This window comes from Drosophila obscura, unplaced genomic scaffold (assembly GCF_018151105.1).
Source record: "Drosophila obscura isolate BZ-5 IFL unplaced genomic scaffold, ASM1815110v1 contig_179, whole genome shotgun sequence".
Classification (NCBI taxonomy): Eukaryota; Metazoa; Arthropoda; class Insecta; order Diptera; family Drosophilidae; genus Drosophila; species Drosophila obscura.
In genome coordinates, this window is record NW_024542766.1 from 4513583 (window position 1) to 4793788 (window position 280206).

At 42.1% G+C, this 280206-nt stretch overlaps 35 protein-coding genes and 1 long non-coding RNA gene across 47 annotated transcripts; 22 read left to right on the forward strand and 14 right to left on the reverse strand.

Annotated features, from left to right (window-relative positions):
* The first annotated feature begins 15881 nt into the window (after positions 1–15881).
* On the forward strand, positions 15882–17897 carry LOC111064708 (cdc25-like protein phosphatase twine). The gene has a single exon (XM_022352461.2). It carries the CDS (start codon positions 16305–16307, stop codon positions 17634–17636), a length of 1332 nt encoding a protein of 443 aa, XP_022208153.2. The 5' UTR covers positions 15882–16304; the 3' UTR covers positions 17637–17897.
* Positions 17898–19353: 1456 nt separating this feature from the next.
* Positions 19354–20869, reverse strand: LOC111064727. The gene is made up of 2 exons (XM_022352490.2): positions 20736–20869; positions 19354–20655 (listed from the first exon to the last, which is right to left on the reverse strand). Exons 1-2 carry the CDS (start codon positions 20802–20804, stop codon positions 19609–19611), a joined length of 1116 nt encoding a protein of 371 aa, XP_022208182.1. The 5' UTR covers positions 20805–20869; the 3' UTR covers positions 19354–19608.
* Positions 20870–29469: 8600 nt separating this feature from the next.
* Positions 29470–31239, forward strand: LOC111082891. Its single transcript, XM_022379128.2, has 2 exons — positions 29470–29630; positions 31168–31239. The coding sequence occupies exon 1, from the start codon at positions 29497–29499 to the stop codon at positions 29626–29628; it is 132 nt and encodes a 43-aa protein (XP_022234820.1). The 5' UTR covers positions 29470–29496; the 3' UTR covers positions 29629–29630; positions 31168–31239.
* Positions 29779–31239, forward strand: LOC111082892. Of its 2 annotated transcripts, none has more exons than XR_005967568.1 (2): positions 29779–29996; positions 31168–31239. XR_005967568.1 is itself a non-coding variant. In XM_022379129.2 (2 exons), exon 1 carries the CDS (start codon positions 29812–29814, stop codon positions 29935–29937), a length of 126 nt encoding a protein of 41 aa, XP_022234821.1. In that variant the 5' UTR covers positions 29780–29811; the 3' UTR covers positions 29938–29959; positions 31168–31239. The 2 variants fall into 2 exon arrangements, 1 of the variants encoding a protein (XP_022234821.1); XM_022379129.2 differs by having other exon boundaries at positions 29780–29959.
* A 1055-nt stretch (positions 31240–32294) lies between these two features.
* On the forward strand, positions 32295–35766 carry LOC111082890 (protein tyrosine phosphatase type IVA 1). The gene is made up of 4 exons (XM_022379127.2): positions 32295–32689; positions 32913–33079; positions 35143–35274; positions 35495–35766. The coding sequence occupies exons 1-4, from the start codon at positions 32570–32572 to the stop codon at positions 35604–35606; spliced, it is 531 nt and encodes a 176-aa protein (XP_022234819.1). The 5' UTR covers positions 32295–32569; the 3' UTR covers positions 35607–35766.
* A 2812-nt stretch (positions 35767–38578) lies between these two features.
* On the reverse strand, positions 38579–41001 carry LOC111082843 (GATA zinc finger domain-containing protein 14-like). Its single transcript, XM_022379059.2, has 4 exons — positions 40858–41001; positions 40008–40600; positions 39800–39925; positions 38579–39337 (listed from the first exon to the last, which is right to left on the reverse strand). The coding sequence occupies exons 1-4, from the start codon at positions 40921–40923 to the stop codon at positions 38695–38697; spliced, it is 1428 nt and encodes a 475-aa protein (XP_022234751.2). The 5' UTR covers positions 40924–41001; the 3' UTR covers positions 38579–38694.
* A 488-nt stretch (positions 41002–41489) lies between these two features.
* On the reverse strand, positions 41490–61391 carry LOC111082839 (trafficking kinesin-binding protein milt). 5 transcript variants are annotated; one of them, XM_022379052.2, is made up of 6 exons: positions 61119–61391; positions 58007–58360; positions 57725–57934; positions 45918–46196; positions 44250–45846; positions 41490–44169 (listed from the first exon to the last, which is right to left on the reverse strand). In XM_022379052.2, exons 2-6 carry the CDS (start codon positions 58185–58187, stop codon positions 43059–43061), a joined length of 3378 nt encoding a protein of 1125 aa, XP_022234744.2. In that variant the 5' UTR covers positions 58188–58360; positions 61119–61391; the 3' UTR covers positions 41490–43058. The 5 variants fall into 5 exon arrangements, with proteins under 5 accessions (XP_022234744.2, XP_022234745.2, XP_022234741.2 ...); XM_022379053.2 differs by lacking the exon at positions 61119–61391 and adding an exon at positions 58450–58517; XM_022379049.2 differs by lacking the exons at positions 57725–57934; positions 58007–58360; positions 61119–61391 and adding an exon at positions 51385–52390.
* Positions 61392–61560: 169 nt separating this feature from the next.
* LOC111082840 (RNA-binding protein 39) lies at positions 61561–67520 on the reverse strand. 2 transcript variants are annotated; one of them, XM_022379056.2, is made up of 6 exons: positions 67416–67520; positions 67226–67351; positions 64035–64216; positions 63500–63967; positions 62869–63427; positions 61561–62797 (listed from the first exon to the last, which is right to left on the reverse strand). In XM_022379056.2, the coding sequence occupies exons 2-6, from the start codon at positions 67277–67279 to the stop codon at positions 62156–62158; spliced, it is 1905 nt and encodes a 634-aa protein (XP_022234748.2). In that variant the 5' UTR covers positions 67280–67351; positions 67416–67520; the 3' UTR covers positions 61561–62155. The 2 variants fall into 2 exon arrangements, with proteins under 2 accessions (XP_022234748.2, XP_022234749.2); XM_022379057.2 differs by having other exon boundaries at positions 67420–67480.
* Positions 67521–68090: 570 nt separating this feature from the next.
* On the forward strand, positions 68091–69419 carry LOC111082845 (kynurenine formamidase). The gene is made up of 2 exons (XM_022379062.2): positions 68091–68409; positions 68468–69419. The coding sequence occupies exons 1-2, from the start codon at positions 68283–68285 to the stop codon at positions 69247–69249; spliced, it is 909 nt and encodes a 302-aa protein (XP_022234754.2). The 5' UTR covers positions 68091–68282; the 3' UTR covers positions 69250–69419.
* Positions 69420–69491: 72 nt separating this feature from the next.
* On the reverse strand, positions 69492–72640 carry LOC111082838 (daxx-like protein). The gene is made up of 3 exons (XM_022379048.2): positions 70582–72640; positions 70303–70483; positions 69492–70228 (listed from the first exon to the last, which is right to left on the reverse strand). Exons 1-3 carry the CDS (start codon positions 72617–72619, stop codon positions 69574–69576), a joined length of 2874 nt encoding a protein of 957 aa, XP_022234740.2. The 5' UTR covers positions 72620–72640; the 3' UTR covers positions 69492–69573.
* A 3-nt stretch (positions 72641–72643) lies between these two features.
* On the reverse strand, positions 72644–74600 carry LOC121403955 (daxx-like protein; the record flags this gene model as incomplete). Its single annotated transcript, XM_041592407.1, has 2 exons — positions 74292–74600; positions 72644–73699 (listed from the first exon to the last, which is right to left on the reverse strand). Coding segments are annotated over exons 1-2 (1107 nt in total), but the record flags the coding sequence as incomplete, so codon positions are not given.
* Positions 74601–75911: 1311 nt separating this feature from the next.
* Positions 75912–77495, forward strand: LOC111082844 (fibrinogen-like protein 1). Its single transcript, XM_041592408.1, has 3 exons — positions 75912–76352; positions 76432–77048; positions 77123–77495. Exons 1-3 carry the CDS (start codon positions 75912–75914, stop codon positions 77262–77264), a joined length of 1200 nt encoding a protein of 399 aa, XP_041448342.1. The 3' UTR covers positions 77265–77495.
* A 1108-nt stretch (positions 77496–78603) lies between these two features.
* On the forward strand, positions 78604–81947 carry LOC111082842 (protein transport protein Sec61 subunit alpha). Its single transcript, XM_022379058.2, has 4 exons — positions 78604–78762; positions 79000–79067; positions 80030–81121; positions 81196–81947. The coding sequence occupies exons 1-4, from the start codon at positions 78756–78758 to the stop codon at positions 81457–81459; spliced, it is 1431 nt and encodes a 476-aa protein (XP_022234750.1). The 5' UTR covers positions 78604–78755; the 3' UTR covers positions 81460–81947.
* A 379-nt stretch (positions 81948–82326) lies between these two features.
* LOC111082864 (transmembrane protein 115) lies at positions 82327–84198 on the forward strand. Its single transcript, XM_022379094.2, has 3 exons — positions 82327–83127; positions 83190–83546; positions 83627–84198. Exons 1-3 carry the CDS (start codon positions 82604–82606, stop codon positions 84129–84131), a joined length of 1386 nt encoding a protein of 461 aa, XP_022234786.2. The 5' UTR covers positions 82327–82603; the 3' UTR covers positions 84132–84198.
* Positions 84199–85540: 1342 nt separating this feature from the next.
* On the forward strand, positions 85541–91244 carry LOC111082896 (UDP-N-acetylhexosamine pyrophosphorylase). 3 transcript variants are annotated; one of them, XM_022379137.2, is made up of 3 exons: positions 85541–85672; positions 87124–87519; positions 89809–91244. In XM_022379137.2, exons 1-3 carry the CDS (start codon positions 85609–85611, stop codon positions 90921–90923), a joined length of 1575 nt encoding a protein of 524 aa, XP_022234829.1. In that variant the 5' UTR covers positions 85541–85608; the 3' UTR covers positions 90924–91244. The 3 variants fall into 3 exon arrangements, with proteins under 3 accessions (XP_022234829.1, XP_022234831.1, XP_022234830.1); XM_022379138.2 differs by lacking the exon at positions 85541–85672 and adding an exon at positions 86803–87035; XM_022379139.2 differs by lacking the exon at positions 87124–87519.
* Positions 91245–91735: 491 nt separating this feature from the next.
* Positions 91736–93150, forward strand: LOC111082897 (MTRF1L release factor glutamine methyltransferase). The gene is made up of 3 exons (XM_022379140.2): positions 91736–92081; positions 92166–92686; positions 92761–93150. The coding sequence occupies exons 1-3, from the start codon at positions 91812–91814 to the stop codon at positions 92999–93001; spliced, it is 1032 nt and encodes a 343-aa protein (XP_022234832.2). The 5' UTR covers positions 91736–91811; the 3' UTR covers positions 93002–93150.
* A 401-nt stretch (positions 93151–93551) lies between these two features.
* On the forward strand, positions 93552–96085 carry LOC121403956. Its single transcript, XM_041592409.1, has 3 exons — positions 93552–93562; positions 93891–94170; positions 95766–96085. The coding sequence occupies exons 1-3, from the start codon at positions 93552–93554 to the stop codon at positions 95844–95846; spliced, it is 372 nt and encodes a 123-aa protein (XP_041448343.1). The 3' UTR covers positions 95847–96085.
* Positions 96086–96115: 30 nt separating this feature from the next.
* On the forward strand, positions 96116–96571 carry LOC121403957 (AT-rich binding protein-like). Its single transcript, XM_041592410.1, has 2 exons — positions 96116–96479; positions 96568–96571. Exons 1-2 carry the CDS (start codon positions 96214–96216, stop codon positions 96569–96571), a joined length of 270 nt encoding a protein of 89 aa, XP_041448344.1. The 5' UTR covers positions 96116–96213.
* On the forward strand, positions 96533–101636 carry LOC111082947 (RING finger and CHY zinc finger domain-containing protein 1). Its single transcript, XM_022379204.2, has 5 exons — positions 96533–96948; positions 100150–100311; positions 100385–100543; positions 100878–101156; positions 101280–101636. The coding sequence occupies exons 1-5, from the start codon at positions 96574–96576 to the stop codon at positions 101397–101399; spliced, it is 1095 nt and encodes a 364-aa protein (XP_022234896.2). The 5' UTR covers positions 96533–96573; the 3' UTR covers positions 101400–101636.
* Positions 101637–102266: 630 nt separating this feature from the next.
* LOC111082946 (lysophospholipid acyltransferase 7) lies at positions 102267–104817 on the reverse strand. Of its 2 annotated transcripts, XM_022379201.2 has the most exons (7): positions 104515–104817; positions 104310–104430; positions 104030–104222; positions 103714–103865; positions 103262–103638; positions 103141–103149; positions 102267–103058 (listed from the first exon to the last, which is right to left on the reverse strand). In XM_022379201.2, exons 1-7 carry the CDS (start codon positions 104724–104726, stop codon positions 102656–102658), a joined length of 1467 nt encoding a protein of 488 aa, XP_022234893.2. In that variant the 5' UTR covers positions 104727–104817; the 3' UTR covers positions 102267–102655. The 2 variants fall into 2 exon arrangements, with proteins under 2 accessions (XP_022234893.2, XP_022234894.2); XM_022379202.2 differs by lacking the exon at positions 103141–103149.
* A 1012-nt stretch (positions 104818–105829) lies between these two features.
* On the reverse strand, positions 105830–107011 carry LOC111064696 (BTB/POZ domain-containing protein 9-like). The gene has a single exon (XM_022352450.2). The coding sequence runs from the start codon at positions 107009–107011 to the stop codon at positions 105830–105832; it is 1182 nt and encodes a 393-aa protein (XP_022208142.2).
* Positions 107012–108730: 1719 nt separating this feature from the next.
* On the forward strand, positions 108731–110383 carry LOC111082948 (phospholipase A1). Its single transcript, XM_022379205.2, has 2 exons — positions 108731–108852; positions 108924–110383. Exons 1-2 carry the CDS (start codon positions 108807–108809, stop codon positions 110060–110062), a joined length of 1185 nt encoding a protein of 394 aa, XP_022234897.2. The 5' UTR covers positions 108731–108806; the 3' UTR covers positions 110063–110383.
* A 666-nt stretch (positions 110384–111049) lies between these two features.
* Positions 111050–111877, reverse strand: LOC111082955. The gene is made up of 3 exons (XM_022379211.2): positions 111642–111877; positions 111404–111570; positions 111050–111335 (listed from the first exon to the last, which is right to left on the reverse strand). Exons 1-3 carry the CDS (start codon positions 111717–111719, stop codon positions 111209–111211), a joined length of 372 nt encoding a protein of 123 aa, XP_022234903.1. The 5' UTR covers positions 111720–111877; the 3' UTR covers positions 111050–111208.
* A 147-nt stretch (positions 111878–112024) lies between these two features.
* On the forward strand, positions 112025–112478 carry LOC111082956 (dynein light chain roadblock-type 2). Its single transcript, XM_022379213.2, has one exon. The coding sequence runs from the start codon at positions 112118–112120 to the stop codon at positions 112409–112411; it is 294 nt and encodes a 97-aa protein (XP_022234905.1). The 5' UTR covers positions 112025–112117; the 3' UTR covers positions 112412–112478.
* A 743-nt stretch (positions 112479–113221) lies between these two features.
* Positions 113222–113964, forward strand: LOC111082954. Its single transcript, XM_022379210.2, has 3 exons — positions 113222–113401; positions 113469–113647; positions 113715–113964. Exons 1-3 carry the CDS (start codon positions 113309–113311, stop codon positions 113848–113850), a joined length of 408 nt encoding a protein of 135 aa, XP_022234902.1. The 5' UTR covers positions 113222–113308; the 3' UTR covers positions 113851–113964.
* A 348-nt stretch (positions 113965–114312) lies between these two features.
* On the forward strand, positions 114313–115252 carry LOC111082953. The gene is made up of 3 exons (XM_022379209.2): positions 114313–114914; positions 114985–115049; positions 115123–115252. Exons 1-3 carry the CDS (start codon positions 114451–114453, stop codon positions 115170–115172), a joined length of 579 nt encoding a protein of 192 aa, XP_022234901.1. The 5' UTR covers positions 114313–114450; the 3' UTR covers positions 115173–115252.
* Positions 115253–120819: 5567 nt separating this feature from the next.
* Positions 120820–122196, reverse strand: LOC111082950 (BTB/POZ domain-containing protein 9-like). The gene is made up of 2 exons (XM_022379207.2): positions 122128–122196; positions 120820–122065 (listed from the first exon to the last, which is right to left on the reverse strand). Exon 2 carries the CDS (start codon positions 122045–122047, stop codon positions 120896–120898), a length of 1152 nt encoding a protein of 383 aa, XP_022234899.1. The 5' UTR covers positions 122048–122065; positions 122128–122196; the 3' UTR covers positions 120820–120895.
* Positions 122197–138700: 16504 nt separating this feature from the next.
* Positions 138701–139780, reverse strand: LOC121403977. The gene is made up of 3 exons (XR_005967623.1): positions 139579–139780; positions 139434–139516; positions 138701–139372 (listed from the first exon to the last, which is right to left on the reverse strand). It is a non-coding gene; the product is annotated as an uncharacterized LOC121403977 (long non-coding RNA).
* Positions 139781–140184: 404 nt separating this feature from the next.
* LOC111082945 (RNA polymerase-associated protein Rtf1-like) lies at positions 140185–142369 on the reverse strand. Its single transcript, XM_022379198.2, has 2 exons — positions 140635–142369; positions 140185–140569 (listed from the first exon to the last, which is right to left on the reverse strand). Exon 1 carries the CDS (start codon positions 142237–142239, stop codon positions 140650–140652), a length of 1590 nt encoding a protein of 529 aa, XP_022234890.2. The 5' UTR covers positions 142240–142369; the 3' UTR covers positions 140185–140569; positions 140635–140649.
* Positions 142370–157747: 15378 nt separating this feature from the next.
* On the forward strand, positions 157748–158890 carry LOC111064697 (BTB/POZ domain-containing protein 9-like). Its single transcript, XM_041592411.1, has one exon. It carries the CDS (start codon positions 157748–157750, stop codon positions 158888–158890), a length of 1143 nt encoding a protein of 380 aa, XP_041448345.1.
* Positions 158891–159303: 413 nt separating this feature from the next.
* On the forward strand, positions 159304–159796 carry LOC111082957. 2 transcript variants are annotated; one of them, XM_022379215.2, is made up of 2 exons: positions 159304–159431; positions 159495–159796. In XM_022379215.2, the coding sequence occupies exon 2, from the start codon at positions 159509–159511 to the stop codon at positions 159644–159646; it is 138 nt and encodes a 45-aa protein (XP_022234907.2). In that variant the 5' UTR covers positions 159304–159431; positions 159495–159508; the 3' UTR covers positions 159647–159796. The 2 variants fall into 2 exon arrangements, with proteins under 2 accessions (XP_022234907.2, XP_022234906.2); XM_022379214.2 differs by having other exon boundaries at positions 159320–159431; positions 159491–159796.
* Positions 159797–164001: 4205 nt separating this feature from the next.
* On the forward strand, positions 164002–166679 carry LOC111082943. 2 transcript variants are annotated; one of them, XM_022379197.2, is made up of 4 exons: positions 164002–164087; positions 164166–164248; positions 164312–165211; positions 165266–166679. In XM_022379197.2, exons 1-4 carry the CDS (start codon positions 164050–164052, stop codon positions 166480–166482), a joined length of 2238 nt encoding a protein of 745 aa, XP_022234889.2. In that variant the 5' UTR covers positions 164002–164049; the 3' UTR covers positions 166483–166679. The 2 variants fall into 2 exon arrangements, with proteins under 2 accessions (XP_022234889.2, XP_022234888.2); XM_022379196.2 differs by having other exon boundaries at positions 164003–164087; positions 164306–165211.
* A 1438-nt stretch (positions 166680–168117) lies between these two features.
* Positions 168118–169152, forward strand: LOC111082951 (proteasome subunit alpha type-7-1-like). The gene is made up of 2 exons (XM_022379208.2): positions 168118–168309; positions 168373–169152. The coding sequence occupies exons 1-2, from the start codon at positions 168208–168210 to the stop codon at positions 169018–169020; spliced, it is 750 nt and encodes a 249-aa protein (XP_022234900.1). The 5' UTR covers positions 168118–168207; the 3' UTR covers positions 169021–169152.
* A 575-nt stretch (positions 169153–169727) lies between these two features.
* On the reverse strand, positions 169728–171444 carry LOC111082949. The gene is made up of 3 exons (XM_022379206.2): positions 170486–171444; positions 170261–170422; positions 169728–170200 (listed from the first exon to the last, which is right to left on the reverse strand). Exons 1-3 carry the CDS (start codon positions 171431–171433, stop codon positions 170096–170098), a joined length of 1215 nt encoding a protein of 404 aa, XP_022234898.2. The 5' UTR covers positions 171434–171444; the 3' UTR covers positions 169728–170095.
* Positions 171445–188341: 16897 nt separating this feature from the next.
* On the reverse strand, positions 188342–195485 carry LOC111082913 (protein tiptop). The gene is made up of 3 exons (XM_022379157.2): positions 194819–195485; positions 190947–193537; positions 188342–190661 (listed from the first exon to the last, which is right to left on the reverse strand). The coding sequence occupies exons 1-3, from the start codon at positions 194872–194874 to the stop codon at positions 190087–190089; spliced, it is 3222 nt and encodes a 1073-aa protein (XP_022234849.2). The 5' UTR covers positions 194875–195485; the 3' UTR covers positions 188342–190086.
* A 26760-nt stretch (positions 195486–222245) lies between these two features.
* LOC111082938 (prolyl endopeptidase) lies at positions 222246–224641 on the forward strand. The gene has a single exon (XM_022379190.2). The coding sequence runs from the start codon at positions 222337–222339 to the stop codon at positions 224536–224538; it is 2202 nt and encodes a 733-aa protein (XP_022234882.1). The 5' UTR covers positions 222246–222336; the 3' UTR covers positions 224539–224641.
* The last annotated feature ends 55565 nt before the right edge of the window (positions 224642–280206 follow it).

The window sequence follows — 280206 nt, forward strand, 5'->3', positions numbered from 1 at the left end:
GTCTTTTTGAAATTATTTGTCTTTAGATTTTTTTTTGCTTTTGAATTTACCAATGAGCACATAGCACAAAAATTGAGGTGCAACCATGAATCATGGCGTGGGGTATGGTGGGATGAGAGTCCATTAAATTAAACATATTATGGTTGACTATTTTAATATTTAATCGAAAGTCTTTTTTTTTAAAGACAGCATAGTTTTAGTTAAAATATTAAAATATAATAAATGGGTATTTCCCCTCTTCGAAAACATTAGTATTAGATGTTAATAATTATTCGCTACTTTCTTCAATCGATTTCCTTTTCTTTATTACATTATTTTATTGAGTTTAATTATTTATTTTTTACGTTTTCCTTTGTTTTGCAATATATTAAACATCTTAAACTGTGTTTGCCTTATTTAATTAATATTTTTTAAATTTAATTGAGCTTAATTGGTGCAGCTTTCACTCTCCAGTTACATCCTCCATAATCTTTTTTTTTTACATTTCAAACGAATTTATATTATACTGCAAATTAACAAAATTTATTGCTCAGCCTTGGTCTTACGTTATTTATGAACGCAATCAATGAATAACCAAATCAACTGTCAATGCGAAAAAAAAGACAGAGTTATATAAAATGACATAAAATTATTGGACAATTTTCATTAATCGGTGGCAATAATGTAATTACGATACACGCAAAACCACGCAAACAAAACCAAAAAGATAAATAAATAATTATAAACAAACAGCACAAGCAGAACCAAAAAAAAAAACTACCCCAAGCTTTTGGAGCGACTATTTGATATCCTTTTAAATGGTTCGTTTCTATATAAAACATTTATTTTTATATGATTTTTAAAGCTAAGTAAAGTTAATTCGAACAGTGCTTTGGTTTAAAATATATAGCTTTAATTTGCCATAATTATTGCATCTAATTATCCGAATAAATATAAAAATTTCGAATGTAATTTAATATTTAAACACAAAAATTAAATTAAAATGTACAAATAAAATTAGAATATGGGGAAAACTGCTCAAAATCCTTATACCCTTCGTAAGTGTATTAAAACCAAACAACAACAAAAAACTGATAATTAATTGTGACACAATTTGTATGGCATTGCGTGTTGACAGATTTATGTTTATTTTCGAAACAATATTTGTACGTGGATATTTTGTTGTTTTCGCATAACGAATGCTTGATAAACACACAGACAGATATATACACAATACATATATAAATATAAATAAATATATATTCTGCTTAATGCTCAAATTACGTCATATTGGAGCATGCCAGATCGGTTTTGAAGCCATAAATTATTGTCAAGATATTTGTATAATGTACGCCCTGCCCCAATGGGACATCAAATGCGATTAATAAAGTGTGAAAAGGGCAAAACAAAAACCTATGAATAAGGTTCCAATTAAAAATATTTTTATTGAATATTGAATACAAAAAGAGAACTCACATTCACAATCCATAAATTCTTTGAAAACAATAGCAAATTACTGACAAGTGCCGAGCCCCTCTCCAAACAATTTGCATTTCGAAAACGACAACAACAACAACCACAAATGAGAAGAATATTAAATAAATCTAACATTTTAATAATTTAATGCGCATTTATTTTGTACAGTACTGATCATTAATATATGTCAAACATGTGCATAAATCAGTTTGACAGGCAAAAAGCTGCCGTTGGAGAGACGGCGTGAGGGCGATGGAGATCAGCAAATCGTTTGGGGTGCAGCGAGGGGTTAGAGTTAGAGAGTAGCCTTAAAGCAGATGGAACCTATGATACCTTGGAGTTCAATGTTGAATATTTGGTAGTAGTAATACACAAAATATAACTTATCATATCATAGACAATTTCTAAGAGTATTCCATCTGCAGCCATTTGCAAATATCACTGTAATCTCCTATCAAATAATGTCTGCGAATTTATTACAAATCAAGCTGCTGCCTCTTAAGCCCACTTTATCTTGGGTAATAAAATCTTGAACATATACGTTATTCTCATACATATGTCCCTCAACCTTACAAAAAAAAAAAACAAAGTCTATAAGCAGTAACCGTCTGTCATTCAGACTCTCCGACTGTCTCGGCACTCGAGACTGTCTGTCAAATGTTGCGATTGATTGATTTATGCATGCATTTAACTTGAATTTGTGTACTTTTTTTTCCACTCAACAGATAACCCATACAAGTATATGTATTTACGATTGTACATATGTATATAAAAATTAAACCATGTGGAAATGTATCTTGTGTTCGATAGGAATGTCCGCAAAAATAATTTAGAGAGGAAATGTGACAAAATAAAGAAAAATTTGCATTGAACTTCCGCCTCAACTGTTTCCGTTACCAAAAAAAAAATAAAACAAAATACAACACAAAAATGTTTTGGGAGACTTTGAATTTTGTGAATGGAAATTGTGTGGCTTAAAAGAATGAATAATGGTTACTCTACTTGTGGAAATGCTATAACTGAAATATATAGCTACCGAAAAAACATAACTCTCTTTTTTTGGGAATTTTATATCTGAAAACTTTAGATATATAGCCCTAAAAAAAGTGCTAATAATATTTTTCCAATATGTTAAATTCCCTTTCTTCTACCAATAGAATTACTGTCATAGGCTGTACCAATTTATAGAAGCTCTTTTTTTATATAGAGTATACTTGATAATTTATAGCAAAAATCTAGAAAATGATATTCGACTTTGGCTTTGGGCTTAGCACTTCATCATAATCAACTGTCGCGAAAAAGCTGCAAGCCTACCAATCTGGCGACCTACCTCTAACTCTGCAACACCAACCCACATTACTGCTGCTGTCCCCGCGTGTCTCTAACTGTTATTTCCATCGAGAGGCACAGCTCTGGCTGTGCCACGCTGCGAGCATCAGAGTCCCATGAGCACTGGACAAAAAAAAATATAGATAAAACCATGTAGTATCGTTTGGAGTCGACATTATAATACCCGGTAAACAATTTGTATAGATAGAAAATTGATCTGGCTCTGGCATTAATAGTGCTCGCAAGCCAGGTGTTCAAACAGCCAAATTCCGTTTACCTGCTGGCTCGTACATTTACACGAAATTGAATATACCCGTGTACATTTTTGGGTAGCGGCTACAAAAATGGAGAACTGTGTGCATAAATCAAAATTGTTGACGCTATGATTATGGCAGCTATAGGTTTCGGGGTTTGTTTTTTGTTTTTTTGTTTTGAGTCCTCTGTGGGAGAGCAGTAGGAGCCGCCGCAGCAGCCGTCGAGTAAGAAAATCGTGCTCAAAGGTGTTACAGCTCTGACAGTTATTCTATAAATTATGACAACTGACAGCTACATTTATAAGCCACAACTCTTGCATTTGTGCATAAATAAAAACGTTGACACAACAGGCCACAGCAGCAGCAACAGCAACAACAACAACAACAACAATAATAAGAACAAATGTCTGCTGATTGAGGTCCCAGCTAATTAATTTGACCGCATTAAAAATTTATGCAAAGCAATTAACTTAAATATGGCGATGGTCAAGTGAAGATAGAGGCCAGGCAGGGCCAGGCCAGAAGAAGAGGAAGTTCTCAAACAGCAATCTTGTTGTAAGAAAATGAATTAATTTGCCACACGGCGAGAGCTTAAGTTTAAATTGTGTGCGCTTTATCTTATCGAAGGCATCAAACTAATTAGCATATGGCCAGTCATACTATAGTAGGGTTTAAACTACTCGAATCGAACTGAAAGTCAAAGTGGGAGGAAGTGCCCTCGAGAGTTGGCAAATAAAAGTCACATCGATACATGGATAAATTAGTTTAAATTATACGTAGATATAAACAGTAGATGAAAGTTTATTTTATTTTAATTATTTGCTTTATTTCTGGTCTCAATTCTATACCTTAGAAGTCGTTCAAAAAAATCATCAAAAATACCTCTCAAAAAGAGTTTTCTTTAAACCAAATACGCAAATAAAAACAAGCTATAAAATAGCCAAGCAAAGGCATTACATTTACGTGCCAACGTATTTTTCCACTAAAGCGATGACAATCTATTATTTAGCACAAAACAAAGCAATTTATAAAAGCTTTAATTGTCATTGGCTCGGCTCTAACGCCTGACATCATAAATCGAGTAAACTATTGTCGTGCCATAAATAATACGATTGAATCTATTGTACTACTTCCCCGTTGATTTGCATAGCAATGGCAGTCGGTCGGTCGACTCTTTTGATTGAATCGAAACCAATAAAATATAGATTGAAAAGCGCATTACAAAGGCCAATTCACAAATCCGCACCGAAACTATGAGGACAAGAGTCTCTCCACATAATATAACATGGTTTATAAAATTATATAACCATTGTGTGGCCGCTGACATATCGTGAGCTACGTCGTCACTTTGCATTTGGCAAGCAATTAGCATAAATTATACATATATTATATACGCTTTTGTGATCATTTTCCATGGGTATTAATGACTTCTGACAGCCCGAACTTCGATATTATCATCGATAGCCTGAAGTCCTCAGAAAAAAAATAAAAATAAATGTCACATAAATTCCATGCTTAAAGTGACAATTTTTCGGCTTCGATTCTTCGCTATTTCATTTGGCAACATAGTCTGTCTCTGCCGCTGTTGCATAAAAAAACCTTATAAATTATTTATAACATTTTCATATTAATACATTTCAATTTGTCCGAATAACATTTCACACAAAAATGCCGCCACAGCCGTTGCCGCTGCCGCGGACGAACTGTGATCCGTTCAGTCCATACAATAAATAACAACAAAGCTGCGTATACTAAACGAAATGGAAATAAAAAAATAATCAGCAAACTACTTTATAAAAACAAAATAACATATAAAAATATTTTAGTGAATTTTACGATGCGTGCGCTTTCCATTGACATTAAATATTGTGTTAATTTAATATTCAAATTTTGTTTAATCAAATGACAAAAGCATCAATAAGCTAAACGCATCAGCATAATCTACTGTCTATTGTCCAGATATCATGACAGTTTTGATGCTCTTCCGAAAGTGTAACTAATGAGGGATCTACGGGGATTTTAAATTAATTTTAATTTAAGATTGTTAGAGCTTTTAGATTTAAAAAAAACATCAGAATGAATTGCAAGCTTTAAGCTAAGGCCTATATTTTTCGAGAATATTTGATCGAGTTTTAGCAGAGAAAAAAAACCAGTTGAAGCGCAACTGTTTTAAATATTTACATTTTTATTATTATTTTATTATAAACTATTATTTTATTATTAAATATTATTTTATTATTAACTATTATTTTATTATCAACTATTATTTTATTATTAACTTTTATTTTATTATTAATTATTATTTTATTTTTCATTAAATTCCACTTAAATTCCTCCTCTAAATTATGAAATTATTTAATTGTTGACTTAATTGTTTTGAATCTCCAAATGATTTTCCTTGGGCAACATTTCTGTTATCCCGCATTCAACTGAAACCGTACAGATCACCGATTACTATGGCCATATACCCTAAACGAAAAATCCCCCCAACACAAGTTTATTATTTTAATATTATTTTAATACAAAACTCATCGCCCACTTTGAGTTTATTTGAGGCTGACGAAATAACAAAAACAATTAACTTTTGTTGTTGTTGGCCTTTCCGAACAAATCATTAAAATACAACATTTTAAGAGTGTAATAAAATTATATAATAAACTTCATTAGTGGCTCGCCATTGAAGTATATATGGTGGTTATTAAACTTTTGAATTTTTTTTGTTCGTTGGCGAACTACTATTAGCGCGAATCAACGATCAAAGATGGCAAGAAAACACCCAAAATATATAAATAAATAAAGAGCAAAAAAAACGATATAAAATTGTTGAATTTAGTCATCATTTCGGGTAAAGATATCATAGCGATTTAATTTTTAGATTTTCAACAGATGAGCAAACGAATTTATGTGCATTAGTTTTTATTCAAAATATTTTGAAAGATTTTATTATGTATTTAGTTAATATAAGGCCAGAAAATTTTTGCCATTTAACGTAAATTGTTCTGGTTCTCCCACGCCATAAATTAGTTGATCATCTTCTATTGATTCCAGGGCCAACTCCAAAGAGTTTTACCACCCAAAAGTTAGATTTCCGACGTTTCCCTAAACAATTAATATACCTCAAAAAAGACCGCAAAATCACTGACAGAGAGAGGGATAAAAATAAGACAGCAAGAAAATGTTATAAACGAATGTCATGCAAATTGATATTGCAAATAAACTAATCGCCATTACAGAGACTCACCAGCCAGAGGCATTTTTGGCCAAAGATTAAATGGCACAAAACGCACCAAGACACACACACAGACACACCTAAGCCAGATCCAACTCAAAGTTCGGACTGGAACTCGGAACAGCTATCTATATCAGTGTTCCTTTGCCTCTGCGGCACTGCACCCCTGTACCCCTGTACCCCTGCTGCCAATTGGAAATCGTTGACAACGTTGTCGCTGTCGTTGCCATGGTGGGGCATGTCCTAGACGCATTTTATTAACATTTTGCAAATGCCAAAAGTGGACAAAACGGACTGACATGGAGATGACAGAGTGTCTGGGTCTGGTTGTTGTTCCACAGCTAATTGGACTATGGGCAAAGGCAATATGCAGCTGGAATTTAGTACGAACGAGTACGAGTACGAATAGCACAGACAAAGCCAACTCTCTGTCAATTGAGAGGTTTGTCTTTTGTCTTTTTGTGGAGCTGTACAAATTGTTAAGGTACTTGCTAAATTTTATGAAAATTGTTTAAGGCAGAAAACTTAGCTGGAAAGGGCGTACGAATTTTCTGTAATTTAGTTTAAGATTAAATGATTTACATTTAAGAGAAGAGTCATAGCTCCTTTTCGAAGTAACTTTCAGATTAACAGCTTCAACTTTCGAGTAGTTCCAAGAAATCTCCTTCATAGATCGTTATGAGCGGGAAGTAACTGCTCAGATCAGAGCCACTTATTCAAGAGGCTTACAATCCAACTATTGGTCGGTAAAAATCTTCCTTTTTTAATCTTAATCATATAATATAATATAAATAAATATACTATAATATAATATAATATAATATAATATAATATAATATAATATAATATAATATAATATAATATAATATAATATAATATAATATAATATAATATAATATAAATTAATATAATATAATATGAATCTAATCTATAATATAATCACTGAATAATATATCTGTCACATGAAATATGGAACTTTTTGGGTTCCAACCAGACTTAGGAAATTATAATTTATTTGCTTACTCGATAGCTTTAAAAATTGTAGTCAAATTTAAGCACTAAGCTTGTTATAGAAACAAGCGTTTTGTTAGAGTATCAAAAGCTTCAGTCTCCAAAATTTAATTGGAAATCATTTTGTTTGGATTCTCCTTTGATGTGGGATTTAGTCTTGTCTTCCTGTGGTTTCTTTTTATTTTTTTTGGGATTTATTGTGAGGTTCCTTTGGTGCTTTTTTTTACCCATTTTTTTGAGAGTTCCTCTTAATTATTTTAAGCTTCCGTGCTGGGCTTACCGCAGCACATCCTTGAACCATGAGAGGCCTTTTAATTTGTATATTTTTAAGCAGCAAATAATTAATCTTTCCTGCCTGAACCGTGTACGAATTCCAACGCATAGCTCTCAAATCCCTCAACTTTATCCAGCTCCCAGCCAGCAGTATTAACACCATTACCATGGCAGAGCCACCTGGCCCACTCTCTCTGCCTGCTGCTATCATATTTCGTGTTCCGTTCCGTTCGGTTCATTGCAATCGATGCATCGATGGGTTCTCTATCATCAGCCTTCTGGGTATGCCACATCCAACACCGTTCCGAGTACTCCTCACTCCGTACTCGTACTCGTATGTGGTGTTTGCCACTTTATTTTCCTTTCGGTTTTTGTTTTCTGCCCTGTTGTTGGTGTTTGTTGTTGTTGTAATATTTCGATGACGATGGCCAATGGATATGATGATGGCAGGAAGGAGGTGGTGCATCATGACCACCTCTCATCTGTGGGGGGTTACTTTCCTCAGCTCACCTTACCCCATGCCATGGCCCCATGCCACATGCCCCCATGCCACATGCCCCCCATGCCATGCCGGTGTTTTCTACTACTCTTGGGCTCATACTCGCATTGTTGGGGGGGGGTTTGTAACGTTTTTATGATGCCTGGCGGCATGTTAAAATTGAAAAACGCATTTGCGTGATAAATTGCAATATTTAACACACACACACATACATACACACACAACACAGACATTGGGGCACAGGCAGAGAAGGCAGAGGCAGCAGCTGTAGCTGTAGCTGTAGCATGTGGTGTCCAGTTGTAATTGCAACAACTGCTGCCCAGGTCGGTCTCAGACTACACGGCTCTCTCGACTCAACTCCCGATTGCTGTAGCGGGGGGCATTGGGAGCTGAAGAGCTGGAGAGCTGGGGGAGCTGAAGAGCTGGGGGAGCTGGAGGAGCTGCGGAGCTGGAGAGCTGGGGGAGCTGCGGAGCTGGGGTGCTGGTGGGCATCGGGCATGAGTTATGGCCACCCGTCATTCTGTAGCTCGTTGTTGAATGTGGCGAAATACGAGCGTATAATGCAAACGCCATTGCATGGCAACGCTCACACACAAGAAAGCAGTTAACATGTTTCTCCTTTGGCTTTTTCTTGTTTTAAGCCGCCAGAGTCCGTCCGTCCGACGCGTCGGGGCCATCCAGCGCGCCCAGGCAGCCTGACGATATGAGTTACATGCCGTGCTTAATGGCATAATTTAAAGCTGCAAATTTTGTCATAAATTTTAAAATTGATTACCACGAGAAGGCAGTTTGGTAGTTTCCATGTTGCAGTCGTTTTCTGCTTGCTGCTGTTGCTGTTGTTGTTGCTGTTTTTGCTCGTTAGTTGAACATTGCATGCCGCCTGATGGCTACATTGGCGGCAGTGGCAGCGCGGCAGCGTGGCAGGCTCCAGTGTTAAAATTGTGCCTCAAGTGTTGGTATATCAAAATTGCACACATTTTTTTTTTCTTCTTTTATTTTGGTTGTTTTTGCTTTTCTTTTCTTACCAGTAATTTTTTACTTTCAACCTAATCATTTACCATAATATATGTAAGAGGATAGGGGTAGGGCAGAGGGGCGGCAGAGGGACGCCACTGAATATGTTTAAAAACATTGTATGCAATTTATTCATGAAAACATCTTTATAAGCCCTCAACATGATATTTGATTAATGCGCCTTTACTTTTAATACAAAGTCGCAAAGCGTGTTAAAAGCGAATCAAAAATGTGGCAGACTAATTAGACGGGGCAATCGGATGCAGGCGATGAAATTGAAAAGATACATTTTAATCAACTCGAAAGTTTCGTTAGCAATTTATGGGGTTGAAAGAATGATTCCCATGGGGCGGGGGGGCGAGTGGACAGAAACAATTACGTAGTAATTTCTTGAATAAAGCTTACAATTTTAATGCATAAATTGTTTCAGCTTTGTCTGTATATGCTTCAAAATTATACACAATACAGGTGTTCAATGAGTCAAGCAACATATGCTCCGATTACCCGATCGCAACATTTTCGTACAATAAAATAAATAAATATATTAGAAAACAAATATAAATAAATAATCTATTAATAAATAAATACGAACATACATATAAAATCTATTAATAATAAAAATAAATAAATAAATATATTTAAATGTATTCAGGGAATTGTCAAATTTAAACCTCTTTTTTTTAATAAAAGCCTGCCACATTATGGACCAAAAGTGGCTCTCAATAATTTTAACATTATTATTATTTTGATTATTTAACTTGGAGTTTTATATTTAAGCGAAAAAATTAAACTCAAAGTTTAATCATTATTTTTGAGTTTATTTTGTTTTCGCTCAAACATAATTATTATGGTAATCATTAATAATAATTTATAAAAATAATTATTATCAATAATGATTATCGCAAGAACTAAAAAAAAATTATTATTGTGTGATTTTTAAATTATAGCTTATAATGTTGTGTTTAAAACAAAAATCAAAATCCCTATAAAATAATAAATCAAACACTAAATAATTGTATAATTCAAACTAAAACTAAAACATGACATAGAAGATCGTTAGGACGAATTCAGCCCAAATGTGCATTATTTATACAAAATAATAATTAATATTATAAATAAGAATAGCATAGAATAGCAGTAAGGAGTATTAAGTAAGGGCTAGCAATACAACATAGTTATATAGTCAGGAAAATGTGTAAAATGCCACTTAATAACTGCTCAGAAACCCTTAAGTTTTTCCTGAAATGCAAACACTATAATTATTTCACATTAAATACAATAGAAAAATAACCTAGTATGTAAAATGAATGGAAATTATATATTACTTAAAAGCAAAGTACGAACCGAACGAAACCATTTTCCAGGGCTCTGTCAAAGTGAATTTCATTTGAGAAATATAATTTGCATTGTTCGATAAAAGAGAACTTCATTTAACGATGTTGTGACGGAGACGGAGACGAAGGCACTTTTGCCTCGAAAACTAACTGAATAATTTGTATAATTATTTAATTTCTTGGGGCATGGGGCAGCAAGTAAACAGTAATTACATAACTACTCGTGCAAGTTTACCCTCGGACACGATTTCGCTTTTTTCGCTTTTTTATTTTTTGCATTAAAAACAAAAATTGAAAACAAGTACTGAAAGGGAGGTACACTACGCGAAATACAAGTATTGGTATGAGAGCATGAAAGAGTTAAGTGAAGTGAGAGAGTGAAAAAGTGGGGATGGCGGTGGATGGTGTGGATGTGGCTGGAAACCATTGATTATATTACATGCTATGGGCGGGCACACATCTCTCTTGTGAGTGATATAAATGGCTTTATAAAATTTTGTAACCATAATTTACAAAAAAAAAAAAACAGAGCGAACGGAATGAGCGGAACTACTTACACACACACACACGAGATGGAGATGGAGTTGGAGTTGAAGGAAGAGTAAATTGTTTTATCAGTGGATTATAATTCCACCTTCCACAGTCATGCTCTCTCTCCCTGCCCATCGGCCAAGTGTGGGCCCATTAAGCGATACATTATAATTAAGGGGAACAAGCAGCGTCGAGCAGCTGCTGCCGGCTTGATAACGCGCCTGTAAGACAGCAACTAAGTATAAGTGCGCATACGGCATACCCAGTCCGAGTCCCGTTCGAGTCCCCGTTCGAGTCCCATGATAACATCATCAATGGGGGCCCCACATATCTCTCCTATGCAATTACCTAAATTATATGCATAGCTGCCACAGTGCTGATGTTGCTGCTGCTGCTGCTGTTGCTGCAGTTCGTTTAAAATGAAATTAGTATTATGCACTTTTCCCCCCCCTCTCTCTCTCTCTCTCTCTCTGTCTCAAGCTACACCTTAAAGTCTATAATCAGTTTTTGTGTGTGTGTGTGTGTGTGTGTGTGCGGACCAACCATCAACTTCTCTCTTCGCGCAATTTGTCATGTTTGCAGCAGCAACCGGTGGCCATCTCCAAACACCATCGCATGATATCGCTTTGGCGGCTCTGCTAATCATTTTTTGATATGGCCAATAATTATAGACATATTCCAACCATTCGCTGCCCATCCATCCATCCATGCATCCATCCATGCATCCATCCATGCATCCATCTGCCCCGTTAAAGGTTCCAAAGATAAGATTTTAATGGTTTTCCATTTCCATTTGGCTCTTATGACTATAATTGATTGACTGTTGTGGTGCTGTGGTGCTGCGGCAGTTCCAAACAGGAAAATGAGGCGGTCTCAAAGCCAGGGACTGGGCCTGGGCCTGGGCCTGGGCCTTGTGCCCTTGCCCGAAGGTGTGAGAGTGGATAAATGGGACATAAACACGAGAGAGATAAGGTGGGAAACCCCTGACAGGGAGCAAAGGTGTTTCCAGTGTTGATGGGGCTTGAGGTAAATGCTAAAAAAAAAACAATTGGTGCCTAATTATATTACATAGGAGTATGCTTAATATATTAATTTATGGTAGAAAATATAATGTAGTTCTAGATGGGCTTAGGTTAATAAATAGTTAGCTGACTTTTTTTTTTTAAATGACAGCTGCACACTTGATGCTCCAGAGATGATTAAAATGGAAAACTTTTTTCTGTTTAATTCTACTAATATTAGAGAAGAAAAAATAAAAGGTTTTATGGTTGCAAACTTCGCATAAGAGAAAGAGGAACCTAGAGTTCATACAATGAAACCTCTTTGTTAGGCTGATTCTTAAGCTTTAATCTGTTTTGTTCAGCAAAGCAAATATCCACCTTGAAATGCGGTAAAGAAACATAAATTTATTGATCGTATTACACAATTTATAGAGCTGTTCATTCAAAGGGAAGCAACATGTCAGTAGAGCGACGGATTTCGACTGTTCTTTTGTGTAAAATGATTCGCATTAAGACCATATTAAGTATCAAATGTATTAAAATTCAACAAGAGCTTAAATATCAAACCTATTTAAATAAAACATGAACAGAGTTTGAATATCAAATATTATAATGAAATAAATTATAATATAATAATAATATTAAAATTGAATAATATGATATATAATTATAAATGATTATAATAATAATTATTATTATGATAAAAATTTTACCCAGCAAAAAGATCAGATCATACCCTTTTCATCTGCTGGAAAAAAAAACCAATTTAAATTTATGTAATTACTCCTGTTGGGACACATTTTTGGGGGCACTTTCTAAAGACCAGTATGGGGCATAGCAGTAGATCATAAAGGGGGTATAATCAACTGCAGGCTGCCATAACTGCATAGCACTTAACACACTGCACAGACATACCCGGGAACTGCACTCCTATGGCCATCGTTCACAGCCTACGTTCCACGTTCCGTTCCATCATTAAGTCGAACAGACAATTTGTCAAATGAAACAAGAAAATTTGCATAAAAAACTAACAAACAACTAACATTAGACACACAACAGCAACAGCAACAACAGCAACGGCAACAACAACAGCAACAACAACAGGCACACAACAAAATTTGCATGTCTGACCGACTGAATGTTGGCCAACGATTCAACGAGGCAGCACACAAACAGGCAAGGCAAGGCAAGACAAGCTGCTACCAGGCAGCAGTGGCAGCAGCAGCAGCAGCAAATAACAATTTTCCACACACACACACACACGAAACTGGCCGCGAGAAGGTGCACCACGAGACGGGGTCTGGTCTCTGTCTCTCACCCTGTGGACACGTTGGCCCATGCGAAGTCTCGTAGGCAAGCTCTGTGGCTCCTAGCTGCGGCTCTAGCTGTGGCTCTAGCTGTGGCTCCTAGCTGCGGCTGTGGTAACACAGAAGCAGTGGACGAAGTGCAATTACCAAAAGCGCGCCACAGAACCAAACCCAGGCAGGCCACCAGATATCAAAGGAGATCGGGCCAAAGAGCCAAAGCAGCAGCAATGCTGCCTTGTTGTTGTTTCGTTTGTTGTACATTTTGTTGGCTTTTATTGTTGCTGTTGTTGCTGTTGCTGTGGCCAAACAACATGTGCGTTTGTGTCCGCAACGATTAAGTAAAAACAATTTACACGCCTGCCTGCCAAGTAGGCCCCCAGACCGCAGAAGGACGTCCACGAAAAAGAGGCACTAAACGCAATGTTAGAGATGAGAGTAGCCAACAAAATGCAACTAAATCCAAGGTGGAATAAGCAACACCAAGTGTGCCCCATATGCCCCATAGCTGCAACGTGCCCGAGTCGCGTGAGCTGCTTAAATGGAGAGCTCCTCTCTAAGGCAAGTGCAAGTCCGGTCCTTGGCGTTAATATGCGTCGCTCTGGCTTAGCTTGTTGGCCAAGTTACTACGTTTCACCTGGCTGTTGTTGTCTGTCTGCATGTTAGTGCTTCCTTTTTGGCATCGGCAACATGTCAATTATATCGTATCAAATTAATAATTGTACACGTCGCGCCGCATTGCACGTCTTCGCCCCATTCACCAAATGAAGTTGGGTTTTTTTTGAAAGGAGAGAGAGAGCTATGGGCATAGCTGCCTGGCATCCTCCGCCTGTGCTCGGATCTCTTGCCTGCTTAGTGGTTTGCCTGTTTCGGAGCGGTGCCTCTTGTGGAGCGGTGTGTTGCGCCTTGTGCCTTGGTTGGCCTGCTGCCGCTGCTTGCCACTAATCGTGGCAGACAGGCATGCTGAACGGCCCCGCAAATGTAATATATTTTAAGTTACCTGTCAATTTTGGATGCTGTTAAGCGTTGCTAACACGCCATGTTTGCCCCGAGTGTATTCGAATATCAAACTGAAATGTGTGCTGCTGCTGTACGTACGTATACTTATGTGCCCCAATGTGTTGGTTAATAAGTGCATGGAAGGAGTGTGAAATTAAAACTAAAATCTTGCGCTGCAGCATGTTTGTTGATTTCGTTTTAAATGCCAATTTTATGGCTCACTTAATGGTGTGTAAAACTGAAACTAACCTGAATAACATTTTGTTTGGAATGCGGCCACAATTGCCGTGAAATTCTCCGGCTGGGGCTGAGTATTGTCTCTTAAATGTTTTAATGTCTTCTTTTTGCCATTGATCTTCTTAAATCCGTGCACCGATCAGCTGTGACTGCTATTGTGATCAGGTTGGCAGCCCCATCGCGTCATAGCATAAGGGCGAAAACATAACATATGGGCGAAATCATAACATAAGGGCGAAATCATAACATTACATATCTAACAGGGCAAAAAATAGTCGGCAAAAAGGAAGAAGACGGAAAAACAGTCGGCAAAAAGGAAGAAGAAGAAGAAAAAAGTCGGCAAAAAGGAAGAAGAAGAAGAAAAAAGTCAGCCAACCGGAAGAAGAAGAAAATTCGGCAAAAAGGATAAAGGAGAATTGAATTTTGCATTGGTGTGGTGTGTGTTGTGTTGTGTGGTGTGTGGTGAACTTACCGATTTTTGAATTTTGTGTGTTGGATTTCCCCTTTTTGAATTTCGTTATCTTTTGCTGGGGTGTGCTGTGGTGAATTTCTGTGATTTGAAAATTTGAACTTTAATTTAGTTGTTTCGCGCAAGCACAGCCAAATAATGCAATTAATCAGGCGATTTTAGTGGCATTATTGAATCACAGCAATCCAGATGGACGCACAAAACTGGTTAAAGCCTTTTAGAGCTGCTGCTGCTGCTGGTGCGATGTGTCTGCGTCATTTAGTTGTCTGTGGCCAGGGGAAAACAAAAAAAAAAAACATTAAGACAAAATCAAAAGCGAAACGGTAATTATCTTCTGACAGCACTTAAGTTGAATTTGGTAATGACAGTCGGGCTAAAGATCGGGGCAACACACCGATAAAAGCGGCGCTTTAACTTAACTGACAGTTGAGGCTAAAGAGTGGCCGATTAAATTGACAGTCAGTCTGTCAGGCGAGGCGAGTGTGTGTTAAAATGCGTGTCCAACCAGAGACCAGAGACCAGAGTGTGTGTCTCTCTCTTATTCCGAGCCGAGCCGAGCCGAGCCGAGCAAATACTCGCACTCGTTGTGCGATCAATAACACACAGATCTTGGTGTTTCTGGAGCATGTCAGCCGGAGCCGGCCAACATGACGCAGATAAATGCCTTGAAATGTTATTTATGGTGGTATGGTGATTCATTTCTTCACTTAAAGTTGGCGGGAAACCCGTTGAATCATCTATTTAGCTGTCTATTCGGCTATAAAGAGTGGTCTTGCTGCTGACTAGCCATACAATTGGCTTAAAAAATTCAGAAAAATCGAAAATATTGATTAAAATGTATATATAAAATAATATAATATTGAATATAATATAAAAAGAATGCAATTGAAATTCAATTGTTACTGCCACAGGCCCAAACAAACATTTTTGAGGCATAGCCTTAGAATAAACATTCACTTTTCACATTTTAAAATCTTTTTCAAAAAGTTCCTCGACAAACTGCAAAAAATTTCCAATTCAAATTCAAATTTAAATAGCGCGAATCCTCCACACGAACTATCGGCCAGTGCACATCTCTAGAGTCTCGACTGGCTGCAATGTTGTTACCTGCTACTAAGATGTCGATTTTAGAAAGGGATGGGGGAACCTGGTGAAAGGCGCCAAAAGAGTTTGCCGCGAAAAGCGAAAGGGCGAAAGACAGAACAGAACAGAACAGAACGGAAAGAACAGAACAGAAGGAAGGCAGAAGAAGCGCACTCGCAGCACAGCACGCTTTTTTAGCCCGCATTCAAATTGAGTATTTGCCATCAAGTGAAAGTTTATTTCCAGCTGATCGCTCGATCGCCCCCGAATCCTACAGCTGCTATGGCCTGCAAGCGGCTGATGCTCGACGATGGCGAACCCGATGAGAGTTTTAGCTTCGATGTGGAGAATCAGGAGAATATAGCGCACAACAATGTGGCGAAGCGGCACAAGGGCCAGCTGGAGACGCCGCTGCATCGTATGCTCAAGCGGCACATGCCCGCCAATGCCGCCACCGCATTGTCGCCCATCACCGAGCTGTCGTACAATATGCGCGGCGCCCGTCTGAATGAGGGCGGCGGCGGCGGCGGCGGCGGGTGCACGCCCAAGTCCACCAACAGTCTGCGCACCTTCAATAGCATCAACAGCATCGCCTCCAGCTACGATTCGGGCAACTCGCTGGACGACGAGTACCTGCACATGTTCGAACTGGACCAGAGGGATGCCGTTGGCAAGCATGCCGTGGGCTTGCCCGACGATCTGGAGCTGCTGATCACTGGCCAGCTGAAGACGGACCACATCGCGCAGATCGGCGCAGAGCCACCAAAGCAGCACCGTTCGGCACGTCGCTGCCTGAGCATGCTGCCCGTGGACCCGGCGGAAGAGGACTCCAATGGTAGCAGCGTGTCCGTGGCAAGCCATAAGTCGCCCAACGGCACTGGCACCGGCAACGCCACACGCATGCTGCAGCGCAGATCAATGTCGATGAACGATGCCGACATACTCACGGCATTGGGCGATGAGCCCGAACTGATTGGCGATCTGAGCAAACCGTGTGCCCTGCCCTGCCTGATCACTGGCACCCGTCATCAGGACCTGAAGACCATTTCGTGTGACACACTGGCGCGCCTGATCAGTGGGGATTTTGGCGAGCAGCTGGGTAACGACTGCTACCAGATCATCGACTGTCGCTATCCGTACGAGTACGAGGGCGGGCACATACGCGGTGCCCAGAATCTGTACACGCGGGCGCTCATCAAGGAGGCCTTTCCGGCCGTCGCAACCAAGCAGCTGCAGCTGCCGGGCCAGCGTCACATCTACATCTTTCACTGTGAGTTCTCATCGGAGCGCGGACCGAAGCTGTTGCGCTTTCTGCGCAGCAACGATCGCAGCCAGCACACGCACAACTATCCGGCCCTGGACTATCCGGAGCTGTATCTGCTGCACAACGGCTACAAGGAGTTCCACCATCTCCACGCGAATCTCTGTGAGCCCAGCGACTATGTGCCCATGCTGGCGCCCGCCCACAACGAGGAGTTTCGCCACTTTCGCGCCAAGACCAAGTCATGGCAGTGCGGCGATGGTGACGGCGCGGACAGTGGCATTGGCGGTGGCGGCAGCACTGGATCTCGCACACTGCGCAAATCACGTTCCCGCTTGCTATACTCCGAGTGAAAGGAGTCGCCATCCCCATTACACCCCGCCATAACAGTAATTATTCTAAAACAAAATTAATCGCTAGGATTGAAAGGACGCAAATTTGTAGTTTCGTTTCGTTTCGTTGATTTTTGTTCAAATGTTGAGTTTTTCCCTTTGATATTTAATGTTTATTCGTATTTCGATTTCTAGTTTAGAGTTTATAAAAACACACACACACACACACCCACACACACAAAGAAAAATAGCATAAAGCAAAGGAAAAGCCAAAAAAAAAATAGGAAAAAAAAGAAATGTTCTCTAGTCAGTGAAAGTGAAAATTTCGAATTGAATTTAGTTGATTTGTTTGTGTTCGGCATTTAAAAGTTTAGTTTTTTCTTAGTTCATGTATTTCGTGTTTAATTTTAGTTGTAATCCATTGAATTTGTAAAGCAAATGTTCACCCAAACCAAAACAAAAACCAAAACCCAAATACAAGTTTAAGCCTTAAAGGGAATGAAGCCTAAAAACTATTCAACGTTCTATTTGATATCACACAATTTTTCAATTTGCGATTAAAACCCATTAAGCTTTTGGTTCTGAAAATGTATAACAATTCCAGAAATATCTACCAATATTTCTATGAATTAATTGCAACCGAAATTTTAAGTTTAAGGGACTTAAAATTATTGAAATGATTGCTCAAAATAAAAGCATAAAAATCCGAGATTATCAGAATGAAAGTGTCTATAAAATAGAACAGGAAAAGAATATTATCTTAAAAAATTAATTTAAAAAGTATTACACATATTGAACATTGAAATAATAGAGTTTAAAGAACTAATATATAATTAAGAATGCACGCATTGATTTTTGTACAACTCAACGATATATAGAAGAAAATTATTTAGTTTATGTGTTAATTTAAAAAAAGGATAAACAAGCTCCAAACTAATATTCTTAAAAATAAATACACAAATCATGTAAAATATGTGATATTTTTTTGATAATAATAATAAGATATGTATGAACCAGGAAACCTCTAAAATAAAATATAATTTGAACAATATATATAACCAATTATACAGTTTTTGGAGATCTAAGATAAGCGAAAATTTTGAAAAACAGTTTTTTTGTAATTTAAAAATCTTTTCTTAAACTCTAAATATTTCAATAAATAAAAATACAATTTGTAAACATAGTACATAAAATAACAATGCATGGATTATATGGAGTATATCTTTGAAAATTGTTCCAACTTAAGTGAATAATTTTAAGAAGTCTCAAAGCCATAGAATATATAAAAGAAAATGTAAAAATGACATGCGGGCAGTATATATAAATCACGTTCAACGACTTGCGATTACAGATGTACCTATAGTACATTCATATAGTAGGGAAATCCAATGATTCCATAGTCCCAAATCAAGTCTCCTACTGATAGCAACAGCTGTGATTTCAGTTCACGTCTAGGGTAACATGATAACCTTGTCCACCTTCTTAGAACCTGAGAACCCTGGAAATCAAAAAGTGGATCGGAGGGCAGCACTCGCCTTTCAAACGAAGACATACTACTCAATTTCCTTGTATATAGATATAGATATTTCTAATCTCCTATTTGACAACCCAAGTGACTCCACACGTTCACTCATGCTCCCAAGGTACATCGCATTGTATTCTTTTTCGTTTAAAAATATAAAACGTCTTTTAATATTACCTTTTTTTTTGAATAGATGGAAATACACAAAAATTATAATTTCAATGTAAAATATTTTTGAATTGAATGCCAAAGACACTTTTTATATTCGAGGAATTTCAGAAACACCTGTAGCATTTCTATGCAACGCATCTCAAATGTTCAAATGTATTTAATTTAATTTACAAACCAAGAGAATTGTTTGCCAAACTTATTTGTATGCCACAGACTTAACGAGAACGTAAGAGAAAATGTACGAAAAGCTGCAGGCAATGGAGTGGTGGTGGGGGCTTCAGTGGCGGAACTGCTGTCCGCCTAGGCATCGGCTGGTGGATTGAAGGGCGCCTTGCAGCCAGCCTTGTTGTAGAACTCCAGGGGCACATCATCGTCGTTCTCGAAGAAATCCGAGTCGCGTGACCAGCAGGGACCCAGCTCCAGCTTAACGATCTTCTCACGCCAAAAGTCGAGCAGCTCTTTGGCCAGCACCTCATCGCGCAGCTTGACAATCCATTCGTTGTAGTCCCAGGGGCCATAGAAGCCGGAATCGGTTTTGTACTCCTGCAGCAGATCGGCCGCGCTGTCCTGGTCCTCTTGGGAGGGCTTGCCCTCGAACAGTATCTGCCAGATGATGTCCTGGGCCGCCTTGGCGATCTTCTTGACGCTGGCCTGCTGAATTTCATCGGGTACAATGACATCGGTCAGCACAAAGCGCGACATGAGGTCGCGGTATTCGCTAAGAGGCTGATTCCGAGTTATTACGGCGTCGAACACACCCGTGAAGGCGGCCTCATCGTCGGCACTGCGCTCTGCAGATCTCTCCTCACCCTCAGGCGCCTCCCTGGATGACTCCGGATCGGAGGCATCCGATGCACGGATCTCATTGTTGGCTGCTCGCACCTTGAGGCTGGCCGCAAACGGCGCTGTGCATCCACCATGGGCGTAAAACTCCAGCGGCGGCGTATCACTGTCACTGTCAAACAGATCACAGTCGCGCGACCAGCACGGCCCGAGCTGCTTCTTAACTATTGTGTTGCGCCAAAAGTCCAGCAGCTCTTTGGCCAGCACCTCATCCCGCAGCTTGCCAATCCATTTGTTGTACTCCCACGGATCGTAGAATGTGGCATCGCCTTTGTATTCCTCCAACAGCTCTGATGCCTTCTGCTGTGACTCAGTGGTGACGCCGCCGTCGCCGTCCGTGCCGGCAAATAGCAGCTGCCAGATGACGTCACGCGCCGCTGCAGCTATACCTTCGAAATTATTCTTGATGATCTCATCGTCCACAATTTCATCAACTTGCACCTTTGTCTCTATCAGCTTCTGATAGTCCTTCAGTGGCTCTGCCAAGCCAATGTTAAAATTTGTCTAAAAAAAATGCCGAAAAATAGCAAAGCTCTGTGATAAGCAAATCTTTGTTTTGAAAATAAGTGTATTTTACTGCGTACCTTGGTGCTGATTTTCTCTGCACCTGCTGCCATGTCGGTGCTTGTATCCTCGGCTTTGCGTTTTGACATTCCCTCTGAACTGTTGTTTGTACAATTAATATAATTTTCTTCCTTTTTGGCGAAATTTTTTGCGTCTTGAACTTTGTCAACCATCGAAGGCACTATCGATAGTATCGATGTTTTTCTGCTAGCCGCTACTATCGATGATTTTGCGACTATCATGATAGTACCGAGCTACAGTCGGTGCGCTTTTGATATGTTTGGATTGGCTGCTCTAAAATACGAAGAAAAATTTGTAAACAAACTGACTGGTGACATCTAATTTTTACAATGGACAAGTTCCTAAAAGGTTTCAATGGTTGTTTAATAATTATTTCAGCCCGATACTATCACGATAGTATCGATTGTTTTTTCAAAACATTCGACGTTGATATTCCTCGATATTGATATTCCGTTTAATATTACCAGCTAGCTGGGACTCTCAGCCCTAAACAAATAATTTTATCCAATTCCTCAATGAATTTTGTTTAGGATTGGCTAGTTTTTAGAAGTCCTTTTTATTGGATTATTTACATATTAAGGTTCAAACAAAAACGGCCAAAGCATAAAACTTAAATGTTGACTAAATGTGACGTCAGTGCAAACTTATTACTTGATTCTTCCATAAATGCTTTATCAGTTTTGGAAGTCCCCATAACGATAGAAGGGCGCTATCGATTGTAACATATCGAAAAAAAAAAACATAATCGAGTCGAGCTATTTTATTTTATAACCTTATTTTGTAAAAAAAACCCAGAAAGAGAAATCTTGAAACTAGCCAATCTTGCGGAAAATTAATTCATCAGTCGGATAAAATTATATGTTTAGGGCTGAGAGTCTTAGCTTGCTCGTAATATTCAGCCGAATATCAAAATTCATGAATATGATTTCTGATCATGGACAGAGACCGATTAGCCAATTGTCGACCACTCACGAAAATGATGAAACTTGAAGAATTTTAGCTCAGTTCGGGTGCTAGATATCGTTTTTCTTATGTAAATAGAAGGAATGGATTGGATCTACAATAAGAATACAATTTATAAGAATCGAATTTCATGCTGTTTAACTCAAGTGGGGGGCTAGGTGGGCTAAGTTCGTTTCCTCCTCGGTATATTTACGGTATTTTCGAAACAAAAAAAGGTTTATTTCGGTATATTTCTGAGGGTCGTGCGGCATGTTTTATTGATAAATACGCGGTCACACTGGTTAGCAGGTCGCTTAAAATCATTGAAATTAATAAAATCAATTAATTGTGTAATACCAAGTGGCTAATACCATAAATCTGATCGGTTGTTGTTTTAGCCTTCAGTGATTTAACACCAAGAACCTCTGTTCCCTTTGATATTCGCCTCGCGCTGTGTCTGCCCAGTCTGGTGTGTGAGAGTGTGTGTGTGTGTGTACGTCTGTGCCACCAAAGAAATTTGAGGTTAAGCCCATTTTGACCACGGCAGCAGCTGAATATTGTGTTAATGTCGCCCACAAGCAATCAATTGCCAATTACATTTAACATAAAACACTTGTAAACTGAAATACGTAGTTTCAAAGTACAATAAAAGCTGATAAGCTCAATTGCTTTCGTGGAATTCGTGTGTCTGTGAGAATAGTCTCTGCTAGTGTGTGTACGCGCGTGTATTGTGCTGTGTGAGTGTACGTGAATTCAATTTTCTCGTGCGCCCAAAAAAGCAACGAAAAAGCTCCAAAAGTTATACTCAAATGTGTATGGCAATTGTGGTAAGTGTGTGGGTGTAAAATAAAAACCATAAATATATATTTTTATAATTTTAAAAGAGAACGTACAAAGCGACCCCAAGGCATACACGCATGCATACGCTCAGGGCAGCAGTGTATATGTATGTATGTCGCTGCTTGTGCGAATTTGCACGTGTGTGGACTTTTGTTAATTTCTTGTTATTTATGGCCAAAAATACTGCATTTATAGCTTTATTTATGAGAATTAATGTGTGGGAATTAATGTTTGAATGGAAATTACATTTTATGGGGGCTTTGTGCAGTAATAATGTCAAAATGTTGTGATTTTTGTGCTCTTGCTCTCTTACAGTCATGTGATTGTGTGGTTCACCGTTGTGTTTGTGTGCGTGCTGTGCAAAATCAAAACTCCTTTAGATTTTCTTTTAAAAATTGTGGAAAAAGTTGCGTTGCGTTATTAATGAAAGTACTTTTACTTTCATTGACCCCGGGAGCGCAGGAATTTGTTCATTTTGCCGTAAATGTAGGGCAGCAGTAAGAGTTGACCCAGTTTTGGCAAAAGTAGCAAAAGTATGAGGAAGTAGGACGGACGGACGGACAGCCTGCCCCAGATCTACTTTTGCATGGAGACACTCCTTTGATTTTGATTTAGTTTCTTGTTTTTGGCAACTTTCATTGCCTGCCTACGTCATTCGGGGCACGTTCTATAAGATCTATCTAATCTTTGGCAAGACTTTTTCAAACAGATTTATCATATCGCAAAGAGAAGAGAAAACCAACAAAGTCAGTATCAGGAGATAGATACGCTTTCAGCAAGCAACCCAAATCAGTGCTACATTTTATTCCAGTCGAAAGAGTTTAATTATTTTTATCATCAGTTATTCAACAGAGATTGGTGGGTAGGAGTACTCGTATTTTATTTAGCAAGTGCCTTTTCGCTTTTATCTCACATTTTTGTCGCATTCTGTCATTGTATTTATCGCAATAATGCTCGGTTGCTAATCGATTTGACGCGATTCCGTCGTATAAATCATATCAGTCGACTGGGCGGTACCCTCCTTTTTCCCCATTCAATTGCGTCAATTGGAATCCCCTTCTCATTGAAAAGGGAGCAGGGCGTGGAGCCAGAATTTCAATGGAAAAACAGAGTTAAAACCGCTCAAAAACAATTCACACAACACAAAATGTCTGTCTCTTTATTCTGTTTTATTTTGTTCTCTTTTTGGCTTCCGTTCTGGTTTGAATCACTCTGTTCTTTCTGGTTCTGTCCTTGAAAAAGTTCAATGATATTTTCTACACATACAAATAAAATCGGTGTGTATTTTAGTTGTTGATTTTCTCTTATTATTTATTCTTGATAAAGAAAAAAAGAACACACAAAATATAAAAATCATATCAAACATAAGAGAAATGTTGAACGAGCGAGATTTATCGAATATAATGTGCCTCTCCCCCACCCTCCCGTAAACAGCCAAAAATTGGGAACTAGAATAGTTTTAGTGGTTCCGAAAGCCGAAGTGTTGCATACCCTTTCATATGAATCGGCTGCCTGGTGGATATATGGTATATTTCTTCTGTAACTTTCTGTACCGAAAATAAGAAGATAAACCTCCTTAGTTAACAGAGTTAATATCTATATTAATTAGTAGTAGTTACGTTAGTGTTGAGTGAATACCAACGATACGCTTATCTCACACACATTTAAATATGAGCTCCCTGCTGTGAGTCACAAACTTCCCATCAACATTGATATACTTCTACTCCTATCCAAGGGTATGCAAAGATAGATAGAGATAAGGCATTGTACATAAGTGTGTGTGTGTGTGTGTGTGAGTACCCGCATGTACACAGAAGATTCCCCCTCCATGTTCTTTCTTCGCACTCTTTCTTTTGGGTTGGCTTTCGATTGCCGTTTTTTCTGGGTTCGTCTGCTTTATGCCAGTTTTTGAATGTGCCATATTCGCTTATGCACATACGCATAATTCGTAAATGTAGATGAATACATACTCATATACCAGTCCAGATAGATCAATTGAATCAATGGAATGTCGAATCAATTATGAGGCATCTTTTATGATCATTTAAATGGTGATCCATTTGCTTGCTCTCTTTTTTTTCGATTTATGAATTTATAATTTATAAATTTTTGCATATGATAAACATTTGTTTGAGATTTTGTTCATGTGCCACAAAATGTGCATTTCTTGGCATCAATGTAATCAGCATTTTAAATCTTGGTTTTCCCCTTGTTCTTATAGTCTCTGAGATTGCATCGTTTGTGCGGATGAATTAGATATTCTACACGAATACATAGTGAAACCCCCCTTTCAATGTAGCAGTACCTGTTATATTCGTAAACGCCTCGCTAATTAGACCTGTTAGATGCCACAGAATCTTCTAGTAGTAATCGTTTTCAAGACGCATTTTCCCCCTTCTGCATTTTACTGTGTTTACTGTTGTCACGTTTCGGTGGCTTATGTGCAGAAAATTTCACCATTTCCACATGTCATTCCTATAAATAGACGGGAAAGCCAAACGACAAAGCGACAAAACATGCAATACAAATCGCAAACGTCAGTGGGGGTGGGGGAGGAGAATGAATAGAAAATGGATGGGAGAAATGGGAAAATGTCTCCACCGACCACGCCCCATGCCCCATTACACACCACCCCCGCGCAACATCCAAACCAACTAACAACAGTTTCTGGTTTCTATATATAGTACAATAAATATTGTGTGTGAGTCGTTGTTGTTTTTTTTTTTTTTGTTATTGTCCCCGCAATAGTTTTGGCTTGCCCTTGTGCTTATGGCAAAAAGCACAATAAAAGGCACGTGGAAGAAGGCAACACGAATCACTAGGAGGAGGAGGAGAGGGAAGGAAAAATTAAGACAGAAATCTAGTATTTCGATTGTAGTCGATTATAGCATTCCCTGTACTTAGTTTAAGTTAAACAGTGAATCCATAGCATTGAGTTGGCCAAAGAAAACCGTATTTAATGAGTAAATGTATGCTGATTCAAGTAATTATTATTCTTGTTTTTATTATGCTACCAAATCAAACTTAAACGTTTTTTAAGTTTGTAGTTGCCACAGCTTCATCCAAGTGCAGTATAACGGGGTCATTCGAACTCTTTTTGGAAACAGGGATATTTATCGTGTCTTTTTTTTCTCCCTGCCACATCTATCCACAAACGAAATGTAACCTCTAGAAACCCTTCTGAGTACCAGGTATAGTTCAAACAATTTTCAACAATGTGATTTTTCGACAAGAGTTAACCTTGAGAGGCATGCAATTTGTGCGGCAGAGGCAGAGGCAACAAAGTGACAGAGGACATGCATTCCGATAATTGCAATAACAAGTTGATTATTTATCATCAGAACAAACATCGGAACGGGTGGCAGCTGTCTCTCAGCCCTCAATTGCAATCCGTATCGCTATGGGGAAAGGTCTCCCCCAACGCCGCAATGGAACCGAACATAACTGAACCTTGGAAGTACGTCAAAGCGATAAAGCCTCTGGATGGAATGACGCATAAGGAGCCGGCAGCAGCAGCAGCAACACGCGTCATACAAAAATTACGAACAGACCACTTGGCAACTGAAAGATTGTTGGGTTTCCTCTGCGTTTTCCACTCGGAAACTTTCCAGATCCTCCCAGCTCCTGCCCCTTCCCCCAATTGATGCAAGAGCTTCCTTTAGAAATTCAAATTTCCATTATGGCGAAATAGCTTTCCCCCGAAGAGAGGAGCAGCTGCTCCACCCTCCCTGTTTCTCCTACTTTTGCAATTTGTCGCAGAAAATCAATAATTCCCAACAGAGGCTCGGTTGTGGCTCGGTTCGGTTTTTCTTTTGCGTTCTGTTTGTTTTCCTTTGCTCCGCTCTAAATAAGTCTACGCCCTGAATTTCTGTCTGTGTTCTTAACGTGTCGTCTGTTGTTTGATTAACTTGGCTGAAACATAGAGAAGCCTTGACTATGCCGATAGCCAGCCTAATGGATACACTTTTGTGCTGCTCTTAAAGCTGGAGGTAAAATTAAACTTTAAGGCTAATGTTGTGTGGTGATATAATTAGAAAAGGTACTAAAATAGAAGACTAAAGACAGGAAAGCCTTGACCATAAATAGATCTTATTTTAAATTTTCTTTAAATATATTAAAGGCGAAGATTAATGTCGAGGGTGAAAGCCTTGACTAACTTCCACAAGCCTCTCTGCGTTAGACATCGTACAACTTTTTAGTGAACATCTGTTGGCCTGTTTGCCTTGTTGCTTGCCTCTGAGTTCATTTTCCCCATTGAATTGCAAACTATTGCAAAAGTTACTCGCAATATCAATACATTTCCCAAGCATTTTCATATCTCTCTGTTTATGTAATGTCTGTGCTGTGTCTGGCTCTTGCTGTATGGTCTGGGTGTCTGGGTGCGTCTGGCTATCCCGCGTTAATCGACACCTCTCTTCTCTAGAGTCTAGACACTTTGGTTCTGGTTCTCGTTCTGGGACATCGAATTACTCGCGTCACGTACTTTCCCATTTGTTTATGAACAAACCTCGTCAATAAACATGAAATATATGTCCGGCTGCAATTCCCGTTAGGCAGGAGAGGTATATTGTGTTGAGTCTGGGAAAAACGAAAGCGAAAGCTGGCGGTGAAAAAAAAAAAAGGTAGACAGAATTTGCAGTACTTTGAACCCCAGACGGGAGACAGAGAGTCACATACCCCGAAATTCAATTCCCCTTTTTTTATTGTAGCCCTCTTTACTTTTTTTTTGTGAAGACATTTTTGGGGTTCCTGCTTGGGAAGTTCTTTGTCTCTCGAAATGCCATTGACTGTTGCTTGCTTGTCCGCACAGTGCAATAAACTTTTATCCCCTGGCCACAAAGATGGCTGCAAAACTTTTAATAAATGTCAAATATATAGGAAAGGAACAAGGGGCTCCTCTTGTCTAAATAGTTTCTTGAGTTCTGTAATAAAATGTGCAATAAAAAAATTCCAATGTTGTAGCGCAAGCCTTCTGCTTTTGCCTTTAAATATTGATTGCAATGTTTATACGGTGGATTCCCTGAATTCATGTATTCGAATTCACGAAATGGTAGAATCGGAGCTGCCAGATGTGCACGACGTTTATTTATCTTAAGCTGCCAAACTTTGGTATTGGTTCAAAGGAACCTCTAATTTTTAATTTGTATCTTCTTTAGCTCTCAGTATGCTTTGTTTTAGCAATGAAATACAGTTCAAATCTGTTTTGAAACGACTGATCAGCTGATTTGGGCGTTGCCATCGGATTTTTGGACGGTGTGAAGTTGGTTGCGTTTGACCATGAGGACAAATGAGGACGAATACATTATAAAATTTCGTAAGTCGGATGCATTCATGGCACACTTATTAAGACAGTTTCCATTGAAGTTCATTTACAAAATATGCAGCAGAGTAATAGATAGTGACAGGTGATTAGATAGGATGATTACATGGTCATCGGTAAACCCCTATTTAAAGTTTCAGCAAATGAAAAGTTTCACAACGTTGGAATGATTTGTACATACACATTACTGTATACATATGTACCTACATATGCCTGTGTGTGGGAGTGTGCACTCAAGTGTAACAAATTTATATAGCAATAGAAACGTAATATGTGGTTCCACGATTAGGTATCACTGACGTCATCGCAATTGCCTAGATCTCGATCTGAGGGCTTAACAGGTTTTAATACTACCTAATGAATTAAGACCATTTGCATATTAAGTTACATGGTTTACACGTACAAGCCACAGCCCGCAGCCTTAGCCTTGATTAAACCTCATTATGACTTTGTTTACGACCCTTAAATAAACGCCTGACCTTCAGACTCAAAGTTATATTGATAAACTAGAACTTTCTTTTGCGGTAATTATCATTTTAATTATATAATTTTTGGTAGTTTTATAAGGGTTCAAGCTACACGCTGTCCTGCAAGGCAATCATTCTTGATGGAAGTTTTATCAGGTTCAGAGTGTCCTCTCCATGAAACAGCATGCCACTCTTCCACTGAAACGCTTCAAAACCCCTGCGGTGTCTGCTATTAAGTGGTGGTGCGATGAACCATCAGGATACCGTAAAAAGTACCTTTAGATATTCATTGACTCCAGACTGACATCAAGAGGTTGTGTGCTGCGGTGGTGGCTATAATATAAACAACCTTGACCTTGGGCATTCTGTTAAAGTTTCAGCTGGATGTAACTCCCATCACCAAAGAGGGCTGGGGGGGGCTGTCCCACATACAGGGACATAGGCTGTTCGCTCCCTTTAATCATAATAAAAAGGGTTCTTCATTAAACTTACTTTCTTCAAGGGCATTTGCATTGTGCACGCCCCAAAAACGTTTACCATAATTCCCACGTGCCTGCCTGTCCGCTTCACATTTTTCACATTTTTGTTTCTCTTTTATACGATTATATTTATCCATTTACAGCCATCGAAAGCGATAATGAAACAATTAAATTCGTTGATGAAACGAATTGGTCATAAATGAAAGTGCTTACAACGGTGGATAAAGGGGCCTTAAGGGGGGGTGATATATGTCATAAGACCATTTTGTATTTGTATATCACGTTGTGTGTATGGCCTGTAGATATGTATTTATTCGACAGACGCCTTTAAAGCGCTTTAAATATTCACCAGACTGTAAAATCTGTATATTCGCATTGGGGTTCCAACGGCTAGGTGAAGGGAGGAGCGGCGGAGAAGTAGGCGCCTGTAGAGTGAGAGCAAGCGGAAGAGAGAAGAAGTAGGTGCTTGTAGAGAGAGAGAGAGAGAGCTTGCTCTCTCCGCTTGAATTGAGTGTAGAAATATGCGTCATTGAACAACTGGCGGGCGTCACGATTCACTCTCTCTCCCTTGGTATATTTTGAGTGCTCTCTCTCTCTCTCTCTCGGAAAGTAAGTCTCCAATCTGTCGTGTGGGTGTGTGGCAGACCGGACCCGAACCCGAACCCTCTGTCGACGCGTGGAAGCTCCCTCTCACAGCATTCGATAGGAAAACATGAAACAGTGCTCATCGTGGAGCCTTAGAAGTCTGCTCCTGCTGCTCAGTGTTGCAATCGATCAACGTCTTAGAATTGACACCTGTCGATATCTAATCCAGATCCTCTCACGCCGCATTACAGGCGATTAAAGGTAACGATACCAAGCAGCTGCTAATCTACAACAGGTGCTCTGTGTCTTGTTTAAGAAGTGCTTAAAGTAAGTCTCCATTAACAGAGACATAGACAGAGAGAGAGAGAGAGCGAGCGAGCGTGTGTGACTATAGAAGTACAGGCGGCGGCAGCGATGGGCGCCCTCCACTCAGTTGATAGCAATGAAACAGTGCATATCGCGCAGCTCTAACTGTAATCTGCTCAGTGTTGTAATCGATCAACGACTCAGAATTGACACCTGTCGATATCTAATCGAGATACTATCTCGCCGCATCTCTGGCGACTAAACAGCAGAGTCACAAATCTGCGGTAAAACTCAACTAATTTCTCAAGTGTCGTCATAAACGTACATATATATAAATATAAATAAATATATAAATATATATAATATAATCAATCGAATATATATATCATTATATAGAAATATACGTCGTTAGTGTGTTGTGTGTTCCGTTTGTGTGATTTTTTCATTTTCGCCAAGACGCAAAAACACAAAAAATACTCTCGGTTCGTCGTACATTGCATAAGTCCACGAAAGTAAGAAGGAATCAAGCAAGAGAGGATGCCAAAATAAATGGCACCATCAACAAAAATCTTCCAAATGAATCTGTTTCTGTTGTTTATCGTGTCATGAGGTGTGTGCGCACAGAGATACAATTATATCTTACCTTATAGCTAAAGAATAGTCGTATACCAAAAAAACAAGTGAAAGTTGTACTTTTTTTTTTGCAATTGAATCAACAGTCAGAGGTTGCTGCTGCCGCTTAGCTGGCCAAAAAAAATATGTGCTAATTAGTTCCACGCGTCTAGAAAACCGATTCGATAAGTAATCTATAATGGATTCTACTCGTATGTATTTTCCCTGGTAACAATTGTTGGGGCTGGGGCCAAAAAAAAATTCAATGGAATTGTTTGTCTAATACCAAAATAAACAAAACGGCTAGCAGCCAGACATGCCACCTATAAAAAATCCAATATTTGCTTAAAGAATTATCAAATTTTGATATGTATAGGTATATCCACACACACACGCATTGTTCTGTCTTTATTTTTGTGGACCATTTAATACATATGTTTTTCAAGAACAGAAACACATTTAAATATTGTAAATCTTTTGTGGAACGTAGAAATTTTCGTTGACTTTGACTTTTTTTCTTGGTTCGCTTTTAGGGAATATATTTTTTCAAAAATATTTTCTTTTACGACAGCCAACGACCTACTTATGAAATGGACTTAAATATGAAGAAAATATTCACCGGGAATATTATATTCCTTGAATTTTGGTTCGGTTTCTTTTTGAGGTATATTTTCTGTTGAAAACACGTAAAACCAGGGGAAAGTATGAAGAAAGGGAAACGAACTATTTATAAAACGTTTATTCTAGATGTTGTTTTGGATTTTGAGACAACATGCACTGATATCTAAGATATCTACTACTTAAGTTCTCTTTTCTAAACTTTTAATCTTCTGCAAAAACAAATTTAATATGAATTTTCCATCTTCTTTTATATTTGCAGTTGGTTAGACCTGTTCCCACATCTATGGAGTTTCATCTAGACAGTGCAGAATACTGCCAGGCACAGCACAAATAAAAAGTAAGTATTACCCAATGCAGAATATGATCCAGAAATTTCCGCTTTTCATTGAAAATTAATTGGCTTAATGACCAATAGCGCTCTGGTCTCTGGTAGTGCGTGTGCTGTGGGTGGGTCGGTGGGTGTTTCTTTTCAGTGGAGAGCCTAAGGTCATCTGGAATTAAGTGCCGGTGACCTTTATGGACAATTTATTGCTCTTGACTCTCCGCTGTCGTCTGTCGCCCGAAAGAACTGCAAAGAATGGATAATGGAAAAAGAATGGCAGCTCGCGCGTGTTCCACAGATATTTTGCAAGAGTCTAGAGTCGTCTCTCCTCAATTATTCCATTGCGTGTAATTGAACTAAATTGCTTTTTCGTTTTCAATTAATGGAAATAATACGAGTATTCGTATCACCAATAAGGGTGTAGCTTTGGGCGATTTAAACCAGTATTTTCCGCGGCCATGCAGTATTTTCTTGCTTACTAAAGCTAAATATTTCATTCTTTAATTTTTAGGTAATCAAACCTCAAGCAAGGCGGTGATAGCCTGAGTGAACACCGGTCACCGGTCTGTCTCATCTGAAGTGTCGACGCGTCGATAAGTTGTGTGTGGATCATATCAGCGGATCAGCAGATCGGCTGGATATAGGATATATATAGAGACAGCAGCAGCTGGCCAGCACGTCGTCTGTCTGGTCTCTTCCCCGTGATCGTCTCTGTTCGTCAATCTATGAAGCAGAGAGAGAGGAAGCAGAAAAACACTACACCCCCGCCCCCCTACATTTGTTTAGCATCGCATCAGTCTTCATATCATCCGCTGAAAGAGACAAATTTTTATTGTAACATCGAAAACTGAAAAAAGGAAACAAAAAAGTTGTTAGATCCGAAAGATACACTAAAAAAAAAAAACAGGGATTTATTTCACGGAAACAAATTTCATACCATTTTCTTTGTGATAGAAGAAAATAGAAGAAGAAAAAATTCAAAATTTGTACTTAAATTAATTTTAAAAAAAGATAACCATAATTTTTACTTGAAACATTTTACTCTAATTTTGTGTCTTTTTTGGTGTAAAACGATACAACAAAAAAAAAAACGAGAGCTAATTATATATATATATTTTTATTGTTTACACACAATCTCAAAAGAAGAAAACACACACTTAAAAATCTAAAAGAAACATCAATTGTAGCATCTAATACGCTGAATTTTTAAAACTAGAAATCAAGAAAACTTCCCCTCTAAAACACAAGAACTCAAATTGTAAAAGAAAAGAAACCCCCAAACTTTCAATTTCGAAGTGGAAAAGGTTAGGACTGCTCTTTTTTCTGTAATTTATTGTGTATGAGCATCACTATGCGTCAAAAAGATCTACGCCCAGCCCCAGCTCTAATAGAGTACAAGGGCATGAAGTTCCTAATCACCGATCGACCATCAGACATAACAATTAATCATTATATTATGGTGAGTGTATTTCAAACGAGATGTCTGCATGAAGGTACTCAAAATAGAATTCCAACTCGGAAGACAATAGAATGTTTGCTGAGAATTTTTTAATGAGCACTCAAAAGAAACTCATTACATTCGTATTTCCTTTATGTAACAAATTTTTGAATGCCTTCATGCTCAGACCTCTACTCTAAACATATAGGGCTATGGAATACCCGACTAATGTCTTGATTTATAGGAGCTTAAGAAGAACAATGTGAACATTGTGGTGCGTGTTTGTGAGCCCAGCTATAATACAGTGGAGCTGGAGGCACAGGGCATCAATGTCAAGGATTTGGCCTTTGAGGATGGCACTTTTCCGCCGCAACAAGTCGTTGACGAGTGGTTTGAGGTCTTGAAGGATAAGTAAGTAAACGTTATCCCAAAGATATATATCTTGTTAGTCATTTAGTTTAAATATTTTTAATTTCAAATTTATCATTTAAGCATAAGACATTTTTAAATATGTATAGTTTATATTTTTGTAATGGAGTTATGGAACTATGATTCTGACACACAATGGGCTGTAGAAGAAATGTAGATGTGGACCATTTAGTATAGATATACACTGTACACCTTAGTCCAAACCATATTCATCAAAAGCAAAGCCCCAAACTAATAATCCATATTAGAAATGAATCTAGCAAAGTGATAATATATAGTGTATAGTTCTTTAATAGCTGTGTATCTGTGGATATGCCACAACAACATCCATTTTTAGAGTGTATAAATGTCGTAAAATGATTCCTTTTCAGTATTTATTCTTACAAGAATCATTTATATGTAAATTAAAGTCATTCAAAAGTCTTCAAGACATTTTATAGTAGATCATAGATCACTCTTGATCAATTTCTGAACACATGTATATTCCATACGAAATCAATATATTATAGACCCATTATGGACGAACTAAAATTTGCCAGAAAATTAAGACCATTTATAGGTTTTGCATAGACTATAAATCAATTAGATCAATTTCTATTTGTATGTCAAATTGTTGATCAGACATGGAATTCTCACAAATGATGTAACATAGGTATATTTGATTTATAAAGGCAGCTTTACCGGCCTTAAATGCCATGAACCTTCTGTTGATTGGCCTTAACCAAACCGACCTTTGTCACACACTGAGAGAAGTTCTACCACTGATCGCCTTGGAGCTGTAGCACCTCCTCGTACTCCTAATGCTCGCAAACTCACTCTTGCAGGGGCCCCACAATCTTCTTCAGGTCATAGTTAGAGTAAAGTCCCTTGACAGTGGCCAAATTTTGGTCAGTATTTATATAAAGAAATCACAGATCTAGTTCCGCATAGCTCCATTGCTAATCACAGCTTAAATGCATAATTCTAGTGTATTATTTATATCATAGATCATTCGTTCGGAGTGTACGCGATAGAAATTACCTCAAGCGATCTTTATCAATTTATTCAGTATTATTTGTTGCTTTGAAAATCAAAAGAGAAAACTAAATTCCACTTTAAATAAAATTAAAATCAAAATGAAAAATCTTTACGCTGCGCTAGCCATACTACCATATATCCAAAAAGAGCTGTCATAAAATCGAATAATAGACGAAAAATAATCAAAGAAATATATACGATAAACACCCGCTTGTAGACCACCTCCCAATGCTCTACGCCTTAGCTCTCCGCCGATTTATGATTTATATTAGAACTCTTTCTATTATTTGCCTGTACAGATGTTTATTTTTGGAACCACTTGTAATTTTATCCCAACAAAACTATCTGCACATTCCTCTCATATTTTCTTGACCTTTAAGTTGTATCTTTCCATTTGTCACTTGATCTCTTTTGAACCTCTTTAAACTATCGAATCTATTACCAAATGAGAACTTACCCTTACTACCTTCCTTATGTGTGCTATATTTTATTGATACGATTACCGCTGCGCTGCCGCCTGTGCCCCAAAAATAGTTTTAGAAAGTCCACCACCACAAACGCCACACTATCCTACTACAAACATAAGCGTTTCTCGCTCAGACACATACCAAAAACAGTTCCACCAGAAACAACAGCAACCGCTACAGCCACTACTTCAGCAATCAGGCATTCGGCAACCAGAGCAAGCCTCTCGTCCTGCGCCGCGGCAGCAGCATCTGGTCGGAATATTACAGATACCGATACCATTCCCCTAACAACAGCCTATGACAATCTCAATCTCAATGATATTACTGGCAATGAGGCAGCATCATCGGCAATTTATAATAATACTGCATTTGTTGATAATGAAACTTGTCGGTAAGCCGTAGACCTTAGACATAGAGACACAAACTCAAAACCAAGTTTAGCTAAGCGAACAATCAGTTTTTCCAATATCTATATATATTTATGTAATGTATGTATAGGAATCTGCAGGAACTCTTTATGAATATCTCCATAATAATTATTCGTTTTGTTTCTTTCTTTAGATATCAACAAACTCCAGAGGCCTGTGTGGCCGTTCATTGTGTGGCTGGTCTGGGACGAGCTCCTGTTCTGGTGGCCCTGGCCCTGATCGAATTAGGCTTGAAATATGAGGCCGCTGTGGAAATGATTAGAGAGTGAGTACCAATATTCCATACAAAAAGGATTATAGAACATATAGATCCAAGGAAGAGAATGAGAGCGTTGCTGAGGAAGCTTCGGGCACCATGAGCGCGTGCAGGCTTTTTTGGGTTATACGGAAGATGCAGCCTTCTCTATGTGTTCTATAATCTTTAACATCATACCATTACGTTATAAAGAATAAACCGAACTAATGGATTAATTGCATCTTTGCAGTAAACGACGTGGAGCCATCAATGCCAAGCAGCTATCATATTTGGAGAAATACAAGCCCAAGGCGCGGCTAAAGCACAAAAATGGCCATAAGAATTCATGTTCTGTGCAATAGATTTCCAAACACCATATGTATATTCCCACCAGATAAAAAGTGTTCATTTTTTCAAAAAAAAAAAAAACCAAGAAGAAAACAAAGAAATAAGAAAAGGAAAGTAAAGAAAATGTGGAATTAAAACAAAAGAGAGAATTCATCCGCAAACACCACAAAAATCCTATAGACGAACAAATTGAATCACAGCCCCCCACTCCCGCTCCCAGTAATTTATACATATAAAAAATCTAAAATTTCATAATGTATTGGCATCCAATTTTAATTTTTTGTGTTTATTAATTAATGTAATTTATTGTTATTTTATGATTTCCCAATCCCACAAAACCAATGCTAAAAGAAATTTTGATTCACGATACTACATATATTCAAAGACATTGTAATTATATAGATGATGTGTAGGGCCCCAAATACCCCATAAAATGGTTGTAGAAATGGCCCCCCACAAAAACGTAGTTTACATTTACATATTATTCTGGAACAAGATAAGCTACTACTCTGGAATAAACAGCAATACGAGTAAAACAGAACACACGGAATGTAAAACGGTAGAGGTATCCATCCCTTAGACACAGATTAAACAGATACAACAACAAAAGTGTAGAGTGAACAAAAGTATAGATACTATATATACTATATATATATATATAAACCAATTAAACGGATGGGCAGATACAGAATTAAGACACCACGAAAAATGTACTTAAACCGCGGTATTTAGTTGGGAAATTTAGAACTCCCCCCAGAGAAAAAGTCAAATGTCTACTTTCGATATGGTTTTTGTATGCTTACACTCTTTTCTTTTAGCTGCTTTCAATGAATGGAATTAAATGTCTAAATACTTGATTTTCTACTTGCATTATACAATTACATATATATATATATGTATGTATGATATATGCCAATCCCCTCTTTTATATATAGTACATATGCTAAGCGCCCCCATTGCTACTGAGAGCATCAAGGAATATACATATATATATAGTATATATTTGTAAATTAGAACTACAAATTTTTACATTAATGACTTACATGCATTCAGTAAAAAAAAACTACTTCAAACCATTTGCAGCAAAAATAACAACTCAAACAAGAACAAAACACCAAACAAAAAAAACACAAAGTTAAAAATTGAGAAAATGAACATGAAAAAAAAAAACTAAACTAATAATTATACCTTATTATTAAAAAATTAACAAATTATAGTGTGTGAGATGTAACGAAGATGAAAATAAATTAAAAAAAAAAAACGGAGGAAAAAAAAACAACAAAAGCCGAAAGTAAAAACAAATATAAAGCTTACAGATTAATTTATCCAAAATATTGAATTGTAATTTTTTAAAATGTTAGTCATTACAAGGAAATAAAAACGATATATATTAAAATTAAAACGAACTCAAGTTAGTATTTGATGCTTGGGGGGGTGTTGGGTGCGGTGTGGCCTGTGGCCCCCTTGCAAACGAAAAATGGCGAAGGAATAAAGGATTTATAACGATTCCAGGGCAATATTCTTAGGCGTCGCACGCCCTGATCGGACTAGAAACAGCGGAGGTATAGCGATTTAAAGGCAATATCCTTATTGTCCTTAAAGCGAAACGATGGGGAACATCCTGCCGATTACGAGGATACTTATCACATCCAGATCGGATGAAAAATGACAGAGAAACGTAAGTATTTAATACTGAGGGAAATATCCTTGATCCTTGGTCCTTTATAAGGACTCCACAAAATCGAGGATTTTCTTCCGATCACGAGGACACGTAACACGTCCTGATCGGTCGAGAAATAACGGAGTTAAAGCGATTTAAATAACGCTAAAATTACTTACACAAAAACAGCATATTTGAATTTCGCGCCCTTAGTTTCGTATCGGCTAGATTCTGACATGATGTAAAAAAGAAAAACCAGCTACCTTCTGCTGACTTCTGTTCGCCTGGTACTCGGTCTGAAAATATTCTGGTTTTCGGCCATTTGAGCCTAACAATTTAAAAAAGTTAGTTCCAGAATTGGCCGTCGTTGTCGTGGGGGCGCCAGGGTGCAAAAACGTCGTTTGCACAGTAGCGCCCCCAATGGTGAATGGCGATTTGTTGAACTACCATACGTTAGTTCCAGCATTGGCCGTCGTTGCTGCTGGGGGCGCCACTGTGCAACGGAAAAATATTTTGCACAGTGGCGCCCCCAGTGTCAATGACGGCCAATGCTGGAACTAAAGTACGGTAGTTCCAGAATCTGCCGTTCACAAATGGGGGCGCTACTGTGCAAACGACGTTTTTGCACACTGGCGCCCCCACTACAACGACGCCCAATTCTGGAACTAACTTTTTTAAATTGTTAGGCTCAAATGGCCCAAAACCAGAAAATTTTCAGACCGAGTACCAGGCGAACAGAAGTCAGCAGAAGGTAGCTGGTTTTTCTTTTTTACATAATGTCAGAAGCTGGCCGATACGAAACTAAGGGCGCGAAATTCAAATATGCTGTTTTTGTGTAATTAGTTTTAGCAATATTAAAATCCCTTTAACTCCGTCATTTCTCGTCCGATCAGGACGTGGTACGTGTCCTCGTGATCGGAAGAAAATCCCGGATTTAATGGGGTCCTTATCAAGGATCAAAAATATTTTCTCTAGTCATATTTATGTATCTTGTTTTCTCAGCTATTCATGAGATCCTGTGATCGGAAAAATAGACTTGATCCTTGGATAAGGACTGCGACATCCCCTGTCATATATTTTTCGTTTTTTCGACTATTTGTTGGCCGATCTGGGCGTGCGATGGTTTCCTGTAATCGGAAAAATGTCCCTGATAGAGTCCTTATCATAAATATTTTCCCCAATATTTATTTTCCTGCTATTTGTAGACCGATCTGAATGGGATTGACTTTGCCAACATCGTGAGGACCAAGATTTTTGTATTAGCATACGAAGCTCGTCATCTTGATAGTTAGAAATAATATAGAATAAAACACATACAAATTCCAGTCTGTTCTACACAAAGTACATTTATTTCACCATATACAAGAAAATACACAATGAGCAGGAAATATGATATAAGGATTATTATGTTTAAATAAATTGAAATGGCCTCCATGAGGATATCATCGCAGTGGATATTCGATCTTGTTGTTTCTTCTTTGTGCTCGGTAGATGGTAATTTTGTGGAAAGGTAGTGGCGGCAGAGTATCTTGACGATCGGTTTGTGGAAAAGGTATTGGCGCTTGTTTGGGGCCTGTGCGGTAGGTACTCAAATAGTTACTCTTCTTTTCGTCTCTGAGGAAATTTCCGTTGACATGATTGTTGGTATTGTTGAGAATATTTTGTTGGGTTTCCCTGAGGATGTTGTTGATGTGAATAACCTTGTTCTGAAGATCGTTGCTTTCGGCCTTGCTGTGTGTTATATTTTGGTGGAGGGGGCTTGTGTTTATATTAGTTTTTGTTTGGGTTCTGGTATTGATAAGTTTCTGGTCCGAACTCTCCTTATCTTGGGTGTTGTTGAAGGTCCCATTGTACGCATTATTAAGGATAATTTTGTCGGTATTATTGTGAGACTTGTGAATGCTGTTTGTGTTTGTGTCGGTTTGTGAGCGGGTTCTATTTTTCAATTGCTTCTGGTCCAACTTTTCCTGGTTCTGGGTATTGCGCAAGGTTCCGTTGTGGGTATTACGAGAGATATTGTTGCGGGTATTATTGCGAATCTTGTTGGGTATATTGATGTTGTCCTTGGTTTCAGCTTTGGATGTTCTGCAAAATATTTCAGTGTTAGATATTTTGTTTTAAACAAAAATCGATTTTACTATGACTAGATTATTCTTTGGTATCGCTTAAAAAGGAGTTGGCTAAAGGTACTAAATGGACTCTACTTCGTTTATGTGAAATCTCATTCATCTCGAATCATTTGTGGTAGTCTATAAGAAATAGTTGAAATTATCATAAGCAGATATCTAATATAAATCACCCACAGATAGAACATTTTTAAAGATCCATTAAGCATATGCGACTTAAACTGATTGGAATAATTTACATTTATTTGGCAGGATATCGCAGAACAGAGACTAATTAATTAATAAATTATCCGATAAAACCCCTGCCATGGTATTTTCGAACTTTTGGTCTGGGTTTTGAAGGTTTCGTAGGGCTGCTATTATGTCGGTTATTTATATAAAAATTTTAGTTGAAGTTTAAAGCTTATACATATTTACTCACCTTCTGAGTACCTTCTTTTTGGTATCTCGTTTTATTGCTTTTGCTGCTTTAGTTGGTTTCATAGTTGTGGTTTCGTTCAAGGATCTCTCATTTACTTCATTCAAGAGTCTGGTTATATTGTCCATTCTGTTGAAGAGAAAATAGGTATATATTGAAAGTACATGTTACAGAAACTGTAGGTACATTTGTATATGTATGATTGCTTTACCTTTCATTTTGTTCATTTTTAAAGGCATCAAATTCGCGATGGAAGGACCTTGCCAATTCCTGAACAGCAGCCAAAACGGTTAAGGTATTGGTTTTGATGTTAACATTTGTTGATTTATCTTCCGTAGATTTTATAGCTAAAGGGGTTGTTTCAGGGATGGTCGGAGAACCCTTTGCAGTAGGTGACGAAGAATTAGCTGAGAATTTAGTCGTGCTACTACTCTCTGTGGATGAATGAGTCGTAGCATTGCTCTGTAACGATTCCTTAGTCGAACCATCTCCTGTTCTTGCAGAGCTCTTTGGTACATTTACACTCAACAACCTTTCCAAACGGGCCTGTTGTGGATCATGTGATAGCATTTTACGAAACGGTTGTTCCACATCCACATTACTATTGTCACTAGTTCCTCTTCCAATCCGGTCGTTGTTCTCCATGGATTCATATTGATTTTCCATTGAATACTCGCGTATAATGGTTCGATAATGTATTGGTTTCGCACGATTGTGATTATGAATTTTTTGATCAATTTTAAAGCGATGTTGTTGCAGTTCTCGTACCAACCTCATGGATTCGTAAGAGTTCTTGGTGCGATGCTAAGAGAAATAGAAAAGAGAAAAAGGGTCATTGCTTTTCACATGATTTTCGTTTTGTTTATATTATTTAAATATTTTCTGCTTTCAGTTTCGGATTTGCAGAATTTTTGAGGTCACACTTTGACGCGAAACATTCAAAATTATCCGGTTAACAATTGGTTGTGGTTGGTTAATTTATTCAAACTGTGATGTCCACACGGTTGTCATCAGAAAGTATACAATTCTATAACAATTAGACATATCTTTGCTTCACTTACACGTATATCACTTTGAACATACACTAAATTGATTAATAACAAAGTCAGAATGTTTAAATAAATCATTTTTTGATAGAATTATGCTAGCTTTTCTGAGATTCGAACCGAGTTGCTGCTTGCTTACCGAAAGACTGCGAAACATATCAGTGTTCGTTTCAAATGAGATTCATTCTCTTCCGATTTGCTGCATAGAAAAATTAGTTATTTTAAAAGAAGTGTGAAATTTTAGAGCTGATGCAACTAATAGAATTAGGGATGGTACGGTGTGCATTCTGTTGTGCATATTGCTTTGGATTCAGTTTACGAATAATTCATAGTATGTACTTTCGAAGCTACAGTCTCTGGCGCGCGAAGTTATAGTTAGGATAATCAAATATGATTATAGAATCTCTATAAACTCAATCCTGCGAAGTGTTCCATTAGAAAATTAATTATATTTACCCAAAATAACCTCGAAATCTGAATCTACAGATCATCCATAATGTGGTCCGCTGTCAGGCTTTTCCTTTTCGTCTTACCTGAAATAGATGCATAAAATAAATTAGTTTTATTTACATAGATACATATGTATATATAAATTATAATATTAGGAATACAATAAGTATGCGAAATAAAGGAAATCTTTCATTTGATTCTGTGTTTAACGATGTTTCTCTTTATTTTTGCATATATAAATAAATATATTGGTAATTACAACTAATAACTTTGACATTTCTGTTCTGCATTCGGTTTTTTGTTTTAATAGTATTTCGGTTTTTTTTAAAGTTTTTTTTTTGTATTGCGAGCACACACTTTTGCTCGAAACTCCTTTACGTATTACAAATGAAATTAAATCCTCTGAATTAACGCGTACAATTTTCACAAATGTATAATAATTGTTGATTTAAATCGATATTTTCTTATTCCATGATATTTTTGTTGCTCAAATTAAGGATCATTTCAGGATCAACATTTCAGTTGTTGAGAATTATTTGACAATAGGTACAGTCCGCATCTGTCAGCTAACAACGGGTTCGGTTCGGCTGTCTGTGTGTGTGTGTGTGTCTCGATAACATGTGTGTTCGTTCGGGCTATGACAGTGCGCTCTAGGATAACCGACAGTTAGTGAGTGCGCCTTGCTGCTAATCCATTAATTTTCTGCCTTAACAAATCTATTAAGCAACGTTGAGTATTTCACACTCTGTTTTTGTAAGCTATGCATTATTATTTGTATACATTCCGCATAGCCAAACGAGTGCCAGGGACCCATAGGTGACAGGACTAGAAAAATAATATTTTTTCATTACAGTTGTTTGTGTATTTGTTTGCGTATGGCAGTGCGCAAAGCACCGAAAATAATTATATATATAGAGTACATGCATATATGCACGATTCAAAGCGATAGTTTTTTGTGATATAAGGTTTTTTTCTACATCTCGTTGTGTGGTGGGGAAGCAAAAACGTAAACTACATATGCGTGTAAAAAAATATATGTACCTCTTTGCTTGACACCACATTTCCAAGTTACAGATTGATTTCATCTCTTTCTCTCTTTTGCATGCTTTCTTTCTTTTCTTATATACAAGTTTTGCACCAGCTTTGACTCTAACGACACGAAATACGTCTATATCCGAATCGAACAATAAAACTAAATGTACGATATAATAATTCTTTCGTTTCGGTTAAGTGGTAAACACAGGGTGAAATAAATACAAAATTGGCAAAATTTCAAGTAAAAATAAAAATATATATGCATGTATAATGTATAGCTGCTTTGGAACTCGATTGATTTAGACGAAAAAAAGAACTGGCCATCGTTTGGTTTGTTTGTAAATTGAAGCAAAACAACATAATCGTAATAATATGCGAAGTACTTGATTAATAACTACTAAATTTAAACATTCCTTTTTCTATATGTATGTACAAATCACAGCTACAAACACTAAATCCTCCTTCTTCTTCTACTACTTGTTCCAGTGTTTTATTAGGTGGCGATGACAGGCATTGGGAGGGGGGGGCTGCTGCTGCTGCTACTGCCTTTGCGGCAAACGAAATTAAATTTACATTTCGTTTCCGCCTTGTGCTTAAACAAAAAATAAAAAACACTAATTTTAAACTCGCGCGTAAGGCTTGGCTTTCGTTTCGTAAAAGTAAACACTACAGTCCAGAGCAAGCTTAAAACTAAAGGTATGGATAATCATCTGATGATAATCGGATTCCTTCTACAGCCAACCGCCCTTGCGGCCAAACAGCAAGGAACTAACTGAACCGACAAACGCCTGTGTGATGGTCTGTGGTGCTGCCTCCTCCTCCTCCTCTGCCCTAGCCGCCGCCGCCGCTTCCCTTCTGGCCGCTGCCCTTGATGCGGACGCCTTGCTGGCGCCGCTGTCTGCTACTCTGCCCAAATCGGGACGTACTCTGCCTCCACCGCCACCAGCAATGGTGCCGAGATCGGGCCTCTGATTGGCCATTCCATTCTTCAGCTGTCTGCGCGACTTCTGGCGCTGCATTTGCTTCAGTCGCGTCTCGCTGGCTGTAGAGCTGGACGGTGCTCCCGTCGAGGAACTCGCTCCGTCCGTTTGTTGCGCAGCCGCAGCTGCAGCCGCCGCCGCCTTCGTTGTTGTCGATGTTGTCTTGGGCCTAATCTTCATCATAAGCCCCTGATCATCACTGTCATCGCTGTTGTAGGCGCTGGTGCTGCTGCTCGTCGTCGTCGCAGCCATCGCCGCTGCTGCTGCCGCTGAGGATGACGATGAAGGAGTGGGTGACTTTAGTCCACGATGGAGGACACCCTTAATCTGTGCCCGATCAAAGTGTATATCGTCCACGATGCTATTGCTGCTGGTGTGCAGACTCTGGAGACTTCCACTGCTCATCGGCGAGCTGCTGCGATTCGCAATGCCCGCTCCGAGGCCACGCTGTGCGCTGATTATGTTCTCCAGTCCAATGCTCTCCACCTTCTCGATCAGATTCAGTGATCTGAGAGCGCGCCTCTCCAGATGCGACAGCATGATCTTCTGCTGCTGCTGCTTGCTGAGGCTGCTCCTCTGCTGATGCTGCTGATCCCCCACAATCTTGCGGCGTATCAGATCCGCTCCCGACGAGAGCAAGCCGAAGAGTGGCTCCGGGGACTGGCAGCGCGGTGGCGAACCCTCTGGACTGTTGCAGGGCGTCACTGTGGGCGAGAAGTTGGGACCGGCAGGCGTATTCAGAGCACTGGGTGTCACTGCCTTGATGCCCCGCTCGTTGAGCATTCCGGCCAGACCGAGGTTCACCGAGAATGTGGAGCAGGAGTTCTTGCGCGAGAGTCCAGCACGCGGTGTGGCGGGACAACTAACGAGGAGAAACAAACAAGCATTAGAAGGGGAATCAATCGAGGCATCCTCAGAGACTGCAGACTGAACTCCGCTTACCTTGGCTGTCTTGATGTCGATGTGGAGGCCATGCGCGAGGACATCTGCGATTGCGACAAGAACGACAGATCGTTGACGAAACCATCATCCGGATGCATAACCACGCTCGTTGTGTACGTGAACGTGGAGCCGGCCGCTTCAAACTGCTTGCCCGGCAGCTCCTCGCTCACATCCTCCTCGACGTCGGATAGCGTGTAGATTTGCATGCCCAGATCGTCCAGGCCTCGTCCGCCACGAATGGTCACACCAGGACGCTCGTCCAGCAGGCCACTGAGCGTGGGCGTGGCCAGGCGCGACCAATGATGCAGGGTTTGGGAGCCCTCCATCGGTTTGATGATCTGCAGCTTCTCTGGAAGACGCCACTGATGCGTCATCGAGGCGGACATGTGATGTGAGGAGGCGCTCATGCCCGACGATCCCGTCGACATTATGCTATCGGGAGTGCGTACGCCCAGCGGCAAGTTCGAATGCGAGGCACCCGCCCCACCATGCGTCGTGGGCTCATCGTAGTTGTAGGTGCCGACTGGGGCGTAGGAGAGCATTGCGCGGCGAGCCAGAACCTCACCAGGCGTCAGACGCTTGAGGGCCGCCTCCAGTTCCTTAGCGCCGGGGGCTCCTGGCACACCAGAGGGCTGGGCTGGATAACCGTCATCGGACTGGGAGTTGAGACTCTCGTTGGAGAGAGTTTTAACGCCCAACGACTGATTGCTACCGCCGCGATAGTACGAGCCCGCTGGATACGCCATGGAGGCCATGCGCGGACCGGAGGAGCTGCTCATGGACATGGCGCCCAGGGTGGTCATCGACACATTGCCGCTGTCCATGTAGTTGCCGCTCTTGCCGGCACACCGGACCGTTTCGAAGACGCGCTTGTAGGGCGGTACCACGCCCGCACCAGCATAAATACTGCCACCGACACCGGACGAGCCCATGCCGCCAGGCATCTGCATCATCATGCGGCTTATGCGATCCGCCGCCCGCTGGCTATCCCCGGAGATGCCCGAGTCCAGACTGTTCTCCGAGTACAGCGACGATTCCATCAGTTCGCAGTGAAGGGAGTCCGGATGTAGCAGGCCACCGACCGCTCCACTCGTTCCCAGTCCACCCAGGAACGAGCTCCTCGCCTGCGGCTGGGATCGCTTGCGCTGCTGCTTTAGCTGATCCTGGGCTGAGTGCAGCAGGGCCAGCACCTCCTCGTAGCGCTGCTTGAACTCCACCAGTTCCAGGGCGAGGGCATTCTGGTTCTCCTTCGTAACGTGCAGCAGCGACAGATGCTCATCGTTGTCCTGCGTCAGCTGATGCAGCCGCATCTCGGCCTCGGCCAGACGGGCTGTCAGACTGACAATCTGTTCATGCTGCAGCCGATTCTCCTCGCGCTGCCTCTCGCACTCCAGACTGATGTTGTCGTACTGCGAGTTGGCGTCGTTCAGCTGCGCTCCGATATCGGCCATCAGCTGACGTTCGTGCTCCTCCACCTCGTCGGTTTTGTAAGCCAACTGTGTGGCCTCGCACTTGAGGGATTTGTTCTCGTCAAGCAGCGTGTTTACCTTTCGCTGGAGGAGGTCCAGCGTGATGGACTTGGAAAAGGTGGGGGTTTCTATGGGAGGGGGAAGATAAACATTAGTATTACTATACTAATTCCAAGATATTCTCTGGGGTAAATCCTACCCGTATCTGTGCCATCATCCGCATCGTTGGTCAGCACCGATATCAGTTCGTTTTTCTTGTGCAGCTCGTGCAGCAGTTGGGCCCGATCATCGTTGGATGACTTGAGATCGACCTCCAGATCGGTGACCCGCGCCTCCAGTGCATTATTCTGTGTGAGCAGCTCCTTACCAATCTGCACAGTCAGCTCGAGATCCTTCTCCTTCTCTTCCAGCAGACGCGTCACGGCTTCAATGTCATCGTATGCCCGAGTCATCTGGCTAACACGGTTGCCGCATAGAACTGGAATATCCAAAATATATATTGATCTTTGAGTTCCTTGAATTATAATCCAATTAAAATCATTCGTTAAAGGGGGGACAAATCTATCTTAAAATTCAAATAGAATGTGTCGTGTGTTGTGTGTTGGTGAGTGCCTGCTATGTCGTTTGTACAGTGTTAGAAAGTGAGAAGATGCTCTCTCTATCATCTCCTGTCTGTCAATCAATCCAGACTACACACACACACACACACGCATAAATGTTGTTGCTATGCCCCCATGAGCGCTCTGTTATTATTCTCTGGAAGAACAGTTTAACCACCTTCCATTAGCAATTGCTCGTTTTGTTGCTCCAATGTGTCCCCACCTCCTCCTGCTGCCGCTGCCGATGCACCACCACTCCCCACAGACAGCTCCAATTCATCTTCGTACTCAAGTTCATCGTCCATGATGCAAAAGTCGTCGTGTAATTGCGACCAGTCGTTTGTGGTTGCCTCGTTTTGGCATGCCTCAAAGGCAAAGTCTTCCAAGCAGGTTATTGCTGTTGCAGCATCAGCATCCCCAGCAGCATTGGCGCCGCCACAGCTCTCCTCTCTTCTCACACCCTCCTGTCTGGTGATGCCACTGCTGCTGCTGCTGCTGGCTAAAAATCGATGCTGTTGATGAAGACTGCTGCTGCCGGCAGCAGCAGGCGCCCTGCTTCTCTCTTGCTCATCTGCCATCTCCACCACCATCTCCCTTTCAGCGTTGCCTTCTGCATTGTTTACGTGCGTCATTTTCTTTGGTTTTTTTTTTTTTGTTCTATTGCGATTGTTCTTTTCTTAGTCACAGAAAAATTGCTGCATTCTTTGCTTAATTTAAGTCTCTTAATCGATTGGGATCTGTTTTCTGCTTGATTCCCTTTCAAGTTGTACGAGTATTATGTAATTTTAAAGCATTTTTAGAAATTCTGCCAAGGCACTTTGGTCGTTTGTTTGGTGGTGTGGCTGGCGCAAGGCAGGGGTTGATTGTTCCCTTTGGCAGTCCTCGTATTTTTCCAGCAACTTTGTGTTTTCTCTCTTTGTGAGTCACATGATTTTCGTTATTTGATCGCGTTTAAATTTGCCATGATGCTCATAAATGTAAAACATTTAAATTAATTGCTAAATTAATGCGAATTGCGGAGTCACAGGAGAAAATGAATAACTGTTATGTCGATGGCGGCGCGCTCTCCAGTTGCGTTGCTGCTGTTACGCGCTCTTTGGCTGTTACTCTCTTTCTGTGAGCCACCCACTCTTTTCATTTTTGGGAGTGTGCGCACTAACGCTCTGAGCTCGTTAATTTATTATTTAAAGATTTATACAGAAACCCCGCTTGACTGCTCAATGTTATCTTTTGTTGCTTGTATTTTTAGCCATGAGCGCAGCTTGGAACCACCTCCCGTTCGCTTCTCTCTGAGAGGGACTCGGACTTCTTGCTTGGGCAGCGCACACACACAAAATGACAGATGCGACGCCAGCAGCGACTGAGCAGAACGACAGCGCAGCCAAGGCAGCTGAACAAAAACAACAATACAGGAGCAGGCAGCAGAGCCAGTCGCTGCCCGCAGCCGCGCAGCATTTGCGGTAAAAGGCGTTTTTCCAGAGTGAAAGGGAAAATGGCAATGGCAGGGAAAACATTTGGGAAAACATTTTTGGCCAATTCTATGGGAAATTTACGAAACTTAAAAACTCGACTCTGGGACTCACATGTGCCACAAAAATTAACACTGCTTCTCCCTCACTCTCTTTATCGCCCCGTCCCCGTTTCACTTCACTTCACAACAAAATATAATTTCCGCCGCAAGGCTGATCGCGGCCTTTCCAGGTCCAAAGGTGAGAGACATTAACAAAAAACGCGAATAACTTCGAATCTAGGCAGCAAGAAGAAGACGGAAAGAAGCAACAAAAAAACTGCGCTCCAAACTCGTGACGGAGCACACACACACCTATACACCAGAGTCACACACACAGATACACTCGCAAGGGGCCACGGGTGGCTATTTTTTTTTTTTTCTTCAGCTTCTTTTGCGTGTTGCTGTTGTTTGTCTTTAGCTTGCAATTTATCAATTTTGTTTTTGCTCAAATCATCTTTAATCACACATTCACCTACACAATGGGGTTTCCTATGGCTTTTGCATTGACAATTCTCCACAAATTGTTTTAATTTTTGCGTTTAACCTTTCGCAATTCGCACAAATTGTGTAATTTACAGATGCACGAGCGAGTCTGAAAAAATCCGATGAGCGTCCGAGCGCGATGTTGATTTCGTTTGGTTCCGACTGCTTGGATTCGGTTCCAAGTTCAATTGAGTCAGTTTATGTTCACATGAACTGGCGCTGAGAGTGAATGAATTTTTTGTTTGTATTGGAATCCGTCTACCATCCCCACAAATGTGGGATTGAGAGCGCGAGAGAGAGAAAGAGAACGGCACTCGGACAATGCTCTCTGGGCGGCAGTATTGCCAGCATAGATAAAGTAAGAAGAGTGCTAACCGATGGGGTTCGACTAGGCGATACTACGTAAATAGAATTGTCTATTATTATTATAACCAGACAATTAAGCTTTTTGAGACACACTCTTTAAATCGTTACATTTGAAGTCCCCAACAGAGCATACCTCTGTTGAAACATGAAACTTTCAAGGCAAATGAAGCGAATAAACGAGCAATACCGTCGCCGATTGTTTGTTTATCTTGGCCATATATCATATTTCCCATTCGGCAGGTAGAGATGAACGAACGACAAGCATAGTCGTAAAACTTCAACCGAAAACCGGAACCATTTTCCACATAAACCTAATCCCATTCATGAACAGGGCGCGAAAAACTACGTGGGTAATTTTCCGCGTAGCAAACCCAGACAAATTTCCACGAAAGTTGGACCAAAATCAGGTAAGAAGATCTCTCGAGTTTAGCGTGGGATAGATGGTTGATGGATTAGTGAGGAGGATGCACTACCCAAATTACAGTTCTTCCGGACTGCATTTAAAAATTATTGAAGCTCTAGTTTCAAGAGATTTTGTGGAACGAAAAGTGTACTCCACAGGCACGTGATCGCTGGGGACCATAAAAACAACTCAAATTCTAGAAAACTCAATTAGTTTACGTCTGCGGTTAACAGGTATTTTTTATATACCCCATATACATATATGAAAGTATACATTAGTAGGTACATAAATAATTTTTTGATGGCACATTGTGTGGACCTGTCGTTGATGATGATTGTTGCATTCTCTTCTATTGAGACCCAAATAAAATGTTTATTATGATGAAAGAATGTTTTTTTTTGAGACCACCAACGGATCTTGGCGAACCATTAACGAAAGTAGAGAGCAGATAACTCTAAAGATTGAGATGTCTATTAGATTAAATTATTTATAACGTATGAAACTTATCCTAAAAGGCATAGGATTGAAGTAATTTTCTTTCAGAACGACACTTAATAATTTTAACTATATTTTAGGTCAACAGTTTTGTAAATCATCACCATAAATTCATATGGAGTTGGCACAAGCTTTTCATATGCTGACATTAACAACGGATTTGGCATTGGCACATGCGTATATTACCATATTTAATTACGACAATTTATCCTTATCTACCACCCATATCAAATTTATTGAATATACCCTAGACACTACCGATCCAATCTCGAGTGTTATCTATGAGTACTATAGTATAATTGTTAGATAGTCATACAGAAACTAAAAGAAGAAAAAAACGATCCTCTCAGGGAAACCCAAGTGCTTTAGAAAGCTTTCAAGCTTTCATTATATTTGGAAAGTAATTAAGTTTAATTACTTTGCAAGTCATAAAACGACTCATTTAATGACTCTTCTGTTTTTTTTTTGGCAGCTTTACGCTAATAGAACTTCATTAATGTGATTTCCGTAAGAGGGTCAGGTGTTTTGCACATAAATTGCCTAAAATTTTCTTCTGAATCAATGACAAAAGATAATGTACCTGGCAAGCACGTGATAAGAGCGGAAAAAAGCTGCTCTTCTCATCAGAAAACTAAAATGATTATAAAATTGTGCTGATAAGTCGGTTAGCGACCATAAGATGAGATCATGTGGCCTCATGTCGCTCAACGAATTTTAATAGTTTTTTTCTAATGAACTTGCTAAAAGCCTAGAAGACGATTATAGGAGAGAGAAATTGTCTAACAAATTGTACAAACATCAACATTATAGACGATAGAGAGGGCTCTAATAACATACCCTCACGATCAATAACAGAAAATGGAAAACAAATACGAGGTCTTAAATTGAAAAAGCCATAAAATGGAGAACGAAAATAAATAAAAGGCCGAAAATACTATAACGCCCGGCGGCCTATGGTGCAAAAAAAAAATGGTTGTCGTGTTTGTCCACACGTCGACCACAACAGAAACAAGTCAAACAAATGGAAAAATTAAAACAACAAAGTCTATTAATTGGGAATACAATAATCTTTTGATAAGATACGCTTCGGGGTAACAAAATACTTGGCTAAAAGGCGAGGGATATGCAGGCTTCGCACTTGCTGCACTTCAGCGATAAGTTAAGGCAACCAGTGAGGCATCCAGAGTGAATAGAGAGTTTCTATCAGAATTGTGACGCATTCCGCAGATAGGCTCTACTTGTTTAACTCAAAATGTGACCCTGAACTTCGAAAAAAGTGAGACCATAATACCAAAATAAATAGGTCTTAAAATATAAATGATAAAGACTACAAATTATAGAAATTGGTTTAGTTTTTAGAGCCTTTACAGTCGAATGTCTGTTCAGATAATCCATCTATACTCTCAAGATTTTAGTAAAGGGTGTTCGTGTCCCTGCACTATAATCTAAACTATTCCTAAGAACTATTGCCGTACGATCTGTAATGTTATCCAAAGATACTGCCCAAATGTACCCTAGTGCCACAGGGTTATTAGATCACATCAAGTATAGAAGATACACAACTGAATCAGTTATCAGATCGTTACCATTTTCTAGTTGCGTTTGATTATCTCATTGTCAATTATCCACTAGAGTTCATTATCATTTCAAGAGTACTTTTATACGAATAGATTTAAGTGCAAATAAATGCAACAATTATCAGGCATTATCCAATCGAAAAAGGCCATGTATTCTATTTTTCAACGCACAGCAAAGACTAATCATTGAACGATTAATGGTTATTCCTATTCCCAGCAATATTTAATCTTACCTTTATTTGTCAGCAGGCTGCGTACAACTTTGAGACAGTTTTTGCCATCGACATTCTTGGAGGCATAGTACATGAGCTCCCAGGAGCTGGCCGCCTGCAGCAGCTCTGCCGGCAGCTCAAACAGAGGCGCCTCCACGGGACCCGTGATGGGACTCTGGGCAGGTGTCCCTGGAACACTGCTCTTGCGCTCTCCCTTCGAGGCAAAGTCATGGAGCAGGGCCAGCAAAGGTGCAGACACGGACATCGCTGAATCTGTGGTCTTTGGCGCAGACTTCATTTGCTTCACAATGCAGCGCATGCGATCGACTGCCTCCAATTCGAGTTCCAGCCGCGTGGGCGGCGGCTCAATACCGTTGACAATCGCCGACATGGAAGAGCAGGAGCTTGAAAGGCTTTCAAAGTCGGAGCTGCCACTTATTTCCTGTAGCTTGTCCACCGTACGCTGGCAATTCGTCTGCAGATGTTTGCCCAGCAGTTTGTAGGTGTTTTCAAAGTGTTTGCTGGCATTGGACGGTTGCAGGGTGATGGTGGCATTGAGGGACTCTTCGGATGTATTGGACTGCAGGGAACTGCTCGCCTTGATGGCTGTCAAAGATGGATCTATGAAATCATCTTCAGTCCTCAAAGTGCTATTCAATTGAGTTCCATTCTCAAAACTCTGGCTATAGTCGTCCGCATCCTGTTCCGTAATGATGGGCAGATTGTCGACTCTCTTGAGCAGACATTGGCCGCCATGTGACTGGTGGTGTTGTGGTGATTCTTGTAGATTGCTTTTACTTCGATATACAGTATTGAGCAGTGGCATTTTGATGAACTTGCATATCGTTTTTTTTTTAACGAAAACTATAACTTTTATACGAACGTTGACACACAATTAACGTTTAACTGGGAATTTATTTGTTTTTTGTTGCTTTTATCTGTGCTTTTACAGTTTGGCTAATAGGGAAAATTATGTGGTTTTTTTTTTTAGTATTGAGTAATTTATCAATAGTCGTTGACGATTACGATTGTCAATGTTACAGCTTGCTTTAGTGTTGAACAAGTTTTCAATGTCACAGGGTTGTCAATACCCGCTCTGCTTTAGTGTTGCACAAGTTTGCGATGTTTAACGGGACACATTTGCACTGCTACTAAAATATTGCGCATTTTAAAAATTTCCTGTCCGTCTTTCAGACTGCCAGACCCCTAAGATAAGCACTGAAATCTTTATCTTTACGACCGGAATTGCAATTATCAAATCATGTATATAGACTATTTCTTTTTTTTCTTGTATTATTAGGCAAGCGTCAGCTTCCACAATCTACCGAAAGTTGTTTTTCCTCCAAAAATACAATGGCAAATTGCAAATATGTTTATGCACATAACTCTCATTCATTAACATACAATGGGGAGACCGACAAAAAATCACAAATATTTCAAAACTCTGTCCTAACACCACGACCACGACACCCAGCCACAAGAGTGGACGACAGACTGTGGGTATATCATGTTGGAAATTTAGTGGCTAGCACTAGAGAAGAAAAGCTGGAACATAAAACTCGTTTCCATAAATTAGTTGGACTAGCCGCCGGAATGAGTTGCATTGTGAAGGTAGCCCAAGCGAGGCATCCCTCCTGCATGGCCAAGATCACGTAGGTCGTCGTCTTCGGGATGAAGTCGTAAATCAACCAAAGAGAATACCTCTAGACAGAGTCGTGGGCTGGGCCCAGGAATGCTGCTGCCTGTTACATGGGGAAACAGTGCATCTTAAGAAGCTCTGAGGCAATGGGCAATGCTCAGCCGACTGGTCCATAAATGCCTCTCTGCTCTCAATAGCCATTCGATCATAATTTATATGCCTAGCAGCAAAGTGAAAGAAAATTGCAGCCCACAGCTGAGATCTGCGCTAGAAACAGAGACGCTAAGTCTGCTAACGGTTGTGCCAAATGAACGGCAAACATGAGATGACCAACATAAAAGAGCTGCTACCAACTCAACCTAAACAACAGAATCAGAAATCAACAGAAACAAAAAAAAAAACACAGAAAAACTAAGAGAAGGAGATGATTCAACTTATTCGAGTGAACGTCTTTCGGATTTGCGTTGATTCAAAGTTGGAAGGGAAAATATGAAGCTACAAAAAGCGTAATCGTCCCTGCAGTTTGAAAGTGGCTAAACCTCATTTTGAGAGCCAGTCTCCCGCCGATTCCAAAGGTTCATCGACATTCACAGAGCGTAGCTTCCATTTGTATGCATTTTATGAGTCACGCACCTTTAAGGCAGAGCCACAGGTTGTCAAAACTTATGCATAAATCACTTTATCGCATAGATAAGTAATAAAGCATATGACAAAATGAGCAACGACGAGAATTCACACAAATTGATTGGTTGATTGACAAAACAAAAATATGAAATGAAATGAAATGGAAAAAAAAATTAACAAACGAGCCGGACCAACGGCGGCTTGGGGTAATTATGTAAAGACAGCTGAATAAATAGCTGAGGGAAAAGCAAAATAAAACGGAATAAACACACACAAAAAAGGCCAATCAATTCGTACACGCGAAAATGAAACGAAAACGGCATCAGTAACAAACTCTTTTTGGTAGTGTTATTTTTCTATATACATATAAATATATATTTTTCGTAGATTTTTGCAATGTATTTGGTTCACATCAACTTTCACAAAAATATGTTGTTCGTAATTAATTAATGGCAAAAGTTGGGTGCATTTAAGCAGCATTTTTATGGTATGGTCACCATGGGAGAAGAGTAGTGTAGTCATGTTTTGTTGAATAGCAAGCAGAGGAGTATTTATAAACCCTGACCAGCACTTTCATAAAGCTGCCAAACAAGAGATGAATATGTGAGACAAAACACGCTCTCCAACACTGATAACGAAGTTCAATGTCCACACAAGTTGAATGGGAATGGGATTTAAAGGGACAGCAGAAGAATAGATTGAATGGATGGGCTACTAGAAGATAAGCTGACTTCCCTTAGCAGCTGTATTGATACAAGAAACGTTGACCAGCACTATTATTCCAACACAAGATGATGCTAACCAACACCATCAAGGAAGTTCAATGTCCGCTCGCAATTAATATTGAATGGCAGGCTACAGCCCATGTAATTGTTGTATCATATGGCAATTACAAACAAAAAACGCTTTGCACTACATTTGGCTGCAATAATTATCGGGCCGACAATGTGAATGTCCTCCCCAATAGGCCAGTGACACACAAGACACAGGAAAAAAAGAGGCAGAGGTACAGAAATAGCAAAAGCCAACAGCAAAAACAAATACAAATATGTGACAGCTTGGACGAGACGAGAGCGCCTTCAGGTGCAGTGTTGCGAAATGACGCAATGAAAGTATGTCACCCCGAAAGCAAAAAAAAAAAACCAACAAAAATGTAAACCATTTGTGTCTGCGCGTCCATTTCGATAGGGTTTTGCATTGCAAGAAGTATGTTATATGGCGGGTCATAAGCGGCTTTGGGGTTTAACAAACGTACCTGACACAAATTTGTGCCATTTAGTTTTGGGAGGAGCTTAGCACCAATAAAAATACAATTGCGCGAGATACTATTACCTGGGCAGTGGCCATTTAATGTGCCCAATAGCTTACACACAAAACAAACATTTACGGTGAGCATTAGTGGTCTTCCCTTAACAGTTAGTTGTTGACTAGAATTAGAACAACTTAATGGACTGCGAGCTAACTTCGTTTTGCGAGCTTTTCAAAAAGGCAGAAAAAGAAAATTAGTTTCTCTAAGAATACCATCAAAACAGACTTCAAAATAATTATACCAACCAAATCAAATGAAAACCAATTGCAAGAGGGCCCTTGATGACTGGCCAGTGACACCCCTCATACACACACACACACACACACACACCACACATGCCACACGCGCGCACAAACACCTAGCACCCAGCAGCGCGTATGTGACTTTTGCGGTTAATATTCTGCGGAACACTTGATGAGTGGCGAGAGTATGACTATAATCAACGTAACGCTTTTTTTCAACACGCCAGATAAACCGTTGATTGATGCGGAAGAGCCACTGGATGATAATGGTGATCAATCAGGCCAAACAAGTGCTGGGAACCGGCTAAAGAGCAATTTCAAAGAACTGGACTAGCGGCATTCGTGCAGTGGTAGTGTAACTGTAACTGTAGATGGTAAAATTACTCAACAAACACACACACATGAGTAAACAGCTGTTTGGGTGTGGGGAGGAGAGGAGGAATGCCATAGACAGACAGGAAATTCCGATTGAGAGCGAACCGAAACGAATGGCGCTCCTTATCAGCAGTAGCGGCGTCAGAAGCAGGGGAGAAGGCGAAGAGGCCAAAAGACGAATAGAGCTGCTTATGGAAAAGCGATTATGTAAAGAGCGTCGCGGCGTGCATTGAACAAATTGAAGAAGACGTCGTCATAAGCAAACAAGAACAAATTAAGCTGACAGACGGGGGACAAGGCAAGCCCTGCCCTGAATAGCCCTGCCCATGGCCTTACACACACACACAACACCGGACAAACTTGATGTAAGAGTCAGCTGCCACCCACAAGCCCATTCATTAAACACGCTCCCTTTTCAATGTTTACAACAGCAACAATTTTCTTCTACATAATTCACCAGCGAAAATGAAATAAAAGAAATAAGTAAAACACACTCACACACACACGCACACATGAACAAAAGTTTCTTGTAGTTGTAGTTGTCCTAAAAATAAATTTCAATTTGTATGACGGCACGAATATCTTCCACTTGGAGAAATTCCAAGTGTTTCGTTTTGGTTTTTGGCACACACATGTATTGTATGTATGAATAATCCAACCAAATGTGTATAAATAATTTTGCGTTAATGATTTTCGCTTTTGCCTTTGGCACACATTTCACTGCTGTATTTTTGGCAATTATTTTACGCGCGCACGCACAATTTCACTGCCAACAAACACACACATTTCTGCATTCGCCACTTGCACTTGCTTCTTGTCTGGGTATTTATGTTATTTCTGTAATTTATTAAAGCAGGCCGCCGCTTACATTTTCGTTTTGGCACACAATCAAAATTTTGAGACGCGCAACGCGGCGCCGCCGTTCCGTTCACTAACAATTTTTAAATTTAACACACATGCACGCGGAACATTCAACCCGGCGACCAAAACTAAAATGTCCGGCGTTGGAGCCCAGACCAGCTGTTTGGAGCTGTCAAATTGGAGCACCAATTGGTTCAAAAAACTCAAATGAACCTGAAACCAGTTCTTTATTGAGTTTGTTCTTGAGTGCTTTGTTGCGTTACGAGTGTAACCATATAAATCACACTCAAAAGAGAGCGCAATACTCAATTTCTCGTTTAATGAGCACATGTCAGCGCACATTTGTGTGAATGGCAAGAAGCAGCTGTTGCTTAACAGTTTAGCAACACTGTCTACGGCAACAAGTGTTGGAAGGGGGCAAAATGAGCGCCAAATTTGAATAGAGTTAAATTGGAATTGGTTTAAAAATTGGTTTAAATAAATGTATACATGGAAACTTATATATATGCCTGTACTATGTATGCCTGTCTATGGAATTTTGCAAGTCTTATAGCTGTAAAACAGAGTCTTTCCTTTGTTATAAATATACGTAAAAATAAATCAATCAATGCTCTCATTCCCCTGCAATCAATCAAACCATTAAATCATCTTCAATTTGTTTCTGCTCAAAATATGAATAAACATCTTTCAAAACACTTTCAAACGATCTCCTAAAATAGATTCGCATAAATGTCACAAAATTTATGAACATTTGCGACAACACAAAATGGCACTGGCATGTGCAACAACAATAAATACTATTTGGAATATAGTATATTTCGCAATTTATTTTTAATCCACTTTCTTGCGTAGATAAAAGAAAATTGCGTTCTGCCTCAAAGAAACGTTTGGGTAAACAATATGAAAAATGCTTAAAAAAGCATAAAAAAAAGTATGGAAAACAAAGGAAAGGAAGAATGATGACAGCTATAGGCAAAATTTCGCCTGTTGCTGACACGAGAAGCATGACCAAATAGTAATATATACATGGAAAATACATTTAGTATAGTGTAGATTGTATAACACAAACCGAATATGATTTAAAGGCTGTGGCAACTACTGGAGGCTTCCGCTGACAAATTCAAATTAATTGAGCAATTGAATGGGGCGCAAAGGGGGTCGGGTAGGGTCTCACAAAAGGCCATTTAAAACAAAAAGATATTTGGCTGCTTTTGGATATTGCTCCACAAAAGCTTATCAAGTACATTAAATGTATAGAACTTATATACATCTATTTAAGGTAATGTAAAATGTAATGTAAAAAGCACTCACGAAAATAGTTGAGGCACTCTCTGGTCTGTTCCTTGGTCAAGCCCAGACCCTCGACTGGTATGGGCAGCGCTGGGGCAGGCACAAACCAATCCTCGTTCGCATAGCCCGAGAAACTTGTTAGGAAATCATTGCGAATTTTGTATTTAGGTATCTGCTCCTCCAGCAATGAAAATATCTCCACCTCCGGCAGATTCTCACTGCTGCACAGCTCTGCAAATAAAAACACACCAATTAAGAGATTAGCATGGCTATGCGAATTGCTGGGTTACACATCTTCCTTACCGGTTAAGCAACTGGCATCGCAGGTCTGTGGTTTTGGTGGTGCGACTGCTGCTGCCACTGTCGCTGCCTGTTGCATGAGACGCTTCGTCTGTAGCCTGGGCAGGTGCTTGCTGAGCGTCGCCTGGGCGGAGGGACTGAGCGGCATTTGGCCGCCATTGGCCCCCAATTTTGCAGATAGCATTAAATGTTGAATTATCCCTAATTATAGTATTGTCTTGGTTTATGCTCCTGAATGGGGGGATGGTGATTTTAAATCTTCTTTTTGGAGTCTGTGTATTCCTCGTGTGTGCTGCTGGCTGCTTCTCGTCTCGTCTTCAGCCAGCTGCTTTACTTTCTAGTTAGTTAGTCGATCAACTAAAAGAGAAAGAGAAATAGAGAGAGAGAGAGAAGTTGTGTTAATTGTCTGGAAATCACATGAAACTAATAAGCCAGCTGCCAGGCACCTTTTGGCTGTCTGTTTGCCTTTCATGATTTCATTCCGAATGAACGAACGGAGGAGCCGCAACCGTAACCGCCGGGCATGGCTTATCTTTTAGCTGATAAACAGAAAAAAGTGAATGATTATTAATACTATAAATAATAGCGAAACGTCAAAGGATTTTCGCCCGAATGTTTATCAACTACTAAATTGTCAGCAGTCGCCAAGTCTCCCCCACTCATGCACTCACTCCACTCGGAAAACTGTACTTGGCACACACGTGTGTGTAATATGAGATCATTTGTATGAAATACTCAATGGAAGCGGTTATTAAATATGCATTTAAGTATTTGTTTAGATATTCATTAACTGCAATTTCCCTTCAGTCACAATTTTATGGTTAAAGATCTCTGCCTAAGATTCTATCGTGCACATGTTTATTCTCTTTAATTTATCACAATTTTAATTAATTTTAGTAGAGACTTCTTTTAGGATTTATTCTCACACCTGGTCACAGTTGTTATGTTAACGCTGTCGTGCAGAGACTGTCTTGCAAGCCCCAACTGATTTCTGAGCGCCACACAAATGATTGACAAAGCGGAGTCTGCAAGTCATATTGGAGTTTCGAGGTCGATAAAAAGCACAAAAGAGCCGAAATATATTGGGTACTCGAAAGAGCACAGCACACAGAATCCAACTCCAAAGAGATGCCCCAAAAAGAGTGAACTGGAAATAATAGATACGACTACGTGCCAATAGCCCCGTCCGCTGCACTCCATAAGCGTCGTGTGTTGGTAGTGATAATAATTCGGAAGGGAGGCGAACGAAAATGGCAGGCAAAAGGTGTAATTAAACAATAAACAAAAGCACACAACACATACACACACACACACACACAAACTAAAAGAGCAAACGAGAGCATAGAGTGCAAATTGAAGTTAAATTGCAATTCTCTCTCACACAATCTGCGGTGGAACCATGACGCACAAAGCGAATGACCATTGTATCGCTGAACTTTGTGAAGCATGTGACGTTGGGACCCCAGGGAAGGAGACCAGACAAACGGAGGAGGGACAGGAGCTACCCCAAAGAGGCTTTTTGGGTGTTCCCTCTAGTCAGAATTGGCGATAAAGCTACACCAAATGATAACGCTAGAAGTCAAGCAATTGTCTCGCATACCTGGCATTCGTGGGATTCAGGGGTATTTTGTTTTTATGTAAAGGTATGCAACGGTCAGAGGGAAAGGTTTCCAACCCCCCAGAGAGCACATTTTACACTCGTAATCTTTATCAGCAATTGAAAACCGGTTTAGCGGTGTCCTGGCCTTGAACCAGGAGGTAACCCTCGCTACCTACCCTAACCCGGAAAAATAAAGATATTTCCCTCTGTCTATTCTTGTTAACACCTGGATCTTGGGAACTATAAGAGCTAGAAGAAACTAATTTTAGAAAGTATCCTATGAAGCTACTTTCTAAAGATCTGTCAAAAATCATAAGGTTTGGCTAAGTTTTACAGCCAGAATAGCGAAATATCTGATCTAAAATATTGTAGTTCTGTAAAGTTCATTGCTAGTTCTAATAGGGGGCCTATAGGAGGTTCTTAAAATCGTATAGAAACTGATGAGCAGGGTATCCTATAGTCGTAATACTAGAATTTTGCTGCGCTGCAGTTCGTCGAACGTCCGCCTGCATTGCGTAACACGAGGCGCAAAAAAAAAAAAGAAAATAGAAAAATGTTGAGAGAAATTTACATATAAGGACAGGGCGACAGAGAAGGGGAGCAAGGGGGGATAGCCAGAAATAACAACAAAACAGAATCGTGAATGGGAGACCGGCGGCGGTAAAACGGTAATAGTTTGGCAGCGGGCTGCAAATGTCGATGACGCTGCTGCTGCCAACTTGCCAAACATACTCGCACTCTCTCTCTCTCTCACACACACTCACTCACGCATGGGAAGGGAAGGCATTTTTCATGCCTTTTTCCAAGCGAGTCACAAAAACGTACCGCTAGAATGCGTAAAGACGCGCAATTGTCAGCCAAGAACAGAACACAAAAAATAAAAAGGGGAAACTAAAGTGGATGGCATAATGCTCTAAAATTAATTTCGAAGCAACGACAACCCTCAAATGCTTGCCAAAAGAACGAAACGACAAATTTGTTAAAGTTGCTCTTTTTCCCACAAATTTGTTTTGGGCTATTTTCACGCTGTACTCATTTAACATACGCACACAAACACACACTTGGACATTAGTACCGTTCACTTATATAAGCCGCCAGTGGGGCAGGGTCATTAGACGATGGGCATCGTTTCAGTTTTTATGTGATTTATTTTTTAAGGGCATTCCTCTGCCTGCAACAACGATTGCTTAACCCCCAATGAATCAGCTGGGGCATCACTAGAGGGGATGCTGCGTGGGGGAGGTCAAAAATTATCACACTCACGCACACACAACACACACACACACACACAATGTTGCGTGGGCGCAGCTGTGCGTGTATTGTGATTTTGAACTCCCGTTATAAAACACTGCGGTCATCATTACATTACACTTTGTTTTCACTTCTCTCACAAATTTCATAATAGCCTTTCCGTACAACGAAATTAACCCCTACACCTTAGGCCATCAAATTATTGAATTTTCAATTTTGTCCATACTATGTTTTGGCATTGTTGTTGTTAGTTCTGATACCTACATTTGTTGTAGCTGTGTGATTGTGTTTGCCATTTTTTTTCACCGTCGTGCTGCTTTCACACACACACACGCGCACAGTCCAGAAACTGAAATCGTCACATGGAATTTAGTTCGTTTACTCCGCACGGCACAACGCGCTCGTCAATGGTTGAAAATTGTTTGCAAGTAATTGAACTATTAGAATAATTTGCGTTTGTATGTGTGTAGGGGAGCAACGAATTAAACTAATTTATTTAACTAATTTTGCAGCACGCATGGATTTCAGTGTGACCCGCGGTATTTTTCGATCAAATATACCGTCAGACCCTCAGAAATATACCTTTTCATTTTTAAATATACCGTAAATATACCAAGCCTCTGGTGAATCGTTATCGTTTGGCTTGAAATTCAATACTTTTGTTTTTGCTTTCCGCTTTTATTTTATTTTGGATTTTATATGGTTTGTATTCTAAAATTCTTGTACATTTATTTTATCGCCTAATAATCGACTATTTGTATATATTGCTGCTTTGAATATTTAGTCTCGATTTTGATGACGCTACATGTTCTGAAATTGGCGGTGATTCAAAGAGTAATATTTGGTAATATTAAAGTACAATTTTATTTTATTTTTTTTTTTTGCTTTATCCAAGTCTAAGATTCTACCCATGCAGCATCTTTCAACGGGACTCAAATATTGGTTTCTCAATTATGGTTTTTTTTTTTTCTAAAGAAATCTATAATTCAAATTGAAAACGTTTTAAAGATATTCGCACATAAAAATGTTGTTCTTGTTTTGTTGAATTAAAAACCCCAATGGTATAGCGCATTTTGGCGTGGTTAGGAATGCCTAATTTATACGTTTTTAAATATATTTATAAGTGTATTTAATCGTATTTTAATATGTGCCCCCTAGTTTTCAGCTTGCGTCGAAAAGTCTTTGAAAATAATTGAAAATATTCTGATCAAAAATGATTTTTGTAACGAATAATAACAATATTACTGCGAGTTGCATCCACATCGATGAAAAAAACACTCTGCATCTTCTTTCTATTCCCATCAATCGTCGTCGGTGCTCTTGCGCGTCAGAGCCACCAACTCGGAGGTGCCCACTGAATCCGGAAACATTGAGTGATAGTTGACAACGGGCACATATGCCGCCGTAATGACACGTCCGGCAAACCACCGGCCATGCAGCGCATTCACCGCCAGCACCGCCGTCGTTGTACTCGGACACTTTACGTATACGGTGCCCGTCGGCGAGGCGGTGTCCACATGGATGTGCAGCACTCCGCCATGCTTGGCGCACTCCTCCAGCACATCGTCGCGTATCTCCACGTCCCAGGTGGGATTCGTCTCTGTGCGCGCATCAAACATATTCGACAGTATGAAGCACTGTGTGGCTATCGATGGTGTCGCCTGCTGCTGCTGCACCGGTGCCGGTTGCGGTGCTGTGGCCAACAGGGCATTGGCTGCTGCCTGTGGCACGGCAAGGCCAGCTCCCTCCGCCAGCTTGAACATCAACTGCAGTCGCCCTGTGGCGCCGAGATCAATGCCAGTGCGATCCATCTCATCCGTGTCCAGCGAGGTGGTGTTCATATCCAGACGCTCCGTGACATTTCCCACCTTCATGGGTCGTCCAGCGAGCTCGAAGCCGTTCAATTGTTCCAAAGCCTTTTTGGCATCTTCAGCATTGTGGTACTGCAAAAATAATCAAAAAAAAAAGAGGTTATTATATATAATCTTTAGAGATACAAATATTCCAAACATACCGTAATAAATCCGTATCCCTTAGAGCGATTGGTCTCCGTGTCCATAATCAATTGAATGGCATCGATCTTGCCAAACGGTTCGAATATCCCCCTTAACATTTCCTCGGTGATATCAAAGTGTAGTGAGCCCACGTACAGGCGCATGGGACCCACGTGGCTCTTCGGCTGGAACGCAGGCGTTGCATTCTGTAGACGATTCTTCTCGGCCTGCGTGTGCTGTACCATAATGGGTACGCCGAGCAGCCGCTGGCCGGACAGACCCAGAGCCAGGGCCACCGATTCGGGATCCTCAAACTCGATGTAGGCAATCCCCTTGAAGCGTTTCGTCTTGTTGCACGTAATCAGACGCACATCGCGCACCTTGCCCACGCTGGAGAAGAACTCCTCCAGGTCACGGGCCCGAACACGTTGCGATAGCTGAATGCAGAACACAGTTCGAGCATCCCGCTCCTCGGGACTCAGCTCGGTGGGTGGCGTACGATCGCCACCACCACCGCCACCGCCGCCATTTGGTTGCGATCGACGACGAGGCGAATAGCTGCCCCGACGACGATTATTGCTGTGGGGGCCAAGGGATTCCATAGATTAGATGGGAATACTCCGCATAAGCATATTTATATTATAAACTTACGTTTTATCTCTTGGTCGCGAAGGACTACGCTTGCGTTCACGCACCGGAACCGGACTCAATCGCTTGCGCGGCTGTTCACGCGAGCGACTTCGTCGACGCCTGTCCCTGGATCGATCGCGTTGTATGGGCTTGCTGCCGTCACGACGATCCCGAGAGCGGCGATCCCTCTCACCACGATCACCATAGCGTACGCGACGATCATCGCCAGCACCGCCTGGTCCTCCTGCGCCACGCTCTTCCCTTGATCGACTGCGACGTGATCTTTCCTGCTTGTCCCGTTCCCGCTCGTTGCCAGGACGTTTGCCAGGACCAGCATCCCGATGGCGATCGCGCTCTCTATCCTTCTCCTTGTCGCGATAGCTGTTGCGATCGCCGCCACCGCCACCGCCACTGCGATCGCCACGATCTCCACCGCCGCTGCGTTCACCGCGATCTCTTCTGGATTTGTCACGCGACCCGCTGCGACTGCTACAATACAAAATGGAAATCTCTTAGTGGTTGTAACAAATATTTCCAGTATGTTTTAATATCTTACCGAGATCGTTTCGTTGGCTTTTTGTTTGAGCTGGCGCCTCCGCCACTGCCACTGCCATTGCGTGATCCATTGTGTGCATGAGCATCGTTGATCTCTGCCTGCGGACCACCACCGCTGGGACTGCCATCACTGCCATTGCTGCGCCCGCGTCCTCCACGTCCACCGCTGCCCGCACTGACACTCTATACACAGATAGGTTTCGTTTTTGTATGTTTGTTTCGGATATTGGATTTTTGGTTGGGTTTTCGGTGTTGGATTGGGCATGGATAGGGGGAGTAGAGGTGGGTGGGTTGGGGGATCGATCGCAAGCAATAATGTACATACATATAATTTTTTAATTTTGTTTTTTTTTTTTTTTTTTTTTGTGGGTTGTGGGTGGGGGTTTTTGTTGTGGTTTCGTACGTTACGTTGTTGTCGCGTTGGTTTTGATGTTGGTTGATTTATCGATTTATATCATTTGTTTTGGTTTTCATGATATATTATGTTTCAGTTTTCGTAACATTTTTTTTTTCGTATATATATTTTTTAGTATATATTATTATTTTTTTTTTTTTTGAATAAGAGAAAGCAAATCAAAGTAAATTAGTTAAATTTTTGTGTATCTGCAAGTATATAAAATAGAAATGCTTAAGTCAACAATGATCATGGGGGATCATTGCCAATTTATAGCCATAATAGAGAGACAGAGAGATATATAGAGAGATCTTAAAAAATAGTTTTGATATAAATATATAGTACACACACATATATATTATATATGCATCTGATTATGGCACACACACAGATCAGAAGATGGTTTCACGACGACCCGCAAGAAATGTTGTCTCCACATCATTTCTCATCTCATGCTCGATTCTCATTCTCGATTCTCTTTCACGGTTTCGTTTTTGGGGGAATGTTTGTTTTTGTTTTTTTCGTTTTTTTGTTTTTTGTTTTTTTTTTTAGCGCTGGCTAGTGGAGTAGTAGTGGAGGTGGACTTTGGTACTGGTTGATTTGGTTCTCAATAGAGACGACATCGTCTACACATAGATATAGGACATAGACATTATATAAGTACAAGATGATAATGCTATATATGGTGTATAGAAATTGCTTATTACTTTTTCACGGATTCAGTTTTATGTTTTCGTTTCGTTTAGACCTTATTTTTTTGTTTTGTTTTTGTGTTCTTATATATTTTTTTTGGTTTGGACTTTCTTTTAGAGACTGACTTTCATTCATTCTGGTCTGTCTTTTGTGAGTGAGAGTAGTAGTAGAGTGGAGTAGTAGTAGTGCTGCCTGCTGCCCCAGACAAGTTAGGTAGAGTTTATCTGAAATTTAGTGCACGTTCAGTTTCATTTTGATTGGATATACAAAAAAGCAGTAAAGTAACGAGAATTGCAAATTGGAATTGTTTGTGTTGTGGAAAAACAAAAATGTAAACTCAAACTTAAACAAAAAATCATACAGTATTTTTTAAACACCAAAAAATTCCTAGATATGTTTTGGTTTCATTTCTTTTTGGTTTTTTTTTTTGTTGTTGTTGTTGTATTTTTTTGTTCTTTTTACATATATTTTGATTTTGTTTTTCGTTTGATTTTTTTAATTCGCAGCTTCTGTGGCACATTCAAAACTTACCAAATGGTCTCCAGCTTTTTGTGTTTAGAATGACCAAAACAATCTCTAGCAACAATATTGAGCTTATACGATTCTCTGCAAAGACATTTCACCCTTCAGGATTATTCTAGCATTGTTTTTTAAATTTGTTGTAATTTTTTTTTTTTCATTGATTTGATTGATTGATTGAATTGTTGGTTGGTTGGGAGGGAGTTGTGTGTAAGTTAAGAGAGCAGAGAGAGGGAGAAATAAGAGCAATCAACTCAAAGGTTTGCAGATTGAGGCAGAGATGTTGCTTCAATCTACATATAAGTGGGTGGTTGGGGGACTATGTATAATGGACAAATAAGAGAATGTTGAATAGAAATAGAATTCACATGTGGATTCATTTGTTGTAAAACTACTCATATCAGTTATCTGTTGAACAGAAAGAGTTCAAAGTGTTAATGGGAACTTCTTGGAGTTCTTCTTTTATTTCGAGCTGGGAATATAAGATAAATCAAAAATATAATAAAAGACTGGTCATAAACAATTAACTTGGTGAAGAGAATATCATTTGCTTGATTTTTGTATTAGAGAACTGCAATAGAACTCTCCAAGTATAATGCATTTTTAATTTTAAAATATTTCCGATTACAGGTATTATTCCCCTCGAAACCTTATTAAGTTATGGAAAAAGAAGGAGATTGTTAATAGTTTAAGAGTACCCAAATCCGTTAGTACTACTCTTTAGTTTAGACACAGAACACTTTGCCATGAGCGATGACGATCTTACGATTTTCCTTATCTGCTTTTAATTAGAACCGAGAGACCGATTAATTTTTTGTGGGTCGCAAACGTTTTACATTTTCAAACAGCTGGAGAGAAAATGGTCTACCCTGATAAGATAAGCTAATGAAAACGGTTGAGTAAATAAACAAATTGAAGAAAATGCTGAAAGTATCCGTGACGTGACAGTCCGTAGAATGTGTTTTTGTTTTACAAGTCCATGAAATAGAGAAAAGTTTTTACGACACATTTTATAATTGTTTTTTGGCCACTGGCCGTGCCACCCACTGTACCGTACCCCCCACTGGAGGACATCCCTGGGGGTTCAGTTCACCGTTAAATGTCTCACAGCATAAAGTAAACATCACATACATATGTACATACACATGCACCCACAAACGAACAGAGTTTCGCACGCACACAAATTGCCGCGGGAAAAACTATTTTCCGTGTGTGGGCGCAAGGTACGAAAATTTATGGAGAAACAAAAGAATCACCGATTTCATTTATGAAAGAAAAATTAGGTTAAAAAAATCGATTTAAGACACTTAGTATGCATTGAATGCACATATATATATATACATTTGTATACGCTTGTGTGTGTGTGTGCCCGAGACGACGACTTACATACAAACACAAAATGCACGTACGAACGGCGCGCGCTATGTGGGTGTCTATGTAGAAAAGAAGTATACAAACATACATGTAGAGTAACTGTTTTTCTTCGCAGTGAAAATAATTTCATTTTGTTGGTACAAACCATTTGTTTTGTGGCTTAATTTAATGTTCAATACTTCTATACTTGTGTGCATGGAGTGGAAACTTACGTTTTTCTGGTACGGCGCCTCGAGCATTGCCTCAACATCAAAGTCCTCGGCCATGTTAAATTTTTTTTCTTTCCGCTGCTGGCTGGCGCGGTTGGGATCCGCGTGAAAAAGTCTCCTCGTCGGTGTCTAGCACGTTTGAAGAAATCAAAATTTTGTGGAGATGCGCAGCGAAAGTCGTAAAACCACTTACGAACTTTTATTTCAGTTTATTTCTAGTTTAAAATATAATTTTTTGGATTTTTTCACTAGCGTGGCCGTCTAGTGGGTTTCAGTGTGACCGCGAATTTATCAATAAAATATACCGTCATACCCTCAGAAATATACCAAAACATACTTATCATATTCAAAATATACCATAAATATACCGCAGAAAATGGAACCAAAATCGATCCATTCATCATATAATTTTCTACGATAAATTGATTAATTTGCTAAATAAATCGCTTTTTTTAGGTACGGTACTCATTTCTATTTGATTATACATAAAATAAGGTTCAATTAATGGTCTTTTGATGGCAAAATTGATGTAATACATGGTAACTACACGCTAACTACACATTTGCAGCATATGAACAACATATTTACGTAAATTTCGACAGAGACACTGACGAAATAGATCATATTCGCCGATTTTAATATTCGATTTGATATTCATAGCTAGCTAGGACCCTCACCACTACAAACATAATTTTATCCGATTGATAAATCAGTTTTCCACGGAATTATATGTACCGTTTTTTTTTGCAGATCACACCACTACCAACAAATTTCGATATTTTTGGTGCGCTACATGGATTTTGGCGGTCATTTTAGTTCCAGTACTGTAAAACACTTGCAACTGAGTGCAGAATTGAACGTTTAAGCTCAATTTTACAATCGCATTTAGACCGGTCAGACTTGTTCGAAAAATAACTCAGATCGGAGAACTGCATAGTACTTAACCGCAAGCTGCAATATATAGAACTCAATTTATATAAATTAGTGGACCAATTTCGCATACTTTTTCAGTTTTCATTTGACCCCCCCCGAGAGATATTCTTATCACTGCAACGTAACTATGTATAATCCCAAAAGCACTGACCTGGAGCGCGATTACTTTCCCAGCTATCACACCATACGGTTCCAAGATCAGCCCGCACCCAATCTGGCCGTGCAAGATCATTTCATAGAGCTGACAGTGAAACGTAAGCAAACGAGAAATAAATTAAGATCTACAACAATGATCTGGTGCAACCATTCCAGAGGGTAAAGAGCTGACTGCCAAGCAGGGAATTAAAGTTGAACATTTACGTTATGGCGGCCAAGACGATCGTCAAATCGTGGATGTCTTTTACAACGATTCCAGCAGCGATTCGGCTCCCCTCTTTGTGTATGTCCATGGGGGCTACTGGCAAATGCTGGACATAACCCAGTCCTGCTCCATTGTCGGTCCGCTGGTGCGTCGTGGCTACCGGGTGGCTGTCATGGACTACAATCTGTGCCCACAGGTGACCCTGCAGCAGCTGATGCTAGAGTTTACCAATTTTCTGAACTGGACCTTCGAATATGCCGAGAAATCAAAGACCACAGAGATACATTTCGCTGGGCATTCGGCGGGCGGACACATGCTGGCACAGATCCTAAACGCCCCAGCAGTGGTAACTCCCGAGAGACGTGCTATTATCCGCTCGCTGATCTTTATGTGTGGTGTCTACGATCTACGCGAGCTGTGGTCCCTGGAGAATGTGAATCCCGATAATATTCTCGGGCTAAACGCAGACAAGGCCGTGGCACTGTCGCCCATTTTGTGGACTTATACGGATGCCAAGTCCTGGAGTTCCATTCAATTCCATGTGATGGCCGCAGAGCACGAAAGCGTGACATTCATCGAGCAAAGTCGCGTATTTGGGCAGGTTTTGGAGAGTGCCGGATTTCCCACAAGTTTCAAGGTGATGCAGGGATACGATCACTTTGATATTATCGAGCAAACGGCCATCGATGACTCGCCTATAGCCAAGTATCTGCAGGAGATTCTTCAACTTTAAACGCGACTCAGATTACTCTCAATAATTGTTTCTTTGTGTTTTTGCAAAACAATCTTAGCTTAATAGTAATGCTTAATGTTCTCTCGTAAATATTTACAGTTTGTTGTTGATTTTGTGTGGCTGCGCGTTGCATATACCCTCGCCCAAGGGGGGGAACACACAATTACAATTACAATTACAATGCCATTCTGTCTGAATGAATGTAAAAATGGATTAGAAAATAATCAACTAATATTGGGGGGGTGGAATAAATAACTTAAAATAAAACAAAACTTAGGTGGCAGGCGGCTGTGGCTGTCCTGCAGATGCGCGTCCCCAATCGGACTATGACTCTTCGTCGGAAATGATAATCTCAGCGGCAATAACGCGCTTTGGCAACTCATTCGAGCTCTGTTTGCTTTTATGCGACGGTGCCTGTGCCAGTGCCTGCGCATGTTCCTGTGCCTGCTCGTTGACGACGCTGGCATTCAAACTAGAAACGGATATAATCTTCAGTTTGCCATTGGGCGGTGCATCGTTGGGCTTAAGCATGGGATTGGCCTTCTCATCGCTGTCGGCAGTCTCATCTCTCGTTATGTCTATCACATCCTTCGAAGCGGCCAACGCATCTGTCTTTGGTGTTGTGTCAGTCAATGTTTCCGCTTCAATCTCCGAATCGGCATCGCTTATGTCGCCGTTTGCCTTGAATTTGTCCACAAATTCATCAAGATCCTCCTCCTCCTCCTCTTCCTCCGATTCAGAGTCTTCCTCCTCCTCATCATCGTCGTCATCATCGATTGCTGCACAGCCAGTTGCAGCATCGGGAGGACGTGCTGCAGCACCATTGAGCAAGGCGGCCTTGGCAGCCGCCTGGGCACTGGTGCACGGCTTGTCATCGTCTTCTTCCTCTATCACAGCTGCAGCGGCTGCCGCTTCCTTTTGCTTTTTGAGACGCGCCTCCCGCAAGTTGTCCGCATTGAGATCCTGCTCCCGCGAATATCTACAAAGAGGAATATGTCTCCGAATTAGCAACGAAACTGAAGGGGAAGATAATTAACGTTCGATTTTGCTCACTTTGCCAGTACATCACTAATTTTGGTATGCTTCTTGGCGTTAGCCTTTAGCTTGGCCATCAGCTCCGGGTCCGTGGCAGCCGGATCCTTGACACTGCCCGTAAAGTGATTGGCCGTTTCATACAGATCCTTTTTACGCTTCGACTGCAGCAGTCGTCCCACCGAAAGGAAGGCATCGCCGGCTGCAAATGTTCACAAAGAGATGAGTTCAGTGCTTGCAGACTTGAGACTTGTCTCCGTGGCCGGGCCAGCCGCCCTAAGGCAGCAAAAGCATTCTTACCTATTCGCTTCATCTCGAAGGAGGCCAGGCCCATTTCGTTCATCTTATTGCAATGCTCGAGCAGCTGCAGGACGTCATGGTAGTCGGGGAACTCTTGCATGCGATTCACAAAGGAGGATAGCACACGATTGAACTGGGGATAGGGACTGTCCTCGAATCGGATCGGTTGCTTCAGCTGGCGAAAGGCACTCTTGCTCTCGCCGGTTAGATCACAGATTTTCTCATAGATTTCGCAGGCGCGCTTCTTGTAGCGCTCCACCGTCAAATAGCTCGAGTTGTCATCATCATCCCAGTCCACTTCGGCATTCTCCAGCGCCTGTATCCTCTTGTTTATCCTATGCAGGGCAATGTTCATTCGCCTGATGTGCGCATCGGTGCGCTTGTCAATGCTCGGCGAAATGGGTTCAGGGCCAGCAGCATCATTTGCATCATCCTGCTCGCGTTCTGGCTTAAATTCAAGCGCAGCGCGTGTGGACGGGTTAATTGGTGCCACTTCCCTGACTGGAGCCTTCTCGGGCACTGCCTCTGCCTCTGGCACTGATGCCATCATCACCACCTTCGCCTTGCGTCTGGCCTTCAGCTCTTCCACCACGCCGCTGAGGTGCATGTAGACCATATCCGGTTCGGCTTTGATCCGCTCCATGGCCGATGCCAGCAGCTTCCGGAAGCCGCGCGACTTGACAAAACTCTCGTGTACACTGTAGTAATATTTTGTTAGCTTTGTTTCAATGAGTTTCGTCATTTCCTTTGAGTTATCCGCTTCGGCGCAGAGCAGGAGCAGTGCCGCGTACTCCGGCACAAAGGGTTCCCGTTCTGCAGGCTTTGGGGCAGGTTTCTCTGGCAATGACGGTGGTGCGGCTGATGGCTTCTTCATCTCGGATGGCTGCTTTGCGGGTGGCGTCTCAGGCAGATCGTCCAAGTTGACGACTATTTCCGCAGGTGGATTTACCTTTTTCACCTGATTTGCTTTTGATGTGTCTATTGGGGAATTGACTCGGACTGGCGCTGGCGCTGGCGTACACCTAGTCGGTTTTCTCTGTGCCGCCGGCGTTGTCTGCATCGGCGGTTTCTCTGCGTCAGCCGTCTCCTGTTTATCTGTGGGCGGCGTGGTGGGCGGTGACTCCACCAGGACAATGGTTGGCGGCGCCACCTGCTGATCCCGCTGCCTTTGCTGCATCTGGAGTTGCTGTTGGTGCTGCAGATGCTGCTGCGCCAGATGTCGGCGCCAGTCCTCGTCGGATTTCTTGAGCACTGTGATCGGCTGGATTCGCTTGATGTTGGCCGCCGGCTTGGCGGGCACTGGCGAGATACTCGCACCCGGCAGGGAGTTTAACTTGAAGGCGGATGCCTTGGCCAGTTGCTGGTGCTGCAGGGCTGTCGCTGCCGGCGGCGGTGTGGTCGTCGGCGTCAGCTGGGGCGTGATGCTTGTGGTGGGCGGAAGATTCACCAGCAGCGGCTCGTTCAGCGCCGCCGAGCAGTGCGGCGGCGTGGCCAGCAACCGTTGCGGTGGCGTGGCACTGGTCGTAAACGACTGCAGATGGGCTGTCAGCGGAGGCGTGCCCGATTTGCTGGCAGGGCCCCTATACGGCAGCGTGCGAGCGGCACTACTGGCCACCGCCGGGTTAGGCACTTGCTTCATTGTGAGGCCAGGATGAACACGGGGCACGGGCGTTATCTGTAGCACGGATGGAGCTCGAACTGCTGGTGTCTGGATCTTGGCCGCAGGACTGTGGGCTGGCGGGGGATGCGTTGAAATCAGCTGCAGTGGCGGTGGTGTCTGCTTCTGGATGAGATGGGCGGGCGGTGGCGCCCGTTGCACTTGCATTTGCTGTGGCTGTTGCTTTAGCTGCATTTGCGGCGTTCCTGCTCTCGCCGCCGGTGCCCTCTGCAGTGTGGGCAGTGGTTTCTGTGTCGGCAGTGACTTCTGAGCCGGCGGAGACGACGGCTGCGGTTTCTGCTGCTGCTGCTGAATCATGTTGACGCGCTGCGTCTGATACTGTGGACCGGACAGGACAGCTTGCTGTAGCTGCTGAGCCATTAGCTGCTTCTTTTGCTGCTGATGCTGTTGCTGCTGCTGCAAGTGTTGTTGAATTTGTACTGCGGTCATCTTTTGAGTTGGCAAACTCAGCCGGGCCGTGGTCTTCTCCTGGAGACTGGCAGCGGCATTGAGTTGATTCTTTGCTGGCCCAGCCGCCAGTGGCAGCTGTTGCTGTTGGGGGGACACAAGCTTGGGGGCCACTGCCGAAACTGTTATTTGATTACTGGGCATCGGCTTCAACTGGCTTGTGGGCGTCAGTTTGGGCTGGTTTGTGGGCATAGCCATCATCTGGTAGCCGGTGGGAAGAGGTGCACCCTTCATGCGGTAAACAGAAGTCTGCTGCACCTGGAAATTGGGCGTCGGCTTTGCCTGGTTTGTCGCTGTTGTTGGCATCGTCTTCACCTGAAGAGTGGGCAACGCCTTCGCCTGGTAGCCGAGCACTGGCTTCGCCTGAAGATTCGGCATAGTCATCGTCGTCGTCGTCGCCGTCGTCGGCGGCGTCTTTACTGGTTGAACCGGCGTCAGCTTCACCTGTTGGGCGGTTGTCAGCTTCACGTGCTGACGCGCGGGCGCCAGCTTAACCGGCAGAGTGGGCAACGTTGGCTTCGCCTGATGACTGGGCGACGATACACTGGTTATCATAATGCTCTGTCCGAGTGCCTTGCTGTTCGACGGATAGGCTGTTTTCTGAGCCATTGGCGTTCTCTGTGGCTTATGCTTGCTATTATTATTATTATTACTATTACTATTGTTGTTGTTGTTGTTAAAGTTGTTGCTGTTGTTGTTATATTCATGCATGGAAGCAATCGAAGTGATAACCATGCCATTGCTGCTGGCGGCGGCGGCGTTTTTGCCGTGCTTTGTGATTGTTATGCCACTGGGTATGTGCATAGATTTGAGCGGCTGCAATTCGGCTGGATTGGATGCTGTTCCTGCTCCTCCACTAAGTGCTCCCAGTCTGACTCCGCTGCCGCCCGACACGGCTGCTTTTGGTATGTTCATCAGCTTTTCCGGCAGGCTCTGTTTAGCGGTCCCATTGCGGGGCTTATCCAGGCGTCGTCGCTTGGCACCAGGTGGACACTGCAAGAGGGTTGAAATGGTTGAATTAGATGGACTCCAACAGGACCCTTGCCTAGGAATTGAGCTACCTGTTGGCTGGGAGTTTTTCAATTTTGAACGAAAACAAAACCGCACAAAACTGGCGCCGTATGCAGTGTTGAGCATGCTTTCACACATGTGTGCGTGCGTGTGTGTCTGTGTGAGTTGTGTAGAGTGAGAGAGCGCGCGTAATGTGCAGTTCTTTGAATTTCGAAACTGTGTTTTTAATCTAATAAATTACGCCTTAAATAAAGCTACTCCAGGGGGGGAGAGAGAGAGAGAGAGCGAGTGACTGAGAGAGAGACTAGCACACGCACACAATCAACTGGTTTCAGCTAATGTAATTAACATTATTGTGGGGCCCATTGCAAGTGCAAGAGACATCAAAACTCTACACTTTTGGGTCTGGCAGCACCAGCACTCCGCTCACTTGCACTGGTATGTGTGCCGTTTCGCTCTCAATAAAAGCAGCGCGAAAAAAAATTAAGTTCACATACATTGTAATACACATACACATACACTTATGCACAAACTGTACTTTTCAACACACAAAATCGACCGATTATAGCTTTACCTCATCCTCCGATTCCGAGCTTATATCCACACAGATAAGCGAAGCGGCCATGGTTTTGCGTTAAATACTTGCACTCAATTTATTAATTCTATTCGCAGCGTTTTGATAGTTTTACTTGACATTTGGATCTATCTCTAGTCAACTATCGTTGTTGCCAGCTAGTTTTTCACGCATATGTGTATACTGTGTCTGTGTCGCCTGAACGCTCTCTATTATATGACAATCCATATATATTACGGCTGCTTAAATTGGCTATGCGTGTGTTTGTATTGTTGCTTTGCATTTGTTTTTTTGGAGAGTGTGGAGAGTTTTTGGATAGCATAGCGCTCTGACATTTTGCGGCGTTGCCGTATCATTTTCGAGTCTCCATTCGATATAATCTATTTTTATATCGAAGATATTCGATAGCATATTTACGGGTGTAAATAAAGTAGAAAGTAGGCGCGATATTCAAATATGTTGCCTGTTGGAAATATTTAAAGGTGTGCAATGACGACTTGATGTATCGATGCATTGATCAACAAACAGGGTTCGTTCTCCACTGGAAACTCTTATCCGGACAGATTGGGTAACCGAGGATCAGTTTGAGATTATTTGCAATATTTCTACACTCAAGGAACTCGAAGAATTTACTGAAGCTGATGAACCTTCATGCTGAAATAAACAATAGCCTCATCTGTGCCATGGAAACCTTTCCAATGTGGTTTACTATTAATAGAGTAAAGGGAGTTGATAAGTGCTGGGTTATTGGAAAAAAAAAATATTCTTTCTGGTGAGAGCATTTCTCAATATTTAAAAATAGGAATTATATATTTCTTAGGTGAGAAAAAGTGTTCGCTGTGAGAAAACAGGACAACAAATGATTCTCAACATAATTCATCAAAAAAAGATTCATTTGCAGGCAAACAGTATAAAGTAAAAAAGATTTGCACAAGGCACAAGAGCACAAGAATCTCGGGGGAAAAGAACGCGATGAAGGACGCTTAAGTCTGAGTCAGTGTCCCAGAGATTACAGCTATGAAAACGTTAATGGCGATTAAAATAAAGAATGCGGACACTTCCAAAACCTTCAGATGCTCTTGCTAGTCTATTGCTTATATGACAGATAAGTTCCCTAAGTTTTTGTAGCTGTCCTAAATTAAGGATATAGAAATACTGATATTGAAATTAATTGAATGTACTATCATACATATATGACAGAACGAACGCTTTAAGATATTTAGCATACCCGGCCTTGTCTCGTTAAATTCGAATCCATGTCGGAGGAGGCGAACAACTTAAAACAGATTTGAATTTTTTCACCACGCTGCTCGCTGAATAATCAAATATAAATACATATATGTATGTATACAAGGGCGTAACCAGGGAGTAAAGCTGCCCCCTCCCTTAAGCATACTTTTTGATAAGAAACAAAATTTGTTTGATGTAAAATACATTGGACATTTTTGTGTTGTTTAATTGATTTGATGTGGCCCCCCCTTCGCGAAATCCTGGTTACGCCCTTGTATTCTACTGTATTACGCATTTCGTATGAGCAATGTGATAATAAATATATTTAAATGGGACTTAAATTGGAAATCAGTTCAGTTTTGCATCAACAGTGCTAGAGTCTAGTGAAACATGAGGTACTCGGGGATTTTCGTCATTATCCTTTGGATGTTTCTGCTAGGGAAGTCCTCGCTGGCCAGTGGATACGAAATGGCGCAGGAAGTTACCATCACGGAGCAGTTCAATGGATATTGTTTCTCAGTTATCCAGCCATTCCTCGATCATTTACTCAAGTTTAAAGAGGCAACCGATGACAATAATAAAATGAAAGACAAAATACACTCACTGGAGCTCACCATCAACAATTTGCAGAGTCAGTTACTAAAAAGTGAGACGGAAATAAAAAGCAATGTTCAACAAATCAAGTTGAAAGACGAACAAATCGAGGATCTCAGAGAGCAAATTAGGGGCAAAGACAAACAAATTAATGTAAAAGACGAACAAATCAAGGACAAGGACAAACAAATTAATGTGAAAGACGAACAAATCAAGGACAAGGACAAACAAATTAATGTGAAAGACGAACAAATCAAGGATCTTAGAGAGCGAAAGCAATGGCAAACAAATTAATGTAAAAGACGAACAAATCAAGGACAAAGTCAATCAAATCCATGTAAAAGACGAACAAATCAAGGATCTTAGAGAGCAAATCAAGGGAAAGGACAAACAAATTAACGTGAAAGACGAACAAATCAAGGATCTTAGAGAGGATGTGAAGATGATTTCTTGTCTCAATAGTGGCCAAAATGGCATTTTCAATATAAAAGTCAAGGGAATGGAGCCGTTTACAAGTCCCTGCGATTCGTCTGGATGGACGGTCATTCAACGGCGTATCAACGGAAGTGTTGACTTCAATCGCAGCTGGGCGAATTACAAAGATGGATTTGGATCCATCCACAGAAACTTCTTCCTGGGGCTGGAAAAAATCCATCAACTGACCTTGGCCCAGCCTCACGAGTTGTACATTCAACTTAGAGATGTGAATGGAACCACAAAATATGCTCGATACGATGATTTCAAACTAGGAAGCGAAAATGAAGCCTACAAACTGAAGTCGCTGGGAGAGTATTCAGGCACAGCCGGAGATTCATTTATTCACCATCTAGACATGAAGTTTACCACATTGGACCGGGATAATGACCTGGCTGAGACAAGCAATTGCGCGACAGATCATAGTGGTGGTTGGTGGTTTAAAAAGTGCGCTACAAGGTACTCATATTTTATTCAAAATAAACGATGTTAATTCATACGCATTTTTCATAACTATTTTCTTATTGTTACAGCACCCTCAATGGAATTTATTATGTTGATGGTAAAAGAACTACCTCTCAAAGGCACGGCATTCATTGGGGTTCGTGGAATAACTATGACTACACGATCTCGCTTACATTTTCACAAATGATGATAAGACCTAAGCCGTTATAAAATGGATACTAGTAATGATATTTGAATAGTAAAGTTAAAGCTGAAAGACGATTATAACTATCCAAAAATCAACTTATGCTAAAAAACAAAACAATATCTTAACAGAAGCGTCTCTTTCGAAGAAAACAATCAAAAATACTAGCAGTGGTTAAAAGAGGTTGCACGAAATGGATCAAAATTGTTTAGCAAACAATGCCAAATTTGATACCCTTGGAAGAAGGATGGAGATATTGAAATATATTAGATATACATCCATATATAATAAAAACTTGCAGGAATTAAACACGGTGAAAGATATCGAGATATTTTTTTTTTTTTTGTAAATAGTAAAGATAGGTTTAATCTACAAGTAGAATTTACAAAAAGTATTATTTTTTGCGGTTCAACTTTAGTTATTTAAGCCTAGTACTCAGACGCGCTAAATATATATCCTATATATCCTCGGTATATTTATGGTATATTTCGGTATTTTTCGTATCGTTAAGTCCGGCGATCACACTGACAGCCTAATGATGCGCGTTCCCGTAAGATACATTTGATTTGTATGGGAAAAGATTCAGCAACATGGGGAAATGAATTAGCAGCATTGTTCTGCAACTTTGGCACGAAATGAGCAACAAATCTGAATACCTTGGGACAATGGACATTATCGAATAGAGGTAATATTTGTAGTTTCAGGCTCTAATTAATGCAGTCTCTGTTTTAAAATTGTTAACGAAATTGTGCAGCTTATGGGTACCAATAATGGGCATCAGAACCGGGATAAATGTATTTATAAAACACAAAACATGTCAATTATTAATGTTAATATTAATATAAATGGAGCTTGGAACAACAAATTTAACATCAATTAAGGGAAATAAGGTACAAAAATGATTAATGAATTGGATAAAATTAGGGCTGAAAGGGCTAACTAGCTAGTTATATTAAACGGAATATCAAAATTATGGAATGCGATTTCAATCAATAAAATAGAACGTTAGCCCATTGTCGACCAGGGGGTATTTAATATTTCCACTAAATTTATGTAACTTTAACATATTTTACGCGTTACAGGTGAAAGATGTCGGTGGTTATTTTTGTTTTTTAAGTAAAGAGGAGGATGGAGCTACAAGGAGCCTTTACAAACAGTTTTATTTTCCGTGGTCTAACAAAGGCTGCTCAGCTTTTTAAATAGAGGGGTGTTAAGTGGGTTAAGACTGCCCTGGTTTTCTTATGGTATGGTATTTAAATGGTATTTCTCGAAACTGAATTGGTATTTAATGGTATTTATTTTTTGGTCACGGTCACACTGAATGACACGTCTTTAATTTACGAAAATTTCCGAACACGAGTGTTTTCGTGTTCACTCGTTTTCGTTTTTCCGTGGCGTGCGTTGCGTTCGTAGCGCAGCTAAAAGTATAACTTTCTAATTTTTGTATAGAAAGTGCAACAGTCCAGCCGGACCAGACCGTCAGTTTCCCAGAGGCGCGCTAACACAAATCAAACACAATGGGAAGTAAGTAGATCATCGTTCAGTTCACAATTACTGCATATTTCCAAAGAGTGCGATTTTCGCGTAAAGTAAAGTGCCGCTTCCAGTGGAACGAGCACCCGCACCCCCGTTGCTCTTTTGCTTACGTATACAAAAAAAAAAAATAAAATTTCGGGTTGCAGCTCTAATTGTGTGATTTGCTTGAATTAAAAAAATGGAGTTTCGCGTCTAATCACAGCCTTTTCCATTCATTATTTGCAGTCAAATTCCTCGAAGTTATTAAACCCTTCTGCAGTATACTGCCGGAAATTGCAAAGCCCGAGCGCAAGGTGTGTATAATATGGTTGTAACTAATGTTTAAGACAAGTTCAATGCTAGCAATATGTGGGGGGGAGTGGAATGCAAGTAATTTGTTTCATTTGAATCCAATTTGTTTTGCATACAGCGGCTTATTGCATTTGTGTGTGTGTTCCTTGTTTCGTTTGACAATTGGTCAGCAGCTGCCAGTGTTGCCAGCGCACTCGTTTGGCTTTCACTTGTCAAAAAAAAAAATGTAAGCAAAGCGCCACGCAAACAGTTTGCTTGTGCATAAAGTGATGAGTGAAAAAGATGGGTAAAGGCAAATAAAATGCTTGAAAAGAGTTCGCGTTCAAAAGCTTTATTGAGAAGTTAATTTGTGTCATAAATTTGAGCTTAACGTGTCTAAGAATCGGCTAAAAAGTGGTTATTTTCAGTTACCTACCAAAAAGAGTTTGTGCTAAATATATTGCGTTATATTATTTTACCTTTGCCAAATATTTTCATTGACGAATCGTCAGATTTCCACCTCATCGAATCTGCTACTTTTCTTATCACAGCCCCACTACTTTTGCGTGCTACTTGTTGCCAGAGTACCTTTTACATACACACACACACACACACACAACACTCGCGTACACAAACGCGACGTGGAAACGTCAAACTTCGGGTCGGTCGCATTCGCCCGAAGCTGTGAGCCGAACCACTGTCGACGTCAGCCTCGTGGGTTATTTTTGTTGTTAACCATATGATGGGGAGGGGGGGCAGACACGACGATGACGATGACAATGCCGATGAGCAAACCAGATTTTGTTTAAACATTTCCCCCACGTACACACACGCCCACAGAGCACATGTGGGTCAACATAGCGGCACTTGCACGCCTAGTTTAGGTTCAAGGCTAATTAATGAAAGGGTTTATAATTAATTAATAATTAATATGTATGCATGTATGTATGTATAAGGCTAATCTCCTTGTTTAATTTCCCCCCAGATCCAATTCAGAGAAAAAGTACTATGGACCGCCATCACACTGTTCATTTTCCTGGTGTGCTGCCAGATCCCACTGTTCGGCATCATGAGCTCCGACTCGGCGGATCCCTTCTACTGGATTCGTGTCATCCTGGCCTCCAACCGTGGTACCCTCATGGAGCTGGGTATCTCGCCCATTGTCACCTCGGGCCTGATCATGCAGCTGCTGGCCGGAGCGAAGATCATTGAGGTCGGTGACACGCCCAAGGATCGCGCCCTATTCAACGGAGCCCAGAAGCTGTTCGGCATGGTTATCACCATTGGCCAGGCCATCGTCTATGTGATGACTGGCATGTACGGTGATCCAGCGGAAATTGGAGCCGGCGTTTGTCTGCTCATCATCATTCAGCTGTTTGCCGCCGGTCTGATTGTGCTGCTGCTCGACGAGCTGCTGCAGAAGGGCTATGGCCTGGGATCGGGTATTTCCCTTTTCATTGCCACCAACATTTGCGAGACGATCGTGTGGAAGGCATTCTCCCCCACCACGGTGACGACGGGACGTGGCACCGAGTTCGAGGGCGCTGTGATTGCCCTGTTCCACCTGATGGCCACCAGGAACGATAAGGTTCGTGCTCTGCGCGAGGCCTTCTACCGCCAGAACCTGCCCAATCTGATGAACCTGCTGGCCACCATTCTGGTGTTCGCTGTCGTCATCTACTTCCAAGGCTTCCGCGTGGATCTACCCATCAAGAGTGCCCGCTACCGCGGCCAGTACAGCAGCTATCCCATCAAGCTGTTCTACACCTCCAACATTCCCATCATTCTGCAGTCGGCTCTCGTCTCCAACTTGTACGTGATTTCCCAGATGTTGGCCGTCAAGTTCAATGGCAACTTCTTCATCAATCTGCTCGGCGTGTGGGCCGATGTTGGTGGCGGCGGCCCAGCCCGCTCCTACCCGATCGGTGGTCTGTGCTACTATCTGTCGCCGCCCGAAAGCGTCGGCCACATACTCACTGACCCCATTCACGCCCTGCTCTACATTGTCTTCATGTTGGGCTCCTGTGCGTTCTTCTCCAAGACCTGGATCGATGTGTCCGGCAGCTCAGCCAAGGATGTAAGTAGCTTAAAGCTTCGGTAAACGTAATATCAAGGTGAAAAAACTAACTTGGATTTTGTTGCTTTCTGCAGGTTGCCAAGCAGCTGAAGGAGCAGCACATGGTGATGCGCGGCCATCGCGAGAACTCCATGATCCACGAGCTGAATCGCTACATACCGACGGCAGCGGCTTTCGGTGGTCTCTGCATCGGTGCATTGTCGGTGATGGCCGATTTCCTTGGCGCCATCGGCTCCGGCACGGGTATCCTGCTGGCTGTGACCATCATTTACCAGTACTTTGAGATTTTCGTCAAGGAACAATCTGAAATGGGCGGCATGGGCACGCTGCTGTTCTAAGCAGTGTCATTCCGGAATGCAATCAATCAACACCAATACTTCATCATATTTCTCACACGCTCGCTCGCTCGTTCGCCCATTAAAACAAAACAAACTAAAAAAAACAATCTAAATTCCGTATATTGTTTTTTTTTGTGTTTGTTTGTTTTTTTTTTACGTCCGAATTCCCACTATCAGCATACTTTTAAGGCGGTTCCCCTGCTACCCACGAAGCGTACCGTACATAATGAACGAGAGAAACTTTATTTTGTATAGTTTTTAGTTGTATTCAATTGTGAGACTACATTGCTTGAGTTCAATATTTCTGCGAATTGATTGAATGTCAATGCAATAATTGTTTAAATATTAAATCAAATGAAATACTATATTTAAAAGCCAGACAAGAGGGGGAATATTGAAATTATTAAAACGAAGTTGTACATCAAACGAACACACGCATACAAATTGTCATAATAAAACGTAAATTAGATAACTTTTTTAATTGAAAAGGTCTCTTCTCTTTTTTAAATTAATTTGCGAATTGTATGAAATTAAGTTCAAAAAGGAAAAAAGTGCGCGCCCAAGTGGCTTATCGATATGGCTATCGACATACATATCAGTGACTATTTAACTGCTGACGTATTGCCAAATCAGCTTTTTTTTTCCTGCCATATATCTGTGTATAAATGTTTTATGGGATCGAAAAGGCTGCCTTCTGCCTCTAACACACAATCTAATCAAATTTAATATACCCCCTAGTATCTTTGTGTAGTATACCCGAGCATAAGGATAAAAATGTATCATTAATTTATTTTTAGCCATTTCTTCATAGCTATTTTCAAGCCAATCTAGCTGCATTTTACACGACTGGCGGGTATTCTGTGTAGTTTAGCGACTGGTCACACTGGTGCAACAAAATGAGAAATAAAGTGAAACCAAATCGTAAATAAAACAAAACTTTGTGCAAATTGAAGGCCAGCGGAACGTCCGGACTTGCGACGCACACGATAACAAACGCATAACGCATTTAACATACGGCACAGCATCGGGGGACTCGCATGCAGCAGGCTAAATAACAACAGATCGGACGGACAACAATTGAAATACACCAGGCAGAAAAATCATCAGACTCTCACAGCGACAGCAGTAGTAGTTTCGAGTTGCCATGTCAGCTCCACTCGCACGAAACTGGCCCTATATATGGCAACAGCTGAACGCCCTGCTGCACAACACCTCGCCGGTGATAACGCTAATCTGTGTGGTCACCACATTCGGCTACCTGCTCTCCTTCTCGGAGCAGGCCATCCTCCTATTGAGCGTCACACCCGGCTACATATTGCCGAATGGAAAATTCTGGATATGGACTGCATTCACATTCTGTTTCATCGAGCTGCACTGGTGGGAGGTGGCCGTTGATGTCGTCACTGTTGGGCTGTGTGGCAAGATGCTCGAGCCGCTCTGGGGCCAGCTGGAGATGTTCAAGTTCTTTGCGCTGAGCAATTTTGGCGTCTCGCTGCTGACGACCATCTACTATTTATTCTACTACATGGTGACCAAGAATCCAACCATTCTATTCGATGTGCACATCCATGGCCTGGCCGGCTATGTGGCTGGCATTTGTGTGGCCGTGCGGCAAATAATGCCCGATCATTTGATCTTCAAGACCCGCTACGGACGTCTGACCAATAGGTGAGTAATCCCGTCATATGACATGATTGAGTGCTGATTCTGCCTCTTCACTTGCCCCAAAGGAACGTACCCCTCACCGTGCTCATAATGGCAATTATTTCATGGGCTATTGGCCTGCTGGATGGCACATATCCGGCCATGTTTGCCTCCGGCTCTCTGGTCTCCTGGATCTACTTGCGTTTTTATCAGCATCATCCGAATGGGCGTGGCGACAGCTCGGAGAGCTTCACATTTGTTAGCTTCTTTCCGAATGTTTCGCAGCCGTTTATCAGCGTTTTGGTTAATCCCATTTACAACTGCTGTTTGCGGGCGGGCGTGGTCAAAACGCCCACGCCATTGCGCACGATATCAACGGCCAGTCTGACGTCGATCTCAGTGCAAATGCCCGGTGCGGATCCGCATGATATTGAGCGCAGGCGGTAAGCGATGCGTTCGATAGCTCGAACGAAATGTTTTTATTTATTTTGTTTTTTTGCTAAATATTGTTCCAATATTGCAGTCAAATTGCTTTGAAGGCGTTGAGTGAGCGCTTGAAGGCCACCGATTCCACGCGGCACGCCCAGCTGCCCAAGTCGTATCCCCAGCAGCCGCAGCTGCAGCAGCATCACCATCATCAGCACCAGCATCAGTCTCATCATCATCAGCAGCAGCAGCAGCAGCAGAAGCATCACACTCACAGCCATGGAGCTGGACACACACACAGTCATGGGGCTGGACACAGTCATAGTCATAGTCATGGTCCTGGGCCGGCACAGACACCGCAGCCCGATTTCCTGAAGCCCAGCAGCACTTCCACTCAGCTGCCCATCACAACGTCGCGGGCCGAGCCGCGTATGATAAGCACCATGAGTACCATTGCAATACCAATGCCGGCGCCGCCAACCAAAGATGGCAACGCTGCTGCTGCTGCTGCCGTGGCTGGAGTAGAGGAGCCCACAGCAGCTGGTGTAGCCGCTACGCTAATCAATTTGGATGACGTGCCGACAACGTCATCATCGGCTTAGACAAGTGTTTCTTCGTTTTGAACATAAATGAATTTTTTGATATTTAAAAGAATGATCTAATTAATGATTTACGCCCATGTTTTGTATGATTTTGCATCAAGTACGTATCTCACCTACTATCTCTTCTTACTACCTACTTCCTGGCCCTGCCCCTGCCACACACTCTTGTAATTACCGTTCGTAAGTCTGTAGAGTCCCTTAGATTAGACGCTTGCTTGCTACGCCACACACCGCGGTCCGTGCTCCTAAGAAACCGTGAAATATGGGACAAAAAGAGAGAGAGAGAAACCTTCCAGGCAAACCTTTGAGCATAACTAAAGCCTATACATAGATGCATACTTTCTGTTGTAGTCCTTACATGTAATTGAAATCGATGCTTTATTTAGTTCATAATTGTAAATATATTTAAACAAAACAAAAAAGAAAGAGCCAAAAAAAAAAAACCAATTAGAGTTTCTTCTATTCAAGCTAAATTTTAAATTGCATTTTTAAATATTTTATAATCAAAACTTAAAGCAGTTCAGGCGAATTTTCGATGCGGAAGAATGGGAGCTATAAGAAACATTTACAAACATTTCTATTTTCTGCGGCTTAACTCAATTTGTTCACCTGTTTAAATGGCGCGTGGGGTTAATGGGGATAAGCCCAGAGGTCAGATCAGCTTAATTTATTTTTTGTGCACAAAAACTTTTTTTTTTTGTTACTGGTTACTGGTTACTGGTTCTCGGTTTCTGAGGTCACTCGACAAAACAAATCAAGTTTTTTTTCCAAATATTAAGACACATTTCAAATTGACCGCCAAACTCAATTTAGCGCATCAAAAATACTGACATTTTTCGCTCTCAATTCGTGGAGAGATTGCAAAATTTGCTCTCAATTCGTGGAGAATATGGTAATATTAAACGGAATATCAATATCGAGGAATATCAACGTCGAATGTTTTGAAAAAACAATCGATACTATCGTGATAGTATCGGGCTGAAATAATTATTAAAAAACCATTGAAACCTTTTAGGAACTTGTCCATTGTAATAATTAGATGCCACCTGTCGAATTTTTTTACAAATTTGTCTTCGTATTTTATAGCAGCCAATCCAAACATATCAAGAGCGCAACGACTGTAGCTCGATACTATCATGATAGTCGCAAAACCGTCGATAGTAGAGACTAGCAGTAAAATATCGATACTATCGATAGTGCCCTCGATGGTTTGACACCTCTAGTCGTATTGTATTTATTGGATTTTTTGTATTTAAGTTAATTTATTTCGAGTGGCGTGCCTGGTGGACACATTGGGTTTTAAATTAGTCAACTTGCGTACAAGTAGTAAATGGCATGGCCCACACAACGATGGCACAGTGAAAACCCAGTGGAAAAAGCAAGGGAATCGGCAATTGGCATAGGGCAGTGCAAGTGCAAGCGCCTCCAATCATAATATTAGGGTGTGTGTCAGGTGGCCCCCACAGCCCACACATAAATGGGTCGCCACAATTACAATTTGCTGCAGCACCAGCACACAAATGTGCGGCGCCATCGCAATGGTGAGTAGCAAAAACAAAAGAAAAGAAAAAAGAGTATAATATTATATTGATAATGATAAAACGAAGGCGGGCAGGGCCCAACGTTCCGCGATAAGAGTCCGGTCCGCAGCAAGCGGAAAACAAATTGTGTGTTATCGTCGTTTCTTTCCGTTTTTGGCTGAGACTGTGTGCGTGTGTGTGTGTGTGTGCTGGAGGGGGGTTTTGCCGTTTTTTATGGCTACGTGTGTATTTCAGCAGCGCCCCCCATCATAGTATATTACATGCAGGGTCAGGCAGGGGCAGTTCGAGCGCTGTCTTACCTTCTCTTTAATATGACTTGGATCCACGATCCAGCTTAGGCCTCTTTGGCTTCGTGGCAAAAACAAAAACCAAACAAACCGGCCTAGAAACCACCACCAGATCGCATATCAATTTTTGTAGCCAATTCTTGGCTTAATTTTTAAATGCCATATCCATAACCTTTCCAATAACTTGAGGCCCAAACCCATACAACTAGTTTCGGTAGTGGGATAGTGTGGGATAAACTAGTTTATCAGGAACTGCCCTTAAGGTGTGTTGTTTCCTTGTTGTCCAGAGCCCCCAGGGGGCCCAGCTCTTACTTTCACTTGAGCCACACTGCTGTGTGCCGTTCAGGGCCGTTTGGTTTTTGCATTCGCAACACCCGACCACCGCTCCCTCCCACCGCTGGAGGTAGTCCCAGCCCAGTCGATTGCAGCCCAAAAAGCATATCGCTGTCTGTCGGCTTGATGGACTTGTGTCATGCCCTAGAGGAAGACTTAATTGTAGAAATATTCCTTAAATATTGTCTCTGATTCTGCATCAAATGCAGTCCCTGGCTCTCACAGGGTAGCAGCACCAACAACAACTGGCCTAGCCATAATCATAGCCATGTTAATATGCGCCTGCAAATACGTCAAAACAGAGGCACACAAACACTGGCGCACATTCCAACCAAAAGCAAAACCAAAACCAAAACCAAAAGCAAGACACATGCGCGCCTGCCAGTCAAAGCTGCCAGCGACAATGGCAGAGAGAGAGACAAAGACGGAGGCGGCCGAGGCAGTGGCAGTGGTGGTGGTGGGGCAGCTCCACTTTTGAGCAAGAAAAACCACTGAGGGCGATCGCTTGGCTCTCAGTTGCGCTTTGGCTACCACGTATAACGGTTCGCGAAGGCGCTCCAAAGCTCCAAATAAATAAAAAAATACGAAAAAAAAACCCGTAAACAGTTTGTAACGAAACGTTGTCACTGGCTCCGGCTCTGTCTCTGTCTCTGCTATCTGTTTTATCGCAGCCTCGTCATATTATCACTCCACTCACTCACGGAACTCACGGGGCATAGGGAGAGAGACAGTTGGACAGAAAAGTACATGAATTTCCAGCCTACTTTTTCCACTACTCCATTAGCTAAATCAACAACCACTAATTGCGCCCCCTGTTTCACCACTCTGCAGCCAGCGTTGGTGCCACCACAAAAAACGCCACACCAGTAGTAATAGCCACAACAACGGACATGACGGATTACCTGTCGCTGCAGACGCGACTCGCCCAGGTGCATCAGGAGCATCTGCTGAAGTTCTGGCCCGAGCTAACAGCTGACGAGCGCGCCGATCTGGTGCGTGACATCGAGGAACTGAATCTGGATGAGATCAAAAAGTATTTCGATCGGGCCACCGTCTCCATGAATGAGAACGGCATCAAGCTGGACGATCGACTGCAGCCCATACCCGATGGCAAGGTGCTATCCATTGCGCGCACACCCCAGGAGCAGCTGCACTCGTATCGGGACGAGGGATTGCGTCAGATCAGCAACGGACATGTCGCTGTGCTGCTTATGGCGGGCGGACAAGGTAAGTGTTGAAGGTCATGCAACAATACCCAAAGGGAGCCTATCAAAGGGGAGCGAAAAGCCAAACAGATGAAAACAAAAAACACACACACGAAACACAAAAAAACACTTGTGTTTAATTAGCACAAATGATTAGCCAAAGGTGGTTTGGGTTTTGCTCTTGGCTTGGGAACTATAACTGAAGCATTAATTCTGATATTTGTAGCAGTCGTTTGGGCTTTGTCGATTATACAGATTATCTGCTGAGTGTATTATACATTATACATATGTATATATATATATACATTTATGTACATATATAAATCAAAAGAAAATAATCAAAGAATGATTAAGTTCCAATGAAAAGATCTGCTGATATTTTTCCAATAAATTTTAAAACTAAATGAGATGTAAAATATGATATTAGATGGGATTTTAGGGGAAAAAATTAAATAGAATGTATGCAAAAATTAAAAAATAGGAATAAATAAAATTAAAATTAAATTTTACAGAAATAGGAGAAATAAATAAAATATAAAATTAAATTTTACAGAAATAGGAGAAATAAATAAAATTAAAATTAAATTTTACAGAAATAGGAGAAATAAATAAAAATAATAATATTACAGAAATAGGAGAAATAAATAAAAATAAAATTAAATTTTACAGAAATAGGAGGAGACATTCCCAAGCTTAATAATTTCGTTTGAAATGCCCCGCATAAACTCCTAAAACTATCTCTGCGTCTCAAGGGCAGCAGCGCAGCTGATGACTAATGCATTTGTTTTTCTGCATTTGTAGAGAAATTCGCTCTGCAGAGTTGTGTTGTTATATTTGTGATGTCTCTCGTATTTTTTTCTGTTTCTATTTGTTTCCATCTGATATCAAACGGAGCAGACCCCCCCCAACCACCCACACACCCACACACAGACACAACTCCACACACCACTCACATTTCTGCCTTGATGTGCAATAAACAAAATGTAAACTCAAATACAGAGCAAAGAGCAACAAGTTCCAACATTAGCGCAGACCGCTGCTTGTCTCTGTGTGTGTTGGTGTGCAAAAAAAAACTAATTAACTTGATATCAAAAGCCCCCGGAGCCACACAGCCGGGGGGACGCACTCCGTGCCGTTTCAATCTCAATCAGCTGCCCACTCAAGCAGCTGCCTGATTGTTTGTTGCTGCAATTGTAATTCCATGTGCAAGAGACAAGACAACAAACCAACACGCGCGCTCAAGCTGCAGCAAAATGTAAGCCATTCTTATGGCCAGTCACTGCCTTTCTTTTTTTTGTGTGTTTTTTTTTAATATATGTATTTTGTATGCAGCACAACGCTGGTCGTACCTTAGAGGAGAAGGGTATATAAAATAGTAAGAAGAACCAGCCATAGCTGCAATAGCTGCTATAGAGAATGGCTGTGGCAGAATAGGCTTAACAATGCAATCCATTTGGCATTTATTTACTCTGCTTTGAAGAACGCTCTTTGCGTGTTTGGTTCTCCATTAATATCCAATGTTCACTCACTCAAACAACTGCGGAATCTTCAGCACAGAGTATGCCTCAAGTCTTGACCCGCTCCATATCGTTCTTATTCGTTTTATTTTGTTCGGTCTGCGCCTGGCACTGCTGTTCCATTCAAGCGCCATATTGAAATGTTGGCGGCATTTGACATTTCCTTTCCCGTTTTTAATGTGAGCGCGAACCAGCAGAGAGGTGCAGTCGAATCACGTAATTGACTTGAAAGAAATCAAACGAAACAGAGATAAAAAAGAACGTCGGGTTGGAGGCAGGGCCGGGGGCCATTGTACCCTTATAGTAGTGTGGGCCTATGCCTCGTCGTAGTATTTAATGCACGTAGCCCAACGCTCAAACGGTACTAGGCGTACGAGTAGAAATAAATAATGATGCCGATGCCGATGCCATATTCCCCCGTAGCTCCATGGACTCTACATGGCTGGCAGCAGCGGCTATTTGGTGGTTCGCCAACCGATAAATTGCATATATCAAGCCAACAGATCAACTGATAATTAAAAACCGGTAGTGCGGCTGCTGACCTTCTGGGCTTTGCCGCTTAAATGTTAAAAATGGGTAGACAAGTGTGGGACAATAGACAAAGCATAAAGCCCAAAAATAAAATACAATAAAATAAAATAAAAGTAACATGTTTTTTAAGGCCAACAGGGTAGGAAATCGAATAGGTTGCACTTCTTGTTAGCGGATGATTAATGGCAGACACTTTTCCTCGTTTATGCAGAGTTTCCCTTTGCTAATACTCGCGCCCCCGCGCGCTCCGTTACTCTTTGCAGGCACACGACTTGGCTTCGATCATCCCAAGGGCATGTACGATGTGGGACTACAGTCGCGAAAGTCTCTGTTCCGCATTCAGGCCGAACGCATACTGAAGCTGGAGGAGCTGGCCCAGGAGGCGAACGGAAAGCGCGGCCGCATCACCTGGTATATCATGACGTCGGAGCACACAGTGCAGCCGACATACGACTACTTTGTGGCGAATAACTTCTTTGGCCTGAGGCCGGAGGATGTGCTGCTCTTCGAGCAGGGCTCACTGCCATGCTTCGAATACGATGGACGCATCATTCTGGACGAGAAGCATCGCGTGGCGCGCGCCCCCGATGGCAATGGTGGCATATACAGGGCGATGAAGCGACAGGGCATACTGGAGGATATGCAAAAGCGCGGCCTGCTCTATTTGCATGCCCACAGTGTGGACAATATACTGATCAAGGTGGCCGATCCCGTCTTCATTGGCTACTGTGTGCAGGAGAAGGCCGACTGTGCGGCCAAGGTGGTGGAGAAGGCCGCCCCCAATGAGCCCGTGGGCGTGGTGGCCATTGTCGATGGCAAATACCAGGTGGTCGAGTACAGTGAGATCTCCGCCAAGACAGCAGAGATGCGCAATTCGGACGGTCGGCTGACCTTCAGTGCGGGCAACATTTGCAATCACTTCTTCAGCGCCAGTTTCCTGCAGGATATCGGCAATAAGTTCGAGCAGGAGCTGAAGCTGCACGTGGCCAAGAAGAAGATCCCGTTCGTGGACAATGCCGGCAAGCGGCTGACCCCCGACAAGCCCAATGGCATCAAGATCGAGAAGTTTGTGTTCGATGTGTTCGAATTTGCGCAAAAGTTTGTGGCCATGGAGGTGCCGCGTGACGAGGAGTTTAGCGCTCTGAAGAATGCCGATGTGGCCGGCAAGGACTGCCCCAGCACCGCCCGAACGGACCTGCATCGCCTGCACAAGAAGTACATTGAAACCGCCGGCGGCATTGTGCACGGTGACATCTGTGAGATCTCACCGTTCGTCACATATGCCGGTGAGAATCTCGCCTCGCAGGTCGAGGGCAAATCGTTCACCAGTCCCGTTTATCTGAGGGACACACGCGATCCACTGCACGGCCACCTCTGACTGACATCGCCAATATAGACTGAGGATGATTGTTTATCGTTCTTTTTTGTGTGTGTTTGTTTGTTTGTGTGCGTTTATTTCAACATGAATGTTGAATGTGTTCGCTCGCTCGTTCGTTCCATCATCAACGGAAATTCCATTAAATTTTCAGTACTTAAAGGAAAACTTGTAAAAAATTTGTTGCTTAATTTTCTTTCTGTTGTTTTTTTTTGTTTCGTTTTTTCGGTATAAAATTGTGCAATCGTAATGTGAATATATACAATACACATAAAATGGTATGAATATTTTAATATGTTGTAAAATATAAATAAAAACTGATAAGTATGGCAAAGGTTTTTCTTTCTACAATTCTCTGGAAATCAATCAAGATAGTTAGAGCGGAACGTAGCGGAAATGCACTCCTAGACCCAAGCCCAGGCCCAGGCCCATGTGTATGCACAAGTGTCTTGCGCTATTTACAAGGCTGTTAAATGGTTTATTTGATCAGAGAGTAAATAAATTTTGCACTTGATAACATTATTATCAGACATGGCAGACAATTTTGAAGCGTGCCAGGAATTACAAAGAACAAAAAAAGAATTGCAAGAATTTCAAAGGCCATTCTTGTATGACAAATTATAAAAAAACTTACAAATTGTATTATAAATAAGAGCTGGTGGGTTTTGATTTTTTTTATAAAAAGAAACAATAAATTAACTGCCAGTTTACCCCATTTTCAAATTGTTTCCGCTTTTCACAATACGGTCACACTTAGAGCTGATTGTCAAGCGATTGGCAAGAAATCGATAAGAAGCAGTGTTGGTTAATGTTCAAATTAAAAAGACCTGCAGTGGCGGGTGTCAACATTTTTGTTGATAAAAAAAAAAATTAGATAATAAGCCCTAAATTATGTTTAAAAACTTGACACGGTCCGTGCGCGGCCTGACCTCGCGCGCACTCACGCATTATAATTATGCCACCAGCAGCAGCAGCAGCAGCAGTGGCAGTGGCAGTGGCAGTAGCAGTAGCAGCGGAAGTGCTACAAATTCCACTGGTGACCAATTTGTTGCCGTAACGAAGGCCACGGAGGGTTGGCTGCAGAAGCTACAGGACGCCGGCGTTCCAGATACCGAATTCAATGTGAAATGCATTGTGTCGCATGTGCTGAAGCGTAAATTTGTAAAGTATCAGTCAGTAAACGGCATTCGAAACACACACAACTAACCTCACTTATGCCCTCCCCGCCCCCCTGCCAAACAACAGAACACCGTGCCCGACAACTTTGCCCAGCTGCAGTTCGATGCCCAACAACTGGCGGACTTTGAGCGCTTCCTGGAGGCACGCTGTGCCCGCATGCCGCTGCAGCACATCATCGGCGAATGGGATTTCTTGGACATTACCCTAAAGACAGCGCCCACTGTGTTCATTCCACGGCCCGAGACGGAGGAGTTTGTGCGTCTGGTCATCGAGAGCTATAAGCATGCGAAGCATGTAAATATGCTGGAAGTGGGCTGTGGATCGGGCGCCATGTCCCTATCGATGCTGCACGCACTGCCCCAGGTGGAGGCGACGGCCATTGAGCGGAGTAAGGCGGCCACGGTTCTGGCTGTGGAAAATGCCAAGCTATTGGGTCTGCAGCATCGTTTCCAGGTGCACAATCACACCATGGTGGCGGACCAATACATGCCAGAGCCGCTCAAGGAAAAGAAGTACGATTTGATCATATCAAATCCGCCCTACGTGAAGACGGACGAGTTTCAGTTCCTGCATCCCGAAGTGGTGGTGTGAGTGCAAAGTCGTCGCAGCTCAATGCAGAATCTCTGTAAATGCTATGGATTTCATTTCTCTCTTTGGTTAGGTATGAGAATCTGAATGCCTTGGATGGCGGCTCGGATGGCTTGAGAGTGGCACGCGTGGTCTTTGATCTGGCCTGCCGTCACCTGCATTCCGGTGGCAAGCTGTGGCTGGAGCTGGGCAACGAGCATCCGCCCATGGTCAAAACGATAATGCATCTCAAGTACGAGGGTCGCCTCAACTTTGTGGGCAGCTACTGCGATCAGTATAAGCGCGAGAGATTCGTGCAGATTGAGAAGGTCTAGAATATAAGACATACAAATTAATGCAACCTACGATTAGTCAATGCCTAAGCAATTAAGCTGTGATTTAGACTCAACCTGTACGCTCACACACAGAGGCTCACAATTATAGTATACATATATGGAATCAATATATAGCGCGCGCAGTTTAATCCTTCAACGATCTTTTCCTCCCGCCTATGAAAGCTGGCATGCATGCAGCTTTAAGCACAAACAAAGCGAGAGAAAGCTTTTACGCTGCCGCACAGTGGTCGATTCTGCCAATCTGGCAGGCAATAAATGAAAATTTTTTTTAATTTTTGGAGGTTGCCGAAAGCTGGAGAGAGTGCCACAGATGTTTACAATATTTTCAAAAACACAACGGAAAAATGGTAGAACGAAAAAATTATATTTACTGCAACAGCTGCAATTAGTTCTGGGCGCCCAGCAAAACCATTTTCTGACTGCACAGAAAATCGACAAATTCAAAGGGTTAGTGATATCGTTAACAAAACTCCCTGCGAAGAATTGGTAGTAGCTACTCGAGTTAGTTTATACAGTGCTGGCAAAAGAAATGCTTCTCAGGTTTTATCAATACTAGATTCGGAAAACCCTGCAAAAAAGAACACAAAAACTGAAGCAGATAACGTACGTCATTTTTATTTATTTTTCTTTTAAAAGTTGTATATCCTTTTATTTTGCATTAATATAAATAATTAAGGAAAACATTATGAAACATTTTAATTTAAAAAATATATAATTTTTTGTAAATAATTATTTTTTAATTTTTCAAAAATTAATAAAAAAATTAAAAATTGTTTTTAAAATTGCGTTGGCTAATATTCTTAAATATAAAAATAATTTAAAAAATATTACTCAATTATTTTTTGAGTTATTAATTATTGCCTGCCAGATTGGCAGAATCGACCACTGTGTGCCGCCGCGAGCAGCAACAAGTGTTTGGCGCGGCCCCTCCGCAGCAGCACTCAGTTGAGAATCGAAGCTCGCCGCGCTCAAAGCGGATCTGCGGGTGTGTCGTTGAACGCGGATCTCACGTATCACGTATTGACTGCCGTGTCGCCGTGTCGTCTCCGTGGCTATTCAATATACAATTGACGAGCTCCGAGAGCTGCCTGGCTGCCTTGCTGCCTTGCTGCCTGGCTGCCTGGCTACGATCTGCGGTTCAGTGTGTGGTGTGTGTTTTTGTTGTTGTCACAATTTCAAGTATCTCTCTTATTGCTAATAAATTATAATTAACGAATCAGCTAAATTATAATTAAAGGCTGAATTTCAGACGAAAATCACAATAAGCGCTTAAGCGAAGAGGTTCGCTGAATGCGAATTCAAAATCAAACAAAAATCAATTTAAAGTCCTAAACAAAAACACGTTAGACAAGAAAACGATTTAATCCAAAACAAAAACAAAAAAAAAAACTACCAAAATAAAAAAAATAACAAAAACACCAATATGTATATGTATATAATGCACGCAATTCCCCCCCGCACGCACCGCCCCACACCACTTGCATGTGCTGGCCAAAACTTCATGTTGAAGGCGGTTTGGATTGGTTGTGGATTGGAAAAGTTTGAGTTAAGCGATTACATTGGGATCGTGACCATTTATTTAATGCGTTTGTCTTGCTTAGTTGTTTGATCGACGACTGCAGCAATTTGTGTGTGTGTCAATGAGCGAGCGAGTGCGTGTGCGTGCGTAAACCATGAAATGATTTTTTATTTTTATAAATGAAAAAAAAAAATCGAAATCAAGTTTAGAGTTTCATTTTCGTTTTTGCGTTTTTTTTGGTATTCTTTGGCCGCGGGCGCGGACTGGGACTGGTTTACGTGTGTAATATTTTCGCACACTTTCAATATTTATTTGTCGCGTCGCTTGGGACGGTGTGCGGTCCGGGGTTGTGCTCCCCTTTTTGATAATTGCGAAAAACAAACTGAATAAACAGAAGATTCAACAACGCTGCTCTCAGCGGCTATGCAAATAGGAACAACCACAATACGATAATGACAACAGAGCCAGCGACAGAGAGCCAGAGACACAGATGCAGAGAGTAAAATATACACAGAGATACGAGAGGGGGCTGGCTACCAACAACTAAAAGCTCCTCATCTGGTGATGGCGATGCTGGCTATGCCTCTTTCTTCTCCACTCAGCAAGCCGTAGCATAATATTAGCAGAGCGAAAGTTTTTTTTTGCAGAGTCGAGTCGTGCGCCGGTTTATGTTAACAAGTGTTTGGGGATCGTTTCCCCGCACTCCATGCGCAGCTTGGAGGTGTCAAGGCAATGCGAAAAATAATAACTAAAAAAATCATTTAGCTTAGACATTTAAATCGCCCCCACCCCCACCCCGCCGAGAGCTCACATGGGCTCAGGGCTCAGGGTCCCCGCCGTAGCCCATTTACATATACTACACTAAGAGGCCAAAGAAAAGCGTCTAAAATCAAGATAATTCTTATCTAATTTTTGATGGCCTTTCCCATGCAAATGCTGTGGCGGCGGCGGCGGCGGGAAAAATTAAAAGTTAGATTTATTGCTTTTTTTTACCCATTTTTTTTAGGATTTTACGTTTATTTAGTTAAACATTAAAGTTGTCGCGCGGGGGATTCACCGATTGATATATTCACATGTATTTTTTTATTTGTATTTTTGCTAGCTTAATGTGCTTAAACTGTGCTTAAACAATGTGTTTGAGTTGGGGTTAAATAACCAGGCACACATTCATACACACCATTTAATCTCGTCCGTGGCGGCTTTCTCAATCACACCTGAAAATAGATGAAAGAGCTGCAAAAAAATTTGGACAACGACGACGCGCTGTGCATAGCTAAGGATGAGCGGACTGGAGCTGTTGCATAAATGAAAGTGGAAAGCACACACACACAGAGACAGAGAGAGAGAGAGAGAGAGAGAGGAGAGTGACAGGACAGACAGAGAGAATTGGAGTCTTCATTCACTGAGGTTGCGGCCGGCCATCGATGAGGCGGATACAAAGTCTATGTCACAACGGAAAATAATTTAAATGCTACGCGGCAGCAGCAATTGAAGAGGCAACCCAACAATTAACAAAGACAACTGCAACCAACGATCAGCAGACTTGTAAGAAAACGCAAAAAAAGGCTGGAAGAGACATACAGCATATACATACATACATATATACATCAAAATATATATTGTATATAAGTATCTGTAGATTTCGATTTCGATTTGGTGCTCCTGCAACAGAATGAAGAATCGTCAGAGGCAGCGCCGAATATCTCTGAATGAATGCCACAACAAGTACAACCACAACCACCACCATCACCAACAGCATCAGCATCAGCAACAGCAACAGCACATTGATGTACAAATATCTACCAATACAAAAGAACCCAATCAAGTCAATTTAAATTCATCGTCAAAGCTGTCGTCGACGAGAGCGGCAGCGGCTGGAGCGGCGGCGGCTGCGGCGACCTCACTGGAGGCTGCTACTGCTGCTGATGAGGCTACGGCTACGGCTACGTCTCTGGTTGTTTCTGTTTCCAAGATAGCAGCAGTAACAGCAACAGCAACAGCAGCACAACAAGAGCAACGTCTACAGCTGATTATGCCGCCTACAATCATGACGAGCGATTTTCCAACATACGTAAAGATGCGAAAATCCAAATCCACATCGAGTCTCCTACTCGAGGAGGAGCCGCCGGCCATTGTTTGGCGTCGTCACATCATCAACTCCCAGCCAAAAACCAGCACAGAGGCTAGCAAAACTGTTGACAGCATGGAATCACAGCAACATGAACAATTTTCACGCTTCACCACCACCAGCAACAGCAGCAGCAACGCGCGCCGCGCACGCAGCAGCAACAATAAAGATAGCAATATTACTAGTTGCAACAACAACAAGTGCAGCAATGCAACGCCAACAACACCGGAGTCATTGCGCTTTGGATGTGCACACTATAAGCGTCGGGCCATGTTTGTGGTAAGTCTCGTCTGTCCTACGGCAATATGGGAAAGTAAATCATAAAAAACTACAGAAATCAGAAATCAAAAATAGTTGCTAAGGGAAGTAGTGGAATTGCCCGAGAGTAAGGTATTGGATTGCTCATTTTATTTGTTCCATTAACTGAGAGAATAAATAAGACTTGACTCAATAATGTTGAAACTATGTGGGAAGCTCTGTAAGAATAATTGCTTCAAGAAAACTCCTCAAGTTATGGTGGAAATATTCCATTAAAATAGAGGGGCACTCATCTTCTGTTTTATTAATTGAAAGAATAATTTTTTTTCTAAAAGGGTAGAAAATTCTTTAGGCCTCAGTGGTAATGTCTCCATAAATATTTCCCCACACTACTCGTATTAATAACGAAATATTCATTTCATATTAATATAAATTGACTCAATATGCGGGTCTAAGGCGACAGTAAAAAAATTACTAAACAATTTCGAAATAATTCTTTATCAAAGGGTGCTCTTAGTCATTCAATGCGATTTGTACAAGAACTTGATGGCTCCTTTGATAAAACCAAAGCATAAAAATAACCCCCCGCTTATCGTAGGAGCATTCGGGGAATTCGTTTTGCTTTGGGATTCCTTAAACAAAAATCGATGGATAAACTTATCCCATTAGCCAGCAATTCAATAATCCTCAATATTCATTTCAAAATATATTCTGGCAAGGAATTCCCATTAAACCTTTTAAAAGTCGAAGAATTTCGCACTCTTTTTTTGGTGGGGAAAGTAATGTTGGCGCCAGAAGCCATCTGTGGTTTCTTCTGCACATTTTGCTCCCCAAAAAATGGTATTCAAAGCTTTATTTATACGTTTCTAAACAAAGCAAACAAATAAAGTAGCTGAAGTCTAAACAGATACCTTCAGAGTATTTGATGTAATTTCAATTGAATGGAATTGCTATTTGCACGGAAATGGCGCGGACAGGCCATGGGGGGGGCGAGCTCTGTCCATCGGATATACATATATCGGATGTATTTAGATGCTACTCGTACGAGTAATACCCGTACAAATACGAGAAAAGTCTGGTCTGGCAGCAAATTAAACCGGATCGTACCTCCGTCTGGTCTGCTCCGATTCACAATAAAAGTATTTCTCCAATGGGCAGGCCAGGCAGGCGGCCGGCAAGCTGAGGCGAGCGCAGCAGCCGCCCATTTAACACCTTCATTCTCCATTGATCTGGGCAAATAATGCGTGTATATCTTCTTTACTTTTTGTAGCTATTCCGATATTGCTGGTGGGCTTAAATAATTATGAACGAACAAATGTGTATGTGAAGTGCACATAAAGCAATCGTTCTGTCGTCCATATTTAGGTCTTTGCACTGCCAATTAGGAGGTACCAGAGACATACATAATTATTGAGAGGTGATAAGTAGCGGCTCGATACTCGTATGTACATAATCGTAAAGTTGATATACGATTATATTTATGCAGGTGATGGAGAAAAAGTGATTCAATGCAAGGGAAAGTAGAAATAGCAGGCCAAGAAAAATTTCCAAAATAATGAAAAGGAAATGGAAAAGTTTTCTAAAGGTGAAAATTAGGAAGACTCTGATAATGCGGTTGGAGATCTTTGGATACAGAAAAAGTGTATACAAAATTCCTTAAATTGTAAAGAATTTATAATCGTTAAAATAAAGAATTTCCCTGTGGAAGTTCCACATGCGACAGAGATTTTTACTACCAAGTTTTATGGCACATTCCAAAAAATAAATGTCACGTATTGCTCGTACTGCGCCCAAAATCTGTCCTAAATATTTAACAATTTGAAGGGACTTTCGTTTTGCTTTTGTATGTCCACGTATTACAGCCCCAGTGGAATAATATTCAAACTAACACTCGTAATGCTCGTCGTAATATTCCAGAACAGAATACAAGTTTTGCCAGGCAGCACGAATAAAAGTATTTGCATTGCTGAAATGTTGAATCAGGTGGAGGGAGTTTTTTGTTGTTGTATTTTATATTTACACCCGGGTAGGGTGGAGTGGGGGGGTGTTTGTGTATTTTTGTAAGCTGAACACAATGCGTGAAATTAATTTATGCATAAAGTACATGTGGATTTAAGCTCAATGTTAAGAACACAAGTGGAGCAATGCCCGCAATTACTTACCCCCTCAAATACAGACAGACGCCGTATACAATTCATATACTCGTACTCGCAAAGTGTACCCAGAGATCTTGTATCAATTTGTCATGGAACGTATTTAACTTCTCTTGGCCCAAAAATAATATGAATTCTGGAAAGAAAAAATAATATGATCATCATTAGTGGAATAGAGCCATAAAATTCCTCGTTCTTTTCGGGGTACAACAAAGAAACCGGATTTAAAGATGTTTCTACACCGTTCTCTCTGGATTTCAAGTGTTATCATCAGAGCAAAGTTGAAAGAATACGAGTATATGCAAACGAGAGTATATACGAAAGAGTGTTGTTAAAGTTATAAATAATTCACAAAGATAGTCGAGAGCTGTGGCCCTGCAACTGACTGTGGTCTCACTTTTCATATATATGTATGTATGTATATAAATAGAACAAATGCAAGAATTCTTGGGGGGTTTCGTAAGTTACATGACAGATACATACGTGGGGTAGATAACAGCTAAAAGATAAAACCTAAATTAAGTGCAACTTTAATCCATTTCTAACTCCATGACAAAATAAAAACCTGATCCATATCAAACACAAATACGTTTGGTCTTTATCATAACCAAATGTTGATAATTTGTCGGGTGAATCAATTAGCAAACATCTAATGAACCGAAGACACGGGCAGCAGTTTTTTTGTGGTGGGGGAGATGGGTTTTGGGGTATATATTTACAAGTGATTTAATTAGGGGCTCCATAAGGGGTGTCGTCGTCTTTTGCCTGGGGCCGCCAGTGCAATGATGTTTATGATAATGCTAAGCGCAGAACCAGTAGATCTCACGCCAAACAAAAATTGATTTGCCCTGCCCTGAGACGTCATCCAACCGATTGATTTGTGTGCGCTCCGTTTCCAGGCAGATTTCTTTGATTAGCAACTCAATTTCGAGTATTTTGTAGGTAAGATGTGTCAGCCGGCGTTCGACTGCTAATGAATTATGTTTGTGTGTGGGGTCCTTGATTATGGAAACTCAAGGCGGAATATTTTGCATATTTAACTGAAATTAATTTTTCCATTCCCCATTAGACACCGTGCTGCAATAAGTTCTACAAGTGCCGCTTCTGCCACGATGAGAACGAGACGCATCATTTCGATCGGAAGACACTCACAGAACTCATCTGCTCCGAGTGCAATACGCGGCAGACGGTGCGCGAGCAATGCGAGAATTGTGGCGTGCGATTCGGCAAGGTAAGTAATAGCTGTAATAATTATATTACATACAAATAATCCATTTGATTAATCATGCTACTGCTCTTTGCAGTATACATGCCTCATATGCAATCTATTCGATGATGCGGATAAGCAGCAATATCATTGCCATGGCTGTGGCATCTGTCGCATTGGCGGCGCCGACAATTTCTTTCACTGCGAAGTCTGCAACATGTGTCTGCCCATTCAGCTGAAGATCGATGGCCATCGGGTGAGTCTACGATCTACGTTCACTAAACAAAATTTAAAGTACTCCAACTCCAACTCCAACGATATGTATATGTGTGGACACGACCTCTGCACAATTTGAAAGCGGATCAAAGAAATCGCCAGCTTTTGAATATTAATTTTGTGTCAATTCATTGCCGAAACGAAACCGGTTGCCTAATTGCTTTTTGTGGCTTGGCTGGGCGATTTAGTTGAGTGGTTATGAATGTCAAAAATTGTGCACTTAATTAATTGGCCAAGCACTGATTTGAATCTATAATTAATCGAGTGTTTGTTGTTGTTGTTGTTATTGTTGTTATTGTTATTGTTGTTTGCAGTGCGTGGAGAACATCTCCCGGTCGCATTGTCCGGTTTGTTTGGGCGACATACACACGTCGCGCATTCCTTGCCACATTCCCGACTGCGGCCATTTGCTGCACAAGATGTGCTTCGATCAGCTGCTGGCATCCGGCCATTACACCTGCCCCACCTGCCAGACCTCGCTGATCGATATGACGGCGCTGTGGGAGTATCTGGACGATCAGGCCCAGCGCATGCCCGTAACGCTCAAATACGAGAATCAGCGAGTGCATATCTTCTGCAATGATTGTCACAAGGTGAGCTCTGGATTCTCTGCTTTAATTATATGATGGAAATATTTTTTTTTTTTATTTATTTATTACATTTTTTTTATTTAATTTAATTTTATTTATTTCATTTTTATTTTCGACATTTTGCAGACTTGCAAAACCAAATTCCATTTCATTGGACTCAAGTGTGTGCACTGCGGTGCGTACAATACCACGCAGGATGTAAAGCGTCGCCTCTCTCTGGTCACCGATGAGCCATCCTCGGCATGACATTCACACAGGAATTCTATCTCTTGCCATGCCACCCACACCATACCCAAGAAGACCCCATCCCATATTCGAACTAATTTGCTATTACAACAACAAACTGAAATCGTAACGCATTGAATTTAGATCAAATTCGAGCTGGTATCGAATATATAAAACAAAAACAACATACACACAACAAAAAAAAGGCTCCCTAAATCATTTTACAATTATAATTAAAATTACACTTCAAATTAAATAAATTTTCACTCGAATTTTCATTTTATAAAAACCGCACAAAAACAAAATCCATTTATATAAATCTCGAATTTTTCGATAAGAAAAAAAAAATAAATTTTATAGAAGACTTTTGTGTAAAATCATAGAATTATTTACTTATGAGTATTTGCAATAAAAGAAAAAGATGAAGAGAACTTAAGCTAAATAATGATTAAATTTTCATGAATATTACTCAATAATTTCCATTATAATTAATATCAGTGGGGTAAAAAATTTAAAAATATCAAAAGAAAGCTTTCTTAAATAATATTAAGCAATAATTTCAATTAGAATTAATATCAGTGGGGTAAAACATTTAAAAGTATCAAAAGAAAGCTTTTTTCAATAATATTACAAAAATTTTAAAAATCAAAAATATCAAAAGAAAGCTTTCTTAAATAATATTACTCAATAATTTCCATTAGAATTAATATCAGTGGGGTAAAACATTTAAAAGTATCAAAAGAAAGCTTTTATACTCAATAATTTCCATTAAGTGGTAAAACTAAAAGTATAAAGAAGCTCTTCAATAATATTACTTAATAATTTCAATTAGAATTAATATCAGTGGGGTAAAACATTTAAAAGTATCAAAAGAAAGTTGTTTTCATATACATATATATTAGGATTCAATTTATTTTGGGGTTAACATATTTATGTGTGTATCTACAAACTAATTAATATCAATCATCGATCTTTTTCCCAGCTAAAATATTTTTGAATGGTTATGCATATGGAAGGAAGGAAGGAAGGAAGGCCCTGGATATATTCCTGTACATACTTACGCCTGATATTGGTTGTGTGTTTCTCTTGAATATAGATAGTATTTAGTATAACTTTAGAACTTTAACTTTAGCAATTTGGTGCTTTGATTGGTGTCGTTTATAATAGGAATTTAACTAGTGGCACGCTCTACCATTGGACTTTATGGAACACTTAACAAGTGGGGCCAGTTCTTTTGTATTTGAACTGCCCTTTAAAGCTAACCCTGTAGCCTGTAATCACTGCGCCTTTTTCTCCTCCACTGGAGCAGCAGTGTCTCCAGCAGCTGCACGTTTCTGCCGGCGACGTTCGGCCGCCTTCCGTTGGTTCGTTAGGAAAAAGCCAAGTCCAATCATTGCCGCCCAACTGATGTATCCAATGTGATACACAGAGCTATAGAAACGCCAGATGTTGCCGAACGAGGAGAGCAGGAAGGCCAAGCCCAGGTAGCTGAAAGCGAACCACTTGAATATCCAGAAGAGCACATCGATGACGGTCCGTGCGGTGCCAGTGGCATCCTTGCGCACCAGCTTGTGCCACATATCCTCTAGCGCGACATAGAAGGGCGCGCCCATGATGCAGAAATAGTGTCCCGGCCGGAATCCGTGCCAGTAGGCCGAACAGAGCAGTGTGGCACCAGTTCTAAAAGGATTTCAGGAGCATATTAATGGAGGCAAACTGAACGAGAGATCTATAAATGACAGCACTACGGGTGTACGAATACCTGCCAACCCTGCGATCAGTGGCAATGGAAAGAACAATTACAATAGCGATACAATGCAATATAGCTAGCAATAAAGGCACAAAAGCTGTCCACAGAACACTCATCAAACACACACACACACCTGTATTTCTTGCTGGGGAAGAGCTTGTAGACATTGACGGCCAGCCAGTACTGTACGCAGACATTCCAGTGCTTCATGCCCTCGCGGAAGGTCCAGCAACGTTCCACATCCATCACACGCGTATTGACAATCGTTGTAAAGTTATACGTATGCTTGTCCGCATCGCGCTTCAAGTGCTGATATCGCTTGCGTGGTCCCTCGCCATTGTTGGCATCCGCATCGTCCGGATAGGCCCCAAAGCCGGCCATTGTGCAGACGCACTCGCTGAGGGTGAGGCCCGTGTAGATGCGTGCCCGGAATGTGAAGAATGTTGGCCACACATACAGCAGCCGGTAGACAAAGGACCGATCATTGTAGAACTCATCGCTCAAAGCGTACTGCAAAAGGGAAGATTTGCGGATCAATTTAATCGTGTGTATGGCAGAGGCTGTGGCGTGGCAGTGTAGACTCACATCCAGTGGCCAAACGTAGTTGCTGGCCAGATACAGGGCGCAATAGAAGGCGGCACACTTGAGCTTCTCAATGGTGGCACCAATGCTCGGGGCATGCGTCTTAAATGGCATTTCAAAGTAGTCCCTATATGTGCGATAGCGATAATAGGGCCCTGTACAGAAAGAACATGCCGATTAGTCAGTCATCGTTGATCATTGTTTAGTCTGTTCCAAAGCCAGATACACGTTTGCTGTATCAGTAATTGAGGGCGGCAGCCACTCGAATGGATTGGACTTTGTTATGAAGACGTAACCCTCACTCGCTCGCTCTCTCTACCTGTTAGTACTCCAATGTAATTGAAGCTGTAGTGCACTATTTCGGCGGCTGTCAATTGCTGCAACTCCAGATCGTAGTCGGTGATCTCAATGGGACTTTCGCTGTTCACATCCCGCTCTACATTCTTTTCCTGTTCATCCTTTTCACGTATACGCTTCCAGGCGGCTGTTTTCTCAAAGGCAATGCCCGACACCTGGCGCACAAAGTGAGGAAGAAGCGTTCAGTTCAGTTTAGTCCTTGCAAATCAGCACACAGCTAGCTCTCTTATTATGCAACTAACCTTAAGTGTAAGTATCATTTGTATCATGTTCGTGTGGCCGGGAATGCTCCAGTAGAAGTCGAATAGCCGAAAGAACACCAGGTAGCCAAACATAATGCCAAATGTAACCAAATGGCATTTGCTGGAAGCGAGGAATTGGCATCATATTGCAGCAATCATAATCATATCATAATTATCAAATCGTTTCTGATATGCTGAAACTCACCTTGGATGCACCAGCAGCACACTGGCGGTGCCCAATGCCAAGGAGGCAATGCAGTGCAGGCTGTGGAGGCCCGAAACAATGACCACCACAATCACACCCAATGCCGTGGATACCAATTTGCGTTGGGACTCATCGCGCACCTTACGCACATAGTTGCCGGCCCCGATGCAGGCCAGCAGGCAGATTACATAGATGACGTCGTCGATGCTCATTTTCTATATTGATTTGCCAGGCCGCGTTGCGGGCTATCCAATCACCGTGGAAAATTTGTTCTTCTTTTGTTTATGTTTATACCGCCTGACCCTAAGAAATATACCGGAATATACCATGTCACTATCAAAATATACCGTAAATATACCGACGGACACGACCAGATGCGTTGATATTCCTCGATTTTGATATTCGGTTTAATTTTACTAGCTAGTTAGCCCTCTCAGCCATAAACAAATAATTTTATCCAATTCATTACTCAATTTTGTACAAAATTGGCTAGTTTTCAGAACTCCTTTTCATTGGATTCTTAACATATTAAGCTTCAAACAAAAACAACATAAAACGAATGTGGCGTCGTTTTTGTGGCGTTGCCAGACTCGTGCAATTCGTAGTTGCTGCGGGCTGCTATTTACTTGATACCGATAATTTCATTTTTTCTTTGATACCGATAGCTGCGTTTCATTATTTCATTGATAGTTTCATTTCTTTGATAACGATAACTTCGATAGCTATCCCAGTGTGAACAGAAAAAAATTATTCGGCGCACTTTCCAGCACTAAAAGTCTCAGCGATTAAAAATATGCAACTGCGCGGTAATATTTAGTGCTGGAAAGTGCGCCGAATAATTTTTTTCTTGTATGGGAAAAATTTCAGCAACATGCTGCCACACCACGAAAATGAGGGGAAAGTCTCCACAAAAACACTCCATTCTCCACTGAAAAGAGAGCAAGTTTTAAAACTCTCCACGAATTGAGAGCAAATTTTGCAAACTCTCCACGAATTGAGAGCGAAAAATGCATTTGTGCAGCCCGTGCTTGCTACATGTCACACACATGGCTATGTAAAATGTATTAACAGTGCTGCGCCTAACAGTCACCACATGAATTCTGTTATGGTGCTGCTAGGGGAGGATAACAGCGCTACGCTTAACGTTCTTCCAAGTGTGGGTGGCAACAGTGCTAGCGCACAACAACTGATTGATATGAAATTCTTTCTGTTCGTACTTCCAAATATTATATTTTTGTTAATCTTTAATCCATTAAAAAGAAATTAAAGCATGTTAATCACAGGCGTCAAACAGTATCCCAAGTAGATTGATCACCTAGGGAATATCGTCATTTAAAAGGGCTTCGAGCTCAACATCCTTCAACATATTATTGCGTCCACTCTCTGTATGCACGATCCGAATGTAACGAACAGGCCTGCGCGTGAAGTAAAACCAATAACCCGAGGCTGTACATGTAAATTTTCCCACGCAAACCCAGCGTGCATTGTCGCAAGAGATCTCCACGGTGAAGTATAACGGCATTGATGGGCAACTTTTAATTAATATAATATTAATAATGCACCAGAAGTTCATCTTGATTACGCTCTCATTATTGTTCACTATCAAACGTTTCGCATACCATTCTTCTGAGGCCTCATTTAAACCTGACAACACGTGGGCACGATAGGGCAGGTTCTCCAGCTTAAAAGACTTATCGATGACGTCGCATATTGTGTTCAGGTCAACGAATCCAGATTGACGAACCGTACCCACCAAGTCCTTAACTTCAATGAGAGGGAGACGTACAAGCGATAGCAACGACTTGATATCCACGCTCGGATTGTGGCGACTCCATCTGCATACCGCTCGAAAGATTTCCAGTTCCTCAGCAATGAAAGTGTCCCGTGGCAGCAGTTCTTCAAGTATTTCCTCAGACAGCATTAGGAAGGAATCGTCGTTTAACATTGAGCACCCTTTACGGTCAATGAATTTTAGGCATTTCCTGGTCAGCTCTTCGAGATTGTAGAGGCGTGCTGCTTCCAGGATCTTGAATGCGTTGCTGATGGCCAGATTCTCAAAGAGATGTTTGGCTAGTGGCGTCTCGACCTCCAGACAGCCATACTGGTTGGCCAAACCGAGCACCTTTAAGGAGGCATCCACGTCCAGAGTGGATATGGGCAGAGTGCCCGAGTAAAGGTAGCCCAGGATAATCTTAAATGCCTCCAGCGACACCTCTGGGAGCCGAATCACTCTTTCCGTGGACTCGGACAACCCGCCGTAGAGCAGGGCGCGGAAGTACTCACTGCGCGCGGCTAGAATCATGCGGTGCCCTGGCAGGTGCTGATCCTCCACAACGAGCTCCACGTCCGAGTAGAGCTTGTTCATGCAGAGGCTGTTCAGGGTCGCCAAAACGCCCTCGCCGAAGGTGTGGACCGGCACTTGCTCCGGCTCGTTGCTGGGGGATCGCATAGCGTCGATGGAGGGTGAAGAGGTTGCTTGGCTTGCCTGTGTGCTCATTTTTACTATTCAATTTCAGTGTGTGAATATTTTGCGTATATTCTATTAGCTTACTCTGTTTCGATTTCTTCAGCAATTTAATTTTGTTTCAAGCTGTGATAGTGTGAACATTTTAACAAATATTAATTTAATTAATTAACTAATTCTGCCTATGAATTGCCTAATAATTGCTGCTGTTTGCATTTAAGTTTAAGTTTTATGTAGTATGTAATCAGATCTATCAAATATTCTCCATGCCAAAGCTCTGTCCCTATGGGCTTTAATGGCGCAAATTGTTTTATTAAATATTTTATACAGTATTATTAAGAGTAATCTGCATCTTTGTGCATTCCTCGAGTGAAGAATAAGTTTCTTGGAAGGAAGGAGGACGAAGAGGTGGCGTGGCTTGTCTGGCTGTTCGCTACTGCAATTCTCTGTGTGTGGACAGGTCAGTTTTGGCTTACATTTGCAATCCGTATATTCTATAAGCTGACTTTTCTTTAGCTATTTATTTTTTTGTAAGCACAATTTCTTGTAAGTACTTCAGCTCAATGCCCTACAGCTTGATTCCAGATTCTATTCGATAGATCGAAATTTTATTTTCAATATGCAGAAGAGAATTTTTTTACTAGTTATGGTACGATATGAAGCTGTTGCTAAAATTTGTTTAATTTGTATTAAATTTTGTATTTTAAATGTGTAGAAAAATTAATTTAATTTTTAATATGTTTGCGATATAATTCACACTGATATATTCCGATATATTCTACGGCAGTCTTTTGTATTTGTAAAACCAATTTCCGGCCTAGAAACTTTGTATATTTATTCCAGATTAGCTTCAAAATCACATTTAGATTCTATCAAAAGTTTTGGGTAGATATTCTGATATTGTGTTATGTATATATTTCAATCAAAATAATTAAATGCAATCTGTGACATATACAAAAGTCTGCCCAAGCAAAATATCACACTAATAATGCGCCCCAAGTGATATTTCCCCGTTGTTGTGCACAATCCAATTAGATGACCCACACAATCAATTGACTTTAAATCGCGGCACTTTATGAGCTAGTTTGACACTGAAAATGCGATTCTATAATCTGTGGATGTAAACGCCCAGATGATAATTGTAATTGCCAATAGTCGACGCTTAGCAGCTACTTTTTTTTTTTTTGTTAGTTCGCTAAGAATTTCCCATGCGCTCTGGTGCCCAGGTGCTACGTCATCAAATGCATGTGGAACCGGTAATACAGAAATAAAAAAAAGTTGAACACGTTTCCGTTGGCTTATTGCTTGGGAAGAAACGCGTGCCAATATAGAAATCAGTGGGCAATGCCTCAAATCAGCTGGCAACCAAATGTCTGGACAGGGGCTGCATTGAAAGGGGTTCTGTATATATATTTTTTAATAATAATAGAAATTACGTTTAAATTGGCTCTTTTCCATAAATCTTTCTTTCGCACAACGAATAAAAATGTACGGAAAATATATAAAAAATTAAGTAATCAGTCAACAATTCATTGTTAATAAATGCTGTCCCCTTCCCAGGCCACAGCCACTGCCATAAACCTGGGTTGGCGATCTTTTTCCCAGCCGATTAGCTGATCGGCTGCTAATGTCAGCGGGTGACGTGTTGCACTATCAGAACAGAACACACAGCGAATGCAACGCATTGGGAATCTGGCTCTGGCTCTGCTCTCTCTCTGGCGTTGCTTATAAAACAAGCTGGCAATCTAGAAGCGAGCAACAGAGTGCAATTGTCAGTGGAATTGATAGTTTGATCGTTGCAGCTGATCCAATAAATCGACTTTGGAATATGTGGGCTAAACTATTTGCAGTGCTGCTGCTGGTCGCACAATATGGTAAGCATTAACTTGGCTCGAATAGAATACATAGAACGCACAAATCTACAAATATGTATCTGCATCTGTAGCTGAAGGCAAACCATCCATCGGTCAGAACGATGTCGAGGGCGACTATGGCACGGAGATGAATGCATTTATGGATATGATGCCAGCGGAGGATGAAATGCCCGATGGTATCGGTTCGCGTTCGTCCATCGCCGAGGAGCCAGAAACGGATGATATATTGGCATCGCTGGACGATGAGTACGAGGGCGCCGAGCACTGTGAGTGGAACACCTGCGACAAGGATCTAAGCGAATCGCGGGGCATTGGATCGTTCTTGGATTTGAGTTTCATCAAGAAGATTGTCGGCAATCTGAATCCGTTTGGCAGCCAAAAGCTTCGCATGCATTTCTACCTGTTCAAGCGGGAGTTCCCCGAATGCGGCCGCGAGCTGGACTTCAGCAGCGAGAAGAAGTGGCGCCATGCGGGCTTCAATGCCTCCCTGCCCACCAGGCTGATGATACACGGCTGGATGAGTCAGTCGCGTGGCTCCTTCAATCGGGACGTGAAGAACGCCTATCTGAAGCGCGGCGAATACAATGTGATTGTGGCCGACTGGAGTGCCTCGTCCGCGAATGTCAACTACTTTTCGGTGGTGAAACTAATTGAGATTTTTGGCGCCCAATTGGCGCAGTTTACCAGGAGCCTGAATAGTCGTTACGGCGCCAGCTACGACAGCATGTACCTCATCGGCCACTCGCTGGGCGCACAGATCGCGGGCGCAGCTGGCAAGCGACTGAAGCCCGACCAAGTCAACACGATCTTTGCTTTGGATCCGGCGGGTCCCAAGTTCCGGCATCGCAGCGCCGAGTTTCGCATCGATCCCACGGATGCCAAGTACGTGGAGTCCATGCACACGAGTGCCAATTTCGGTTTCCGCCGTCCCACGGGCAGCGCCACCTTCTATCCCAACCATGGAGCCATTCAGCCGAGCTGCTACTATCTGGGCTGCTCGCACATTCGTTCCTATGCGATGTTCGCCGAGTCCATCAATTCGCCCAAGGGTTTCTGGGGCACGCCCTGCACACGGGACAATGGCCGGTGGCAGTGTGATCAGAGCCAGCGACAGACCGTACAAATGGCCGGGGAACCAGCGCTGCATAAGCGTGGAATTTTCTATGTAAAGACCTCAGCGAATGATCCGTTTGCTTTGGGCAGGGAATAGAGTCTTATTCTTAGGTCTTTAGATTGAATTAGGATTTAGATTGTACGAGTAAAATGTGATTAAAGTCTTGCAATTAAGACAAATACAAATGATCTTTAATAATGATAAATGTACGTATCTGTATGCTGTACTCTCTTGAGGGAAAAAACTCACTGCAAACCCATTAAAACATCTCTCTCACTGTCTTCGATCTGCCACCCACAAAGAGAAAAAAAAACAATACTCCAGGGAATAACTCCTCGTAGCGACATCAACAACAAAATACATATGGGGTCCACCAAGCCCAACAAATGCAATGTTTAAAAAAAAAACACATTTCCATATAATTCTGTTTAAATTATTTAAATTTAATGAATTTAATTCACTTTAATGTGAAAACTCATTCACTTTTTCGGTGTATTTTTTGGTTTGTCATATTTTCTATTCTTTAATAATAAATCTTATAAAATAGACGACTCTTGAGAAAAGTTATTGCACAAAATCTTTCTAACATATTCAGCAATCTACAAAAAATACGAGAAAAATGTTTCAATCCCGGCTAACGGTATATTTTGAACTGTTATTAACCCAGGAATTTTTGTACCTTGCTAAAAAAGTTTAGTTAAAGTTTTCTTAAATAAAAAAAAAACTACGCAACATATTTGCGTAAAACTACAACCATTTGAAAGGGACATCAATGCACAGCATGAACAGAAATTTGCATCAATATACTGCACCAACTTTCGCTGAAAACTGAGTTTGATTTGATCGCCGAAAAAACCATTTCCATATTTTTACCGTGCGAGTGGATTAGTTTTTTTTTTGCAAAAATTTCGAAAATAAATAGTTGCCCAATTTGGACCATAGCACCAATTATAGGGCTAGTCATATGGTGTGTCATAGAGGTAAAACAATTTTAGAAATTCGTCTTATTTGACCGCTCTACGACTATCCCATTCGCCCCCAGAGAGGCATCCGTATGGCACCTCCACAAAACAACAAGCAACATTGAACATAAATCGAAATGAATTAATTAAAAAATAAGTATGATTTTGGTTTACAATAGTGGTTTTGGTTCAGTGTACTAAATGATTATGGCCCCCAAATTTCATTACCATTTGCACCTAAAATAAAATACTTGAGAGACTTTCAAAGATCGTCGTTGGCTCAACGTCTTTTCCATGGACTTCTGGTATTTCCTGGCTGAAAATTGGGCACTTCATACTGCCCAATGCCTGGCAGAGAAGTACAGTAATCGTATCTGTGATTGCCAGAAGCAAGTTCCATGGGCGAACTAAAGGTGAGCCACACATGAGAATATATATGTATATTTGGTATATTTACTCATCAGATGTCACTTACTGTAGTCCATTTCGTGAGTTAATGGCCCTGTTGTATCGGTATTGTCGCATGGGACTGCCACTGCGATAACCGACATCTCCATAGCCATAGAAGTCCTGCTGAGGGCCATTGTTCACCTCGGGCTGGCGAGTATACACCGGATCCATGCCCATATATTGCTGGTAGAGCTAGCGTAGAGGAGCGCAAAACCACGCTGCTATAAATACCAGAAAAGAGTCGCTTTTTCTGCGCTACTTACATCGGAGCCCTCTGTCGTTGGACAACCAAAGTTTGATGGATTTATTTCCTGGTTGATCCATGTTCCGCCGTACTCCATAGTAATTACTTTCTTTGTTAATGTTTTTTAATTAAAAAGGAATGTTTTAGCCAAAGATTACACAAAAAGTTTAAACCAAAAAAAAGTTTCCATATGGATCCACAAAATACCAACTGGAAATAATTAAATTTTGTTTTATTTTACTTTTTTTTTTTTTTAGATAGATTTTTACTCGCCGAAAGATGGTTTGGTATTGAAAAAATTATTTTGATTGATATGCAAAATACTCATATGATTGCCAAGGCTTGCTAGATTGTTAGATTACCAAATCGAAGCAAGCGAAAGATAGACAGATCTATTGTCTGGCTTGGAGCACCTAAAATAAATCAAATCAATTTCACAGAGAATTCACAGTACATATATTTCGTATATATATTTATTTTTGGTTTTCGTCCAAGATGTCTGCTGAAATCGAAGATATCCTGAAGCGCTACAGCAACTATCCGAATGTGGCGGGCATCATAATTGTGGATGCCTTTGCCATACCCATCAAGACCACCATGGAGTACACACTGACTGTCCATTATACGGCCCTCGCCAATAATCTGCTGTTGAAGGGCTCAAAGATGATCCAGAATATGGATGCCTCGAATGAATTGACATCTCTACGCTTGCGCACCCTCAACCACGAGGTGATGATTCTACCCGAAGAGAATTTCTTCATCATTGTGGTGCAGAAGCCAGGTCAATGATTTATTTTGGCTTACCAATGCGTTAAATAAACTATGTTTTTGGGTGTGCCTGCCCACTGCAATTGGCTTTTATCTAGTTTTAATTAAAGCTCTCAAGTGTCTGGCGGGATGGGGGAGGGGGGCCCATCTTCGGAGATGTGAAATATGTGAGGAGTTTGCTGGGAACTTGGCGTTAATTGCCGCAGATAAATACACGCCGCGTCGCCATAATTACGACAGACAGATTACGGAGGCGCACTTAATTGTCCGCCGTAAAGTGTTTTGCCGGTATCTATCTCTAATCCGGCAAAGCAAAGAACCAGAGCCACGCAAGGCACTGGCACTGCCACTGGAAGATGCTGCTGCTGCTGCTCCTCCTTCTCGATTTTAATTATTCGGCGACGTTCAGCCGTTTGCATATTCATTGCCGCTGCTGCTCCTGCTCCTGCTGGGGGTACTCTCTCCCTTTGCTTTGATTTCCATTATGGCGATTCTACACTTTTTTTTTTCTTTTGCCTGAACAGAAACTTTGCCTGCAATGTGGTTGGTTGGCCCCAGATAAGCTGTCCAAATCGGTTAAAATTCACCTTTTTCTTGAGGCATTTTTTAAATCTATTTTTTGGGGGGCAGCTCCAAACCAAAGAAAATGTGAAACATTAATCCCAATTTTTTTCGTCAAAATTTTCACATCAAACTATCCTGGAAATCGAACAAAATCTCCCTAAATTTGTAGCTCTCAAATGCTATACATAAAATGTTCATTCGTAAACCAGATTCCAGAGTGTAAAGAGCTCTAGCTTAAATTCTAAAAATTACAAAATTCTTAGTAACAAAATAAAACAAAAATTTCTCAAAATTTATTTATATATAATTTTTTTGGACCAACAAAAAAAAAAGAAACTAAATTAAATTATAGTCATGGAGTATGGAAATGGTAACGGCACCAACATGCAATCGTATCAGTCGATGCAGGGCTATGGCATGTCCGTTCCCGATGGCCAGCCCCCAGAGGTAAGTGCCGAGGGATGCGCTCTTCAGGCAACACCAAACTATAGAAGCTTCAATGCCATCTGTGTAGGGCTATGGCATGAACTACGATGGCATGGGCCAGATGTCGGGACGCAGCCAGGAGTATAGCTTTGGCCAGGAGGAGTCGCGTGGCCAAGCCGGCTCTGCTGCCTTCGGTGGACCTGGCTATCGCAGTCCCCTGCGTTACAACAAAATGCTCAAGGAGATGAACTCTCGCAATGGTCTTTAGTAAGCGGATAAATCTTTGATATTTTATAGTTCCTTTCTGTTCATTTTCTGATCTTTTTTCTTACAGTTCTCCCATGGAGCAACAGCGTGGTGGCCAGGGCAGTGGCCAAGGCGACTACGGTTACAACTCTCTGCCAGGTCTGGGCGGTGCCGAGTCCCAGCAGTACCAGCAGTCGCGTGGTAATGGCAGTTCCTACTACTAAACAGAACAAAAAAAAAAAAAACAAAACAAAAACTGGCGTGCTTTTATACAAGTCCTTTGGAAATTGTATTCGATATTTTGGTTATTGGCAATTAAATAATGCATTTAAATAGAATTTATTGTCAAAGGTTGCTTATTTAAGGGGGTTGGTATAGGGGAGGTGATTAAAGTTGTACGAGTCCAGAGAAGGAAGTAGGGGTAGTAGTTCCCCTGGAGTGGGTAGACTGCAGCAGACGGTTCTAACACTGTGCTTGCAGAAATCCTCTGGTATTATTTCGAGTAACAGATTTTCAAGCGAATTCTTTTCTTTTATTTGACATATTTCCATACGCCTATTTCCTACAAAATATTTCCTTTATTTCGCTTTATTCACATCTGGTATTCGTGCATTTTCATTTTCACATCTAGCATGCCTTTAATCTTTGCACTGTGATATTTGCCCTCAACCCGTCCGGTTTCTCATTCTCATTCCAATTCTAGCCTTCTTCCGTACGTTCAAAAATCTAGTAAAATTTCTTGAATATTTTCGAACATTTTTCGTCGCTTTTAAAATAAGTCAATTTTTTTTTTGTTTTCAACTTTTATTTGAATCTAAGAAATTATGGACCAAAACATAGAGATCGACTATGCCACATACGCCCAGCTGGCGGACTCGATGAACATGCTGGCACCCGAGGCATTCTATCCACCCGCACAAATGGGTGGCATGCAACTTGCCGGCAACGTGGGACAACAAGGAAACACTGGACTCTTTGGTCAGGCCAACGGCGGGGGGAACTTTGGCCAGGGCGGGGCAGGCAGCGTTAATTTCAACATGAATTTGCCCCAGCGAAATCTCAACTATGGCCAAGGCCATGGAAACCCCAGGCAGATCTTCAGCAATCCGAATCCGATGGGTTTCCACAACGATCCCAATATACCCCCGGGATTGGAGGATCTCTCCGACAGCTTCCGTGCCAATCCCAATGGCCCAATGTACGTTCAACCCATAAGTGCTGCCCAGTATCGCCGCATGGCTCTCATGTACCAGAATGCCCGTCAAATGTTGGCTCGCAATGGATTGCAGTAAGTCCCAGCTCAAAATATTATTCTCTACTAACTGATTAATTAATTAATCCAAAACCTAATTCTTTAGTGGCCCCACCGATCTGCCACGCTTGAGTGGCGGCGATGCCAGCATTACCTTTCCCGTTCGTGAACGTAAGTCATCGTCATGGCATTGCTATATGTGCAAGAGTATACCCCATTTATAATGTTCTTTTGCTTTCTGCAGGTCTCAACCCAAGTAATGGCAGTCGTGGCAGTCGTCGTAGGCTCTTTTGATCTGATTCTGAAGAATCCAAATTAATCAATAAAAGTTCGAAAAGACATAAAAATATATATAATAAAAAAATCGAAGCAGACTCGCTATGGTTTTTCTATTATTATTTATGGATGACTTTAGGCATAGCGAAATAAATTATCTGCTATTCTTGCCTCTTGAAAAGATTTTCAGTGGCTAAAGCGAGGATTCTGCATTAATCTTGCAAGCATTTTAACATATTTCATAGATGGTTTTAATCTTAAGAGAGAATATAGCTACTACAATGAAAGGCAGATTTCTTGGGTGACTTAGGACAGACATTAGTGCTTGCGAAAAATCTATTGGGTTCTTTAATTAATTTCTTGACATTTTTATCAATGGATTCTATGACCGAAATTTCGACTCTGAGTTCAAACGATTCTTAAACATTTCTCTTCGTTTTTTCTTATACAAATATATTTAAGCAATAAAAACGGTGTACATAAAAATACAAATTTTCGTTTTTTAAATCTTAATTTCCTTGCAGATTGCTGACTTTTTTCTTAGAAAATCTTTTAAAATCTTCAGGTAAATATTTAGTCCAAACTTTGATTTCGATAATTCTTTACACATTTATCCTAACTTTAGCCTGAAGAGACTTTTATTCGTGGGAAAAGCTTTGCTTAAAGTAAACTTAATTTTAATTTAATAGCAAATCTTTTGAAGTCTTCAAAGCACCCAATGATCCCATCTTTGATTTGAAAAATTCTGCAAAAATATCTCCACATCTCTTTCTAAAAGGAGACGCCAAAAAAGAATCGTTGCATAAATGAAAGCAGAGCAGCAATAGTTGACGCTGCTTTGAGGGTAATTAACGTGTGTTTTATGGCCATTTGCCACAGCATAGAAACACACGCAGCGCCACCCACCCACACACAACACCCACCCACCCACACACCCCTCATGCACTGCCACATCACAGATTCCAGCCACCACCCGCAGGCGGCATCAGCAGGGGAAGTGGAGAAGGTTGGAGAGCTCCAAGGCTCAAGGCTCAAGGCCCCCAAACCCAACAGAATGCAATGAAGGATTAAAATAAGAAAGATGTGCAAATAAAATATTTTACAAAGCGGACAACGAGGACAACTTTTTGCCCAGAGATTGGGATTGGTTGGAGGCAGGCGGGCAGGGAACGGGTGCTGGGAGTCCGAAATGCGAACGGAACATGTCGATGTGGAGTATGGGAACCGAGACAGGGACAACAGACAGCAGAAAGAGACGGATACACAGACAGTAGAAAGAGACAGCACAGAGGAAGGGGAGCAAACAATGGCAGCAGCAGCAGCAGCAGCAGCAGCAGCAGCCGCCGCCGCCGACGCCACAGGACGGGTCTTCTACCGCTTGGGGGATCGTGGCGTCGCTTTGGGTATGGGATGGGATAGGATGGGTTGGGATGGGTATGGGGCCATGGGGTACTGGAGTCCTGAGTCCTGGTATAGAGGTCGACACTGCATGGTAGCATTGTCAAAATAAATCAATCGGTTTTATGTTGTTTTCTGGAATTTCTGTTTTGTCGTTTTGCTATTTTGTTGCTCCGCCCTGCCCTGCCATGGCCCCCCGCCAACCGCCGTCGACATCAGAGGAAAAGCTAAAGCTGCTCCGGTGTACAGAAAGAGAAGCTGCAACAGAAGAAGAACGACAGAGAGAGAGAGCTGCAGCTTGCGGTGGCATAAATCAGTTTGCCATTGGACCCATTTATGAAAGGATAAAACCCAACACACACACACACACACAAAAACACACATCCACCCACCCACAGAGAGGCAGTGAGAGCGAGCGGTATCCCTGCAGCTCATAAAAATGCATAAGTTCCTTCTCCCCAAAGAAAGCAAAAAAAAAAAAAAAATCCTGTAAATAAAAATACAAATTTTCGTTAAGAAAAAAAAAGAAAAGAAACCAAGGGAGTTTTTCGTTTTTGGAAATTTCTGATTTATCTCGAAAGGAATTAAGATGTCTCAAAAGTTCCAACCGGTTTGCCCCCCGCCACATTAAAACATCAACCAAGTAAGAGAGCGAATTCCTCCCCACATCTGCCTGCTATCAGCTCCTCATAATCGTTCACACTTCCTCCACTCTCTGGGCATGGGAGAAGTTTGGCTTTTGTGGCTGGAGTAGGAGAGAGCGGCCAGAGATGGTTTAACGAAACTTTGCTGCATCTCTTTGGACGCGTCTAAAGTGATTTCCTTTTAGGATTTTCAAAAACTTTGCACCAAAGGTAAGTAAACATTGCAAACCCACCCCCACCAACCCACGCCTGCTCTCAGCCGAAACCCACTCATGACTTGGGGGGGCGTTGGTGTCCGTCCTTCTGCCTTCTGCTTTGCCACATGTGAATACCCGAGTCCGAATCCTCCTTGGCCATCCTTTGCTCTAATGAAGCAGCCTCTCTGCTGCTGCTGCCAGTGCTGCTGCTTCTGCCTCAACTCTTTAATCCCTAATAACTTTTAAGCAAGTGACTTTGCAACGCACACAAAATGTCCAAATTCATCATCTTTGTGTTGGCATTGACTGTGTGGCGGCAACCAGGGAGCCCAGCCCGCCCAGCAATGGATTGGAACGGGGTGGGGTGGGGGGTGTAGGAAGTGAGTTCTGGTGTCCTGTTTGGTCATGTGACCAAGAGTTAAGGGATTTGGCTTTCATGTGGAGCAGTCGCAGTCCCCCAGGGTCTTAAGGAGATCTGTGAGTGCTGCAAGCTCTTCATTAGTAAATTAAAGAATTTTGGTGATGAAAGAAGTCTGTAAAATAGCATCAGTAATCCTCACCTCCATAAGCTGTTTATTTGACGACTTCATAGGGATTTATTTGAAACTTATTGTGGAGTGAGATTAAAAATAGTTTAATTTAAAAAAAAATAGTTACATTAAGTAAAGGAAATAAAAAACCCATTAAGCTGACGAGGTTACGATCCGTTTTATATGGTTTTGAAAATGTTTTGGGTATAATATGATAGAAAAAAACATCTATAAATAGTGCGTACTCTTAATTCCTAGTCATAGAGGTAGATTCGTATACTTAATATTAACATTATTTACTTAAATGTGGCTTTATCTAATATATTACTGTTCGGAGCAGACCGGTGCAGCTCCGACCACAAAAACACATTAAACATACAATATAATATATAGAAAGCAAATTTCTTGTTTTTGTTATATATATATTTTTCAAGGGGAAATACTTCGATATCCTTCTCTAAATAATTACATTAATAAATGTTTTAAATAATTTCTGGTATCATAATGATAAAAAAAAGATGCATAGAACGGTAGATCTAAGAGCAATAATAAGACAGCTAATAAGATCATCTTTTATCTCCACTCTTGTACAACAGATATATCCAAAACCATAATAAATTTAATAGTAAAAAAAGTAAAGTTAGCACAGATATTTTATTGATCCTTCCTCCCCTTGTGCTATGCGCTTGGTGATCCTTTCTTTGTTTCTTCCTAAAAAAAAATCCGTTCCCTTGCAACTATCGTATCTTCTGTAAGTACCCATTAATTAATAAACAATAAGCAGCAGACAATATTTATTCAACACACTTTCCTTTAGCATTTTCATATTTTCTGGTCACAACTTTTGGTGCCTGCCCCCCCTGAGGGAAATGAATGTTTATGCGTAAAATTAAAATTGTGTGAAAAATGTGGCAGCAGAACAAAATATGAAAAAAAGAACGCAAAAAAGCAAGTTCCAAAATTGTTTTTAAATTAAGATGGCAATTTCCCACAAGTATAAGGGAAACACACAGACAAAGAGAGAGAGAGAGAGAGAGAGAGAGCAAACCTATGCTGAAAATTTGATTATGTTCGCGGTTACACTTCATTCGTTGTGATGTCCCTCACCTCTCCAGCATCTCAAATCCTGCCCCTTCACCAGAACCTGCAGTCAATTTGCTCCCCCTTAGGAATACTTGACATAAATTGTTTGTTGTGCCACCTCCCCCACGGGCGGGGTGGTTTGTATTCTCACCCTCGCAAGGAATTTATGCGATCAATTAAATTTCTTCAAATGACCGAAAAGTTGTTGCCAGTTTTTTAATTTTCATAAATTTTACTTAAATAATTTTTTGGTTTTTTTTTTTTTGTTCTTGTTTAAATTTGTCGATGCCGAGTCGGGCCCGACTGCTTAATGTGTCAAAGTTTTTGTGCTTGGCTCGCAGTGGAGTGGAGGAGTTATGCAAATGATAATCAGATTTTATGATGATTAGAAATTAGAAATTTAGAATGAGCGAATGAGAGAATGAGAATTTATTGTAAATGAGGAAAAAACTTAAAACAGAAAAGGGGGCGGGGCGGGGAGGGAAGTGTCCAGCGAAAGTAAATCAAATGTAAATCATCGACAGGGGCCATTGGGTGCCAGTCCAGTTTTGCCCAGACAAACTTTCCTCTGGATGGAAGGTGGCAGGATCCAATCCTTGGCTGCTTGGTAGATGAAGCCAAAAATGAAATACAACACATTTTGTAGGGTTGGCTGTTTTGGGGGTGTGGTGGAGTGGTGGGGTGGGGGGGGGGTGCTGGAAAACCTTTACAACTAAATGCGGATAATCTGTAAGTTTGCCTTTTGCCCAAAATTTATGTGAAACGGGTGGAGTTTTCCCTATATATTACCCCAACTGCTGCTGCTGCTGCCTCTGTTGTTGTTGTTGTGCTTTTTCTTGGTGCTGCCGCTGCCCCTCTATATAGTTTTTCCTTTCCGCCAACCCCCATCCCCCTTTGCACCCTTCTCGTATCTGACGTGTGTGTGTGTGTGGCACCAACAGCAAGTGAAAAACGCAGCCCGCAAACTAAAACATGCGCATTCAATGGGTGGGCAGCCGAAGCCGAAGCCTCCTCCATGGCTCCCAAATCTCTTTCTCCTCTGCTGCAATTCATTTCCAGGCAGAGGCAGCAGAGTGTATGTGTGTGTGTGTGTGGCTGGGTGTGGTGTGTGTGCGGAGATTTACCGTTTTATACTTGACATTTCCAAAAGTTTAAGTTTTAATTTATGACACCGCCACTTTCTATACGGGCAACGACAAGCCAAATATGAGCGAATGGGTAGCGTCCTTAAACAGGATATCTCTGGCCATTGTCGCCGCCGCTACTGCTGCTGCTGCTGCTGCTGCCTTCTTCTCCTGACTTTTTAAGGGGGTTCAAGAAACGCTTTCAGCCTTTCATCTTTACAATTGCCCATTGCCACGTAGAATCCATCCCCATTCCAAAGTTCTACTGGGTGTCCAGTTTTTTTCCCATGGCAGAAGCACAGTCTGCGAAGCGATACAAAACTATTAAGGGGGCAAACAAAGGAATATAATTATGAGAAACTTTTTTATTTGATTTTGATTTATAATCGATGCAAAAAAAATTTCTTTCACTTCATATTCACTTTACACGCGCGAGTCCGAGGTAAAAAATATCTGCCACCCAACCGACCGAGGGGCGTTGCTGCAAGACGCGTGGCCACTTTAACAGAACCTTTTGAACACCCTTAACATTCTTCCGAGTGTGGGTGCTAACGATAAAAGTCTTTCTTTTCGAACTTCCAAGCCCAACACAAATATTATTTCAACAAATATTATATTTATTTTATCTATAATTCATTGGATGAAATTAATTGAAGTAGGTAAACAATAAAATTGTTTACTTAAAGGAATAAGAGAAGGAACAAGTCTTCAGACCCTCACTCCGGGGTCGCTACTGTCAAAAAGTATCGCAAGTAGATCGATCACCTAGGGAATATCGTCATTTAAAAAGGCTTGAAATAGCTGAAACTCCTTCAACATATTATTGCGTCCACTCTCTGGATGCACGATCCGAATGTAACGAACAGGCCTGCGCTTGAAGCTGATAATGTCAGGCAAATAATCCCCGGCTGCACATGTAAATTTTCCCACGCAAACCCAGCGTGCATTGTCGCAAGAGATCTCCACGGTGCAGTTTAACGGGATTGATAGGCAACTTTTAATTAATATAGTATTAATAATGCACCAGAAGTTCATCTTGATTACGGTCTCATTATTGTTCACTATCAAACGTTTCGCATACCATTCTTCTGAGGCCTCATTTAAACCTGACAACACGTGGGCACGATAGGGCAGGTTCTCCAGCTTAATCGCCTTATCGATGACGTCGCATATTGTGCTCGGGTCAACGAATCCAGATTGACGAACCGTACCCACCAAGTCCTTAACTTCAATGAGAGGGAGACGTACAAGCGATAGCAACGACTTGATATCCACGCTCGGATTGTGGCGACTCCATCTGCATACCGCTCGAAAGATTTCCAGTTCCTCAGCAATGAAAGTGTCCCGTGGCAGCAGTTCTTCAAGTATTTCCTCAGACAGCATTAGGAAGGAATCATCGTTTAACATTGAGCCCCCATTAAAGTCAATGAATTTTAGGCATTCCATGGTCAGCTCTTCGAGATTGTAGAGGCGTGCTGCTTCCAGGATCTTGAATGCGTTGCTGATGGCCAGACAGCCATACTGGTTGGCCAAACCGAGCACCTTTAAGGAGGCATCCACGTCCAGAGTGGATATGGGCAGAGTGCCCGAGTAAAGGTAGCCCAGGATAATCTTAAATGCCTCCAGCGACACCTCTGGGAGCCGAATCACGCTTTTCTCTGACTCGGACATGCCACCGTAGAGCAGGGCGCGGAAGTACTCACTGCGCGCGGCTAGAATCAAGCGGTGTGCCGGCAGGTGCTGATCCTCCACAACGAGCTCCACGTCCGAGTAGAGCTTGTTCATGCAGAGGCTGTTCAGGGTCGCCAAAACGCCCTCGCCGAAGGTGTGGACCGGCACTTGCTCCGGCTCGTTGCTGGGGGATCGCATAGCGGCGATGGAGGGTGAAGAGCTACCTTGGGTTGCCTGTGTGCTCATTTTCGCTGTTCGATTTCCCTGTGTGTGGACAGATGGGTGTTTTGATTTTGTTTGCATTCCGTATAGTCTATAAAACTCACTTTTTTTGTTCTCTTCAGCAATTTAATTTTTTGTCAAGCTGCAAGCACTTTTCTAACGAGGGAAGTTGGCTGTGGCTAAAAAATATCGATTGATCGTATCGATACATTGAATAGACTGCGATAGTGTGGGCATATTAATAAATATTAATTGTGTTTTAATCACTTACTATTCCGTTATAATTGCTGCGCTTTGCATTTAAGTTTACCCAATAAACTATTGCTTTTATTTTTATTTAATGTAATAAATAAGATCGATAAAATATTATCCACGAGAAAGCCCCATCCCTATGGGGCAACATATATTTTTTTTGAATATTTTATCTAGTATTATATTAAGAGAAAATCTGCATCTCGAGTGCAGAACAAGTTGCTGGTGAGAGGGTGGGATCATTCGAAGTTGCTCTTTTGGCTGTGGCCTTAGCGGGGGATGGAGGACATTCTAAGTGTACCGTCAAACTGGATTTTTCTTATAAAAATAGTACAGCCACACTTCAAAATAGTTACTTATATCAAATACTACACTCCACATCATCCACCTTTCAAAACAGATATTTTCTTGTTAGAAAAGAAAACTGGCAGCAGGTTGGGTCTCCAGGTCGCCCCCACTCCATCCGGGCGTGAAGGAGTCATGTAATTTGCATTCGCGAGTGAGTCCGAGGGCTAAGAACTAATAAACACACCGGAACCCGAGTCAACAAATTGTCGACTTGTGCACCGCACAGCCCCCTCTTCGACCCCAGAAGTTGATGGAGAGAGGCACAGAGAAAGAGCTGGCGGTCGCTGGCATACGGTTAATAGGCACAGAACCGCACCGCGGGTTCGTTCTTCTTGGCTCAAATTGAAAGTTATTTAAGGCAAAAGGTCGGGGCGACGCGAGAAGAGGCCAAGGGGTCTGGTCTGGTGTGGTGGTGGTGGCGTGGTGGCGTCGTGGCCTATGGGGGGATTTTGGGGGCTGCTGGCTGCGGAAATTGTTACCCGATGCCGGACGGGGGCCAACCGCAACAACAACAGTAGTCGTGGAATATATTTTTTTTTGTTCTTTTTCTTTTTTCTACAAATAAGATTCGAAAAGTTTATGCCGCTGGCTGTCACGATGCGGTGCGAAGATGAAGCCGAAAGGGGAGTACCCTCAACGACCTGTGTCCTCGCTTGCTCTGTCTCTGTGTCCCTCTCTGTCTCTGAATATTTAACAGGCGGAAGGAAGAGGAAACCAAAATAGCGCAAGTGTTGCCTCAGTTTAATCTATTTCCTGCCATGGACCCAGTCTGAGGGTTCCCATCCCCGACCCCGATCCATGCAATCTTTAAATACACAAATTTATATGCAAAACTTAAGTTAATTCCAAACGAGACAAGAAATTTCCGCTCGCCAGCCAGAGGCCCTTGCCCCTCCAGTAAATTCATTTTAACGTACACTTTTCTTCATCCCCTTTCTTTTGCTTTGCCAATTGCAGTGGAACTCCATTTGGAGGCTGGACAACAAATTGGGCGCATAAAAATATGCGGTTAATATGGAAAATTGTCCAAGAAACATTTTTGCCAGAAGGGGGGCAAAGAGGGAGACATTGCCTTGATATGATTACTGCTTTCAGAGATTGTTAATACGGGGCAATAGGCAAGAGAGTGACTTAAAATTATGATTTGTGGTTTGGGTTCTGCGGGAAGTTGAAGAGTTTCTCGAGCGAAGGATTAGATTAGGATTAGCTATTAGAGAGTGTCCCTCAGTAGATCTGTTACTGAAGTTGTTTTTTCGTTGTAAGAATTTTATTGTTCCATCTAAACTGAACGTCAATTAATCTATCACTATAACTATCGATCATATTCCAGTCTTTCCACGAGCAACATACAGACCCATACATTATTTTGGTACGCAATTTTTGAAGCTTAGCTTTTGAAGCTGTGACTCCAGACCCAGACTCACTTTGAACCAGCTCTCTTTTGAGCATAAATCGATTTATATATCTACCTATATATGTATCTCTCGATCTGTACAGACATCTTTCCAATTCTCTTGCTTTTCCTATTCCATTTTGTATTCCCTTATTTTTCCATATTTTACCCATGGAAATTTAAAAGTTTTCTTCTTCCCATCTAATCGAATTCTTCTCAACAGATAAAATCCTCAGCCATTGTTCCAGCAAATCACATCATATATAATCGCCTTCTAGCAGCCACGAGCATTCGGATAAGTGCGGGTTGCTGGCATGTGGGATTTCCCTCACAAACTATTTTATTTGTTTTGTGAATTTTGTGAATTTCGTGTGCGAATGAATGCGCATCCCAACTGCCGAGTAAGTAGTAGTGTACAAGACAAACGCCAACTGCAAGGCGGCACGAACTGAAGATGAAGTTTATTTTATGACCCTGGCAGCCGGGCCAAAATAAGGATCTGGGGTTGGCCTTTCGTCCTCTTCCCGGCCAGACATTGCATCAGTGCATGCATGAAGCTGGCAAGCCTGGGATCCTGGTTGGTGCGTTCCACACACGCACACACACACGTGTGTGTAATCAAATAATTTTCCAAAAATCGAGAAATTATTACAAGTGAATTTTTACAAATTCATTTTCCCCACTGCCACAGAGGAATCCGCCAACAAAACAGTGGCTTGAAAGTTGTACGGACTGCATGCAAAGTGGCTGCCACATATCCCACCATTCCATGTCCCCCCACCCCAGGATGTGTGGATTTTCCGGCATTTTGGCGGCATGCCTCCCCCTCGCCCCCTCGCCTTTTGTTTATTTCTTTGAGATGCGGCAACGAACAAATGGCCTGCCGTCTGCCTCTCTCCTGCCGTCTCCTACACCAATTTTTGATTGTGCAAACTACTACGACTACTACTCCGAGAGTCGACTCCGGTACTCGACTCTGCGGCAGTTGCATTCCAAGGTATGTGGCACGAACCTATTTGAACACTCACACACGTGTGTGTATGGGTGTATGGGTGGTGTGTGTTTGTGGGTGGGTGAGAGGGAGCTAGCTACAGCTGGGGGGATCGTCGTATCAATTGTGTGTGATGGTCAAAAGTCATTTCAACAGCACTAAATTATTATTATCTTCAAGAAGTTTCACATGCTCGACAATCATCCAAAATACTCGGTCAACATTGTGGGCTAGAGACAGGGGGGGGGGGGGAGGGGTGAAGTGCAGTACAGGAAGGCAGCGTAGGGTATCCTTTCATAAAGGATACTTTTGGATTTGTGTAATGGCATGGAATGTTTTGATGTTTGAACCCAAAAACTTTGCGGCCAAAAAAATACAAAAAAAAAAAAAGAGTTATAGAAAGGATGTGTGATTTTTGGTGTATGTAAAACAGAGATAATCTGGTGCTGGGTATTTAGAGAGAGAGCAAATACAAATGGATATATATTTTAAATATTTATATTAAGTCTCAGAGAGCTTTTGAATTAATCAAATCCCATTTTGAAAGGTTGCCATAAATCTGGAACCAAGCCGAAAAAAAAGGCCCATAACTAAGGCACAAAAAACGCAAACGGGCAAAAAACAAACAAAAGGGGGGGGGCGCACGGGGTCGGAGGAAACAAGGAATAAAAAATTAAGCTCTGAGAGCTTTTGAATTAATCAAATCCCATTTTTGAAAGAGTTTTTGAATATTCCATTGAATTCTGGAAATTCCTTTAAGGAATTCTCTGAAATTTTATAAATAAATTATGGCCTTTCATAATGCATAAAAGGTATTTGCTTTTTATCTTAAATTAAATTTTAATCAATTGAATATTGCATTTAAATATTTACTTACTTTGGGGCAAAAAATACAAAACAAAAAAAAGAGTTATGGAAAGGATGTGTGAGCTTTGGTGTATTCAAATCAGATATAATCCGGTGCTGGTATTTAGAGAGAGAAAATACAAATGGATATATTTTAAATATTTATATTAAGTCTCTGAGAGCAATATCTGAATTAATAGAGATAATTTTATATCGAAAATTCATTTATACCAAACAGTCAACATATCAAATCACATTTTTGAAAGATCCATAGAATGCTTGAAGTTCCATTAAGATATTGAATTATCTGAAATTTTATAAATAAAATATGGCCTTCCATAATACATAAAAGGTTTTTGCATTTTATCTTAAATGAAATTTGAATCAATTGAATATTGCATTTAAATATTTTAAATCAAAAGTACTACCCAGAGGGTCAAGGAATCTGCAACAAAATAAAAGAGACATTAGTTAAAATAAGTACTGTTTATAAAGATGCATAAGCATAATTCCACTTAAAATAATAGCCATTAGAATACAAAATATTTCTAAAATATTATAACACTCGTATACGATATTTTATATACATTCTCTCTCCGCTAAAATCACTTTAAACGCTGTTCTCCATTTAAATCTCTGTCCCCTCCTTTCCTTTAATTTTATGTAGTCAACTTCCTTTCCAAACCCCCCCCCATACTTTCTATTATCCATTTAGACAAAATTCACTTTATAATTAGACAATTTCCAGATATCACTATTCTCTAAATAACAATTAAGTACACAATTTCCTAAGCTCTGGTTAACCCGAAAACAATTTTACCAAATTGCATACGAGTATTTGCAGTAGTTACGCTAGCAATTAGAAAATGCAAAAGAAATCACTACGCAAAATTGCGATTCAAAAAACGATTTCAAATGTTAAAAATCTAATGGAAAATGCACAAAACAACACACAAAAAGGCGTCTGAATGGAACAGAACAACACACGCAATTTGCAAATGAAAATTGTTTTTCTGTCTAATGTACAAAAACAAAGAAAAAAAAAAACACCAGAATCTCCATACAGAGTGTCGCTTCTTTGGCTGCGGTTTGTGGCATTCAATTTCTTGACTCTGGCACGTTACGGGTAGGAGCATTTCCTACAGCTAATTTCATCTCTAATATCATTTAGTTGTTATTAGATCTTCCTTTTCTTTTATTTTCTTTTGGGAGTTTTTCCGCTGGCAGCTGACGCTAAGTGCCGCTAATTGAAATTTCGTTTTTGCTTGTAATTGTCCTGCGTTTTTCGGGGCTTGTGGGTTTTTCTAAATTGGCGAGGATTTTTCCTTCTCTTTACCCTTTTTTTCTTCTAACATTTGCTTATTAATATTTTTGGTGTAGAACAATTAGCAGCAACTGTTTGGAGCATTTTGAAAGCAAAGTACAGAGCCTTTTGGGCAGAGGCGAGATTGTTGGGAATTTTCCAGTATAAATTGGAAATATTTATGGTGGAGGAACTTGAGAATTCTGAGGCTTGACATCACATTTACTCTTCTTATGCGCTTAAAGATTTAATTTTTAAATTAAAAATATTTAAAATGCTTTATTCTAAAGAAAATGTGGCATTCATTGTTGATTTATTGGGTTATAATCCAGATAATTCCCGGTCTAGCAATTATTAAATAAACAAAAACATTTTTCAGTGAGAGTTCTTGGTTAGTTCTTAAACATATCCTAGTTTTTGCCACCCCCACTTAAGCCACTGCTGACTCTGCATTTTGTTCGAATTTCGTTAGATTCTCCTTACCCTTCGTATGCCCAGCGTTTGTTCTTCTTTCATCTAACAAATGTGTTACCCTAATGAATAAATGAGGACAGCAAACAAAGTGTTACCTGCCTACACACACACACAGACACACACACACACACAGCCCTTATCCAGCTCCTGGGGCATGGGGCACAGCTAGTATCCTTTGTCAATATTCATTATACGAGTGTGCATACTTTGTGCCGCTTGACAAGCAGCGTGGCCAACCGTGGCCCAAGTCATAAAGTTGTCGAGTGAACGTCTCATAAAACGTGACGATAATCATAATTGATGCTCCACACAGCTTCCACACCAAAAATTGTATAGAGCAAAGAGGTTAGAGGGGGGGTGGGAGCGGTTACAGCTACCGTCCGTCGTAGTCTTAACAAAATTGTAATTTAGTTTGGTTTGTGCCTAAAACCCCCCCGCCCGAAAAACACCTTGCCTTAGCCACAGAGCCTCCCCTGATTCCCTGTTGACTTTTTGGCTGATTTTTGTTGGCCAAAATTAAGGGTAAAATTGTTAATTGAAATTTGTTGTGTGAGAGAGGTAAGCAGCTCCCATTCCAATCGCCATCACCATCCCCAATCCCATTCCCATCACCTTGTCTGATGTTTTTTTTTGGCTGAGAATTTATCTAGTGTCCAGTAGGAGACCTGGGGCATTGTAGCAGTAGCAGCTGCAACAGATTTCCATTTTGGCTGCCACATCGCCTATCCCAATGATAAATCAATGCAACATATGGCTGTGTAGCAGCAACCTTTGCCATGACTGTTGTAAATTTTAAATCAATGTTTCAGCCGGCAAGCAGGAGATGCTGCTCTCTCTCTTTTTTTTTTCCTATCCTGTAACATCTAGCCTTGTATCCTTTTTGGGCCACACGCACTTGCGGTGCGCACTTCCTTCTTCGTTGCCGTAAATCCTGTGGAGCAGCAGCAGCAGCAGCAGCCTTTTGTCGTCTTTCAGAGCGGGGGGGATAAGGGTACTCGAAGGACTCCGAAGAGAGTCGTCCCCTGGTGCAAGTCGAAGGCTCGCCACGCAATCCATTATTGTATTAATTAACAGGAACAGGATCACCAATCAGGCGCTTGATTAATGATGTCACTCGCCATCGTAAATCTCGATTTGAACATGTGCAAATTTTCGGTTGCAAATAAATGGGGCTGGACAGGGCGTCGGACGGTTTGCCCCGTTTTGCTTATGTGAGGATGCAACACACAACCTCGCCTCGTTGACCAATCGCCAGCCACACTCCACCACACTCATCCACCTCCTCTATCCCTTGTTGTCCTTGGCGTATGCTTTGTGTTTCGGACATAATCATACATTAGGCCGCCACACCGAAAACAGGAGCAAAGGACGTCCGACTGCAGCTCTGGTACATCCTTCCCATCTCTCTTTCTCTCTCTCTCTCTGTGTGTGTGCATTTGTGCCGTCGGCGGATGCATTAGGCTGTGATTGTGTTGCAACCGCCTGTTGATTCCACAAGTCGGAGTACATTTAAATGGGATTAATGCTTTGCTTGAGCAATTGCCATAAATTTACCAACTAAATATAGTTGCTTTCGGGTGCGCATTAAATGTAATGCAGTTGTTAGCATTCCTGCCTCTCCGTGCGTACATTAATCCTTGCGATTATTTAGGGGCAATCCTTGGCACTTGGGAATAGTGGAAATAATAAAGGTAATTATTTAGATGATGAAATATTGAATAATAAGAGAGAATTATAATTTGAAGAGATATCGCAAAAATTCAACATCAAAAATAATTATCAGAATATTTTTTGACGTTGGGCCTTAAGAAATGCTCCTCGAAATGTTCTTTAAATACCGGAAGACCCATAGCCCTCTCCCCGCAATGGAAATTGTCATTTTCCCAACCAGAAGTCCTGCAAAAACAAACAAAAAACAACAACAAATACCCATTTGGAGGCACAAAATTTTTTGTAAAATTAGTTGATCATAAATTAGCGTTAATTGCAAACAGAAGCAGAAGCAGGCAGCAGCATTCGTTGGAAAATACGTAGAATTTTGATTTGGAAATATATGAACGAACATTTTGGCTGCATTTTTGGACTAATAAAGCAAAATGGTTGCAGCGTTGGTTGGCAGCGTTGCACCATGGAGCGGGGGCGGCGCCATATACCGCAGGTACTTCTAATCTCAATGTAGCCGCCGATTATAAATTGTTGCGTACTTCATTTTGGCCAAAATAATAACATGAGTAATTAATTTAATGTGCCAGCCGCAAACCCACAAACAACAGCAGTATACAGTTGGTAGGGCAAGTGGGGGGGGTGGGGTGTGGGTGTGGGGGCATGGGGCCTGTGGCACTGGCAGCAGGGTACTTCTGGGCTGCCAGTACATTGCGTAACAAATGAACTAATGTTTATTGCAATTGTCGCGTAAATTACAATGCATTGGCCGAAAATCTATGCAGAGGCGGCAGCGGCAGCGGCAACGGCAGCGGCAACGTTGGCATTGGCGGCGGCAGCTGCATTCAAAATCTGGCAAATGGTTGGAAATTATTTTGGTCGCGGTTATGTCCCCCCCACCCATCACCACACCCCACCCCACACTCTCTTCACCGTTTACTATGCTCCAAAAATTGCTCATTCTGTAAACCAATTTGAAATGAAATGTATATTTAATTCTGAAACGAGAGCGTTGGAGGAGATGTCCCTGTCCCTGTCCCTGTGTCGTACCTATACCTGTTTAAACATCATCCATGTGTGGGGCTTGGCCTCCCGATTGGAATTGAAATTGGAATAAAAGTCGCCTCTCACTTGTTGTTCGGGTTTCCCCTGCTCCCTCCCCAATGTTCGACGTAGCCATAGCCGTAGTACCCCCATTAATTTTACTATTTTTATGTCCTTTGGTATAAATTCGTCCTTAGTTTATGGTGCGTGAATAAATGGATGAATGCAGCAAAACATTCATTTCGTTTCATTTGAATGTCGCATCCAGTGCACACTGCTAAGCCAATAAATAAATTCACTTTGGCCAGCCCCCACCTTCCTCCCCCCCGGTCCAAGCTTAAGATTGATTTTTGTTTTACATTTTAAAAATAAATTATACTGCATTATTTGCTAATTGAATGGTTTGAGCTGAATAGCGTTAAATAGGATGGGGGGAACGAGTTCTTTCCGGCGATAAGGTAGGGAGCCCAGATATTTACTGCAATCAGAGATGCTAACCGATCAATATATGTATTTAAGTGTTTAAAATATGTAATATGTATGCTAAGATTGATATTCAGATTATTGACTTTATTCTCTATTTTCACTTGAGTCGAATTAGAGCTAAAAAATATGAAAAATACTCTTAAAACAAATTATTGCTAGCTATCGGAATTTATCCATGTAATTATAGCTTCGATAGACGCTTAGATTGTTTTTCATTTGGTATTTTCACCAAAAGAATAAATCTAATAAATCAATTTCCCAGCGCCATAAATCCTTAATCAATTGTCTCTCAATCAATTGACTTATACACCCCAAGCCCTACAATTTAATCCAAGACACTTATTTCCACAAAAATTAACTTTAAGTGAGTTGTAACTTTCCCCCCCCCCATTCCTACACTGGCAGGACACTTTCTTATGTGTGTGTGTGTGTGTGCGTTTGTTTTCTCCCTCCTTCATGCCTCATGCTCTGTGGGTGTTTCGAGGGTCCGTCTGGAGCTTTGTTTATGCTGCCGTCTAATGTCTTCTTGGACCCTTTTTTGTTGTAACAAATTGCGTCTGCAAGTGCCATCACACACACACACACCCATACCACACACACATAGAGAGAAACTTGTCCAAGACCCATCTCCATATTCCTTTCGTAGAGTTTATGGCGCACTTGGCGTTGCTATCGTTAACCGTTTTTGGGGTTCGTGTTCGCTTCGGTTCGGCTCTGAGTCTGGGGCATCGTCCGTTTACCGCATCGTAATGTCACTCCAACAAATCACACCAACTTGGACCATAAATTGTTTTCGTTAATTCCAATTAGAAGGCATCTTTTGTACGAGTATTGGACGAGAGAGTTTTTGTCTGCTACCCACCCGTACTCGTCATTGCAGTCATTTTTACGGCTCGCGTCTGCTTTCAAAGTTGAAAATTGATTTCCATGCAATTGTATACATATGAATGTATGTATGTATATTGTATGCATATATATTTGGTCGAACATAACGACTAAAACTTTCACGACATTTAGCCATTGTTTGGAATTTAAGATAATAGGACGGCACAGTAATGTAAACAATTTTTTTTTATGATTTAAACCACATAAAGTATGCTGTATTATACGCTTATATTTTTTTAATATAATATTAATAACATAAAATAAAATAAACTCCACTGAAAGAAATCCAAAAATCGATTCTAGTTGAATTTCATGAGAAATAAATAAGAAATAAGAAAGTGGGATGCACTGACTGTACTTTATTCGCTTTATCTACTCCATAGGTATTAACGGGTCGCCGCAAAGAAGGACACATATATGTATGTATGTACGTAGGTTGAGATATATTCAAAGAAAATTAAATACAAATATCTCGCGAGAAGCTGGAAGAAGCAATTTTCTGCATGCTATCAAAGTTAAAAAATACCCCAAAAATAGAAAGAATCCGCTTGTATGTATGGTATACTTCAAAGTTTCTACCAAACGAAACAAATAAATAATTAAAGCAATGGAAATTTTACCATTAGCAGTTGCTAAAAATAATTAAAAATCTTGGTTAAAAACAGATTGCTATTCAACATAAACCAAGAGGAAAATCAAATATTTTGTATGTTCCTCAAAGCATTCATCAAATTCATCTGTAAATCCCTTCGAGTACTTTTCCCCTTTAGTTGCCAAAGTAAAGAACCGAAGAGATCAACTCGATCCCTTTTCTCTCCATTTTGGGGTACATTTTCAGAGCTTAAATACACCGGTACAGTGTGTATTCAATAAAATGATTTGTGTGATGCATAAAAAAGTACGCATACCAAAAATGGCGTTGGCTATTTATGTTCCAGGACATTGCAGCTGGTCTGTTGCTGGACCGGTGGACCCTTCCGGGTATACCCCTCCCAACGACTCCGACCGACACTCGCCAACACTTTAGGGCGAGAATTTATGACTGCTTTTTTCAGCTGCAGGTAGGTACGAGTACGGGTACGGGTACGAGTAGTATGCGCTTTTCCGGCCAAGCACTTAATTGATGTTGTGTCGCGTAAATTATAAACAAAACAAAAATTAAAGTGGACTCCATGCTGGGGCCAGGCGGCTCCTTGGGATCCTTTTGGCTTTTGGTCGCGTTGTGGCTGTGCCTCGGAAGCATCGCTGCCGGATCCGGAAATGCTTTCATTGCAAGTGGTGGCTACCATAATAAAAAAAAAATATATATATATATATACGAAGAGGAACGCACAAGAGGCGCCCACACACACGGGTCGCGTACGCTGCCCATTCCATCCGCTGGTAATCTCCCCCCATCCCCTCCACATTTAGGGTCTGGTCAAGAGGCTAAGCAGGCCGTGGGAGTGAGGTCAAGCGTGAAAGTGCCGCGCTCCTACCAACCGGATGTCCATCTGACGCCCTCAGCCCTCATGACTTCCTCCTCCTCGTGCATCTCTCGCTCCTGACTTCCTAAAGAACTCCTCGCTTTCCTGGCTTCATCCTCTTCCTTCATCTAAGGGGCGCCGCCCGCTCTGTGCGCATAAATTTTCGCCTTTTTGCATCGCAAAGTGTCCTCGAAAAATGTGGTGCTAGAGGAGGTTCGTTCTGGCTGGTACCGTACCACGTTCCATGTGTTGTCTAATACGGACTTCTGTTCTCATAATATAAACACACACACGCTCCTCTGTGCTCATCTGAGGAATGGGTGGGAGAGATGAACCTCCTGGTAAACCTTTCAATAATAATTATTTTATCTGATTTTGCAAAGTGTTTTTAATTAAATATATTTCATGTCTTATGTGCGTAGCAAGATGATAATTTGTTTGAACAAAGAGAAGAGCCAGGGCTACAGTGGAACCTTCTTTTGAGGCAAGCTATGGTAATAGGGAGTATTAAAAATCTGTATAGATCAGGGATTATGTGGGAGTTTGGGCTATGAATAATTTTCGCATTTAGAAACTGAGTATCTTAATGTTGAGCCACGTGTGTCACGAACAAAAATTTTCCCAGTGGATTTTCGAATAAAAAAGTGTTGGAATATAATAATACAAATAATACAATGGAAACTTTGATCTTTTAGATAGCTTTATCGGAAGAAAAGAGCGAACACTTGTCAAGTTCTTTTTAAATTAAAATTGAATAAAAATTGTCAAGCAATAAAAGCGCAAGATAACTTTAAATACAACTCAAAATCCAGGAAACTCTTCATATTTAATTTTTTTCAGGTCTAATCATTATTTTTACCAATATTTTTAAAATTTCCAGCATCAAATCAAAGACAGAATCACACATGTTCGAAAAACTTGTTAAACAAATTAATTCCACAACAAAACTAATGAAAGTTAACAAGTTTTTATAAATAAAAGCAAATAAGTGCGAAAAAATCATTTAGAAATTAAATATAAGTAATTATACAATTGTTTTAGGTACTTTGAATTATTTGAATTAAGGTTTTATTATTATATTAAATATTCAAAATCAAAGACAGAATCACAGCCGTTCTAAAAACTGCTAAAAGAAAATAAACAAAACTAATACAAATTCAAGCTCTATTTTATTCTAAATATAGTAATATTCCCCATACAACAACAAAACTCTGAAGCAGATAAAAGCATATTTGCTCTGATATCGAAATCCTTTCAATTAGATTTTACCGCGTGGGTTTTGTCATTTCCACAAAATTGACTTTGTCTCTGCTTTCCGCTTTCCCCCCCGCCCATTTCACCAGCAAATCCGTAACACCCCACACTCAATCCCTAGACATACATATATACTCGTTCGTATGTATTGCTCGATGGCAGACCGAAACGATTTCAAAAAGTGATTAAATTTAACAGTCCGGCAACGGAGTTAAACTCGGAAATCAGAAATTATATGCAATGCGAAGGACAATTGCCCGGCGAGAGGACATAAAACAAAACAAGTGACAAAGAAACAGGCCACACAGACAGACACGAGAGACAGGAGAGAGACTCCAGCTCCAGCTGCAGCGAGGTTGGAGAGTTGTGTGTAAGGACATGTGGGATGGGTGTCACACACACACACACACACACAGCGACTGCGACTACTCAAAATCTGTGCGTCTGCACGCATTACAAACGAATTACGAGACTCGTTGGGCAATTGCAGTTCATTGTTATTTAATATGTCGCTGGACTGTTCGTCGATGGAGCACGAGCAGGAGCAGCAGCAGCAGCAGCAACGAAGAGAAAATGGCTGGGAAATTATACTTTATGCAGGCAGGACACTGGATTGCTGCAGCAGCAGGACGAAGCAGCCACAGTCCAGTCAGAGGCAGAGCCAAACAGAAGGCAGCAGACGGCATGACACTGATTGCGATATAAACGATTGTCAACGTATCCAAGTGGATTATTACCTCATGCCAATTATCATATCAACGATACACAGGCCCAGGACCAGAGCCAGGCACAGGCACAGGGCACAGCATACACAGTGGCACGCAGGACATGCCAGGACATGGCACATGGCTGACAAGTGGCGCTGCTCGCTCTCTCTCTCAGTCTGTCTGTCTGTCTGCCTGTCTGTGTGGATGGTAGTCAAGCCAATGAACAGACTCCGAGCACACTCCGCCCACACACTTGACGAGGCGTTGATGGTGTCGGCATCTGGCAGCTCGTCCTGCAATTCCTTCCTACTGCTTCTCTCCTCCATCTCCAACTCATGCGTCTGTCTGGCAGGTGGATTCCCGACTCGACTCGACTCGAATCGATTCGACCAAATTGCATGTACAATTTTAAATGGATTTTGATTGTTTATGACAATTCGACGAGGTGACTGGCCCGTTCGCTGCTGGCCACTGATAATGCGGCATTTAAATGATGATGGGCCCAGAGACAGGAGCAGGAGGCACAGGGGCCACCCCCCCCCCAACGGCAATGCAATTTGTGAAAATTAATCCCAAGTATTTGCATGCAAGAGACAAGGGGGAACGAAACGAAACGAAACGATGATGTGGTGGCATGCCAGGCAATGATCTGAAATATAACAAAGAGAATGGAGGAATGAGGAGATCCAGCGAAGATTCTGCTCTTTGAGAGCTTCCTTCAGTGCGGTGCTTGGGGCCAGCTACGCATAGGAGAAAGCCAGAGTTGGATCAGCATGGTAGCTTCATCGAGAATGAATTCAGTGGTTGGCCGTGGGACCGGGTGTACTTGGCGGTGCTGTGCCACTGCCTGGAGTATTATCGGGAACCACAGCCACCGTATACACACGTCCTGGGGCTCAATGACATTCTGGAGCAACTGAATTGGACCTATCAGACGTCGTCTACATTTTGGAGCAGTGCATTGCCGCCTTTCTTCTGCCGGAAGCCCACGAGCCCTACGGCTACATCAGCTATCGGTGAATGGTGGATGGGCAGAAGAAACTCAACTGGAATCTGTGCCGCACACTGGGATCAATATACCACGCCACAACACCTTTGCTATGGCCCTCTGGCTGGGCAACAAAAAATCACGATGCCCGGCTCTTCGATCTGAAGGCCTGGCTGGAACTCCTGGCTGAACTCCATGGGCACAATGAGGGCAAGATCCTTCGCTCCTACTGCCAGTTCGAGGATCCCATCGAGCAGTTTAGGCAGAATCAGCGCAGGCGTCAGGAAACTGCGTAGAAAGCCAACAGGAAGAGCGACTCTGGGGCTGCCAAGCCTGCTGTGAGGATGTGGCAGATGTTATGCTAGAGAAAATACGCTTACGATTTAAAGTATTGAAATTTACATTGTATTCCGCGTGTGGTTTGCTCCCCAGTTGCAGCAGCTCCTGTCATCACATCAACGGATTCGCGCCAGTCCTCGCCGATTCAATTGGGGGGGGTCGCCATTCCCTGCCCACCCAGCCAAGAGGCGTCTCTGGGGCGTCGCATGCAAATCTACTTTATGGGGCAGTGCTCTCAATGGACTCGGCTGGGACGGGGGCGCCGGATTGCGTGTGCCCAGCGCTTAAATCGCCGCTGAAGCCACCACAATCGTTCCTCTCTCTCAGTCTCTCTGGCATTGGGGGAATTGCAGTTGTAGGGAGTCCTCAGGTCCTGGGCTCCATATGAAAACGCGGCATGGCGTAACGCGTGCGATTTTAATTTTTAAACAAGCCGCCGCCAGGTGCTCGCCGCTCTGCTCTTTTTTTACATTCAGTCGCAAGTCGAATGGGAGGCATGACAATTTTTTTTGTTTCCTTGCTTGATGGAATCCGCAAGACGCGTAGAAGCTCAGGTCAGGGGGGTTCACAGTGTTTGAGGCCAAGTTGAAAAACTAATTTTGATTTTAATTAAATATTTATGACTCCCGGGTACGGCATGAAGACAGGATAGAAGTGGGCTTTCGAGAGAGAGACAGGGAGAGAGAGAGAGAGAGAGGGAGAGTGCCAAATCCCACTAATAAAATAAGCAAATATCTGAGAAAATAACTTCCTCTTATCGGACCAATGGCAGTGGTTGGCTTGGGTTGGTTTCGTTTGGAGGCTGACAGCGGTGAGAAAATTAAAGAATTATCCCAAGAGACCAGCCGCCCCCCATCCACAAGAGGTGTGCGTGTCCAGAAGCAGAAACAAAAAAAAAAACCCTTCCTACCTTTTTTTCCTTTGACCTTTACCTATGGGCCATGTGCCTCTGCTCGTTTATTCGATCAAAAGTTACGAGCTCATCTTAGATTGGACATTAAATGGACACTAAAATATTTTCCATCTGCACGCAGGAGAGCCCATGTCCGCCCATGTCCCGCATCGGAAAGGGGGTTGTGTGTGGGGGGAACAAGCGAAAGTAAATGTCATGAAACAACTCATTGACAGGCACATAAGGACACTGGTTTTATGGTCCACAGATATGACCAAAATATATGATTACCATGTGTCCTGCTGCTGTCCTGCTGCTGTCCTGTCCTGCCACTGCCCTGTCCGGCCGCATGCAAGCTCGTAAATAGGCATTTTCCCTGCTTTAGTTCTCATGGACACATCATCTACCCCACTGCCAGAGGGACACAGCAACTCCAACCCTCAAAAGCCTGCCTGCCTGCCTGTAGCTTCTCTTGTTCTTTTTTCAGTTTTTTTTTTTTTGGGTTATTTAGCAAGTGATCCAGGTGGGACACACTGTCCAGAGAGTGTCCACACACACAGTCCATGGTGCAGTCATAAAAATCAAAATAAAATGAAACTTATGCGTGATGTTTTGGTTGGGTTGTTCGCCTTTCTCTACGCTTTTTATGCACCGGGCCTTCACCGGGCACTAATGATGGGTTTTTGCATTTAAATGGAATCCACTAGGACTCCACTATGACATTTATAAGGGTTCCAGTTCCAAGGCAGAGTCTTATTATAAGTACTTGAGTACTGGTTGGTAGATGAGATTAGATACAAGATAGTTGCAGCAGCAAAATGCACAACAACTATAGATTAAAGTGCTCCAAAAAAGTGCTCTGATTGTAGCCCATTCATCGATCTCCGCAATTGAAGTTTCTTCTTTAGGTTGCCCGTATCCCCGCCCCTTTGCGAATCGTTTTGCTGAAATGTTAGGTTTATGGTAAACAGATTTAGCAGCCATTTGCTTGTAAATTACCAGCCCCAGAGCCCCAGCATCGCGTGTCAAAGATCTACAAAGCATTTCGCTCGGTGTGGGGGGTTACTTACCCCTCAAAGCATCTGCTGCGGGGGTAGGGTGTAGCCGTGTGAATGATGCCCCCCAGCAGCTGGTCGAATGGCCTGCGCCGCTTCATTTTCGTATAAATTCGACATTCGGCGAAGTCCTGCTAGTTCCAGTTCCAGAGTGTATGCTGATTTCATCTCATCTCATTCAGGCGTTACGTGAGCTGATTACGTTAGTCACGCGCCAGAGCAGCAGCAGGAGCAGCAGCACGACCAGGAGCAGGTTGCTATTTTGCCCCCGCCCCACCCCATGCCTGACCACTGCCGAGAGTCCTGGCCTGGCCTGGCCTGGCAAACGACCGACTCCCACTACGATTCGGTGCTCATTTTGGTCGTGTTTTCAAGTTGCTTCAGCGGCAAAGTGAAATTGTGCCAACTTGCTGCGTCTTGATGTGAATTTCATTCGGTGTCGGGGATTTTATGACTTTGAGGCGGCAGGGCCTGGCAGGGGAATGCGAGGAGCATCTGTAGATTGGTTGAGTTCCTTTCCTAGGAGTTCCACTAAATGATTTTGCATTATTTGTGGATATCCCAGTGCCCCTCTCGCAGCCACTCTCCCGCATGTGGCTTTTCGATTCTCTCCTCTCTCATAAAAAGTCAATGCATGCCAAATGTTTTCGTGACACGCTCAAACTGAGAGTCCCAATGATATCCAGAGGGTTTCACGGGGTCCAGCGTGCCGTGTCCATTGCTTTATTTGTTTATTCATCGAATGGGGCAAATCGTAAAAATTATGCTGATGACTCATCAGTAAATGGGCATTTATTTTATTGCCAGTCGTACGGAAGGCGGCGGCCTTTGGTGTGTCCACCTTTGCCCCCTGGTACGGATTGGATTGGGTTGAATCTTCAATTATGATTCGCCTCTGCCAGATGGAATCCAATTCCACTTTGATCGGGGGGTGGCAGCAGTCGTAGTCCCGATGATGCACAGACTATGAATGAGTTTCTATTTGTATTATTAATGATTCTTGCTCTCTGGTTAGTGTTATTTACCTCTGTATGTGCGGGAGTGTGTGACAAATGTAATAATGACCATATATCAAGTGCCACAAGAGCCAAAGATGAAGAAAATCAACCTAAAAGTGGTTGCAAGATGTTTAGGAATTATGGAAACTCGATTTAATATGCACAAACATACTTCAATGCGTACAGGTTGTATGTACACAGCCTATTACATACAGCAACATGTGCCTGGCCTGCCTTCACAATTTCCACGTGCAGCAGCATTGGAATAAACAATAAAAAACACTTCATAGCCACAACACCAATAAATATGCATAATAATTGAGTATATTCACATCTCCTAAACACTTTTTATTATAATTTGCGCAAAAGAAAACAAAAAACGCGCCACTTGGCTGCAGCGCCACATAAAAAAAAAACACAAACTCGCAATTGCAATTTGAACGACCAAAACCACAGCTTCAACACTATTTAAACACCTAACTAAGTCCTAATCACTCATTGATAATGGCCATCATTTATTATTTTATTAAAATCACTCACATTTAGGCGCGAAATTGGAAAAATTAACGAATAGCCGCGTGCTCAAGCGCACATACATAAACAACTATCGATACTCGCTTCCAATATCGACATCGGCCAACATTCCAAGCTTCCAAGGCTCGATAGTGCTATCGATACTCATTTCCATTATCGAAATCGCTCCACTTCCAGCTTTGCAGAATTTATGCAAATTTTTGGCAGAAAGAATTAAAAGTGTGTGTAAAATCCACACCCATGGTGCTGCTCCCAGTCTCCCAATTGCCCAACAACCGAATTCGATTGGATTAGGACAGGCTTTTGGCGGCACAGCAGAGGAATGGTTGATTGGAGCAGCACACAAAACACGCTGCGGGCCGTGTTGACAGGCTGGAAAGTGGTGTACGTGTCGTTTGGAAGGAGAGAAATGGAGGACTATGCGGACGGAGGCCTGTGTCTATTTGTTGGCTAAATTGTTGTTCAATTAGTCGCATTTGCTGTGGGAGAGCTAAACTGACTGCGGATCGAATTGCTGGTTAGATTATTAATGATTAAACATATTTTTCACAACTTGTCTTAAATTTCCGGCTCTCCCGACGCTGGATCTGCGGCTGGACGTTCTCCAAACATCATCGAATCGAAAAGACCTACAAATCGGGCAAGGAAAACGTGAATTTATATGGATATCCTCGGCTTGTCTGATGCTACCCACCTAATGCTGAGGTGTCTACGTCCACTTGAAAATCGTGCAGCTCGAACAGGTTGCTGGAGGGATTCTTCCTTGGTTCGTGCGGCGCCACAACTTCTGCGACTTCGTCAGCCTCGCGTCATCGGCCTCACGACTGCGCATGCCAATGGCACTTTTCTGGTATTTGCGCTTCATGAAGTGCTCCAGCTCGGCGTCTTCTGGCTTGGGGGCGCTCTCGGCAAAGGATCGTTTGGCCAGCAACGGTTTTGGAAGGCGAGCAACAGCCGCGATGGCCGGACGCCCAGAAGCTTTAGCCTTATCAGCCATTTTCAGGAATCGCGGTATATACGGTTCATCGGCAGTCAGAGCATCAGCATCAGTATCGGGCGGCGCAGCAGCTGGTATCGGACGAGCAGCAACAACAACAGGGCCACGTCTAGCTGGCTTATGGCGATGCGGTATGGCTGGAACGAGAGCGGCTTCACGGCGATGCTGCGATTTTGGCAACACAATTTTCGGCACATATGGGGTAAGACCAGTGCGCAATGAACCGCCGAATCGTAGCCCCTGCTGATGGCGTGAATAACCATAGCGAGACTTTTCCTGATCGCGATCGATCTCCTCAATCTCGCTCTCCAAGCGTGCCACCTCCTCCTGGTCGTTGTTGGTCAGAGCCAGGTCGCGCTGCTCGATCAGCCGTATCTTGAGCACAGCGACCTTCTCCTTCCGCTGGCCCGACTCCCGTTTCTTTTTAACAATTTCGGCCACATCCTCTTCGGTAAACTGATAGTTGGTGGCCTTCTCGATGTCCTTCTGCTTCTTGGCGAGCAGCGAGAGCTCCGGCAGTGTGCAATAAGCCTGCTGACAGCTTTCAATCCAATTCTCGAATGCCTCCGGCTCGACTGGGCTATCGCAGACAGCGTCCAAGCGGGCAGTGCTCTCCAATTTAGCGTGGCGTAGGCGCAGCATGTAATCCGTTGTCTTGTTGCCCAGCTGGTACGTCTTGCGCGATTGCAGCAAGCCAATTATCTGATAGACCTTCGACTGTGGCTTGTGACTGGGCATGTGGACGAAGCAATCGATCACCGTCTGCTCGAATATGGGCTTGTCCACGAAATCGATTAGCTGGCTGCGTGTGAGCACCACATCGTGCAGCTCATCCAGTGTGCTGAGCAAGGTGGGACTGGCAGTCGTGGGCTTACATTTTTGGCTATCCTCATTGTCGTCTGCCTCACTCGACGCGGACGAATCACTCGAGCTGTCCGAGTAGATGTCCGAGGCTCTGAGCCTCACTTTGGCCACTTCCTGCAGCCGCTTGTCCTTCTTACTGAGCTTACCCCTGTCCCGGCAGCTATCATCCAGCCACTGGTCGATTCTGTCGTTCAGGCACTGATCGCCGCCGTTCGTTTTCTTGGCCAATTTTTGCAGGCGCTCGACCTGCAAACGCTGCAGGGCCGTGGAGCGATTATTGACTGCGCGCAGTATCTGCAGATCCTGGCGACGCGTCAGCGAGCGCTCTTTCTGTGCCGCACTGTCCTCCTGCTCCGGACACTCGCCCTCCTCCAAATCCTCGCGCTCCAAGCGGCGCAAGTATATCTTTTGTGTTTCCTCCAGCTGCTCCAGAGTCATCTGTGCGGGGTCCTTGAACTCCCCGAGCTCTACATCACTTGATTCAGAGCCATCATCGGCCTTTGGCGAGACTTCGTTGCGCTGTTCGATCGCTTGCTCCTGCTTCTGCTGGCCCTCCGCCGCGGCATCGCCAGCAACGGCTAAACCCTCAGCCTCATTTTCGGGTCCCTGCATAGCCAGCCACATTTCAAAATCATCCAAGCTGTCTCCCGTTGACATTTTCACTTGTGGCATTGCAAATTTACATTGGCAACAAAATAAATTAACAAACTTAAATTAAAAATTAAATAAAAAAATAATACCTGCTAAATTAAAGCACGCTTTTTCAGCGCTAGCTCTGCTCACTTGAAAGTCAGTAATACAACTGGATTAAGTATTAATTTTAAGCGTAAAACTATAGGCAAATATTAGACAATTAACTCAAAGCCTTCTGGTGAAAAGAAAACTTAAAAGAAATTGTTGCCTGTCACTCGTTTTCCCATCTGGCAAAGGAAAACTAACAAGAAATTGTTGCCTATGAATTGAGGGACTGTTTGCTTAGGGGAACTTTGAACAGAGGCACTCTGTAGTTAGGCTTTTAAAGGAAAAACACCCAGCCAACATTCTGTGCGACTTGTTTTACAAGAATTTTCTTCTTTGGTTTATTTCAGACATAATTCATTTTGTGGCCTAAGCCATCCGGCTAGATGATGTTGCTGCTGGCTTGTTTCACTCTAAAAACTGCCATCAAAATCAGAGCCAAAAGCCCCCGCACAAATGCGGATGCTTGGATGGTGCTGCAGGTGGAAGGAATATACCCACGAGTGGATGTGGAATGTGGGATGTGGGATTGTGGATTGGGGTGTGCGGAGCAGCCTGAAGGAACACTGCTGGCTGACCACAATTTCACGTTTGCCTAGCCGTGAACACGTTCAACATGAACGGCGATTAGTTGCATTTGTTTACGAGTATGGATTTCGGATTTGTCTCCGGCTGTGCCATGGCAGCGGCGAGTCAGTGGATCCAGGATACAGGCAGGCAGGCAGGCAGCCAAACAGCAGCAGCAGCAGCACCCACCATCCGTGGCATCGTCGTAATGGTCAAGGCAGAGAGTTAACTTATTGCAACGTGGCGTGCGAGTGGCCAGTGAGTGCTCCAAAGGGGCTTGTGCTCTACCATCAGACAATTGGATGTCCTGTCGCAGCAGCCGCCGCCGCCCCGCCCCCCTACTATCGCAGCTCCGTTTCAGGTGTGGGCTGAGTGGATTGTCCTCCCGCTCTCCCTCTCCCACTCTCTGTGTGTGTGTGTCGATATGGATGTGATTTCGTTTTCTTTGCAAGTTTATCCACATTGTAAAGTAGACATTATGTTGATGCGCCCGTGTCCTTTAGCTGTATGCTCCAACTTCCAACTTCCAAGTCGAGTTTTGCGGCTCTCGGGCCTCATATCGCACTTGGGACATCTGCCGACGGTGGCGATAATATCCCTGAAATTATTTTCAGTTACTCGTACATTGGGTTGCCCTGCCCTGCCCAGCCCTGCGCTGCCTGCCCGCCTGCTCAATGGTTCTTGGCCTTTGTTTTATTGTTATTGTTTCGTTGGCCATTGTCGTTGCCAACTTCGTGACTCTCTCTCTGGACTGTCCAGCAGATTCGTATCCAATCCAAGCCCGGGACACATTAGTGGAAGATGGACATTTCTGTGCCGTCCCGTGTCCCCGTGTCTCCGTGTCCCCATGTCCCATGTCCAGTTGTGGGTCTCAGTTTCAGTCTCTGTCTCTCTCTCTCTCCTGCCAAAGTTATTACATGTTATATCTCGTTTTGGTTTTTTTCCCCTGCCCACCCCCCGAAAAGCTGTGCCACTCTTGCAATTATACACTTACTCTGCAACATTGTCCAACCGCTCTGCTCTGCTCTGCCCCTGTCCCTGTCCCCTGCCCTCACACATGTGTCCTTTTTGGGTGTGTGTGATTTTCGCATATTGGCGCTACAAACTAATGGCTTCACTAACGATTGTAACCGTTGTCCTTAATGGCATCCTTTTGGGGCATCACGCGCATCGCATCGCATCCCGTTTTGTCGATTTGTTTTGTCCCACAACTGCCACGCACACCCCCCAATCCCCATTGGTCGGGGCTTTTACTCTCTTATCCATGATGAAATGAAGAGATTGTCTTTGGCTCTAAACTTTTGCTTTAGGCACTGCATTTGGGTAATTACATATGATAGCAGGGAAAGAGTGCTGGCCGTCTGCAAAAGGTCCTCAAAAGCAGCGCAAATATTTGAGTTTTTCGATGGAAAATTGCAGCCAAGAAAGTCAAAGAAAGGTTTGGCATTATGTCAGGATTTATAGAGCATTAGATTTAATTATTTATTTCGATTTGTATTTATTTTAATGAGTAAATATTTTTTATTTTATTTTTTTATTTATTTATTTTATTTTAATGAGTAAATATTTTTTAATCATTAAAATAAATAGAGAAAATAAAAGGATTTAAGATATTATAGAAAAATAAACAATAAATACTCAAGAAGTGAAAGTGAAATAATATAAATAATAATAATAATAAATACTCAAGAAATATATATAGTGAAATAATATAAATAATTATATATGTATATAGTGAAATTTCTTGAGTAGTTATTGTTTATTTTCTGTAATATCTGAAACTGTTTTATTTTCTCTTTTTATTTTAATTATTTTATTTACTCATTAAAATAAATAAAAATCAAAATAAATAATTAAATCTAAAGAGGCAAGACATTTTTTTTTGTTAAAAAAAACCCCCTATTGGCCACGGATTGATGAAATCTGCACAGAGCAGATTTCTTTGCCTCTGCTTTCCACACTTTTCTGCCCTTAAATAAACCTCATTGCGGTCAAAATAAAAATCGTACAAATTTATTGTTAATAGAAAAAGGGATCGAGCGGATGAGGCACGCACATTAAACCCTCTTGCCCGTACGTCCCCACTCACCCACCGATGCCCTGCGATGTGATGTGGTGGTGGCGATGGGGTTGTTGACGATGCCTATCTGCTGGTGGCGGTCATTGCAGCCGCATCCGGGACCACTGGACACTCGTAAACATCTCGAATCATACGATATCGAAAAATAATCTCACAACGGAAATGGCATATTTAAAAGGCCAAAGGATTCGCTGCGATTTAACTTATAAAAAACAAAAAATAACATAGAAGAAAAACAAAAACTACAAGACGCAGCAAATCCAATGCCCAAGAGTCCTGTCCTGTCCTGTCCCGTCCTGGCCCGTGTTAGGGGACAGCCCCCTGCTACTGTCTTGTGCTTCCTGCGACAAACAGTTTTTCGGGGGATTTTTAGTGTTTATTGCCGTAGATTAGTTTGTTTATTGTAATCCTCGTTATAAATTAAGCAAAACTTGCGCTTAAAAACCCATTGGCAGCCGTTCGACTGGCGAGAAAGGGTTTTTTGTTTGTGCGAGAGAGCGGGGGTAGCACAGTCCCCCCCCCCCCCATATTAATTTGCCGCATATTTCCCCAAAGGCATCGAACGAACTTAGCGCAGATAATTGCTGCAAATGGTTTACGACCACAGCCGATAAATGTTTTGCAGCAGGTTGGCAAGGAGAACCCGAAAATCTTTTGCACAAATGAAAATTTCATTTACTTAAAGGAGCGAGCAGGGCAAGAGTTTGCTTCAGTAAGGCATAGATTTGTGCATCGAAATTGAGTTTTTAAATTTAGTTTCCAATGCAAATTGTTTGCCTTATTGCATAAATATTTGGATGCCTTTTATGTTAGCTGAAATTTAAATTGTTTTCCACAGTAATACAGGCCAGGCCGTTGCCCAATTTCGAGCCCAAATTGTATGCAAATTTATAGTAAAATTTTGTTGGTTCAATCATCCTCCAGATGTCCACAGCATTACCAGGCGTAAGAAACGGCCATAAATGTAAGTTTTACTCTATATATAAAAATTGCAACATACTGTACACACATATTTTGTAATATTCCAGAATCGCGACAGCTGTTGGAATTTTGCCGCTCGTTCGTTTCGATTCGATTCGAACGTTTCCGCGCTGCCGCAGCGATGAGTTTTTATGTGGGGGCCAAGGTGTGGCGGCAGCAAAGGCAGGTGGTGGCGGCTGTTCAATAAGTACAAAAATAGATATAAGCAAACACAATAAGCCCCAGTAACCAGAGCTACTCAAAATACAGGTGCAAAAGTGGGGAATATATACAGAGAAAGATACAGGCGGAAGCGTGAAAGATACAGGCAGAAGAGTGAAAGATACAGGCAGAAGAGTGAAAGATACAGGAAGAAGAGCTGCCTGGATACAGCTGGATGTGTGGCAGTTACATGCAGATGAGTGGCAGATGCAGGCAGAGCTCCAGATATGAGCTCCAGGTGATGGCATCTCTATATCCCTTCTTTTTTTTGGGTTTAAAATGACAAAACTCCATTAAGAATTACAATTCAGCTGCCGTGTAACCTTTTATTACATTTCCAATTCCTTTTTTGGCACGCCAGTGTGGTGGGGAAGGGGGGGTGGAGGAAGCGCTTTCTAATTGCATTTTAAAATTGCGACACCATAAAATGTGCTTACGGTATAAATAATTATAACGGCATTTGTCGCAACAAACAGCGCACCCAAAGCGCACTCCTTTGGCGACTGTAGCCGAGTGGCAATGATTTCCAGAGTGTCAGGACGAGGCAATGGGTTTTTGCGAGGACACACCACACCAGAGAGCACCGAGTGTCGGAGAGTCGGAGTGCCATGCAGTCAGTTTTGTTGTCGCATCTCTTGGATATTGCATGAGCGCCCAGCACCCAACACCCCTACAATCGTCCCCTTTTGCATATTTTGCCACTGGCAATGGTAGCAACAGCGCAACGATGTCATGCGATTAACGTGAGCTGCATATTTTCAGCTAATTTTCTAATTAAAATTGGTATTTATGCATTTTTCAGCTGGCAGAATTAAACATTCAGCGCCAAAGCAGGCTGAAAGCAAGGACTAGACTAGACTCAACAGCGCCCCGAGCAGAGCCTCTTTCAATGGCTACATTTTATTCCTTTCCATTAGTTTTGGTTTTAATTTCAATTAAAGTTTGAATTTTTAGTTGTGATCCGCAGAGCTCGGAATATGCTCTACACGATCGTGATTTACGCTGCAACAGTCTGTTGGGTTTGCTGCCAAAGAAATCTGCAAAAGTGGCGCTGCCTGGTCTGTCTCTGTGCTGGCCGCACACTGGACAAGGATAATGCATGGGACAGCTCGCTGTCTTGGCTATAAGCACACTGTCAGGACAGTGAAACGCAGCTTGCGCTGCACTTGGATGTCGCATAAATTTGCCACCAGCCACAGGACGGGCGCAGACCAGTGTGACTGAAGACGGTGCAGCAGTGGCTTATGTCCTTTTCGAGTCGCTGTCGCTTGCTCAAATTTATTTACTTTGTTATTTATTCTGTCGTCTTGCAATGATGTGAACAGTTTTGCAGCATGCGTACGATATTTTGGTAGCACTTGAAAGCACAGCGAAAAGGTTCTAACATTTTTTTCCATTGCTGTAGATATTTTCTGGTCAATTCTTTGGGCCACGTATCGCATTTCATTGCTGTGCAATCTATGGCCTCACACCCAGCTGTGCTGTCTCTGCTGTCAAATCCAATAAACTTCTGGCGCACACATGTGAACGGAAAGATTTGTATGAGCACACGATCCTTCGACACATGGGGGGGGGGAGCCGAGCCACATATCCGCCTGCCATTACGTTTACTGCCATTCGTAATTCTAACATTTTAACGAGCTTCGGTTGGAGCAGAACGACGTGTGTGTGTCCTGTGACGGCGACAGATTTTTCTAATGTCTCCATTCGAATCCTTTGGCCAAAGGCAATTAAATGTGCCACGGAATGGGGCGCACACAGTAGCAGGAGTAGAAGAAGTCTATATAATTGTTTTTTGCGTGCGTGAATGGGGCTGTGGGTGTGGGGCGTAAACTGTCATAAATTCCAGTGGAGTAACACGATTTGAAATGAATTATATCTTATGGTTATTAGACAAAGGGACATCCCCATGTCCCGACACTCATGTCGAATCAGGCAGGCATTTGCAGTTGGCCTTTAGGAAGGTGTAATTATTAACATTTGCTGCTTGCTGCTGCTTGCCGCTGCTGCTGGGCGAAACAATTAAAAGGGAAAGCAGTTCGAATCAAAGAACAAGAAGGACTCTGCTCACACACACACATGAGGAGGCAGCAGCAGCGCCAGCAGGAGACTGAGTGCCGCACGCGGTGGATTGTCAGTGTGAAGAACACATGTGCAATTGCCGCTTGCCTTAATGGGCCATAAATAACCGGGGACAACAATGAGAGGCGGCTGCACTGCATCCCACCTTCAGCAGTTCGCTGCGCGCGCTTTTCTTTTTCTTTTTGTGCTGCTTTTCATGCCCTGCAAGGGGGTAGCATGCTTTTGCCCATGAGTTTGCAGTGCAGTGAAGGAAAAACATAAATATAGGAGCTGCAGAGTGCTAAAGATTGTACGTAGACAGCAAGTAAAAGCTTGCAAAAATCACACAAATATTGCACAAATCAATTCAAACCACACCATTAAATATATCTGTAAATATACGCAATATAAAAATCAAAAACTGCCTGGAAAATCAAAGCCAACACATAAATAATTATATTATATTATAGTATTATAATTATATAATTAAAATAATTAATTTAAATATATTAGAGCTTGTCACTCAAATACTATTTATAAGCTAAATAATTAAGCTGCATCAAAACATTACTGACATTAAATTAAATACTGGAAATACTGGAAAAGATTGTACGTAGACAGGAAGCAGAAAAAAGCTTGCAAAGTGTATCTGTCGCTTCGTCCTTGGGGCATGCATGCATTTCCTTTCCTGCTGCTTTTGTTGGGTGTTACTCGCTCAGGACATATGAAATTATTGCACGTCGACGTGCAGCCAATCGTTGTGCGTGTCCTTGCTGGCCATACATATATAAGCGAAACACACACACACACACACACACACGGACATGACATACCCTGTCCCAGTCCAGCCTTGCACGGCCTGCATGTGCATGTCCTTCGTCATTCATCAACGATGCTGCTGCTGCTGCTGCTGCTGCTGCTGCTGTTGCTGCTGCTGCTGTTGCTGCTGCTGCTGTGTAGCTGCGGTTGCGGCTTAGGGGTGGCAGGCGGCGGCGGCGGCGGCAGACGACTCTCCCTGCCAACTTTGGCGCATAAAATGTTCTTCCTCACCAAAATGTGCAAAATGTTGAAATGCGTCGACCGCTTTTGATTTATTGTCAATTGAGATGAAACATAAAAATGCTGCCTGCCAATAAAAGTGCTGGAAGCAGAGCCACGTCTCCGTCGTCTCCGTCGTTGTCGTCGTCCTGCAAAAAGGATAATGCGCTGCGCTTGTTTTAATTGAAAATAAATCTTGTCAATTTACGTCGCGGCCAGACACATCCTGTGATCCTGCCCAGCGTTTCTGTGTTTGCTTTTATGTCTGATTTTCATTTCTTTTACCAAATTGTAAATTACTTCCGCCCCTGCCCGGCTCTTTTGTTGCATGTCCTTTTGCTCTGGGCTCTCTGTAGTAGCTCTCCTCCTGCGTGCTGTGGCCCAAAGGTGTTGCGTACTTGGGCTTTCCTTTTTTTTTTATATATTTTTTTTTATATTTTTATGACACTAGAAAAAAAATATAGGAGTATTTGGCGAAATCCGGCGACGAACATCCGCCACCTTTTTGACCAGAAAGTACCCTTTGGGGTCGCGCGTCCTTTTTGCAATAATACAGCAACAACAACAGCAAAAATCTACATATAAATAAACATTAAAAGACTTTGGAGACGGAGTGAACCAAAAAAAAAAAAGTACAACTTGGAATGGTTTTGATCAGTCTTTGGACTGTGGGGATACCCTTGGAGCAAGCAATTAAATTGTACGATAAGATACAAATTTTGGTACACGATTTTTAGGGTGTAATTTTGAAAGCGCTTCTTCCAGCTTTCTCTACATTCAGTTAAATATTTATTTTAGAGCCACGATAAGTCTTGAAAAGTCTAATTTACTGGAGTACAGTTTAACAAATTCTGCAGGCTCTACATTTTTATTTGATAGTAGGTACAATTGGTTTAGAGTTGGCTAGACTCTGGCTAGACCAAATAGTGATAAATATAGTTTGACTTACAGCAGGCAGCGACGACTACTAATAGAAACTGATAGCATTTATAATATAAATAAATAAATAAATAATAATATATAATATAAAATAAATTAAAATAAAAAATATATATAAATAAATACTAAATACTACTACTACTAAAAACAACAACAAATACAATTAAAAAATAAATGACAATTCAAATAAATGAGTCTTGATGTATGTAAAATATTGATTAGAAATAAGATTAAATATTGTAATCGTAACTATAAATCTTCTGTGACTAGTGCATTAAAAATAAGTTTTACTTTCAGCACTAGGAAAAATCAAAATAAATACAATACAATTAAATAAAATAATGATAAAATTTTCAAGCCATAATTACTGAAGAACCAAATTTTTTATATTTTTAAATGCAATTTGCAATTTGCAGAAAAATATTTTGTATATTTTGAAATTAAATTGGAAATTATTAAATTATAAAATAATTATTTTCTGTCTAATTCTCAGTTGTTTATGTGGCTACCGCGTTTATATATCTCAAAAGTACGCTTCAAGCTCGAGTTTACCCGCAAACTCTACAAGTCCAGGGTAACAACAAGAAGAAAAGAAATATGTAATAACATTTTATGTTTGCTAAAAGTTGGGTAACATTGAAAATTGTTTGTTTGCCATTATGTGCGTTACCCTAACCATTTGGGCAAAGGGATTTAATTATTACGATTTCAGACTAAGGGATACAGTAAATGATAAATTGAAGCACGAAAAATGTGGCAGGCTTTCAAGTGTTTCAAAATCGTGCAGCACACACTTTAAAATCTATAGATTTGACTTTTGTTACAGCCACTTGAGAAATTTTTCTCAACGTTTTCTAATTTTTAAATTTTAATTTTTTATATATTTATCTTGCTCCATTTTTTAATCTCAGAGAATAGAATCTTCGTTGAACCTAACACTAAAGTACCTTTTTTTCCCCCATTCAAGACACCAACGGAAGTTGGACAAAAATTGCTCTTTCTTTTCCACCGACCAAAAAAAAATATATTCCTTCTTTCTTTATAGCTTTATAGCTGGGCGATACTTTCCTTTCTTTTGTTGATGCTTGGAGATTTATTTGGCCATGTTTATGATTCATGAATACCAAATATAATAAAAAAAATGAGTGGAAGAAACTATTTCAAAATCAAAAAACTCGCTAGACATTTGCAACGAACTTTCTCATCAATTTGTTTGCCGTCGTACAATCTTTGGACACATTGCAACTGCAACATTAAAAGGTCGTTCCTCTTGTGTTCTACACAAATCAAGGCTAAAAATCATTTAAACGATTTCGCCCCAACCATAGCAGGCAGAAAATTGTCACTTTTGATTTGTTTGCCCTTGATATGGGGGGGGAGCGAACTTTGAATTTATTTCATTCTTCTTGTGTGGCATGGGCATGGGCATGGGATGATGGTCCTTGCTAGTAGTATCCCATTTTGGCGCCGCTTGCATTTCCTTTTTGGCATTCGGTTTTGGGCCAAATGATTTCATGTGAAGCGGTGATTATTTTCACCTAAAATGCGTTACCCCTGCCAGCCAGCACGGCCAAGGAGGCTTGGCTTGCAGGCGGAAAACTGGCAGGATATTTATGGGCTTTGAGCGTGTTCCGCCTTTGCCTGGGGGGGGCGGGGTGGGTGTGGGCGAGGGGCCTGAGGCACTTTCAATGTTTTTGCCAGTGTCTTTGGCCAGTCGATTCGATGGAGCAGCAGCAGCAGCAGCGGCACTCCACTCCTTCAGCGCAGCGACCGATGTGGCACTTGTATTTATGTCTTCGTCTATAAATCCATGTCTTGCAACCACTCACACACACACACACACACACACACACACAAAGAGAGCGCCACCACCATGTGCGAGCGCGTCTTCATGTCAAATTGTAGATTTATAATTTTCGGCTGCGTCGCCAATGCAACTTGCGAGGCAATAAAAAAAAAAAGAAGGAAAGCAGCTAAAGGCAGGACTTCAAGAACCGAAGGTTAAGATACACTTGAAACATGCCCTGATGCCCAGAAAATGGTACGGAAAAAAAATAACCAGAGCTAGGGCTATGTCCTTTCCTTGCTAAAAATCATAGAACATTACAGAGAGAGTATGTATAAAAATAATGCAAAGAAAAATACAGCAGCAAACATCCAGCCACATCCTCTGGCAGGACAGCAGCAGCAGGATCGAAAGCAGAACCAGAGCTCAAGGATTCGCCAACAGTCGTTCGACTCTCTCGCTCTCCCTCTCCCTCGCTGCTGGTTCGATTCTGGTTCTGGTTCTGGCCTGTCGAACGCCATGAATTATGATTTTTGATTGAAGTTGAGTTATTGCAATTCAATTTATTATAAATGCGGTTGCCACGAACCTGGCGCCCCTTTCTGTTCCCTGTCCCCTTGGCCCCTGCCACCGGCTTCCACCCCAGAAAGCCAGCAGCAGTCAGCACAGGCAGCAGCAGCAGCAGCAGTCAGCAGGCATCAGGCATCGCCTGCCCAGGACATTGAACTATGAGTTCTTGGCGTGGCCGAATTTCTGCACCGTTTGAGTCTTACTTCCACACTCTTTCTCTCTCTGTGTGTGTGCCGTTTTCGACACTTTTGCTAAATTTATTGCCGATTATTTTTACATTTCTTTCATTTTCAATTTTTTCCATTTTTTTTGTTTCCACCCTTTTTTTTCGGCAGGACATTTTAGGGCGCACAGGGGGGGGGAGTACACAATTTCTGGCGTGTGTCGCGGCAATTATTTTTAACATTTTTGTTGATTTTTTATTGATCATTCAGGTGGGGGGGGGGCTGTAGTTTTGCTTAATTTTGAGATTCAAAAAAAGTGTAGAAATTAAATTATTAATATTAATATTAAAATTAAATTTAATATTAAATTTTTCTTAACAGAAAAAACCCGTCTCATAAGCCATATTTTATTCCTTAACCCTAACCCTTTTAAGCTACTTTACACAACTCAAAATATCAACAGATTTGTGCACATTTTAGCCTCTCTCTAGGCTCCCACTCACCACTCCCCTTCACCCCCCTAGCAAGCCATTTATTTTTTGGGGGGGGATTGCAGCAGCAACAATCCATTATAGCCGCCCTGCATATGCAGTCCATCAGCGATATTAGCTATTGGCGCGCTATTTATATGGCACATAAATCAGAAATGGGATGGCCAAATGGCACTCGCTCTCTCCCTCCCTCGCTCGCTCGCTGGGCCATGAGTTACTCGCAATTAAGAGAAATATATTAGTCTAGCAGCTGATTTAATTATTTAACGATGAAGTTCAAGTCGCGGGCACACAGCTGGGCAGCAGCAGCAGCAGCAGCAGGAGGAGTAGGACTACGACTGGTGGCCAGTAAACAAGCCAAACAGGAGCAGGATCCGCCTCTTTTGAGCGTCAGACAACCGCATCACAGCGTCAGACAAAAGGCATCACACAGTCGGCAACTGAACTGTGGAATGGGTTGGTGGAGGCCATGGCCAAAGGGTCTCATCTCTATATATATGGGGGTTAGAGCGTGGGGTCTGGGTCTGGGTGTGGGTCTGGGTGTGGGTCTGGGTGCTGGGAGTTCCTGTAATTGCAGCAACGCGCATAATTCATATCAAATGACCATTTTAAAATCCTTTTATTTCGGTGCGTTGCCCGTCTCCCTCTCTCTCTCCCTCTCTCTCTCTCTCTCTCTCCCTTGCTCTCTTGTGTGTGTGCTTCATTGGGATCTCTTTACTCCGCTTCACTTCTGCCCACCAAAAATATTTGAAATAATAATTCTTCGAGATAAATTACCCAAAAACAGGTGTGTCGGTGTGTGTGTGTGCGCGCCGTTCTCTAAATTGCCCTGATGCTGGTGGGTACTGCCACCCACCCCACTGCTGCTGCTGGTGCCCCAAAGCGAGACAATGACACAGAGCCACAACTACAACTACGGCAGGCAGGCAGGCAGGCAGGCAGGCAGGCAGGCAGGCAGGCAGGCTATCACTCTGTTCCTCTGCCCCCCCACATAGTGTCCCTGTCCATGTCCCCATTCGGGGACGACTCCCAATCCCTGGCCCAATCCCAATCTACTTTCCCGCTGCCCAGCTTTGGCCCGTGCGGTGGCAGTCGGTCAGTCGAGAGTCGTCGAATGGCAAACGGCGGCGGATGGGCTTAAGTGCTCGGCTGGGCTCGTTGCTTCGTCCTGTTCGTCCTGCGTTTGGCATTTAGCATCAGGAAATTATGCTGACGCTGCCAACTGGTCTCGGTCTCGATCTCGGGCATGGGGTAATGGGGGAATGGCATGGCCACTGAGATTGGGAGCCCAGGCAATCAGCGACGTCTGCAGATGTGCATGCACATGTCCATGTCCTATCTAGTGTCCTGCTGGCCTGCAGCGCCTGCGCCATCTCCATGGCTTCTCATGTTGTGTCCTCATTAAACCCCCCCCCCCACACACACACACACATAGGGTAAATAGGGTAAGGGAGAGGGGGGACTCTGCCAGGCAGAGGGACACCCGCTCTAATGAGTTCCAGGCTCCACACGGGGGCATATGTTGTCGTCCATTCTGAATGTGTGTGTGTGTGTGTGTGTGTGTGTGGCATGGTGGCACATCCTAGCCGCGTTCCAGTTGATAGCCAGCCAGCCGTCTCTCGTGCACTGCCTGCTGCTGCTGCTGCTGCTGCTGTGTCACACATCTGGGTGCAAATTATGGCACATTTCAAATAGCACAGAAAGTACACTGAAAGAAAATATACATGAAAGGCAGCTTTTTGTAGGAGAATTAAACAAAGAAAGTAGAAAAATGTAAGCCCGTAACAGAGCAACAGGCGCTGTTAACACTTTACTGGTTAACAGGCGCTGCTAACACTCCACTGGCTAACAGGCGCTGCTAACACTCCACTGGTTAACGGCGCTGCTAACACTCGACTGGTTAACAGGCGTTGCAGACACTCCACTGGTTAACAGGCGCTGCTAACACTTCACTGGTTAACTGGCGCTGTTAACACTTCACTGGTTAACAGGCGCTGTTAACACTCCACTGGCTAACAGTCGCCTAACGCTGCCGTTCACAGCGCACTGTTAGCGCTCTCTGACTAAGATCGCTCGCTCTCTCTCTCTCCTTTTGCTTGTAAGTTAAAATAATACACTAAGAAGACTCTTCATTCTGTGCAAACTCTACTGAAAACAGCCTGAATATATAAAAAAAAATAAAAAACAATGAAGAATGTCGATCTTAATGATTTAAACTTTAAAGAGATCGTATTCTAAATATCAGATGAAATTGAATGCCTAAATAATAATGTGAGCTTCTGGTTTTTTCCGAGTGCCTTAACGACAGAAAAACTATTTAATTCCGAGAATTTCCCAACCGATTCCAACTCTAAGCTCAACAAAACCAACGAGTCTCGCAGTTGACTCTCAAACGAGCTACGAAAATGATTCGAAAATTTCTCCTATAATCATATTTGTAGTTCAATAAACTTTCAGCTCTACAAGATCACTTTCTCTTATTGATTGGCCAGCCCATTATCTTTTTAGATCTTCCAAAAACTTTCCACAGTGCAGCTTCCGCGTACTGGCCTGGCCGCTAGAAAGAGAGCGCGATAATCGCATAAAAGTTTACATTTATGATGCTCCAGCAGCAGGGCTGGGCAGGGCAGGGCAGGGCAGGAGCAGAGGCTAGCTGCTCGGATAGGTGCACTCTCAAACGCCCAACCCCCAAAGGAACCCACTCTGGCAACACGGAGGAGACTCAGTCACAAACACCTCGGCCGTAAAACATTCGGCTGACGGCAGCATACAAAGACTGACACAGACCCAACGAGCGGACGAGCGGACGGACGGGCATCTGTTTGAGAGGGCCAACTATGAGTGTGGATGCAGCAGGGTGTTGGTTGTGTATGAAAGCTTTCTATGGCTCTCTAGGTCTAGGGGTAAATGTGCGATGTGCAGCAACGAGTGGCAGAGGCAGGAGCAGGAGCAGGAGCTGCTGCTGCTGCTGCAGAGGACCGAACCGACCGACTCGCAACGAGAACAAAAAGGCGCGAAAATCCATTCGCACATAAAATGCGCCACAGTGTGCATTATTTTAATGTCACTGATAAATCATTTTTATGTCGGTGCTAAATCAAAAGATGGACGAGCAAATGCCGTAATTCAAGCGAGACAGAGAGAGCGAGAGAGAGAGTGAGAGCGAGTGAGAGCGAGCGAGAGTCCTGGCCACAGAGGGGTACGTTACGGTACGGCCATGGGCGTCTACGGGTGTCACACATGCACCCCGGGAAAAGGTGTGCTGTGCTCCGACTGCCCTCCCCGTCGCGGGACTCATATTCCGGTTCTGGGCATGGGACTGGGCCTGGCCCTGGGCCTGGGTTATGGGTCTGCACTGCCGCCTGCATTCGTCCATTAAAATGCGCTCCGGTGTGTCCAAAACACAAGCAGAAGCAGAAGCAACAGCAGCAGCAGCAGCCTGGGGCCACGGGCACCCGTCTACGGGCGGAGCGCTGGCACGGCCCGTTTATTTATTATTAACACAAAAAAGACCCCGAGGACGAATTGCAGTTTTGCTTTGGAGCCGAGCCTCAGTCCCAGACGTACCCGTACCCCCCGGCGAAATGCGCAACTGCTCTCTGAGTGGCCGCTGCCTCTGCCTGCTGCCCCATAATTCGTTGTCCCTGCAGCAAACTCCCTCTCCTGTGTGTTCTACTGCTGCAGGAATTCATCTGTTTGCGGTCCAAACACGTGCCATTGCCCAGAAATAATGTGCATCGGAATCTGCCCGGACTAATGGCCGCAAAACATGGTATTTGACTTAGGCCTCAGCCAAAAGAGCAACTTCGAATGATCACACCCTCTCACCAGCAACTTGTTCTGCACTCGAGATGCAGATTTTCTCCTAATATAATACTGAATAAAATATTAAAAAAAAAACATATGTTGCCCCATAGGGATGGGGCTTTCTGGTGGATAATATTTTATCGATCTTATTTATTACATTAAATAAAAATAAAAGCAATAGTTTATTGGGTAAACTTAAATGCAAAGAGCAGCAATTATAACGGAATAGTAAGTGATTAAAACACAATTAATATTTATTAATTTGCCCACACTATCGCAGTCTATTCAATGTATCGATACGATCAATCGATATTTTTTAGCCACAGCCAACTTCCCTCGTTAGAAAAGTGCTTGCAGCTTGACAAAAAATTAAATTGCTGAAGAGAACAAAAAAAGTGAGTTTTATAGACTATACGGAATGCAAACAAAATCAAAACACCCATCTGTCCACATACAGGGAAATCGAACAGCGAAAATGAGCACACAGGCAACCCAAGGTAGCTCTTCACCCTCCATCGACGCTATGCGATCCCCCAGCCACGAGCCGGAGCAAGTGCCGGTCCACACCTTCGGCGAGGGCGTTTTGGCGACCCTGAACAGCCTCTGCATGAACAAGCTCTACTCGGACGTGGAGCTCGTTGTGGAGGATCAGCACCTGCCGGCACACCGCTTGATTCTAGCCGCGCGCAGTGAGTACTTCCGCGCCCTGCTCTACGGCGGGATGTCCGAGTCAGAGAAAAGCGTGATTCGGCTCCCAGAGGTGTCGCTGGAGGCATTTAAGATTATCCTGGGCTACCTTTACTCGGGCACTCTGCCCATATCCACTCTGGACGTGGATGCCTCCTTAAAGGTGCTCGGTTTGGCCAATCAGTATGGCTGTCTGGAGGTCGAGACGCCACTAGCCAAACATCTCTTTGAGAATCTGGCCATCAGCAACGCATTCAAGATCCTGGAAGCAGCACGCCTCTACAATCTCGAAGAGCTGACCAGGAAATGCCTAAAAGTCATTGACTTTAATGGGGGCTCAATGTTAAACGACGATTCCTTCCTAATGCAGTCTGAGGAAATACTTGAAGAACTGCTGCCACGGGACACTTTCATTGCTGAGGAACTGGAAATCTTTCGAGCGGTATGCAGATGGAGTCGCCACAATCCGAGCGTGGATATCAAGTCGTTGCTGTCGCTTGTACGTCTCCCTCTCATTGATGTTGAAGACTTGTTGGGTGCTGTTCGTCAATCTGGATTCGTTGACCCGAGCACAATATGCGACGTCATCGATAAGGCGATTAAGCTGGAGAACCTGCCCTATCGTGCCCACGTGTTGTCAGGTTTAAATGAGGCCTCAGAAGAATGGTATGCGAAACGTTTGATAGTGAACAATAATGAGACCGTAATCAAGTTGAGCTTCTGGTGCATTATTAATATTATATTAATTAAAAGTTGCCCATCAATCCCGTTAAACTGCACCGTGGAGATCTCTTGCGACAATGCACGCTGGGTTTGCGTGGGAAAATTTACATGTGCAGCCGGGGTTTATTTGCCTGACCTTATCAGGTTCAAGCGCAGGCCTGTTCGTTACATTCGGATCGTGCATCCAGAGAGTGGACGCAATAATATGTTGAAGGATGTTGAGCTCGAAGCCCTTTTAAATGACAATTTTCCCTAGGTGATCGATCTACTTGCGATACTTTTTGACCGTAGCGACCCTGGAGTGAGGGTCTGAAGACTTGTTCCTTTTCTTATTCCTTTGAATGGATTTTTATGTTTTTACCCACTTTAATTTGTACGCATGGATTTAATTAATATTGCTTTAGTTGTAATTCGAACTTAATAATGGATTTATCTTGTTCTATTTCTAAGAGTGCTACGAGAAACTCTCGGAACAAGCAGCAACCAGTAGAGAGTGCCCAGCTGAATCTAAATTCTGTTTATGGAATTAAAGGAGCCGTTGCAAATTTCTTAAGTAGAATATATATAGTTTATTAAATAAGCCCTAGATTTAAGATGTTGTTAACAATTACCAAACACTTTGTTTTGGCACTTTTGTGGCCCTAGTAGCCTGTAACCCTGGTTCAACACACAGCCCTGTTTCATGTGTCACATCAAAATTGTTTCATAGCATTTTCTCTCACAACTTTCTTGAACAGTCGTACAGCAAACGAAAACAAAAAACTCAATTAGAATTTAATTGGAATAAAATTACAAACGTAAGTTCAAGTAAACAATTTATTAATGAACAGTTGACTTAAATTTAAATATTGTGCAGCTAGCTCTTCAATCAAAAATGATGCGCTCTTGGCCACCCGATGCGCGTGTGCTCGAGGAACGTGCCAAAAGGGAGGTACAAGCCAACATATTTTTATTCGCTGTGACCTGTGCCCTGATCCGCTTTGTGCCCAAAATTATGCGCAAGTTCTTCTAAGCAGTTCTTCCACTGGATGCGGCCGCTGAAGGCACAACAAATACAAATACAAATTCAAAATCAACACTGACACTGACACAAAATGCCCATCAACAGAGTTTCACAATGGGAGATCGAGACACAATAATAATTATAATAAAAATATAATAATAATATGCAAAGTGTCGCCAAGTAATTGCAGTTCAATTTGTGTAACATTTAAGCTTTCATTTCAGCCATTCAGTTGCTCCGCGATCATTTATCATTGAGTGAAAAAATGTATACACACAATTGTGAGTGAGTGGGAAAATCTGTTCCCGGGCAAGCGATTAACTTCCACTTGACTGTGATTTGAATGAAGAGCCTGACGGCACCGGGTGGGCCACCAAGGGGCACAACCGCAACGAATGAAGGATGACGTGGACGCCCCTCGCCTGTGTGTGCCTGCCCCTGGGGCTTCGACACCTTTTGCGCCTGACAAGGGGAATATAAATCAAATAAACAAACCTCATTAACATATTATCAGACTGAAATTGTGACACCGCCCCGTCATCTTAAGTTCAAGTGAGAAATCTGTCACGAGGCATTAAATCGTTTTGCTGAGGCTGAGGCTGAGACTGAGGCAGTGGCAGTCCTCCCCCACCGCCCACAAAAAGCCGCAAGTATCCTGTGCGGAATCCCTGGCGCACATAATTATGCGTGTAAACAAGCGTGATGATAGTGCGCTGACGTGTGACGATGATGCTGACTGCTGACGACGCGTCGTTGCCCGTCCCACAGAACCCAGAACCCAGAACCCAGATTCGAAAAGGGTTAAGCTGTGAGACTTCTTGACTTGACTAGCCCGAACCACCGAACACCACCGAAGGCGTCTGATACTCAACTACTGGGGAAAACAAATTGCTGAAATTCCACTCTCTCACACAGCTCGCAGTGGATGTGGATGTGGATGTGGAAGTGTAAGAGCTAGTTTCAGGCACTTTTCTGGCTGCCTGATTTATTCGCGTTGTGTTGGCAACAATTAGAAAAGTTACCGCAGGATGTGCACACAACACGGGCACGGCCACGGCCACAGGCACAGGCACAGCACCCAAGCACTCAAGGGGAGAGTGAGTGAGTGAGAGAGAGAGAGAGATGTCTCTGCCGTCTGTTGGCTTCTGCTGCTGACAGCTCCACCAGGTCTTCCAGGTCTCAACGTTCGTTCTGGGCCGCTGTGCGCTGTGCGTTTTAATTTGACGAAAGACTGATGACATCTCATTAATATTCATTGCCGCTGTTACTGCTCTGGCCATATATCCATGCTGTTTATGCCAGAGTTTATTCATGATCCCTGCCTGCCTGACTGCCTGGCACTCTAGCCTACTGCTGTGCTGCCTCAAGATGGATGGATGCTTTGCCGTTGCTTTGTTGAATTGCTGTGCTGTCCGGATTCTAATGAGGCGTTAAATATTTCCCCCTACGACAAAGCCAAAGAGTTGTGCTCAGGTGAATTATTGTATGGCAATCTCAGTGTTGAAGTGGCATTTGTGGCACGAGATACTTGACTGAAGTGAGTCGGAAATTAGCTGCGATTTGCAGCGCCCCCAGGAGCAACTAGAGCAACCTTTTTTGCCCACCTCAAAAGCCTTTATTTGAATCTTAGTTAAGCTCTGAGGGCAACCACCACCACCACCGCTGGAGCAGTGTCAAGCAACGTAACGATGCCTGCCCGCCTGCCCGCCCCCCTTGTACATATTATATACTTTTATTTAACATATTTAAATTGTTAGCATCGTTATGCAGTCTTGTTTAGCAGTTTATCGTGCAGCCACCCACCCACACGGCCATAAGTATTTCAAATTAATGGCAACACTTCAAAATAATTATGAAGCACATGCCACACAAACACACACACACACACACACACACACACAGCAGAGGCTGTACACCATTCCGGGTGGTACCGCTTAGCTTGTGGCCTTCTGGCACTTTTAAGATGCTGCCGCGTGACATATTTATGAAGTTCAATTATCATAAAATGCAAATGAAATCGTCATGGCACGGAAAACGTCAACCTGCCCTGCCCAGCCCTGCCCTGACTCCCGAGAGTCCTGTCCTGCCTTCCAATAAAACAAAACAAAAAACCCCAGACCCAAACCCAAACCCAAACCCAAACCCAGACCCACAGACCTCGGAGACATGCCCAAAATTAAGCAATTTACTTGCGATATCCGGCCCTGCCACTGCCACTGCCCCTCCCCCACCCTGGTCCTCCTTTGACCTGTAGCTAGTACTGGGCGCAATGTCAGGTGTCAGGGACAGGACATCTTCTTTGGGTTTGCTGAATTTTATCTGTCGACTGGCGCTATTAAAAGAAATTACGCTCAAAACTAAATTGCGGGGCCAACACCGAACCCCGTAACAGGAGGAGGTGGAGGAGAAGGAGGAGAAGTAGGAGGGAGGTGGATCTGGGGCAGCATTGAAATGAGAAACGATTATGTTTTTGGCCGCGACGCCCGGTGGCAAGGCAAAAGGCATCCGTGTGGCATAAAGAAATGCCAAAGAACAAGCGGAGGAAAACTTTTTAACTTGTTTGCCATGTTGCTATTTACAAGTCCTGTGGGACATGCCCCCCCTCCCATACCCTTCCCCCCACTATGCCACTGCTCATTCCATCTGCTGTGGCGCTTCAGGTAAAACTCCATTGCCGCATTGCGCTGATGTTTGCGTTTTTCCGCGATGTGTTTTTTTCCCCTTTGTTTGTGGCGGGCAGGGGGGCATTCCTCGGCATTTGTCTGGGAGCCATCGCCACACCATGCCACGTGCTATGCTCCATGGCTCGTCTTCGTCTCTCACTTGTCGCCTTTTTTTCTCTCTCAAGTTGCCGTAATATGTTTCCGTTAGTTTTGGCTCGTCTTCGTTTGGTTTTACTCGCTGCTGGTTTTGTGGGCAGGGCATGTGGCGGCCAGGGGATCTACTTTTGGTGGCCTGGCGCCCCATACCCCAAACCGTTATGGTAATTTAGTGGCGCAATTTTGTGGAAATTGATGCTGTTGCTCCGAGCGTTTGTTTCACCTCCCCCCCAGGAACCACTCTGACCAGGGCCAGGACTTTTGTGTTTTTTGGGGGTTTGGGTTGTGTTTTGTCTAATTTTCATCTGGAAACATTCATTTTAATAAGCATTTAAATGTGTGTGTGTGTGTGTGTGTGCTATGCGCCACTGTCATTTGATTTTACAATGTTAAGACTTCCATTTGAGATGAGAGATAATGGTGTGTGGGCAGGAAGTGCTACAGAAATGATGTCGAAATATTGCAAACATTTCTTGAGAAATGACTTAAGTTATCGCGCAGTTCTAAGGAGAAAATCACTAGTTCTGACAATAATAAATATATTTAATAATATTTATTTATTAAATATATATTTAAGTAAAATATTTACATAATAATATTATTTCTACAGTGACGCCCTTACGCCCTTATAGTTATTCCACGAAATCCAATTCCTATAAATCCCAAAAAGAGTGAACATAAATATTATTGATTAATATTAATTATAAAATATTTTTTATGTTGGGAGTTGGGTATAATTTTCCATAGGTTTGTTGTACTAAGGGAAATACTGAGTGCTCTTTTCCAAGTTATTAAAAATAGAAACATTTTATTTTTTTTTAATAACAATGAAATATTTTTTATATTGGGAATTGGGTATATTTTTCCATAAGTTTTTTGTATTAATAAAAAATACTAAGCGCGCATTTTCCAATTAATTTTTTAAATAAATTCGCGCAGGCATGTTATGATGTACATATGTAGGTTTACGTTTCGTTAGCGTTTCGTTAATAATAACGGGGTAATTACAAATTTAAAATATAACGTTAGCCAAGATGGCGCAAAGTTTTCTGAAATTTGTTTGTTATTAATTTCAGTATGTAGAAGAGAATTTGTAGAAAAAACGTTATCAAGGATCATATTTTTTTATAGAAGATAAAAATAAAGGAAAACATGACTATAAAAATAAATAACCAAAAAATAGCGAAAAAATAAATAAATAAAGAAAAAAAAAATGTTTGCTGATTTTAAAAGGTTTTCACATCCAACTTAATAAAATTTAGATATATAAAAACAAAAATTTTGTATGCCATTAAAATACAGCCATAATTGATTTCTTGTAAATTAAAATAGTTTTAAATATTTTAGCATAAGCAACATTGAATTTGATTGTAATTTGATTATGTTGTGTGACGCATAAAAATATCTTGGAATTTACTCACTTTGCACAAAATTCGTGTGGCCATATTTTCCAACCCTAACAGTCTGGCAACTCAGCACGGAGCTTCGCTTTGCTTTTTACAACGAAAATTTCTGCAATATAATTGAATAAAAATACATTTTATTATTGTATATTTGTGGGTTTTGAAGTGCGCAAAGTTTAGAGGAACAAATATGTCTCTGAAATCTGTGAACTCGTTTGTTAAATGCGTGTATGTATGCCCTGGAAATGGTTTTCATTATTTTGTATTCAGATCAAGTGACTTTTTTGAGATTTTTTTTTTTTACAGTACAAAAAAACAACGAAGTGTGTCCTCTGAAAATCAAAAGAACCATGAAATAAATGGCAAACTATTCACATCGACGGATACAGGTAAGATTTTGCTATTTTTATTGAAGAAGAACAAAAATATGGTTTACAATTTCCAAGCTTTAGGGAAACAAAATTTGAAGGTGCCTGCGCCTGTCGATTCCAAGACGGAGAAAGGCAAGCAGCCCGGCATATTCCATATTGTCTCGCACACAGATGCGCATGAAATATGTGAATATTTTGCGGTTGATCTGCCACCAGAAAAGAAGGAATCGCGCGATAATATAGACAAAGTGCTTTACCTGCTCGCTGCTGAAAGTGCCGAGAGCACTGCTGTGCCAAAGACAACGGAAGGCTATTATAAAATGGAGCAGTTGGATGGTGCAGCAGCTGAGATGGGGCACGAGAATGATCCGGAATTCAGGGCCATTGAACAACCCGAACAGGCGGCATGTAGGGATCTCAATCAGTGGCCCAAAAATGCACAGAAGGATGTCAGATTGGGCGGCATTGGCTCCGGTTCGGAAGATACCAAAGACAGTTCCGTATGCCATGATTCAACGATGGATAATGAGCAGCAGAATGCGCCCTCAGCTACGGAAATAAATGGGTGCAATATTGTGATAGATAAAGCCATCAGCGATGGGAAAGTGCAGCTAAAATACGAAGATTCCCAGCAGTTGCCAACAGCGAAAGATCCCCGGGAAATGCCGGACAGGGAAGAGTACGAGTCTATTGATTTCATACAAGTGATGAACGATGGGCTTGTGGAGGAGCTCAATCAGGTGAAGGAACTCTCCACTGCCGCAGCCATGGCACTGGAAGAAGGAGAAGTGAGCAGAGATTCGGATATGCAGCTCCTCCAGGAAGAACAGCAACAACAACAACTGCAGGCCAGCGACTGCGAGGAGGGTGAAGTGCTCAGCGATGATTCATTCTACAAGCCGGACAAAGGGGACGGACAGAAGGGCCACAACTACTATCAGATGTTTGAGAAGAAACAGCTGCCACGGGCTGGCCTCAGAGGTGGGTAAACACTCGTTCTGGAACTCTTAGTTAATTTCATTTGAATTCTTTTAGCTCCGGTGAATTATTTGATGGGCATGCACCCGTACGAGCAGTTGGATGCAGATCTGGCCTACTTCCCACCGCACAGGCCACTCATGCGGATTGGCCCGTTGCTGCCGACGCCATTGTTCATGAAGGCATTGCCCATTGGCGTGGCAGAGAATCGCCCACGGAAGGAGCTGGGCACCCACCAGACCACCACAACGGATGGCGCTTCGATCTCGTGGCGAAGCGTGCGCGCAGACTCCCCCACCAGGGAGCCGGAGTTGCTGCGATCTGGGGGCTCATCGCCTGTCCAGCGCAAGACACCGCACTCGCCGCCAGTCCAGCGCAAGACACCGCACTCCCCACCAGTCACCCTGAGGAGATCCCGCTCCAGATGCCCGTCGCCCAGTGTGTCGCCTCCCAGATATGCCCGACACTTTGCCGCAACGCTGGCCACCGCCCAGCGACGTCGTTCGCGCAGTTCCAGTCGCACAAAATCGCGACGCTGCTTCAGTTCCAGTTCCAGTCACAGTCCAGCCCACCGGACTGCTGCTCTGCACTTGTCGTTTAGTCCACGCAGTTCGCCAAGTCCGCCAAATCGGTCTGCAATGCGTCATCCGGCGAATCGTTATCATTCGCCCACTCCCCCCATGCGCCGTCAAGCGCCCATTCGTCCCATGATCCGGCAAACGCCCATTCGTCCCATGCGCCGTCGATCCCCTAGTCTTTCCATGCGCCGTCGTTCCCCTAGTCTTTCCATGCGCCGTCGTTCGCCCAGTCCTCCCAAACGCCCTCGTTCGCCCAGTCCTACCATGCGCCGTCGTTTGTCCAATGCGCCCAAGCAATCTCAAGTTATTGTCCGTTCCAAGCTGATGACCAAAGCGGCTGCCCAGCCACGTTTACGCAATGCATCGCCCATGGCGAAACGAAAGCGCAAGTTGAGCACCTCATCGAGCAGCTCTTACGCCACCACAGACGGTTCCACATCCTCCTCCGATGATGCACTAAGCACTGAGCAGTGTCGCGTGCAGCGCAGCAGAAGGACACCCAAAAAAGGGCCGCACACACCAACAGGATCACCGCCGACAACACCACAAGCGGACGGACCGGGACCGGCACCGGCACGCAAAAAGTATTTACAAATGCAATTGGCGCGTTTGAATGAGAAAATTGGGGCAGCGAAAAGAATGCGCCAGTTTAAGCTGAAATTAGCAGCTAAAACGGAGGCCAGATACCGCAGCTAAAACCCAAACGATTTTTGTAGCTTTCGAATGAGAATTTTAAGCAAAGAATAAGAAATCCATAACGATGATGACTGGCAGGATGCAGGCCGTGTAAACAGCCGTGTATGACTACGGCCCAGGTGGCAGCAGACAACATACCCATAAACCACACAAAGGACTACGTAGGAACAGCAACAAGGAGGAGAGCACAGCACAGCACAGGAGGTGGCAAGGTGGCAGAAACTCAAAACAGGAACAACCATAACCAAGAGCGCATCTGTAGCTGCTTTCTCTCACTCACACTCTCTGTGTGTGGGTGTATGCTCTGCTCTGCTAATATCCTTGTTAATATTATTAAACATTATTTATGGATTTGTTTAATTTGTATTTAGTAACGCTTCGTGACTCCCAGCACTCTCTCTCTCTCTGTCTCTCTCTCTCTGTCTCTCTTGCCTGCAAAGCAAAACTTAAGATCTGCGGTCGTCTGGGTTGCCGTTGCCTTTTGCCAGTTGCAATGCTGCTGCCAGCTGAGCCAAATGTCCGCCACATCCGCATCCTTGCTTGGGCTTGTGCTCCTGCTCCTGTTTGCCAGAGTCCTTGTCGTCGTCGGCGTCGTCGTTGCCCTGGTGGAACAATTACATGGTTTTTGCCTAATGAATTTATCTGCTCATCAGCATCTCCACAGAGTTGCATGCATGGCACAAGGCACACAGCCATTGGGGCAGTCAGTGGCTGGGAATGTGTGTGTGTGTGTGTGTCTGTGTGGGTGGTTGTGTGTGTGTGTGTGCCTGCCCGCCTGGCATCATAGTAAATATTATGTAGATTTTCACCCAACACGAATTATGTTCATTTGCCGGCATTTTGCATGTTGTTATCCACAGTGGCTAGGCGGAGTTTATCCCACAGCCCACACACACTCGGCTGTGTATTTGTAAATCAGTGATGGGCTAAGAGCTTGATTTGGTTGGCATAAAAGGTAACTATATAGTTAATAAATAGCATTAAAACATTTAAATATTATTTAAAATTTAAATTTAAAAATATTAAAATATTATTTAAAATTTAAAATTTATTAAAAATTATTTTTTAAAAATAAAAATATTTAAATATTATTTAAAATTTAAATTTAAAAATATTTAAATATTTAAAATTTTAATTTAAAAATATTCAAATATTTAAAATTTAAATTTAAAAATATTTAAAATGCACTTGCCATTGGACCAGGAGCTCATTATGAACTTCACCCGCTCAATCCCAGCAACCGGACTTGTCCTGCTTCGCCGATCTATATATCCAACCCATCTCGGTTCTGAGATCTCTCCTCTACCATATACACTGCTGGCACGTTGGAAAGAGTGTTATGGTGGGTTTGGGCTCAGAAAGAGGCAATCATCCAAAAACTAGTCGCTTTGATGACGAATGTACACTCTAGGATTCATTTAACGTATTTCCTTTTTAAAATTGTTCCACTCCTATTTCACCTAGTTTTTACATATATTTTCTACGCCTTTTTCTACCACTCTACGACTATTTCTACTACTATTTCTAGTACATTTAATTGTCTCATACATTTTCCGGTATTGGCCATGAGTGGGTTAATGCTGAAAAACAGTGTTGCAAACCAGTGTTGCTTAGCAGAACCAGAGAGAACCGAACCGAACTAGTTCATTATTCGTGAAAAAAGCCTGGATGTGACGCCTGCAACTCAGCAAACTTTATATTAATTTTAAATAATAATCCTTAAAGATGTCTTCGCGTTACGATCGCGCTGTTACCATTTTCTCGCCTGACGGACATTTGCTGCAGGTGGAATATGCCCAAGAGGCTGTACGCAAGGGCTCCACCGCGGTATAACTCACCATTTTTCCAGCATTTTCGCATGCTAAATGCACTTTCAATTATTTTCCTTAGGTTGGTGTGCGCGGCGGCAGCTGCGTTGTGCTGGCCGTGGAGAAACGTTCGGTGGCCAAGCTGCAGGAGGATCGCACAGTGCGCAAAATTTGCCTGCTCGACCAGCACATTGTGATGGCATTTGCGGGACTCACTGCGGATGCGCGTATTCTGATTAATCGTGCCCAAGTGGAGTGCCAGAGCCATCGCTTGAATGTCGAGGATCAAGTTACGGTGGAGTATATCACGCGCTACATTGCCCAGCTGAAGCAGAAGTACACGCAGAGCAATGGTCGGCGTCCCTTTGGTATTTCCTGTCTGATTGGCGGCTTTGATGGCGATGGCACGGCGCATTTGTACCAAACGGAGCCCTCGGGTATTTTCTATGAATACAAGGCCAATGCCACGGGCCGTTTGTCCCAGACTGTGCGCGAATACTTCGAGAAGTACTATCGCGACGAAGAGGTGCTCTCTGAGCAAGGTGCCGTCAAGCTGGCCGTGCGCGCGCTGCTTCTGGTGGCCCAAACGGGCCAGAACAACCTGGAGGTGGCCATCATGGAGCACAACAAGCCGCTAAAGATGCTGGACCGGGCAGCCATACAGGCGTATGTGAACATCATAGAGAAGGAGAAGGAAGAGGAGCTCGAAAAGAAGAAGCCAAAGAAGTAACCAGAACACGGGCTAGCTAACAAAATACCATCAATTCAAATGTTTTCCAAACTCAAGCCCCTTGCTATAATTCCCCTAAAGATTATCTCTTACTCTCATTCAATCTCTGCCATTAAAGGAAATCATTTAACATTTATTCAGATATAAAATTTATTTTATATATCAATCTGGGAGGGTTTTTACAGATTTCATGCACTTGGAGAATGTTCCACAGCGCCAGTAGTGGCACCAAATATTTATTTTGAATTCAATAATTTTCTACATTTGGAAACAAAACAACATACATACATATACGAGCATATTAAATTTTTTATAGTGCTAATCAAAAGAAAAAGAAATGTAAAAGCACTATTTCCGGGCTCTGCACAAGAAAAAAATTAATATAAATTCACCAGATAAATCACCATTAACTTATGTATGTATTTCCACCTTTACATTTAATTAATTACAAAATAGTTTTTCCAATTATTATTTATATTTTTAATTAATCACAATTCTATTATTTATATTTTTAATTAATTACAAAATATATTTTCCAATTATTTTTTATATTTTTAATTAATTACAAAATATATTTTCCTATTATTATTTATATTTTTAATTAATTACAAAATATATTTTCCAATTATTATTTATATTTTTAATTAATACAAAAAATATTTTCCAATTATTTATATTTTTAATTAATTACAAAATATATTTTCCAATTATTATTTATATTTTTAATTCATTTATTGATTGAAACATATATATTTCCATTATTATCAATATTTTGCTTAGTTTTATGGTGATTTCTATTAAGTTGCCTCATCTCTAACGAAGGCCGCAAACATTTTACTTTGATTGGCCATCCCGGAGCCCCATTTTATTGGCATCTTAATCGTGATTTGTTGCCCCAGACAGTTTGGTTCAGGCAAGCGGATAAATTTATAGATTAAGTGTTGCATATGAAGATAATTAATATGGAGTTGTTGGCCCAAAGAACGATAGACAGTCGGCACTGTGCAGTGGATATATCTAATTACGTAGCACAAATCACTGACTTAACCTAAGCTTGAAATTTCAGCTAAATTATTTATTCATCAGAGGAATCTAATTGTTCGCGCAACTGTAATATTTCATCACTCAAAAAATGATACATCACAATGAGCGCAAATATAAGACCTTGAAAGAAGAGCAGCTGTAAAGAAAAATTATTTAAAAATATTGGCTAAAATTTTATAAAATTTTAAGACTTTACCAAAACGAAATGCAGAACATCAAAGCGCCACAGGCAGAGAAATTTGTGCTGGAAAGTGTTTGCGAGAGTACCCTTAATATCCTTAGCTAGAGAGCGAATGCGTTTGGACAGAGAATTTCGTTGAATTAAAAAGGATTCAAGACTTTTAAGCATTCCAAGGCGCTGTAAGAAAGTTGAAATTAATCAGAGAAATTTCCAGAGAATATTCCCAAGTACATTTCTCACCTCTTTTTCCATTAAGAACTGTACCAAAAGTAAACACAAGTAATCACAAGCAATGCAGGCATAAATGGAAGCATTTGCCGCATAGAAAATCCTACGTTTGCGATCCTCAAAGAGCACATGCCAGGTATTTCTATAGTAAATGTACGAATAGATACCAAACAGCAGACAATTGCCATTCATGGTGACCAGAAACAACAGAGAGTGCTGCATGGCCTTGAAGAAGTCACCGAATCGGCTGCCAAGGAGCTGCAATTGTTGCCGCAGACTCTCGAGGTTGTCCGAACTGGAATTACTGACGGACACCGTCAAGGATGTGCAGGCCATTTCCAGCTCATCTTTCTTGCCATTAACAGCAAGTGCTTCCTCCACATTCGCTTGGATCTCCTTCAACTTGTCACGCGTTAGCCAGGCCAAAATGTTGTACAATCTTAGGGATCCGGCCAGACAGAGATGTGGCATAAAGAGGGCCGTTCCAATCATGGCATCCTGAAGTGGCGGCAACTCGAATTTCATTTCGTAGGCAATGTAGAAGCCAAAGCAGAGGAGCACTCCAAAAGTGGATACCAACAGAGCATAGGCCATGGCCTCTTCTTTGCGAAATCCACTCGCCGCCTTTCCAGCCAGCGACTCCAACAGTGGGTTGATGACACCCACAGCTCTGACGGATGAGTATACCGCATAGACAAACACCTTGACACCCAGCAGCAACTGCAGTCTGGTCAGTCCATGCAGAAATTTGGATACATTCTGCAGAATCGTTAACATCGATGAAGTGGCATCAAAGTGCTGGGCAATGCAGGCCGCATAAATGCCTGCCAGCACCAAGATATGGACAATGCCAGGCAGGGATAATCGGAAACGCTGGGTCTTCGAGTCCAGCCAATAAATCTGATAGCCCGACACCAGCAGCACAATATTTGTGGCCCTCAGCACGCGTGAGTGATTCATTTCGAGTTGAAAACAGAACTGACTCTGCCAGAGAAACAAAGCTAAAGCTACGGATCGATTTGGGAGGGCTTTATCTGTCCATCGGAATGTGACGAATTGTGGACAACAAAGCGTGAAGTATTTTCACACTGAAACAAATAGTTGTGGGAGATTTTTGTACATAAAATAAATATTTAGTGGTTTGGGAAACTTTTCCGTCATGGATTGGGGTCACCAAACTAATTTTGGTTTTGATTTTTAGTATCTAAGGAGTTTAGGGTACGAAAATTTGGAATATTCTTCTTAAAAACTACAACATTGGATGCTAGAAAACTTCTCTATATTTGAGAATGTTTTTTAGAAGATTTAAATTATATTTTCTATGTTTTGGGGTCACCAACTGCCTTTCAACTGCCTTGAACTTTAACCCTTATGCTCAAAAGCTATTAAAATGTGAAAATTATTCGAAAATCTGGCGTAATCATGCGGAAAATCGGCGGTACTGTTCGGAGCTGCCGCTGGCAATAAGCTATTTTCGCTAGCCGCTCTTAAATCGAATGCATTCCAGCGCTTAGTTATTTCGCTCGTTGCGAGAGTGAACTGGAGAGCAAACTGAACATATCATTATAGTGCAACGCCCTTGCTAATTTTGTGTATATGTTTTATAACCCTTCGCCGCTTGAATGTTTGTCTAGAATAAAGCCAAGTTTTTAAGTCTAAACGAATTCGCGTTCGGACTTATTTTGTGGAATTTATTCAAGCCCGACAGCTCACAGCACGTACTCATCAACAAAATAACGACATTTCAATGAGAAAATATTTATTTTAATTTTTTCTTTATTATTTTTTGTTTGTTTAGGCTCTCTATGTAGGTTTATTGTAAACAATTATCTTTATTGTGGATTCAATCTTATAACATCAAAAAATGTTCCAAAGGAAACCGCCCTTGGAAAGGGATCAAACAGCTAATTACACAGAAATCATAGAACAAACGACACACTACCAAAATGTACCAAATGTGAGAAACAATGTAGCCAAAGAGTTCTAAGAAGTTCACCGCAACGCAGAAGTGCTTGTTGTTGGCCCACAGCAATCGCGTGCCAAGTCAACAGGTTGAGTTAGAAAATAGTAAATTCCGCAGAGTTAAATCTATTCAAAAACTTTGTTTAGCGGCGCAGTGCTGCTGCCTCCCACTGCTGCCACTGCTGTTGCCACTGCTGCCACTTGGTTAATTAAAATGTGGATCTTTGTTCAAAAAACGTGACGGCAGCTGAACAAAAGAAAAGAAAAGAAAAGAAAACTACTCGGCTAAATGGAACGCATCTTCCAACTAAAACTACACCCAAGTGGTATGGGGTATGGGTGTGTGTCAACAGCGAGATAGCGCATTGGACACAGTCTCCTAGCGGGACAGATGTGTGTGTGTGTGTGTGTGTGTGTGTGTGGGCTTCGTGTCAACATTTGAAATTAGAAACAATTAAAAAGCCAGCGCCGACTCAAATATTTGCATAAATTGTGTAAAATCTTGGAGAAGAGAAGCCAGCTGCTGCTGCTGCTTCTCCGCTGCGGCTGCTGCTGCGCTTCTTTCATCTGCCAGCACCTCGCCGAGTGTTGACTTTGTACATAGAGTACAAACAGTGCTTGAAACAAATTAAGATCCGTTGGCTGCAAGAGATTGCAATGAGAGATCTGGTGTAGGGGAACCTAATGGGAATTTTTTCCCCGCTCTAACAAAATCTTTCAGCTTTTCAAATTTAAATTCCTAAACAAAGCCATTTACCCCATGCTTCATTTTTCACTCCACAGCCTGCTCCACAGCCTGCTGCAATGTTCTCCATCATTCTTTTGGCCGTATTTCATTTACAATCCCCGTTTGTTTGTACCTTTTGTGTGGCTCTCTCAAGAGTCATAATTCAATAAATAAATGCAAGGCTGACATGTGGACAGGCCGCCAACATATCGCATCGAATGCACTCAAAAATTGTGCACAGGATCTCGCTGCTGCTGCTGCTGCTGCTGGCTGCTGCTGTCCTGTGGCACCGAATGAATGAAGTAAAATTTACGGCCACTTTTTGGCCAAGAAAAAGTACAACAAAAGCGGCCGAGCCGCCATCACTGGAGCATCCTGTGATTATATGCAATCATTTGGTATGGGTTCGCTGCCACAGGATACGCGCAGGACACACACACAGTACAGGTATTGAGGCACTGCAAATCTATTAACGCAGCAGTCAGGCTGCAGTCAGGCAGAGACAGAGCCAGAGCCAGAGACCCTTTCTACGTACTGTTTGTTGGCTTTTTGATGGGGCAGCCAGCCACTGTTGCAGCCAGCCCCCGGGCAGGTCATATAAGGCCTCAAGTGTGGGGCATGTTGCATGTAAATGATGCGCATTGGGGTAAGTCAATGTTGTTTTAAAGGTACAAATATGAGGACTAGAAATCAATGCAAGTTTAAGAGCTTTTGGGTGTAAAATTCTTACCCAAATCAATTTACAAAAATTCTAATTTATATAAAGAAAATATCTCAGAGACCTACCGAAAATTCGTATAAAAAACAAACCCAAAAAAATCCACAAATTAAAACATTTTCCTTGACAAGATTTCCATGCCAAAACAAATATTGACTACCCCTAATATGTGTAGATTTTTTCACAATTCGTTTAGGGGCTTTGTTGGCTGACACTTCCGCTCTTCTCGTGCTACCAATTTCCAATATTTTTTTTTTTGTTAGCCAGTTGGCTGTTACGCATACCCTGATGATGATCCAGTTCCAGTTGCACAGCTGCACGGCACGGCACGGCACGGACTGTGTCCAGGAAATTATGATGCATTTTTATGGATTTTCAATGTTTTTGCTTTGGTGCTGTTTTTTTCCCAACCAACCCAAGCAAGGATTACGTTTCGTCAATGGCTGCCTCCCGAAAAGAACTGTGGAGGATTTTTTTTGTGTGTGTGTATTCGGCCAGCTTCCGGGTGGCAGCTACGCGTTTTTGTTGTTGGATTGGCTGCTACCTCCAAACTGATTTATGCCTCTTGATGGACGACAGGATTGGGCAATGCAAGCGTCGGTAGTGCAACAGAACAACAACAATAAAAAATAGCGTGAAAATTGAGGGCGAATAAAAATTTATGCATTTTCATTGATATGCAAAGCGTTGTTGCAGCAGCAGCAGCAGCAGCAGCAGCAGCAGCAGCAACAGTCAGAGCCAGTGGCACTGGCAGAGCCAAAGATGAAGAAGAGAAGAACTTGTGTGCGCGTTTCCGTTTCCGCTGCAATGGGGAATCGAGTGGGGTAGGGCTAGGGCTAGGGGTAGTGGAAAGGGAATGGCGGTTATGCGTAGGTCGACATGTTTGGCGTATTGTCGAATTGCATAATATGCACTTTTTCATCGGCCATCCGCCAAAAATTTACAGCCCTACACACATCGATTTATTGCCTGACAATTGTCCCCGAGCCGAATCCTCGCCCAACCAACAATGGGAATGCCAGCGTCGACCATCGCCCAATGGATTTGTGTCCATGTCCATGGATGTCCTGTCCTGGGTCCTGGGTTCTGGTTCTGTTTGCTGGGTCCTGGTCCTGGTCCTGTCCTGGCGCCGAACGGCTCTGAGTTATGAGTGGCGAATGTTTCTGGCGACCGATTGAATGCGATTTTACCCGCTGCAATTCTCAGTTATTATTTTTTTTTTTCGTGTTCTCTTCGTTTCGGATTCCATCAGCGAATTTCAATAAAATTTCAGAGAGACACACATCCTCTTGGACACATCGCCGATATGTGTGGCGTATCCATCCATTGACGCCAATTCGTGTGAAAAATAATGTTTTTAATATTTGACAAAAACATGAAAAATGTGAAAACAATAATCGTAAATTTTTATCAACAGCAAAAAAGGAGTCCAACAACATTGTCACAGCACAAAAAGTAATCACAATTATGGAATGCATCTCTGGGCCTGCCCATTTCCCATTGTGGGTTTTTTGTGCATTGAAAATAGAGCAAAATACTCATAAAAATATGCACAAAATATAGCGAACATTTCCATGTAATTCGGTTGATTGTGGAGGAAGTGATTCATCAAGTGGTGTACAAAAAAGAAAGAAAAATTTGTAATGTTTCTATTATATATTTTTAAGCAGCGATTTTTTTGCCTCAACTAACTTGAATATTAATTATACTTCTTTATTTTTTATTTATTTATTTCTTTTATCAATAAAAAGAAGAGTAGTAGACAGGACACGTATTATTAGGAATTCTTCTTTGTTTGCTTAAAGATTTCAAATATTCTTTAGAGTTTTAGTGTCACATTTAAAACTACAAAAAAGCTTTTCTTTTTGCCGGATCTTCAAGGAAATTTCCCATAGACCCAATTTTATTATTTAGTGCCCATATTTGCTATAATTTTCAATGATTTTCATTACCATAGACCCAATTTTATAAAATTAAGGAGCATATCATTTCATTCATTTCATTATCAAAAATTCAAGAAAACAGTCATCGCTTTTCCTTGTTAAATGATCTTCAAGGAAATATCCCACCATAGACCCAATTTAATTATTTTGTGCCCATTATTTGCTTTAATTTTCCAATGATCTTCATTGGACTCAATTTATTCTATAAAATTAAGGAGCATATCATTTTCATTTCAAGAAAACATCACTTTTCAAGAAACAGCATCGCTTTCCTTGGTAAAGCCTTGTTGTTTTGTTTTGTTTTGTTTTGTTTTGCAGCACAACTGGCAAATCCAAACAAACGATTGCATTCCAGAGGGTCATCTGGCGGAATTCTTTTGGCCCAAAATATGTAAAGCTACCCCCAGGATGAGTGTGGGCTGGGGGGCTGCAGGACATCTTGCAGCTGCCTTTTGGGGTATGTGCTGCTGTTGTTGTTGTTGTTTTGCTGCTGCTGTTGGAGATGCGCGCGCGTTCCAGGACACATCATCATCGTAAATCATGGTGGGGCTTTCTCTGGTCGTCTCGCGCTGGGCGAGATGGCTCGGACATTTTCGGACTCGGTTTTCTCGGACGTTGGTCGAGAGGTCTAAACATAAAAATAAATAAAAGGCCACGCGGCCTGGCTGACAGGGGCTTCGCGCAGGACCTCGCACTTGGACAAGCGGACTCGACTTCGACTCGTATATCTTTTTGTTTTTTGTTTTGTTTTTGTTTTTTTCTGTTTCTGTTTCGAGTGTTGCACACACACAAAAATTCGCATCGAGAGAGCTGAGAATTTTTGTTGCAGTCAAGAGTTGGTTGTTGTAAATTTCACAAGGAGTGTCTTGGTGGGAGAGAGAGAGACAGAGAGCGAGAGCGAGGCGCAGCAAAAGGATTTCATAAAAATTGCGCAATTTAAAATGTCACAACATAAATTCTGTTTGCGTTTTCTTTATGCAGGCGCCCAGGCTGGGCATGGGCATCCAGGATGGCAACAATACGAGAACGCCAGGCGAAGCACAATAAGTATTAAATTTTGTTAGAAGCACCTCCTCACAGACAGACACATCCAGGGCTGCGAAAATGTCCTTCGATGGTATCAAAAAACAACAACAACAGAATGAAAAGGAAGCGAGAGAGAGGCTTTAAATGGGCGCAGGTTTTGATACTCTTTCTATGGCAGATATCGGATATCTGAGCAGTTTTAACTAATAAAAAAATATTCATAATTTCAAGTGAAAATTAAAATTTTAAATTTATTTTTAATATTTTTCCATCGAGGAAAAGCTGCCTCAACTCAGTCTCTAAATGATTCTTTATGTTTACTTTGGCCACAGAACCTTCTGACAAGCCCACATTACCCTTCTTAAGGGCACAACGCAGCCTCCCTTGCAGCAGGAAGCTTGCAGGGCGAACACAGAAGATGGGGCAAGACTTGGCGCTGACGCCGCTGACTGGCTGTCGAGCGACTGAACGAAATGGCAACCGAGGAAACAAAAGAAATCCAAAATGCACACACACACACACACACACACAGACCACGACAGCTACGAGAGAGGGGGGCTACAGGACACCAGAGCGCACCCAGACAGGACACTCGGTGTGGCAAACGAATGGCGCAGCGCACCCGCCTATCCAGGAGCTGGGGGGGGGGGAGATGCTCCTGTGTTGGGTGGCCTGCCTCCGTTTCAGTGTGTTGCAAGCTCGTCAGTGGCATCATCGTGGGGCACTCTTCGTTGTCCTGGCTGCTGCTGCTGCTGCAACTCTCGCTGTTGTCCTTGTCGTCGTCGCTGTCGTCATCGTAAGTTTTTGTTTGTTTTTCTGTTTCTTTTTTTTTTTTTGGCATTTTTACACCCAAAGAAAAAGCCCTAGAAAAAGGAATTCATTGGGGAGGGAAACCTGTTCATGGTGAGGCACATCAGCATCTCAGCATTTCTCTCAGTGCACATTTGGTGCAGTGCTCGTCAGTGACATAAATCACAGGACAGTGTTGGTGAATGTCCCCACCCCCCTCTGTGTTGGTGTGGTGTGCTCGAGTGTGTGTGTGTGTGTGTGTGTGTGCAGCCGACTTGAAGCAACGCCCATTGTGCAACACTTTCGTTTTTTTTTGTTTTTTTTTTTGCGTTTTGCTCTCTTTCAGTTTTCTGCTTTCTTTCATTCCTTTTTTTTTTGTTTTCTTTTTTTTTTGTGTTTGCTTTTTTCCCACTTCCCATTTGTCGTGAGAGTGTCCTGCCTGCCTGCTCCTCCTCCTGCTCCTGCTCCTCCTCCTCCTCCCTCCCTGGCATCCTGACACTTCACATTCGAAGCTGGAGTTGTCCTTCTGTTGGCCGTAACTATTTTTGCTCCTGGTTGGACATAATCGCGTCTGCATTATTGGTTGATGTTTGTTGTTGCTTTTTCTTGCACACACCCAACCACCACCCCCCCTGCACTTTGCATAAAAAAAACCCCACCACCCCAGGCTGCTGTAGGAGCTGCCCGCCTTTTGGTCTTGGTGTGGCACTACGTTTATCGCCTGGCAGCGTGTTGCAAGTTAGGTGGGTTGGAGACATAAATATTTTGTTGCCCCCCCCCGGGGGGCGCTGCCGCTGCCGCTGCGTTGCGTTGTTTTCCTTTTTGAAGATTATGTGTGTTTTGTTGCCTGACAGGGATCAGCATAAAATGTTGCAAGCTGAGCTTTTTTTTTTTTTGTTGCTTCCAGTCTTCTAGTATTTCTGGGTAATTGTAGGGTGTCAAACAGGGTATAAAGGGGGTGTGGTTAAGGGTTGTAGAAGGTGTACACATCTGATCTGTCTATTCGAAACTTTTTGCTTGGAATTAGCTTACAGAAGATAAATATATAAATATAAATTAACATTTTAAAATAATAATATTTAAAATTATTTTTAAGCTTACTTTCCCTTGTAAAAATGTTGACTAAAATTATAGCTGGAGTGTTGAAACTCTAGATACCCATAGCTATATTCAATATTTATCAGTATTCTCAATTTCATATCAATCCAATGATGCATTGGGGCATTATCTTACAGAAGAGAAAAAAACATTCCCATAAATTAATAATTTAAATTAATAATTTGAAAATTATTGTTAAGCTTACTTTCCCTTGTAAAAATGTTGACCTAAATTATAGCTAGAGTATTGAAACTCTAGATACCCATAGCTATATTCAATATTTATCAGTATTCTAAATTTCATATCAATCCAATGATCTGTTGGGGAAAAATCTTACAGAAGATAAATACTATATATAAATAAATTAATAATTTAAAATAATAAGCTTACTTTCCCAGTGAAAATGTTGCAAAATTGGATGGAAGGATCTCATAGCTATATTTAATATTTATCAGTATTCCAGATTTCATATCAATCCAATGATCTATTGTGGAAATACAGGATAAAGAAGTGGCGCAACCTAAGCGTTTCTTAGCCTGAAAACTGCTTTGAGAATCTGTCAAGGGATTGGAGACAATAAAGCTTGAAACTGGGAAATATGTATAATATTTATACTACTCCTAAAAGGTAACCCTTAGTCGTTCAATCCCCAAACTGCATGTTTTTTACACACGTTTTTTTTCTCTCTCTGTCTCTCTGTGTTTGCTCTCGCCCGAAAGGTGTTTCGGTATCTTGTATGTGTGTTGTGGGGGGGGTATGGAAATTGTCCAGCGTATGTCCAGTGCCAGGCAAAAAACGGGTTAAATGTTGTGGTGAATTTGTAATTAGAAATTGTCGCTTGGCGCATTTCATTCTGTTTGTTTGTTTGTTTGCTTTTTTGTTTAGTTTTAGATTGTACTCCACTCTGCTTATTTTTGCTTACGCCAGACATTAAATATTTCATTCAGCGTCGTAATTAGGTCTGCTTTTTGGAGAAGAAAACACTTCAACCGAACAAGTACAGTCACAGCAAAAGCCTGACCTGTTTCATAGGCTGTAATTAATCGAATGATTTACTATGTGCGCCCAGCCACACCCACACCCACACCCAGCATACTCTTTCCTCTTAAATCATTTTTTGTAATTCACTTCGGCATTGTATATCCTCAGCGACCTCAATATTTTCATTAAATCATTTATTTTCTGCAACGTAAAATAATAAAAGAAAAGAAAATACAGCAGCAGGCAGCAGCAGGCAGCAGAGTGCCGCTTTATGAATGATTATTGAGAGAATGGTCGCTTCGTTTACCAATTTTTGACTTTAATTTTAAGGATGCTACAATACTCGCACGATAAGGGAGACTCTCCGACGAATTTATTACTGAAACGCGACACATTAAATAATGTTGTTCTTTATTTTTATTTCGTTATTTTATGCCTTGCCTTGCATATAATGTTATTTCGTTATTTTTTTATATTTTTTTTTGCAACTTTACGATCATAAATGTCCAAAAAGGGTTTGATTTATAACGCAAAAACTTTTGTGCTTTACTTCAGCGAATGGTAGACACACAATAAATGTGGTTAAATCTTTTGTTTCCGGGCTTTGAAGTCAGAGTTAAGCTCAGGGTTATGGCTGGCCGATTTTTACTTGGGGAAACTCTGTGGAATGTTGCTGCGCAAAACGCTACTTATGGAAACTACAGACAGCATCATAGCAAGCCATCAAGTGGCTGTCCTGACATCTCCAGCAACTGTGGTTTATGGGCGTGGCAAAACAACCGTCGCTTCAAGAGCTGCATTCCAGGTGTAATATATTACCATCTCAGAGCACAGCAACCACCATGCATCTTGAGTCGTCCTTGCAACGACATCGTCATCATCGTCGTCATCATGAGTGTGCTCCAACGCCATCCGCACCTCCATGGCCATGGGCAGCACCACCTGCCCTCTCTCTCTCTCTCTCTCTGATCTATAGACTGGTGGAACGGCAGCCAACGCTTTCGTGTTCGACTTGCTGGGTGACTGTACCTCTGCCACCTTTTTCCTGGTTCTCCCGCAGCTTGGGGGTCTACGTCTCAACTCCGCTTCTGCCGTAGCTTGGGGGTCTACGTCTCCGCTTCTCCCGCAGCTTTGGAGTCCTCTTTTGCTGCTTCCACAGCTTGCAATTTATGTGCATCCCACATGGAGGTTGGAGGTTGCTGCCAGCAGCCTGCAAGCCAGGCTTTTGGGGCTGTTTCACAGTCGCGTCTCGGTGGCAATGCAGCAGGCGTTGTATTTTTTTCTATTTCTATTTTTATTTTTCTCAATGCTGTTGCTGTTGTTGTTGGTTACGTTTTTTTTGTACCCTTTCGGAGGGCATATATCCGTCAGCCTTTACAAGCTTAAAATTATTTTTGAATGCAGTCCGGAACTGCCATAGGCATAACCGATCTATAAAATATTTGTTTTGCGTGTAAAAACTATTTTTATCTTGAGAAATTTCCACAACATTCAATAAATTCCAGGCATTGCTTTATAACTAGTGAAAAATAATTCAAAATCTGCCACAAAACCTCGACGTACCTCCAAGGGTATGCCAACTTTCGGCTCTCAAACCTTTCACTGCTTTCCTTTCCGTTCCTTTTTTTTTTTGCTTTTGTTTTTGTATTTATGGATTTTCATTGGCGCAGCAGCCAGGAATGGCGGTGGGTTGGGGTGGTGGGGGCTATGGAGGGGTTACCCAGGGCGGGTACTGGCGTGTCAAAACGCAAATGATTTATTGAACTGACAGCCAGAGCAGTGAATTTTGTCGAGTCAAGTCGCACGGACAACGATGCGGCATCGTCGTTGTCGTTGTCGTTGTCGTTGGAGTCGTCGTTGAATGCGACACCGTTGAGCAAAAGGACGAGGCATCTCTCCTTTGAGTATCCATCCTGCCGCCTCCCTGTGCTCTCTACACTTTCTAGTTTTGCCGCCATTTCTTGTTTCGATGTTGTGCACTTTTCCTCGTCTCGCTTTTTGTTGCAACTTGCAAGAGTGAGTGAGAGCGAGAGAGAGCGAGAGAGGAAGAGCGAAAGAGAGATGTGGCATGAATGGGAGGAGTTTTCGCTCAACTCAACTGAAAACTGAAACCGAACGAACTGAAGTCCGGGCGCAAGAAATGGCACCGATGTGAAATGAAGTTTTGATTTAGTTCAAAATTTTTATCAAAAGAAACGCGTTACTGCTGCTGCTGGCTGCTGCTGCTTCTGTTTTCCTTTTTGCACCTCCCTCCCCCTCCCTCCCATCGTTTTCTCCTCTTTCGGAGGTTTTTCCCTTGCAGTTTTTCTAATAAATCACAGCATGGGTTGTGTCTCCTGATATGGGCGGTGGGCGGACCTTTCGGGCGTAATGGTATTTTGATTTATGTCTCCACCAACCATAATGCAAAAGTTCTCAACATACACACACACACCAGGATATACTCCACCCCCCACATACCCCATACATCTATACTAAAAATGTTTGGAAAATGATTTCTAAATTGTTCAATATTTTTAAATGCGCGCAGCGTATACGTGATATTTGTTCGATTGATTGATTAATGAAAAATAATCTTAAGTGGGAAATGCTGCAAATTTAAACGTTTTTGGGTGAAATCTGTGGCCAACATGGGATTGTTCTTGAGAGTCAGAGCGATCCATGGCTTAGAAAAAAGATTTATAGTCATTTTTTTAATCAAAATAAAAGACCAGAAAATATGGAAGGCTAGTCCTGTGGTTAAGAACTTAACAGAGCTATGCGCGCAAATATATTTAAATTAAATATATTATATATTAAATATTTTTAAATTAAATATATTAACTACAAATTTATATATATTATATTTTTAAATTTTTTTGTATCTACAGAATTAATTAAATTAAGACTTTTTAATACTTTAATGTTTAAGTTAAAGTGATTTCTATTTCTTAAATACTTTATATGTATTAAGTTAAGTCAGGTAAATTCTATTTAATTTAAATATGTTCTTATTTAAAATCCTAGAATTTAATTAAAACATGTGTGTTTCTTTTTGCTATGGAATTTTGAGCAGTCGCTTATATTCCGATATTTTTTCAAGAGATCGAGGAGACCTTAAAAAGAGGATTCATAGTAGTATTTGTAGAATAAAAGAAAGTGTTTCATCATTTTCTGTTAATGTAGAAAATATAACATAGGAAAATCCTTTAAGAGTAATAAAGAGAAATAAAAGTCAATCCAAATCCCTTTAGAAAATAGTTTTTGATAAATTACAATTATATTAAGGGGATAGATACAAGATCAAATTTGTGAGTTTTCAGTTACGAAGAATTATAGTACAGTAGTTAAAATCATCAACAATCGAATGGGGATTAAATAATGCAAGAATCAAATCAGATAGGGGGCCAAAGAAACACCTCTTTCGGGGAAACTTACGAGAGTGTATTATGGGAGAGTCTTATGGAAAATGATGTATGAAAAGTGGGATTATGCAATCATTAACGGCATTTAATACCATGCATATTTTTCTCAAGTATTTATGACCATTCGTTTTATCTTTTTCTTGCCTCCATTTTCCTTTTCACTCATCATAATTCAACCCTTCTTTAAGCCTCAGTAAATGTCCGCCGCTGCCATAGATCATCCTTTGCTGTGTGGGCTGCAGGAAATAATCAACCCATTCTCCAGTTAAATAATTACAAAATTGCAATTACTAGAACAGACTGATGCTGTTCCATTCTTTCCCCTGGAAACAATCGCAAGATTTTTCTGCTTTCCACGCAGACATCTTCAAGATACACGCCCAACCAACACCACCACATTGCCAGATACAGATACAGATCCACACGACGACGACGACGACGATGATGATGATGACGATGGCGATGAAGAAGCTGAAAACAGAAACCAGAAGCCTGGCCAGGACTAATGAGACTACGACCAGAGGAGGCAGGAGAATGGATAGGAATGGAATGGGCCAACGCCTGCAGTGCAAAAGTTTTTCGAAAGTGTCAGAAAATGTGAATGTGATTGGGGCATGAGCATGGGGCATGGGACTGGGACTGGGTGGGTAGTGGGTAGTGGGGAGTGTGGGTAAACGGCAGCAGCAAACGAGATGAATGATATCTAGTCGGAGTGATGCATGAGTCGCATTGGGGGTGTCGGTGGCGGTGACGGTGTCATGTGGGTGGGTGGCTGGCTGGCTGGCTGGCTAGCTGGTCCTTTGGTGGCAAACACGAATTCCGACGCTTCATTCGCCAGGATACACTCCCAAGCGAGAGGTGGAAGATGCTTCTGCTGCTGCTGCTGCTGCTGCTGCTGCCATCCATGTAAGTTGAAGGGAAGTGTACGAGACGCAGGCGTGGAAGCAGCAGCGAATGAGCATGCGAAAAGCACACACACACACACACACATGCAAAGATATATACACACACACACTGGGTAGGGGAAGCAGGAAAACATATCCAACTCGAATCTTGTCTACAATAAATCAAATTTTATTACACTTTTCTTTATGCATGCCACAGGATATATGGCAAGAGCGTATGGCATGGCTCTCTACTGATGAGCACACACCACACACACACACACACAAACACCCAAAAAGAACACACACACACACACACACTCATTGGCATTGGGAGTATCTATGAATGTGAACTGAGATTTCTCGCTCAAGCTCATTTAGTTGGATGGTGGGAAGGATTCTTTGTCCTTTGCTGTTTTTCGGTGGCTGGCATTCATGGGCTTTTGGTGTTTTTTGGGTGGAATTATAGCACAGATTGACATCGTCGCAGGCCATTTAAGGTTATCAAAATAAAGTTTGTTTTTCTATATTTTGTATAAACTTACCTGAGAGATATAATCCTTGTTCACATGCTTAGCCAAGTGTTAGCTAAGACTCGCTTTAAGGTAAGAAAAACCTGCAAAAAAAAACCGGGGCTGCTTAAAAAATGTTCCAAAAATTAACAGATAATAGATAATAATAATAATTAATAATAATCTTTAATTTCATTAGAAATAAAACTAAACAGCTCAACATTTGCCTATAGATTTGCCTAGTGGATAAATCCACATTTAAATAAAATATTCGGTTTTTTAATATAAACATCGGAAAATTAAACAGTACTAAAAAATATTTTTTATATAAATTATATAATAATAATAATTATATAAATTATAAATATTGAACATAAAAATAAAACACTTTCACATATATTTGAAAATGAATATGAAAAATATTTATTTTAAATATGAAATAAATTTATTTTAAATATAAAATAAATATATTAATGAATACATTTATTAAATATGAAATAAATGTATTTTAAATATGAATGAAATTTATTTTAAGTATAAAAAATGTTTAAGTTAAATTTTTTAATATTTGTGTTAATTTCCACTGTCGGATAAAACTTATTGGTCAGTATTCATTTTTTAATCTGAGTTTAACTATTAAAATTTAAGGGCTTTTATATATATATTTTATATCACCATGGATCACCATCTGAAGAATAAAGTTAAACTTACAGAAGAACAACTATATCTCCAATTGTTAAAAAATTAAACAACTTTGTAAAAAAATTAAGCGAACTCTCTATTATTTGTAGGAATCCTTAGAAAAACATATCGACAGAGTATGGAGTTAGCAGGAATAATAATCAGCTTCCAACCGATTTTAATGGTTTATATTTGAAGTTTGATAGCTGTAGAATTTTAATAGTTTAAGTGTTTTTTAAGTGGATTTTTGTGCTCGAGAGGATAAATTACCTATTTAAAATTATTTTATATTTACGTTTCGCCCAATTTGTCGTTCATTTTGTGATCTTTTGACATTGCTACCCCCCATATGTGTGTATATTTAACTTTCTTGTCTTTGGCCTAAAGCCTTTTTAGCCTTACCCAAAACACTCGCCCCCTCTCCGCTGTCGTGTCTGTGTGTGTTGGCTTATCAAAAGAGCAAAAAAGTAAACCGTTATGTGCGATGCATGACACTTTTGAGAATTTATGTGTTTGTATCTCATTAAGCGGTGGCAGCAGCGGCAGCAGCAGCAGCAGCAACAGGGTGGCAGGTCCAGCCCAAAAGGTGTCCAATGCACACACACACTCACACACACACACACAGAGAGACAACTTTTTGGTGGGAGGCAAGAAAAAGCGCGCTCCACTCCCAGCCACCGGAAAAACAAGCCGTCAATGAAGCCCGAGAACTGAACTCAAAACTGAAGCCGGTAGATGGGGCACATGCAAAAGTTTTTTGAAACATTTTCCAAAAATTATCTTTTAACACAAATGTGACACCCAGCACATGCCCCATGTACCAGCACCACCCCCTGGGGCATATCATACTCACCCGTATACGCGTATGCATGAAAACAGAAACGAACCGTAGCCCCACACACACACACACACACACACACACATCATAAATTTTAAGTGAAAATGAATCCTTTGGCAATTGAAGTTTTCGAAGGAGATTTTTCGGTGTTTGGCGTTGGATCGTCATCAACGTCGTGGCTAAGAGCAAAAGAGATAGATATGTGGAGCATAGAAAGAGATAGAGATGGAGTGGGGCGAGGGGTGCAGGGAGGGAGGGAGGGAGGAAGCGCGCGTGTGTGTGTGTGTGAAACTTCCTATCGGTATCTCTCTCTCTCTCTCTCTGAATGTCGTTGTCTTAATCCTTTGTTGCCCATAAATCAGCGAATTGCGTTCACATTTCGCGCATGTTCCTGTTCCTGCAGCAGAGTCCCCATCCTCTGAATGGGGGGGTGGGGGGTTGGCCATGTGCCCCATAATTCAGGTTTAATTAACTCTGCGTGTTTATTAGCAAATATTAGTTTACAATTTGATATGGCATGTTATTTGGAGCGGGTGCGAGCGCGGGTGCGCTCAGCTCTTAACTGAGATTTCTGCCGCATTTGGGGAGCAATTGAACAGCGAGATTAGACCGAAAAGCCCAAAGGGCTGTGGGCTAATAACAAAACAGAGAATATTTGTTACTGTTCAACTATATGCAAGGGAAACAATTGGTATACATAGAAGTACTCTTGAAGGGTAAGAACTATTATATGCTTAAATTTGTATAGACTTTTGTTGATCATTGTTCAATTTTCATACCCACAATCAATTGGTTGGTAAAGAAATATTCAATAAATCCTTCAGCTATCAGCAGATTTTAATGGTTTATTTATTTAATAACTTACTATAAGGTTTAAACCTTATAGTAAGTGATGTTAAACTAGCAATGGCTGCTATGGCCTTCAGCTAGTTAATGGTTTATATTTGAAGTTTAATAGCTGTAGAATTTAAATAGTTCAAGGCTCTTTGGCAGCTCTTTTAAGTGCATTTTTGTGCGCGAATTGAAGCCAAAAGTGACGCTGAAAAGGGCCAGAAAACCTAGGCAATATAAGCTACCAGTATTAATTGCTGTTCAGCCCAAGAGCATAAACAATAAAACCTTCAATCTTCAAAGCATTCCTAGCCATACGCAGCACAGAATTGCTTCTACAAGCACTTCTATAAAAAAAAAAACACCGTGAAGTTTTCTCCTTGAATTACCAACCCCAAAAATTCACCATTTTTTTTTTTATTTTCAATCGGAAACGTACAACTCTGTTTTTATTGAACTCTTCTTTTTCGAACTATTTTTAATTCTGGATATTCCTTTTTATGCCGCAGATTGCGCGCTAATTTTTAATCAAAGTATTCAATTTTTTGTGTGTTTTTTTTGTTTTGTTTCTTGTTTTTGGAGAGAGAAGAAAAGTGTAAAATCATTTAAATTTTATTTTTTGAATGCTGCGCCTTTATTGCATTTATTACATTTATATATATATATATATATAACTTACACTTATGTGGCTAAGGGGAGTGGTGAGTGGGGGGAGTGGGGTTAGGGGTTGGTGTTACAGGACACAGGATTGTTAGGGGTCTTGGGGGGTGGGGCATGGCGAAAAGGAAGCGAACGGTTTCGTTTTAAAAATAATATCACAAAAACTCAAATACAAGTCGTATACATAAGTATTTATATCGTATATCGTATCATTTTAGATGTAAACTATTCCCAATGACAGATGCATGATGTTCATGTTCTTGATGATGATGATAATGATGATGATAATGATGCTTGAAATGTTTTACATTCTCTGTAAGTATTGCCTCTCCCTCCACCGCTGAGAGAGGGCCCCGATCTTTTCGACTCTTAGGTTTAGTTCTTAGGTTAGATATTCAAGTTTCCTCTTAGTTATTGTTTGAGATTGGAGTTGCTGGTATACATGGGTTGTATATAGTATTCATATATGCATATATATATAATTTGTATATAATATTTGTATAGTTTTCGTTTTTGTTTTTGTTTTGTTAAAATTGTGTTGCGTATACATGCGTTGCTGTGGCTACATTTTGATTTCGACTTTCTTCAAGAAGATATAGCTTTTAACTTATCTTTAAGTACAGTTATGGCTTTCCATATCTTTCAAGATTCACATATATGTTTGTATATTTTTTTTTCATATAGTTTTGTATTTTATGGAAGGAAAGTGCTATTTGCTAATTATTTACATTTATATAATGCATTCTATTTTTGGGTTATATTTTTTTCTTTCTTAAAAGTTTCTTTCAGGTTAACTTTTTTTTTTTTTTTTTTTAGTTTAGGTTTAAGTGTTTTTCCAAGAGTTTTACGTATACTGCGTTGCATTTGTTTTTGTAAATTGCTTAAATTTTAATGATTTAATTTGTATAATTATTTTTGAATATTTCGATTTTGGTTTTTGGCACGCTTTTTGTTGACCAGGAACTGCGGCTTTAATTAATTTTAAAAAAATAAATAAAATATAGCTAGGGGAACGATCGGATCCAGCTATAGTAAACAAAAATAGTTTTATTTATTTTTAAAGTGTATTTTATTATTTTTTCTTGCACTCAAATGCCGCCTCGCTCATTCGCACTCAAGAGTGTGCACTCGAAAAACCCGTTCCACTCAATAGTTCTGCTTCTCTATCTCGCGCTCTCTCTCTCTATCTCTCGCTGTTGCTGTTGCTGTGTCTCTCGTTCACACCCCCACCTACTTTGTTGTTTTTTCTCTCTTGCTTTCTCGCCTCCATCCAATCCCAACTTTGACGAACTCGTGTCGTCGCCTTTCGTCAAACGGTTTGCTTCGCCACCTCTGTATGGTTGTCTCTCTTTGGCGCGCAGCAGTGCGAGTGCGACGCCGCCCGCCCGCTTTTTGTGATGGACAGTTCGTCAAAGTGGTGGTAATTGAATTTCGCACGTGCGACTGCGATGGCATGCTGTCTGATTGGGAAACAATAAAATCGGACAAAACACACACACACACACACACACACACACAGAAGCAGAGTGACGTCACCCGACAAGAGTTGGAACACAAGAGCATATGGAACAAAGGGGAAACAGACTGCGGGCCAGCTGGGGAAATGTAATGTTATTCAGCACAAGTAGGGGAAATATATTGTGCAGAGAGAGAGAGAGAGGAGAGCCGCGCCAGAGAGCGAGAGAGCTTTGCATAAGACAAGAGAGATAATGAGAGCGTTCAATTTGGGAGCGTAAACTAGCTGGCAGATTCTCAATGTTATTGCTCCACACTCTCTTCATTGATCTCTGAAATGAAATCAAGGCACAAAACAGGAATCTCAGCTGCTATTTTTGTGGGTGGGTGGTGGGGGGCGATTTAACACTGTGCAACAGAATAATGGTAATGTTAGGAGAGTGCCTGCCTACTGTTAAAACTAAAAATGTTCTTTTTTTTTTGGTAATCAGATTTATGGCCACAATAAGAAATGTCCTCTAAAATACAGTGAAAGCTCTCTAGGGCGAACAGGGGGGACTATACTTGAAAATGATATGTCCGCTTAATGCAAGAGATTCATTACATAATAATAAATAATTAAGTATATTACTGTCCTGTCCGTTAACAGAAGTTTTTGAACATTTTGCGTCACAGGAACTATTTTGGCAAACAAATTTTAAATGAAAAATTCCAAATGGCTCCATTTGAGAACTTAGTAGATCTCTTGCTGCTGTAGATATTTTTTTTTCATAGATTGGGACTAGAAATTGGTTTAGGAACTGTCCGCCAGTTACGATTTTAAGGCAGAGATTGTGGAAAAAATATTGTTTCCACAATATTTAAAATGAAAGGGAAACAGTCTGCAAGTAGAAGCTTCTTTCATAAATTTTTGGATATTTTCAGGGATCTTTTAGGAGTCCATTAAAAACTCCAACTAAAAGTCATGTCCGTTGCAAGAGATCTGTCCGCCTGTCGAGGCTTTCGCTGCATAAAATACATTTTCTCTACGGTTCACTACGCTGCTTAATTTAGTCGGAGATCTTAGTTTAACAGACCCACACACTACTCTCATTCGGCGCCTCTTTAGGCATTCTTCGATGACAGCTGCTTGGCCAATTCCGTGTACTTCAAGAACTTTGACTGCGGACTCTCGTCATACGGATTGATGGTGGGCGATGGCGATGGTTGCTGTGCCGCCGCCACTGCCGGACTCCTGGAAGCGGATCGCTTGGGCGAGGCCATTGGCAGGGATTTGGGTGACTGTGCTGCAGCTCCCGGCGACTTCATAGTCGGTGAATCCTCGCCATTGTCCTTGACAAAGTGCACCTTCGAGAGGTGATGGCGATAGGCGCCCTTCGAACCGAACGGCGTATCACAGAAGGAGCACTTGATGATGGCTGCATCGCCAGCGCCACCGCTGCTGGCACTCAGCACCGCCTCGTTGCAGGCCCAGCTGAAGGCCACCAGATCGTTGACACCGTTGCCCATGCCCGCCGTGGCAGCGCCTGTTGTTGTTGTGGTGCTTGCTGCACTGCGCGTATTGCAGGCCGGTGGATCTGTTGTCTCGCAGAGTTTCTGCAGTGCCGCCAAGGGATGGGCCTTTGGTTTTTTAGTGGAAATATTGCTCGTATTATTGTTGTTGTTGTTATAACAGTGTCCTGCAAGGAAGAAAAAGGTTTTAGAAGGGGTTTTATAAGCATAGCTGGCTGTGAGCGATCTGTGGTGGGGGGGCAATGAGCAGAGTGCACTTGAAATATTTTTAATTGAAGCACATTTCCATATGGCATGGATTTATTTATTCTGAATGAAGGCAAAGAAAGTTAATTCTTCAAGCAAAAATCCCTAGCTATAGCCTCAAAGATTAAACATCTTTTCCATCGCTATAATTCCCTGCCACAGATCATCTGAAGTAATGCCCATCTACAGGAACTGTCTGCACTTACCCGTATTATTATTATTATTGTTCGCTTCCACGCCACTCAGCTGATCAAACATCGAATTCAGGGCCAATAAGCTGCCACTGTCCTGAGTGCCTCCGGTCGTTGGCTGCGCTGCTGGCGATTGGCTGCTGGATCTGGGACTCTCGCGCAGGTTTCCTGCCGCCGAGTCCATGCTAAACTCCTTCTTCACATTGATGTGCTGCCGCGGACTGGCCTCCATTTCGCCATGATCCAGCTCCAAGGGTTCCGCCTTGATGGTTGGCGCTGCTGCTGGCGGCGGCGGCGGCTGAGGAGCTTGCGCTGGCGCCGGTGTATCCGGTGTCCGGCGTGGCGTGGCCTGCTGCCTGTCCGGCGTATAGGCAGACTCCACGCGACTGGCGCTGCTCGACTCGCTGGCACTGCGATCCCGCGACGCGTAAGAGGAGCGCAGCAGGTGCATCGCATGGGCATCCATCAGGGGCTTGGTGTAGTCGCTGCTGTCATCGATGCCCAAACGCTTCAGGATGCTGGCGCCCAATGGGGTGCCCATGTCGGAGTAACCACCGCCGCCGCCGGGGTGCAGGCCGCGCGATCCCCGCGACTCGAAACTCTTCTCGATCAGCTGCTCCAGGGCATTCAGCACGGACGGCGGCTTCTCGCCCGTCATGCCGGGACTCGGCAGGCGATCCATCGCCATCGCCTGATGCTGGCCATGCGTACGCCTGGGTGGTATGGGTATGCTGTCGCCCAGGCACTTGCGTATATGCTCCACAAACAGAGCTGTCTCGATCTTGCTGCCACACTTCTCGCAGGTGATTTTCGTGGCGGCAGCAAAGTCCCTCAACGGCTTCAGGGCCGAATCCAGGCTGCAGTTGGAGCCGGAACGCTCCAGCTCCAGCAGTTTCCGCACCGGCAGCGATTTCTTGCGCTTCTCATTGCGTGTCTGACGTCCGCGTTTGCTGTTGCCTGCTGCTGTGGCTCCTGTGGCTGTGGCAGGCGGCGCTGGCGGCGACACCGAGGAGGATGAGGACATGGCCGAGGGCGAGTCCTTGTAGTGCGACTGCTGGGCCATGTGTGTGCTGAGATCCTTGAGCGTGGAGAATGCCTGATCGCACACCTTGCACGTGAGCACCGCACTGACGCTGGCCGCTGTGCTGCCACTGCTGCCGGCTGGCGGAGGCGCTGCTCCTGCTGCTGCTGCTGCTTGTCCACTGTCCCTGCCATTGGGCGGCGCATTGGGTCTGTCGCGTTCCCGTTCGTCGCCCGATTTCCAGGAGATGATCTGCTCCTGCGATATGATGTTCGTGTAGTGCTGCGTCTCCTGCATGTGGCTGGTCATCTCCGCCAGCGAACGGAAGCTCTGGCCACACCACATGCACTTGAGGATCTGCCGCGTCTGCTCGGCGCCCTTGCCCAGCCACACGTCCTGGCCGCGCACCAGCTTCCGGGGCAGCGGCATTGTCTCCTTGATGAGCATATTCAGCTCCGATTTGGAGGAGTTTGAGGATGTGGTGGAGGTGCTGCTGCTGCTGCTGGAGCATGCCGATGTCGAGGTGGATGTGGGCACGCGGGGCATGGCCTGAGCGGCAGCGTTGGCGGCGCCGGAGGAGGAGGAGGAGGGTGAGGGTATCTGTACGCCGCAGTGCTGCGTCTCCTTCATGTGGGTCGTGAGGCTGGCCAAAGTGGCGAAGCTCTGCTTGCACCACACGCACTTGAACACATCCTTGGCCGCATCGGCGCCTTTGTTCAGCCAATGCGACTGCCAGGCGCTGTGTCGTCCCCCTGCACCGCCTCCTGCTGACGCTGCCGCACTCCTGTGACTGTGACTGCCACCGCTGCTGCTGCTGCTGCTCACTGGCGGTGGCGTCTCCAGGCGGCTCATTTCGCTCATCTTCTCCAGCGCTTTGGTGGCCTCGCTGGGCGCCATCTTCTTGGCCGCCACGGCCGCCAGGTAGGGATTTAGCGGTGGCACCCAGCTGCCCGGCGGCAGCGGCGATTTGTAGTCCGTGGCACGTGGCAGCTTGCGGACAGGCGAATCCCGCTCACGCTCCCGCTCCCGCTCCTCCACCGTTGTCTGTCGCTTCCTGGCGCTCACCGACAGATCCAGCGGTCCATTGTCGCCCGATTCGGCCTGCTCTGGCTCCGGCTCCGGCTCCTCCTCATCGCTGGCCATCGGCTCCTCCTCCACGCTGGCGGGTCGCTTCCTGCTGAAATCCAGTGCCGGGGCCTCCTCCTCGGCCACCAGGCTGCCCGGCGAGCCCATTCCGGCCGCCTGTTGCGTCGCCTGCTGCACCAGCGAGGCCGCTGCCGCCAGGGGATTCGTCAGCAGCAGGTGATTCTGTTGTGCGGCCGCCAGGTATGCGGCCATCGCCGCCGATTGTGGCGGCAGCAGTGCCGCAGCAGCTCCCGGCGCCAGTGTCGCCGTCAGCGGCAGTCCCACGGTGGGGGAGGTGGGCGTGTGCGTGTGCGTGTGTGTGGGCGTTGGTGTGGGCGCCGGCGTGAGGCAATCATTGGCGGAGCAGTGCGACTCGTTCGACGGACACCGGCCATCGCCAGGTGCTGCGCCCGCCGAGGCATTCGATTCGCGGGACTGACAACGCGGACTGGCCAATTCGCTGGAAGGGATTGAGGAGAAGTGGGAGGTAAAATGGAGGTTCCATCATGGCAGGAAGCTGCTATCTTGGACTTGGTGGAAGTGGCAGCAGATACCTGCAAGTCCCAAGCTCTACCGATGGCAGGGTTCATGTATTTCTCTTGTATATCCTCATCATAAAATCTCAAAAGATTTCTTTTATTAATATACCTATTTTTAGGAACCTTTTTGGGGATGCTGGCAGCTCTGCTGATTGGACTACGTCCCTTTGGAAGTCTGCTAAATAAGCTAGATATTATCTGCATGAGTACCCTGCCGATTCTACGACCTCTAGCGGGGTTCCCTGAACACATTCTAGCAGAAATTAATACCCCTTCTCGAAGACAAATTAAACCTCAATTTAATTAATGCAAATTAAATCCCTCATGTACTACCTTTTATAGATATCACATTTTAAATACAAATTTCTATAATTTCTACATCATTTAATAAACTAACTGCAATTGTTATCATCATTAAGCAACAACAAATTGTCTCTACAGTGCGCTAGAAACATTTCAACAGCATTCATCTATTATTTATTTATTTTCTTCACTGGAGAAACTCGTATTTCACTGTCACTTGTCATTTATGATGAATAATATTTGGGTATAATTATAATTTATATTTATATAATTTCTACAACTGTCCAAAATGTATGTATTATTTCCTAGAACCACTTTTCAAACTATATATATTTTCATTCATAAATCAATGCTTTTATTTTCTGGAATATAAACTCAAGCTGAAGCTTCACCGAAGGAATTCCACTCAAAAAGGTCAAAGAACATTTCAACTGCTTGATATTCTCACTGCTCACTGCTCATTTGTGTGATTTAAGTATTTAAGAGCCACTAAATGTTTTCTATGCTTAATCTATAAATTAAACCTAAGCCTACACAACCCTTTTCCTGTCGTAACCAGCACAGCATAAAAAACACTTCTGCAGCTCATTATTTTCCTTTTCCTTTTTTCCAAAAATAAACACACAAATTTAATTTTTTTTTAGCTTTCTACACAGTATATTCCACTTGAATATTCCACTCATTTGTCAACTATATTCGGCCCATCAAATAATTATCAAAAACAAAACTCAACTTTGACCCGCAACAACATTCAATTAAATTGCCAGAAAGCAAAAAAAAACACAAACTTTAAGCTGCTGCTTCCGCACACAACACACAAAACATTCCTGCCACACAAGCTCTGCTGCCACATTCCACAAGCATAAAATAGATGGGGAAAGGGTAAGGGAAACACTCACCTTGCACTCAATGCCTGGCGATAGATCTCCAGCATGACAGCCTCGTGCAGCATCATTTTGTGGCAGCAATTATTATTTTTATTTTTTTGTTTTGGGTTGTTTCACTTTTCTTTCAAATATTATTTATTTAATTATAGAACTATTTAAGATTACTGTTGTTTGGTAATTAATTTCGTCGCTGCCATTGATAGCGCCGATAGCTGCGGTGCGGTTCGGTTTACTTTTTGTTGTTGTTGTTTTTGTTGTTTTCTGTATTTGTTTGTGTCACACTTTTTGTTCGAAGAAACATATGCGAAAAACGCGTTGAATTTTATTTTTGTTCGCCACAAGAAATTCGAAATTCTTAAGCACACAGCGAAGAGCAGGGTGTTGGGTGGGGGGTGGCAGCAGAGGCAGCAGAAGCAGCGTCAGCGGCAGAGCCTTTCCTCACGCGTACGTGTGTGTGAGTGTGTTTGTGTGAACGTGTCAGTTTCGTGTTGAGCTTCTATCAAAAACACACACACGTCAAATAAATCAAATGTCACAATGGCAAGGGCCCAGGAGCCACGGGGACCAACTGCAGAGGCAGGCGGCAGCGGCAGCGGCAGGGCAGTGGAGGAGGCGACTGATGACGAACGCGTATCAATGTGTGTTGTGTGCGTGTGTATTTGTATCTGTGTGTGTGTAGTTGTTGTTGTTGCGGTCAAACTGCCGCCAATTCCAAGCAGAAGCAGCGACAGAGGCAGCACCAGCACCAGCAGCACTTCCTTCTTCTCCTTCACCCATACACCAACACCAACACCAATACAGACAACAACAACAACAAACAGCTGTGTGTGTGCGTGTGTGTGAGGGCTATTAATTTAATGTTTATTAATATTATTTATTTCGGTTTTGTGGCACGATTTTTATACGATTTTTTTTATTTGTATATTTTTTGTTTTGTTTGCTTTTGGCGACTAGAATTAAGTTCGGTTCGAAGTTCGGTTGTTGGTTGTTTTGGTTTTTTTGTTCGTTGATTATTTTGTTGCGAGTGTTTTGTTTGGCTTTGCCGATTGACAAGCGCGTTTCTTGTTGTTTGCAATGTTTGTGTGTGCTGTGTACCGTTACAAGCGCCACTCTAACTGTGATTGTCGCCACCGCTGTGATTTCGGGCGATTAAAAACGCTACAATCAGCAGCGACATGATGTCTACGCTCAGCCGAACGAAAAGAGACAGACGTCTTGTCGTTGTCGACGCGGAGCTGACAGCAGCACAAGCAAACCAGCAGCAGCAGCAGCGGCAAACGACAGCAGCAGCAGCAACAGCAGCAGAGCATCAGCGAGAGAGAGAGCAATCAAACTGAGAGATAGATTGCAGCAGAAAAAGCGTAAGAGAGCGAGAGCCGCCGCCGTAATACAACGGACGTTTTTCCCCATTAAATTGATATATAGAGAGAGAGAGAGAGAGAGCGCGTATGATAGAGGGAAGATAAAACGCATGCGCGCTGCCTGTTCTGTTCTGTTCGGTTTGGTTTGGTTCAGCAGCTGCAATGGTTGTTGTTGTTTGTTTGGTCTGTTATTGCACACAGCACACTGTTCTGTTATATGGCTGTGGAGAGCGAAACGATAAAAACGCCACTTCATCCTCACCTGTGTGTGAGAGAGCATACATTCAGTGAGCAGCGAATGTAGGGGGAGGCAAAGAACTGCAATGGGCCGCTGAGAGCCCCATAATTGCAATGCTTTACAGCCCCAGCCGAACGAGAGAGCGAGAGTGAGAGAGAGAGAGAGAACTTTGGCAAAGAGAGCAGCAGAGCGTAGCGTGTGTGACAGGTGTTTGTGTGTGGGGGGCCGGTCTGGCCTGCTGTCTGTGTCTGCTGTCGCTCTCAGTGTATGGGTGTGTTGGGAGTTTGTGTTTGTATTGCAACTGGTCAAAGCGATTGAGCGCGGTTGGGTGGGGGGGGGGGAAGCCAACGCTGACGGCGCTGCTCGCGTCGCTGTCGCTTAAATCAAGGTTATTTATTGAAATTGAAAATGAAGCAATGCAGTGGGGCAGTGGCAGGGGGGTGGGCTAGTACTAGGGCTGGAGTTGGGGGTGGCAGCCCTACACACCCACACACACACATTGCTAAATGTTAAAGAGTTGCCACCGCCACAGCACGATAAAGTGAATTAATGCGTATTTTTTTTTCTTTCTTTTTTTTTTTGCATATGACTAAAAGTTTTCTACGCTCTCCCCCACAAAATGCGTGAGCAAGGGAGGGAACAATTGTTGCATGCAGCAACCCATATAAGGAGCACAAGAGGAGTGGGTGGGGGAATGAGATTTTTGTGCGTAAGAAGGACATGCTGTGGTAGGTTGGAACGGCTGTGGGCTAGGGGGCAGCTTTAGCTGTTGTTTTTTTAGAAGATTTCACTCAGAAATGGAGCTTTTCCTTTGAACCGAACTGGTTCAAGCTTTACCCCTTTCTCTCTTTGCCTTTTTGTTCGCTGGCTTTCTACCACTCCCTGTCTTTCCTTTCGACTGCTTTTCTTATCGCTTTGCCCCCCAACTATAATTATTTTCCGATATTTGTGCGCAGACAGCCATTACGCATCTTTATTAGTTTCTGTTTCGTCTTCAGAGCGTTTCAAAAGCATCAAGACGGGGCCAAAAAATAAGAGAGGAAAGCTTTTGCTATAGAGTCCGAAGGTTTTGGTACCCTTACCCTAGAGGCCAAAATAATCTCAGCCTAAATATAGATATAGAAATATAAATAATATGTATCATATATAGTCATGAAATACCTTTTAAAATAAATTAATTTCTTTCAGCCTAAATATAGATATAGAACAGCCTAAATAATATAGAAATATAAATAAATATATATAAATAAATATATAAATAAATATATATAAATATAGAAATCAAAATGAAATAATTTTTACAGACATAAATCTTTAATTTTCTTTTCTTTTGTTCCTATGGCAGATATTGGATATAGTCATGAATTTTGGCCAGAAACACCATTTAAAATGAATAATCTTTCAGCATAAAATATAGAAATATAGAAATCTAAATGAAATAATTTTTAAGCGACATAAATCCTTAATTTTCCGCATTAAATGCGAGCATTTAGCGAGTAAAAGGGTAAAAAAGAAGAAGGAGAATTCTTAGGCAACCATCCCATCCCTTCTCTCCCTTTCTTTCTTATTCCTCTTTCATTGTTCCACTAAAACTTTACCCTAAATAATGTTAAGTATACGCAGCGTTGCATTTTATGTGTGAAACAGGATGCGCAAGGCTTTGCTTGGCTTCCTTTGAAATCCATATTAGTTTGGCCTTAGCCAAACTCCCTCCCATGTAACGCTTTAATTTTATGCGTTCTACTTTTTCGCTTGGGGATTTACAATAGTCTCCGCTCTGCTGCTGCCCCTCCGCCCTGCTCAGACACTTTTCGACCATCAATAGAATATGTATGTACAGATATCTGACTGAAATCGGATTGACAGGCGCTCGAATATCGCGACACCTGACAATTGTGGCCAAAATGCAGCGCCAACTGCTGTCACCCATCAAAACTTGGACACGCTCTGCGGATTGCTCTGTGTGTGCGTTTTGCTCGCCTTTTTTTTTTTGTTTTTTTTTTGCCCCGATTGTGGACTAGAAAAGTGACATAACGGAATGCAGGCATGCCCATTGCCCAAACCCCATTTTGGGGGGGGGCAACAACAATGGTTGCAAATGATGCAAAATGGAGAGATGGAATGGGCATATAAAATGCATTGAATGGAAGGCTACGCCGAAGGCTGTGTGGCAGTGTTCTTTTCATTTTAATTACATTAATTTTTATTTTATTTAAAAGCAACAATTTAAATTTTATTTTCCATATTTTTTACTGTATTTTCCTTGCTGCTTTCTCCCAAAATAATCCTTTAATTTGTTCTGCAACCAGGGGTAATCCCCCCTTCAAATTTCACTTGCAGTTTATTTATTTTTTATTTGCCCTTTATTCTATCATGATTACTCATACACTCTCTTGCTCCCCTTTTTGCCCAGCCCCCACCCCCTCTGAAATTCCTTCCACTTCACTCACGAGATTGTTGCAACACTGCAGGCAGGCGGCCATCCACTGGAAGCTGCCAATTCGCTGCCACAAAATGTCATGTATCGCGTCCGTTTTTTCTATTGCAACACCAGAGAGCAGAGAAAAAAAAAAAAAAAAAAAAAAAAATTGGTTGCGTCCCGCTCCCATAAATGTGCAGCTTTTTGTTGTGGTTGTTGTTTAGGCAGCGGTTAACGTCCACAAATCGAATTGACACACGGATTTTTATCACAAGTTGCAACTTCGCAGCGATCCGTCGCTGCCTCCTCCCCCGCCTTGGCGGCTTGCCTTGCCCCGTTATGCCATTGCCATTGCCATCTCCTGTCCATCTGTCAAAAAATGCAGAATGCAGAATGCAAAAATGTCCCCCAAACACCTCTAACCGTTCGAAGCCAGTGCCTGATGACGGACATCCAGACGACAACGAGCACCGGAACGACTATAGCGACGCCACCATAAAAATCCAGGCGCCAGTTGTTCCCCTCCTCTCACTCTCCCTGACTCGTCATCATTTACCACACAACTCTCGCTCTCTCTCCTGCCACTTTGCCCCTTTTTTAAATTTAGATGCAGATACTATAAAACTCTCAGATACATTCTGCATATGGATACAATTTTGAATGGCACCTGAGAGCAGAAGCAAAGAGCAGAGGGCGAGCATTGAGTTGGAGTCGAAAGTTAAATATAATCTATCCAACAATTTGCACACACAAACACACAACAAATTATTGTTTTTGGCAATTGTTTATGAGTTGTGGTTAAAAGTATCTGTCAGAATTTTTGGTAAATTTTTGTGCACAGCCGCGGGCGGTTTTTATACCCCTATGTTTTCATCCACTCTCTCCTTCTCCAATGGAGATTGCAATTAATTTTGTTACGGATGGCTTACCATCCCTCAGGAGGGGAAGCTGAAAGGAAGGTTGCATGTCCCTTGCCTGACATCTATGTACTTCTCCAATCAAAAGTGCGAGATACATTTTTTACATTTTTTTTACATTATTCCATCCCATTTAATTTATTTTATGAATTTAATCCAATTTAAAACCATTTTTAAACCAGTATTTTCAATCTCAAATTTGTAGATAGAATTTATGACTTTTTAAAATAATTTGTCAAGAAAATTTTTCAAAATACAATAAGAAATTTTTAAATATTCTTAATCCTGACAATAATTTGCATCAAGTGTATTATAATGTAATATAATATAATATAATATTATAAATAATGACTTAATATAAAATAATTTTTCGGAAATAAAAATTTTGAAATTTTTCGTTTATTTCTTTCTTTTTTTTTTTTTTTTTTTTCATATTTCATATTATTTCCCAAACAAATTCCCTTTCAATGGCTTAGAATACTTCATTTAAAATATATAATAAAAATGCCACGAAATTCCACTTATCGATTAACTGTGTAAAGTCTCTTGGAAAAAACAATTTCATTTCCAATTAAACTCCACATAACCACAACTTATAGTCACATTATGGAAAGCTTAGCAAACATTTTGCCAACATTCATCAAACAGCAAAAAAGGATACCCAAGGATACTCCATCTATGCGGCATCCGGCCGTCTGGCAATCCAGAATCCAGAGTCCCAGACAAAAACACAACTCAAAATACAATTCATCTGCATAAACATTTGTGGAGCAATTGAAAAACAAACAGAACGAACGAACAGAGGCAACAACTACAAGACAAATAACACAGCCCTGCCCCCTCCCAACCCTAGAAAAAATATACAGAGAGAGGAGAGAGAAGAGCGAAATACAAGCTCCCCAAAATGCATGTGAGTGATGCAGAGTAGAGTAGATGAATTGCCAGCTGTAGTAGTGCCCCCCCCACAGCACATCATAAGCCCAAGTTCTTCGCCCCATCTATCGCTGAACAAATTAACAGGGAGACAGGGACAGCCACACAACATCAAGGAGTTGAAGAGTGCCCCGATGAATGGGTGTGTGACCATTCATCAAGCCACCGAAAAATGCCAACGACAATGGGGAGAGTGTCGTCCTGGCTGCTGGCTGCTGCCTGCTGGCTGGAAGGATGGATAGTTGTGAGCGTTAACTATGCAATTGCCATTGCCAAAAAACAATGCCAACGAAGGCAGTTAGAAGGGCAAGTTAAGGCCCATCCCCCCCATAGAATGTGATGAAATTCAAATGGTGCAGAAGAGCGTGCCACAGCTGGGGTGTGGTGTGGGGCATGCAGCAGCAGTGATGAGTGTGGGAGATGGTAGGGGGAGGGGGGTGGGGGCATATGCATCGCACACATAACGAGCCCAAAACACTAAACTCCAAAACTGAATGAATGAGTGTCAAGTGTGATATATCACCGCAAAAACAAGACCATAAGCATGAGTGATAAACGCTGTTGAGCTTCGGTTAGCAGCGCACTGCAAAAACACACACACACACACACACAGGCAGATACACTGTCAGAGACACACACACACACTCGCACATATGGAGGCAGTCATAGACATGTCAACATGTTGATGATGGTAACTAACTAGAGCAAGAGCTACAGCTACATCCCAGAGCAGGAGCAGGAGCAGGAGCAGGAGCAGGAGAAGGAGACCGACCTGGCTGACTGTTATCCAGAGGCTGCTGGAATGTTTGGGATGGTAGGAAGAGAAGAGAGAGAGAGAGTGGCCCAGTAGCTGTGGCTCAGTGGCAGTGGCAGCTCTACCCCATCCAGAGGCCGGAGCCAAAGCCGAGGCGCGATAAAGCGATGAGGACAACAGCCAGAGGTGGCATGGCTGACATCTACCCATAGTAGTGGGAGTCATGGCTGCCAGGCAGCAGAACGAGACGAGGCAGCTCTAAACACATTCAAAAGTGGTGCACACTGGTTGAAAGTTGATTGGAAATTGCCAAGGACTAGGCTTTGGACCGCATCATACTTTGATTTGGTTTTGTCTTGGACAGCCCAAAATCCAACCAAAAAAAAGTCACACTCCTTGGCAATTTGTAAATGTGTAGCAAAGGGTATTAAATTGATAGTTTAAATTTGGAGAAATATGCATTTAAATTAGAGGGATTTCGATTTGGGAAAAAATCTTCTGTTTGCGCAAAGAATTAAAAATGGATAAAGAATTAAACAGTTCTTAAGGATGAGCTCTATACAACCTCTATTAATTGATAGCACAAAATTAATGCATGGGAACGGCTTCCATTACTTTTTCAAAGACTGAACCCTCAAGGGACACAAGTCAAAGCTGCCTAACCTCCCAATCCCAAGCCGCATAGCAGCCTCAATTGCCATTCAACCACTGTCTTGGTGCCCTGTGAAATGTTGTGTGCAACATACTGCGGCAATCACAAGTGATGAACTGCAAAATGTCACAAAGCGGGAACAACAGAGAGACGAGAGACGAGGTTTTTGGAATATGCGGAACGTACAAATGCCGCTGTGGCCGCTGTGTGTGATGCTCTCTGATGGCCGCCTGTCCTCCAGTTATGCCGTGCCTCCACTCGCAGTTGTTTTTTGTTTGGTCACACAAAAAGGCGTCAAGGCGTTTAAGCCGAAAACAAAAACTGGCAACTAGGAATTCATTGGCCAAAAACAATGCAATTAATTTCACTTACCCGTCACCAGCACCGTCACACCGTCACACAGTCACACAGTCACCGTGAATGATGATGATGCTGCTGCTGCTGCTACGTACTGCTGTCTGTCTGTTGGTCTGTTTGTCTGTTTGTCTGTTGGAGTGTTTGCATCTACACTGTGGAAAATGCAGTAATTTTTTGTTGGATTTATGCTATGATTTCGTGCACATATCGTTGCGGTTTTTTGGCTGAGTGTATTATTGCTCTGATCCAAATCCAGTTGCAACTTTATACACTCGTCCAAAAACTCCAAAGCGAGGCGGAAGTGTCAACGAGGCGAGGCGAGGCGAGGCCGAGGCTTTTCCACTGCTACATGGAGTAGAGCGGTGATGAATTTCATAGTTGTTGATTTTATGATTGCCTGTTGTCTGTTGTCTGTTGTCGGTTGTCGGTTGTAGCTGTTGTCGGTTGCTCAACAGCCAGTTGACTGCTCTCTCTCTCTCTCCCTCTCTGGCTGGTTATTTGCTGTTGCTTTAGCTGTTGGTTAGCCATCATTTTGAGCCGTGAGTAGAAACTGAAGGAGAGACTGGCGGCCGTTCAGTTCAGTTCAGTCGCTCACATGTGCCTTGACTTTTTACAATTGTCAACTTCAAGTTTATTGCTGGTACAGCCTGGTGGCTAGTTGCTGTTGTAGCTGCTGCTGCTGTTGCTGCTGCTGCTGCTGCTGTTGCTGCTGTTATCCTTGTTGCTGTCAGCATCAGTTTTAGTTTTGTTTTCTTTTTTCTACTATACCCATTAATTGTAGTTCTCTGGGGTGCAATGGATTACTGGAAGTGTATGCAACAGGTTGAGCGAATGCTACTTTTTATTAGCACTAGGACATGCATTTTAGTAGCTTTGTAGCAGTGAAAGGAACACTACCAAAAGGATTGTCCCAGGTTTATATCAATCTGAATCATAAAGTTCATCATTCGATAGTTTTAAAAATTCTGTTCCAACTTCTACCTGAAATTACCTGAAATACAGATTCAGGGCCAGATTTATCATCAAGCTGGTTCGTTAAAATATTGAATAGTCTTATGGTAGCCACAATTTTAAAGATACAGCGTTCCAATTTGTTAGAGCAATAAAGTGTACAAACTTGTGCCTAAATTTCCAAATTTATTATAATCAAATATTGTTTACAGTCAGAAAAATGCAAGGCAGCTTTAATAATTTTTAAGTTGCAGAGATAGAGATAATTTCTATTTTCCTTTTTAAGCAAATTTATAATTATATTATTATTATTATATATATTATATTTATTTATTAGCTGCACAAAATGAAATATCCCATGAAATTCCAGCTAATATTTTCCCATTATTTTCCTTCCCTTTTCTCTTCATTTTCACTCCATTTAGAGGGTATCCTTTTATCCACACAAAAATGTTTAGTTTTCCTTTTTGTTTGTTTTTTCTATTTTTTTTTTTTTTGTGTCTCATTTGTTTGTCGTTTAGCCGTGGAGCACACAACATTATGGCCGCATGTCAGGGCGGACGGACATTGTCACATCGTGAATCCTTCAACGCCAACTGTGGACAGGCGACACCCATCTGGTTGGTTGGTTGGTTGGTTGGTTGGTCAGGTGTCCTGTCGAGGGGTAGGGGTCGCGGGGCGCTCCATGTCGAGTGTCGCTTTGTGGTCCAAACGCAAATCTAAGCCATTTGCATTGTTGTTGACTGTTGACCGACCACAAAGAGCCGCCTGCCAGCCTGCCAGCCTGCCATCAGCCAGCCTGCCACCGTTCTGATTGTTCTTGTCATCAGGCATTCGAAATCAACATTTGCAACCTCGCAACCTCGTACTCTGGGCATTGTGGGTTGATGTTTTTGGCGGCGACATTTGATTTGTCAAAGTGGAGAAATGATAGTTTGAACAGGAATCGGAATCGATGAAGGATTTGTGATTGATTTGAAGGTGTGTTGGGTGGGCTTGAAGGTAGTTTGAGAGCAGTTTGAGAGCAGTTTGAAGGCAGTTTGAGGGCAGTTCGAAGGTGCAAAGGGTGGCAGAGGGTACGCAAAATAAGTTAAGATCATTTTAGAGCAAGGTTTAGCTTTCCTTTTTTGGCATACGGATCGGGCAGAGTAATATAATCCAAAAGAGATCCCCCACTTAAAGCAGAAATCCCTTTGTAATCTATGCCCCCGTCTCTCTGTGGTCTCTTTGTGGCTTGCATCTAATATTTATAGACCACAGAGTTACGCCTCCCCCAATCACCTGGCTGTGGGGTATTAATTTCAATCATAAGATCACCGCCAAAAGAGAAACCAACACAGCAACAACAGAGACCAGCGACCAGAGACCAGAGCCAAAACCCAGAGAGTCAGACAACACACACACAAAAAGGTGACAAATGACATGCTGGACTCAAAGTAATTTCTTTCAATTAGGACGATGCGCAGGCGCAAAATGCACGCAGAAGAGATCTGTCGGTCTGTACCTGGAATACAGTGGCTACTGGCCACAGTGGAACGTGAACAGGGGGGGCACGGGGACTACTGTCCACTTTTGTCTGTCGTTGACATTGACATAGCGCGTGCATGATCGTCCAGAGAGACTTCGTCTGGGTCTGGGCTCTCTCTCCTTCGCTCTGATGGCACGAATCAAATCAAGCCCCTCTCCGGCTGGCAGTTATTAATGTTGCACATTTTGCGCCTTAATGGCTAATTCAAAAGTTGACAGATGTGCGTAATTTATTCGCACCTCCCCCTACCCACTCGCTCGCTGCATTGATCCTCCCTCTTTTGCAGCTACCGCTGATCCTTCTGCGGGCCTCTGCTGCTCCTCTGTGTGCCACTTGATAAACGATCCGCGCATTGTGGTGTTGAAAAATGTTGCAGGCGCAAAAAAAAATAAGTAAAAGGCAAATATGATGAGGCCATCACGATGGCCAGCCAGCCTGCAGATAACCAATGAGACATGGGGCCATCTTTTCAGTTGAAAAAGTTCACAATGGCAGCGGAATCAAAAGGATTGCCAAGGGGCGAGATTACCCAGGGTCTAGGGAATAAATTTGTGCACAGATATTCTGTGGAAATCCATCACTAAATCTGCCATAGATTCCGCTCAAAATTAAACCCAATTAAAGTTAAATAAACCTTTTCTATAGCTTAAATTTCCACACACACACACATATATTTTCCACTTTCAATTACACATTTCCAATGCAATTTTACGCACATTAACAATTCCACTAAATGTGCTTTTTACCCTATGAATTGGGCGCGAATACTTATTTAATGCATTCAAAATGAGGTGAGTGCCTGCCTGGGGGGCTGTGGGGTCTGGGGGGGGTGTATGTAAAAGTAGCTGTGAAAATGCTAATGTTACTATCAGGGCCAGTTAGGGGATAGAAAAGAGCGTAGAGCGCACTCGAAATTAAAACCAGAATACAACTTAAATTAAGACACTCAAAAATGATTAAGAAATGTGCAAAAATGACTAGGGGAGAGGGAGGGAGCAGTGAACACAAAAGCGAACATAAAAACGAACAAAATGAAATGGGGGGGATAGAGCCAGGGATCCGCAAGAGGCAAGTCAGTGATGGAGCAGATGATATGCCCGCGGGAATTGTTGCTGCTTAAGAAGATGCGAAGAAGACCAAGAAGCATGAGAGAGAGAGAGTGGTGGGGGGATGGAAAACCTTCCTTCAAGCAGCAAAAGGAAAAAGAAAAAAGAACAAACAAAAAAAAGATGCAAAAAGCCAAACGAAAAACGAAAATCCAGTGGCAAATGAGAGGAAAAACATTTTGTAATAATTTCATTTTGCAAATGACGTGCGAGTAACGAAACAAAAGAAATTAAATTTAACATACAAAGGAAAATGGGAAGAAAAGTCTCTCTCGCTCGCTCTCGCTCTCCCTGTCCCTCTCCAAATAGGAATGAGAATTAGAGAATGGGGAATGGGGATTGGGGGAATCGCCGGCATTGCCTGGGAGCCTTATGCATTATGAATCGGTATGTCTTGGGCGAGCTTGGTGCTTCGGGGGAGTAGCAAAAACTATTTCTGCAGATGAAATGCCGAACGCGAATTGGTTTTGTTTTTTTTTTTAATGTCAACACCGAGTGCCCAGCGCGGCAGGCGGGGCGAGACATTGAGAATTATATTATGAATGAAATAGAAACAGAAACAGCAACAGAAACAGCAACAGAGAGTAATGGAGGAGTGTGGGGAGGGTGTGGAGCAACTGCTATATAGGAAAAGAGGTGCAATAAAATTTTTGCTCACTAATGTGACCCCCGGACGGACCCCGGACCCCGAACCCTCTCGCCACTGACCTCCAGATGCGGCCGGGGCGATAGCCCACAGACAGACGTTGATAAAAACTCATTTCAACTGATGGCCCCCAAGTCCCCAGTCGAGTGCCCTGCCACCAGCCATTGCAGTTTTTTTTTTGCTGTTGTTGCCACTAACCAAAGAACATTGGTTGAGGGTTATAAGAAAAAATTGTACCTAAGAAAAACTAAGAGGCTAATTTAATATAATATATAATATAATAAATATATATAATATAATAAATATATATATAATATAATATAATTATTATATTATATTTATTTGTTTTTGCAAACTTTCTGCTTGAAATATTTATTTATTTTATTATACATATATTTTATATGATTTTATTTAAATTTTATATTCATTTATTTTTTTATATTAGCATATTATTATTATTTTTATTATCATTATTATTATATTATATTTTAATAAAAAAATATGTACCGACTTTAACTCTATTTTTAGACAGTAAATAATTATTTTTTTTTACTCATAACTAAAATAATTATGTTTATTTAACAGCAATTCTTTTTAATTCTATACGAAAAAATTCTACTAAATTCGAACCCTACTAAAATACTTTTAAAATTAGTTTTTGGCATTTAATTTTCTAAAAATCTTCATAATTTCTAGCCATATCCCTATTAGATCTACTTTAATCTTACTTTTATAATTAAATCCATTTACTATTGACCTTGTACCACTGTGCACTGGGCAACCAATGGACCGTGGACTCCTTTCGCTTGACGTACGAATGCTGGTGGAGGGCACACTTTGACGACTACTGACATGACGAGTGTGAATGCCCAGTACCAGTAAGCAGTACCAGTACCAGACGATGCCTTCCCCCAAGACCCCATGGCACACACACACTCACACACACATACATACACACCCCTTGCCACACTTCTGCTGCTGACGTTGGCAACGTTTCTTGCTCTGGTTCTCGTCCTTGTTCTGGTCGTCGTCGTCGTCGTCGTCGTCGCCATCGTTGCGTTATATTTTAATATATTTGATACAGACCATTACTTTTAACGATTATTTTCTAAAGTAATTACGTTTCAAGTACGAGAAATATGAAGAAGCAAAAGTCCGGGACAGCGGACAGCATCATCCCGCTCTATAGACCCACCAGCCAGACCTTAACCCAACCTCTCACATGGCCAGTCGGCCGCATTAAAATGAAGAGAGCTCAGAGCTCAGAGCTCACTATAGCCATTTGGCTCTGTGCCTGGCTAACGACAGCATTACGAGGCCCAAACCCCAAACCCCTTTGACGAACCATGAATTAAATTTGTAGAAAAAAAAAAACAACGAACGAACGAACGAACCAAAAGATAGGTAAAACTTCTCATCAAGTTGTGGGGGCTCTTTTTTATGAGCATTCTTAATGAATATTGCTTTTGGCTTTTAATATTTGTTGGATCACAAAACCCCCACACCCCCCGACTGAAGGTACAAATAAATGAGATCATATGGAGTGGCGTCCTGACACCTGAAGACATTCAAACTATTTTGAGGGAGGACTTTATTAGCCATTGAGGTGGGTATATTTTGGTGTGAAATTGAAGGAGGTTTTGGTTATTATTTTGGGGCATGCACGTGGCAGTATTAAAAGCTCAAAAGGTACACCTAAGCAAAAGTAGAAATTTGTATAAAAATAAACACAAATTTCACAATATTCCATTGCTCTTATATCGATTAAACCCCTGCCACTGCCGAAAGAATCTCTCGGCTCAGTTGACGTGCCATCTCTCAAGTGAGAACTGACAAAAGACCCGAGCTCTAAACTAAAGCATCAACATACAAAAAAAAAAAAAACTATATACATATATGGGTAGGGAAAAACAGAAAACAAAAAGCATATGTGGCATGGCTTGCATGTCTCCTGACTTTGATGCAATGGGTAAGGGATAGATAGCCAAAGGACTAACAATGAAGGAAGCAACTAAATTATACCGCTGAGAGTAATTTACGTTGCTTTCGTTCTTTATTATATGTACGGCACAAGAGAGAGAGAGAGATTGTCCACACAACAACAAAAAAACCGAGAATAGAGAACGAGAAGCGTACCGAACCCCTTTTTACCTCCAAGTTCCAGTGCCAGTTAGTGGTCCAACATTTCATGATGTATTTGTTGTCCAGTTCAGTTCAGTTCAGTTCAGTCCGGGGGCAGTCAGCCTCACCTCAAATGTCCATGTCGATGTCCATTACCTCCCTGTAGCCGCCTGTGTCTAAGTTTCACTCTCTCTCTTTCGTACTCTACTCTGTGCTGGGTTTGGGTTTTGTTTTTGGTTGTGTGTTGCGGGTGATTTACAGACACTTTGACGTCCGTCCGGGGTGACGCTTGACCCATTAGTGGGCGAATGCCCAAAAGAATCAACCCTTGACTACTCCACGGCACTGAAGGCTATGTGTTGTGTATGGATTCGGATTCGGGTGTCGAGCAGAGGCCAAATCATGAAATCATTGTTCATGATGATGTGCAATACATTATCCATTCAAAGGGACCTCAAACGAGAGGTTTTTGGCTGCTCTAGAACTATCCAGGAATCTGTTGTCTATGTTATTCTTTGTCCTTCTGGGTGTGTGTGTGTGTGTGTGTGTGTGAGTGATTTCAGCTGGCGTCGATCCTTCTGGGACATATTCATCAATAATTTAAGTACACTTTTGCACCCGTTTTCTGTTTTTGTTTTTATTTCTGGTGCTGCATAAAAATTGCATCAAATTGTTGGACACAAATGGATGGGGCATATCACAGGGGTGCAAGGACAGGGTTGAACAGAGTTCTTGGAATTATTATTTGGGTAAAAGACTGATAAATGTTTCTAAATGAAAACTGCGTCTAATTTTTGCTTAAAATTTAAGTGGAATTAAATCTAGAATTTATTTAATGATGGTTCTAAGAAAGAGAGCCTCTAGTAAGGCTTGCAGTTCGAAGAACAATTTTTACACCCACTCCAAAAATAGATTTACAATTAAAAATAAACTATAAAAAACCTAAAAGCCCCTGGGAATACCCACCTAGCCAAAGTAGTTAAAAGAAAGGTCTGATAGCCATAGAAAAACCCACCAAGAAACTGAACCAATCTCAACCTCTGGTCTTGCTCCCAGTGTCCTGACATCACGTTCAAAGTGCTGTGGCTCAAGTCAAGACTCCAGTTCAAAGCGCCAGACAGGTCACATAACAATTGGACTTGAACTTTGCTTGGGCTGGAGGTTTGTGGTATGGATGGTGGGGTGGGGGCTTTGAGGTTTTCTTTGGTGGTACGGGACTGATTGGTAGCTGGCGACAAAGCCGTCGTAGTAGTAGCCGTTTTCGGTTGGGGCAACATCTTCGAGTGCAATTGGCTAATTGATTTCGATTCGTTTGTCGGCATTGTACGGTTCACACGTTCCCCGAACGCAGCATTACAAAGGGGTGGGGGGGGAGGGATGGATAATAGCAAACGTTAGCAGGACCTTTGGCTTGTCATTATTTGTCCTTGTCTATCTGAGATTTCGCTTCATCTAAGAGATTTTTCCAACTACTTCTTTTCTTTTCCCCCCAGCTGATTTTATTCTATTGCTAATTTGGCAAAAGACGCAGACACAGCAGCAATCGTTAGATGCCACACCGTTGCAAGGTCCGCTCCGGTCGAAAGTTATTCGTCTTTGGTTGGGTTTTTGGTGCCCATTGATTAAAATGTTCTTGAGCACATACCCCTCTGTCTGTGTCTGTGTCTGTGTCTCTGCTATGCTATGCCTCAAGTTGGTTTCTCTCTCTCTCTCTTAACGTTTTGGCTGAAAGAATGTGTTGCTACAAGTTTTTCTTTTAACTGAAATTGTCATCAAGTGTCTGAGCAATTTCGATGTGTGCAAACAAGTGCAGGTCCCCGCCGAGAGTTTCTGCCTCACTCATCCACTCCTCATCCACATTCTCATTCTCTCAATCTCATCTCTTGGCCAACATGTTCACTGTGCACTGCTTTTAATTACAGTCGACAACAACTTGAATCGCATTGGCCAAGTCCAAGTCCAAGTCCAAGTCGAAGCCATCAGCGTCATTCGGTTGCATCATCAGCAGAAGCACGAGCGAGCGAGTGAGAGAGAGTGAGAGAGCCAGAAGTAGCATCGAAAATCTGTGTGTGGCTTCCAAGGCACACAGAGACATGGCAAAAAGGGGGATTAGTGAAGGATTACAGGGGGTTTTGAATGCTGCTCTGCGTTTTCTTAGGCTATCATCTTGGAATATGTTGTTTGATGGCATCTTATTTGTGTTAAAAATTCATTAAATGAGTGGAATACAATTGAGTGATGGCAAGGGACTATTATTTATGCTCTACGGACATGTTAGAGTGCTTTGTACTTCGATCAAATGGATCTTTGGTGCAGTTCTAAGGCCGGCATTAGGAACTTGGAATTTCTTAACCCTTTTCTTCCCGAATCGAATTAATTTGTTGTATTTATTCCACTCATTTTTCATTTAGGAACACTAGAAATGGAACGTTTATTAGCGTAACAGTGCATGCTTCAGGTAGGAACATTGAAAATAGAACAGACAATAGCATTATAATGGATATTCAGCAATTTATTTTTATTTTTATTTTTACAGAGCTGCATCTATTTTTGGCAGCTGTTTGATTCTAAGGATTTTTAAATAATTGGAAATGGAACAGCAAACAGTTTAAAATTGGTTCATTGATTTAGGAAAATTGGTATTGGAACAGAAAGCAGTTACAATGAACATTTCTTCGATTTCCTTAGCATTTTCTATTATTTTTCTTCTATATCAGATCATAAAAGCACTAGAAATTATGCCTACAAGAAGAGATATATCTTTTCCACACACAAACAAATAAATACTCATCACACTCACACTCCAATCATTTCTTATTTTTCAAGAATATATATTTCACTTTCCTCATCAAATCCCCTTTGGACTACCGCCCCTGCCGCTACAAAAAACAGTGAAAAATAAGTACAGATATATATATATATATATATATATATTTTCAATTTCATTTCCCCAGCAATCTTTGTCTTTCGTTGACTTTTGATGGGGCGAAAATCCAAAAGCGAAGAAGATTCTTTACTGGTTACTTTCCAAATGCTTCCACTCGTTCACCACCCCCACCCCCTCCCCAACCAGGAACTTCCTTCGGCTCTGTAGTGCTGGCCAAGCAATCAGGGCAGGGGGAGGGAGTAGCAACTGGGAAAAACTGGACCTGGAGATGGCATTTCATTTCACACAATACCCACGAATTGATGCGAAAATTGATTCGGTTGCATGTGACATGTTTACCGAATTGTTTCATTGCTGACAGCAGCTACATACAAAAACTAAAGGGGTGTATAGGGGGGTATCTCTGTTGTAATTATTGTGAGAAATGCAATCCACCCAAAAAGTTGCCCCTTTTCTTCGCTGTGTTTTAAGGAATTGCGCGCAAATCTTTTACAAATCAAAAGCATACCAAATGTGGCTTTGAGGCTAATTAGTGCGGTCACTCGGCTCGTTTCCTCTTTTCCTCCTTTTTTTTTTAATTAGAGAAAAAGGAAAGGACAAAGATGCGTTAGGACAGCGGCAGTCAGGCAGGCAGGCAGCAGGAGCGTGAGGACAAACAAAAGATATCAAGAATTTCATGGCGAAGGCGGCAATTGAAGCTGTGAAGAGGAAAGGAGCCAAAAGACGAAAACGGTCATCACTAGAGGAAGGTGGTGGGGGGGGAGGAGGAGGTACCACGACGCATTTGGCTAAAATAAAGAAAATGCCAACGAATTAGCAGGCAGGCAGGCAGGCAGACAGAAGGCCGCAAGAAGCCCACCAGACGGCGTATGAATTGCCCATGTCCAAAGTCGTCTCACATTCTTCTTTTTCTTGGTTCGGTTCTTGGGCTTCCTTTTTTTATTTTTTTTGGTGTGTTTGGGTTTTTTTTTTTGTCAAGATGCGCTTTAAAATTCCACTGATAAGAGCTAACGGCGACAGGCGGACCCATGGCGGACCCAAGGAGCGTACACCAGAAGGCGTCAGTGTCAGCGGCAGGCATAAGAAATGTGTCCCAGGCAATTAGTGTCCCCCCATTGGGCCCTTGGTGTGGCTGGAACAGGGAACAGGGTGCACCAGTAAGTAGTGGCGTCTATTACTGCCGCGGATTTACAGCTCGAAAAATGGTACGATCTGTAGGAAGTAGGCGTAAAGATGATGACTGAAAAGTGTTTGCGGGCGGTAGAAGGGGAATTACTTGATTGGAATGGTTGGAAAAGGCAATGGACTGGGTTTGAAGTCGTGTACTGGGCATAGACTAGGGGAAAAGGATTGAATAAGTTGATGAAAGTTCAGAAAAGAATAGTAGGAAATGGTGGCATATGCATTTAAGTGCTTTAATGTTTCATTTCCAATGTTCCTAAATGCATAACAGATTAAAACGCTGTTGATGCGCAGTTTCCTGTACCATTTTTAAAGTTCCTTATTGGAATAGTCATTGTGATTGACTTTTCTGTTACATTTTCAATGTTAAAAAATGGAATATACAATAAAACGATATTTTAAATTCCATTTCCACTTTTCCTAAAAGTAAATCAAAGTGAATTCTTTTTATACAGACGCTTAAACCATGAGAGAATACCATAAATTCAAAAAATTATATTCCTCTACTCTCTACACTCTTATAAATCCGTTTTATTTTAACGATTTCTGTTAAAATACAACACTTGTATTTTTGAAATAAATTCTAGCAAAGAAAAGACAACAAAACGCTTTGAATCCATCAGCACGAACGATGGAAAAGCTCAAATGATTGATACACTCGAGCAGTCAAAAATCCACCAACCCTAGAGCAAAGTATTTTCGTATTATCTGGCAGAACATTCCCTGGTTGGGAGTAGGATCAATTTTAATTGCTGTTGTATATCAAAACGATGGGGGGAACAGTTGAAATGTGATTGCCAATCGCACGAATAAATTATATTTCATAAATTAAGAAAAAACAATGCTCGTACGGTTCGCACTTTCGCTGTGGGGTGTGCGGCGGCGGCAAGACGATGCTTGCCCCCAAAAATATACATTTGCCACCGATCGAGCCAGCAGACAGACCTCGACAGACACACAAATATTGGCAGAATTTATCCCTCCTCTGGGGTGCGAAGCGATGTTTGCCCCCAGACACCCCCTTTTTTTTTTTTTTTTGCCGTATATCAAAATAAACAAATCATCAATCAAGCGATCTACCAGGCAACACCACGCAGCAAAACACGAAGCAACAATCGATACGCGGTGCAGTGGTAGGTGTGAGTTCCACTGCCAGTAGTGGCAACAAGCTGTGGGGATATCTTTGACAGTTTGCCCAACTAAAATAAGCACACAAAATTCGAGAATCCCACCAGCAGCTGCGATACTCAATTCCACTCAAGCAATCAACAGGCGCGCGCGCGCTCGTCCAAGTCCCAGCAATAACCTTCCCTTCTCTCTCCAGCATCTACACATCTTTCGCGGTTATGTGTTGTGGGAGCGCTGCACCGACAGCTCTCCATGGCGATCGACGATCCACAATTCACGGATGCTCCACAGCAGTTGGCATTCTTGGCAGGCATCGGCATTCTCCACTGATAGATGTTCGCCAATGTGTAGCCCAACGAAGAGATGCTCAAAGGTCCGAGACATAAGTTTAGGCAAGGGAAGGGAAATATATATAGATGTGCAGAATGTACAGAATATACCCAAATATATCCCAGAATATACCGAAGATGTTTACGAGCAAGTACATATCAAGCAGAAATTCAAACTGACTGAGGGACGCTGCTGCATAACGCATGATCCCATAGATATTTTAAAAGAAATACAAACTTTTAAAATATAAAAATATTAAAATTAAAAATACTGCAGAGAGAGAGAAGAGAAATATAAACTTTTCAAATATAAAAATATTAAAATTTAAAATAATTCACTTGAATTTCAACATAAATTGATTTTATTTAATTTTTTTCAAGTCCGTTTTTAATCCAAACTTAAAAAAATTATAATACTTAATTAAGTATATTAAACTATATTTTTTTTTAAGTTTGGATAACTGTGTAGGAAATATATTTTATTAAACATGAAAATATTGAAACTAAAAATGAATGATGAAATATTTTCCAAATTAATATCCAATGTAATGAACTTTTTTTCTACAATTTCCACACTCGAGTCAAATCTATTGGTATATGTATGTACATTTTTAGGTCTATGTGTAAATATTTAATTAATAAAAACTAGTTTCTTTTTGCTCCCTTTTCTTCTAACTATTTTTATATTTTAATCTCTCTTTTATTTGCACATTAAAAATTGTTTATTCCCAAAATAATAATTCCTCTATATAATATATAATACCCAATATAATAATTCCTCTATATATACAGTAATGTCCCACACTGTTGAAATTGAGAGCAATTGCAGATTATATACACACACACACATCTGTTGCCTGTGGGGTTCTCTTTCCCCATCCAAACACACACACACACACAACTCTTTTTCTCCTAGAAAAAACACCCAAGTTTCCACCGCAAGACATGCAATTATGAAAACTCAAATCAAGTGCCTCGACAGCCCTCACAGTTGGAGCGGAGCGGGCAAGGAGTGGGGACGAGACCTCCAGCTCGTAACAGCCCTGACAGCCTTGGCGATCGAATCAATATCGCGCTTCGTATGCGGGTGGCCAGAAACGGCATGGGCATGGGCATTGGCATTGGCATCAGCATCGGAATTGGAATTGGAATTCTCTTTCTCCATCACAGAGACGAGAAATGATTTGTTTATTATTTCTTATAGAGTGTTTTTGTTTGGCATGCGATTACATTTCTTCTCTGGGTTTTTTCTCTTGGTTTTTTTTCTGCTATGGCTTTTGACACGGCGACGACAACGAGACAACGAGAGGCAAGTCCATATCAACACAGAGATAGGAGAGAGAGAGAGAGAAACGAGAGAGGTCCGGTACGGTCCAGGAATAAACAATGGCAAACTTAAGTCCGTGGCTACATGTATCCACCAATAAGATGCGGCTACTGCGCTCCAGTAGGAAACATCTCAAAAAGTTGACATTTGGGCTGGTCCCAAAATGAAGACAATGGGGCGACCGAACATCCCATCAGGCCAGTGCTGCTGCTCTCCGAAACATCCCATCAGGAGAATGCTGCTCTGCAATGCCATCAGCGACTGCTGCTCCTCTGGCCAATGGGCAAAGTGCCTCCACAGAAGGTGGCACCCATAGCATACCCCAACCCACCCCATACCATTGCCCATTCTCCGGCTGACATTGATACATTGCCGGGCTGTAACTTTTGATCGCTTTGTGGCTCTGTACCTCTGCCATTGTTACAATTTTCAGGCTGAGGCTCAGGCTCAGGCTCAGGCTCCGGCTCAGGTTTTTCTCTCTCTCTCTCTCTCACCCTCTTTGCTTTTGCGACAAAAGCCACTCGACAGGTTTTTTGTGGATTGGAATGCTTCTGTTTTGCTGCTCATTGGCTGCGATCCATAGGCACACGATCCATTGATCGATGGTTATGGGACTTGGAGGAGGTAGATACATGTATAAGGTTGCAGGATAGTTAGAGGCAGAACAACTAGGCTTGGAATTGTCTTAGGTATTCAGGATAATACCTAATTAAATAACGTTGGAGCATCGAAAATAATTTAATATATTTATTATTAAATACTCAAAGTAATATTGAATTGCATAATTTTAGAGCCAACATAAAAGGAGTAATTTTGTCTACAATTTTCTATAGTTTTATCAGCTATTAGAGCCAATATTCGTGTTCGCAAAATCAGTGAAATATTTGAAATAAAGGTTTAAGTATTTGTGTTCTACTGAACTTCCAGGAATCATCATTATTCCATAACTTTAACAGACAGAAAATCAGGAAATATAATAGATTTTATTTCCATTTTTATTTTTCATTAATACAAATATTTCTAAGATATAATTACCATAAAATAAAACACCATTTCCCCATTTCCCCCAATTAATCTAATTCCAAGTTAAATTTATTTTCAATGTTACGTTTTTATGGCATTTTCCGTGAAAAGCTTTCCCCAATCCCCACACTCTCTACACTCTCCGTAGATTGATTGTTTATTTGAGAACACTCCTGTAATAGGTCGCTGGTGGCAATGATGATGCACTTGTGCATGCCTGCCTGCCTGCCTGCCCCCACTGTGCTGTGCCTTGTGTGTGCCCCCCCGTGTGTCCGTGGCAACTGTTTTGACGGATTGTAAACCCATCGACAGCACATTAGGGCACTCAGCGTCCAATTGATTTACAACAACAGGCGACTCTCTCGAATGGTTGGGGGGTAGGGAGGGCTGATGGGTTGGCTGTGTTTGGGGGGGTGGCCACTACACACTGCACAGGCCACACAATTGTGGCCAAAAAGTGGCCCACAACAGCATCAGGGGCAACCCCCCCCCCCTATTGCGGGCCCAAGTGGCGATGGAAATAATTCAAATATCGACAAAACACACACACACACACGGAGGAGCCCAGAACGGAACAGCGGCAGCCACAAATCGCGGCTCGTTCGCATCCAAAAGATACACAAAACTGCAATACCAATTGGCCCCCATCCCCCATATGTATTGTTTATTTTGTTTGTTTCACGTGTGAGATGTAGGGATTGAGTGATGGCAAGGCAGGTCTTTGGGTTCTGTGTCGCCTGTGTGAGGGACTTATACTTACAGATATATTCCTTATTTTCTTGGAATGAAAAGTATCTCAATTACATTCCATGAATTACATTCCATTCGCTTGAGCGTCTCGAGTCAAGCATTAATGGGCCGAGTCATGCACGCGCAATGTATGTTGTTTTTGCCATTCTCGGTGATTCTCTTTTGCAGAATTTTACTTGTGCGTGTCGAGCATCAATGTGCCGCGTTTGTGGGCAGAAACTACAGATGTTCTAGAACTTTCACGCTAGTTTCTTTTGGAATAAAAGCATTCTTAGCCCAATGCTATTTATCTTATATATCCATCTTTAATAGTTATAATTTTCATAAAATTTCAAACCATTTTTAATCCTTTTTATCCCTCTGTATATTCCCCAAACCAAACACGAATCTGGTAAGCTCTTTTCTTGATCTAAAAACGATCTTTCTTCCATTGAAATTCTCCATTTTTGTGGCCTCCATGCTCAGATAGTTTTAACCTCCGAATATGTGTGGCAATAAATTTTGCATCGTAAAAATTATTATTTATCAAGCGTTAACGTTAATTTTGGTCTGTTGCTGTCTGGAGCCATAAATTGCCATCACTCTCGCTCCCCACACTGCCACTAGAGAATATATATTCGCCCTGGCCTATTGTCAGAGGCGATGACGATGGCAATTTCGCTGAGATTTTCCATGCACGAAATGTGAGCAAAAACAAAAAAAAAAAAACCAAGGAAGGAAGGGAAATATTTATGTTTACAAACTGATTTATTTCCAGTGCCTCTCTTACTCTCGGAACGGAACGGAACCGAACGGATCTCTGTGCTCGTTTCATGCCTCAAATTTATTTTGACAGCCACAGACAGTGTATCTGTATCTGTAGCTGTAGCTGTAGCTGTGAGCCGTGCACATGTGCATCTTGCATCCGTTTCAAATCTGTTTTGGCATCTCTGTAGCTGTGGAGTTTATTGCATATGCAAATTGAGTTGGTCTCTTCCAAGGAATGTCCATCTCTAATGGCTACTAATGTGTTCTTAAATTGGTTAACAATAGATTGGCCAGGCCAGGCCAGGCCAGGGCCAGACTTGCCATATTTATCTATCTATCGATCGATCGAGAATTGTAATCAACTTTCTTTCTTTCCAGCCAATGAAAAATATAACAATGGAAAAGTGTGCTTTCCTCTAGCCACACAGTACAACTAGACTCCCCCGATCGATTGGCTGCTCTCTTTCACTCTATCTGCATGGTTTTACCATTAAAAAAAAGTTAACCATCATAAAGTCAATGCAAGAAGGACCCAGTACCAGTTCCAGTGAGCCTGAGCCAGTGCCAGTGCCTGAGCCAGTGGCAGTGGCAGTGGAGTGCCAACCAAAAACCCAAATACAATGGACAATGAGCACATAAATCAGTGTAATTAATAGAAAAGCTAGTAGCCAAAAGACCGATCCCCAAACCGTATCGAACCAAGTCGATCCCCACGCATGACCACGTGTCCAAAGTCCAATTTTGGTCATTCGATTGCCAAATATCTTTCAGCCTCATTAAGAGTCCCCCCGAGTCACCGAGTCCCAAGGGGGGCCAGGCAGCAACGCAAATCCTACGCTCCTACGCAATGAATGGAAACTCCATTTATCAGACGTATAAACATTTTTCCCTATCGATTCTCGATTGGGTTTTCCACTCGATTTATCTCACAGTTTGAGGCAAACGCATAAATCCATCAACACTTGAGATAGCCCCCCACCACCACCCCCCTTCGCAACCAGCCAACACTTGAAATAAATATTTAAAAAGTGTATTTTTAAGCAAAAAAAAAATAACAATACAAATAATTTTAATGCTGGAACATCAATCAAGAGAGAGAGAGAGCGAGGGCCAGGCCGAAAGAGCAGCCCATGAGGTGGTCGTCTCCAAGGAACTAATTCATTCATTTGGACTGCCAAATCACTGGCCATTCATTTAAGCCAAATGTCCAGCCAGAGAACGGACAAGCCCAAATGGATCAGAAAACTTCAACGCAAAAAAGGGGTAAGGTAAGGTAAGGTAAGGGGTCGCATCGTAAAAAAAATAGTCACCTGCAATAAGTCAAGAGCAAAACTCAAGCAGTTTGATGCTTTCGTGGTTCTGCCTGCCTGTCTGCCTTGTCCTTCAAATTACAGCCTGATTAGACTCCAGGGACAGTGCGGAACACTGGACAGGAGGACCGCAGAGAGAGTCCTGCTCTGTCCAAAACCATTCTCATCTGTTGTGGCCAACTGAGAGAAACTGCTCGTCTGGTACCTCTAGGGGGAAGCTATGGGGGGAAGGGATCTGCCTGCCTGCTTGCTGATGTTGCTGCTGCTGCTGCTGTTGCTGCAGATTGATGAGCTCTGCGGCTGCCTCTAAATAGCTTCAACCTGAGCGAGTGAAAGTGATAAATATATGGCTGTGATTTGCCTTAAATATAAATAGAGGAATATTAATGAGTAGACATCAGAGAGCACACCATATACGCAGGGGATAGATGGCTGGATAGATGCGAGTATGCCAGGAAATAGCATTAATTAATCAATCAATCAATCATAACTAAGACTCTTAATTAATGTGCTTAATAATGCTTACCAAAAACTCTTTCGATTTTAGACAATAATTTGAATTTAGATTTAAAATTAAATTTGCTTTAAATAACATTAAATTGTTGACAATTTAAATTCTTTTTTATGCATATTAATTCCACACAAATTTTATTTATAAATTAATTTATAAATTTAATAATTAGAATCCTTCAAGTAAATTTTTTTTTTAATTTAAAATTTTTATAAAAATGTTTAAAAAAGTTTCCAAATATTTCTTTGAGCGTTAAAAATATCTGCAACTATTTTCAGCAAATAAATTGCATAAATTTAAGGTTTCCAGCCCAGCGATCGTGTGACAAAGTTTAGGGCGTACAGCAATAAAAAAATACAATCTAGAACTTATCGTAAATTATGGGCTACGGCAGAGCGTTAATCGCACATTTAACTCGGTTCGAATTGGTAGAGAGGGGAGTAGGGGATTTTGTTGGATTGTTGCAAGGGAAACTTAAACGTTTGGCAAATCGTAGCAGCAACAACAGCAGCAGCAGCAGCGGCAGCAGCAACAACGACAACAACTTTGTTCCAATGCGATAAGAATCATGAATGCAGGAGCAGCCGCAGCAGCAGAAGCAGTCGCGTCGATCGCTCCCTGATCCTGCCAGTGAGACACACAGCGACAAAAAGCAGAAGGAGTGAGGACCCAGTGAGAGATGCAACGGGCCAGAACATAGTCAGCAACACAAATAATTCGCTTTAATGAGATCGCAATCTTGGCGATTTGCGACAAAAACACACGCGGTTTCCATCTGCATATAAACTCGTATAGAAGTCGGAGTCGAAGTCCGAGTTTACCCATGCCCCATGCCCCATCTCCCAGCCCCAGCCCCAGTGCGTGCCTCTCTGATCAGCGCGCGGAGATGAAGATGAGCCCAAAAGTTGAGAATCTCGATCGAGATACAATCCCCAACTGACGATCATTGGGTTCAGCAGCAGCAGCAGCAGCAATCGATGCCAGCCATGGCCCTTGCTATACACTGCCAAAGGAGGGCGATTTAATTTTGATAAGTCTGTGGTTTCCATGCTTTTCTTATAGCAACAATCATTCTCGAAGGGTATCTGTATGTTCGCCTCAAAAGCCTCTATAATTTCGCTTCTTGTTATGGCTGTTCTCTGCTGCTGTTGCGCTCATGTTGGCTGTCAGCGCGTTTGACTTGTTACCTCTCTTTCTGCCGCTCTGCCGCTCTCCCGTCTGCACTGAGTTCTACGGGTTCTCTTCGTGGTTCTCTGGCTTCTTCTGCTCGCGAGGTCTTCCAGCTTGTTGACATGCTCAGCATGCTTAGGCTTACAGCCAGTCAACCAGCAGCAGCAGCAGCAGCAACAGCAACAGCAACAACCAAACCAAGCCAAAGTACACCCGAAGATGTCAATGTGTCGTGTGTTTGTGGCCTCCTCCTCCCATTTTGGTCAGACACATTCGACACATTGGACGTGGAATTTCAATAATTTAATGTAGACCTTGAATAGAACACAGTCTTTTGGGAGAAGACTTTCCATCAAGTGGAGGCTTTACCGCCCAGACATTCCATTTTGCACAGACCTTTGATCGATTGGCAGCACTACCGCCAACGCCTTCCACCGTTTGGCAGCACTCTTTCCATAAATTGGCAGCACTATCTCCCACTCTCTCCATCGATTGGCAGCACTACCTACCACGTCTTCCACCGATTGCAAGCATTACCTCCCACTCTTTCCATCCTTATCCCAGTCTTTCCATCGATTGCCAGCACTATCTCTCACTCTGTCTATAAAATGGCAGCACTATCTCACACTCTTTCCAACGATTAGCAGCACTACCTCCCACGCCTTGCACCGATTGGCAGCACTACCTTATCCCAGTCTTTCCATCGATTGGCAGCTCTGAAACTTTTACTCATCACGTCTTCTTTTTTCGTACAATTAATTGCTGCAATTAGTGCGACATGGCGCCTGATTAAAGTCGCCAGAGAGAAAAGAAAACCTCAAATGAAAGTTGGTCCCCAACAAAATGTGGCATGATGAATGTGCTACAAAAAAAGTGTAAGCCAACGAGACCAAAAATTCCAGGCTATAGAGACGCACATTTCAAACATTTCTATAGCCTGTAAAAACCTGGAAAACGTAGAGCACCTATAAATATCTATCCAAAATGCAATAGAACTCTCAGTTTGCCTTCAAGCTCCGGCAGAGTCGTATCCGAAAATAAATACAAATTTATGCTCCGCCAGCAAAAATAAATGTACAAAATTCTATTTGGATCATTTTTACAACAAAAATTTCTAACAAAAATTGTTACAAAAAATAATTTACTTTTGGGAAAGTTTCAAACACAACAAATAATCTCAATCATGTCGCAGTCGCGCGTGTCGGTGAATCTGCCCACGAACCTCAAGTCCTCCTCGCTGGTGAAGGAAACGAAACTCAAGGTGACATACCCGGTGGCCCGTAAGGATGAGTCCGTGAGCGAAACCATTCATGAGACCAGCGTGACGGATGTCTATCGTTGGCTGGAGGATCCCGAGGCACAGGAGACGCAACGTTTCATCGATGCCCAGAACGGCATTAGTCAGCCGTTTCTGGAGCAGTGCGACGAGTGGCAGAAGATTAATACGAAGCTAACAAAGCTCTGGAACTATCCGAAATATGGCACACCCATGAAGAATGGCAGCTTTTATTATTACTACAAGAACACGGGACTGCAGAACCAACATGTGCTCATGCAGCAGGCGTCCCTGCAGGAGGAGGGTCGCGTGTTCATTGACCCGAATGAACTGTCCACCGATGGCACCACTGCCATGAGCCAGGCCTCGTTCTCCGATGATGGGGCCTATATGGCCTATGGCCTGAGCGAAAGTGGTTCCGATTGGGAGAAGATACGCATACGCGCGGCCAAGGACTGCAAGGACTTTGACGAGGTGCTCGAGAAGGTCAAGTTCACATCGATTGCTTGGACAAAGGACAACAAGGGCTTCTTCTACGGCCGCTATCCGTGCCAGGATGGCAAGACCGATGGCTCGGAGACGAAACAGAATGAGCATCAGAAGCTATACTATCATCGCGTGGGTGAATCGCAGGACAAAGACACAATGGTGGTGGAGTTTCCCGAGCAGCCATCGTGGCGCACCATCAGCGAGGTCTCCGATTGCGGCAATTATCTGATTTTATACGTCAGCTATACAGTGCGCGATAATCTGCTCTACTATGCGCATATCAAGCCGGATGAGGAGATCTGTGGCCCACTGGAAGTCCATCCGATTGTGGATAAATTCGAAGCGGATTATGAATTTGTCACCAACGAGGGCACTCAGTTGTACTTCAAAACCAACAAGAATGCGCCCAATTATCGTTTGGTGATGATTGATGTGGAAAATCCTGCGGAAGAGCACTGGAAAACGGTCATACCCGAGCACGCGAAGGATGTCATTGAGTGGGCCTTGTGCGCCCATCAGAATAAGCTGGTGATTTGCTACATACGCGACGTAAAGAATGTCCTGTACGCCTACGAGCTGGCAACGGGCAAAATGTTGCAACAATTTGATCTGGATATTGGTACACTGGCGGGGGTTTCCGGCGAAAAGAAATACTCTGAGATTTTCTACAGTTTTTCGTCGTTTCTCACACCGGGCATCATCTATCAGTATGACTTTGCCAAGCCCGAGGAGAAGCCGAAAGTTCATCGTGAAATTAAACTGAATTTGGATGGATTCTCGCGGGACGCGTATGCCGTGGAGCAGGTGTTCTACAAGAGCAAGGACGACACTGATATTCCCATGTTCATTATCCGCAAGAAGCGCGACACCATTGAGCCGCGTCCTTGTCTGCTCTATGGCTATGGGGGCTTCAATCACAGCTTGATGCCTTCGTTTGGCATCACAGCGCTCACGTTCATGGACGCCTTCGATGGGGTTGTGGCATATCCGAATCTACGCGGCGGCGGCGAATATGGCATCAAGTGGCACAACGCCGGCCGGCTGCTAAACAAACAGAATGTCTTTGATGATTTCCAAGCGGCAGCCGAATACTTGACGTGCAACAAATACACCACCAAGGATCGTCTGGCCATCCAGGGTGCCTCGAACGGGGGCCTGCTCGTTGGGGCATGCATCAATCAGCGTCCGGATCTGTTTGGCGCTGCTGTCGCCCAGGTGGGTGTCCTGGACATGCTGCGCTTCCACAAGTTCACCATTGGCCATGCCTGGTGCTCCGACTATGGCAATCCCGATGACAAGGAGCACTTTGTGAATTTGCACGGCTACTCGCCGTTGCACAATGTGCACACGCCGCAGGACACATCGAAGGAGTATCCCGCCACATTGATTCTCACTGCCGATCACGATGATCGTGTCAGTCCGTTGCATTCGCTGAAGTTTGCTGCTGCCCTCCAGGAGGCTGTACGTCAATCGGAGTTCCAGCATAATCCGATACTCTTGCGGGTCTACACCAAGGCGGGACATGGTGCGGGCAAGCCCACAGCAATGCGCATCAAGGAGGCCACCGACATACTGTCCTTTTACTTGAAGAGTTTGACCATGGATACGGTCAATCTTTGAGCAGAATTCACACAGTAGCAGCCATAGCATAGACACACAGATACAGACCAGAGATACCTTGAGATACAGACAATACAGACAGCAGCAGTTACCAGCAGCAGCCCTAAACTAAGAAAATCAATCAATGTTGACGAAAATGAGCTTAAAAATAAAATAATAAAACTTAAAATTATGAATACAAATTAAATATTCATGCAGATTTATTGAAAGAGTTGTTTTTTTTTTTATTTGGAATGAAAAACAGCCTCCTTTATTCCATAGGAAGATAATCCAGCATTAATCAGAGTGGAAGGAGCTCTTCATGATCTTTAAGAAAGACTTCTACGCTTTGATCAGCCAGAAGCAAGCTCAGAAAATATCCATCAGAGAAGGTTTTCCATCGGTTTTCCTACGTGGATCATTCAGATTCTACTTTTTATGAGCAGCAAACCTTTTCTGAATATTCAGAGAGACTGCCTCTTTGTGGATCATACAAAAACTATCTCTTTTGGATTTTTAGGTGTCTTTACCTTCGTTTTTCAGCCAGTAAAGCTGATCAATTGATCTTCAGAGAGACTTCTGCAATGTAAATCATTCCAAAATGATCATTAATGCACAATCAAGACGCTTCTGCGCTGATCAGAGATTCTTTCCACATGTTTATCAGTCAGATTTCACCACTTAAAGTTCTTTAAAAGATCCTCTTTCTACTTTTGGATCTTTAAAGTGACACTCAGCGAATTTCCCTGCGTCGATCACTTATACAGCTACCTCATCACGCTTTTTTCGCGTCTCAATCTTTCAGAAACAATAGCTTTTATCCCCGATCAAGAGGATCCTAACGACTTCCCTTAGTTGATCATTGAGAAGCTATATTTTCTTGGACTTCCTCTTTTGAGTCTTCAGAGACTCGTCTTCAGGTGCTTCTTCTTATCCAGATCCTACACACCCATCAGAACCCATACCTAGACAATCCTGCGTTGATCAGAAACTCTTTCCCCACTTTGATCAGTCAAAAAGCTACCTCTTTGAGGCTGCCTCACTCGCAGCCGTAAATCAAATGTTTAATCAATTGAAATTTAATTAGAAAGAAGCAAAAAAGAAGAAGGCAACCAAAACATCGAAGAAGCTGTCATGGCGGCGATGGCTGCTAGCCTGCTTAGTAAACCCAAACCAACCCAACCCCCTACCAACCTAACCCAACCAAACCCAACCCCACATATAATCGCATGATAGTCGAACGATTAACGCTCAATACGGTCGCTGATCATGCAATGTGCGGGCTGGCAGGGGGAGTAAGTATCGCGAGACAGAGACAGACCTTTGGAACCGAGAGACAGAAGCTGGCTGCAAGGCTGGCAGCAGTCAGGCCGTGAGGCAGACCTGTAGAACTGTAGAACTGTAGACCTGTAGCCCACTGCCCACAGAGCACTTTTGGTAGGTAGCTGGCTTCTGGCTGCTGATCTTCTGTTGTGTAATGTTTGCTGCCAACTGCAGGCAGTGTCCCAGCATGTGTGCAAAACCGCTCCACTCTCACCCTCCCCTCCTTCTGGTGGCTGCTGCTGTCTGGGGCAGATCGTTCTCGGTTGCTTTTTGGTATCGAGGCAACGCGATCGAAAATGGATTTGTATCAATATCGACTCACTAACATGATTCCAATAAATTAATATGCATACATGGCAGGCAGGCACCACAGACATCGACGACAGCGACAGGCAAACGACGACGACTGTTGTCTGGGTCTCCGTCTCCGTCTGTGTCTCCGTCGCCGTCTCTGTCTCTGGGTTTGGTGCCTTCCACTACTCTTTGAGAGAGATCTCGATCGACATCGCAACACGATGATGCATGTGCAGTGTCTCTGAGTTGTGATCGTGTTAATGTAAATAATTGCCACAGCAACAGCCTCAAAGAGCCCAAACAGCCCAACCAGCCACTGCCACTGCCACTGCCAGAGTCACAGCCACAGCCACAGCCCCAGACATCGGGCATCGCTCGTAGAGATGTAATTAAAATCTCTTTCTCTCTTCGCTTCTCACTTTCGGCCTTGTTCGATGGCAGAGATCCCACTTGACTGATATGGAGAGTAAAAGACATGCACGCAAGGGGCACTTGCAGCATTGCAGCATTGCAGCATTGTTAAGGGCAGCTTTTGCTGAGAGTTTTTGGGAGTTTTTCGAGGATTTGCAGCAGTTACGAAATTCATTTTTAAAGTGTTAGTATTTTTAGTAGAAAATTTAAGTTTGGTGTACACAAAAATATGCGCTCCAATCGATACAGGCCAATATTCCAGCCAGACTGCAGATTGCACGTGACCCAAAAGGGGCATGGGATGTATGGGTATGGGTATGGGTTCTTTTGTGCCTACTTTACTTACTCGTATGTCAAGCAGAGACCCGAGTATCGAACCACTCCAAGAAGACAAGGAGGAGGAGGAGGAGTAGGGCGGGCGGGCCCCTTCATGCGTCTGAAACATTCTACTGTCTTTGCTTGGGTTTTATTTATGGCCGCTGATGCTAAAGATATAGCACACAGACAGGGTCTGGGCTGCCATGGGCTTATATTATTTGCGTGGCTTATTTTTAAAAACAGATATCGGGGATGCAAAAATAAATGGGGTGATGGCATTTCACAGGAACAGAAACAGTAACAGAAACAGCAACAGAAAACCTGAAGCCTGTCTCTGCCATTTCTGGCCCATATCGATGCATTGTTGATTAGTCTTTGCATCCAGAAATAAAATAAAATACAAATACAAATAAAATAAAATATATTTTTGGGTTAACTTACAGTCACGCACACTCTGCCGCTTACTCCTTCAATCAGAGTTGTCAATCAAGGTGCCTCTTTCTCGTTTTCGTTTGCGTTTTCGCCATGTCATTATTTGTGGGAACCAATCCAAGAAATTCTCTCTGTGCCTGTGCCTGCAAAAATCGTAAAATCATTACTTGAAGTCGGCCAGCAATCAATCAATCAAAGCCACAAATCAAACATGTCAAGTAACCCGAGACTCTGGACTCAAATATGCCATGAGTGGCTCTCTGTACGAAAAACAGAAAGAAAAAAATAACCAGTTCAAAACTCCATCACACAATGGCGCACACATATGACAGATCATCGACAGACGAACGGATCGATAGATACATTGTTGATCTCCGCTCCATCTCCCCCCAAAAAAAAAACACTTGAGAAGGTTTTGGGCTTTGGGTTATTTTATTTATAATATTCATTGGTTTCTTTTCTCTCCAGTTTGTGGGGGGGAATTGGAGTGCACGAACTTTTTGGAGTACACACAAATAAAGGTTAATGAGCCTTTTCCCCAACACTCTGGTGATCTCTTTTTCTGTTGTGTTTGTCCAAGTGAAATGTAAGTTTTTTTTTGTGATGACAAAGTGACAAAGAATTGGTCTAGATAAGATTTTGGGTTCATTAAAGGAAGTAAAACTATAGAAAATATATTTTCTATGGGAAAATTATTCTTTATGTTGTGTTTAATTGGGTTAAAGGTATCAGAAGTGGCCTACTAGCTGCCACTTAAACAACCGACGTGCGCTGTTCCATGACGCGTGGAAAAAGTAACCAAAAGGCATGGAAATTAGGTAGATCTAATGATTGGGATCGTAATATTTATTTAATATTTGCCATAAAACCACCCATAATCAACTCTATTCAACTCTCTAATTTTTAATTTAGCTTCCACTCAATGAACCGATGGGCGCTGCTGCATGAAGCATGAAAAAGATCAGCAGAAGAGAGAATTCTAGTGCATATCATGATCTGGGTCTTAATATTTCTACAGTATATATAAGAAAATGGTTCCATAAGCAGCTCTAGTCCACTTTTTCTGTTCATAGATTTCTTTTTCTCCCGCTTAAGCAACCGACGAGCGCTGCTGCATGACCTAAGACTCGAGCAAGCAGCAATAAGAGTGTTCTAGTAGTTTAATTAATTTGTAGTTTACTATTAATCCATCATACAATAGAAAAGTTACCATTATCAGCTCTCTTTATCTTTTTGTCATCCCAATAAACTCTTTTTAAAGACAATTTTCATACACTTATGCAGCATACTCCCTCGATCTTTATTACCTCTTCTGATTACTTCCAATTTTCACCTTATAACGCCTACAATACACTCCCCGCAACGATCTATAACCACAGCGATGATCTTTCACACTTTACCACATAATTTTTCAATATTTTCTTACACATTCTCTGGGTCTGGATTGTTTCTCTTCTGCTCTTTGGATGCGTTACGATGTTTGTGTTCTGCAATTAAATTCGTATTCTCTTACAATTGAGCGCGTTCAAGTGGAATTTCCACGAATATCATCGATATGGGATACGCTGACAAGCAAAAGATTGAGATGCAGATGGAGATGGAACACGGGACGGACTGGGGGGCAGCAGCTGCAATGTTTGCTGTGTGCTTCTAGGTCCATTTTGTGTTGTTATAGGCCCTAAAGTACTTCGGGGCCACAGTTCTGGTGCCTGGTGCCTGGTTCTGGTGCGTCTCTGTGTGTTTATCAATGGGGGAGTGCAGCATGCAGCATGTAGCATGCAGCAGTGGTGCCTCTGAAGCATCGTTCATATCAAAATAATCAAATTTTTGATTGAGTGCAGTTAGTGCGTCTGTGTTTACACGATCATCATCGATCGTAGGGAGCGCAAGAGAGCGAGAGAGAGGCAGATCCATATACCAGATCGAGAGCTTCGATTGCGTTTCGCTGCGTTTTTTTTTTTTGTGTCCAATCATGTTGTTGATATTGATAATGACATTGATGGCATCGAATCGAGAGGGCCTGAACAGATCTACCACAACTCGATCACCAATCTTGAATCCCCCAGCAACTCGAGTGCGAATGCATTCGATTGTTGTTTGCCCGCAGATTTAACTCTGCTCTGGCCTGATGTCTGTCTGTCTGTCTGTCCGTCTGTCTGTCTGTCTGTCAATCCGTGTAGCTGAAATCCGGCACAGTTCGATGGAATTCGATATTCGAAATCAATTCAAAGCTGTTGTGCCTTTTCAAGTTGAATGATGATATTGACATTACCCCCGAAGAGGAGGAGACACTTAAAAATCCGTTTTGCTGTGTAACACAATTTTCATGTAAATGATAAACGCAAGCAAGTGCCAATGCTCCTCCAATGATATCTTCAAGCTACGTTTTTATGCCCGTTTTTTTGTTTTGTTTTTATTGTTTTCTCATCATTAGACATGCGATACTCTGGAGTGGGCAGGGGCCCACTCCACACACTCATCAGGCTTGTTGGCAATCCCATCCGTTGGCTTCGAGTTTGATTGATTCGCTGCACTTGAGAGAGAGCAACACCAGCGATAAGCAGTCATTCCCCTCCTCAAGATTGAGAGAAGTGAAAGCCCAAAAGAGGGATTGTCTTTAGAGCTGAAAAGATTTTAGATATTTTTTAGGGCAGATCTATCTATCTATATATATATATCCTATGCATTCAATTATTATTTCAATTATTTCTTTAATTTCTTGAACTCAAAAATTATAGGCGTAATGCAGCAGAACCCCACGGTCGAAGGTTTTATTAGATAAAGAAGCCAACTGCTGGGAAAAATCTTATGCTAAATCATTTTCTATAAATTATTTCAGTCTCTCCAAACCTTTTGCATCGATTTGGGCTTAGTTCTTATGGATAAAACTCTAAAATAAAATTATCTATCTATTTCCAGCACAAAAACTATCCCTTAGCACTCATCAACCCCTCTCTCAAAAATCCTTACCCTGACCTATATATCAGCCTGCAAAAGACAAACACTCCGCCTCCCCCAGTGGCATATCTAACAAAGATAAATAACTACGTGCATACTATGCGACCTAAACAAATAGTTTTTAATGCTCGAAGAATTGGCACATTTACAGAACGAATGATCTACACAAAAGGGAACAATTGTCAGCAATTAAATATAAACAGTGCCGAAAAACAATTTGCCAGATTGACACCATATCGACGACTGTGGCAGCGTGGACTGTGTGTGGAAGTGTCTCTAGTAATTCGTCAGCGAACAATGCAAGCGAATGGAAATGGTGAAAAATCGGATGAACAATTTTCTTTTGTTTTTGGCACATGGCCGCTGCCGGGTGGAGAAGTGGCGAGGAGAATGTCAACTGTGTGCAACGTGACTTGAAATTCTTTTGCGGTTTTTCCTTTGATTGGCAATTTTTCAAAAATCGTCAACATCTTGCCGCTGCCGCTGCCGCCAGGACAGGCACGCCCCAGGTCACTCACTCACTCAGTCAGTCACTCAGTCAGTCAGTCAGGCAGTGAGTCGTACAATCTGGCAATCGGTCGGCCCCGATGGAGGTTTTTGGTTATTTATAATTCGAAGCGATTGATTGATGGAATCGCTGCAAAGTCGGTGACACTTGGCACTGAGGCAAAAATAAATAACCGACGGGCGATGGCGATGGCGACTCAGGGCGAGGCATTGACAGCTGATTGCGAAAGTCCATTAAGGGACGAGACTCTTCCGAACGCTGGCTTGCTGGCTGGCTGGCTGGCTGGCTGGACTGGACGACGAGGTGCTGCTGCTTCTGCTGCTGCTGCATGTAACCAAACCAAAGTATACTGTGTGGCACACGGAAAAGAGGACAGGGACTGGGTGGCAGGGTATGTACTATATTCTGCAGCAGGAGCAGCAGCGGCATCTGCATTGAGGTTTTGTGTGGCACTGGCAGCGGGCATCAAAAGTGCAGTCAATCAAGTGAACAAAATTGGATAATTTACCCCCCTTGCCCCCACAAATGGAAAAAAAAACCCCAAAACATTTCTGGTATTACGAGTGAGAGAGAGAGAGAGCCCTCTCTGCTTCTTCCCCGCCCACTTTTCCTATACAGAAAATCATCAGCCAAATACTCCAAAGTAATTTGTGCGAAGCTTTGGCTCAAATGATACACTGGGCTGTTGGGTCTGCCAATGTCTGTTCGGGACAGTCGGCTTAATAAAGAGAATCAAGATGCTGCTGCTGCTGCTGCTGCTACATGTTGGACTCTCTCTGTGGACTCTGGACACTGCGAGTTGCAAACAAATTGTTTAACAAATCAAATTCAATTTTCACTATTCTGATGATGGCTTGTAAATGAAAGAAAGTTAATGTTTTTTTGCACCTGTCTATGGCAAACAGTCGAAGTGGAGTCGATTGTTTGTGTGGAACAGCGGTGTGCCTTGCCTTGTTCTTATGGCTATGGGAATTATGGGAAATATTGGTAATGCAGTTTTACCAACCACAAAACAAATAATAATAAGAATAATACAAGAAAAATTCGGAAAATGATAATGAGATACCAGAAAAATATCAGAAAATACTAGAGAAATATCAGAAAAATGCTGGAAAAAATATCAGAAAAATAATGTATTATTATTATATATTATTATATGGTATAAAATACCATAAAATACTATAACTCAAATAAAAATAAAAGAAAATAAATGCAAAATCCACGAAAAACATTAATAAACCAATACATGAAAAAAAACCTAAAAATAAAAAAGGAAATATTTAAAACAAGATTGAACAAATAACCAAATAACACCAGAAAATGTACAAGAAAAATAACCGACCGATGAGCGGTGCTGCATGACGCTGCATGTTAATTCCTGATTCCATCATATGGATTATCCTCTTTTCAATAAATGCTTCACTAATTTGAATAAATTCCTCAATCTGAAGTGCGTTGCTGCATGACGCGTGACTCCCATAACCAAACCACACACGGCAGTATTTTCTTTGCCTCTTTTTAATCAAAGTTTTACATATATTCAAGGAGTTTCCTAAGTTCTCCTAATCCAAAATTACAATGACATTTCTTACCACAAAACTTTACGAATAAAAGTCTAATCATTGCACTCCAGTATATTCCTCACTCATATGCCCAATTTTACATTTTTCATTTCTCTTTCTTTAAAAAAGATAAACCTTTATTTTTGTTCTACGAAAAAGCACAATAGTTTTCCTCTCAATGGTTATTCCTTTTGGGGTGCAATTTATGCAACATGAAATATTCATCATTTCATGTGTGAACGTGTACGAGAATGTGGCAGTGCACATGTGTGGAAAATCTGAAGCTTTGTTGTTCTCTACAAATCAAAGGAATGAAAGAATCTAAGCAAATCTCCATACAAGAAATCTCCCTTGACGCTTTTTGTCGGGGTAGTGTATCAGGTGTTTGTCAATATTATGACACAAGATGATTTGTTTCCCATATACCCATACACATATCTCTCGCTTAACCCCCAGTATTTATACTCTTGAGACGCGTTGCATGATGATCGGCAATAAATTGATGAGACACGAAGCAGGAAAGTGGACGCTGGGTCTGGGGCTGGGGCTGGGGGGCCTCTGAGTCAGCTAAAAGCATAATCCTTGAGTGATGTGGCTGAGTATTAACTGCAGCAGGTATTATAAATACGGATATCCATATAATTGCAAATAAATGATTCATGATTTATGAGCAATTGATGCGCCAGCTAGAAAAATAAAATGGGCTAGAATAGAATAGAATAGAATAGAGAGAGAGGGAGGGAGGCCCCCACAGATAATTGCAGCTGGAAGACATTTAGTGTCCAAAGGGAACACGCGCATCTGACATTTACGACCATCAACTACCAGAAAGCAGCAGTCCGAGTAGTCCGTGGAGCCGCCATCCAAGTGGAGAGTGCCTGGTCTGTGACATGTGGACACTGGACTGTGGACTGTGGACTGTGGACAATGGCAGTTAATGGTCATGATGGCTGCCTGCCTGCCTGCCTGCCAGCCAGCAAAAAGGGAAAAATAAAACCCTCGACTCACCAGCGCTACATAAATTTCAAAACTAGCCTTGCAACACACGATGCGAGGGGGCTCTGGCTGTGGCCAGCTCTGCTCTGCTCTGCTCTGCCTGTCCCTTCATTCTGCCACACACATTTCACGCAGTGACGACATGAATCCGCCAACATAAACACACACAGCCCCTCGACCCCCGCCCTCTCTCTCTCGCACAGGACACTCGCACAACCAGGACATCATCCTGGCCGACACACACACACACACACAGGCAAAATATTAGACCAAGACACACATACACACGAAAAACCAACAGAAAAAAAATACTAAAAACACACATAAAGGAACAACAACAAACGGATGAGGCAGAGGCTGAGGCTGAGGCAGGCCTTATCCCTGATATAACACACAAAAATGCAACAAGATAATGCTGTAATCATGCAAACAAGTCGAATGGGCAATGCTCTATAATAAACAGCGCAAAGGGTAATATTAGAATAAAAAATAATTTTTAAAATATTAAAAATCTCAGTGGAGTGTTGCTAATCCTGCAGAGAATTCATAGCAACATATTTGAAGCCTTTCTACTAAAGAAAATAAACAAAAATTGATTGGATACCTGGGAGATAGTGCAGCATTCCTTTACAGCATTAGCTGAATCGACTGCTTATATATCTGATCAGATCTGATCTATCATATGTAGCCCCACGAAAGGTCAATCTGCCTGTGGATTATGCGGACTATTTCCATTCAAAAAATAGCAGGAAATCTAGGCAATCTTTTTCCTTAACTTAACTGAAAATTATACAAAAATAAACCATAATTTTCATAGTTTTTTATTGGCACAACTGATCGGTAAAATAATCATTTAGTGAAATATATATAACAATAACAGATCTTTAAAGTGCATGTGCAATTTATATTTCAATAGTTAGCTATCTAGCTCGGAAGAGAGAACACACGATCGTTTTCGAGGTCCTTTTTAAAAGGGATAAGTGATCAAAAGATGGCTATATAAATCCACAAACGAAATATCAACATGAATCGATATTTCCTTTGACTTATATTTAAATATATAACAGTCAAAGGATGCTCTATATATCAAGAGCTTCGAAAGACTGATCTGTCAGACCTTCCCTAGGTTTAATTTCCTAGCTATCATTCCCCAATTCCCCATTAAAAATTACAACGAAATATATCTAAACAAAAAAAACTAAGCAAACTGCTTCTAAAGTCCCTCGTACTCTCTATATGAAAGAGTAGCGCCCCCCAAAAACTGTTTAGTGGGTGCGTGCAGCGACAGCAGGCCAGTGGGCAGCAGCCAGCGGCAAACAGGACCTCACCTACGATGCGTGTGCTGCGTCGTCCCCCCCCTTTAGTCAGTGATATGGCAGTCGGAGACTGCTCTGGACAGGGCCACGAAAAGAGAGGGTTTAGAAGGAGGAGTGGCAGTGGCAGTGGCCATGGCAGTGGCCTGGCGTGCAGCCGTGGCCAAATTGGTTGATAGCTTGAAAAACAGTTTTTGCACACAGCTCCGTCAAATTGCATTTTGTGTGACAGACCGCAAAATGCATCATCACCAACATGAGCGATGAGATGAGTGTTGTTCTAGTTGTTGCCTCTCCGTTGTTGCCACTGCCTGCTGATTGTTGTTGCTGCTGCTGGTTGTTGCTGTTGCTGGTTGTTGCTGCTGTTGCTGTTGATGTGTATATTTGCAGCAGTGTCCTTCTGCCTTTCTGCTGCTGCCTGCCTTTCTGCTGCTCCTGCTACTGAGCGTCCCTTCATCACCAATCACCATCTCCATTCCACATTGTCGAGTAATTTACGAGCATTTTTCGGTATGTCCACAGGAATGGGAATGGGAATGGGCATTGGGGCGAGGGTATGGGAATGCAATGTGTTGCCTGCTGCATTTCACTTTGGTCAGAATGATGATGATGCTGATGGCAGGCAGGACACTGGCGGGACACACATACATAGCTCTGGAACTGGAACTGTGGGCAGGGGCTATAAGTGTTGTTAAAACATGGGGTTAGGCGGAGTGCAGATCATTTGCTGTTGGGGTAGAAAAGTGTTTTCGAGGTTAAAAACTTTTCAGTATACTATTTTTGGAACACGACTGACAGCAACAGAACAGTGAAGCGAAAGCGATTGGGATTGCGATTTTTATTTTATAGTAACCCTAGAAATATAATTTATAGAGCATTTATTCCTTTGTTTTTCCACTCAATTCCCAAAAGTTTAACCTACAAAAGTTTCATATAATTGCCCTAAAATTTTCGTAGTTTTTCTGTACAAATATTTGTGATAGTTATGGGCAGCTCCAGGGTCGTTATAGTACGCAGCACTGTCGTCTTTCGTCGTGCGCCCACGAAGGGATCGCCATGTGTCAATATAGCCAAAATGGTAAAGCTCGTTAAAACCATAGATGGACCCATTCAATTGAAGTGAAGGTGAGACTTAAATCTATGAAAATATTATATAATTGATGTGGAAATATTTATGCTATTTACAGCTTAAGCACTTCCTTCAAAAATTCTCCAAATTCCAGTGCCAAAATTCTCTTAAATAAAATTTCTTTGTGTTAAAAATGGATATGTCAATTTTAGTCTTACTTTTGTGCCACTGTGGCACAGGACGTTGGGCAAACAACTTCATTCAGTTTCAGTTCACATTAATGCAGCGTGAATTAAGTGTCAAGGACATTTTTTGGTTTTCGCAAACCAGCAGGACAGAACAGAACAGAACAGAACGTTGGATGCAACATGTTTCCCAGTGTCTCTCTCTCTCTGCATGTCCTTGCCTCTGTGCCCAGTGTCTGTGTGTGTGTGTGTTTTGGGTGACCGAAAATGCGTTGCAACATTCAAGTAAGTGACGTAAATGCATCACGAACACAGCACACAGCACACACATAGGACTCTCTCCACACAGTCCACAGTTGAACGGACATTTGGACTTCATCATCATGCTGCTGATGGGGCACACACACACACACAGATACGTCTGGTGTGGCAGTGGCAGGCAGGCATCAGAGGCAGTTATGCCTGTCAAGATGAATGCCATATCATCGCCGCACCGAAAATGGTGTCAAAACGTCACCAACGGCGGTTCCCTTCAGTCCTTACAGTCCTGCCAGTCCCCCCCACCAGCAGTAAAACTGCAAACTGCAAACAGAAAACAGGACAGGACAGGACCCTCCTCCATCGAGTCGCTGGCATCGTTCGGTGTTGTTATCCGGATGAATTATGAGTTGTGCATGGGATCCTACTGGCTCCATGGGATCGAAGCAGTGTGGTGTGCTGTGCGTAGAGTCCTTCGTCTCGTCTCTTGGCATTCCAGCCAATTCGTCACGTGGTTGGTCCACGCACGCAATGGAGGGGTCTCCTACTGGGTCCTGGGAAAAACGACGAGCAGCCAACGACCACAGCAAAATTAAATGCTAAACGAAGACATTAACAATGCAGGACAATCGAGGACACAGGACAGGGGCCAGGGACCAGAGCCTGCTCCTCTTACTCCCTGGTTGCCATGCAGATTGAGGTTAATGTCGTCTGGTGGGAGTGGGGTTCCTGGTTGGGCCTGTTGCATGGAGCTGTTGCAGTGGCAGCTCTTGTTGAAGTTTGCTGTCACATTGAACAGAGTTTGGTCAGGAGTAACAGGAATTAGGGTAGACATTTTTTTGTTCTAAGATTTCTAAACTTTTCAATGATTTAAATTGCACTTTAAAGATTCCACGTGTCGTGCGGCTGCGCCACTCGGTTAACGGTGTTTAGTTGCGATTTTAGCTAGCCTTCCATTTCATTCCCAACGCCAAATGCAGATTCTTTGCACCTTTTGAAGTCTTTTGCAGAATTTGCTTCAAGCCAAAAAAAACTTCTGCATTTTTTTTTTTTGTAAATTTCTACTTCGATCTTCTTAGACTTTTAGCCCTAACTTTGGCGTTGAAACTCGATCCGAAGCGACCGAAACAGCACGCAACCACATGCCAAAATTTATTGTGCGCTGCTCGTTCATCAATTGTGACAACGGCTCGAGTAATTCTCTGGGACATTTCACGCCAAACTGAACGCAGACGACACCCAATCAAAGAGCCAAGGAGCCAAAGAACCCCAAAAAAAAAAAGAATAAGGCCAAGCGAAAATAATAAAGAAAGGCAAACGAAAGCGAAGCGAAGCGCGGAAGCTGCAAGGAGACCGCGCCGTGCAGCGGCTGACATTTATTAATTTCCGATTAGCGACATGGAATTTATGTGCTACCGAATATATCTTTTTTTTTTTTGGGCAACGAACGGAGCGAGGATCACGATTTAGTGGGTTTTGAGTTACCTTTCGATTTCGGCTTTCGCAGGAGGAGGAGGAGGAGGAGGAGGAGAAGTACCGACCGACATCTTCTAATGCCGCCTGACACTTGCTGCCAAGTGTAAACGGCTGCGACGCCACTTTATGCTACAGTGGCTGTCCACTGCCCTCCTCCTGCTCCACTGATTTATGCCCCATTAATCCATAAATCACGAAAAAAGGTTTTCGCTTTTTTCGCTTGATCTAAATATGCCTTAAAAGCGTCCATCAACATTTGTGCTGGAGCTGGTGGTGGATCGTGGATGGCGGGGCAAGCGGCTTGCTGATCGCTTAATCGAGGAGCTGCAATCGAATCGAAGCGAAACACAATTAACCCCAGGGGGCCCCATGCCACACAACAGACAGACGTGCTATCGTTAGCAGTAATCACGAGGCGGAGGCCCACGCATTTCCACGGCTGCTGTTGCAAGTTGCACTTTACCTTTGTGCAGCCACGGCAGCAGGCAGCCACGAGGTTGCTAAATGTGTAATTGGATTGTCAAAATGGGAATGAAATCATGACTCTATTATGGAGCACAATGGGCACTAGTAGCTAAATGAATGGCTTGTACTTTGAGTGTTTTTTGAGGGGAGCTAAAAGGAGTTTGGGCAGTGATATTAAAGCGAATATTTGAGGCACTTACAGGTGGAATTTTAGTAGATCTTTTAGCAGAAAAAATAGTCTTACCCGAAACTTGTAACCTCCTGGCCCAACCAACCGAGTGCCTCTGCTGCAAGACGCGTGACAGGAGTGATTCTTAATGCCTTTACCTATTTGTTCTTTATATTTACACGCACTTTAAATTATCTTTCACTGTGTAGCACATAAAATTGTGACCACAAAGTACTCCTAATCGCTACACCAAGACGCTAAAAAGTACTCGAAATTCGCCTGCTATGACTGCTCTCACACATTAAAGAACCCCAACCCCACATGGCAAAACCACACACACACAAAAATACGTACAACATTTTCCCCCATCTTATTATCCTTAAACACAAGGAAATTCGCACACAAAAAAAAAAGCACACTCTTGCTTAAACTCTTTAACAAAAAAAAAAAAACCCATAAACCAGCGGAATAAAAGCGACAAGAAATTCCGACGCTGCTTTAAAGAAGAGAGCGAGTGAGGGAGAGAGGCAAGGCCAAAAAAAGCCACAGCCATTACAACAAAATCGATTATTGATTTCCGTGGAGCACAGCCTAGTTCTCCGGCAAAATGGGAGGGGAAAAACGAATGAGGGGGGGAGGAACAAAAGGAAAATGAAATGGAAGCCACACAAAACAAACACAGCGAAACAGAGTCAGATAGAGCGAAGGAGAGAGAGAGACAGAGGAAGAGAAAAGGAAAGCGAACCGAACCGAACGCCAATGAAGGGCGAAATTGGTTGGGTTTTTGCATGTGAATTTCATACTGAAAAATCAACAAGTTGCCATTGGGTTCGATGAATGGAACGTGTGGCACGATGGCGTTTTGTGGGTGGCGTGGCGTGGGGGTCGTATAGAGTTCGGTTTGGGGGCACTGGCGTGGCGTGGCATGGCATGGCGAGGCGCTCTTGAACTCTGGGGGGCAAGGCGAAAAGCCAAAAGCTGAGGCAAGGCAGCATTTGAGGCAGACGGCAGGCAGACGCTCGCTTGCTTGCTCGGCTCGGCTGCTGCCTGCCAAAGCCCCCACCCCACCCCACACGCACACACATAAACCAAACGAAAAGTATCTGTGTGTGTGTGTGTGTGTGTGCTGGTCTGAGGGGCAACATTAAAACGTGAAAAAAATCGCTATTCGGAGGTTTTTGTGCCTCGCCAAGTAGGAAATTCAACTCCCAAAAACTGCTGGAAAAACAATTTTTCCTTAACTTTTTCTTTTTCTATGCTCCTTTGTTGGGTCTTCTTCCTTCTTTTTTACTCTGTGTCCTCCCTGCCTGCCTGCCCCACCTAGTGACGTTTGCGTGGCCTTTGCCACACGGCAGACTATTGCGATATAATTCCTTGATTCCACCACGGCCTTGTCCTAGTCCCCACACTTCTGTCTGCCTCTTCGTCTCGTCTGTCTGTCTGTGGAAGCCTCTGCCCCTACGCTCTGTTCCCTCTTTCACTGGCTGTGGAAACCTCTGCCTCAAAAGACCCCTAACAATGTGTGTGTCTGTTTATAGGCATTTTCGAAAATATTCCCACAGTCCTTCCTTAAGGAGCAACAAGCGAATGTATCCCCCCATTGCCATGGCTTCTCCACGTTACTGTCGGCTGGCTGGGACGCAAATTGTTTGCCTCTCAACATGAATTACGACGCCCGATTCGTCATCAATCAATCAAAAAGGTATCCCGACACGGCACCGACCCTCGACCCGCCATACGCCCTGTGGCCCCGACACACAGAAGACAGCCAGCGGACGCACTTATCGTCAGCGTCAAAATCTCCTCATCGAACAGCAACAATGCGTGCCGCAATTTTAAGACATCCCTGTGGGCCATGGGGATATTGAAAATACTCTAAAATAGCACAAAATTGCAGAAAATTACCATAAAATATATCAGAAAATGGCAGAAAAATGAAATATCACAGTTTAATCCATAACCAATGATCCGTGAGGGATGTACAAAGAATTTATCATTTATCTATTGCCCGCAAAAGAAAGCTGAAAGTGGTACTGTTGTTGGTCTTCCTCGGTTATTCCTGTTGCTAAGCCAAGCAAGAATATCAGCAAACGAAAAGTGAATTTGCTGGATAAATTGTTGTTTGAGTTATAGCATAATTTTAAAATTATCGGAACAATAAAATAAAATGGAAGATTATTACAGAAGACTACCATAAAATGTAAGAAATGCACCGAATATACAAGAAATTACTAGAATTAATCTTATAAATAAATAATTAAATAAACTAACAGAAAATTACTAAGAAAGTATCATAAAAAACAAAAAAGTTTCCACAAAAAAAAAAAAAAAATACAAAATATCATAAAATTATTTATGGTACGAGAAAATACAATAATACCCACATTAAAAATTTCGAACGTTTTGAAGCAATCAAAGGCCATCTCCAAGTTACGTTTAAAGAAGTTTTTTTTCACGGTCTCACGTTTTGCGTGTGTTTTAATACCATGGTTCATTATTTTCCCCGGAAGCAATTATAAATCTCACGGTTTAATCCATAGCCAATGATCCGTGAGGGATGTAAATCGTATTTTAAGATCTTCACTTCCCACAAAATTTATTTATTATCAATCGACCGAACATGCAGCTGCTACTGGAATTGTTGGTCTCGCTTGCATTCCTGTCGCTAGGCCAAGCAATAATGCCACTTCCACCCGCCATATTATCGAAAAATGAACAGAACAAATCAAAAAAATAAGAAAGCTATAATAAAAACAAAAAACATAAAATATCAGAAAAAATGACTTTAATAAGCAGATAAATCAGCGAAGATTTCAGAAAAACATCATACAATTGTGAATCATTGAAATAGGCATTTATTGAAAGTAAAAGAAAAAAAATTTCAAAAAAAATACCGAGAAGATAAATACTATAGATAAATGTATTAAACAAAAAAATAACAAAATTTTAATTAAATATTATACGATTACACTACTCGACAAAATCGAACTTTTTTTTCCTCAAGGATCCAAACCGACTTTTTCTGATAGATATGGGGATTTAAAATTTTTTAAAGAATTATGGTTTTTTTTCTATGGCAGAACTTTTTTTTGAAGAATTTTTGAAATCTGGTATTTTTTTTTAAGCTTTTTTCATAGGTAGCGCTTGTTTTTTTCACATAAATCTAGTATCTTTCATCTGGTTGTTAAGAACTTTGCTATTTTGAAAAGATAATTAAAACAGCTAGAAGATAAGCCCAAACACTTTGTGATTTCAGCTTACCGTCTGGGAAATAAAAAGCATTGAAATGCAAAAATGATAATTTTTGTGCGGTATTTGTTACGAAATTTTGACTTTAAAAACTCAGGAAAAGTCGAAAAAAAATTATATCCTGTGTCCTCTATTTTTTTGTGTATAGGTGCATTAATTTGGCGTCGTTCAAGGTATCGCTCATTAAAATCTATGGAGAGACTTTGGAGCTAAAATTCGTTAACCAAACCTAAAATATGAAAAAAATGAACAAAAAATACCTTTTGGAAGGTTGCGGGCCCAACTGCCAATTGGGAACAAAGCAAACGAACAAGGGTTGTACATTTGGTACCTGATCGCGTTCCTTTGTAGCTGTTTTAATTACCTTTTCAAAATAGCAAAGTTCTTTACAACCAGACGTAAGATTCTAGAGCTATGTGAAAAAAACAAGCGCTACCTCTGAAAAAAGCTTAAAAAAAATACCAGTTTTCAAAAATTCTTCAAAAAAAAGTTCTGCCATAGAAAAAAAAAAAATTATCATCAAACCATTTCTAAGCCCCAAATCTTTAAGAAAAAGTTCGTTTTGTTCCTTGAGGAAAAATCGTGTTGACTAGTGTTATCGGAACAATAAAATAAAATGGAAGATTATTACAGAAGACTACCATAAAATGTAAGAAATGCACCGAATATACAAGAAATTACTAGAATTAATCTTATAAATAAATAATTAAATAAACTAACAGAAAATTACCAAGAAAGTTTAAAAAAGTTTCCACAAAAAAAAAAAAATACAAGAGAAATATCATTATTTATAGTACGAGAAAATACAATAATACCCACATTAAAAATTTCGAACGTTTTGAAGCAATCAAAGGCCATCTCCAAGTTACGTTTAAAGAAGTTTTTTTCACGGTCTCACGTTTTGCGTGTGTTTTAATACCATGGTTCATTATTTTCCCCGGAAGCAATTATAAATCTCACGGTTTAATCCATAGCCAATGATCCGTGAGGGATGTAAATCGTATTTTAATATCTGCACTTCCCACAAAAGTTATTTATTATCAATCGACCGAACATGAAGCTGCTACTGGAATTGTTGGTCTCGCTTGCATTCCTGTCGCTAGGCCAAGCAGTATTGATGCTTCCAAGCGCCATAATATTAGCGACCAAAAGAGAACGTTCTGTTCATCAACAGAAATCAAAAAAATAAAAAAGCTACAAAAAAAAAGCATAAAATATCAGTAAAAATGCCTTTAATAAGCAGATAAATCACCGAAGATTTCAGAAAAACATCATACAATTGTGAATCATTGAAATAGGCATTAATTGAAAGTAAATGGAAAAAAATTTTCAAAAAAAATACCGAGAATATAAATACTATAGATAAATGTATTAAACAAAAAAATAACAAAATTTTAATTAAATATTATACGATTATTTACAATAAAATACTAAAAAAATACCGGCAAATGATAGAAAATAGCAGAAAATATTAATAAAAAACATTGCAGAAAACATCCCAAAACTTTAAGCTTAAATATCAGAAATACCAGAAAAATAAAACTACTTAAAATCCGTAGTTCTTTCTCATATTTCCCAAGCAAAAACCATTCCGTTTTCCCTTTTCTGAAATCTCAGTAAAAATTCGCAACACCTCCGACACGAAACTCAATTACCAGCGACCTGAGTAGATAACTTACAGGAGAGACCGCTTTACGCTTTATGAATTATGACACTTCAATTTTATTAATTGCCAATAAATCAGGTGGGGGGGCCATGGGGTATCTAAAACAAAGCACAAAAAAAACAGATATGCCGCACATGAAACGTGTGGAAGAGTGAGAACTGAGACTGAGACTGAGAACAAAAGCCACCGACAATCATTCAGTTTGCAAATTGGCCAACATTGAAACAGACAGGCTAAAGCTGCAAGCGAATTGGAACAAGGCTCAATGCTCCCGCCCTGACAGATCTTCCATCAAACGTGCTCTCACGTCAAACGTCAAAACATCGTCGGGCGAGAGGCAAGGGAGAGAGGCCAGGCCTTGGCCAACAACGGACGGGTCGAGGGCCATATCTGAACGGAACGGAACGGAATGGAATGGATGGATGGATGGATGGATGGTTGGTTGGGAAAGTGTTGTGTGAGTTATGACGAGGACGTGCGCAAGTTGATCCATCAAACTGTTCAAATCCGATGCCAGTGCACTCGATTTCATGCATTGAACAACGATGACGATGAGACTACGAGACTACGACGAGGACGCCAACGTCACCAGTCATGACGGATGGCTGTGACTGTGGCCGACACGCGGGTTGACGTGGTCCAACCAGCACAGCACCAAACACGGGGCGGCGGCGGCGGCACTGGGGGCCTAGACCTTGGCCATGTCCAAACGCCAGACATGACGAATGTCTCACGCTGCGAATAATGTGATTTGTCGATGCAAAGGCAAATCTACAAGGCAAGACAACAGACAAACCCCTTGAATATGGTGTTCCATCGAACAGCAGTGCAGCTCTATCGCTGTGGGAAATCGCATCAAGGATTTAGTTGGGGCTAAATATGGGAAACACTTTTTGCTGCAGATCCCATGAAGGTATTCAAGGAGAGATGCTGCAGCTTTAGGAAGAAATTCTTCTACAGTTTTTTCTTAAAGAGATTGCGATCTAAAAAAAAAAATAAAGCAAGCATTAAGAAGCTTTGATTTGTTAAATAATTCATGAAAATTATAATTTGTTTGGATTATTTAAGAACACAATAATGGATTGCGCGTCATACAGCAGCGCCCCTCGGCAGCTAGGGCACGAGTTGAGTTGCTGGGAGCTGCCAGCCAAGATGATATTTCATGCATTTTTTAATATAATTTGTAAGCATCTTTTAGCGTAGTTTTCTACCCTAAAATAAGAGCAATTTAAAAAGTTTTCACACCTTAAAAATTACATTTAAAATTTGCACATTTCTCTTCCATAAAATGTCACTAAATTTGTGTAAGCCCTTGCCAGATTTGAGCTCTTCCTGTGACATTTACTTATGTAATCCCCGAGGATACATGCCTACTAATCTCTTGGCTATTTATTTGATCTGTCAACGGTGTTTAGGTGCCCCCAAAAATGCCCAAAAACAAAAAACAGCAGCAGATCTTCTGGGTAGAAGCCTTCTTTAATTTTGACAAGACGTAAAGTCTATTAAGAAAGTCAATCAATGTCTCTCAAGCGAGTTGACTTCGACTGCCACTTCAGCTGGTGGGACTTGTAGGAGACGATTCTGAATGCTGGCGCTGAATGCCGCAGGACGAACACGAGAACGAAGATTGAGGCAGGGGGCTGTGGATGAGGATGGGGCTGAGGCTGAGAGCTCCAACAAGTAAAGTTCTGAAGTGACAGACAGAAAGACAGGCAGGCAGGCAGGCGGCAGCCCAGGCAGCCCAGGCAGTGGGTGTGACGTGTGGGTGAAGGCGTCGGCCACTTGACTGACAGTTGGACGCGGATGTGAACGTGGACGTGCGATTGTTGCAAGGGTTTCTGGCTCCACCACCACCACCCACCTTCTGGCTCCTGGGGGCGACCACTTGATTGAAAGGACGAATTCAATGTGTTTTTGTGTGCGTGTGTGTGTGTGAGGAATCAGCAGAAATTATGAGAAAAAATTGAATTCACTTCAGGGGAGAAGTTCGGTTGTAAAAAGTTGACAAAATGGATTTCAAGAGAGAGATAGAGAGCGCAGAGCATAGAAGAGTGTCCCGGGCCAGGACAGGTCATTGAAGCTGACAAGAACCCAAGAGGGAGGAAGAAAAGAGGAAGAAAGTCCTCCACCCTGATGATGTCCGGACAGGTAAAAGTTTTTCTCTCTCCTCTCCTCTCCACACCCAACACCCCATCAATTTGTGTAAAAGTGTTTTCCATCAAACAGGAATTAATTAAGATGCGCCAAAAGTTTTACCCCCTACCCCATCCCCCCCAACCCAGAAATCCCTCAGAGTCCGAATGCCAATAATAATTGAAAATCATCACTCGAGATTTCTTTTGCTAATTATGTGGGAATTATCCCATCTCGCATCTCTCATCTCAATTATTTATTTTTCCTTACGATTGCTATGCAATTTTTCCATCCTTGATTTGGGCAGAGGCAATTCCACTCTAATTACTTTTATTTTTTTTTCTTCGCTCAGGTGCGATTATAATCAAAGCTTTTCAGGATTTGTGTGTGTGTGTGTGTGTGCGGCAGCCATCAAAGTCGTCGTCGTTTCTCTTTTCCTCTGCTTTCTCGGTTCGAACTTCTCAATTAAACGAATGCATAAATCATTTGGATCCTGTGTGGCACGTCTGCAGGATAATTCCCAATGGTTACCCAGTCCCTTCACACATTCGATTCGGCCACACACACACAGACACACACACACACACATGGATACACACGCTAAGGACACTCATAAATCTGTTGGCTAATTAAAAAAATACGCATATTCCATCATCATTCTGCTGCTCCTGGACGGAGCGACTCGCCTGGACTCTGGACTCTGGGATCTCAACTGAGATTTATGCCCTCATAATCCATAAATATGCTTTTACCCATACACCCCGAGAACTATCTGTATCTCATGGATACATCTTCACGTACATACATATATACATCTTCATAAATTTGCTAGCCAAAGCGTCGGCGTTGTGTCATTCCATGACGCATTAATTAATAGCCACATCAACAACTTATAAGACGGTAGCCAGAGTGGGAAGAGACCTTTCCTCCTCCTCCCCACCACCGACATCTCTTTTTCGCACTCCACTGACGAGTCCTTGGGGGGGACGAGCCCTGTCCTGTTGGCATTCACGCCTCTCGCAACCTGTCAATTGCTGTTGCCGTTGAACGTTGATGGTCAAGGCGTAGCGATATAATTCAAGAGATAATATTGACTTTGTGGAACATTAAAGATGGGATCTGATCCAAGTGATTGAATGTGATGGCTCTGGCTTTAATTAATCCAAATCACCTGAAGCATAGAATCATTTCAGCAGGAAACGAAAACTATGGTTGAAATGATTGTTCAACACTGTTTTTGACCTTATTGATCAAGGTACACAAGTCAAAAGCATCCAAAGTACTTATAGACAATTTTTCTGTAAATTTTAAAAGTCTACCAACCAATCTTAAAGTAGATAGCATTAAAAAAAGCATATAACCATTTACCAATTCATTTTTGCCATTGTTCAACACTGTTTAGCATAAAGGAATGTCTCTTGTAAAATCCGCAATACTATTTTCTTTATATATTCAATATATCATCAATATATTCGAAAAAGATTTTACAGAAACAGATCTTCCAACACTGCTTTTGGTGTTTTTTAACACTGTCACACATAAACGAACGCATTTTAAACCATCAGCAACACAATTTAATTCTTATTTGAAACATAGTCTAAAAATAAACAAAAACAATTTCCAACACCATTTAGCTTTAATCAACACTGAAGCACACATCACATCGGCATATCTAGCATATCCCCCACACGGGTCAAGCAGCCACCAAATGAGTCTTATTCCTCACAGACATGAATTTTCCTACGAAAATAAATAACCAAATGATAAATAATAATTTCAGCGAATACATCAGAGGACTGGACTACTAATTGGAATTGATTAGACCCCCCGAAAAATAACCCAAACCCAACGCCAATGCACGTCTAGCAAATTTATCTGCATCTATGGCATATGTGTTTGGTGCGCCAAAAACCCAAACCCCAGACCCGAAACCAAAAAAAAAAAAAAGAGAAAACTTTACGTAGATGGAGAAATAGTTTTTGGCGTGAGGGCGTTAATAACAAATGTGCTTAATATTTGTGATCGATGGAAAGTGCTTTGTTTTATTTCCGCCTGGGTTTTCCTTCTTTTTTCAAGTCAAAGTCGAAGACTTGGGCAATTTATTAAGCCCCTCCCTGCCACACCGCACCGCACCCAGCTCTCTTAATAAGGAATATTGCTTGGAGAGGCGTTGCACTAATCACTTCATTAGCAAAAAGCAAGGAAAGGGAATTGGCAGCAGTAGCAGGAGGCTGAAGGCAGGGTAGCCTGAAGCACGGTCCCCAGACATATTTATTTAACCTGCACAAATCACAAATTCATCCATCATCCTTTATGCCTGTCCCTGTTCCTGTCGCCGTGTGACTGACTGACTGACAGACAGACGGACGGACTGCCAGGCCCAGAGCCTTGGGGCTCTTGCCTCTGGCTTACCCGAAAATGTTCTTCCGTCTTCGTCATCATCGTCATCGTCTTTTGACTGACATTTGACTTCGACGCTGACGAGGTACGGGCGACGATGAAAGCGACAAGTTCATTGTCCTTGCCCCTAAGTCGAGACTCCGAGAGACTGCTGGCTCTCCTTCAGCGTCTCTGGCCTTCCACTGACTTCGTAATAAATCCGCCCTTGTGCTCAACAAGGACTACGCACTCTCCTTCGTTCCTTTATTTTCCTTCGCTCCTTCGTTCCTATGTTCCCTTTTGCAGGAGAAGGACGCACTTTGTTCGCAATTTGTTTTGTTTGCGTATTTCCCCCAAACCGCACGCCCTTCCGCACTTCTCTTGTCTGGTGCGCTCTCTACCAAAGGCGTCTGGCCGGGGTGGGGTTGGCTGTGTGTAAGCCTTGCATTCCCTTTTTTTTTTTTTGTGTGTTTCTTGTTGCCCCACCGGTCGGTGTCTGGAAATGTGTGCCGTGCCGAAAGACGCTTTCCATTTGGGTTAAAACTTAAAGCTTTTGCTGTGTTGCGTGTTTTATAGAAATTTTAAAGATTTACGAGCCACTAAAGAGCGCAAATATGTGCTAGGAAATGGAACTATAGCTATTAAAATATGCTGCAAATATGTGGAATTATGGTACACAGCTTCTTGTTATGGCATTAGATAATTGGGTGTATAAAATAGCCTCTTATGTACCTTGATTATGTAGTAAAAGGTTGAGTAAAACCTTCATTAATTGTGCTGCAAAGTAAAGTAAAAATATCGCTTTAATATTTGTGATAGAAAAAGGATATTGAAATCATAAGCAATGACTAAGGGAAGGTAGGGAATTTCTGTATCTATTTTTAGATGTTTTTTTGAGGCACATTTTCCTTCGAAGAGAATCGAATTTAATACTTTTTGGCACTATTTAGGTATTTGCTAAATCATAGAGTTTATTCCACTGCCTGATTTAGTACTTATCTTCCATCGTTCAACCTTTCAACTGTTGCAAATGCCGCACTATTCCCCAGTGAACTCAGCCCTTTAATGTTGCAATCACCCCATGGGAGCGCTCCTGCTGCACGTGCTGCTGCAACCTAAGTTGATATGCAAACCTACAATGAATCAATTGCTGGCTAAGACCACAGACACACACACACAGCACAGCACAGAGACAGAGAGAGAGACAGAGACAGAGAGTGGGCCAGCCAAAAGCGAATTCCGGAGTCATAATTAGCTGTTCATGTGTCACGCGGCAGCAGCAGCAACAGCAGCAGCAGCAGCAGCTGTTGAGACGTGAAGGAAGACGACGACAGGAGGCTATGGAATAGGCAAGTCCGTTTTTGGGTGCCTGTGAGAATGTGAGATTTGGCGTCAACAGCCAATTTGGGGCATTAGCGAGAAACCGTTGGGGCAATTACTGTCAAGAATATGCCTGCGTCGTGGTGGTCGCAGGACTCAAGGATTACCAACCCCGAAAAGCGGCGCTCATACGGCATGGCCAATGGAAAAGCAATTGTCTGTTGATTAGAATGTGTAGACCGGACACATTTACCAGGATTCGAACTCAATAAATGTCCTGCTGAATGCATCCCTAGACATTGCTTTAAAATGTTAATTCATCAGCCGCTGCTGCCCTGCCACGCTCCATGCTCCCTAGGGGAATACTAATTACGCTGAAAGCCCAGCGATTGACCAGCTCCGATTGCCCCACCCCCCCATCCCTTTTCAATGGGATGGGTGGGCTAAAAAGAGTCCCATTGTTTTGGGCCCCAAAACTTGAGTCAAATTAATCAGTGGGGGGAAACAGCATTCGACATTCGACATTGTTATCGAGACGTCATCAACAGGACCGCAGAGAGTATCAGCGGATAACCAAACCAAACATACATACATACATACAATATATGTATGTATGCCCAGCAGCAGTAGCAGTGGCAGGCAGACAAAGGACCCACGCATTTTGCTAAACAAACAACAAGAGGGAGATTGGGGGGCAAGGGAAGGTCCTGGTCCTTCTCCCCATATCTGTCGTCTGCCTTTGATGTGCGCCTTTGACAAGTGAGTTGACAATGTCAACGTCAACAGTTGACAGCCTTATTATGGCATTATGCGACTACAGACTACAGATACAAACATATATATATATATATTTTATATGTGTTTGTTTTGGGTTCTGGGGTGCCCTTTAAAGATATGTTTTTGGGACTCAACAGATGGCCAAAGGCGAGGCAAGGCGATAATGCACTTCGATCGAAAGCTTGGGCAGCAAAAACTTAAAACAAGGGACATGCAGCAGCGCCACTCGGTTGTTAGAGCTACGCTAATGCCGTTCCTAATAATCGTTCTCCTCTATAAACCATTTTCTAGCCATTGAAGTACTTTATTTAATGTGAAAATAAATAAATAGTACACCACAAAATCTCAGAGTACGCGTCATACAGCAGCGCCCCTCGGTCGGTAGGGCCACTCCTAAGAATATTTCCCCTCTACAAACTATGTTCTAACCTTTTACCATTAGTAAAGTAAAGTGGTATGAGAGATACGCGTAAATTAATGCGAAAATCCAAGAGTACGCGTCATGCAGCAGCGCCCATCCATCGTTGAGACTGTGATTCTGCCTCTCAAAATACTATTTCCCCTCTATAAACCATCTACCCACATTCAACCATTAATAAAACTCTCCAACACCACACTCTAATCTATAAAACTCTTGTCCTTCATCTGCCACAGATTCTGTGATTGACATATGAATCAATAATTTGGGACAGCCCAAAGTCCACATGCCACATGGCACATGCCACTCGTAACCCAAACTAATTACATGTGCTGAAAAACTTATGAATGATTTTTCTATACTTTTTTTCGGGGTGGCAGGGAAGGGAAGGGAACGAGTCTGTGCAATTGTTATTCAAATATTTTGTTGAACGCAGAGATGAAATGCGTCATTTCATATTTCATTTCCGATGACAATAAAAAATTCTGCACACATACACACGCTTCCATTCGAGTATTGACTGTGTGTATCCCTCATCAACGCTCTGCGGTCTGTCTGTCAGCGAGCGAGCGAGCGACCCACCCACACATTGAGGAGGCTTCAAGTGTAAGACATGTCATGTCCATCGAATGTCCATTGCCAGAGACACGTTTCGGTTTGGGCCCCGGCACTGTACGGTCCGGTCAGGCACTTGTCCGTCACATCAAAAGCATCAAAAGTTTTGTCATGTCGATTTGTGGAAAGTTTTTTTTTTTTTTGCACACCTGCCCTACCCTCACACACAGAAAAACGTTGACATATTAATCCTTAATAGAAATTTCATCAACAATGCCCCAAGCATTCGAAATGTATATGACAATGACAGGAGCCTTGGATTTGCAGAGAGAGAGAGACAGACAGCGTGATGGCATGGCATTGGAATTGGATTGCGGGCATCATATAAAAAAGTCGAGAAATTCTATAAATATGTCGAAATAATGGAATAAATAGATGTAGCTAAGGAGAGGCTTTAAAGTGCGGAAAATATTAAGGTAAACTAGATTAAAGATTACTTCTTATTAATCTCTTTACTTAAATTTAAAACTGTCATGCAGCAGTGCCCCTCTGTCATGCAATCGTTTACCCTAAGCATTATTTCAGCAATAACTAGATAACAAGAACAGCACATTCGTCCCATAAAATACTCAAAAAAAAACCCTCCAAAAAAAAGTTTATGTAAATAAAAATTCCATTGCACATTTAATGAACTCTCTCTGTGGAACATTGGCGACTGCAATGCATATGTCCCCACTATAGGGGGCGGTGGGGGTGTTTCATGGACACGGGTCCACACTCAATGGGTACGTTATCCGGAGACCAACTCATTTGTCGCATTCGGTCCCTGGCAGGCGATTGACAAACTGTCAGGGAATGCATTTTGTTGGTTTCCCCCCTCCACCACCACCTCACACAGAAAATGGACAACAAAAAAATTGCAAAATTAATTGAACAATTTAAAGGCATTTTTTGTTGTTTTTACTGCGATCCGCCGTCCAGCCGTCCAGCCGTGTGTTCAGTGCCTTTCGTGGGGGCATCGCCTGTCAGTGTCAAAAAGGACATGACCGAACATTTGGCGGGAAGGCTACTCTACTCCAAAAAGCCGAGTGAGTAAGTGAATGAGTGAGTGAGTGAGCAGGCGAGCGAGCGAGTGGGCAAGCGACTGAATGACTGAGAGATTGTTTTATTGATTTTGCATAATAAAAATGTCACACACACACACACACACACACACAGACAATACGTGATCGTATGGCTGTGCGTGTGTGTGCGAGTCGACAATACAGCAACAATAAATTAATTAAGCCGATAGAGACAGTTTAATGTCATTTAATAAAATATTGACGTGTCACTGACGCTGACGATGACACAAACGCACATCCCCTCACACACACACACAAACACACATGCACGGCCAGGCTGTACGCTCTACCCAATAAGTTTACGTAATCTATAGGGACGCCATTTTGGCTTTTCTTTTTTTCATATACGGTATTCATAGAGATCAAGGATATGTTGCAGTCGTGCTTGGCTTTGTAACAGCTGGAGAGAGGGAAGCGTTGCTGGAATCATATTTGGCAACAGTATCCATAGGGCAGACAAAATGGGCACTAGACCTTTAGTTTCTACCAAAAATAATGATACTAGATTTTATAGAATATATAATTATATAAATATATAAATATATATATATAGAATTTTATAGACAACCTCAAAGACAGTGCTATTATTTATCAATTTTTCAAATTTCATAGCGATCGGATAATTATTACAACAATATTTAAATTACTGTGTGAACCAAAAAATTTAAAGATATGAAAATAATTTGTTAGAGACTAATAGATGATGATATTATCTACCTATTTAACCAAAATCATTTTAATTAGATAATTATTAAAGATAGAAAAGGAAAGAAAACTCTGTGACATGCATAATTTTAAAGATACGAAGCTGACTTTGAGAGAACAATAAGAAAATGTGTACTATTATTTACATATATTTCCGAAATTCATAACAATTGGATGCACTCGATTTTAAAGATACAGCAGAGGAAATACTCATAGATGCTGCTATTATATACCTATTTCAAATATTTAGATCTCTTTTTTTGAATAGCCTTAAACTTTAAGGTATTGTTATTGCCTACATATTTTCCCTTATGATCATGATCGCATAGTTATTAATGCCAATATTTTGGGTGTTCAGCTTACAGAAGAAACAAATATTAGCGCCTCTTGCCCAAAAGTATCTCCTTAAAAATCCTCTTGCAAGTACCAGGGTATCCCCATGTCTAGACACCCATCAATAGCTCTCTCGCTCCTTTTGGCCGACATTGATGTCTGATGGGTGTTAAAATCAATTGACGAAATCAATTGGAATCGGCGGTCATTCAGGGACGAAAGGAGACCAAATTGGCGGGACGAAAAGAGGAGAGTCCTCGACGAAGCAGCCCCAAAAAGCGGATGTTGATTGATTGACAGGCGACATATTGGCCAGCGTTAGTCCCAAAGATTGATGGTCCCTAATGAAAGCTTCAACCATTTGTTGAGGGGGCGGGAAAGGGACAGAGAGAGAAACAGTGAGTGCTGGTCAGAGTTGCATTTGAAATGCATCAGGAGTAGCCACTCTCTACACACATACACACACACACACACAGACACAGACAAAATTCGTATAATGAAATGTTAATTTTGACACGTCATTAATATATTTTGTCTGGCCTCTCCTCGGCTCGCCGACCAGACCAACCATTGACCGACCGACCCTCAACCACGCCCTCCATTTGGGGGGGGGGGCCCAAAAGCAACCTCAACATTTCGGGGTAGGCATTGGCGGGGGCGGCGGTGCAGCTCAATTGACGTCCAGCGATGTCGTAATTAGTTTTGACGTTTCTCGTTGCACAAATTAATTTATTTGACATGCCCCGACGCGACGGTCATCGGCAATTGACAATCGACAATCGACAGTCGTCGACCACAGCATATATATGTATGTATATACCTCCTGGTATATTGAAAACCACATATGAGTGCGCGAGTAGTTGCATGTCTCTCATGGTTTTTCAAATGTCACATTTATTGGATGAGCCACAAAAACACAAAATTATATGGCATGGGCAAGTCCGAATGCACTTGCATATTCGATTGGATTAATCATTAATGGCAATCAATCCCAAAAATTGATATGTGAACTATGGAAACTGAATAAGAATGAAGTCGGCGAACCCACCAGGGACAAGGGACAGAGCTCCAATTCAATTAGGATTACGATAGAGCAGGTAGCAGGGGTTTGAGGTAATCAATCGATTCGGACAATATTTGCTAATTTTATTCTTGGTTTTGTTTGGTAGATTTTCTTTCCGTTCTACATTTAGCGAGTAATGCAGCAGCGCCTTTCGGTCTGTAATGCTTTTAACATTTTTGTAACATTTTCGTAACATTTCTGTGAAATTTCTGTGAGGATTCTAGATTACATTCTGTTATAGTTGGGCCATTAGAGAATGCATTTTCGATTAAAACAAATTATTTATTCAGTTACAATTTCTTTGAAATCTTGTCGCACTATAGCTTATTCTTATGAGGTTCTTATATCACGAAATCATGTCACAATTCTGTTCCAAGTTCTATCCACTAAGTGCCTTGATGTCTCAGAAGGTCTGCCCTGTGCCAAAGACTCTTTTTGCTTGCCCTACACCATAATTAAGTCTTCATTTTTCACGCTTCCTCTGCCACGATGAACCTTATTTACTCCTTTCCTTTAATGGTCAGTGCACTCGCTGTCTTCCATTTCTCACTCACTCGCTCAGACACCCGCCCACCCAAGAAGTGCCTCAACTTTGACATCCTTTGGGCTCATTCCATCGTTTTCTTTACGCCCACTTTGCTTTCTTTTCGTTTCTTTGGAGCACAGCCATCAGTTGACACTTTGCATCTTGTGCAATCACCAAATATTGTCAGAGAATGTCAACGTCGTAGTCGTAGTCGTCTCGTCCTTCGTCCTGGTTGTCGGTGGTCCTAGCATCAACTTTGTATCGAAGTTTGCACACAATCAGTAAAATATTTTGGCCAACCCTTCGGGGTACGACCTCGTTTTCTTTCCTCCTTTGTAGTCGGTCGTTTTCTGTCTGTCGTTGTCTGCCTGCTAGTGCTCTGCTTTCTGCTCTGCTTCTTTCTGCTCTCTGTTTTTCTTTTATTTTATTTTTCCTATGCACATTTTCCAGTTTTTCCTTTTTAATCTTTTGCTTTTGAGTCCTGGGTTCCGGGGTTTTCGGCTTTGAGCGGGGGTATTCTTTCTTAGCCATTCCATTGCTCTCTCTCTCGCTCTGAGGGCAAACTTTTTTGGCGTTTCATCTGCAGCACATCAATTTTTGTTGCTGACGAGCAAAAGTTGCAATGGTCTACGGGTCCACCCACAGTGCCACAGTCCCATCGTTCCACATCTTTCCACTGTGCAACTATACTAATGTTGCCTCCCTGTTTCCTTCCATCTATGGCTGCCCTTCCATCTATCCACTGTCCTCCAAATGTTATTTCTACTTGGGTGGCAGGTTGTCCGCCTGTCTGTCTGTCTGTCTGTCTGTCCTTCCATCTCTGCCCCCAAGAAGCCTCTACCCAGTCTGTCCGCGTGGCTCTCATTCTTAGTCGCAGAGTCTTACGAGTCGTGTCTGTCCTGCTGTCTGTCTCCTGATTGACGGCGACTGACAAGTTTCTCTTCGACTGCGCATTGACTTTTTCTTCTTTCTGCAGTCGTTGCATTTTACGAGTATGTTCCAACTTCTGGCTTTGGCTTTGGCTTTGGCTCTGGCTCTAGCCTGCCTTCTCCGTACACGACGAGATATAAGCAGAAAGAAAAGCATTTTCAGTAAATTTCTAATCCTTAAGTATATATGGCAGGAAGCGTCAGCCGACGACACAGATGTGTGTGTCCTGTCCTGCTGCTGATGCTGCTGCTCCTCCTACACCTCCTACTCCTCCATCTTCTTGGAGATTGCATAACATGCTTCTGGTATTGCCTGAACTGTAAGGATGCTGGTCATTTCGTCAGTCAGTCTGTCTGTCTGCCAGTCAGTCTATCTGTCAGTTTGTCCGTCTGTCTGTGTGTCAGAGAGTAAGTCGGTGGGTGGCTGCTTGGATAACTTCCACTGACAATGTCCCTCCGACAACAACAATGAACAACCATCGCCCCACAAGTCGAGTCTTTATTGCATTTTGGCGACAAAACTCCTTCTTGGCTGTCGGTCCTTTTTTCGTACAAAAAGGATTTTGCATGTTTCACTGACAACTTCCAAAAAGCAAATTTCTTTTTGGCAAAATTTACCCCATGTTTGTCTCTGGCTTATTTGCTAGTTCATGTACAATTTTTTGGATTACTTGCTGGGTTCATCATCCCAGGGTTTTTGTCGCCCTTTCTTTCCTTTCAGCATCTCTTAACCAATAATATTTCGAGGCACTCATCTTTAACGCTGCACTTTCCAGTCATATCTGCCATCAATCAATAGACAGACATCTAATGAAATATACATGGGATTCGATGGATGAGAGCCGTCCCATTCGTTCGCAAGAGTTCAAACCTCAAACTTTCGCAAGTTTCGGACGTGAAGGAACACCCGGGACTAGGGATCTCTTGGACTCGCACAACAAATAGCGCATCAGTCAAAAACTGTTTTTGCCTGTCATCAGAAGACGTGCCACAGTCCAGCCAAGGGGCAGTCCAACACGAACTGAAAGAAGGAGCCGAATGGGGGATAGGAAAATTGTGCAAAAGAAAACTTCAAGATGACCCAAGAAAGGACAAAATCCAAAGAAAATATGGGGACATGGGATTACTCTTCTGACTGGAGAATGATTTTGAACTAATTCCTAACCTGTGACATGCAGCAGTGCCCCTCGGTCGAGTTTTTAATAGTAGTAAAATAAATTAAATTTATTTATAGACTTTCTTAAAAAGAGACGACCATTCTTTCCAGCAGCTACGCGACATGCAGCAGCGCTCCTCGGTCACTTTTTACAATGAAAAGAAACAAATCTGGACTTCCTTGATAAAGGATAACTTTGATTGGATCTGATTGAAGGAGAATTTAAATTATTTCCTGCGATAATACATCTCGAGCATCATACAGCAGCGCACCTCGGTCTGTATTTTTTATTTGGTTAACGAAGGACGCTTTATTTATAGAATTTTTTTGAGACAAAAGGCTGTCGTTTAGAATGACACCAGGAACCTTTCAAACTAAGTATTGAAAGAAACGGCAATCAGCATCTCTTAACCACCATAACCACTCAAAAATAGAGTATCTGCAACAAGAGCCAACTACTATAACCATTGCAGACAACTCCATACGCTGTCCCACTGAACTGCCGCATTGATGAGCGACTTGTCAAGAAGGCCTGGCGGTGGGCGATGAAGAAACGAAAGGTCTGGCGATAGGAGATGGAAGAGGAATGTTCTGGAGATAGGAGATGGAAGAGGAATGTTCTTGAGTCTGAGGTCTCGGGGTTTTGGGTGGTTTCCGTGTGAATGGTATCTCTCAACATGAAACAAAATGTCGAACAAAAAAAAAAGAAAAAGAGCAGAGAAACGTACAGAGCGAGAGTCGAAGCAGAAGAAGACGCGCCACGTCAGACTAATCCTTGAGCCATCATATTACAGCATCGTCTGTAAAGCCACCAGATGAACCCACTGCTTCTGCTGCTGCTCCTTCGCCTTCGGAGTAAAATCTTGTGCAGGAGCAGAGGCTCCTTCTCCTATCTCCTTCCATTTTCTGTCATGGAAGCCATCAATCGTTTTGTTGAAATGTGCAATAAAAGAAAAGTCATGAAAACTTTCAGCTCTGCTCGCAGATTTCTTAAGGAAATGCGATGAGCAGAGGAGCCAAAGGAAGGAGCAGAGTTAGTTGCCTAATGCCTGCAACAACAGGATGGGGCTAGGACTCTGCTCCATGGCCTCTCTCTTCTATTGGCCCACCCTCAATTTTCCTTGCATTTGACAGCATCGTCGGCGACATTTGACGATTGACGAGGACGTCGAAGACGTTGGCCCCCCCACCCGGCTTTTCCTTCCTTCCTTCCTGACTCCATGGCACCCGCCCTCGCGCTCTGGCCCAACTTCTGGTTCGTTGTTGTTCTTGTTGTCAAGTTCTCGTCTCGTGCTCTGCTCTGGGTATAGTAGTGGTAATGGCCAAGACGTTGGCCAGACCAGGACAAGCGAACAGTCAGAGTGGCAGCTAAAAAGCAGGAGAGGATTGCAGGATATGTTGTCTATGAAATGGAGGTTTGTACTATAGTTTTGGAGATTCATAAATATTTGATTTTCAATGTTGAAAAAAGGAAAATATCTTCAGGTTAGTTTTTGGACATTGAAGTCCTTTCTTTTTATGTTTAAAAATCGAATTTTTTTCTCTTCCTTAAGACCATAATTTTTGATCGTTTCTTTCCTTAAAAGTTTAAGGTTTTTTCTCCCAAAATCTCTGATTTCTTACGCTCTGGAAATCCTTATAATAATTTCTAATTGTAACCCCTTTCGATACGTTTTTCTTTCAAATATAATGAGCTTCATATCACAGGGTCTCTGCTCCATTCCGCTCCTGACTTCCTGATGATATTTTGCCCCCACCCAAAAATAACCAAAAAGAACTAAAAAGAAAGCCCCTTCCCCCTTCTAGTCTTGGGTCAAACTGTCGTTCGCACGTTGAATTGCGGTCGGGTATACGGCACGGAGGAAGGCACGGGGCTTGGGGCAGGTCTTGTGTATTGGATTTGCTGCTGCTGCTGCTGCTTCTGGCTTGAGGATTGCTTTTGGGGCTGGCTGGCTGGCTGGCTGGCTGGCTGGCTGGCTGTCGCTTAGTGTCAGCGGCCGAGCCGTGACTGCACACAGGCGGCGGGCTCCCTTCTCTCTCTCTTTCCTTTCACCCCGTTCGCATGGTATGTCCTTTCTCTTTCGCTTCCGCCCCAACTGCAGGCGACAAGTGCAGCCTCCAACTGCCACCTCTGCACCTCCCTTCCGTCCTGTGTATACTCGTGGCAGCTTTTCCGACCTCTTGCCATCAACTTTGTCCCTCCACCACCCACTGTGAGCTTCACTCCACGGACGGTCGCCGGTTCGCTCTATCAATCCGCAGAGCGCATTGAACGACAGCGTCAGGATTTTTGCAATTTGAGAAGTTGCTACGTGACATTTCAATAATTTTTGAAAAGTTTCTTACTTTTTGCCCCATACCCAGGGACCGCCTGAGCACCCCACACCTCCCCACTCCTTTTATTTCTATATATTTTTATAGTGTATTTTGTCCTTGGACACAGAAATCGAAGCGAAACGAACGCAGGAGGCTGAAAAGCAGTCAGGCAGCCAGGCGGCGGCCAGGAGGTAGTAGGATATTCCGTGTGGTTGGGGTTTGGGTTTGGGTGTGGACGCTGTCGCCCCGGAACTAGGAATTTTATATTCTGCAATTTTCGTGACAACGTCATTTTGTCCACGACATTTCTGCCTGATGCGTCGTCGTCGTCTCCTCATCGGAGAGGACCTTCCTCGTTGTCGTTCTAGTTGTCGTTGTCCTGCTCTCGTCAGTGGCCAGCTGCATCGGCTACCTCCTGGCCCTACCCACTCCTTCCTACCATCCTTTCCATCCCTGGCTGTAAGAAATTTGTTGTGTGCATTAGGAACTTTGACGCTTCACTGGATAGCTGTCAGTGTGGGGTCTCTGAATGGGTCTTGGGGTTCACTCCTTCACTCGTCTCCCATTTCCCTTTGGCCCTTCGTTTTGACGTTTGAATTTTGATGCTCCGACAGTTTATTCGATTGTTTTTCTCGCTTTTACTCGGGCAAAATTACGGAAGTGCAGTGCAGCACCAGAAGTCATCTGGCCCCACAGAATGGAATGGAATGGGAATGGGAATGCGAATGGCAAACCCTTGTCCCCATCTGCTTCTACTTATGTAAGAAGAGCGAGAGAAAATTGCCAGCACAAATGGCGCCCCGAGCGAAGGTCCTGGTGGCCCGGCACGGTCCGGTCCGTCCTCTGATGCGCCATGCTGGCCGGCCATCTTCATTAGAATTTATTTTTATTGTTTTGCGCAACTTTCAACTTTTACAACTTTATCAATATATGAATATAGATGCGCCACAGCGTACCAGCATCCATAGCAGACCAGACTTTAATTATGGAAATGCTGCTGCTGCTGCTGGATGCTGCCTGGACTCTGGCTGCTCACTCTCACTGCTCTCTCTGACAATCGCCAAGGATAAGGTTTGATGATGATGATTCGTTAGAGGTACTATAGAGGTGTCTTTGAATATGGTATATATAAGGGCGAAAATGGAACTGCGGAAATAGTTTTCCTTGGTGTTGTGAAAATACTTAAATGGGGGGGTTCTGTTGCTAAAGATATGGGAATAATTTATTGAAATTTTCGTATGGCTTTCGATTTATCTAGGGAGTGGATTATTATGTTAAAAAGACCCTGATTTGAGAGCAACACATTGAAACGGATAGATGGACATGTCTATATCGACACTAGTCAGTGCTGGTCAATTTTAATTAATTAATTAATAATTTAATTTTATGGAGTACCCGCTAAAAATAGGTAAGACTTTATAGCTGTTTTTCGGTATACTTTATAGCAAATTTTTTATAGGGTATAACTAATGGAAGAGATCATTTAAAAATATATAGCTGACAAGGAATGTTATTGAATCAGAAGAATGGGAAAGTTCTTATGATCTAAGTGTACGTCTCAACTTTGAAGAATAACTTATGTAAATTTGTCCAGTTTTAAAGATCTACTTTACATAAATTAAGTATTTACCTATTATAGATATTGTAATATAAAATATATAATTTAAATCCATATAATTAGATGAAATATTTCTCAGCTTTTATTTAACTTTTAAAAGACTCACCCATAAAAAACTCCACTGTATGGAAATACTTTGCGTTATTGAAAAATGTTTTTTTATTTTATTTGATTTCAAATTAATTTTGTAGTTTATCATGAATTAAAGAACTTTTTTAAACACATAAAAAATAAAACAAAAATATTCTCATGTGGGAATTGGCACATAAAAAAACATATATGTATATAAAAAATATACATCATTAAAAAAAATACAAAAAATAAATGAATTTAATATGAAATAGGAATTGGCACATAAAAAAATATATATGTATATAAAAAATATAAAACATTAAAAAAAATACAAAAAATAAATGAATTTAATATGAAATATTTATATAAAAATAATTGTTTTTAAAATTTGTATTATACACTTGCACGTGAAAAAAAAAACAAAACAAAAATATCCTATAAGAAAGCACATTTGTCCGACAAAAACTTTTGTGGCTTTTATCTCAATTTTTAATAGGCATGCACTTCATTCAATTTTCACTTCACTTGTTAAATATGTCTTGTCGTTTTCAATTATTTCTACAGAAAAAAAAGAAATAAAATATTAGTTTATAGCGAAAAGTTTAATAGAATAAAAATTAGAATAGAACAGAATAGAATATATTTTAATATTATTTATATTTAGATAGTCTGGAAAAAAAATGGAAGTGCTTCAATGATCAATGATATATTGCCCCAAAAACGTAGGGGTCAGAGTAGAATTATTATACATAATTTTCAGCACAAAAATTTACTTTCCCCAATGCCTGCTTTCATGGTCGGATCATTGTACAGGCATCTTACTGATGTTCTGTTCAATCGGAATGTTTATTCTTCAACTAAATACTCTCTAAAATATGCGTGTCTGCATTATGATAAACAATTCGCCCCCTACTCGGATAACCACAATAAATCCAACGCCAACGCAAAGTTGTGTTCCGAGGCTAAGCCTCGTCTGAGGGAGACCCCTTGGACTGTGGGATCGGAGTGAAAGACAGACGATACAGGCGGACGAGACAGGCGGAGCAACAAGGAACCAGGGAAGGAACGTGAACTGGCTTAGCTTGAAGCGCATTTATTATTTGATTATAAACAGCAGCGAGCCAGTGAGCGAGCGATGGAGCGGCGGCCGCGGCGAGTGTCGAGCGTGGCCATAAAAATCACCTACTGACAGATTTATTACACAGCGAGTTGTCGGGTGAGCAACCCAGACCGGGACTGGGATTGAGATTGGGGTTGGGGGGTTCGTGTTGAGGGTTGAGGGGGGGGCAACCTCTGGCCACGGCCAAAACCGACAATGAAGGCGCTTTGACAACAAACAGATACGCCAGCAGCAGCAGCAGCAGCAGCAGCAGCCTCCACCTCTCAGCACTCTCTGAAGCATCAGCTTCAGCGGCAGCTACTACGGGCATCCTGGTGCTGCTCTCATCATCGTCATCATCAGCAGCAATGCTGACAGCTACACGGCAACGCCATCAGTGTAATCAACTTGGTGTCGAGAGCGTGGAACCATGGAGGAGCGAGCAGCAGTCGTGGCAGCAGCAGCGGCAGCGGTGTGGCAGGCTACTCTGTTCGCTTCGGTTTGCTTCTCTTTATGGGTGGCATGTGAAGCTTCTCGGGCTAACTTCTGCCATCATCCGCATCCTATCGCATCGCATCCCATGGCTCCCTAACTCTTTGGCCTCATTAAGCAACAGAAATTTCTCAAAATAAAATAAAGGAACAAAATCAGCTAAATGATAAGTGCAGATCGAATAGGAATTACTCTACGAGAGCAGAGAAAACTTGGATTTTTAAGGGATTATATATTGAGCCAGAGAAGATGAGAAACTACTTTTAGATTAAAGATCACGGATCATAAGGATCGAAGCTTATATCAGAAATGTATATCACTTTTCAATGGACTACTCTCCGTTAAAAAAAGCCTTTTAATTATATTTTCAAATTAAAAAAAAATAAATTACTATTATTTAATATTTTTTTTTTGTTCTACAAATTTGAATGAATTTTTTTCAGGATAACTCTAATTTAAAATTTTTATATTTTTATTATAAAAATTGAAAATCAAGTTTTAATAATTAATTTATTTAACAGCATAAAATATTATACTGCTTTTACTTTTGTTACTTCAATATTAAAAATTGAAAAATAATTTCTACTTTCAAATCATACAAGTTTAAAGGAATAGTTTTTAAATAATTTATGTGTAAAAGGATATTTAATAAAATTAATATTAATATTAATAAATTAATAATTAAATCAAATTTTTTCCTGTTCTATTTCAAACTTTTTCCACTTTGATTTTTTTGTAAACTGTTTGTAAACCCTGCCTGAACTATGAAAATCTATAAAAAGATCGAAGTTTGTTCTCTTTTGAAGCACTACAGCGAATAAAAGCTAATCAAATGTGAAAATATATTTACAAGAAAAAAACTGCCTAATTTTAGTTATAATTTATTGGAATTTTCTTTCTAAGCTTAACAAACACCAACATTTTATGCGCTAATAAAAACCAAACACCATAATCAACCCTTATTTACCTTTTCAAACTTGATGAAATGTCCGAACGACTCTTTCCACCGTAGAGCATAAAGACATCCGACAATTTTCACTCACAATCAGCGTTGACCCTGGTCAACACGAAGTCTCTGTCCTCACACCCGTTTTTGTCCAATTCAATACTCATCAATGGCATTGGGTTGCGTTTGTTTAACTGCTGGCAAAAAACTTTGTCCAGCATTCTGTGTCTGTGGATCCTACGAGATGGTAATGCAGCAGCAGCAGCAGCAGCTGCAGCAGCGGCAGGAGTAGCCAGGGAGCAGAGGGAGGGAGGCATAGGAGGCATCCTATGGCATCCCAAAAGTGTCAAATGTGTTGTGTGATTTATGCAGTCAGTCGCATGATTTGTTTGCAGTCCGTCTACTTTTCGTGTTTATCTGCAGCACAAAAATATGAGAAAGATAAATTGACGGCGACACAGTCGACAGTCGGACAGCTGGACAGCCAAGAGGATGGCAATCAGTATACATATATATATATATATTTTTTTTTTTTTTTTTTGGCCAATTTTCACTTGCGAAACTTTTACTCCTGTCCATGGGATCGCTGGCTTTCATTCGTCACCTCGGCCGTATGGATTTCTCTCCTGTTGGTAAATTATTGAAATGTTTTTTGAGCTTAAAAGAAATGATGATGGGAATGGGGTGGGGGGGGCATGGATATCTACTCACGAAAGATCTTTCTGTTTGAGTGTGTTCGACTCCTTCCTTGCTTGAAAAAATATGAAAACCATAAAAATTAATCATTCAATGGTTTACTGTTGGCGTTATCTTTGGATTATGGAAAGATCTTTATGAGAATTCTCTTTATGGAAAGGCAGAGAAATTAAAGGAATTTCTCTCTCATAAAACAACTTTCTTCTGGCTTTTGTTTTTTTTTTTGTATCAAAATCAATCAAAAAATCTTAAATAACTTGTTAATATTTCCTTACATTTCCTTACACAATTCAATTTCCTTTTTTGCTGCAGAAAAACTCTTCGTGCACCGCCGCAGACATTGCCAAATGAAGACCATAATCAAGCGCTAATAACCTCATTTGTATGTTCAGGCGCGCCATTAACTTTTCATTTAGCAAAAGCGTAAAAAGTTTCCTTCTTTTGCTTTTGCCTTTCCTTTTGGTCCATGTCCAAGCAGGCAGACTCCAGTCAACGATCCATCGTGTGGCTTACAGGGGACGCGTCCCCGGACGGGACACTCATGGCTCAGGCCATAACTTGCGTGAAACATGTTAATAATTTACAATTTGGTATTCATAAATAAAATGTCATCCTGGTGGTACACCGACGCCACATAGCCACACAGAGCTACAGAGCTGCAAAGGGGGAGAGCGCAGCGCCTTAGCCTTAGTCCAGCATGGCCAGCATCAGAGTCAGAGTCTTCGCCGTTTGGGTAATGAGCGAATGTTGATTGAGGTTATATTTCATGGCAAATGGTTGGCCCGCTGCTTGCCTGGCTTGCTGTCTTGCCTGGTCTGGGCTCGGCTCGGCTGGGAAAGTCGCAGTTGCACAGTCGCACAAGCCCATGTTCCACTCAAGTCTCACCAGTTGGCTTGACGTTTGACACGCCGACGCAGCACCAGCACCAGCAGCAGCAGCAGCAGCAGCACAGGGTTCCCTGCGCCTGCGTCCCGTCCACCATTCAGCTTGTTGTTGGCCTGCCTTTCCCACTCTGATTAAACTTTAGCCATTTATCGTCATTTATGGTAATTGTTGCCTGATCAATGCTGCTAAAAATTCAGGTAGTTCTTAGTCAGAATTAACTGCAAAAAAGACAGAGAGAGAGAGAGAGAGGGCTTTGATTAGTTTCTTTTGTATAAACGAAAATAACTCTAGAGATATTCCACCTTCAAGGGCCGCTGCCGAGCTGCCGAACCTGCTGCAAGTGCGAAAATTCCTTTTCCCATATCGAATTGACATGCCTTCAAATCTGTTAGATAACATTACATGGCAATATGCTCGCGAATTTGGCAGCTTGTCAACGTTTTCTGGGCTCCAGTTGTTGACATTTAATTGCAAACAGATACATTTTGTCAGCGACTAGGAAGAAGGCGTCGCATTGCATTGCATGGCATCGCGTCGTATCTGCATCTGTCTCTCCATCTGAATCTCATTGCCATTTGCGCATCCGGCCGTAGGAGAGATGCTGCTGGCTGCTGCTGGCTGCTCCATGCTGCATGCTGCTGGCAAATTAAGTGGGTGACGCGAAATGGTAGATGGAGAGAGATGCCTGACGACAGCACAGGCTCGATGTATCTCAGCATCTGTATCTGACAGCGAAGCTATGTGTGTATCTTGTGCGTCTGTGGGAGCTACATTTTGGCCGTGAGAAATGCGCAATTTTCTGTTTATTTAATGCCAATGCATTTTCGAATGCAAAACGCCCAGCCAAACGCCATCAGTTTTCAATCACGCGCCCATCCTGTCACGCAGACTCCTCCTTCAAAAAGTTGCTGCTGCTTTTTGTTGCTGCGTGAAATTTACGGCGCACTTGTTGCAGCAGCAGCAGCGGCAGCGGCAGCAGCAGCTAAATCACTTTGCAACTTTTGCTGGCTGCATCTTGAGCGCCTTGGCCCCCAAAGTGGTGTCAACAGCTTCGCCATTCATCTCGTCTGCTTCCCCCCTACCACACTGCGACTGATGAGTTACTCATCCGGAAATGTTTTTCCACAGACGAAAGTCCGCTGCAGCAGGCAGGCGGCAGGCAGGCAGGCAGGCAGGCAGCAACAAAGCGTCTTTTGTCAACTGCCTGACAAATTGGCCTGCTACAAAAGATTCTTGGTGGATGAAACACGCGCCTGCCTGTGGCCCCACACGGCAACACTTGAAGACTTTCCTTTGCCTTTGTCCGCATTTCTTTCACTTAATGAAGAGGCCATTGCCTGTAAGAGAGAGAGAGGGAGGCACAAATAAGTGACTGAAAATTGTTGAAATTAACTCGTTTAACATTTACCTGACGTCCTGACCCAGTGGCCCAGACCACATGACGCCTTTTAACAATGCCATGGCGTTGGAATTTGCATTTGAATTGCTTACAAAATGTTTTTTGGTTTTTGTTTTTTGGGTTTTTTTTTTTTTTGGCGCAGGGCCTGTGCTCTGTGATCAAAGCCACACGCTGGCAACAAGTGTTTTTATCCCTGTTCGTCGTGGGTGCCACCATACCACGCCACACCACACACACAAAACTCTTTTGCATATCGCAACTTGCAGCGTGCAACCGTGATTCGTGTCGTGTCTATGCTGGCTGCCTGGCTGCCTAGCTGGCGGCTGGCTGGCTTCAGGGAGGCGACAAATAGACTTGTTTGGCCAATTCCCCGACGCTAATGATGCATTTTCGATGATGCTTTTCGTGCGCATGCAAATTTGCGCCACACCACCGCCAAGCGGAACGTATTATACAAACATGGGGATAATGCTTCGCGGTAGGGCAGGGGGCGTAGCTGTGTGTGTGTGTGTGTGTGTGTGTGTAGTATAATCAGAACTATCAGTAACGTGGCGTGCGACATTTATGACACGCTCAGATCCAGGACTACATACTGACTGCAGGCAGGAGACTCCTCCTCCTCCTCCACACGATGGAACGTAACATAATACGGCTCATCATCTGCCAGCGTTGTTCGTAGCTAACCTCATCAGTTTCAGCCTGCAGCGCGTCGTGAGTTTGTCGCCAGCATGTGCCTTGCGCCTTGGTGCCCTTGGTGCCTTGGGGCTCCTGTCGCATAATCATGCCCCATCAACATCATCTTGGCGGTTGCCTGGCAGCGACATCAAGCTCATATTCAGCAACCAAGGCTTCACATCATCACGGGGAATGCATTTACGCAACGCTTCATGTCACTTTTCGCTTTTTGGTGCATTCCCCACGCCGCCCGCAACCGGCAACGAAAATTCCCGCGCACACAAATGAGTTTGCACACTACAACAACGTTAACGTTAACGTTAACTACATAAATATCTATTAGCAGTGTTTAAGCAATCACTTACCCATTTATTGTTTACATTTTACACTATGTTTTCTTTGCCAATTGGTTAAAATTAACTTTTATAATTTGCGCGCTTTAATTTCTTGGAATTTTTCGGCAACAAGTGGCCGATTGAGATGGACAGCCGAACGATTAGTGCATATGCGATACATCGATACGATTTGCACAATAAAATAATTTTATCGTAACAGTAATTTCTTCATTTAAAGGTTAATAATGGCTACAAATGTAATTATAGATCTTGCAGCTGCCAACAAGTGTTTTCTTCGCTTTGAAAACGAATTAATTAAATATCTTAGCTACTGCCACCTGTTGATCGATACATCGATACCTTGATCCTATTTCGGTTTGCCTCCAGCTACCATCACAACTTTTTTCTCGTTGCGAAAGCGCGCAAAAAATGTCGTTTTAATACATTGTATAGTGTAGCGTGTATAAAAAAAGTGTAGTGTAACCGCAAAAACTATAATTAAACGTCGCGCTATATACGCGCCACATTGCGCTCAATGCCGGCCTCTGATTTTATGATTAAACAACAAGAACAGCCCGCCCGTTGATGCGTTCCGTCTACTTCGTCACTCGGGCATATGAATGGATGTCATATTCTCGGATGAAAATGACGAACTGCTGACAGGTGGCAAGATCTAATTGGGCTTCTTAATTTTCTGACACTCGCGCTGGCCCCCGTTTGCCGCGTGGTGGCATCAAGTGATTTACATACATAGTATCCGCGCATCATATTGGGGCCGCCTGGCGTTGCCTCTGCGACAGGCCAGGCAGAGTGGGATTTAGTGAAATGCCTCAAGAGGCGGCAGACAATTGCCTGAGGGACGGCGGGGACGGGGACACATGAGATGCGGATCTGCTGCGATTGAAAGAATTCCGCGAAATTGCCACAGTTTGCCCCGCTGCTGCCAGTTGCCCCCACCACCCCTTAGTCATGATGACAGGCCGTTGCGGCTGGCCTGTGGGCATTGCTCGGTGATGAGGTGAGGCAGCAATTGGCAAGAGGCGACTGAGCATATCGGACAACCACGCGTTCATCATCATAATCATCATAATTCGCTGCCAAAACAAACTCTGAGGAGACGCATAAATCCGAAGAAACATTGGCGCGAAAAGTGTCCACCACCGTCCATCGTCCACCGTACAGTGGGATGCAAGTGTTTGTTTGCGGCGGGACGCCAGTGTATGGAGTACGTGACAATCTAAGCTCCTGTTGGAGGAGATCAGGTGACATGTCCTCTGTTAATCCTGCATGTTATTGATCGTACAGAGCTCTGTTAATGTCTTGTTATGGCAACCTGTTGCTCTCAATAACATACCAGGACTTAACAGCTAAACAATGTTAATATATTCTAATTGGAATGTAAATTGGAATGTTAACATTTGCAATGCCTCTGTAATGCAGTTTGACTGCAGTAATGCCTGTTAGCCCTCTGTTAGCAACCTTCTGCGTACAAAAAGGTACGGCTTAAATGTTATTTGATTTAATTTGGAACTTTAAATGATATTATGTATTTTTCAGCTGAATATGGTTGTTTTTTGACCATTTTTGAATTCGTACAAATATGTTTTGAATGGTGAGGCTACGATTAAAGCATCAGGTAAGCCTTTTAAACTAAAACTTAAACTTAAACGGTAAAGACATCTGTTAACGGTATTTGATTTAAATTTAAATTAATAAATCGCGTTATATTCACTTTTCTTACAATTTATGCTCTGTTAATGTACCCTTAGCATAAGTATTATAGCCCCATTTATTGCCTGATTGCTTGACTGATTTACTCCCCTTTGAATCTTTGCTCAACGAAACTGCTGTCAATACTTAGCCTTCCATTCAGAGTGGAGTACCCAATATTAATTTCCACTGTACCACTGTAGCCAGAGAGGAGGAGCGAGAGCATCCATCGCCTTGGCCTGGCCACTCATCAGCCCGGCTAAATTCCCGACCAAGACGACAGCAACGACAACGAAGACGATGCTGAAGACGACGTTGATGCTGAAGCTTGTCACTTGTCAGTTGTTTGTCATCTGACATACATGTGAGTGATATATAAACACACACGGAACGGCGGCGCGACTCTCTGGTCCATGTCCAAAGCCATTCAAGTATTATCCATACCATACGCACAGGCAGAACCAGAGGCTGTTGATGTTGCTGTGGCTGTGGCTGTGCCTGTAGCTGTAGCTGCGGCTGTGTATCTGTTTATCTGTGGCAGAGGCACTTAGTCCGAAAATTTTCGCGTACTTAGCGGCATGTACAGTGTACACCATACTTTTTGGGGCCAACTTTCTGTTCTGTTTCAATGTTTTGCTTGTTTTTTGTCAGCGAAATTTATTGCTTCATTTGTTTCGGGCCAGTACCACGCCGTACGGGGGTTTTAGTTTTCTTCATCATATTTTTCACATTGTCAGTGATATATCATCGGGCAAGTGGTAGCCGTGGCCGAGCATCCGCTGCTGCTGCTGCTGCTGCTGCTGCTGCTGCTGAAATCCCCCCATGAAAGCGAAAAATGACATTGAAGAACTATGCATCACCTAGAGATCAAGTGGCACTTCCTTTCAAGAGTCTTTTTGGCGACAAATCAATCAACTTGAGGCATCCATATGTCTGCAGGCAGACTAACTCTCTCTCACTCTCTCTGTCTCTATCTCTTTTGGCTCTGAATCATTCGGCATCTATATTTGTTTGGTATAAATGTCGCGCAAACGGAAACCATTTGCCAAGATTTATGTGTGTATTTATATAAAAACTATATATGAACCGAATCCTCTAGAAATTCTTGATGTTATTTGATGGATTATCAACCATTTCATTTGCCAAAAACTTTTTGTTTCAGTCTGCGACTTTCATGGCAAAACGTTTTGTTGGTCAAAAAACACGTGCCTATGCCATCTGTTTTCCGTGGGGTTGGTGTGGTGTGGTGTGGTGTGGGGCGGGTAAGAGCTCCACATTTATGACAGAACGAAAAGGAGAGAATACAGAAACGTCACGTAATTCTGATTGACGAAACAGGCACAGGCCCAGGCCCAAGCCCAGGCCAGGCAACAGCCAACAGGAACAAAAGGCACAGAGGCACAAAACTTTGCGACGACAACGACTTGGGTGGGAAAAACTTTTTTTTTTTGCAATGCATTTTGCACGCAGTTCTCGGTTATATCCTTCGTAGGATTCGTTTGGTACGTGTACAAGTTATTTAATCTCATCTGTCCATCAATCTGTCCATCAATTTGCCAGTCAGTCAGTCAGGCAGTCCATCAGTTGGGACACCCCAACCCCATTCCCATTCCCATTCTGCCCTGTCCTGCCCTGCCCACTGGCTGCTCCTTCTACTGGTGCTGCATTTTGTTGGAGTCCCCTCTACCATACCGACCGATGGCTGTCCATCATTTTGTCTGCTCTATAAATTTTCTATTTTAAATTGACAGCCGACTCGTCCGAAAACTGCAAACTAAATCGTAACCCAAGTAAGGTCCTCTTCCCTCTATACTCTGCCATTGCTAGAAGGATACTCATCAGGATATACCATACCAGGCGGGAGCCGAGAGAGTGAATGACTGACTGACTGACTGACTGACTGACGGACTGACATCCTGTCTGGGCAAATGAGTGAATGAGTTGGACAGATTGACGTACTACCCCAGTTGCCATCGTACTGACGGTCCTCCCCCATCTATTTAGTGCTTGAACTTGAGCACAAGCAAAAGGTTTTTGCCAATTGGCATGTTGCATTCAATTAAATGCCCAAGGACGACTTCTTACAGTAGCAACGACCCCCGCCCACCCTCAAAGGTTTAAATAATTGAATTTTAAGTTGAAAATTGGAAAATTTCTATTGACAGGTCAAGTATTTGGTGGTTAAAGGGGCAGCTGTAGCACATACATATAACTAAATATTTTCCTTTGAATATTTAAAAACTAATAGTACAAAGTTTTTTCTTTTCTATAATTATTGAATTTTATTTTGGGTTAATTTTATTTGTTTTTGGTAAATTTCTTTTGATTTAAACTTGCATTCATCTGAGGTATCCCCTGCATTCCTTTCCCTTAAACCTCCGTTCTTTTAGCGCTCATCCTTTGCCGGAGCTTTCTGCTCGCCTGCTTAATCCCGCTCCAGACACAAAAACACTTGTCCATCTCCTAAGTACTCCCTCATCTTTCCACCTCTCTGTCATCCCGCCAATCTCTTGTAAGGGCAGCAATTATTTGGTCGACTTGAACGCAACACAAAACAGTTTATTGGACCACCCCACCGCTACATGCGCTCCATGCTCCTTGTTCCATGCTCTCTATCCCTCGGTTCCTTCTTGGACTTTTACTTATTTTTGTGTTGTGAAGACGGCGCCGGTCGTCGCGTCCTGTTAGAAATTTATGCAACCTGCCGCCTGTGGACGCTCTGTGGGAGGGGGGGAAGGACTTCCAACAAAGAGTTGAAATTGTCTGTTTACTTTAAAAATTATTTTCACTTGACTGAAAAATCATTATCCCTAAGGTAGCAGCAGCAGCAGAGGGGAACGTGTGAGCGGTTGTGTGTGTGTGTGGAGAGGAAAGTTCATGGCCCGTTGTGTCCCCATGTCCTTTGTCCTTTGTCCAATGTCCGTCAACTGTTGGACATGCGTTTGGGCCCTGGGACAGAGGTTGTGCTGTGCTGTTTGTGGGTGTGTGTGTGTGTGTGTGTGTGTGTGTTGCATGAAAGGATAGAAACCTGTCTCTGACAAGTCATCGTCAGCTGTCAACTTATTCTTTTGAAGTGTATTTAGTTGTGTTGTGTCGCAGAGTCCTTCCCTTTCAGACAGGGGATGGGTGGTTCTGGGTGGCTTAGAGGGGGGTTTTCGCCTGGTCAATTCATTGAGCCACCACCCCCCCGATCCCTTGGTCCTTCCTTCTGATGGAATGACTGAAAGATTGAATGTTGTGTTGGTGGTGGACTGACTGACTCTCCTTTTCTCTCTCTCTCTTTCGCTCTCCTTTGCTCCCTGGAAGGATGATGCTGTTGACACTGACACGTAATATAAAAGTAACGGTACAGTTAATGTCCAGCAACTGGAGAAAATGTCAACCGTGTCCAATAAATGCACAGAAAGAGAGGTGGAGCTTCTCCTGCTCCTACTCCTTTTCCCACACACACACACAAAGAATGAAGTGAAGCATAGGGAGATGCAAAAAATTCAAGGGGATAGATGGGGAATACCAGCTAAAAATATAGTTCCAAAATTAAGCATAGAACTGCAAGATATGGGAGTAATATTTTATGTCAAGAAAATGCTTTGAAACGTTGCGAAAATAGTAAAAAAAAAAATGCTAAGCCACACTGGGAGAGAGCGGGAAATTCGAGAATAATTCAAACTTAAATATTTATCATCAAAAAAACTAGTAAAAACAAAATGCTTCCGCAATTTGTCGACATTTCCTTCAAGTCTTGCAAGAAATTGATGGATGGATGGCCTGCTGTCAGTTTTGACAGATCTCTATGCTCCACAGCGCTTCTGTGGATATTTCTGTAAATTTTCCATCAATTTCTGTCCCATCTTTTTGGCTGGGGCCCGCTGCTGAAAAATCAACATTTCAATTAACTGCAAAATTTTAAGAAACTTTTTCTTGCAACTAGACGGAAATTTCCATGGAAAAGCGGACGAAGTTCGTCAAAAACCAAAAACTCAAAAGTGACGAACTCTGTGGCGACCCCTTAATCAGGACAACGCCATGCAAAAATAAAAAAAAAGGACAAGTAGAAAAGCAAAAAAAAGTAGAGAGAAAAGTCCACAGAAGGCAGAAAGGTGAGGGTGGAGGAGGCCAAGAGCTGGTAGGCAGCAGGGGAATGGGTTGGGAAAAGGCCAAGCGCTGGACCGAGTGGAGGGATATGCTGACGAAGTACAAGCACAAGATGGACAAATGGAAAGCATAAGGAAAAAGGACAATATTGGACAAGTCCTACCCGCCGCACACATGCAACGGCAAAGGCTAACGAGTAGAGGTACAGGAGAGGGTCCTGGAGCCAGGAAGAGGGACTGGACTAGACATCCTCTCTGACGAGATGTGATGCGACAGAAGGCGAAGGGGCGGGAGTGGCAACAGCAGCAGGAGCAGCAGCAGCAGCAGCAGCCGTTGGTTTGACTTGAGATTGAGTTGATGACGAGAAAGATGACAAGTTGAAAATATTTCTAATGAAGGACCTTTTCCCAAACACAAAGGACATTCAACACACACACACAAAGGTTACGAATAGTAGAAGGCTATATGTATATCTGAACAGTTGTATATAGTAGTTCTCTGATAGGCAGCAGGAGGGTCACTGGGCTAGTGGCCAGGAATCACAAGAAAAAAACAACAATAATAAGAGTTGATCAAAAAACGAATGGGAAATACTCTTTAGATTCGAAGGGAGAAAAACTGTAAGAAGTGAGCATTAAAGATGATTGAAATTGACCGATAAGCGCTGCTGCATGACACGCGACTTCTGCAGGATATTGTTTTGAGTAACATTTGGAATATGTCTGACATTTTTCATAAACAAAAGACAAAACTCAAAGTCCGGGAATTCGCAATCGAAACTTTTGGTATAGTTTAAAAAATACCAGAAAATACTAGAAAATACCAGTAATTACTACAATAATATTCGTACTTCCTTGAAAAACAGCTAAAAAAAATAATGGTAAAGCCCAGAAATAAAAAAAAAAAACAATAAATACTAAAAAAATACAAAAATTATCGGAAAATATATATTTAGTTGATTTTTTTTATGATTTCTGATTGATTAGCAGTGGAAAATACTTGAAGAGCAACATCTTGCATCACCATATGGCTTTGCCCTACCTTAAAACAAGAGCAACAGCAAACTAGAAGCATAAAAAGTTAAGTAAAAGAAAGTAAGGAAAGGCTGACGGCCGAGCGGTCTAAGTCTCTCCGTCTGAGAGGGGAGACCTCAACTCTGAAGCATGAGAAATTACAAAGTTACTCGCTCGCTCGCCTCCAGTTGTCAATCCGTTGAAGGATCTTTGTTATCTGCTCCACTGCACATGCGGGCGGGGCAACGGGGGCATGCCCTCTCCCACTCCCACTCCCACTTCCACTCTCACCCTAAGACCCAAGGCAAGGCGACATTTGGTTTGACGAAGTCGCCAAGAGATGTGCAAGATGATGTCGCCGAGTGGATAGATAAAGGATTTTGTGATAAATGAAAAGCAAGTGGCGTATGAAAGCAAAAACGTAAAGAATAGATGTGTATGTGTGTGCCTCGGAGACCTTCCATTCTGCCATCCTTCGTGTAGTGGCCCCTCCGTCCTTCTGGCCACGACATCTCGTGCTGACAGCTTCGTCAACGACAGTGCTCTGGCGCTCACTTAACTTTGATGTGTCTTACTCTCGCTCTCTCTCTTCCTCTCTCGGTCTCTCTGTGAGAGTGTCTTTTGTCCAGGTTGCTCTAGTTCTTGTGGTGTGTTCCGCCCCTGGAGAGCAGGATGGGCAGATTGACCATCTAACATGGGAGCCTGCATATTGATTGTGTTGGTTTAATTAGAGTGCTCGGGAATTAGTCGAGCAATTGGAAGGAGTGGGTTTCAATGGATTTTGTTTTGTTTTTAAAGATTCCAAGTGCGACATTTCTTTTGACATTTATTGAGGAATACCACAATTTAAATTATAATTTATCGATTAAATAAACTTTTTTATTATTATTTATCAAGAAATATCTACACCTAGATTTCGAGTGGGTTAAAATTGATATTTAGTAGTACTTCAACAAATACTTTTCCTTGGTATTTCCCACATCATTATCATCGGCTGTTAAAATCTATTTAACTTTCTCCCCAAAACAATTGTTAAATAAATTGAAAGCTTCTTAACCGCCAAAACGAACGACATTTACAGATAAAAATCCCGGGCATCTTCAATTATTATTTTCATTTGTTTTCCCTTGCATTTTTCCATCGCACAGAGGAAAAACCCATCACGACGGAAGTCTGAAGAGTGTTGTCGAAGCCTTCAAATGTGTCTGCGACACGCGATGAAATGTTCCGGTTGCATTCTCATCCTTCTACCAAGAATTTTACACAATCTCTCACACTTTTCCCATGCCAATGCCCCCCTCATTGTCTAATGCCATTTTCTTTTGCATTTTGCCTATAGAGCTTGGAGCATTTTTCACGCCTTCGTTCGAGACATTTTTCGTTGTCGTTGTCTTCGTTGTCGTCGGTGGCGGCGGCGGCGGCGGCAGTTTTCTTAATTTCTGATTGAACTTTTCTGTTGACGGAATTGAGACACCATTCACCTCCACTTCCTACCGCATTTTCCTGCCTGCCTGCCATCTGTCTGGCTCGGGGAACAATTGTTTGAATGAGAATTTGTGGAAAACAGATGTGTTATTCCTCTACTGTTCCTCTCACTGCCAGAACATGGCAATTGTCTGAAAAAAAACCGCAAAAAGACAAAATTGTCTGACTCTCCTTCCGCCCGTACTTTGTATGGAAAAAATTAAAGCTTTTAGATGCTCCATTTTGTCCACATTTTGGCCATTTTATGCAAATAAGTTCAATCAACTTTCGCTCAATCAGACAAAACTTAGACCCGGCGGCTCTTAGATCTGGGCATACGGAATTGGATTCGGACTCTGGATTGCACCTTATTCCGAAATAAATAAAACAATAAAAAAAAGAAAGGAGTTTTGGCATCTAATGTTTTTGATACTCTAAAACAGAAAAATAAAATAATATAAATAAATAATAAATAAATAAAATAATAAATAAAAATAAATAATATAAAAATACCAGTAAATATTAAGAAAAATATTAGATCAAATCAAATAATTATAAAAGACAAATTTTTAATTATCATACTGCTATGATATCAAAAAATACTAGAAAATTTGTAATAAATACCAGAAAAAAAAACTAACCAGAAAAATAATGAATGTTCGAAAGATTCTGGTTAAAAAAGGACTGCATATATCAGATATAGAAAATACTTGAAAAAATGGATAGATATGTAAAAAATGTAAATTATTGAATTTGTCAAAGATGCTGTGAAATTTGTCTCCTACAATTATACTGCAGAATAAATGCTGCAGTGTCGCGCGCCACATGTCATGGAATCGATAAAAATACCCATAATACCCTACCGCAAGAGAGTATAAACAACAGAAGGCAGTGTGTGGCATCTCTCGTCAATTTTCGTTCAGAGCAGCACTTTCAATTTATTTTGCTGCCAACCCACCAGCCACCCCACAAGCCAACCAACAAGGAACCCAACCAAACAACCAACCAACCAACCCATCCTGCCACCCAATCCACCTACTTCTCTTATTTACCCTTTTGCCGCTGTCACAATCTGCAAACATCCATCTGGCTGATGGTCAGAGTCGTCCCGTCCCGTTCTGTTCCGTCCGAGTGGGTCGCTGGTCAGTGCTCTGTCAGAGTGCGGAGCGTAACGAGAGTTCGTCTCCGGCTTTTGCCCAGGGACCCTCCTGAAGGATTTTCAATCGAATCTGTCAAATATCAGAGAACCTTCAATCAAAATGAAAAGCTTGGCGTCTCATTTTTCTTTTGATGCTACTCCCCGACGACGATGACGATGATGATGATGATGGGGAAGATACTGTTGTTGGGTTGGCAGATGATGAAATCACCTTTTACCTCCCGTCTCTTTCGTTCCCTCGGTTGACTCACCCAACGGATGCGACAATGGACGTGGCTGACAAGAAGCGTACAAATCGTCACAGACACAGAAGGACCCTCCAACACACACACACACACACACACACTCTGACACTCTGACACTCACACTTGTGGAAAAATGCAAGGATAAATCATTGATGGCCACTCAGTGGATGGCTAGAGAGAGAAAGTGTTCCAGACCACGATGTCAACCTTCGATATATCATATTTTCAATTTATTTTTGCAATTTATTCTAACTCGGCGGCAGAAAAGAAAAGAAAAAAAAATACAATTTATCGCTGAAAAAACTAGACAGGGAATGGGAAAACCCAGTCAGATATCTTTTAATATTCGTATTTAGTGTTTTACTATGCCTGAGATTACGTATTTTTTAGGTACTGCATTTGGAATAATTAAAGTGAGAAATTAATGATAAATTTGTTTAGAATCTAAATATCATTTACGGATTTATTTCATGTTTTATGGTTTTTTTTTAGAATTCTTTCTAGCATTCTAGCATATGAAATTCATTCTTGTATTTTTCTGGGTTCATTACTTTAATAGATTTCTGATATTTCCCTAGTATATTCTGGTTCAGCTTCCCAAACGAGACAGGGAGACCCAGTCAGACATATTTTAATATTCGTATTTAGTATTTTACTATGCCTGAGATTACGGATTTTTTTTTGGGTACTGCATTTGGAATAATTAAAGTGAGAAATTAATTATACAATTTGTTCAGAAGCTACATATCATTTACGGATTTATTTCATATTTTATGGTTTTTTTTTAGAATTCTTTCTAGCATTCTAGCATACGAAATTCATTCTTGTATTTTTCTGGGTTCATTACTTTAATAAATTTCTGATATTTCCCTAGTATATTCTGGTATATTTCCTAGTATTATCTGGTATTTCCAAGTAGTTTTTGATATCACTCTCAATAACAAAAAAAAAATGCATATTTATCAGCTAGTTCATTTAGCTTCTATAAATTCAAACCTAAACCAAACTATTTTCACATACGATCTCCTTTCAGGCAGCGAACTTTTCAGGTCCCTTAGATCTCAAATAGATCTTAGATCTGTTCTCGATTCTTAACTGTTGTATGTTCTTAACGTTGGATTTCTGATTGAAAAACAGTCAAGATAACAAATATATATCTGAGATAAACCATAAATATCTGGCCACAAATTCAATTTACGATCAACAATCAATTTGTTTCTTTTTTGGTTTTTGCTTCGACGCGAAGATCGAAACGAAACGATCGTTCAGGTTGACTCCAGTGGCCCCCATTCGTTAGGATCGATCGTTGGAACGGTTCAACTCCTCCTCCTCCACTGGCATATTTTTCATTTTGTTTATTTGCCGCAATGCCAATTCGAGGCGAAACGAAACGAAACCTCAACTTCTTGACATTGCCGGAGGTGAGTTTTGATTTCCAGTTCCCAGAGAGACAGAGACAGAGACGTGAATGTGGAATGGGGGTTTTTGGCTTTTTTCTGTCTGCGGAAATTGAAATTTGCTTACAAAGTGAAGGCGGATCGGATCGATTGCAGGCAAAAAAAACAGACACACACACACACACACGGGCGAGAGGGCCAGAAGAGGCTTGGTTATCTTGCCACACTTGACAGGCACCGATCGTACTTGCCTCTCAAGATATACGTACGTATGTACCTCTTGCCACACACACACACACTCACAACCGACCACCTCGTGCTGCGCTGCCTCCTTTGGGCTGCCTTCGATTGGGTGCAATTTTTATTGTTGGCATTATTATCGTCACATGTCGCTCACTAATTGATTTTTCTTGTCGCCTGCCTGCCTCGTCGTTGCAGTCGTCGATCGTCGATCGTCGCTGCTGGATCGCTGAATGATTGCTGGGGCTGCAACTCTTTGCCTTGTTTTTTTCTTAGCAAATTTTGTGCACACACATGACACTAACCCACCGACGACAGGCAACAACAACATCAGCAGTGCACTGCCACAATGTGTCAAGCTGTGGTTGCATTTATAAATTTCATTTCGATCACTCGCGAGGGGCCAACACACACACACAGAACACACTCTATCGATTCCCCCGATCCACCTCTCTTTTTTCGCGTTTGTTGCTTGTTTGTATTTGACATTTTGTCACTTAATTTGTTGTTGGAGCTGCCGATGCTGTCGCTGCGCTGGCTGTTGCTGCCACAGGTTGTGGCGGCTTAGAGCAAGCAAGCAAGCGACTGGGACTGGGACGGAGGACTGGTACTGGGTCTGTTGTGGCCCGATCGTAGATAGGGCTCCGACTTTAATTGGACTTAACGGAAACTGGAGACCCCAACTGGAGACCCCAAGTCCAAGAGGCATGCAACAGCCTTCCAGCTGCTGCTGCTGCTGCCGCTGCTGCTGCTATGGGGAATGTCTCTTTTGCTGTCCAACTGTCCCAACTGTCTGTTCGGCTTGTGGTGGTGTCTCTCTTTTGTAGGAATCACAGCGGTAGTGATTGTAACTTGATTGTAGACCAACTCTGATCCTGAGAACTGATCAGTCTTTGACATGGACCTCTCTGCAGAAGAACAGATCGTGAGAAAGAAAACTTTTGTGTGTGTGCCAGTGACAGAAATACATATATTTAAAGTTGTTCTGCAGCTTGTATTTTGGGGATTAAGTTGCGGCGATCTTTTAGAGGCATATTCTAATACTATTGAAAGCAAATACCAAGAATATCCAGGAGATTATGGAATAGATTCTGGAGAACAAAGGAAGATTCTTTCTCCTGGCGAAAAGGGGGGCTATAAACCTTTAAATTCCCTTTTTTTCCTAGCGTATTTTTGGTATTACTTTTAGTATTTTTGTGGTCTCTTTTTGACTGGTTTTTTGTCTCGGATTTTTATATATTTATATTTTTTTAAATAAATATTTTATTTATTTTTATGATGTATTTTTTTTGTTGTTATTTACGGTATTTTTGTTAGTTTATCTAGTATTCGCATTTTTACAGCATAGTATAGTATTTTATTTTCCAGTTTTCGAGCATAATTTCTGGTATTTTTTTAAAGTTTTTTATGTATTTTTTTATAGTTTTTTTTCTATTATAATACACGTTTAAAAAATAACATTAATAGGTACGACATGCTCATTCGTAAGTTTTATTCAAAAGTTCATTTTCCCCTCAATTCTGACTGTTCCTCCCTTCCCGCTTGCCTTTCAAAAGTCACTGTCCCATCAGTGCAATGCCTGGCCATGATTGATTCTCCGCCTGAAACGCTATGTAATCTAAACTCTTTCGTTGCATCATCGTCTTCAGCGGAACACCTGCGTCATTATTTTACGTTATTGTCGCATATAGTCGCGCATATATATCATTGATAGCCGATGCCCCGATGTTGCGCTGACGACAACGACATCGATTCCACTCATA

Bases quoted from the DNA above. Each gene is read 5' to 3' on its own strand.
- LOC111064708 (XM_022352461.2), top strand. From the start codon at position 16,305: ATGGCCTGCAAGCGGCTGATGCTCGACGATGGCGAACCCGATGAGAGT.
- LOC111064727 (XM_022352490.2), bottom strand. From the start codon at position 20,804: ATGTCAAAACGCAAAGCCGAGGATACAAGCACCGACATGGCAGCAGGT. The intron at 20,656-20,735 runs GTACGCAGTAAA...CATTTTTTTTAG, and splicing joins CAGAGAAAATCAGCACCAAG to ACAAATTTTAACATTGGCTT.
- LOC111082891 (XM_022379128.2), top strand. From the start codon at position 29,497: ATGAAACAGTGCTCATCGTGGAGCCTTAGAAGTCTGCTCCTGCTGCTC.
- LOC111082892 (XM_022379129.2), top strand. From the start codon at position 29,812: ATGAAACAGTGCATATCGCGCAGCTCTAACTGTAATCTGCTCAGTGTT.
- LOC111082890 (XM_022379127.2), top strand. From the start codon at position 32,570: ATGAGCATCACTATGCGTCAAAAAGATCTACGCCCAGCCCCAGCTCTA. The intron at 32,690-32,912 runs GTGAGTGTATTT...CTTGATTTATAG, and splicing joins CAATTAATCATTATATTATG to GAGCTTAAGAAGAACAATGT. The intron at 33,080-35,142 runs GTAAGTAAACGT...TTCTTTCTTTAG, and splicing joins TTTGAGGTCTTGAAGGATAA to ATATCAACAAACTCCAGAGG.
- LOC111082843 (XM_022379059.2), bottom strand. From the start codon at position 40,923: ATGATTTATTTAAACATTCTGACTTTGTTATTAATCAATTTAGTGTAT. The intron at 39,926-40,007 runs GTAAAGCAATCA...TCTCTTCAACAG, and splicing joins AAAAATGAACAAAATGAAAG to AATGGACAATATAACCAGAC. The intron at 39,338-39,799 runs GTGAGTAAATAT...AATATTTTGCAG, and splicing joins AAAAAGAAGGTACTCAGAAG to AACATCCAAAGCTGAAACCA.
- LOC111082839 (XM_022379049.2), bottom strand. From the start codon at position 52,189: ATGCCACTGCTCAATACTGTATATCGAAGTAAAAGCAATCTACAAGAA. The intron at 46,197-51,384 runs GTAAGATTAAAT...TGGATATTCCAG, and splicing joins CAGCCTGCTGACAAATAAAG to TTCTATGCGGCAACCGTGTT. The intron at 44,170-44,249 runs GTAAGCGGAGTT...TCTCCTCGTTAG, and splicing joins TCGACATCAAGACAGCCAAG to TTGTCCCGCCACACCGCGTG.
- LOC111082840 (XM_022379056.2), bottom strand. From the start codon at position 67,279: ATGGCCGAGGACTTTGATGTTGAGGCAATGCTCGAGGCGCCGTACCAG. The intron at 63,968-64,034 runs GTAAGATATTAA...TTTGTATTGTAG, and splicing joins AAGCCAACGAAACGATCTCG to CAGTCGCAGCGGGTCGCGTG. The intron at 63,428-63,499 runs GTAAGTTTATAA...TGGCCCCCACAG, and splicing joins TCGCGACCAAGAGATAAAAC to CAATAATCGTCGTCGGGGCA.
- LOC111082845 (XM_022379062.2), top strand. From the start codon at position 68,283: ATGTATAATCCCAAAAGCACTGACCTGGAGCGCGATTACTTTCCCAGC. The intron at 68,410-68,467 runs GTAAGCAAACGA...CAACCATTCCAG, and splicing joins CATAGAGCTGACAGTGAAAC to AGGGTAAAGAGCTGACTGCC.
- LOC111082838 (XM_022379048.2), bottom strand. From the start codon at position 72,619: ATGGCTCAGCAGCTACAGCAAGCTGTCCTGTCCGGTCCACAGTATCAG. The intron at 70,484-70,581 runs GTAAGAATGCTT...GAACATTTGCAG, and splicing joins CTTCGAGATGAAGCGAATAG to CCGGCGATGCCTTCCTTTCG. The intron at 70,229-70,302 runs GTGAGCAAAATC...TCCTCTTTGTAG, and splicing joins ATTAGTGATGTACTGGCAAA to ATATTCGCGGGAGCAGGATC.
- LOC111082844 (XM_041592408.1), top strand. From the start codon at position 75,912: ATGAGGTACTCGGGGATTTTCGTCATTATCCTTTGGATGTTTCTGCTA. The intron at 76,353-76,431 runs GTGAAAGACGAA...GAACAAATCAAG, and splicing joins ACAAGGACAAACAAATTAAT to GACAAAGTCAATCAAATCCA. The intron at 77,049-77,122 runs GTACTCATATTT...TTATTGTTACAG, and splicing joins TTTAAAAAGTGCGCTACAAG to CACCCTCAATGGAATTTATT.
- LOC111082842 (XM_022379058.2), top strand. The intron at 79,068-80,029 runs GTGTGTATAATA...ATTTCCCCCCAG, and splicing joins TTGCAAAGCCCGAGCGCAAG to ATCCAATTCAGAGAAAAAGT. The intron at 81,122-81,195 runs GTAAGTAGCTTA...TGCTTTCTGCAG, and splicing joins CCGGCAGCTCAGCCAAGGAT to GTTGCCAAGCAGCTGAAGGA.
- LOC111082864 (XM_022379094.2), top strand. From the start codon at position 82,604: ATGTCAGCTCCACTCGCACGAAACTGGCCCTATATATGGCAACAGCTG. The intron at 83,128-83,189 runs GTGAGTAATCCC...CTTGCCCCAAAG, and splicing joins TACGGACGTCTGACCAATAG to GAACGTACCCCTCACCGTGC. The intron at 83,547-83,626 runs GTAAGCGATGCG...CCAATATTGCAG, and splicing joins CATGATATTGAGCGCAGGCG to TCAAATTGCTTTGAAGGCGT.
- LOC111082896 (XM_022379137.2), top strand. From the start codon at position 85,609: ATGGGTCGCCACAATTACAATTTGCTGCAGCACCAGCACACAAATGTG. The intron at 85,673-87,123 runs GTGAGTAGCAAA...ACCACTCTGCAG, and splicing joins TGTGCGGCGCCATCGCAATG to CCAGCGTTGGTGCCACCACA. The intron at 87,520-89,808 runs GTAAGTGTTGAA...TACTCTTTGCAG, and splicing joins GCTTATGGCGGGCGGACAAG to GCACACGACTTGGCTTCGAT.
- LOC111082897 (XM_022379140.2), top strand. From the start codon at position 91,812: ATGTTTAAAAACTTGACACGGTCCGTGCGCGGCCTGACCTCGCGCGCA. The intron at 92,082-92,165 runs GTAAAGTATCAG...GCCAAACAACAG, and splicing joins ATGTGCTGAAGCGTAAATTT to AACACCGTGCCCGACAACTT. The intron at 92,687-92,760 runs GTGAGTGCAAAG...CTCTTTGGTTAG, and splicing joins CTGCATCCCGAAGTGGTGGT to GTATGAGAATCTGAATGCCT.
- LOC121403956 (XM_041592409.1), top strand. The intron at 94,171-95,765 runs GTGTGTGTTTTT...ACCTGAAAATAG, and splicing joins GATCTGCGGTTCAGTGTGTG to ATGAAAGAGCTGCAAAAAAA.
- LOC121403957 (XM_041592410.1), top strand. From the start codon at position 96,214: ATGAAGAATCGTCAGAGGCAGCGCCGAATATCTCTGAATGAATGCCAC.
- LOC111082947 (XM_022379204.2), top strand. From the start codon at position 96,574: ATGCCGCCTACAATCATGACGAGCGATTTTCCAACATACGTAAAGATG. The intron at 100,544-100,877 runs GTGAGTCTACGA...TGTTGTTTGCAG, and splicing joins TGAAGATCGATGGCCATCGG to TGCGTGGAGAACATCTCCCG. The intron at 101,157-101,279 runs GTGAGCTCTGGA...GACATTTTGCAG, and splicing joins TCTGCAATGATTGTCACAAG to ACTTGCAAAACCAAATTCCA.
- LOC111082946 (XM_022379201.2), bottom strand. From the start codon at position 104,726: ATGAGCATCGACGACGTCATCTATGTAATCTGCCTGCTGGCCTGCATC. The intron at 104,223-104,309 runs GTTAGTTGCATA...TTTGTGCGCCAG, and splicing joins AAATGATACTTACACTTAAG to GTGTCGGGCATTGCCTTTGA. The intron at 103,866-104,029 runs GTAGAGAGAGCG...CTTTCTGTACAG, and splicing joins TTACATTGGAGTACTAACAG to GGCCCTATTATCGCTATCGC.
- LOC111064696 (XM_022352450.2), bottom strand. From the start codon at position 107,011: ATGAGCACACAGGCAAGCCAAGCAACCTCTTCACCCTCCATCGACGCT.
- LOC111082948 (XM_022379205.2), top strand. From the start codon at position 108,807: ATGTGGGCTAAACTATTTGCAGTGCTGCTGCTGGTCGCACAATATG. The intron at 108,853-108,923 runs GTAAGCATTAAC...CTGCATCTGTAG, and splicing joins GCTGCTGGTCGCACAATATG to CTGAAGGCAAACCATCCATC.
- LOC111082955 (XM_022379211.2), bottom strand. From the start codon at position 111,719: ATGGAGTACGGCGGAACATGGATCAACCAGGAAATAAATCCATCAAAC. The intron at 111,571-111,641 runs GTAAGTAGCGCA...CCTCTACGCTAG, and splicing joins CAACGACAGAGGGCTCCGAT to CTCTACCAGCAATATATGGG. The intron at 111,336-111,403 runs GTAAGTGACATC...GCTCACCTTTAG, and splicing joins AACTCACGAAATGGACTACA to TTCGCCCATGGAACTTGCTT.
- LOC111082956 (XM_022379213.2), top strand. From the start codon at position 112,118: ATGTCTGCTGAAATCGAAGATATCCTGAAGCGCTACAGCAACTATCCG.
- LOC111082954 (XM_022379210.2), top strand. From the start codon at position 113,309: ATGGAGTATGGAAATGGTAACGGCACCAACATGCAATCGTATCAGTCG. The intron at 113,402-113,468 runs GTAAGTGCCGAG...CCATCTGTGTAG, and splicing joins CCGATGGCCAGCCCCCAGAG to GGCTATGGCATGAACTACGA. The intron at 113,648-113,714 runs GTAAGCGGATAA...TTTTTCTTACAG, and splicing joins AACTCTCGCAATGGTCTTTA to TTCTCCCATGGAGCAACAGC.
- LOC111082953 (XM_022379209.2), top strand. From the start codon at position 114,451: ATGGACCAAAACATAGAGATCGACTATGCCACATACGCCCAGCTGGCG. The intron at 114,915-114,984 runs GTAAGTCCCAGC...CTAATTCTTTAG, and splicing joins TTGGCTCGCAATGGATTGCA to TGGCCCCACCGATCTGCCAC. The intron at 115,050-115,122 runs GTAAGTCATCGT...TGCTTTCTGCAG, and splicing joins TACCTTTCCCGTTCGTGAAC to GTCTCAACCCAAGTAATGGC.
- LOC111082950 (XM_022379207.2), bottom strand. From the start codon at position 122,047: ATGAGCACACAGGCAACCCAAGGTAGCTCTTCACCCTCCATCGCCGCT.
- LOC111082945 (XM_022379198.2), bottom strand. From the start codon at position 142,239: ATGACTCTGGAGCAGCTGGAGGAAACACAAAAGATATACTTGCGCCGC.
- LOC111064697 (XM_041592411.1), top strand. From the start codon at position 157,748: ATGCGATCCCCCAGCCACGAGCCGGAGCAAGTGCCGGTCCACACCTTC.
- LOC111082957 (XM_022379215.2), top strand. From the start codon at position 159,509: ATGATGCGCTCTTGGCCACCCGATGCGCGTGTGCTCGAGGAACGTGCC.
- LOC111082943 (XM_022379196.2), top strand. From the start codon at position 164,050: ATGTCTCTGAAATCTGTGAACTCGTTTGTTAAATGCGT. The intron at 164,088-164,165 runs GTATGTATGCCC...TTTTTTTTACAG, and splicing joins AACTCGTTTGTTAAATGCGT to TACAAAAAAACAACGAAGTG. The intron at 164,249-164,305 runs GTAAGATTTTGC...ACAATTTCCAAG, and splicing joins ATTCACATCGACGGATACAG to CTTTAGGGAAACAAAATTTG.
- LOC111082951 (XM_022379208.2), top strand. From the start codon at position 168,208: ATGTCTTCGCGTTACGATCGCGCTGTTACCATTTTCTCGCCTGACGGA. The intron at 168,310-168,372 runs GTATAACTCACC...TATTTTCCTTAG, and splicing joins TACGCAAGGGCTCCACCGCG to GTTGGTGTGCGCGGCGGCAG.
- LOC111082949 (XM_022379206.2), bottom strand. From the start codon at position 171,433: ATGAATCACTCACGCGTGCTGAGGGCCACAAATATTGTGCTGCTGGTG. The intron at 170,423-170,485 runs GTGAGAAATGTA...ACTTTCTTACAG, and splicing joins AGTTCTTAATGGAAAAAGAG to CGCCTTGGAATGCTTAAAAG. The intron at 170,201-170,260 runs GTAAAGTCTTAA...TTTTCTTTACAG, and splicing joins ATGTTCTGCATTTCGTTTTG to CTGCTCTTCTTTCAAGGTCT.
- LOC111082913 (XM_022379157.2), bottom strand. From the start codon at position 194,874: ATGATGCTGCACGAGGCTGTCATGCTGGAGATCTATCGCCAGGCATTG. The intron at 193,538-194,818 runs GTGAGTGTTTCC...AATCCCTTCCAG, and splicing joins CGCCAGGCATTGAGTGCAAG to CGAATTGGCCAGTCCGCGTT. The intron at 190,662-190,946 runs GTAAGTGCAGAC...TCTTCCTTGCAG, and splicing joins CAATAATAATAATAATACGG to GACACTGTTATAACAACAAC.
- LOC111082938 (XM_022379190.2), top strand. From the start codon at position 222,337: ATGTCGCAGTCGCGCGTGTCGGTGAATCTGCCCACGAACCTCAAGTCC.